At 43.4% G+C, this 219131-nt stretch overlaps 2 protein-coding genes, 1 long non-coding RNA gene and 1 pseudogene across 13 annotated transcripts; all 4 read right to left on the reverse strand.

Moving 5' to 3' along the window:
- Positions 1–35552: 35552 nt before the first annotated feature.
- On the reverse strand, positions 35553–75412 carry LONRF3 (LON peptidase N-terminal domain and ring finger 3). 4 transcript variants are annotated; one of them, XM_086388261.1, is made up of 13 exons: positions 74026–75412; positions 71225–71343; positions 67597–67719; positions 63336–63491; positions 60925–61189; positions 60085–60175; positions 50821–50935; positions 48511–48632; positions 46496–46687; positions 46059–46217; positions 45012–45174; positions 43830–43979; positions 35553–40512 (listed from the first exon to the last, which is right to left on the reverse strand). In XM_086388261.1, exons 1-13 carry the CDS (start codon positions 74840–74842, stop codon positions 40357–40359), a joined length of 2628 nt encoding a protein of 875 aa, XP_086244387.1. In that variant the 5' UTR covers positions 74843–75412; the 3' UTR covers positions 35553–40356. The 4 variants fall into 4 exon arrangements, 3 of the variants coding, with proteins under 3 accessions (XP_086244387.1, XP_086244385.1, XP_086244386.1); XR_015159131.1 differs by lacking the exon at positions 46496–46687 and adding an exon at positions 44093–44334 and having other exon boundaries at positions 40061–40512; XM_086388259.1 differs by lacking the exon at positions 46496–46687.
- On the reverse strand, positions 75001–77769 carry LOC147341567 (uncharacterized; annotated as a pseudogene).
- Positions 77770–88110: 10341 nt separating this feature from the next.
- On the reverse strand, positions 88111–168993 carry LOC147341568 (uncharacterized). 8 transcript variants are annotated; one of them, XR_015159133.1, is made up of 10 exons: positions 168697–168993; positions 164856–164970; positions 161870–161945; positions 161247–161270; positions 160707–160784; positions 142992–143115; positions 141199–141240; positions 129151–129242; positions 108235–108312; positions 88111–88600 (listed from the first exon to the last, which is right to left on the reverse strand). It is a non-coding gene; the product is annotated as an uncharacterized LOC147341568 (long non-coding RNA). The 8 variants fall into 8 exon arrangements; XR_015159135.1 differs by lacking the exon at positions 88111–88600 and adding an exon at positions 90920–91599; XR_015159134.1 differs by lacking the exon at positions 88111–88600 and adding an exon at positions 105694–106831.
- Positions 168994–182435: 13442 nt separating this feature from the next.
- On the reverse strand, positions 182436–185600 carry ZCCHC12 (zinc finger CCHC-type containing 12). Its single transcript, XM_086388263.1, has 4 exons — positions 185420–185600; positions 185023–185074; positions 184693–184850; positions 182436–184283 (listed from the first exon to the last, which is right to left on the reverse strand). The coding sequence occupies exon 4, from the start codon at positions 184171–184173 to the stop codon at positions 182965–182967; it is 1209 nt and encodes a 402-aa protein (XP_086244389.1). The 5' UTR covers positions 184174–184283; positions 184693–184850; positions 185023–185074; positions 185420–185600; the 3' UTR covers positions 182436–182964.
- Between the last annotated feature and the right edge of the window lie 33531 nt (positions 185601–219131).

Here is a 219131-nt window from a genome sequence, read left to right on the forward strand (position 1 = left end):
ATGTGGGCCTTTGTATAGTGACAGTGGTTTCTTCAATTTCTCTTTGTGATATTTTGCTGTCAATAAATAGCTGGCAAAGATAAGTATTTTATTCATGAATGAGCACACTGCTTCACCACTTCCAGTTCATCAGAAAGTTTCTCTGCTTCTTACAATCAGAGACAAGAAGCCTGGCTATAGTTATATGGATTTGTTAAGAAAAATCCAGTCCAATGCACTCTGCCCTTCATAAAACTCATACATGAAGAGAGTACCAGAAACACGATGTAAAAACAACAATTTAGCTTGACTCCTTAAATAAACAAAAACCCAACAATATTAATATCTGTTGACCCATGAAGTTATAGAACATACACTACAGATACTAGCCATTCACTCACCAGGCAAGTATTGAGTACCCATCTATATACTCGGGGTTGTGCTAGGGAGGCCTCTCTCACAGATGCCTAAGACTAATGACTTGCTCTAGTTCGCGGTCTAGAGGGGAAGACAGACACTTGGACAATAATGACCCAAGTGACAAGTGCTAAAACAGGGATGAACCCAAAGTGCTATGGAAGTATGGGAGAGAGAATGATTAATTGGGAGGGGAAAGGAAAGAGGGGAAGGAAAAAGGGGAGGACAAAAGGGGAATGGAAAGAAGTAGAATAATTAACTGGGAAGGTACTCAAGGGGAGACATTTCACCTGGATCCTGAAGGATCTCTAGGAGTTTACCTAGCAATGAAGGATGGCAGGGAAAGAGGAAGAATGAGGGAAGGACGTCTCTGCATGGAAAGGAAATAGCCTGCATAGTAGAAGAGATGTGTGTGTGTGCATGTGTACCTGTCCAGGGAATGAAATGGCTCCAGGATGGGCAGAGTGGCAGATAGGCCTGGAAAACAGATTGAGGTCATAATGACTGCTGCTGCTGCTGCTGCTAAGTCACTTCAGTCGTGTCCGACTCTGTGTGACCCCATAGACGGCAGCCCACCAGGCTCCCCTGTCCCTGGGATTCTCCAGGCAAGAACACTGGAGTGGGTTGCCATTTCCTTCTCCAATAATGACTGCTACTAATAATTAATTATTCCTACTAAAATTATTACTAAGAATGTCTTCTACATAAGGGCATATTTCTCTTTGTGCCATTAATCCTTTCCCCTCTCACTTAGTGCAGTGCCCTCCTATCTTTTTTGCCTCCTACTCAAACTCATCAGTTTTATTCATCAAATCATACATTTACACATCTACCAAATTTATTGGGTATCTTCCAATGTACCAATGCCATGTGCCATTAGAACTGTCATTTGTATCAGTTTATGTTCGACACATAAAACTCAAACAAAGCAGAACTGTCCACAGTCCCCATCCTACTGTATCCCCCATCATCATTCCTGGGCCCTTGCTAGAGGGGTTGGCTGAGACCTCTGGAAGCTGGGCCCTCCCAGCTGTGCACAGTGTTGCTGTTCTGATATATTTGTCAAGATTCTATTTATACTCAATCACATCCTCTCCTGTTGATTCCTCCACTTATCAGTAGGGCAGAAACACAACAGGATGTCTGCTGTCAATGAGGAAGTCTCTGGTAACAGATTGTGCACCTAGAGCCTCTTCTCTGTGTAGGGAGGTGGGATGGGGCACCAGGCTTGCCATGGAGAAAGCTATTGTCATGGAGCAAGCTGTTTCCAATGAAAACCTGTGACTATGAAATGATGGGAGTATAGAGGATCCTGGAGGAGGTGGTGCTTTGGCAGCTGCAACAAGCTATCTCCCTATGAGGTTGGCATTGGGTCCAGATTCCTGGGAGGAGAACTAATTTGCACCAGCAAACAAAGAAGAAAGGAAAATGCTGAGCAGGTATCCCTTTGCTGCTGCTGCTAAGTCACTTCAGTCACGTCCGACTCTGTGTGACCCCATAGATGGCAGCCCACTATGCTCCCCCGACCCTGGGATTCTCCAGGCAAGAACACTGGAGTGGGTTGCCATTTCCTTCTCCAATGCATGGAAGTGAAAAGTGAAAGTGAACTCGCTCAGTCGTATCCGACTCTTAGCGACCCCATGGACTGCAGCCTACCAGGCTCCTCCATCCATAGGATTTTCCAGGCAAGAGTATTGGAGTGGGGTGCCATTGCCTTCTCCAAGGTGTCCCTTTAGGAAATACGTAAAGCAAAACTGATGGATATCTCTTCTTATCTCTGACCTGGGACTCTCTTCATGGCAAGTGTGTGTCCCAGAAGTCCACGGGTCAGTCTCCAGGGCCTCGTTCCTCTGCCTGAGCCTTCCTGTGGCTGCAAACCCAACCAGGATATCCAATCCCCTATCACTGGTGTTTGGTTGCTGCCTACTGTCCGTCTCAGCCATGACTTCTAATCTTCTCCAAGTCAGGAAGTTGGCACAATCTGGGGTTTCCGATTTTTTTAAGGGAAGGTGCTCGCTTTCCCCGCCCCACTCCCTGTTGGTCAACAGAAGTGGCCACATCCTTTCCCTTTGCAGATCCATCATCAGGGTAGGGAGAGGAGAAACAGGGGAAGGACCCAGGACAACAACAGCTGGAAGAGGTCTCTGCTTCCTGGCGGGCATGGCAGAGCACACTCCCTGACCAGTCCTGAGTTCTGCTTTACAGCCCGGCCCCAAACTCACCCCTCCAGGAAGCCTTCTCATCTGTATCTGCTCCCCCTGCAACCCCCACAGGCTCTCCTGGTTGCACTGAGATGTGTGGACACTGTTTGGCTCCCCTGGAAAAGCACAGGCCCTCCAGACCTTCTTCAAGACCCCCACGGGGTCTGCACAGGTAGGTGTCTGTTGACTGAACCCAGGGCTTTTGAATCCGTCTCACTGTCAGTGGTGCTTCTCTTCTACCTGCCCAGGCCTGGCTGTCTCCAGAGGGTCTTCCCGCCCTCTTCCCATCTCGCTTTGGCTCCTCTGCAAGGCCTCCTGGGAGGTTTCCACACCTGTGGCCAGGTGTGATGCTCGTGCTGCTGTGGTGGTGCGTACAACGAGGGCCTGCGCCCCCAGGTGAGGCCCCAACCCCACAGCCACAGGGAGTGACTTGTGCTGTCACTGGCCTCTTAGACCACGTGTCACGGCCAGACCGGGCTGTGGGTGCTCACCGAAGAGAAGCACACACACAGGGGTGCCATCTCCTTAGGAGAGACGAAAGCCCTGAGGTAAAGAGCACAGGGTGCTGAGTCCCAGCCCCTCCTCTGTTCACGGAAGCCGTGGGAGGGCAGGGAACCAGCAGGCCTGCGGGAGTCTCTGAACTCGACCTGGCCTGCACATCTCAAGGGGGTCACTGCCCAGGCCTGTGGCCTGGAGCCTACCCCCACCCCTGGGAGTGGGGTGGAGTGTCAGGGCTCCATCCTTTCTGCTGAGCAGAAGTTCGGCCCTGAGGGGTCCTGGTCCTGGCCGAGTTGTCACTGCCTGTGAGTGAAAAGGGGCCATTGGCAGTGACCCCCCAGCTTGTGGGGTTTACACTTTCTCCTCAAGGCTCAGTTGTCCTCCCTAGGCTGAAGCTCGTTCATCATTCTTGGTGACTTTAACATCCACTTGGATGACCCGTTGCACACCCTAGACTTTCACTTCCATTACATCCTTTTTATGTATGTGTGGTGAAGGCAAGCACAGCAGTTACTTCAAGGTACTGAGCAAAGAGTAAGGGGCAGCTAATGCTAGAAAGACCTGAATTCGCTGATGGCTCTCAGGGAAGGGGTTTAAAGGCAAGGTGAGGGAGAGGATCACGGGGAATGTGATCACCTTATGCACAGTTCTCTGATCAGTGGGTGGTGAGGTAACCAGGTGAGGCCACAGGGTTTATCATTACCAATGTCCAGGCTCCAGTCCAAATGTGGGCTGTGTGCTTACCACTCACCACTCTCCATTTGAGAGGGGTCTGGTTTCTGCAAAACACCTCTGAAATGCATCAGCTGCTTCTTGTTTCTCTGAGGTGTGCTTTTGATTTGTAATTCTACATTTCTACTGATCTTAGAGAGTGTCCCGGAGGGCAAAAAACAACTGTAGCTCGCCTGGGAACATAGACACCGGTGACAGCCATTCCTGGGAGCTCCCTCCACCATATGGACACCTGGACCAGCAAGAGCCATCCTGGAGTTCACCCTCTAGCTCATCCACGCCAAGATCTCATGACTGCTTTATCTGGTCTTTTCTACAATTCTACATCAGATTCTCACCTCTATGATGTGATGCTACCCTAGCCTTTGTCATCATCAGAAGCTACATCATTTTGAAAATTTCTGCTCTAGTGCTACAGTTCTTCAAGCTCATCATATTGCTTCTCCAATTCATTGATTGCACCACTGTTTCACTTTTCATCTGCCCACTGTTTCCTCCATTTGTCTCCTTACCCAGTACAGAGTCCGTGCATTGATATCATCATATCACTTTGTAGGGAGAATGATGCCTCCCACAAAGATGTCCACATCCTAATCCCTGAAATCCTGTGAATATTTTAGATTATATGGCAAAGAGAAATTGAGGTTAAAATGGAATTAGGGTTGCTAATCAGCTGACCTTAGAAAAAAAGGAGATTATCCTGGTTTAGGCAGATGAGCCCAGTGCAATCACAAGTTTCCCTCCAAGTGGAAGAGAGGATTGGAAGAGAGAACTGGAGAGATGGCAGCATGAGAAAGACTCAGCCCAATGTTGCTGGCTTTTAAGATGTAGGAGGGGCTATAAGCAAAGGAACACAGGGAGCTTCTAGAAGCTATTAAGAGAAAAGGCAACGATACAGATTTGCTCCCAGAGTCTCCTGAACGAATGCAAACCTGCTGACACCTTGATTTTAGCCTTGTAAAACACATTTTGGACTTCTGACTTCCAGAACTGTAAGATAAAAAAACTTGTACTTTAAAGTCACTAGGTTAGTGGTAATTTGTTACATCAGCAATAGGAAACCAATACACTCTACCTTGTTAGTCCATTTCCTTTCTCCTCTTAGCTCCCTATCATATTCACTAGGCAATCTGCAGTACTACTTGAACCACATGCTTCTCTGTCTGTACTGAAGCAGCTGAAAATACTAAAAATTGTATGGCTGGGCTGACCACAAAGTTATGATCACGAGCACACTCAAGACTGCCTGGGGCTTCCCTGGTGGTCCAGTGGTTAAGAATCCACCTTGCAATGCAAGGGACACTGTTCGATCCCTGGTCTGGGAAGATTCCACATGCCACGGAGCTACTAAGCCTGTGTGCCACAACTACTGATCCCACGTGCCACAACTGCTGAGATCATGTGTTACAACTATTGAAACCTGGGCACCTAGAGTCTGTGCTCCACAGCAAGAGAAACTACCGCAATGAGAAGCCCACACATGGCAACAAAGAGTAGCCCTCGCTGACCACAACTAGAGAAAGCCACATGCAGCAACAAAGACTGAGCACAGCCAAAAAATAAAATACATAAGTAAATCTTTAAAAAACACAACTGCCTGGCAACCTTACTACACTTCCTCTCCACCTCAAATCTTTGACAACTACACCACACAACAGCCAGCCCCCTCTGTGTCTTAGCTTCCTCATTTCACATGATTTGTCATCTACTCTACCTTAGTCGCTCATTCCTGGTGCCATGCCTAGGGTCCCAGACCTTCTTAATGAAAATCGATATTAGTTCCAAAAATCTCAACTTCAAAAATTCCACACTCTTATTTTTCCAGTCTGGTCCTCTTCTTCTAATCCTCAATGATCACCATCTGGTCAAAGTCATGGATCACTTTTCTAATTCTTATCCTTTTTGATCCTTTAGTCACAGCTGTCCATACAATTTACCTTCCCACCAAAAGCATACATGGGTTCCCTTTTCTCCACATCCCTGCCGACACTTGTTATTTGTGTTCTTATGGGGATAATCATTCTGACAAGTGTATAGTGATAGCTCATTGTGGCTTGGATTTGCATTTCTCTCATGATTAGTAACAGAGAAGGCAATGGCACCCCACTCCAGTATTCTTGCCTGGAAAATCCCATGGACGGAGGAGCCTGGTAGGCTGCAGTCCATGGGGTCGCTAAGAGTCAGACACGACTGAGCGACTTCACTTTCACTTTTCACCTTCATGCATTGGAGAAGGAAATGGCAACCCACTCCAGTGTTCTTGCCTGGAGAATCCCAGGGACGGGGGAGTCTTGTGGGCTGTCGTCTTTGGGGTCGCACAGAGTCGGACACGACTGAAGCGACTTAGCAGCAGCAGCAGCAACAGCATGATTAGTAATGTTGAACATCTTCTCATGTGCCTGCTAGCCATCTGTTTGTCTTCTTTGGAAAAATGTCTATTCAGGTCTTCTGTCCATATTTTGTTATTTTTCTTTAAATTGAAATATAGCTGATTTACAGTATTGTGTTAGTTTCATGTATATAACAAAGTGAACCAGTTATGTGTATACATTTTTCAGATTATTTTCCATTAGAAATTATTACAAGATATTGACTATAGTGCCCTGTGCCATACAGTAAATCCTTGTTGCCTATGTATTTTATGTATAGTAGTTTGTTATTCCCATATTCCTAATTTGTCCCTCCCTTCCTTTCTCCTTTGGTAACTGTAAGTTTATTTTTTATGTCTGTGAATCTATTTCTGTTTTGTTTATAGATTCATTTGTATTATATCTTAGATTTCATGCATAAGTGATATCATATAATATTTGTCTCTATATTACTTACTTCACTTAGTATGATATTATCTAGGTCCATCCATGTTGCTGCAAAAGTTGTGCCCATTTTTTAATCAGGCTGTTTGTTGTTTTGATATTAAGTTATATGAGCTGTTTATGTATACTGGATGTTAACCCCTTATCAGTCATGAAGTGAAGTGAAGTGAAGTCGTTCAGTTGTGTCTGACTCTTTGCGACCCCATGGACTGGTAGGAGCCCTACCAGGCTCCTCCATCCATGGGATTTTCCAGGCAAGAGTACTGGAGTGGGTTGCCATTTCCTTCTCCAGGGGATCTTCCCGACCCAGGGATCGAACCTGGGTCTCCCTCATTGTAAGCAGAGGTGTTTACGGTCTGAGCCACCAGGGAAGTCTTTAATCAGTCATATAATTTACAAATGTATTCTCCTATTCTGAGGGTTGTCATTTCATGTTGTTTATGGTTTCCTTTGCTATGCAAAAGCTTTTAAATTTAAATAGATCCCACTTGTTTATTTTTGCTTTTATTTTCATTACTCTATGAGGTGGGTCAAAAACCATCTTGGTGTGATTTATGTCAGAGTATTTTGCCTATGTTCTCTTTTAGGAGTTTTATAGTTTTAGGTCTTCCATTTAAGCCTTTAACCTATTTTGAGTTTGTATTTGTATGTGGTATGAAGAAATGTTTTAATTTTGTTCTTTCACATGTAGCTGTCCAGTTTTCCCAGCACCACTTATTGAAGAGACTGTTTTTTCTCCATTGTATATTCTCGCCTCCTTTGTCATAGATTAATTGCCTATAGGTATGTGGTTTTATTTCTGGGCTTTCTGTCCTGTTCTGTTGACCTATGTGTCTGTTTTTGTGCCAGTACTATGGTGGTTTGATTACTATAACTTTGTGGTATGGTCTGAAGTCAGGAAGCCTAATTCCTCCAGCTTTGTTCTTTTTTCTCAAGATTGCTTTGGCTATTTGGGGTATAATTGACTTCTTATCCTCCATGTCTCAGTTCAGTGTCACCTCATCAAAGAGGTCTTCTCTTACCTCAGTTGCTTTCTGTCTCAACACCATGTCCTTTTCCTTCATAGAGCTTATTGCCATCTGTACAGATTTGCTTGTCTTCCTCACTATAAGCTCACTGTAAGACAGAAGCCTTATTTGTCTTGTGCAGTGTTGTATTCCCAGCACCCAATACATAGCGTTCACTGAGAAATGGCAGTTGATGAGAAAGAATTAAACTCCTGATGAGAGAATGGAAAAAACAAAGTGATAGCCTACATTAGCACCTTGCCTAGGTGCCACCTGCCATTCCAGCTGGCACCAGGAAGTCTCTATGTCATAGGGAAAGTGCAAATTTGGCCAGCCATTCTCAAATGCAGCAGCACATCAGAGTCCCTGAGGATTAAAAAAGAAAATGGGACCTAATTAACCTTAAAAGCTTCTGCACATCAAAGGAAACTATTAGCAAGGTGAAAAGACAGCCTTCAGAATGGGAGAAAATAATAGCAAATGAAGCAACTGACAAACAACTAATCTCAAAAATATACAAGCAACTCCTACAGCTCAATTCCAGAAAAACAAATGACCCAATCAAAAAATGGGCCAAAGAACTAAATAGACATTTCTCCAAAGAAGACATACAGATGGCTAACAAACACATGAAAAGATGCTCAACATCACTCATTATCAGAGAAATGCAAATCAAAACCACTATGAGGTACCATTTCACACCAGTCAGAATGGCTGCGATCCAAAAGTCTACAAGTAATAAATGCTGGAGAGGGTGTGGAGAAAAGGGAACCCTCTTACACTGTTGGTGGGAATGCAAACTAGTACAGCCACTATGGAGAACAGTGTGGAGATTCCTTAAAAAACTGGAAATAGAACTGCCTTATGATCCAGCAGTCCCACTGCTGGGCATACACACTGAGGAAACCAGAAGGGAAAGAGACACGTGTACCCTAATGTTCATCGCAGCACTGTTTATAATAGCCAGGACATGGAAGCAACCTAGATGTCCATCAGCAGATGAATGGATAAGAAAGCAGTGGTACATATACACAATGGAGTATTACTCAGCCATTAAAAAGAATACATTTGAATCAGTCCTAATGAAGTGGATGAAACTGGAGCCTATTATACAGAGTGAAGTAAGCCAGAAAGAAAAACACCAATACAGTATACTAACGCACATATATGGAATTTAGAAAGATGGTAACAATAACCCTGTGTACGAGACAGCAAAAGAGACACTGATGTATAGAACAGTCTTATGGACTCTGTGGGAGAGGGAGAGGGTGGGAAGATTTGGGAGATTGGCATTGAAACATGTAAAATATCATGTATGAAACGAGATGCCAGTCCAGGTTCGATGCACGATACTGGATGCTTGGGGCTAGTGCACTGGGATGACCCAGAGGGATGGTATGGGGAGGGAGGAGGGAGGAGGGTTCAGGATGGGGAACACGTGTATAACTGTGGCAGATTCATTTTGATATTTGGCAAAACTAATACAATTATGTAAAGTTAAAAAAAAAAAAAAAAGAATAGTAACATGGGCACTCCTCCCTGCAATGTCAAGTTTCTGATGTAATCTGAGTGGCTCTGGTAGATATCCTTTAGGCACTATCTCAAGATTGCCACTGGGTGGAGCAGTGGGACTGTGTTTTGGAGTAGAGATGGGGCTCTGCTATAGGCAGATTTGTTTTGGGTGTTTGTTGGCAACTCTTACCTCAGATCTTATTCGAGGAGTGTTGGCTTGACAGTGCCTCCAGGAAAGTTCTAGTCCTGGTTTCTTTTCCTTGTCCTTTCAGGTTCACAATAAAAGAAAAAAACAAACCCTACCCAACCTTTCCTCACCTCTCCTAACCTGCCCTTACAAAGCTCCAGCACCATTCTCTCACTTCTGCCCTCCATTTTCCTTCCCCCTGCCCACCTTTATTGAGATACAATTGACACATAACATTGCATAAATTTAAGGTGCTCAACATGATGATTTGATACATGTATATGTTGTGAAATGACTACTACAATAAAGTTAGTTAATACCTTTATCACATCACATAGCTACCACTGTTTCTGAGAACATTTAAGATCTATCCTCTAAACAACCTTCAAGTATTTAATACAACATTGTTAACTATAGCCACCACCTTGTACCCTACATAGCCAGAATTTACTCATCTTATAATGGAAACTGTGTATGCTTTGACCAATATCTTCCCATTTTCCCCAGTCCTCAGTCCCCAGTCCCCAGTCCCTGGCAACCACCATTCTACTCTGTTTCTATGCTGCTGCTGCTGCTAAGTCACTTCAGTCGTGTCCGACTCTGTGTGACCCCATGGACGGCAGCCTACCAGGCTCTGCCGTCCCTGGGATTTTCGAGGCAAGATTACTGGAGTGGGTTGCCATTGCCTTCTCCACTTTGTTTCTGTAAGTTTGACTTTTTAAAAATACTACATATAAGTGAGACAATATGGTATTTGTCTTTCACTATCTGACTTATTTCACTTAGCATAATGCCTTCAATGTCCATCCATCTGTATTGTCATAAATGACAGAATTTCCTTTTTTATGGCTAAATAATATTCCTCTGTGTGTGTGTGTGTGTGTGTGTGTGTGTGTGTGTGAATATCACATTTTCTTTGTCCATTCATCCATCTATGGGCATTTTGGTTGTTTTCATGTTTTAGTTATTGTGAACAACGCTGCAGTGAACATAGGTGTGGTGTACAGAAATCTCTTCCAGATAGTGACTTCACTTTCTTCAGATATACCCAACCAGAGGTAGGATTGGGAGAAGGCAGTGGCACCCCACTCCAGTACTCTTGCCTGGAAAATCCCATGGATGGAGGAGCCTGGTGGGCTGCAGTCCATGGGGTCGCTAAGAGTCGGACACGACTGAGTGACTTCACTTTCACTTTTCACTTTCAAGCATTGGAGAAGGAAATGGCAACCCACTCCAGTGTTCTTGCCTGGAGAATCCCAGGGATGGCGGAGCCTGGTGGGCTGCTGTCTATGGGGTCGCACAGAGTTGGACACGACTGAAGCGACTTAGCAGCAGTAGCAGTAGCAGACGTAGGATTGCTGAATCACATGATGGCTTTATTATATTTTTTATATTTTGAAGACCCTCCATACTGTATTGTATAGTGGCTGTATCAATTTACAATCCTATCAACAGTGCACAGAGGCACACTGCACTCCACATCCTTAAATAACACTTGCTATTTGTTATCTTTTTGATGTTAGCCACTCTATCATATGTTAGATGGTATTTCATTGTGTTTTTGATTTGTGTTTCCCTGATTATTAGTGATGTTGAGCATCTTTTCATATACCCATTAGCAATTTAGATGTGTTTCCTAGAAAAAAAATGTCTATTCAGGTCCTTTGCCTTTTTTTAAATTGGATTATTTGATTTTTGCTATTGAGTTCCTTATATATTTGGATATTAACTCCTTACACATATATGGCTTTCAAATATTTTCTCCCACTCTGTAGGTTGCCTTTTCATTTGTTATTATTTCTTTTGCTGTGCAGAAGCACTAAAAGTTTGATGTCATCTTGTGTGTGTGTGTGCTCAGTCGTGTCCAACTCTTTTCAATCCCTTGGACTGTAGCTTGCCAGGTTCCTCTGCCCATACCATTGTCCAGGCAAGAATCCTAGAGTGGGTCGCCATTCCTTCTCCAGGGCATCTTCCCCACCTGGGGATCGAATCCAATGTCTTTTTTGGCTCCTGCATTGGCAGGCGGGTTCTTTACCACAGCATCACCTGGGAAGCCCTACTTGTTGATATTGTCCTACTTATTAATTTTTGGTTTTGTTGTTTGTGCTTTTGGTGTTTTATACAAAAAAAGAATCACTGCCAAGACTAATGTGAAGGTGCTTTTACCTTACGTTTTATTCTTGGAGTTTTACAGTTTCAGATTTTATATTTAAGCCTTTAATCCATTTTGACTTAATGTTTGTGAGCTGTGTAAGATAGGAGTCTACTTTTATTCTTCTTCATGTGGATATCTAGTTCTCCCATTACCTTTTATTGAAGAGACCATCCTTTCCCCATTGAGTATTGTTGGCTCCCTTGTCAAGTATTAGTTGACTGTATACAGGTTGGTTTATTTCTGGCCTCTATTTCTATTCCATTGATCTATTTGTCTGTTTTATGCCAGTGCCATGTTATTTTGATTACTATAGCTTTGCAATATAGTTGGAGATCAGGAAGTGTGATGCCTTTTATTTTGTTCTTTCTCAGGATTGCTTTGGCTATTTGTGATTCCATATGATTGGACTATTTGTCTTATTTCCATGAAAAATGTCATTGGAATTTTAATAGAACTTGCATTGAATCTGTACATCCACTTTTCTTTCTCTTCTTTTTTTTAACCTTTTTTGTCTTCTCTTCCTCTTTTTCTTTCTGGGAACCACTCTGCAGCATGTTTTTTTTTATTTTATTTTATTTTATTTAACTTTACAATATTGTATTGGTTTTGCCATATATCAACATGAATCTGCCCAGAGGTATACATGTGTTCCCCATCCTGAACCCTCCTCCCTCCTCCCTCCCCATCCATCCCTCTGGGTCATCCCAGTGCACCAGCCCCAAGCATCCAGTATCATGCATCGAACCTGGACTGGCGACTCGTTTCATATATGATATTATACATATTTCAATGCCATTCTCCCAAATCATCCCACCCTCTCCCTCTCCCACAGAGTCCAAAAGACTGTTCTATACATCAGTGTCTCTTTTGCTGTCTTGTATACAGGGTTATTGCTACCATCTTTCTAAATTCCATATATATGCAGCATGGTTTCTTTACCTGTAAAATGAGGATAAGAGTAGCATTGTGAAAGTCTAAGGAGATACCACACGCCAAATTGCATTGATCTATCTTCATAAGCCCTCACAATGCTTTGATAATCTGCATAGTAGTGGTTACTCTTCTGTTTAAGCAAACATGGTTTTATTAATGTTGTTTTTAAGAGCATGTATTATGTAAAGTGAGTTATACTTGAAAAGTATTTGGGGAGAAAATCTCCACACACCACTCCCCTGCCTTTTGCTATCCATCATTAACCAGCCTCTTAGTTAACTGGATGGGGAAGGGGTGGGGGGTGGGTAACAGAGGGTTAATAATAGGTATTTTGTTTTCACCTGAAAAATGGAGATCATAATAGTGCTTACTTTGTAGACTTGTACGAAATGAATTAACATATGCAAAAACTTGAAACAGAACCTGAAACATAAAAAACATGAGTTTTCAGCCTATGATCCCTACCCTCAAACAGTTTAGGTTTCAGTTGGAGAGGTAAGTCTCTTGCAGTAGAAGATCTTTTAACAGTACATGTTACCTCTTATCATTACATACATGGATTGCATGTAGTGTTAGACCCTAAAAGTGCCAATCAGGTAGACTAAACAATAAAAGCACCAAGATCAGAGCAGAAGAAAGTCCTTTGGAGTGGAGTGATCAGAGATGACTTTATGGAAAATGTAGGACTTGAAATAGGCCCCAGAAATATGCCAGGGGGTGAGTAGATGGAGCTAGAGCAATGCAGTCGGGGCAAAAGAACATGGGTTTAGAGACAGAAATGTCTGTAGGGTGGAGGGGGAGGTCAGACCTCTTTGAAATGCATTTAAGGAAGCCCCCTTTCACATGGCCTGTTGGTAAAACACCAAACTAAAAAGAGAAACATCTCCTAACATCCAAGAGCTAGCCTAGTACTATCAGTTGGCCTTGGTGTTGGTAGGTGCTGGCCTGGCACTAGTAGCAACACCAAACTAAAGCTTGGTGTTCTGTCGAGCCCCCCAAATTATCAGTATCAGATCAGGCAACTCTGCAACTATGATGGATCAAGACAAATCAAGACTACTCCATAATGTCTGAACCCAGACAAAATACGAACATTGTCCAAACCACAGAAATGACTGAATATTTCTCCTTCCTGACTAATATGAGTGACCACTGCTTCTTTATCAATTAGTCTCATTCTAGTCTGTCCCCCACCCTTGATAAAATTGACTAAGATACTCAATCACAGGACAGCTCTGTTTTCTGATGGCACCCAACCCAGACTGAACCACAGATTCCTTTGACCCTCCCCCAAGTCACTCAACCAAAGCTCAAAGCCTAGAATAAGTTTGTTCGGCGCCCTTTTTTTCTTGAGATGCCTCACAGTTCTCCGTGGTGTAGATTCTCACTAAGTGACAAACCCACTTTGTATGTGTGTTCCTGGGAGTCTTTGGCTAGTGGTGGTTAAGTCCCTAAATCATGTCTGACTCTTATGACCCCATGGACTGTAGCCTGCAAGGTCCCTCTGTCCATGGAATTCTCCAGGCAAGAATACTGAAGTGAGTTGCCATTTCCTTCTCCAGGGGATCTTCCTGACCCAGGAATCAAACCTGGGTCTCCTGTAGAGCTTGATCAGTATATGTATGTTCCCGGGAGTCTTTTGCTAGAGGACATTGATATCATCACTAAAATTACTGAAGTCTATGGATGAAGGTCTGCCACTCAGTTTCATTTCAAGAATTCCCCAGACACATCCAAGAAACGTCTGAAACATTCACAATACAACACAGCATGATAAACGAAATGACAGAAGCAATTGCAGGCACTGTGGAGACAGAGAAAGACTACTTTTAGTAACAAATCACAACCCCACAATCCAGTGTGCATCATACTTCCTTTTGTCCTGATCACGCTTGTTACAGAGGTGACTCAGCTTCTATCTGCTGTTGTTCCTACACCAACACCTGTGCAGTGTCTTTTCACTTCCCAACAAGACTTTCAGCCACAGCTGCTTTTTCTCTGTAATATCTGCTTACGGGGAGACAGGTCCACACTTCAGGGTGGTTAAATACAAAACCCAACATAATTTGTTAACTAATGCTCATGCAGGAACCATCTTGTAGCTATTTTTAATGCTTTAGAGGAACATCAACTTTATGTTGATGATATTCCAAAGTATATTCTCAAGTGTTGTTGAAGATTTCTTTGGTTCCAAACTTTCCTAACCCACTGAGAGGGTGGACAAGGTGGTGTAAGTATTTCATGCTAACCTTATTCTCAAGGAGTGTACCATCTGATTTAAGAGACAGCAAATCATTGACAAATCAAATAAGAATATGGAAGAGTGTGCTAATTACATGGTTCTTTGAAAGCTACCTGAACTTGCCCCATAAATGCATGAGGAATTCTCACAGGAAGCTCACCATGTGTCAAGTGAGTCCAGGATGGCTTTGTAGAGAAAGAAGAGAGGGTAAAATATGCTTTAGAGCAAAGGGCTTTTTTTTGGAGAGGGGAGCATTTCATGCTTTGATTGACTTTAGTATAAAATGAATTGGGATAATTAATTAATTTTGAGGGGATAATGCAGTGCTCCTTTAAGACCACTGTAGCCAACCAAGGATCTCACAAAAACAATGTTAAAATGTTCACTGTTTACTGTAATCCTAGTTCTCCTGAGAAATGTCGCCAAGCAGCTATCTGCACATTTCATCAAATATGAATTTTCTTAGATTAGAAAAAACCACAAAATCACAAGTGTGCAAAGGCTTGCAACTTCTGATTGGAAGAGTTGCCAAGGAGAATTCCTACATCAGTGGCATCTGCAAACCCACACCTGTCACAAGTGATGGAATTCACTTTCACCTTCATCGTCACTATATATTTTTTAGTTATTCTGGTAGGTGTCATGTATTTTGGTCATATACTTATTTTTATAGAGAACAATTTGTATACTTTGTTCCCATGCATGTCTCTGTGGTTTCAGTTTTTTAAATATATTACACACAGGATTCCATATAGTGTAGTTATTTTGTATGCCCAGTTTCTGATCACAGTATAATTTTCTTTAGTATAATAGTAAGATGTCCATAATGAACTAAAAGTGAAAACTTCTTTCCAGCATGGCTATTAACATGATTTTTTTCAAATTTTTAAAAATTTTAAAGCAATTTTATTTTATTGTTGTGAGAACACTAAACATGAGATTTACCTTAGAAAATGTTTAAATGTGTAATATGTTACCGTTGACTACAGGTGAAATCTTATACAACAGATCTCTAGAACTTATTCGACTTGTTTAACTGAAACTTTATGCCAATTAATTAGTAATTTCTCATGTTCCCCTCCTCTAAACCCCTGGGAGCCATCATTCCACGGTTTGATTGTATGAACTTGACTTTTTTAGATACTTCATATAAGTGGAATCATGCAGTATTTGTCTTTCTGTGACTAGCTTATCTCACTTAGCAAAATGTCTTCATTATGGGAATACCAGACCACCTTACCTGCCTCCTAAGAAACCTTGTACGCAGGTTGAGAAGCAACAGTTAGAATCAGACATGGAACACAGACTGGTTCAAAATTAGGAAAGGAGTACATCAAAGCTGTATATTGTCACCCTTTTTATTTAACTTCTATGCAGAGCACATCATGAGAAACGCTGGGCTGGATGAAGCACAAGCTGGAATCCAGATTGCCGGGAGAAATATCAATAACCTCAGATATGTAGATGACACCACGGCTATGACAGAAAGCAAAGAGGAACTAAAGAGCCTCTTGATGAAAGTGAAAGAGGAGAGTGAAAAAGCTGGCTTAAAACTCAACATTCAAAAAACGAAAATCATGGCATCTGGTCCCATCATTTCATGGCAAATAGATGGGGAAACAATGGAAACAGTGACAAAGATTTTATTTTCTTGGGCTTCAAACTCACTGCAGATGGTGACTGCAGCCATGCAATTAAAAGATGCTTACTCCTTGGAAGAAAAGCTATGACCTACCTAGATAACATATTCAAAAGCACAGACCTTTGAAGGTCTGTATAGTCAAAGCTATGGTTTTTCTAGTAGTCATGTATGGATGTGACAGTTGAACCTTAAATAAGGCTGCGCACTGAAGAATTGCTGCTTTTGAACTGTGATGTTGGAGAAGACTCTTGAGAGTCCCTTGGACTGCAAGGAGATCAAACCAGTCAATCCAAGGAAATCAATCTTGACTATTCATTGGAAAGACTGATGCCAAAGCTTAAGCTCCAATACTTTGGCTACCTGATGCAAACAGCTGACTCATTGGAAAAGATCCTGATGCTGGGAAAGATTGAGGTCAGGAGGAGAAGGGGACAACAGAGGACAAGATGGTTGAATGGCATCACCGACTCAATGGACATGAGTTTAAACAAACTCAGGGAGATAGTGAAGGACACAGGAGCCTCATGTGCTGCAGTCCATGGGGTCGCAAAGAGTGGGACACGACTCAGCGACTGAACAACAACATCTTCAAGGTTCATCAGTGTTATCATATATTGCAGAAACTCCTTTATTTTTTATAACTTTCCTTGTTTATTCTTTTTATTTTGTGGGTTTTTTTTTTACTTTTTATTTTTATTGGAGTATAGTGGCTTTACACTGTGTTAGTTTCTGATGTACAGCAAAGTGAATCAGCCGTAAGTATACATATATTCCCTCTTTTTTGGGTTTTGTTCCCATTTAAGTCACCACAGAGCACCAAGCAGAGTTCCTTGTAGGTTCTCATTAGTTATCTATTTTATATATAGTAGTGTATTTTCTATGATGAGTATCAGTTCAGTTCAGTCGCTCAGTCATGTCCGACTCTTTGTGACCCCATGAATCGCAGCATGCCAGGCCTCCCTGTCCATCACCAACTCCCAGAGTTTACCCAAACTCATGTCTATTGAGTTGGTGATGCCATCCAGCCATCTCATCCTCTGTCGTCCCCTTCTCCTCCTGCCCCCATCCCTCCCAGCATCAGGGTCTTTTCCAATGAGTCAACTCTTCTCATGAGGTGGCCGAAGTATTGGAGTTTCAGAGTCAGCATCAAGGAGAGATAAGGAAGCCTTCCTCAGCAATCAGTGCGATCAATGCTGAGTATATGCTACCTTCAAAATCATAAATATTTTAAAATCATAAAAATAGTAAGGTAAACTCATAGAAAAAGAATATCACACAGTAAAAACTAAAGTTTATTGAGTCTAAAATACAAAATATTTTGCATATTTTATAGATTTTAATTTCATTTGTTATAAAATAAGTGTTAATTTATCTTTTATGGATAATGACTCTATGGCCTTTTAACTTTAAGTAATTTAAATTAATTTTAGTGTGATTTATTTCAGTGTAAACTAGTAAAGTTTTGGGTTGATTTTCAGTTTTTTAATATTGTCCCATTTGTTTTTCCCTTGTGTTTAGCATAGTCACTTTTCAACAGTGTCACCAGTATCAAAATAATATCTAGACCAGAAAATCAAAAGTGCATACAGAATAATTGTTTATTGGCAAGGTGTTCCTGCATAGAAATATTTTAGTTTTATTTTATGTGCCTACTCTACGTTGAAAAAACATGCTTACATAATACACTGTCAAATTTTTTTCTTTAATCTAACTATTAAAAAAATATCTGGAAAAAATAGCTAAATTTTTACTTAATCTTTTTACAGATAATAATCTCATTATGTAAAGTGACATAAGTTGGACAGAGAAAGACAATACTCTATGTTAGCGCTTATATGTGGAATCTAAAATATAAAAAACAGATGAATATAACTGTCACTGGAAAAAATTAATCAACAGTCAATCTAATAAAGAAATGGAAAATTTTATCCAAGCCAACCTGAGGATTATAACCCAGGAGACAGTCTTTCAGAAAGGTCTGAGGTCAAAGCACAGTTATATAACTTTGGGGGACAAAGGATAATGCATCAAAATGTTTTACCTCAAAGTAGCATCTTGACAGTGTAACCTGTCCAGTGGGTGGGTAGTGGGTCATCGTGACCCCTTACAGGAAGTGTTATCTCGCAAAGAATTACTTTGTTTTTTTATTTCCTGGTGAGCAGGTCTTCCAGTGTCCTCAGTGAGGATCTGCTGCTGCTGCTAAGTCGCTTCAGTCGTGTCTGACTCTGTGTGACCCCATAGATGGCAGCCCACCAGGCTCCCCCGTCCCTGGGATTCTCCAGGCAAGAACACTGGAGTGGGTTGCCATTTCCTTTTCCAATGCATGAAAGTGAAAAGTGAAAGTGAAGTCGTTCAGTTGTGTCTGACTCCTCGCGACCCCATGGACTGTAGCCTACCAGGGTCCTCCGTCCATAGGATTTCCCAGGCAAGAGTACTGGAGTGGAGTGCCATTCTAATTAATGTATAATACAGATTTGCTGTTGTTTAGTCACTAGTCTTGTCCAACTCTTTTGTGACCCCATAGATTGTAGACTGCCAGGCTCCTCTGTCCATGGGATTTCCCAGGCAAGAATACTGGAGTGGGTTGCCGTTTCCTTCTCTAGGAGATCTTCCCGACCCAGGAATCTAACCCACATCACCTGCATTGCAGGTAGATTCTTTACCACTGAGCCACTTGGGAAGCCAAAGAGGAAGGAGTAGTGGCCCAAACAAAGAGATAATTTTATGTTTAAAATTTTTCTTGTTTTAAAAATAATTTTATTTCCTCATAACAGAAATGGACTTAGATGTACAGAGAAAAAACTACTGGTTACCAGTGGGGAGAAGGAAGGGAGGAGGAACAAGATAAGGGTAGGGGATTAACTACTATGTATAAAATAAATAAAAGATAAGGATAGATTGTACAGCACAGGTAAATATAGCCACTATTTTATAATAACTTTAAAAAATATAAAAAATATTGACTCCTCATGTTGTACACCTGAAACTAACATAATATTAAGTTCGGTTCAGTTCAGTCGCTCAATTGTGTCTGACTCTTTGCGACTCCATAGACTATAGCCCACTAGGCTCCTCTGTCCATGGGACTTTTCAGGCAAGAATACTGGAGTGGGTTGCCATGCCCTCCTCCAGGGGATCTTCCCAACCCAGGAATCGAATTCAGGTCACTTACACCTCCTGCCTAGGCAGGCAGATTCTTCACCACTAGCACCACCTGGGAAGGCCTCTGAAAGGATAACTGAGACTAAAGTCCAACTCTACAGATTACCAACTCCATGCACTAGCTCAAACTCTACTTCCAAGAAACAATAGAATGTCTGGACAGTGTCATGGTGATTTGAATGGAAAGTGAAGGAGGTATTCAATAAATAGTAAAACAGGGCCTCATAGACTGTGCATTCCAGCATGGTTTCCCTTGCGGACTTTTGCTCATATAAGAGATTAAATGAGTTGCTTCAAAGTGTTCTTTATGGTTTATCTGGGTGATACAGAGGGTACCTAGTGCTCAGTTGCAGAGGAGGAGGGTAGGATGTGTGTATGAAGATATTTTGTGGGGGGAAAGCCTGATAGGTACAAACAGAGAGGATAGATCCATTACCTCAAGTGACTTATTCACTTGGCTTTATTCTAACAAAATTCAATGTGAGATTTATGAATAACTGGAAAAAACAAATGGAATAAATGGATGTATTCTTTGCAAACATTCAATCAATATTTTAATTCTTCCATTTTACCTTCCCCTTTTCATTGCAACGTGTGCACATTTGCAAAGGCTCATCATAGTGGTGAATATCAGTGAGAGCATTCAGAAGGGAGAAGAACCTCCTAGAAATAGTTTTGTAAGTATTAATGCAGAAAATTACAGACTCAGGATACAACCAAACAAATGTACAAATAACTTCTGACATTCTGCCTTGTAGAGTATGGTCAATGTAAATATCCCCTGTAGTCTGAGTACTTTTCTTCTTGGATTAGATTAGTTAGTTTAGTAAATTAAATATTAAGAGTTTTATGGTATGATGTGTAACCTTGGCTCAATTACTTCACATTTCAAAGCTTCCATCTCTTTGTCTTATAAAGTTAGGAAAATATAAATCCCGACCTCTTAGTGTTGTTTTGTGGATTGAATACAATAATGTACTCAAGTACTTAGCATAATTCCTGGCACGTAGGAAATGGTCAAAAAGTATTAGCTGTTATTGTCTAAGGTAAAACAAATGCCATTACAGTGGAAAGTACATGCTGTTCCAGAAAGAGCACTGAACTGGATGGCAAGAGTCCTGGATTCTAGTTCTGATTCTGCTATTAAATTGCTGTAATGGCCTTGGGAAAATGACAAAACTCTCTCTGGACCTTAGTTGGTTCACTTGTGAAAAATAAAGACATTGGACTAGATGATTTCTAAGGGCCTGTCCAATTGTAAATATCATTTCACGATAATTCTATAACTCCCCTATGACAAAAAGTCCACTCTCTCTGTCTCCTACTAGCCCCAAAGTAAGTAGATGATTAGAGGAAAATCTGTACAGGCTTCTCAGCTGTGCTGCAGCTCTTTTCTGCCCATGGCTGTAGTCTGTCATGACGAGGGGATGACAGTGCAAGCCGTGCAGAAACCTACAGAAGGTGGCACAGGCCAGGATTGTGTCATGAACCTGCCAAACGAGGTTGTGGAGCCCACGCCTGATCATTGACATTTATGTGCCTCTACCTTTTACATTTGGAACAAATGGGAGTGCTTCAGAGGCACCCATACAGTAGTTCTTTGATGACTGTGTCTGGAACAATGAAAACATAGCACTGAACATGTCTTTGGCTTTGTGTGGATGAATCATTACTGCAAATTTGTTCCTGGAAAAAAAAAAGCTCTCTCCAGAGTCTGGAAGCATGTAGATTTCTCATGGTTGTCATCTGGCATTGAAAGGCTATGTGGGAAATTGGTCCCTACTGATTTTTTTAGTGGGGGGATATTAAAAGCACACCCAGTCCTGAAATTGTGTTTCTGCACCTGTTGTAGAAAAGACTAAGCAACATTTGATAGAAGCTCACTTGTAGACTTCCTTTTCTCTGGGGGCAAAACATAAAGAAAAAACAACAAAAAGATAAAGAAGTTTAGAAGGAAATATCTCGATGAATGTGCTGTTTCCAGAGAAAGAAACTAGCAAAATATTGACACTTTCAATCTGAGTGCTAGTCAGTTCCATTGGTTGAGTGTGTTGTCAGGGCATCCAAGGGACACCTACAAGGGATGTCAAGTATCCATAGAACCCAGGGGGCACCCAGGTGGCCAAAGGACAAGTTTTACTGACAGTGAGGAACAGCATCATGTTTCCATATGAACTGGACAAACCATTCCATCAGCATAAATGTGGGGAAATCTGGGGCACCACTCCCCTCACAAAAATCTAAGAAGTCGAAGGTAGTTAATGCATAATTGACTCCTTATCATGTACAAGGAAGGCACAAAGACAAGCCCATATGTTGTTTCATGCACAGTTTTGTGGGGTATGTGTCTTTTGCTGTGGTCAACACATGTTTAGGGTCGGTCCTTCACTTTCAGGAGTGAGAAGTTAGATTGTATCCCTACCTCTTCCTCCAGGGTGATGAGGTTCTGAGGAAAGGATTCTCAGTAAGCAAGTTCATAATAGAGGAATTTCCAAAAATATTTCCAAAATAATTTGGGGGAATGACTTAATAATGACTCACACTCATTCGGTACTTATGTGTGACAAGGACTCTGAACATTTCTTTGGATGATTGATCTCATTTAAACTTCACAATCATCCTCGGGAAATTAAGCCTCAGACAGAGGAAGTCTTCTATATGTGGTAAATGACAGGTCTCTGTGACTCCAAAGCCATCATGACATTTGTCATAATGATAATAGAAGACACAGCCCCTTCCTCGGGTAACGAGGAAGAATATAGGGAGGGGATAAGGACAAGGCTTATCATCAGAAAGCACAGTCTCTCTCCTGCCTATGACTCAGCTGCAGCTGTGACTCATAGAAGACTGAAGGTCACTCAGCAACTTGGAAATGGCCCTGGACTTTAGTATTGGAGCCAACACATGAGTGCTGTGATGCTGGCTGTTATCCCAAACTGACCTGCCTTTCCGCCACTCCCACGGACTTCAACATTCTTCCGCTTCCCACACCTACCTTCTCTCAGACAAATGTGATCAAAGACACAAATAAGATGCCTGGGTGTGCTGTTTGGGGGATGGGGCGGGTAGAGGTGGGTTCTGAGACACAAGAGAAGCTGACAAAGAATCAATTTCCAGGTTCCAGGAACTGAGCAGTGCCCCCCCCCCCCCCAGATTCATCTCTCAGCATTTACATGGTAGGTGAGACCCTGGCCCCTCTGGTTGATCAGGTGACAGACATTCCTCCCACGGGATGCTGAGGAAATAGAATGTATCTCTCTCTCTCCTTCATCGTCTGACCAGACTGGAAACAAATTTCTCTAAGCTAAACCCCGTTCTCATCCTCAGGTGCAAAAATAAAATAGCTGCCTTATGTAAGGCTCTGCAGTTCCCCCACATTAAATGACAGTGGGTTGATCTGGTTTGCAGAGGTGTCGCTAAGATCAAAGCCACTAATGGTGGGTATTCACTTCCAGCAGTCTCTGTATTAATCATCAATTTTCTACCTGACACGAGCAAGTATAAATGGAAATTTCCAGTTGTTGTCATAGATCGTGGAATGGGGAGAATGAGGGCTGCAGGGAACGTGTCTACTGGGCAGCTTAGCCCTTTTAACCTTGGAAAACTCTCAAGTTCCCAAGGCTAGGTCTTTTGTTGTTGTTGTTTCTTGGTTTTTTTGGTACCTACTATCCTGATCTTCCTGTGTTTTCTTGCCCACACATCACTTTACAGGCAAGTATTGGGCTGGCCAAAAAGTTTGTTCAGGTATGTCTGCACAAACCGCAATGAATTTTTTGACCAACCCAATACATCTGGCTTGTAGTCATCTCTACCCCCACCCCACCCCTGCGAAAAAAAAAAAAAAAAAGGAGGCCTGCCCGTTCTTGCCAAGGAACCAGACTAGCAGGGATTACCTAGTCTGAGTAGCACCAGGCTTTTCAGAATTAAGCTTTAGGCTTTCTGCTTTTTGTTCTTTGTCCTCCCACTCTTTAAGGCACTCTCCCCAACCCCACCTCATCCTGAAGACATGTACACAATATATATCCTCCCAACCTCCACTCCCCACTCAGAATTGAAGGCCTTCCTGACAATAGGGCCATATGACACAGCCTCAGACATTTGTAAATACCTACTTGTCTCCTCCTTGTTGAGTGGGCTGTAACCTTCACTTATTCCAGTTATATAACCATTGGTCAGCCAATTCCCATAAGGCCCTTCTCTGACCTAGTTGCACCTCATAATTTAATGATTTCATAGGTTACAAGAGGTGCGACTGCCAGGTTGCTATAGAAACTTTTGCTCCACTGACCTTTTCTCCCCCTAATAAAATGTTAAAACAAAGTTAAGTCAACTATCCAATGAGGGATTGGGTATATTTTAAGCATAATGTGTTCTTTCACACTGGTGAATGCTCGAAAGCCTTCTACCTCAGACAAAGTCAATTTGTCTCTTGGGTTTGGGTTTTGTTTTGTATTTTTACATTTTCAATCAAATAATCCTATTGAGTTCCCCCAAGGGAGAAATAACAAGCTGAAAATTACCCCAATTGTGCATGCTCTTGCCAAAAGACTGACTTCATTGTCATGTCCAGACTCCACTGGCTGGAGTGGAAGAGGAAAAGCCAGGGAATTGATAAGATATGGAAAAGAGAGTTGGAGGTATGGAAGTCTGGCAAGCCTGAGGTCACACTGAAAAATGATCAGCTGACAGTATGTTCTAGGCCCAAGGCATTAGGCCATGAAACCCCTGAATCCTGTGCCTGGGAGACCAATGAGCAGAGGTAAGGGGCCAGACCAGAAGTCATGCCCCAGGCAGGTGGCTGAGGAATAGCATAAGTCCTTAGAGCAAAAATTGAACTTGGGGCTGAATAACTGCCCTCTGACATAAGGTTGGGGGCCATAGGTGCCTCCTGTCCAGCAGTGGGGCCACCAATGAGTAGCTTGAGAGAGCCATATACACCCCCTTAAATCCATCTGTCTCTCAAAGTTACTCTCAAATAAAAATATGAAAAGCCTTCTTTCATAAGGACAACCTATATTTTTAAATATTCGGTAAAGTATTAAAAGGGCTTCCCTGGTGGCTCAGTGGTAAAGAACCCACATGCCAAATGCAGGAGACATAAGAGATAGGAGTTCGATCCCTGGGTCGAGAGGGTCTCCTGGAGGAGGGCGTGGCAACCCACTCCAGTATTCTTGACTGGAGAATTCGATGGACAGAGGAGCCTGGCAGGCTACAGTTTATGGGGTCTAACAGAGTCAGACACAACTGAAGAAACTTAGCAAACTTAGGGCCACACTGAGTGCCCCTCTGTCTTGGCCCACGTCACCATCTCCCACTTTTTGTGGCCTTAATGTGTGTTAATCATTCAGTTGTGTCCAACTGTATGCGACCCCAGGGACTGTAGCCCACCAGGTTCCTCTGTTCATGGGATTTCCCAGGCAAAAATACTGGAGTGGGCTGCCATCCCTTCTCTAGGGGAATCTTCCCAACCCAGGGATCAAACCTGCATCTCCTGCATTGCAGGCAGACTCTACTGTCTGAGCCACCAGGGAAGCCAGATATTCTTCCTTTATACAGATTCTAGAGCTGCCATGCTGTCTCAGGCTAATGTTTGGTTCCAAAGTAATAGAGAATCAAAGTTTACACAGAAATAATGTTGTATTATCCTTATTTACTAGTCTTCATGTCTGAGTCCAAGCAGGGCTGAGATGGGGCGGAAGGGGATGCATTCTAAGGCAACTTTCACTCCCAAGACAGCCCAGATTGAGCAGGGCTCACAGCTTCCTTACTCCCAAGGGCCCTAGGGCTGAACAATGTCTGTGGAGTCTAGTGACCTAGCCAAAGCATTGGGCTAAGGATGAGTAGTAATACAAACAAGGACCAAAGGAAGTAGGAAAGAGAAAAGAGAAAAGTGTTCCTCTTGCAAGTGTCTCTGATGGTTGGAGCACTGCTCAAAATTGCCTCAATCCTGGGGGACTTCCCTGGCAGTCCAGTGGTTCAGACTCTGAGCTTCCACTCTAGGGTACATGGGCTTGATTTCTGGTCAGGGAACTAGGGTCCTGCATGTGGAGCAATGCAACAACAACAACAACAACAACAAAAGAAATTGCCTCAATCCTGGGAACACTGAGGCCATCACCGATCCAACTTTGAATGTCCCTGACACCTAGAAACACTTGTGGTTGATTTACTCTCAGGATATAGATGTAGACCTGAATCGTAGTGGTCACTGGTCTTAATTATAAGCCACAGAAACCACCTCTGATTTAAGGGAGAAAATGTATTCAGTACTTATTTATAGGTTCTTGGTAGCTCACAGAATCCCTGGGGGAGAGCTAGCCAGCCCAGGACATTCCTACAGTCATCTTCCATGGGTACTAGACACTGCAGCCTGGCCCCTTAATGCTCTCAACATTGAACTCCAACTATTGCTGCTGCTAGAGAGGCTCTGCCTTCCCCAGTACTCATCAGTGAGTGAAAGTGAAAGTCACTCAGTCGAGTCCAACTCTTTGCGACCCCATGGACTGTAGCCCACCCTGTCCATGGAATTCTCCAGGCCACAATACTGGAGTGGGTAGCCTATCCCTTCTCTAGGGGATCTTCCCAACCCAGGAATTGAACCAGGGTCTCCTGCATTGCAGGTAGACCAGCTGAGCTACCAGGGAAGCCCTCATCAATGAGGACTTCCCCCAAATATTAGAAAGAGCTTCAGAGTCTAGAAAGTTAAAAAAAGGAGGCGGGGGAGGGTATTCATTTGCTAGGGCTATCAGAACAAAATAACATATATGGGTGAATTAAACAACAGAAATTTATTCTCTCACTGTTCTGGAGGCTGAGTCCAAGATCAAGGTGTCAGCAGGTCTGGCTCTCCTGAGGCTTCTCTCCTTAGCTTTTTCAGATGACTGCCTTCTCACTGTGTCCTGGTGCGTCTCTTCCTTTTCTTATAGGAACGCTGGTCAGATGGGATTGGGGTCTACCCTAGTGGCCTCATTTTTACTTCATTACTTCTTTAAAGGCACTCTCCCCAAATACAGTTGCATTCTGAGGTACGGGGTGGTGGGTTAGGGCTTCTTCAGCTTATGAATTTTGCAGGGGACACAGTTCAGCTTGCAACAGGGACAGATATTTGTTCTGTTTTTAGATTTTTTTTTTTTTTAAATTTGATTGGGTCATGCAACTTATGGGATCTTAGTTCCCTGAGCAGAGATCGAACCTGTGACCCCAGCAGTGGAAGCGTGGAGTCCTCACGACTGGACTGCCAGGGAAATCATCTGGAACAAATGCTTATTATTAAAGAAATTACCTTTAAGTAGGTAATTAAGTGCTTCCCTGGTGGCTCAGATGGGTAGAATCTGCTTGTAATGTGAAAAACCCGGGTTCGATCCCTGATTGGAAAGCTCCCCTGGAGGAGGGAACAGCTACTCCACTCCAGTATTCTGGCCTGGAGAATTCCAAGGACAGAGGAGCCTGGCGGGCTATAGTCCATGGGATCGCATAGAGTCAGACACAGTCAAAATGAGGCCATTAGTGTGGACCCCAATCCCAAATAAACAAATGCTTATTTCCCTGGATTTGCCACCCTGCCTTGGGCACTATTAGTTTGGAATGGCTCGTTACTCCATCCCCTTGACCCTTCTAGGGCCAAACCAGGTTGTCTTCCCCTCTCACAATCTTGTCTAATGCCAGCTACATATCTTTCTCTACTAGTCTTCTGTTGAGGTCCCCACAAGCTTTGTGGGGCACTTACTCAGATGAAAAGATCTGGAGTTCTTAAATCTCCTGATCTGATATTCTTTTAGATAAACTATTGAACTTTAAATTCCATCCTCTAATGGCAGCTACTTCTTCTGTGAATATCAGTGCATGTCCCAAGGACCAGAGGGGTGGAGATATCTAGGAAGATTTGACTCTCATGTTCCTCAACAGAAGTTCTAAAGAAAACGATTTAGAGTGTGGTCCTGCTGCCCTTGAAGGGATCACAGTGTACATGCACCACGTGTGCTCAGTCACTCAGTCGTGTCCGACTCTCTGTGACTCCATGGACTGTAGCCCACCAGGGTCCTCTGTCTATGGGATTCACCAGGCAAGAACCCTGGAGTGGGTTGCCATGTCCTACTCCAGGGAATCTTCTGGACTCAGGGATTGAACCCACATCTCCTGCATTGGCAGGTGATTCTGGGAAGCCCCGTGTATGTACCACTGGGAAGCTAAAAAAGTTTAGGTAAAGAAGCCATGTTTTCATGATCAGAAATACACTTTTTCTTTGTGCAAGGTTCTTCGAGGTCAAGGAGGCATGTTAAGGCAAGAGTTTGTCTATCTAATGCTTATTTTGCAAAACTTCATAATCCTGTTTTGTAAATTGATAGTCATTAATTTTCCCCAATGGATGGCTATTAATATAAGTAATCTAGCTAAAATTATATTTCAAGAGAGTAAAATTAGGTCGTTTTATTTGTGAACTCCCCACATATACATCTCTGGGCTCAATCTTAGGGCCTCTTTTCTTTAGCCAAATAGGCAGAATGGTCTAGGCTTTAACCTCACAGCTAAGGGATGGAAGACATGTGGAAAGTGGAAAGTGTAAAGCTACTCCTGGCAAATGTGGGTTTTTGAATGGTGGAAGCCAGTGAAGGAAAGAAGGGGAGCCAAAACAGGACTCTTAAAAAAGTATATCAACATGGCTTCCTGAGGTGTGGGTCTTGTTTTTATTTTGGCAAAGCCAAAATTGATGAGAATTATAATCAAAATGCAAATATATATTGAGAAGCCATAATGAAACTCTTCAGGAGAATAAGGCAAAGTCCATTTGTGTGAGATGCTGGGAACCTTGAGCTGAGCCAGGCATGCAGTGTTCAGAGGCTATTGGGGAAAAGAGGCACTGAAACCAAAAGGCCAGAACAGCATGGTGTGAGCCTCAGAAAATAATGGCCAAAAGTGTAAAGGAGGGAAAGTGAATGGAAACATAACTATGGATCCAAGATGGGAGCACTTGGGTGTGTGGAGGTAGGGAAGCAGGCAAGGACAAAAACTACCAGATGAATAAAACAGAGGGGAAACCAGGAACTGAATGTCCAGTTGTCTTTAGCTTAGACTCTAGAATCGGATAAAAACTATTTCAAGAAAGGCCCAGATCAGGAGCCAGAGAATATATAGAGCAGGAAGGTCCATAAGTGCATGTCAAGGGGGTCTACGAGTCTGCAAATATATGTGCCTATGTATATGGCTTTCAGCAGATTCTCAAAGGCAGAATGACTTATATACATTTTCTATTTACACAGAATGGCCCCAGAGAGAGCCCATGAGTATTTATGTTTGCTTGTTTTCTGGGTTAATTCTAGGCTGTAGCCAAATAATCAGCATGCTGGGGAGACTAAGTCAGAGGAGGGTGTTGGGGGCAGTCTCTAAACTGGTCAGACTGTGAAAGTTGGGAGTTTAGCTCAAGTTCAAATTTAGCATGTTGTGCTGATATGCTGAACCAGCATCACATCCCTGAAATATTATGGGGCTTTCATGTTAACTTTGGTGACCCCAAACAAATACTATTAGTGTGGACTTTAGCATGTAGAAAGTTCTTCCACAGAGAGCACATGAATGGGCTTCACTGATCCGGAGGAGATCTGTAGACTGCATATATGCAAAGTATATTCAAAATAGTGTGTGTGCCTTTTTCTAGAGAGCAGACACATAATGTTCTGCACTTGTAACACAATAAAGGTGATGACCTGTGACATACAGAAATATAAAGAATGATGAAACAACAAAGTCCTTCTGTATAGCACAGGAAATTATATTCAACATTTTATAATAAAGTATAATGGGAAAGTATCTGAAAATGAATATACATCCAGTTATTCAAGCTGGATAACTTTACTGTATGCCAGAAGCTAACACTAAATTGTGTCAATAAATCAACTATGCTTCAATTTTTAAACTTTTTTTAAAAAAAGAATGATGAAATAAGGTTAAACTTTGTGTTTGAATGATCAAAAAAGTTAAGAAGAGGTTGTCTTGGCCTGGAAGGACTTTCAAGCTTGTGGGGTCCCTCTGGAAGCTACAGTATAGGTCAGAGCTATGAAACTGCGTGTGAAATTGACAGCACTTGTGAGAGGTCCTCTGCTGCCAGAAGCCTTATGTCAGATCAGGACAAAACATGGCCGGGGCAACTAGGAAAGCCATTTGATCAAGGCCTTACATTCACGACCAACCTCAGTGTTTGGGGTTATCTCACAACTAGGCTATTTTTCATACATTCACAGAGTTTCATTGATAGGTCTGGATAAGCACAATATTCGCCATATAGCTTAAAGCTTGTGTCCCATTTTCAGATGACACTACATACTGCTAAGTCACTTCAGTCGTGTCCGACTCTGTGCGACCCCGTAGACCACAACCCACCAGCCTCCCCCGTCCCTGGGATTCTCCAGGCAAGAACACTGGAGTGGGTTGCCATTTCCTTCTCCAATGCATGAAAGTGAAAAGGGAAAGTGAATTCACTCGACACTACATACAGTGCAATACAAATAAATTTCTATATAAATACTGGATTTAGCCTGTGAATAGCAAAGTCATACTGTATTAAACTGCTCTGTAATTTAATATATGAATGTGTTACCACAAATTTTATAACCTTATCTTTGACTTTTCCTCATTTTTTTCATATACTTGCTATAATTTTTTTAATTGCAGTAAAAAGCATTTAACATAAAATATACCATCTTATTCAACTTTAAGTGTAAAGTTCAGTTGTGTTAACTATGTTCATATTGCTGTGCGACAGATTCTTAGAACTTTTTAATCTTTAAACTATCCTCATTGGACAAATGCCCCACTTCTCTCATGACTCACAAAATTATATTGCATTACGTTTCTCTGTATTAAATGTGTGAATGTGTTACTACAAATTTTGTAACCTTATCTTTGGTATTTCCTCATATTTTTTTTTTTGTTGTAATACACTGGAAGAATCATAAAATGCAAACAGTCTGGGACTTTCTCAGCTTCTGTGATTTTCTCACTTAATGGTCAAATTCAGCCATACATATAAGCCCCGAGGTGTGCCATCCCTCAATGAACAGGGAGAGAATACAGTCTGGTCAGAGAGAGGAGTGGAGGGGTCCCGGCCAAGCCAAGGGAAGAACCATGAAGACAGCTTTGATGGGACCAAGGTCCCCTCCATGATGAGAAAGGAGCAATCTGGAAGCCGACTGCTTGGATCCCTAGCTCCCTCCATGGCTTGAGTGCTCTGTGCACAGGTTCCTTAACCTCTCTGAGCCTCAGTTTCCTCTTCTATAACATGAGGATGGTAATGGTATTTGCCTTCCAGGATTGCTGTGAGCACTAAAGAGCACTACCTGGTACATAGTAAGCACTCAATATATATTACCTGCTACTGGTATTGTTATTATTATGAACCTCTCCAGCTGGGAACACCTGGGCTAAGGACTTGTCAATCCATCTTAGTGAGATGAATGATGAAGAATCAACTGTTTAATTCCACTGAAATCCTAGGCCAGGAGAATAGTTTCAGGCTTGTGGTTTGAAGGGGGTGGATGTTGAGGGATGATCTTAAAGAAAAGCATAGAAGGGATTGTTGTCTATTATGTCCATCTCAACAGTGGTTGAAAAGGTTGGTCTGAAAATGTCTTGTCAATCACACCATCTTGGCATCCCCCCAAGACCTCTCTTAAAGCACGAATAAATTATCTGAGTCCACCAGAAATCTGGACTCCTAACACTTTGCATGTCCACACATGCTAGTTTTCAGGATTGCTGTTTCCTGAAAACAGCTATTGGCATTGGGGGTAAGTTGAGAGATGGACAAAGGAAAATGACCCAGAGTTGGTGCTGTGCTGGTAAAAATGTAGCAACCTGTTCTCTGGAAGAGAAGCCCTAATTTCTAGTGTGCTGTACATCTCCCACCATGGCTGGTTTCAGCTACCAACCTGATGTCACTGAACGAGAGGTGCTCAGTGAGTGGCGTACTGTGATATAGCATTTCCACCTACACATGCGGGAGGGCTCAATAACTTCAACAGCATGAATGAGAGTGAAAAGTAGTACAACAATTAGGAAGTGATAAACTTGGAGTATCCATTACTTTGTTTTTAACATAATTTATTTAATTGTAAGTTTATACAACTCATTTAAAAATAATGGCCATGTTTAACAACCAGCTTGTAAAATTTCTGAAATCTTAACAGTTGTCTTTCATGAGGTCAATAAGGCAGCTCTAGTGCCCCACTATAGGGGCCCCGTTTATGTCTGGTTGATCAAGGTGAGAAGACTCATCTGGGTCCATTGCGCTAAAGCCTCCAGATCTTATAAAGCACAACCCTTCACTCCAGCCCAGCCAACTCCTTTCTTTCCCTACCCTACCATGGCCTCCCCACTTCTGAAGGTTTCAACCACTCCCCAAAGCATGTCCCTCCCACAACCATCCCAGCTTCTCTTTCTCTCGTCTGGATCATAACAGGGCTCCCGGGCTCAACAGCAGGAGTCAGGCTGTGCTGAAGCGGCTCCCATGGCAGTTACCCCATGAACCCTGACTTGGCCGGTAGGCTGGGCTCTCCCATGCTAGCCCACCTCCTTCTCCCAGAAGTTCACTGCACAGGTCTCCCCAGACAGTGGCTGGTGCTTTCAATCAGGATAAAACAAAAGTGTGAGACACTGGGGCCTGCTCCCCTGTCAGGAATTGCCAGGCCTTGGATCCTGTGCTCTGTTGGACTGAACTGCTCACAATATTACACACCATTGGCTGATGCTCTCTTTATGAACTTAATAGATTTTTTTTCATGTGTTTCTTCTGCCTGGAATGTTCTTCAATCCCTCTCCATACTTTCCTCTGGAAAACTTCTCATTCTTTAGGATTCAGCTTCTATATCACCTCCTCCAAGAAGCCTTCCCTGAATACCTCCCCAAGCAAAATTAGGTGCTTTTCCTTTGAAGAAAGTAATGCTCTGTGTATCTATGTAATACCCTGCATTTTCTTCTCTAGGCTGTGAGCCTCTCAAGGGCACAGATATGTTGTGTTCTTCTCTGTAGCCCAGTGCCTGGCATATAATGTGTCCTGAAAATACTTGTCCTGCCCTTGCAGGACCTGGACTAAGAATTACCACTGTAGCTGAGCCTCTGTTTTGCTGCCAATTCCTATAGGTGGAAAGGCCTCTGGTGAATACCCTTCCATCTGAACTTTGAAGGAGATGTGAGCATCAGAAGATCCATCCCCTTTTCACTTATCTATTTTTCAAACACAAAGATTGTGTTTAACTTACAATTAATGAGGGAACCGGTAAGATGTCACAGGCTATTCTAAGGAGAATGCAAAACACCTTTTTCAACTTAAAAAAAAAATCCTTTCATCTGTGGATTTATAGTCCTGTATTATGGATGGCCGACAAAACCCCACCCCTTTTGGCACCTGGCTCCCAGCGGGAAGGATGAGGTAGACAGCCTTCTTTTCGAAGTTGTTTCATTAATGATGAGGCTTTAAAAACATTTAGGATGGACTTCCCTGGTGGTCCAGTGGTTAAGAATCCACTTGCCAATGCAGGGGACATGGGTTCAATCCTTTGTCCAGAAAGATTCCACATGCCATGGAGCAACTAAGCCTATTTGCCAGCCATAACTACTGAGCCCGTGCTCTGGAGCCAGTGCTCTGCAACAAGAAGCAAATGCAATGAGTAGCCCATGCACTGCAACGAGAGTAGCCCACGCACAGCAATGAACACCCAGTGCAGCCAAAAACCAACACAAAAGACAAACAAAACAAAACAAAAACATTTGGGAAAGATGGAAACAGACCAGGCACTTGATGGGATTATTGGACCTAAGAACCAACCTGAAATCTCTTGCTTCTGGTCTTCCAATAGGAAGACAGATGTCTTTTGGTGGGGGGTGGGGGGCAGCTGTCAGAATATAGGAAATGTGAGGCCTGAGAAATGAGAGTGGCAGAGTTCATGAAAAGCAGTCTAAGGACTGTGGAGTCAGACAGCCTGGATCCCAAGGTCAGCTGCATGGCCTTCAACAAGTTGCATTCTTTTTCTGAAGTGCAGCATCCTCCTCTGTAGAACAGGGATGATAACAGGACCCACCTCAGGACTAAACACGATAATGTGGAGCACAACACTCCGCATGTCGTTCATTATTGGTCAAGGGGCGCTGCTCGCACAGAAAATGTTGCTATCACCCTTTCTGCAGGTTCCCCAACCAAGTGTCCACCAGGTGAGTCTGTGGCACCCTGTGGGGGGAGCTCACAAAAGCGATGAAGGTCGAGGGCTCTGGAATCAGATTGCCCAGGTTTTCATCTGTATGACCCTAGGCAAGTACTGTAACCAGGCTGTGCTACAGTTTACTACCTATAACATGGGACTAGCGATCTACTTCACAGATTAGAGTGAAGATCTCATGAGAAGCTAAATATTTGAAAACCTAGAAAAGAGCCTGGCATGCTGGGAACACTCAGTGTATGTTAGTTGGGCCTTTGAACATCTAAGGGTGTAAGAACATGACTTGTGCTTCCTCAAGACATGACTTCAGTCTTGGTTTGGGCATAAGTGGCATCCCCAACCAGGATGGAAGATCAAATCCAGTCACCATGAGAAGAGGATGCATGAAGTTCTTCTCAGAAGGCAGTAAAAGGAAGTCACGTGAGTTGTCATGATTAGCCTTTTCCTCTTTCCCTCCCTCCAGCTGGAACTCATCCTTGTAGACTTCATGCTCTCCCAACCCTCAGCCCTGGTGCTCTTATGAAAGTGCTCACTGGAGCTTGTAGGAGAAGCACATGGTCCAAAGGGTCAGTGATCTCCCCTTTTCCTGTGACTGTGTTGGATGGTCCCATAAAGCACCTCTAAAAGCCAAGAGAAGCAAGATTTTATAGCAAAACTTGACTTCTGTTAAGTAAGCTATTTGGGGACTTAATTTTGTTGCACTTGTGGTATCCAGAAATTGTTGATATTGACTTATTGAGAGGTAGGTGGTGTTCTGCAGGGGGGCTAGTGGGAAGCACTTCACTAAGTAGAGGAAAGGGTTTTTTAGGACTTTGTAATGCAACCATGACATTGGGTCATACATGTCTGGACAGTAAACATGACTGACCAGTCAATGTGAGGATCAATTGAAACGGGGAGATCAGTAGCAGAAAACTGGAAAGGGTGGGAGAGGTGAACTCTGAGATCTAGAGCAGGGCTCCTTGGGGCCTCCCCCTCCTCTGCCTTGACCAGGGCATGGCTCTGCAGTGGGCTGACCATGGACAAGTCTTGCTGGGAAGTTTCTGCATTGCCTGGAAAGCAATATGGAGAGTATTGACATCAGCTCTTTCCCATCCCACCCCAGTCCCTCCTAGGAGTGAGGAAATCATAGAACATAAGAGGGGACAGGAAAGTTTAAACATCTGGGAGCCTGTGGGTTGAGGGCATTTGTCCATCCCTTCTCTGGCTCCTGTTTTGTTTTGAGACCAGGAGTTCCTTCTAGGGAGGCATCTTTGGCCGTGGGGAACTCAAAGGGTGGATCCCAGAAGACAGAAAGCAGAAATGTTGGCTTTGGCTTTGATCGAACAAGACCTTCTTTTTAGATGATTCAATCCTGTTCTCCAGAGAGAATTAGGTGGCATTCTGGGCAGAAGCCCTGCCTTGAAGGGAAGACTGTGCCTTTGGCCTGTGTGTGCTCTATCTCATGAGAACCAGACAGCAGCAAATGAGGCATAGAAGGGCCATGTCCAACAGAACCAAGCATTCCCTCCGGGACCTGGCTGGTAGGAGTTCGGATTTTTCTCAATTACCAGAAAGATTCTGTTACAAAGAACAAGGTCAGGCCCAAGTGGAGTTTTCTATCAGTTTTTTAATTGTTCTACTCCTATGTTTTTTTTTTTCTTCAGCGGTAAAATGGAACCTGTGTAAAGTCCTCAATGGCATGAGACTAACACCCATATGCTAAAGGAGGTGAGATGTTACTGAAGCTCTTACGCCAGTGTCAGCTCAGTCAACATCACTCACTGTCCTAGCCAATTTGACCAGTTTTCCTGTCAAACGGCTCATGCTGTGGGCCTTAGCTTCAGCGTGTTGTTGAGACACCATTGAATCGAAATAAAAACATGTAATTTGCTTTCATGAACATTTTATCATGCCAAAGAAAATATACTAGGTATTGTGCTCTGCTTTAAACAAACCCAATATATGAACGGATTGACAAAGTAGTGGCAGGTTATTAGCAAAAAGTTTCAACATAATTAGTAACAACAAGCTTTTCTGGTGCATTTTTAAACAATTAGTTTAATCAGTTCACACCTGCCTCGCTGTCACATACATAATGTCTATTTCCTTGAAACGTCTTCCAGTCAAATGTATTACAACCAATAGGAACAAGAACAAAATCGATGTTCTTATCGTTTTCAATTCAGCTTCTGACAAAAAAATACTGAAGTCATTGGGGCAATTCTTGCCCTACAGTATGGGAAACATTTTTAAATGAACAACAAGCTTTCACAGAGACTGTCTCTATCACATTGTTATTACAACATAGATGAGCTGAAACTTCATTTGTATAGATTTAGAGGAAAGAAGACCCTAAAGAGACAACAAGCATATAGAGGTAGTTGAATAGCAATATGGGAAGAAAAAAAAGAAGCATTATATTTATTCCCCGTTTGGGTCATTACAATGCAAGAGTAAAATGGCTGCTTAACAAACAATGGGAATTACAAACACAAAGACACATTTGCCACTGTTTAAATGGCTTGCTTGATATTTTAATCCTGGCATTACCAAGAACTGCATAAAATGATGGAACTAGTTTATCTAAGGTAAAGCCTATGAAGCCACACTGAACTATTTGCTCTCCTTTGATTTTGTTGTTGTTTATTATCATTGCTTTGACTATAGATAAATGTCAAGCAACTTTTAAAATGAAGCATAAGCTACAGTGTTGCTTTGTAAACTTGTTAATCACATTTGCTGCGACAAGGTTTTAAACGGCTACACAATCACGAAGCAAAAGCTTTAAAATGAGACCAGGAACAGAGATTACAGGCACTTCTCTCTCAAGGTTAACTTAGCGCATTTGAAAACACCCATTTGTAAGGGGAAATGTCTTCATTTCACCTCTGGTTGTGCATAATCCAGATTATTAAATAGTTGAACAGTGGGAGCTATCATTCTAAGAGGAACCAAATGCATACATTTGACTTGGCTCCTTTTCCTTCTTTCTTGCACTCAGAAAAGGCCACAAATTGCAGGCCATGCAGCCGGCTGCTTCTCAGAACTGTCTTCGATCAAATCAAAACCTCATTCCTCATGCCCAAGAATGGGCTGAAAATCTGTCCTTTTCTCTTATTTGGGATGCCTTCTATTTGCATCTCGATTGCACATCTCTGCTATGATTCTGCTTTGGGAAACAGAAATGGATGCAAAGTCAACATGTTAGGAACTCAAGGAACGAGTCCCTGAATAACACTCCCATCTTGGAAAAGGAGTTGGTGAAGGGAAACATAGTCCCCAACGGGTTCCAGTCCATCAACAGTATGTGATCTATTGGCAGTGAGAGACCTCTGGGTGCTGTGAACCAGCCTCAGAGCTCCACCGCTGCAACACCCAGTCACAGGGGACTATCTGAACCCAGTCCAGCTCCACAAGCCGAACTGGAAGCGCCACACGCGCGGTGATTTGGCTAGCCCCAGAGTGCTACGCAGCAGTGGGCTAGGTGCAGTCGTCCTTCACAAAAGGCGAATTGTTGACATAGTCCGTTCTCTACCCCGCTACAGAGGGGGCAAGCACTCTTTTCTCCAAGTTATCTACAGAAAATTAGCTTTTATCATTTTTCATTTTCTACATTTTGCTGGTTATTAGCTAGCAGCAATAATAGTACAGTACAAAGCAGAAAGGCATAATGTCTGCTTGGTACCTAATATATATATACACAAGTACACACACACACACAAACACACACACACATATATATGCACATCTATATACACCTATATACATCTTTATACACACACACACACACACACACACACACACACAGGGAAAATAACCTACTAGGAAAAGACTAGGTGAATCACAATAAACTAGCTGAATAAATGGCACTGACTACCAAGGGGGAAGTCTTGTCCTTCTGGCCTAGATTTAATTTTATGTTTTTACTGTGTATGCTCTTTATTCTTAAGCTTTGCAGCAAAATCAATTCACAAGCAGCAAAATAGTCATGTCCAATTGATTACCCCATTCAAGTACATATCAAAGAAAGTCAAGGCTTAGCTTTGCACCTTGCCTCCCACCACTACTGAAACAAAAGCTTGCTATAAAACAATCCAAATGTGTACCAAGGGTACTGGGAAGCAAGTGCATATCGGCCTAGCCAAGATCTATTGCTACAGTTAGTCCTCACTCATCAATGTGAAATATCCTATGATGTGGAATTTTATACATTTTGGAGAGCAAGCAGTGATGAGTTGGTTATTCTATGGAGTTAGAATTTAAGGATTCCATTTTACCAGAAATTCTAGACCTCCAAACAACACTACTTTTTAGTCCTCTTGAAAGAGGGGAAATTTGCTGGCATGGGATTTCCCCCTTATTTCTAACCCTCACTTGTTTTCCAGTCTTTTCACTTTCCCAAACAGACTTGACCCCCAAAAGAATTACATGTAAATCATCAAGTTATGGTCTGAAAATCAGGGGTGTGAATTCCCTCAACCAATTGTAAAGGGGTTGGAAATGGGTATTGTATGTAAAGGCAGGGTTTTATGGAAATGTAGCCCCTGATGATATTCTGTAACTATGAATAATCTAATCATAGCAGTTACTTGTTGAATGACTCCTACGTGCTAGGCACTATGCTAAGTGATGTATGTATATTATCTCACTTAATGTTGTATTAATAACAACCCTACATGCAGTATTCATCATCACCATTTGCTAGATGACAAACTGGTTCTCAGAAAAACTGAAATCACAAAAGTAACACATCTAGCATCAGAGACATTTATGACCCTCTGCTGCATTTATGCTAGATAATAGGAAACTATTGTCCTAGGACTGTATTCTGACCATCTGGTTGGGCACCAGGTGCGAACGGGAGCCTTTCATTTCCTCCTCCCTGAGCCTGGGAGAGTTTGCGTGGGCAGTAATCACTCCTATACTTCCATTTTTTACTGGCCCAGTTGGGCTCCAAACACCCAACCTGGGACCACAATGTTCTGACAACACGGTGTTCGTTAAGAAAGTGCAGAAGAGGTTATTTGGTTTCTGCTTACATGAATCTCTTTTCTGTTGCCTGGATCAACTCATTCTCCCTTTTGTGTTTCTGGCCACAGGTGGTAACGGAAGAAGTCAGGCTGATTACTTGCGGCAATAACCTCTCACGGGAACAGACTGGACGGGCTGCACATGAGTCAAGCATCACAGCTGTCCAGAGTCACATGGGGGATTACTTACGTGAAGGTAGGAATAACACAATTCATTTCTTCCCTGCCCTAATCTTTTCACTTGGTTGTTATAACACTCCTGTTTTCAGGTTGTCCTGGCACTAAAGAAACCAAACTGCACCAAGCAAGCTAAACAAGACCTCACTCTTACCCTCTTATCACTGTTCCTCCCCTGTGTTGAAATCTTTAGCCCATCACAACAAGGAGGGAAGATCATGTTTATATAAAATAATGGATTAACTGTCTGCTTCCTTTGAAAAGACTTAAAAAGCAAAAAGGTAGTTTGAGAGTTTTTTTTTAAAAGGGTTCTACATCTTTTTTTCCTGGTTTCTTTACACTTTCAATAATGAACCATCCTCATCAAGTGTTTCCACACATGCTAGCCAGGCCATGATCCTCACAACCCTGACTGACAAGAGGCGGGGTATGGAGGCTAACTGGGCATGGCTGTGACATGCCAGACTGAAAACCATCACCTCTGAAGAGTTACATATTCTCCTGCCGTCCCATTCTAACTGAATTGGAGAGAAATTAAGATATAATTAGATTGCTGAAATAAATGCATCTGGGAGATTGTAATAAAATATACTCCTCTAATTCATCTCTTGAGTCCAGAAAAATAATTCCTTCATCCTACCTCCATAGCAAATGGATTATTTTTATTGCACCCTGGCTTATTCCATAACCTATGCCGAATCCCATAAGTGTTTTCTACTGTTGCATTCAAATTGAAAGCAAAATAGAATCTGTAAAGATAGATGATCTTAGCATGATGCTGAACTTTAAGCATCCAATTGGATAGATACTGAAATGGTTCAAGAACTGGGGTCACATGTAGCACAAACCATTAAAGCAAAAATCACACATTTCTAGTATTGTTACTTCCCCCTAGGTACATGGTAAACCACAGCAATAAATAAAGCAGTATTTTTCAGTAATGCACACGTAAATAGTTACAAACACACATGTAGGGGAAAAAAGATATTGTAGTGCAAAAAATAAATTATTAAAACAGAAAGAACTATGAACATTATTTTACACAATGCTATATAAAATCTTAAAACATTTGGAATGAGATCTCAAAAGTCAGTAAGATAATGTAACAACATGATTAGGAACTGGGTATCACATTTCAACCACACAGTCATTCCTCTATGAAAGACAGAAAATTAAAGCAAAACCACTTTAAACTTTGAGAAAATTTTATGTCAAAATCAAAAAATTTTTTTTTCTTCTGGGCTCTTAAACAACCTCTGCTGTGCATGTAGTTGTGCAGCATGTCAAGAAGCATCTTCAGAAAGAAAGTTGCAAACAGATCACATTTTTCTGGTCTTTTCACTTAATTTCTCTCTGATCAATAGCAGGAGAGTGATTCTGTTTGATACTTCCTTCTAAGATGTTATTGCAATTAGATATATTTACAAGATGACTCCCCCGCAGTGGTGGGGGAGCGTGGGGCTCCTTTTCAGCTACCCACTCACTAGTTCTGGTTTCGGGATATAAAGGCCAGGACTCGCCGAATACCATTCAGCCGATCCTTCAGGGACCTCATTGCTAGGAACGGGAGCTGAGCTCGGCTTTCCAGTGGAAGAACCGCTAGCGTCCACCAGCACCAGGCCGGGCCATTCGGGTTGATCTGCAACAGAGAAATGGCATGGGTTCATCCTAGTCCCACAGAGGCGATCCCAGTCTGCAGGCTTCCAAAGCTGCCAGGAAACAATCCAGGTGGAACTGCTTCTGTGTATGGCAGAGACTGCTAATTACACCCCATCCCCAATATCTATTTCCCTTTAGCTTAGCTGGGCATACAGCCACTGGGGCCGAGGGGGGGAAGCTACATTGCTCAGTCTCCCTTGCAGCCATAAGACAAAATCCTGGCTAATGAGATGTAAGAGGCATTGATGCGTATAACTTCTGGGTCATTCTCTGGGAAAGGGGCATGTGCCCTCGCCTTCATCTTTTTCTCCCTTTCCCCTGGCCAGAGTGTGGACATAGTGATGATCACTTTCTTCACTCAGGAGGATGAGGGCAGCAGTTACAGGAGGGTAGAGCTTTGTCAGGAATGAGCCTGGGTGTCTGAAGATCTCACGGAATACGGCTGCCCTAGCTCCCCATCTCTATGACTTTTGCTCTCTATCTAGTTTACACTACAGTTATTTTTGGTAGTGGTTAAAGCAGACACATTGATACCTTAACAAATACCCCATACCTTCTAGCCAGTGTGAATTCATGAGCTGAACTAGCTACTGCAGTCAGCCCTCCATATCCACAGACTCAACCAACTACAGATTGAAATTGGTTGGCTGAATCTGCAGACGTGAAACCTGTAGATGCAGACGGCTGGTTGTACTCATTGCTCTGCATCACTTTATAGAAGGGGCCTCCTGGAACCAATCCCCCGTGGAGACTGAGAGATGACTATTGAGCCTCTTCCACCTCTTAGATTCTGTTTAGGCCCTTTGGCCTGGTATGCAAAGCATGTGAGCCTTCAGTTCTTATGGCTTCTTAGGCTTTGTGTGTCTCTTACCTCCCTTCCTTTCCCTGTTTCTGGCTGAAGGCAAGAGTCTACATATGCCAGGTCACTATATGGGCCACAGTTAGCTTCTCCCCAAAAACCAGAGCCAATGGTTCACAGTCCCAAAGGAAAACTTTGCAAAAATTCCAATTGCAAAACACAGTCACATGGAAATATATTCCACCCCAGGTTTCCTCGATAAAGAGCTTTCCCACCCCACAGAAATCCTGCACCAAAATTCTGTCAGCAGTGGCCCAGGCACACATTGTAGGCATTGATGACTTATTTTCTTGTTTGTTATTGTTTAGTTGCTCAGTCATGTCTGACTCTTTTGCAACCCCTCCAGGCTCCAGTGTCCATAGAATTTTCCAGGCAAGAATACTGGAGTGGGTTGCCATTTCCTTCACCAGTGATTCTTCCCCACACAGGGATCAAACTCATGTCTCCTGAGTTGCAGGTGGATTCTTTACCACTGAGCCACCAGGGAAACCCAACTTATTTCCTGCTAAGCCCCAAATGAGCTTCCTGCCCACATCCTTGGGAAGGTTGGCTTTAGGACTGCAGAGAACCACATTCTGGTCAAACCATCTACACATGGGATTATTTGCCTCCAAATTGGTCACCTAATTTTCTCCCAACCCTTGCTTCCTCTTTGCTTCTCTATGTCTCTAGATTCATTTGGATTCTTTTTGTCCCTCACTGCAGTCTGTAACATCTCCTCCCTCCTCTGATAAGTTCTGAATGTTAGATTGACATATCCTGAACTGTATTTCCCAAGATCATTAAGAAAGATACTTAAGCTGATGTTAATACATGTGGCAGTTTCTAAGAAACCCCCTCTGGAGCCTTAGAACATTCTTATTAATGGCACCACTGGGGCTTATAGAATTGAATTGCTCAAACTAGATGTGATTTTTTTTTTTTTCTGCTGCTGCCGCCAAAGCAACATGTTAACAGTCCTCATAAGAAATGAAACAGAACCCAAGATTTCAGCTTTCTGTGTCACTGAGCCCTTATGAATCGCTCTGTGGCATCTGTGTTTTCTTTTATGGAAGATGCTGTCACCATTACTGATCTCTATCTTCTGCCTGACTGGGGGAGAATGCTTTCCAGAAGATGAAGGGGAATATTCAACTTGATCGTGAGCTTTCTCAGAGCTCTGTCATAATCATGAGTCACACTGGCCCAGAGCCAGGAGCCTGATCACTGGGAAGCATTAACTGCCCTTCTCCCTCCAACATTCATGATGCCTTTGAATAGGGGGAAGGAGCCACATTTGTGGTCTGGAGAAAACAAGACACTTCAGCCCATTAGGGAAGAGATTGGTGTTTTACAGCCTCAGAAGGCAAGAGGAAGAAGGAACTTTAGAGACCTCGTCGTCTACCTCCCTCATTTCAGAGATGGGGGGAAAGTTGACAGAAGGGAAAGGACTTGCCCAAGGTCACATAGCTAGATGTAAGGAGGATCAATCTTTTAGCATGGATGTCAGAACCTACATACTCTATTTAACTACTGTGACAGAGTCAACAATGAGTATAAGTCAAGAATCAAGGAAGTTATGGGGATGATATTGCAGAAGCTAGCTCAGAATGTGGAAAGGTGATGGTGTGAAAATATTAATATTTGACTACAACACCTCCAATCTTGTCCTAGAGAGACAGTATTCCCTGATTTACACTAGGCATGGAAAGCTTAAGGAAAATTAGCTACCGTCACTTTCCTGGGGAGCTTTTTTCTGATCTGTAGCTGGATCTCTCACATGGACCTATCCCTCCAGGAAATAGACTGATCTGTTAGAATCTAGTGAGCTCTTTTATAGTAGAGAAAAGGGTAGATTTAAGGATTGGGTCAGTTTTCTCAGGAAACTTGCTCATCCATAACAAGGACAATGATAAGGGTCTAGACCTCCAGGGCTAAGCTTCGAGGGAGCTGGGTATGGAAAGTTTCTGTGGTCCTGCAGCTGGAGCCTGAAAGGTGGCTGGCCCTGAGCAATGGGGAAGAGAGCAACCAGGAAGAGAGTTCTGAAGCCCCTGAGACATGGCAGCCTTTGGTCTCAGTTTCCCTAGATCCCCTTCTTTTAGGCCTGGCCTTTTGTGATTCCTGTCACCCTAACACATCACCACAGTGGGCATCTGGACTCCCATGAAAGACTTTTCTGTTGATGGTGCCTGTGTTCCCATCCTCTCACCTAACTAATCTCTCAAAACCTGTCTTTGATCCAAATTCCTACTGCTTTACTTTAGTTACCCCAAGTCTGACTTGGGGTCCTTTTGTTCTTAACCATGATGCCCATTGCCTAGCCAAATGAGACCAATTTGGATCCATCTTCCCCTCTACACTAAATTTGCTGGATGGAAAGCACACACCCATCTAATCACAAAACCCAGGCTCTCTTATCTGGCGGGAATGACTGATTACAAAAAGGCATTTTCATATACCTGGGGATCAGCATCCTTCTCTGGCATTGGGCCAAAATGATTGAGTATCCGGTTCTTCAGAGATGATTTGAGGGAATGGAACCATGATGACGCTTGCTCATAAACACAGCTATGTAATCCCATGAGCTCAGCACAATCCTCTCCTTGAACCTGAAAGTACCAAAGTAGAATGAAGTGTTCTGTAGCTTCTCCATCACACCTAGAACCCGTTTTGACACGTGGCTCTTTGAGCATCCCTCCTGCCACCCTCTGGGAAGGCTCACCCTTCTGGTTGTCTGCTGTGTGATGTGTGAAAGGCTCTTCAGCTGGATGATGGACTGTGTGGAAATACTGCTGAGGGTGGTGGATTGGAGAAAGGTTCAGCTGGGTAAATGAGCTGAAACAGCCAGACATATAGAAAACTAGCGATGCAAACTGGCCTGAGTGGATGCGTGCTGTTCAGCTAGGTTGTGCTGGTTCACACCTCTCTCCTTTTCATTTTTGACATCTGCTTTCCCATTGCTCCCTGGGAAGAGGGACATGAATGTGTCTGTGTCTCAGCATGCAACTCTATCTTCCAAGGCAAATACATTTATTTATTGAGCAAATGTTTATTACTCTTGTACTATGTAGTGAATATAAATATCAATGATTATGCGATAATTTACCCATTAATTCAGAAAACCCAGGATTAACTGGACATGTCCTCTTTCTCCCTTATGGAATGATGGATTATCGGGAAGGGCTCTTGGCCACATTGCATGTTTAAAAATAGAAATGTGCACGTGAATCTACAATTGTCTCAAAGGAAAAAGTTGTAAAAGATAAATAAATAAATCAAATATATATATATACATACACACACACACACACACACACACACACACATGTAGATCGAGCTCCAGATCTTGGTATCCCTGGCAGAGACCCAATTCCAGTGTGAATGGGCTGCAGGGTTGATCTGGCTCGGAACCTTTCATGCACAGATACAACTCAGCAAGTAAGCAGGGGAAGGCTGGACACGGCTGTGCACTGGTGCTCCACAATTGAACTGCAACCCGGCAGCATTCAGTGTGGCTGCAGCAGATGGGGAAGAAATCCCCAGGCTCCCATCAGTGCCGAGAAATCCTCCTGCAATCATCTTGATCTGCCAAGCTACATGGAGAGCCTGGCTTCAGAATTCTTGGCACCGGCCACCCTCACCTTTTGGTCTTCAATGTATTCGATGTCAGCTGTGTTGTAACCATCCCGCTGGCCCTGATGGAGGACCTTGAAGCGCCTCTTGCCTATGCTGTCGACCACTGAGCGGCCATCAGCAAAGAACTGAACATTTCTGATCTCTAGGATGCAGCCATATTCTGCAAACCTGTTTAGAGGGAATGGAGTTATGAAAGTAAATTCTCGATAAGCTGTTTCCCTTGCCCGCTATCCCCACTCCATCTCTATACCCCATGTTGTGTCTTGAGGGACTTCTGCCTTCTTGTCTGTCCCAGGGTCTATGGCTGCAATAACACCACAGGCAATGCTTGTGTGAAAACTGATCTTAATGTGTAACTGTTACCGTTTATTGTGCTGTACTCAGTACTTTATCAGAGAAGGCACTGGCAACCCACTCCAGTACTGTTGCCTGGGACATCCCATGGACGGAGGAGCCTGGTAGGTTACAGTCTATGGGGTCACTAAGAGTCGGACACGACTTCACTTTCACTTTCACTTTCATGCACTGGAGAAGGAAATGGCAACCCACTCCAGTCTTCTTGCCTGGAGAATCCCAGGGACGGGGGAGCCTGCTGGGCTGCCGTCTCTGGGGTCGCACAGAGTCGGACACGACTGAAGCGACTCAGCAGCAGCAGCAGCAGTACTCTATGAGCATTATTAACTCCCCAGTCCTTCCAACAAACCAGAGAAGTCGGCACTATTATTGTACACATCCTACAGATAAGGAAACGGAGTCACAGAAAGGTTGAGTTATTTGCCCGAAGTCAAACTTCCTCCAAGGCTGGAGCCACAATATGAACCCAGGCAGTTTAATTCCAGGGCTCATACTCTTATAAAACAAGTTTTAGAATATGTATCAGCCATTTAACAAAAGGTTGATCCTGGGGTCCCTTTAAATAGGCAGCCTCTTACATGATAAAACTAGGGGCCAGAGGGATCCTGATCCTTACAAACGCACCTGGAAGGGCCCCGAAGTAAGACCACAAATCCTTTCCACCCAACCTCCCTTGACGCACCTAATTCCTCGCTTACCCTTTGACAGGATCTCCAAGGCACATGCCAAACTGTCGTGTGCCTGTCTCAATGCATCTACGGATCATCAGACGGTAGCAAGGCTCAAAGATGTGCAGGGGACAAGGAACCGTGGGGTAGGCCATGGTGCACACGAAAATAGGCACGTTCTTATTTAAGCTGTCAGGAAGAGCAAATGACATGGATCTCACAGCATGGGAGCAGAACAGAGAAAGGCTGGTCGAATTTCACCATGTGGATCCCCCACAGGAAGACAAGGAGGCATAAAGTGTGGACAGCTGATAAAAAATAGTAAAATGCATCTGATGCTGTAGGCTGAGTCCCATTACCTGATGCACAGGTTAGCCTAAGGGCTATGATTAAAATGGATATTCTATACATTCTAATTTGGGTAATGAAGTTGTCTAGTACCTTAACATTGTCGATGATAGTTATACCTCATATTTTTCTTTCTTTCATACTCTCCACTCCAAACAATCTCTCCAGGTGTCTTGCTGGCAGTATGGGGAAGGGCACTGGTGGTAAAAGTGAACCCAGCTCTCCAGAGGGATGGTGGGGAAATCTCTGCAAGATCCCTGTGAGCATCTCCCATTTGCAAAGCTCCCAGAGGATGTGCATGGCAGGTCCAGCTGGGAGGAGGGAGCAGTAGAGAGGCAAAAGTAATATAGCCCAGTGATGCTCAAATGCTCCTGTGCATTGGAGTCACTGGAGGACCTTAAACACAGACAACCTGGCCACTGCACCTCGCCCTCCCAGAGACTCTGGTGCAGTGGCTCTGAAATCAAGACCTACGAGTCTGCCTCTCAATCTGTGCCCATGAAGATTCAGACACAGCCTGATGGAGAACCACCAACCAGGCCAGCTCCTCCCGATCACAGTTCTGTTTGTCCAGTAAATCCAAGGGACATCTGAACCTAAACCTGCCAACAAATATAAGATTGTCTGCCCAAATCTCAAAAGGATTAAATTTGATTCCCCTAAAGGAATATCCCCAGTAAATTCCAGTTTTTATTAATAAGACATTAAATGATACATGAGAAGAGGGTTCAGAAAGATTCAAGGTGAACTTAATATCAGAAAGAAAGATAAAGACTCCTGCAGTAGATCTAATATGTCAATGAGAAAAGAAGGACTGCACTTCTGGCTTCCCAGGGAAACATGTTAGTCAAAGGGAGAGGTGCAAACGAACTGGTTTCAGTTTAACAATGTTTTCTATGGGGTGGGCATAAACCCAGAACAGCCTCCTCGGGAACTTCATCCTCAGAACACTGTAAGAATTCCACCTGGAATGGGGAGATGAGTGGGCAGCAGTACGAGAGGCAGAAATTAGTGACTTCACGCTGCTTTTTCTGCTACATGAGGCAGAGAGTTTGGAGCCCTACTTCCATCTCACCCCTACTCGCTACCTCTCACAACACCTGTGATGGAAGAGGAATCATAATAACCAGAAGCGTTGTTACCATTACTTTTATTAAGTGCTTATTCTGCACCAGCTCATTTGATCCTCATAATGAGTCCTTGAGGTAGGAACTACTATTATCCCCAAGTTACAGATGAGGAAACTGAGGCCCAAAGACATTAAGTGGCTTGTCTAAGGCCATGAAGTCTACTCACTTTGTGGTGAAACTGTGTCCCAAGCCCAGGTCTGACTGACATCAAAGTTCTTAACCTCATAGAACCTCCTTATGTATCTGAAGACTGTCTTCAGAATATAGCTGACCCTTGAACAACTCGGGGGTTACAGGGACTGACCCTCTGCACAGTTGAAAATCAGCATGTAACTTAGAGCCAGTTCTCTTTATCCATGCTTCCCTGGTGGCTCAGCTGGTAAAGAATCTGCCCACAATGCAGGAGACCTGGGTTCAATCCTTGGGTTGGGAAGATCCCCTGGAGAAGGGAACAGCTACCCACTCCGGTATGCTGGCCTGGAGAATTCCACGGACTGTATAGTCCATGGGGTCAGAAAGAGTTGGACACAACTGAGTGGCTTTCACTTTCATTGATCTTTATCCACGGTTCAGCATCCATGGATCTGACCAACCACACATTGGATCATGCAGTACTGCAGTATTTACTACTGAAAAAAATCCACATATAAGTAGAACTGCATGATTCAAATCCATGTTGTTTAAGGGTCAACTATACTTCATTCAGTTCCTCTGATAACTTATTCCAATCTAATCCTGCCCATGACACCCAGCTACTAGTGCCAATAACCTGGTCAGTGGTTTGACTTAAGTTTCTTCAGTGGTGAGCTGGTAAATGAACAATCAGCTTTCTAGGGGTGGGGAGGGGAAGTCCTTGTTACTGCATTTGCCAATTTTCACGGTGTCAACACTCTCACTGTGGCCAATTTCAAGCTATCAGCATGGTATCATTAAATGGGGAAGATATGTGCACTTTCAGTTCTATGAGCTGGCGTGAATGAAACTGAAAACAGCAGTGTGCATACTTAGAAAGTTCTTCCATTTCCTCTTCATAAAGCCTCCTTCGTTCCTTGAGTTCTTCTGGAAGGAATTTAGCTATTAGCTCTTCCATTATGACGTTTTTGCTGTACTTTCTTGATGCCAAGCACTACATGGGGAACAAGGCAGTTAGATATTATGCAGTCATCAGAGAAATACAAAGCATTGCTGATGTAATCAGTAGAACATTTCAGTGACCAACATACTGGAGTAACGTGGATAGACACATTGGCAGCTCATATGATCATAATGTATATAATCTCTGGAGGTTAGAGTTTACCTTAAAAAAAACACATGCAATGAATTACTTTTATAATTAGAACAAATATTTTAACAAGGAAAAACACCTGCATTGAAGTTTTAAAAATGCCATAGCCTTCCTAAAACACTGAAATTGATTATGATCATGTTTCTTGTCAATTAAGGGAGACAATCCTTTCCTTTCCTTTTTTCTGATTATTGTGTTTATAAGCTCCCAGAATGTTCTCCACTTGAGATATGCTGCAAGTCCGTGGTCAAATGGTTCAGGGAACTAAAAAGCAATTTAAAAATCATTCATCCTTTCCTGCCCTGCCACACTCTCAGTGCTTGGCTTCTGGATATTTTGAGTCTATATATTATAACTATTTTTCTCCTCTAACTTAACTATTTTTAAAATAAACTAAATACTGGTGATTTCATTTCCCATTTTTTTTTTATTATAACATCTAGATATCATTAAATTCACGTTATAAACCCTGATTTCAGAACCTAACTCAGGCTCAACTGTCACTATTACTCTTATCCCAAACACCCCTAGTCTATGCATATCCAAGGAGCTGTAAGGAGTGGGTGTTAACAGCATGAACCAGACAATGGGGATGACAACATCTGCAGAGAATTGCTGGTTATGGAAACTACCCACACAGACCCAGCAGGGGGAGCTCCTGAGTATAACACTGCAGGCTTCAGACATTTTCCCCTTTGCCAACGTCTGTCTATTCCGCAGTGAACATGATCGGAATAAGATATTTCTCTCTCTGGAAAATGGTGCAAGTATGACCCCAGGTGAATACCCAGAGACAGGTGGAAATAACTTCTAGCCCCTAAGTCCAGGATCCCATAGCCTCTGCTTCCAGGATGCCTTCTTAGCCACTGGCATTGCCTGGCTCAAGGAAAATCAAAGGCTTGCCCAGTCTTTGGGAGAAAGCAATGGCTCAGAAGGTAGCCTATCCAAAAAGGAGGTGACATCTCTGCTGATGCTAAAACAAAAACCCAGGAAAGGCACATATTAAAATGTCAACAGTATATTTTCCTTCTTTCTGCTGTTCTGAATGTTGTAATGTTCCCACAACACGAATGCATTATTTAAGTATAACAGCCATGGGCTTCTCACCTACAATCAGTACAGCAATCCCCCCTCTTTACCCCGGCCAGACATGACACTGACCCTCCCTCCATCCCAACACACACCCTCAGGGCTATCCTGGGTGATTATCTCACTTCCTTCCCTTAGTCTAAATGGTGGGGTGCTGGGAAAGCTCAACATGTGACTTCTCTGGATCTACATTCACCAAGAGAGAGTCTTGCATCATCTCCAGCTTCTCCTCAGGGATGACAGGGGTCAAGGAACATGAATACTAATTGTAAAATGTGGCAAACAAGTCCCTGGCAGGGGGAGAGGGGTGACAAGACGGATTCCCAGATCTTCTTGTGCTATAGAAAATTACAGCAAATCCACTTGAAAAGCAAAGGTGGCTGTTTGTGTGATTCATTTTAGAGGACCTGGAAGCCCCAGAGATTTTCAAGCACACAAATACCTGCTAATAATAAAGGAGGCAGCTGAGGAGAGGGACAAGGACCACAATGAAGGGCTGTGAGGTTTTCCTGGGGACCTGGGGGTGATCTCTTCAAACTATGGAATAAACACTGATGATAAAGGAACACTGGAGCTCATAGATGAATGAGCCAAGGCCAGTGAATCAGGGGCCATGATGGGATTAGAACCAAGATCCATGTTTATCATCAATTTGATCTGTGTTTATCACCACTTTGATTCATGTTTATTATCATTTTGATATTTTTGTTTCCAACACAGATTGATCTCACTGCTAGCAGTTCATAAAAAGCTAGCTGTTGCCTCATTTCTCTGGAGGACTTTGTGGAGAGAGGAGGGGTGGCTCTAAGACAGGAGAAATTGATGGTCTGAAGGGGTGTTTTGCTCTAGCACAGTGCAGTGGCTTGGGATCCAATAGGATACTGTCTTCATGCCCAATTCCAAATAAACTAACCCGATCAAGAAAGAAACAACGTTTTACCTGGGAAAGACCGTCTTTGCACAGTGGACACTTCGCATTGTGATCTAGACATCTTTCAAGGCATTTTAAGCAAAAGGTGTGCCCACAGGGTGTTGTGACTGGTTCGTAGAATAATCTGAAATTTAGGAATCAAAATGGAAGAAAATTGTAATCAAACCAAACATAAAAGACAGAGCTATTGAATGTTAAGGTTTTTACAGTATTATTTGAGAAAGTCTATGCGTGGGAGTAAGAGGGGGGTTCTTTTTCCTTTTTAAAAAACAATCCCTTACACTTTAGAAAACCATTTGCTTTTTATTTCTGAGCTGGATTTAAATGCATCAAATAATGCATTTATTAAAATTTAGGACATAGCTAGATCATTTTATAACATTAGTTCTAGTCAGTCTCTTCCAGAGCATCCAGATTTTTTCCCTGTCAGGTCCCAGAAAAATGAAGATGAATGCCCAGAGTATCTGATTAGATTCCATTCTAAAATACTTAGCCAACCTGTTCACCTGGATATACGTAAACACATAGATAAAGAGACACAGAGATAAATACACACACTACCATATTTAAGCACTTCATATAATATTAAATGGGAAAGACTAGGTTTATTTGCTAACCTTGATTCCATTTTTCATCTAAACAATGTTTACAGTCTGAAGGATCTCCAAATTGCACCTGTAACAAACATACTGCCTTTTACATGGATGGACCGTTTACCCAGGGGCAGTAGAGTAAGATTATTACTATGCTTATTAATAGACAGACAGACACATACATAGATACATGTGTATACATACATATTCTCTAATTAGATCCTATTTTAATTGCTTTGCAGGAACTGGCTATTTTTTTCAAAGCAATCTGAGCCTCTTTTAAAAAGCTGTTCTGTACATTCAGAGATTCGTGGATTTATTTTGCTTAATGAAAATCTCACCTGCAGCAGGACCACTGGATGGAGGCAGCTGAAGATGATGCTTCAGAAGTGGAGCTCGCACTCTCCAAGAGGACAGAAAGAAGGGAAAGACGCCAGAACAGCTTATTTTGACCTCATTAGAGTGTTCAGTTGAGAGGAAGAGGCTGCAAGCTGCACAGCCCCCTCGTGTGGCCAGGAGGTGCACCAGCAGCCTGGCCACACAGCCAGGCGAGCAAAAGAATCAAAACATCAGAGCTGAAAAGTACTTGAGAAAACATCGAGCTCACCAGCCAGAATGAAACAGATCCAGAGTGAATGAAGTCGCTTATCTAAGGGTACACAGCCAACTGTTGGCAGATGAAAGTCTTTCCAACTTCCCCTTCCAGCCGTATGCCCTTTCTATTAGAACAATAATTCTCAACCGTTGCTGTGTTTGAGAATCATGTGGATTGTTTTTTCTTTAAGTAGCTTTTTAGATATATTATTGACATGCAATAAATTGCACATACTTAAAGTGTACAATTTGATAAGTGTTGACACATGTACACACCTATGAAACCATCTCCAAGATCAAGATAATCAACATACTTGTCACCCCCAAATGTCTCCTTGTGTCCCTGGGCAAACCCTCCCTCTTGCTTCTCCCTAGACCACCCTCCCCCATCACCTGGGGAACTTTTAAAAACTATAGAGGCTGGACCTCACCTACAGAGATTCAGATCAGTTGGTCCAGGGTAAGAGCCAGGCATAAGGATTTTTAAAGCTCCCTGGGTGGTTTTAATGTGCAGCCAGAGTTGGGAGTCACTGAATTACACAATCCTACTAACCTCTGCATGGACAAATCTCCATTGGTCTCTAAACCTAATTATCAGAGTCCCCTGTGGAACTTTAAAAACACAGACATGGCAAAGTCTCACTTGATAAAGTTTGCAATTCAAGAGATTTGTTATTTTTAACAAGCCAAGAAAGGTCTGGACCTGGGAAGAAGTTTTTCATATATTTACTGTTTTCTACTTTTTAAATAGTATCAATGTGTTTAAAAAGTAGTTAATGTATCTAACTGAGTTAATACATTTTAGTTACTAAATTGGGCAAAAAGTAAAATTAAGTTTCAAAAAAAGATCTTTAATGGAGGTCCTAACCAGTGTACTAAGGCAAGGGATAAAAAAAAAGTCTGAAAACTGAAAAGGAAAAAAAGCTGTTGTTATTCATAAATGGTATGATGATGAACTTAGAAAATCTAAAAGAATCTTAGAATGATTATTAAAATTAATAGGAATTGAGATAATTAGCAAGAATGCTAGACAAATACACATACACACAACTGTAGTTCTACATACCAACAAGAAGCGTGAGAGAATAGATTTTTTTAAAGATGACATTTACAATTGCTTTTGAAAATCAAGTGCCCATGAGTGAAGTCAGACAAAGACAAATATGGTATCGCTTAAATGTGGAATCTAAAAAAAAAGTAGAAATGAACTTATTCAAAAAACAGAAATAGAGTCACAGACATAGAGAACAAAATTATGGTTACCAGGGGGTAAGGTGGGGAGGGAGATTCGGATTGACATATACATAGTACTATATACAAAATTGATAACTAATAAGGACCTACTGCAGAGAAGGCGATGGCACCCCACTCCAGTACTCTTGCCTGGAAAATCCCATGGGCGGAGGAGCCTGGTAGGCTGCAGTCCATGGGGTCGCTAAGAGTCGGACACGACTGAGTGACTTCACTTTCCCTTTTCACTTTCATGCCTTGGAGAAGGAAATGGCAACCCACCCCAGTGTTCTTGCCTGGAGAATCCCGGGGACAGGGGAGCCTGGTGGGCTGCTGTCTATGGGGTCACACAGAGTCGGACCTGACTGAAGTGACACAGCAGCAGCAGCAGCAGCAAGGACCTACCGGGGGCTTCCCAGGTGGCACTAGTGGTAAAGAACCCACTTGCCAATGCAGAAGATGCAGGAGACATGAGTTCTATCCCTGGGTCACAAGATTCCCTGGAGGAGTGGCAACCCACTCCAGTATTTTTGCCTGGAAAATCCCACGGACAGAGGAGCCTGGCAGGCTACAGTCCAGAGGGTCACAAAGAGTCGGACCACGACTGAAGTGACACAGCACACAGTGTTCAAGGACCTACTGTATAGCAGAGGGAACTCTACTTAATACTCTAGAATGGCCTATATGGGAAAAGAATTTTTAAAAGAGTGGATATATGTATACGTATAACTGATCCACTTTGCTGTTGAAATTAACATAACGTTGTAAATCAATTATGCTCCAATAAAAATCTTTTCAAAAAGACAACCAAAAAATGAAAAAGAAAATCAAGTGCCCAGGAATAAATCTAACAAAAGTTCATGAGATCTCTATTGTAAGAAACTGCAAACATTTCATTGAAAGTAAAAGAAGACCTAACTAAGTCCCAATGCAAGACCCCAATGGGTTATTTCACTTGTTTGTTTTTGTGGAACTTGGCAAGTTGATTTCTAAACTTCATAAGGCAAGGCAAAGTGCCAAGAAGAGCCAAGACACTTTTGAAGAGCAGCAACGTGGGAGAACTTGCTCTACCAGACATGAGAATTTATTATAAAACAGTACTGATTGAAAAGCAGTAAGACTAGCACAGGAACAAACAGATCTGTAGAATAGAATACAAAACCCAGAAATAGATTCAGACCCAGATTCTTGATTTTTAAAACTGTGGCACTTCAAAACAGAGAGAAGATTTTCCACACATAAATAGAATCCTCAATAAGTGCTATTTGGGATAGTTGGCTATCCGTAGGGGGCAAAGAAGTTGGACTGATTCTCATACCGTACACAAAAAGCAACACCATGTGGGCTGTAAAAATGAATGTGAAAGACAAAGAGTAAAGCTCTTAGAATACAAGATAGAATATCTGTATGACCTCAAGGGGAAAAAAGATTTCCTAAACAACACACACACACACACAAATGCTAACTGTAAATGAAAAGATTGATCATTGTTACCATACTAAATTTAAGAACTTGTTAGTGTATTGAAAGATGTCATTAAGAGACCTTTCATGTTGAAAAATGTCTTTATTTAATAAGCCTCATAGAATGGCTTTCTTCCTTAAACTATATGCATGTACAACTTTGATAAAAATTTAAAAACCAAATTAAAAACTAAAGGCCATTAACAGGAAAAAAAAAAAAAAAAGAAAGGTGCCATTAAGAGAGCAAAAAGGCAAGTCACAGAGTGGGAGAAGATATTTGCAACAAGGTGACTAATGAAGGATTTACATTTAGAACATACGTAGAGCTCCTACAAGTCAGTAAGAAAAAGAGAGATAACCCACTGAAAATGGGGAGAGTTATATATACACTTCCTTGGTGGCTCAGACAGTAAAGAATGCGGCAATGGCTGCAATGCAGGAGATCTGGGTTCGATCCTTGGTTGGGAAGATTCCCTGGAAAAGGGAATCTTCTACCCACTCCAGTATATTCTTGCCTGGAGAATTCCACGGACAGAGGAGCTCAGCAGGCTGCAGTCCATGGGTTCACAAAGAGTCAGACATGACTGAGCAACTAACACACACATATATACACTAGTAGACATAAAAACTGTTCATAGTAGCATTGTCTGTAATAGCCCTAAACTACAAACAACCCAAATATCCATCTAGAATATAACTGATTTTGTTAGATTCATACAATGGCACACTATACACTAGTGAAAATGAACAAATTTCACCAACGTGCAATAACATGGATAAATCTTCATCCCGAGGAAAAGAAGTTACAACAAAAGAGTCCATTCTGGATAATTCAACTTACATTAAGTATTTTTAAAGAGGAAAAAATGAAATTGCACTATTTAGAGATACACACAAGAGTGGTAAGACTTTTTTTTTTTTTTAAAAAAGAAGAGATAAAATTCAAGATAGTGATTTTAGGGGCAGTGGCGGAGGGGGTGGTGATTTAGAAGTGACATATGGGCAGCTTCCGGAGTCCTGGTAATTAACGTTTTCTTTCTTGGGCTGAAAGGGATTGCATGAGTAGCCTCTTTACAGTATTTTATGAGAATCCATTCCTATTTTTATGTACTTTCCCAGTGTATCTATTTCACAATTTAAAGTATTTCTCAAGACTGTGACTTGCAGGCTGACTTTGTGAACCACTGCTGTGATCTAACTACTAGAAGCAGCCAAGACAGACGATCTCATTTCCTCAGTAATTTGAAACCTGTTAATCTGAATGCCTTTTATACATTATTCGATGACATTAATGATGAAGACTGATTGATGAACCTGTATCTGTAAAACTATTTTTTCCTGAGAATTTCAAAATTGGGCCTTTTGTTCACTGAAGAATGTAATCCACATACAAATAATAATGATATAGCTGGCCAGTTAATTGCAATAACTACTGACATTTAATGAGCAGATGAATGTAGCAGACACAAAAGGATACAGCAACTCTTACCAAGAGCTATGATTAAAATGCCCCTGATTCGAGTGGTCGCAAACAAGAATGCTGCCACAGATGCTGCATAATTATTGCTCTGAAATAATTCAAGGTTCAGATGCTTAGAATGTATCATCTTTCAATACTCAACCCACTTCTATTCAGGCTGACTGAGTAAAGAGACTGGGAACAGATGGAATGCATTTCTCTTGCTATCAGGAATGTGTGCATTGCTGTTTTTCATATCAATTAGCTTTATATAGTCATAGGCAGTAGTTAATTGGATTAGCTCTATTTTACTATGGAGGAAATTGGCTCAGGCAAGTTAAATAACTTGCCCAAGGCCACACAGCTAGCTAGTAAATAGCAGCACTTGGGATGTGAAGTCACATGTGATTCTCAAGCCCATCTTCCTTCTCCACTAGATGACACAGAGACGACTGTGTGTGAATCTAGATCTTGGAACAAACACCATCCATGTACATGTAGATACACACTCACACACAAACACACCCTTTTCTCCTTCTCTGTCTCTCTCCCTTCCCTTCCCCACCACCAGAGAGAGCGAGAGAGAAACTCTATATAGACATAGAGTTAGAAATATATACTCAAATTCCTCTCCCTTTTATTTATCACTTTAGAATGATTTCAGAAAAGACTTCAGGGAGGGATTTATAAATCAGTGTAGGGCCAGATTTTCTCACAAGAAAGCATTTTACATTGTCAGGGTGATGGAGTAAACAATAGTAATAATAAATGCTTTCAGTTAGATGTCAGCCCGGATAAAATGTTTGGCTTGTCTGGAAATAGCTATCTTTTCCCACCAGTTACATCCTTGTATTGTGCTCTTGTGTGGCTATCAAATGAGAGCAAAGGGGGAACAAGGAGGAGGGAAGGGGTGGAGGGAGGGAGAGAGAGAGAGAGCAGTGAACTGACTCCATAACACCCAGCTACTTGAGCAGCTCAAACTAGGTTAAATATAAAGCTTTTCATTTCAATGGACAAAGGGGCCACTGGGCCATTAGGTAACTGGTTCAAATATCCAGCATTCCTGCTCCACAGCAGGCCCAGAGGTGACCCCAGGGCAAGGGTATCCGGAGCAGGTAAATCTCAAGGGAGGACTGGCAGTCATTAAAGACGGAGGAGGAGAGTTCTGAGGTGTTGGAATCAGAGAGCAACTTCCCCCAGCAGATCTTGTTCCGTCCAGCAAGGGGGACTCGGAGACTGGGAAGTTTCTCTTTAGCTCACCCTTCAACGGTTGTTCCATTCACTCTTTCCACCATTTTCCCCTGAGGAATTTATAAGCAACTCCTGATTTTCTCTCTAGACTCACAACAGATCAATTCCTACTCTAACTCGTCTTCAACCAAGACAGCACCACGGCATTGGATTTTATTCTTGAAACCTGCACAGGAGGTACACATGTGTAGTTTCATGACCTGGCAGATTGCTTGAAAATATCTCTCACCATAAACTCTCTCCACCAAAGACACAGGACAGTCATGACAGAACCTACGAATAATTCTAATCATGATTAGAAAAATAAAAACACTACAGGAAACAGGAACTTTTTCAAGACTGCAATAATTCAAACTAAAGCATGTATCTGAAATGGCCTCTGTCAACATACGATTTCTGACTTGGAGACAAGCCCTGCTGGAAGGGGAACCACATGTTTCTGAACTAGGGCTCCAGATTTAAGAGCCTTGAGATCAGAAATGTTCTCTAGACTTGGCAGGTTTTTTTTCACCATCAAGCAGCTCCCGAGTGTCCCCCGTGTAACTCAGCAGCCCATACAATAGCTGCTCCAGGCAAAGATGGGTTTCTGCTTTGAAGTCTCATTTAGAACAGAGGGGCAGGATAAGGGAAATAATGGCTTTTCAACTCAGAGTGAGCAAACTCGAAGGGGGTCTTATCCTCTTGGTGTTTATTTCTTGGACCAAATTACTAACCCTTCTCTGAAGCCCCCTGTTGAGATCAGGGACAAACAAGATGAAAGGGAGAAAGCAGACGGAAGGGAACAAAAGAACTTCAACCTCAGAATTCTTAGCCCTCAGGGAAAACACAAACAGGATGAGTCTGCATGTTTGATTTTGCATCCCCGGGATGTCGGGAGGCGTGTCCAGGAGGATAAGCTGAATCAAGTCTATCAAAGTCTGACATCTGAAAGACCCTGGCTCTCATCACTGCCTGAACACCATAATGGCATTACCTGTGGGGGCCCACACCTCAGCTTGGAAAGCAGAGCTTGTCTGTCTCACACCTTGGCTCTGACTTGACCCACCTGCTACATCGTTGTGATGGGGAGGGGGCACAAGGGACCGGGTTATACAGCTGGTATAACCCACTCCACCTAGAGCTCTGACAATATATGCAGGGCTTGCTTCAAGTGCTGCTACATTCCTTATCAAGTCTGTCTGAGCTTACAAGCAAATCTGACAATTCTTTTTTTTTTTTTTTTTGAGAGAGAGAGAAAAAAAGGAAAAGTACGTGTTCAGGTAACAGCTGCCTTACTCATTTTTATTCAGAGGACAAGAAAAGTCACTTTGAGCAGTGACAAATGCCTGGGATTGACATGGAAGGCATATGTACTTGTAAAGGGCAAGAAGACATCTGAGGGGCCTCCGTTGGCTGCATCCATCCATGTGATGGACCAAAAGATTTTCCTTGACATCTCTTGTCTTGGTTCAGTCATCTTAACAACTTTTGTGCAAATATCTCAGCCTCCTTTTAAAGCTCTTTTGCCAAGGGGAAGGCACATTTGAGAATCTACTGAAAGCTGTGGACCTTGTCCTGGAAAACTCTCTCTCTCTCTCTTACACACACACACATACTTTTACATATAACATCAGGGAATTCCTAGATCTACTAGAATCCATCCACAGAACCCCCTCAGGGGTCAATGGACCTAAAGCTAAAGAACCTCTGGTCTAGAAAAAAAAGTTAACATTTACTGAGTACTGACTATATGTCAGGCACTCTTCTAAGTGTCTCAAATAGATTTTTGCAATTAATCATAACAACACCATAGAACAGGTACCACTGTTCTCTGTTTTACTGATGAGAAAACAGTGGTGGAGAAAGTCACTTGCTCCAGGTCAAACAGCCAATAAGTGGCACAGCCTGGGTGGAAACCCAGGCCATCTGTTTTTGGAGACCTCCTCTTAGCCACAAAGCCAGGGTTGTGAAATGAAACAAGTGAAAGTCATTTGTTTTTGCAGACCACGACTGCAGCAGTTTCCTATTTGTATATGTTGCGGGGTCGGGGTGGGGGGAGGCATGTATCTCTAGAGATCTGAGAAAGTTGAGACAGTGTGGCAGTAGGTGGAGGAGAGACTCTTAGCCAAGTCGTACATGCCCACTACTGACCACTGCGCAGGCAGGTATAGACCAAAAATGAGTCCAGCCCTCTCCTTGGCTTCCAGAGAATAGGCCTGTGAGGCTGACACTGGCACTCATGCTTTGAGATCTTGATCTAGTAGCCAGCAGAAATTAGTTCCAGGGTCCCAAACTTAAATAGAGGCCAGGAAAGTGATGCGAATGTGTGAGGAAGGCAGTGGCCAAGGGAGGGGGGCCATGACCAACTGGAGTGAGTGTCCTGTCTCTAAACATTCACCTTAACAACAACCTCCCAAATCCCATGAGGCCTGAACAAAAGACATCCAGCCTGTGGACTGTCCGTTTGACTTCTGAGTAGACAGTTTCCTTCGTGCTCTCTAGGTATTTCCAAGGCAGGAGTGCGGGGCATGTGATCCGTAAACAAGGGACACAAGCTCACCCGTGTGACAGTCAACGTGACTTCCATTTTGTTAGAAGCATGCTTTTCTGTGCTAACCAACCAAGCCATAGGTCACTAGCAGAGAGGTGCAGACACCAGAGGGGAAGACCTCTCGGGCAGTAAGCGACAGGGCACCTCACATACCTCATACAGAGGGAGCATTCAAGGTCAGAGGCGTCAAAAGATGCCAGCGGGACACTGAGCGCAGGCCTGGCCCTGGGGTCAGTGGAAGGATCTGTGATGTAGAGAGCAGAAGTCAGAGGGGAACCAACCTTGGTGTCACAAGACAGCACTTCTAAGGCCAAAGAACCCAAATATTTTTTTTCAGTCAGCCACTCTCATCACCTCCCTGAGAATTGATTTAGTGGCCAAGTGAGCCACTGAGAATGGGGTACCCTGATACAGGCATGTGGAGGCTTCCAGCAGCCCCAAAGAAAGAAATGTGTAGGTCAGGGATTGTCTGGGAGCCCTGGGGGGGCTTCATTTAAATGGAACAGGCACCTCACTCTTGACAAACAGCTGCAACGACTCCACGGACTGAGCCAGGCCTTCATAGCTGACACTGAATCTTGGCACTGGCAGCCACTCTTGGAAAGATACCAAGCTGCAGCTGCTGCTTCTCAGATGCCTACCTACTGGGACATGACTGGGAACGAGCAGGATGAGGCGTGATGGAACTGCCCGGGTCTGACTTCCCCAGAATGGGGAAGGGGGTGCAGAGAGGCTGCCCTGGAAGGAAGTGACACCATCAAGGGCGTGAGATGTCATTACTTGACACTATGCTTGCCCATAAGCCCTGGCTTTCCCTTATAATTCATATGGGGTACCGGCAGGATGCTAGGAACTGCTTGCTCTCACAGAAACCCCACAGCCACCCTAGAAGTGGCAGAGCAGAGGAGCCATCGTGTGGAGGGTAGAAGCCTCCACACACTGCTGAGCCCGGGCTCCCTTCCAAGCCCCCAACTCCCTGGGTAGAGTCTGCACCTGGCTTAGACGCTTTATTAGGCCTCTCTGGGTCTTGGGGTTCAATTTGGCAGTGCTTCCTTTTCTTCTCCTGGCATTTGCCAGTCTTAATGGAGGCAGCTTGGGAAGAGGCAGCGACCCCCTTCTCCTCCTCTGCTCCAACCGAGTCTTCCGTGTGGTCCTGCGGCCCATCCCCTGTCACTGTGACTGGGTTCATCAGGCTGCCCCCCTGGCCCCTGGCTGCTGCCCCCTCCTGACTGGAACAATGTGGGCGCTCGGGCGTTTCCTGGAGGAAGAAAGAGCCAAACATCAGAATCTACTGGGGCCCAACATTGTCCTCTGATAATTGTCTCCAGAAGGGACGAGGAGAAAACACTGCCCAGTCCTGACCATGTAGAGGACAGGTAGCTTAACTGGGCAGCAGTCATAGGGCACAGAAGGCCCAGATGGGGCAGAGTAAGGCATGCAGGGAGACAGTCCTTGGGCAGCAGTGAAGGCAGGATGCCAAGTGCAGTGCCGGTCTCCACTCCTCTCCAGTCAGTCCCAGTCACCACCTGAGGGACACCAAGGCATGCAGTGCAGTGAGGGTAGATCCTGCCACTCGGCCCTTCCTCTCACCCTCACTGCCATTCCCAGCCATCCTCCAGTCCCACATCCAGCTTCCAAAGAACTTTCGGGAAGGTTCTGGTGCAGGTGTGTTCACAGGCCTACCAAATGCCCTCACACTCCAGAGCTATGTTATACTGGTCAAAGGAACTAGGAACAAATGAATCCTTTCACTAGATTTTGGGCAAAAAGTCTGAAAAAGAGACAAGATCATCTGGCAAAATGATCAATAACATCTCTAGCCTTTTCAAGAATTTTTGTCCAGGAGAAAAAAAAAATCCAATGACAAAGTGTTTATGCAGTTTTATGTGGAGAACCCCTCTCTCTACATTCAAAGTGTATGGGTCAAAATGTTCAGATTGTTGTGTTCCCTCCAACTCCAATAAAAAAAAAAAAAAAAAAACAAAACCCTGGTAGATAGATGAAAAATGGGGAGTGCACAGCTGGGAGAAAATGATGAGGTGAGGAGGAAAAGACTTTTCTGAGTCTCTAACCTGGGGAGTTCAGGGTTTTATCAGCACTATGGCACTGCCGCATCCTCAGCTTTCCATGAGCCCTTGTCAGAGTCTACACAGAACAGTGCTTTGCAAGGCAAAGTTTGGGTAGAAACCCAGTCCCTAGTCCTCAGCTTCGTCATACAAGAAAGCCAGGGGTGCTTTTTTTCTTCATTTCTAATTGGGCTGCAATTAGAAGTCACTCCAGGCACTTGGGTTCAGTATTATGGTTCTCAATTCGGTAATAATGATCTCAAAGAAGTATTGAAATGTAGGTGGTGCTAGTGGTAAAGAACCCGCCTGCCAATGCAGGAGACATAAGAGATGCAGCTTTGATCCCTGGGTGGGGAAGATCCCCAGGAGGGATCCCATGGACAGAGGAGACTGGCTGGCTACAGTCCATGGGGTCGCAAAGAGTTGGACACGACTGAGTGACTTAGCATGTAGCACTGCTTTGATTTCAGGATATACTCTAAGTTCTGCCCATCACCCCCCCCCCCCGCCCCCACCACCCAGCCTTTTTGAGTCAGGCACTGCATTTTGTTCATTCTCCAGAGCAGGGAAAGAGGTCAGGGAAATATAAGATTTTCACCTGTCAGAGAACCAAGAAGCCATGGAGAGCCTAGGGCTCACACGGGAGGAACACAGGGCATGGACAGCAGGCAGGCGGATGCTTTGAGCTGCCTAGATCTTCAGAGCCCGCCTCTGTCTACATATCTGTGCTTCTGAGCCCCAGCTTCTGCCCACTTGCCCTCTGCTGGAAAGTTGGGGCCTGGAGACCATGGTTTTCAAAGACTCAAATCCCACAAAGTTAACACTTTCTAAGTTGCTTCCCTCTCCCCGGCTCCACATATGTGCTGGAAGTCTACTTACGTGTAAGACACAGTGCAGGAATATGAAATGACCTCCAGTTGGGGATCAAATGGAGATGTCTTTGCACAAGGAACTCAGCTGGTACTCAAAGACCAGCAGCTTGAACAAACAAAAAGTAGGACAGGAGGGGCTGTCAGGCCCTCTTCCCAGGCTCTGCCCCTAAGCTCACCCCAACCGAATGGCTCCTGGGGAAGTGGGCCTTTCTAGTTCTGTCACCTCTCTCAACTGGACCTGATAAAGAATTGAAAATTGAACATAATAAATCATCAACCTGGGCCCCTGCCTGAAATCCAGTTTTATCTTTAAATAGCCTTTCAGCAAAGAAGACAGCCACTAGCAACTCTATTTCTTCTTTCTCGGGAACCAAACAAAGTAGGAGGGTGAGGGCTTACTCTCCATGTTTGCCCACAAAACAGCCAAACGAAGCGTCAGGAGCGAGCTGGGTGAGTGGAGTTTTACCTGTGACAACTTTGGTAGATTATGGATGGTGCCTTCAGTAGCCAATGACTCTACGTGTTCCTTTAATCTAAGGTGAGGTGCCAACAGCTTCAGTATATCGGGAGAATGTTCCTGAGAGGCCCCCGGGAATGATGGTGTAAAGAAACTAAGGAGAAGCTGGGACATAAAACAGAAGACTTCACTACTTAAGTTTCTACAGGTGCTTGGGTGAAGGGCAGGGGTGGGCGGGCGGGAAGGGACAAAGGGTACAGCTTGTGGGGCCAAACCCCAGGGAGGAAGCCTTGGACCAAAGACCCCAACACAGTGGGGCAGGGATCCTCCTTCGGCTCATCAGAATAACCTGGGAAGTTTATGAGACTTCCAGGTTCCAAGTTCCCATGCCTGGCTCCCCTGGGTCTGAAGTGTGGCCAGGAATCTGAATTTTGAAAAGGCACTACAGATCTGCCTTTGTCTCCCTAGCCAGTTACACCACTCCGCTGCTACCCTTCCACAGAAAGATCTGCAGGGGGATTTCAAAACCTGTCTAGGAGGAAAGAGGCCGAGGAGAAGGAAGGAGCCCAACATCAGCTGGGGGACCTGGAGTCGTGTCCGAGATGCCCCCCTGGGTAGAAGGCAACAAATGTCGCCAAGGTTCCTCTGTATTTCTTCCCTCCCTGTCTGCCTGTCCTGCCTCTCCTCCCCGACCATCAGCCCTGGATCTTGAATCCCTTCAGCAGTGATGTGTTTGTAAAAGCAGAGCCAAGTCTTCTTCCCTCTTCTCCCAGCCTCTCTTCCTACTTTCTAGCCTTCACTTTCCAGAGAATGTCAAGTCACTTCAATGATTGGGGTGGAGGTGGGGGGCGGCAGGCTGGTCTAGTCTATGGTTGGCTTCCTTTGCAACTGGATAAGCTGGGGATGGGGGTGGGGCAGATAAAAGATCCAGAAGGGACTGGGAGTCAAAGACGCATGATCTAGTGGAGGCTGCCCCATCAACCGCCCGCATCCTTGCTTCAGTTCTCTCTTGTGGTAAAGTGCCAATTATCTGTATACATAGGTATTTTTGTATGTAACACATAACCCAGGAAGGCAGGTCACTTGCTTCTAAAATATATTCACATGTTTTCTGCTGAGACCAACTAAAGGGTGCCCTACCCCTTCCTCTAGGGAACAGGGTATTAACTGATCAGGGGAATCTGACCGAAACTGGGATCAAACTCTCTCCAGTTTGATTTCTTTCCTTACTGGGCCCCAGCAGTTCCTCATGATGTTTCTTCTGATGCCAGCACTTTCCACGTGGCTAAGCCTTGCTCATCCTTCAAGGCTCAGCTCCAGGTCTCCCATCTTCTCTTCCTCCAGTCTCCCTGATCTCTCCCATCATTCTGTGTTCTCAACTGCACCAGAAGATAGTGCCTCACCCTCCCCAGTCTGGTGTTAGCCTCAAATTGCATCGCAAATGTAAGTCTTGCTCTGTACAGATGCTCTGTTTCTGGAGGGCACACGACTAATGTCCAGTAAATACTCATCACACTGGACGGAACTGAGTTAAGACACTAGCCATCCTAGGGCCCAGAGAGATGCCTAGGGTTCAGGCCCAAAGTCCCCAGATGACAGATGTCTCTGTTTCCTTCCAATTCTAAGTTGGTGTAGGAATGAGATGGGAGGTTCTCACACTGACCAGGGCTGTAAACGCCAGCTTTCAGAGACTCCTCCTTTACTGGAGCCAAACTGGGCTCTCAGGGGGCTCTGAGTGACCCACCAGGAACCACCTCTGAAGCACTCCCCCCTGGAATTCTCCCCCAGAGAGAAGTAGCAAGCCATAGGGAAACCCCCAGGTACAAGGATACGAGGGCAGAGTGTGGTGGGAGGGGAAGAGAGGCAGAGAGGGAAGCTCGAAGGAAACCAGGCAAAGGAACAGCAGCACTGAGCTTCCTCTTCCGCTACCTAAGACGTCATTGAAGGCCTTCCCAGTGGCTTTGGAAAACAAAAGTTGGGGTCAACTCTCAGTGAAAATGGAAGTCAACTTCACTTCAGCGTCAGCCTTGAAAAGGCCCAAGTGGGCCCAGAAGTCCAAAAAGAATCTGAAGTAAAGACAAACATTAAAAAGAAACCCAGGCCTGTAAGTGACAAGGGCAGCTAATTCATGGCAAGTGAACCTGGACCATCTCTGTCACATCTTTATCCCTGGAGAGGGGAACAACCCAGCAAACAAGCACAGAGGGTCCTCAGCGTTCCTAACTAAGTGCCATGTCCTCACCTCCCGCCGTCGAAATTCGCCTCTAAATTCTCACCTTAGCTTCAGAACTCTGGAACACTCATCACAGGCAAATGTTCGATTGTATTATCTGGCATTTATATCACATTATAGAACCAGTGCAAGAGTGTAAGGTCCTGGAGGCCTGAGACTGTGGCTTATGCCTCTTTGGGTCTCCAGAGCTTAGCACAGTTCTTGCCCAATCCCATTAAGGCAGCTGTGGAAATGACACTGCATGCATGCTTACATGCTAAGTCGTTTCAGTCGTGTCCAACTCTTCTTGATCCCATGGGCTGTAGCCTGTTAGGCTCCTCTGTCCATAGGATTCCCCAGGCAAGAATACTGGAGTGGGTTGTCATTTCTCCTCCAGGGAATCTTCCCAACCCAGGGATCGAACCTGCATCTCCTGCATTGGCAGGCCGATTCTTTACCACTCAGCCACCTGGGAAATGATACTAGGTGGTCTATAAAGTGGGTGGGAAAGAGGATCAACCCAAATGATGACACCAAGAGCCTCTCAGGCCAACTGGGAAATGGACAAATGAGAGTAAAGAAATCACTCTCTCCCGGATCCACACCTGCCTCTGTTGGTCTTTGCATACTCTGTTCTTCTAACCACCTTTGTGCATACATCCCAGAGCTGGATAACCCCACTGCTCCTCTCCCCAGTCTCAGCAGTGGGTGCTGAGACTCCTGACTCAGCCTCCCGGGCCAGTAGGATAGTGGAGCAGCTCACAAGGCAGACTCTGGAAGCAGGAGGAGCTGGGTTTGGTTGCTCTTCCACCGATCATTAGGTTCATGACCTCAGGAAAGGCACCAAGCCTCAGCTTCCTCATCTGTTTCATCCGTAACGTAGGGATAAATGATAGTACCTACTCTCATAGGGACGTTGTGGGGATTTAATTATAGCTTCCCCATAAAGTCCACAGAACAGTGCCCAGTGCACAAGAAACGCTCAATAAATGCTAGTCATTATTACTATTACTCACACTGTGGACTACAGTTAAGATTTGCGGAAGGGTCCACAGCTTGGAGCAATTCTCTGCCACCAGCCAACAGCTGGTTAGCTCCTACTAACCAGCCCAAAGTAACTTCCCAGAACCTCCGGTGCTCAGCTGCCCCTAGTTCAATGATTTTGCTGAAGATTCCTTTCTGGAGCCTTCAGAAACCAGTCCTGTCTCTTGCTCCCTTTCTTCATCCACTGCTCTGCCAAAGCACCCTGGGACAGAGGCACCTAGGGCGCGGTGGTGAACAGGGGGTGGGGCACAAGCATAGCAGAAGTCCCCACTGACTGTCAACATCCCATTGCCAGGCCAACGAGCCAGACACTGAGAGAGCACACTGCAGAACAATAAGCAACAAAGTCTACGAATTGAGGATGCTTGAGCATTCACTAATGTGCCTAGTATCTCATGCAGTTAAAAAAAAAAATAACAACCACATCCTCCAGCGACTCAAGAGTTGGGATGATTGGATTATAGTGTAATGGTCCCCAACTTATATCACATATGTGTTTCATTTCTAGCAAAGAAGCTGAAGGTTGGAGTTCTGCATATGGCAAGGCAGATGGGACCCAACACCCCTTGTGAGGAGCTGGCCACCCTGTGTGGCTGGTGAAGCTGTGACTCAGCCCAAGGAAAGTTCTAAAACTGCCTCACACCCGGGATCTCTGGCCAACAGCTGGAGTCTCCTCCGTGGGCCTCCATCTCCACGTTAACTTATTTGGTTTTATTTCTTTTGTTTGTTTGTATTCTTACTGACCACCCAGACCCTGAGTCAAAGAATCAAGCACATTCCTCACAGGCTCCTACAGAAATGTAGGAACTGCTCAATCTGATTGTACGTGCCAAAAGGATGGTGTTTCTGGGTCATCAACTGGCACCTGTGTCTTGCTCCTGTCCCCTTAACCCAGGAAACCATCCACTCTGGACCCCCAACCCTAGGGAGCACAGTTCCCTCACTCCCTGCCCTGGAGAGGACAGAGGGCTGGAAGCCCATTGGGCAGCTGGACCTGACGTCATCTCAACTCACCCTTTGGGCTTCAGCTCTTGCTCTTTTGTTCCTTCCATCGAGGGATACACAATATAGAAACTCTCTTAGCGCTTCCTCCACCTTGCCAAGGGTGGCTAAGGCTTGCGCTTTTCTGAAGTGTGCCTGGAAGAAAACATGAACATTCAGTCCCATTCTTCTCCACCTCTTGACATTGCTATCATTCATAACATCAGCTAAATTACTTCCTGGGTGTTCACTGTCATGTGAGGGCTTTAAAAGGACTATGTTATCCACAGCCTTATTGTGTAAGCCAGGGCTCTCCAACCCCTAGGCCACTGTACCGGTACCAGTCTGTGGCCTGTTAGGAACTGGGCCACACATTAGGAGGTGAGCGGCAGGCGAGCAAGCAAAGCTTCATCCATTTCTGCCTGAGCTCCTTCTCCTGTCAGATCAGTGGCAGCATAATAAATGTAGTGCACTTGAACCATTGCCAAACCATCTCCCCCCACACCCCCCAACATCTGTGGAAAATTTGTCTTCCATGAAACCAGTCCCTGGTGCCAAATAGGTTGGGGACTGCTGGTGTAGGCAATTGTTCTGAAGCCCATTTTCAAGAAAATAAAACTGAGACCCAGAGAAGTGACTTGCCTGAAGTAACCTGGCTGGAAAATTGTGGAATCAGATTGACAGCCTGGGAATGACTGATATAGAAGACCAGATTCACAACCACTGTGCCATACTACCACCACCCCCCACCCCCTGCCCCACGATTGTATTGGAGGAGGCATCAGATGTAGCAAGAACTCCCATCTGAGGTCACACTAACCAGCTTTCAGGACCTGCCTGGATGGGCCTTCCTGTTAACCAGTCTGTCAAGCAGAGACCTAGTCCATGTTACTGGCTGAGTGACCACCCACACTCAGTGATCACTTATTAGAGGAGGCCCAAGTGAGCCAAGCCATGTGACCTCTCTAAGACCTTGAAGGCAGCTAGTGGCAAAGCTGGAACTAGCACTGGGAGCTTCCCCACCAAGCCCTTCTGAACGCTAACCAGGGGCTGCACAAATGCTTTGGCTCCAGTGAACTCAGCTCATGTCTGCTCCCTCACCACATCTTGAAATCATATAAGAAATTTTAGTGTTTCTCAGGGTCCAAGTCAAACTGCCCTGGGGGAGAACCCTTAAAGGGTAGGAGAGGAGCATCCTGGGGAAGATGGGGGAGAAAGAAGAGAAGTGAGAAGAGGGTTGTCTTCTCTCCATGCCTGGCAGCTTGGCTTAGAGGCTGCCCCTCAGTGGCCTGCTCCCCAGGCCTTTGCCTACATGCTGACCCCGAGTCTAACTTAGGGAAGGCAACAATCCGGGTTGTGGCTGCTGGGCACTCTAATACATGGACCTCCCCTTCAGACATGCCTCTGTGGGCCCTGGTGCCTCCTGGCTTGGGCCTGGCTTACAGGAGCCAGCCAGAATCTGCCTTCTTGAGCAGTGGCCCCTGCTCCAAGCCTCTTGGGGGCCTCTCCTCGAATTGTGCCCTCCCCCTCCTTCTGGAGCTGGATGCTCCCAGCAGTGCTTGCCAGAGCCCTCTGGAGAAAGGCCTGCCTGACATTTCAAGGTGGCTAGAGGGTGTTAAGTGCTGGGAGACTGGCAGTTTTGGGGATCTGACCAATCACACCAAGTAGCAACCCATATACTCCACCTGCTCAGGGCAGCCAGCTCAGTTGTCACGCTTGCAGGAGAGTTCCAGCCCTGGCTGGGTGGCTGGAATAGGGATGAATGAAGTGAACACCTCTCATAGGAGCGTTGCATAAAGAAATGGTGGGAAATCCATAAACTGGGGTGTGAGGTGGCTTTGAATCAGAAGCATCAGTTCCAGTCTTCCTTCAATTCCCAAGTCCATAAAGTTCTATCATCACTGCCTCTCTGCTTAACCCAGCACTTAGGGAAAATGAACTTCTGTTTAATATTTTCACCAACTCTTCCTTCACTGGGTAAGTCACTTTTCCCATTTCATCCAAAATGGTCCACTGCTTACTTAGCCCTGTTTCCCACTGCACTATCGAGGTCCCTGCCCCGATATGGTTTAGAATGGGAGCAAAAACAGTTACAAGAGACGTCCTCTTAACCCCAGGTAGCTCACTGGCCTGCACTGCTACAAGGCCTGAAATACTCCCAGTGAAGTTCCTTTTGGTTAAGACATTGATGAGTTTGAATAAACCGTAAATGTGTTCCTTGGGAAAGAGGATATACTAATCTATCATCACGCATGAAAACTTTCTTATGAAAGAGTATGAGATTCACTCTGACATTAATGACCCCAGTATGCAGCTCCCCAGTGTTTTATCTGAAGTTCCCCAAATCCAAAAAAAAGGCTGATAATCCAACATTTTCATAGGCTTGACATCAAAAGTCATTAGGTGGCAAATCTTGATCTAAAACGATATGTGTTACAGTCTTCTTCCCACTTAGTGTGAATTTTCATGTAATATGCTGCAGAAATATTATTGTGTTTGACTATGGGGCACTGTCCAGAGCTGATACCTGGTCTTAGTGAAATTGGAAACATTCTGGATTCTGAACATATCCAGCCCTATGGGATTCAGATAAGGGATTATGGACTTGGCCTTGGATGAAGTGGGTTTCAGAGGACATCATCCTGGGACATCATCCTGGGGCTGCGTAGAGAGAGCACTACACCAAAACCCAATGTTATGGTTCACAGAACAGACTCTTGGTCAAGCTGACCTGGAACCAGCACTGCCCCCCTGCAAGGTGATTACGGCAGAGAGCAAGATCTATGTTTTGCAAACAAGGACGCCTAGGGTTCTGAGAGTGAAGTGACTTCCCCATGGTCACTCAGCTTGCAGGTATAGAGTCCAGGCTCAAATCTAATCTTCTAAACCAACTATAGACATGTGGCTGAAGTCTAGTCCTGAGGGAGGCCGGACACAGATGCAGGAAGTGACATTGTGCATCCTGGCATCTTGAGAGAGGCTGAACCTGTCTTTCTCCCCTCCCCACTCCCACCCCACACCCTCATGTGACCTACATGTTTAGGGAAAGCAGCAGGCTGACTGACTACATTAAGGACTTAAGATGGCAGAACCAAACTGCAATGTTTCTCTTCCCCTCCTCTCTCTAGTGTCATGGGAAAATAATGGTGATGATGCTGATGTTGGCAAATACATACAATGCTATATGCCGGGCATTGTTCTAAGTATCTGCCTGCATTAGCTCATGTAGTCCTCACAACAGGTAGTCTCCCCCTGTTAAGTAGATGCTTTGAATATCTTCATTTTATAGGTGAGGAGATGAAGCACAAGGAGGTTAAGTAATTTGGCCAAGGCCACACAGCTAGTAAAAGTAGCAGGGCTAGGACAGAAACTCGGGCAGTCTGGCTCCCAAGTTCAAGTTCTAAAGAATCACAAATTCCAGGCTGCTTTGCAAGTCATCAGTCTAAGATCAAATTGGGACAGAACTCACCTCTCTCGCAGACCCCTAAGTCACCCTTTGTCAAGGGACTCCCCCCACCAGCTCCTGTGAAGAGCCTTTCCCCTGCTCTGAGTGCGCTCTAGTGCCCCTACCCACCGCTTCCCCCCACCCCCAGTGGCAGTCCTCCCTGCCACTTCCTGTCCTCACTACAATTCCTTCCCATCCTTCTCATCCCACACTCACCTTAAACCCCATGGGGCGGAGCTTACATGCTATTTCGGCATCATGCAATGCGTCCTCATGAGACTCCAAGGTGAAATAAATTTGAGACCGGTTGCTGTAAAGCAAATGGTCATTTGGAGCTGCCAAAATGAGAGGAAAAAAAACCTTGAGCAAAATGGCAAGTTATCTAGGACTTCTCTAGTAAGGACCCAAAAGAGTAAACTTAATCTCCAGCCCTAGTATTGCCCTGCCTACCACACCCCCAACCACTCTGGGTCTGAGCTTTCCCAACTGTAAAGAAGTCATTATCCCCCCTCTCTCAAGCAGTTCCTTAGAGGGCCTGTGGGGTCAGTAGTGATTAGCAGTTCTGACACAGAGCAAATTCTGGCGCCCTGCTTCATGGCTGTGGCTAGGAACTGGCAGCCTAGCTTCTGAGTGAGGTATTGCCCACAAGGAAACAGGCCAGGGAAGAGGGAGAAGGTGGTGGCTGGATGTGATCCCCATTCTTGCCACCAGGAAGACAAGTCCAAGTTAGTCTTATCAGCAACATCTTTGTCTACGAACACATATGAAGTTTCTCTTAAGAAAACAGAAATGCATTTGCAAGGCTCCATCATCTCATTACAGATGGGCAGATATGAATGGGCTGGAACAAGGCTTCTGGGAATAAAGTGAGGTTGGCTCTCATCAATACTCTAAATCGGTAGACCCAGGGCTGCAAAGGCCTTTAGAGATCATCTGGTTCAAGCAACCCAATCTTCAAGGAAAATCAAGTTTGAGAGCTGAAGGCATCTGCTCAAAGCCTAGCTAGCTGGTAGAGTCATTGCTACCTTGACAGACTTTGAATCTGGGATAAGAGACAGGTTCCTTTTTTTCTGAAGTACAGTATAGCACTTAAAATAATAGAAAGAGAGACTGGCCACTTTCTAGCACAATGATACTCTTTGTTGGGGAGGCCCCTGGATTCTCTGGTGGTCCAAGGATGAACCCCCAGGGAAAAGTGATGACAGTAACCAAGACAGAGGAGGAAGAGGGAAGGAAAGGGCTTTCCTGGCTCTTAAGGGGCAGCTGGGGCTTTCCTTATGGCTCAGCTGGTAAAGAATCTGCCGGCAATGCCGGAGACCTGGATTCGATCAGGAATGGAACCTTCCTTTGAGATCTGGGCTTCAGCAGGCTCTACCTGTCTCCTTCATACTGCCCTGCTCTTCCCTACAGACTGGGCTCCAGCTTCTGCTGTGGGAACAGGCTTTGTTGTTGTTTTCCCCCAGGAGTGTGCAGAAGGTTTGCGTGGGTGCCCATTACTTGCTCTGAAGACATCAGTTAAGAGTTTACAGCCTCCTCTGTTCATTTCCTGCAGCACAAGCCACACTGGTGGCAGCTGACAAGGTGCTCTGCTTGGGCACATGGGTCGGGGGTTGGGGGGTGCCAGTGTTCCCCAGTCCACCTTCTTTCTTCCCCCTCCCCCATTACCTGTTGCAAGCTCGGGTGAAGATTCAACACGTGGAGACTGCAGCCCATCCCCTCCTTCACCGTCCAAGCAGGGCTCAGGGCACCCTCGGATCCCAGAACCCTGTCTGCCCAACCCTGTCGCCTTCTCCCTGGCAAGCCTCGCCAGACACCGCGCCCCACCGCTGAGCTCCTGGCAGCCGGCCCGAGCTGGGCAATACCCGTCGCTCGTCGCTGGGCGGCCACTTCCTGGGTCCAGACGTGGGGGGTTGGGGTAGTCGTTGCCTAAGGGAACTCAGGCGCCCTAGTGCGGCCAGCGGCGTGGGGCTGCCCACTTTGCCCTTGAGGCCGCAGAGCCCACCCACCCATCCTCAGGCGGCACGGAAAAGCTGGGCAGAGGCGGTCCCCTTGGCAGTCAGTCCAGTGTCCTCAGGGATCCCTGAGCCGTCGCCTGGCCCGTCGCCCTCTGGGCTGGAGGGCTAGGGTTCGAAGCGAGGGCGCAGGCTGCGGGCAGGCGGCGCGGGAGGGGGGACGGGGAGGGCATCTATTTCAGCCGAGGATCGTGTGATAGGAAGCGGTGACAATGAGTCACAGGGCAGCGGGGCGCGAGAGCTCCTGCCCGCCGCCCCCCCCCCCCCCCGCCCGCACACGCTCCCGGGATGGTTTCCGAGGCGAGCGTGGCCCACTTCGGTTACCTCAGCCGTTACACAATCCCGCCCGCCCGCGCGGAGGAGGGGCCGCCCGGCCCGGGCCGCTCGCGGCCCTTATGCAACCAGTGCTCTCCTGACCTAATTCCATGCCGGACCCACCCCACCGCGGCCCCGGAAGGGACAACTCCCGGCCGGCAGGGCGGCCCCGGACCGGGAGGGAGCGGCAGACACAGGCGCCGACAGAACATCCCCGGCAGTCTGGAGCGCAGGGGCCCCGGCGCGCCAGTGGGAAGGGTGCGAAGTTCACCTCCCGATTTGCAAGGTGCGGGCAGGTGTAAGAGGGGCTGGGGCACGCAGAGGGAGAAGGAGAAGGCGAGCCCGAGAAACAGAGACGGTGACACCAACCAAGAGCCAGAGTGACAAAGATGCGGAGAGAAAGGAAAAGACAGAGGAAACAGAGTGACACAAAGAGAAGCAGGGACTGAGACACGCAGGAACACACGAGCTCACAGGAGACATAAGACGAAGAGCAGGGAGACATACAGAGACCCAGAAAAGGGGCAGACACAGAGAAAAAGTCGGAGAGGGAACTCCAGAGTTCCCCGCCCCCACTCCAGTCGCGGTCCATCCCACGGTCTGCGCGCCCTCCTCCGCCGGAGTCACCCTCAGCTCCCCTCCCGGATCCAGCCCCGGCCCGCCCCGGCCCCGGCGGTACGGTGGGCTCACCCAGCCTAACTGCCTCGTTGTACTTCAGCAGGGCCGCCTCCACCTGGCGCTCGCGGTACAGCCGGTTGCCCTCGTGCCGGAGTTGCGACGCCCGAGCTGGGCCCGGGAACAACTTGCCAAGGAGGCCACTGAGCACCACGTTGACCCGCAGCGGCGGCGGCGCCTGCTGCCCAGCCCGCCGGGTCCCGCGCGCCCGCCCGGTGGTCACCATCAACGCGGAGAGTTTGACGCCGCAGAGCGCACAGCGCCGATCGGCTGCCCGCCCGCGTTCCAGGCACAGTTTACAAAAGGTGTGGCCGCAGGACAAGGACACGGGGTCTGAGAGAAATCCATGGCACTTCCGGCACTTGAAGCCATCCCACACCTCGGTGGCCTCGGCGGCTGTCACCGCCCTTGCTTCTTCCGCCGCCAGCGCGCAGCTCCCAGCGCGGCTCCCGTCTGGGAGCTCCGGCGCCGGCTCCTCGGCTTGCGGGACGTTCTCGGCCAGGCAGCGCACCAGCTGCTCCAGCTGCTCGGCCACCAACTGCTGCCGCTCGGAGAGCTGTCGGTACACCTCGAGGGCTTCTCGGAGGCGCCCCCCAGACGCCAGGGCGTCGGCCTGCGTGAGCAGGACTTTGCACTCCGGCGTCGAGGCCCTCGGAGGCTGCTCCTGCTCTGGCGGCCGAGTCGGTAGAGGTGCGGGGCCTTCTGCAGCCGCCTCCGGGTGGGGGCCCGTGTCTCCGCGGGCCGCTGATGCTGCCGGTTCCTCCAGCTCTAAGTTGTTGCTGCCGAGCTCGGCGGGCAAGCTCAGCATCTGTCCAGCCTGAAATGAATCCATAGGGAGAGGGACACGCGTGGAGAAGAGGCGTCTAGGAGCCGGGAACGCGGAGCTGGGAGCGGCGGCTGGAGGGAATCGGGGCTGCCACCGCCGCCGCTCTGCCGCGCGCCGGTCCCTGCCGCGCCTCCGCGAGCTCCATGCCGGCCGCCCCGCGCCGCCTAATAACTGTCTTGTCTCAGCAAAGTGTTATATAAAACGGCACCACGTGATGCGCCGCCTCGCCGCTCATTGGCCGGCGGCGGGGCGATTGTTACAAAACCAGACAGTTTTGTAACAGTGTTGCGCTTGCTTCTTTTGGCTTCGCTTTTCTTGGCTTCTTTTTGCGGTTGTTTGTGTTTACACTCTGTCTTATTTCTCCCCTCGCGATGTGGTTCCTTTTTGGAAAAGTGAAGAAGAAGAAGAAACAACAACAAAAAGCACCAGTGTCTACTCTTGGGCTTCTCCGTCTCCAAACCCTACTCCATCCCACCTCCAAAGCCGTCAGCAAACAGGTCTCCGCCAGCCGCTCACTAACTGCCCCCTCCCCGCTCGAGAAGCACAGTCCTCCAGGTCTTTAGGTTCTTAGGAGGTTTGCGCTCCCAGGGGCGACAGCGGCTGTCTGCGAACGGAAGCACCTTGGGAGTGTTCGGGGCAGCCCTTCACCTGGGTCCCTGCCCCAGCTCCTCTCATGCGGGGTCCCCGGCCACCTTCCCCAGGGAATCCCCCAAAGGTAGTAAGTGTGGTTATCCGAGGGCGCTTGGTCTCCTGTGCTGCGAGTGACTCCGAGCAGCGGGCCCGGCGGGCTCAGCACTTTGGCTGCGCTCGCGGAGCGGAAAGAACAAGCGGAGAAGATGCGCTAGCCGGCCCGGACCGGGAGGAGGCCCCCCGCGCGCCCTGCTTCTTCACCTCTCTCCCCTCCAGCGGTGGAACCTGCGCCTGGGCGGGCGGCCGGCGCCCAGGCCCTGGGGGCCACCGGCTGGATGGGCGCGGCCGCGAGCACAAGGCCTGCTGGGTCAGTGGGTATTCTGGGGGCGTGGGAGAACCGCGAGGGGAAGACAGGAACCCAGAGCGCGGCTCAGGAGAAAGTCTGTGAGTCCCGGCGCGCTCCAGCGGCCGGCTCAGCTGCCTCCAGGTCCGCTGCTCCAGAACGGAGAGTTCTGACACTGGCACGTCACAGTGGGGTGGGGTGGGGGGACAGGGGGCTGCGCACAGCCTAAGTGCTTGGCTTACTGTGTCGAGGGTGCCCCGCTTACTTGCAGAAGGCCAGAGTGAACCGCCCACACTGTGTCTCCCTCCCGCCCCCACACTTCGGAAGGGAGCCAAAAGCACAAATAAGCAGACAGGCTCAGAGACTTAAAGGAATAACGCACTTCCCCTGGGGTCCCGCTACACCGAGCAGGGAGGTGGGGGTCTGGGCTCGCTTCTGGCTCAGTGGGCCTCGGGAGTCATCGTGCCCTGGATATTGCCTGGAGCGGTGTCTGGGGAAGAGTGCTGTCCCATAGGCCTGAGGACATACAATGGGCTTCTGCTATGGCCGTTTCTGAGCTGAATGACCTTGGGTAAGTGATCTAAGACTCTGAGAGGCAACGTTTTGGCTTCTGAACCAATGTCAAGAATGACAGGTTATGTTGCGGAGCTAAGAACCACAGGATCCATCCAGGCTATGTCTGTTTCCACTCTTTAATCCCCCTTGAGTCAAACCCAAGGTCCCAGAGAACAGATACTGTGCAGCAATCCTTAGAGTCTCCCTCTGAGACAGTTCAGGGGGAGAGGGTCAAAGGGGAGAAGGGACACGGGCACATAGCAGGAGGGGACCAAGAAAAGAAACCGAGGAACTCAGGATATAGCCAAGAAGGCACACATAGGAAAACTTGGCTAGCAGCCCTGGCTTTGTCATAACTTGATGTGAGACTTTGGGCCAGTCCTCCCACAAGGTCTTACCTTGACAAGCTCTTGGTCCTAATGACCAAGTTCCCCTTGAACCTTGAGTGCCTTCTATCCTAAGACTAGATGTCATGATACCCAACTCAACTAATTAAGTACAAAAGACTAGTCCAGATGCTATAGGAGGTGGTGGCTTGGACAAGGGGGTGAAGTCAGCAGTACTGGTGGAAGGGCAGGTGATTAGATGGCTGTCCTCTTTTTCAAGGTCAGGCTTGAGCCAGATTTTGAAGCTAGGGAAGTCAGGGGACTGGCCAGGAGGCAGAGGAGAGGTCTGTGCCAGGCAATTGTGGAGAATCTGGGGCTCCTCTTGACTTGCTGTCTAAGGGGAGCTCCTTTTATCTTTCAGTTTCCCCTGTTATTCAATGGGGTCCATCTTAGTCTGTTCAGGCTGCTATTATACAATGTCATAGACTGGGTGGTTTACAAATAAAAGAAGTATTTCTTATAGAGAAATTCACTTATGGAGGCTGGGAAGTCCAAGATCAAAGTGCTGGCAGATCCACCGTCTGGTAAGAATCATTGTCCTGACTCAAGCCAGTTCTTTGTGCTAACTTCACATGGTGGAAAGGGCAAGGATCTCTGTGAGGTCTTTCCTAAGTGCACGCATCACATTCATGAGGGCTCCAGCCCCATGACCTAATCACCTCTCAAAGGCTGCATCTCTAAATACCATCACATGGGGGATTATGTTTCAACATATGAATTCAGGTGGAGGACACAGTCTGTAGCAGGATTCCCAGTATTAATTATCTGCCTGCCTCTTCTGGCACCTGTGAGGTGGGATAGTCTGTGGGGCAGGTAAAGAGATTCATATGAAAGGGCCATGAGATGGATAATAATGGAAACCTCTTAATTCAAGAATCATATCTCTTTGACAAGTTTTAAAACTAGATATTGGTTATCCAAAATTGTCTCCCGGATGCAGATTTGGGGTGTGCTTTGTTCCCTGGACCACCTTGACAAGTCAGCATCCCCTGAGTTGGCTTCCCTCCCTTACCTGTCATGGGTGGAGAGACAAGGAGAAGGCCAAGTCAGGCAGGCCTGCAGACTTGGAATAGAGATGCTCTCATTAGGTAGCCCCTCTGGGCAGCTGTGGGTGCCCATGGCTAACCATGAAGTTAGGATTGTTCAAACTACAGGGAGCAATGGTGCAAAAGGCAGAACCATCCACTCACCAGACTCCATGAGAGTTTTACATTGTATTTTCAAATCAAGACTGCCTGCAGGATGACACCAAATGGGTTTCTATTAAACACTGGAAAACATTACCACAATGCTTCTCTTTCCTTCTTTGTTTAAACAATTCCATTGATATTCATTGGTGAACCAACTTAAACAAATCTACTCAAAACTTCTTTTCCTCTGCCCTTAATAACTGAAGTTCCTAGAACTTGATGACGCTAAGGAGAGGAGAAATGGATGACTCTTTTTCAGATGCGAATATTCTCTTTAGAGGGCTGGATCCTTCAAACTTCCAATTTTATTTTATTTTTTTTGGCCAGGATCCCCTCCTAGCTAAGGTTAACCAGGAAAAAGCCCACGAATTGATCTGTCCCTTCTTTTCAGCTTACTCACAGCAAGTTTCCCACCTGAGCTCTGAGGATCCTCTCTGGGGCCCAGAGGAGAGAGCAGGCAGGGCTTGACTCCAGCTCCCCTCAACTGGGGCAACTGGGCATTCACCAGTTTCACCTAGTGAGCTTCGGGGATGATTTCATTGAAGAAAGGCTTTCCCTTCCTTAAAATTAAAAAGTTAAAACGTTGACAGTTTTCACCTCTTAACAAATTTGTTGAGCATCTTCTCTGAACCAGGCACTTGGCTCCCAGGTCTTCCCTTACATATGGTAGCACAGCTTTCCCCAGGCTGGCTAGGGGGCAAGGACTGGCCTCATGTCCTTCATCTCCTCCTCAGGGAACAACACGGAAACAGATTGTACTGAACATTGCAGTGGACATTCTGGCCCTAGATAGCAGTGAGCAGAGGGACAAGAGGAAACCCAGCTGGTCTATGTCACACCTTTGCCCTGGATTGTTCACAAAGAGGGTGGGCAGTCCTACACTTGGGAAAGACTGGTAACAGCTCTGGAAGGGAAGAATCCAGCCCTAGCCAGGGAGCTGCAGTGAGGAATGAGCAACCCCTGCCCCGCATCCCCTCCCCACACACACACATTAGGGGTGGAAGCTTGGCCAAAGCATTTACTTGTTCTTTAGTTGAGTTTCTCATTTTATAAACTGGGAGTGATCCATCAATGACATAGTTCTTACAGGAAAAAAAAAAAAAGTAAGGCATGGTGGACATTAAAGACGTTGACACAACAAAGGCTGCCCCTGGCTAACCACAGTAGTGAAAAAAATCCAGAGCTGAAAGAAACTTATATATCAGTCCTGGTTTCTCAAGTGAGGGACCGAGGGCTAGAGAAGGCAGGCGACTTGTTGCAGGTCACAATGGGAGTTTGTGACAGTGCCAAGATTGGAAGCTAGGGCTCTTGCCTCTTTGTTTAAAGTTCTTTCCATGTGACCAGAAAGCTTCCAAAGGACACAGAACCCCTCCCAAATAAATAAGAAATGATTTCAGATTTCTGAATTACAAGATCTGCCATTCAACAAATATTTATTGAAGAGGTACTAGGTGCTAATGGAGCTGGCATTTTGGGGGGTCAAGAAGAGAAGGGCAGGACACTGTTTTTATCCTCTGATAGCTAACTGAGGAAATAAGAGGCAAAGATTTGAAACAGTTAAGTAAAAATAACAAGCAGTATGTGAGAAGTGCCAAAATTGGGAGAACAGGGAGTCCAAGGGGGAGCTTGAAACAGAACGCAATGTCTCCCATGTCCTAGCAAGGGTTCCTTTAAGCTGAGTCGAGAGGATTTAAACAGAAAGGTTAAAGACCACCCCACTGCTCAACTCGAGGGGGTTCCCTTCATACTGGGGGCCACTTGGCCAGGAGAACAGAGAAGAAATCCAAGTAAGCCAGGTTGGTCAAGGTCCAGGAATTTGTATTTTTAAAGCCCACCCATGTGATTATGCTCAGCCGGGAAGTTCACCCGTGTAAAGGATAATGCAGAATAAATTGGATAAGGGTACACCGATCCTCTCCCTAGCTCATCCACAGCTTCTCTGGGGTAGGCACCAATAACTCTTTTCTACACTTTACTGAAGGGAAACCTGAGGGTCCAGGGACTTGCAATGATGTGTTCAAGGTCATTCAGTAAGTAGGGGGCACTCAGTTTCCTGCCAATCAATAGAAACAGGAAGACCACAATATACCGTCCCAAGGAAGATTTTGCTTCATTTCTCTGCAAGACAAGTTGGACCCTCTTGGTTAACCAGAGAGTTCATGGCCCAGAGTACGAAAAGGAGAAAGTCTCTGGAGCTGCCAGGTGTGCGGGATAGAGCCCAGGATGAGGCCAGTTGCTGGGAGTTGGGAGTTCTAACTTTGCTGTGTGACTCAACCCAAGCCACTTCCCCTCTCTCTTTGTCCTTCACCTATTAATAACGATGCCCCACGTCACTGTTGGGATAGCTACCAGTGATGGAAAATGCACAGCGAGCTTTGTCCTGATGTGATTCCTGGGATCCACAGCCATCTGCTGACTGTTGTGAGTAAAATATGTGCTGGCTGCCTTCAGAGTAGAGGTATTTTCTTCCCCAAAAGAGAGAAGGCTAGAGGCCTGAAGCTGGACTCTGCCTCTTTGGGGGCACTGACCAATGTGAGGCTCTGGAGATCTTGGTAGAGAGCAGTCTAGTGTCAGGAGGAAAAAGAAAGAAAAGGGAGGTTATCTGGAGGGAAAGCAGCAAGCATTCATCAGAAGGAAAATATCAGAAGCCTTGGGCAGGACTGGGAAATGGTTAAAATTAAGGCTTGGATCTTCTTTTACAAATTGTGGTAAAATATACAAAATGCAAAATTGACCATTTTAGTTATTTTTAGGCATACAGTTCAGTATTAAGTTCATTCATATCCTTATGCAACCATTGCCACCACCCATCTCCAGAACATTTTTTTCATTTTGCAAAGCCAGAACTCTGTCCTCATTAAATAACCACCCCATTCCCCACTCCCTCCAGCCCTGGAAACCACCATTTGACTTTCTGTCTCTGTGAATTTGACAACTCTCAGTATCTCAAATAAGTGGAATCCTGTGGTATTTGTCCTTTTGGGATTGGCTTATTTCACTTAGTATAATGACCACATTGTTTATTCATGTTGTAGCATGTGTCAAAATTTTCTTCCTTTTAAAGGCCAAAAAATAATCTGTTGTATGTATATTCATTTATCCATCAGTGGACACTTGGATTATTTCCACATTTTGACTGTTGTAAATAATACTGCTATGAACACAAGTATCAAATATCTCTTCCAGACCCTGCTTTTACTTCCTTTGGATATATATACCTAGAAGTGGAATTGCTGGATGTACAGTAATTCTATTTTTAATGTTTTTGAGGATCCACTATACTATTTTCCACAGTGGCTCCTACCAGCAATGCATAAGGGTTCCAATTGCTCCATACCTTGCCAACATTTGTTATTTTCTGTTGTTTTCTTTTTTATAATAGCCACCCTAGGGGGTGTGAGGTGGCATAGCATTGCAATTTTGATTTGTGTTTACCTAGTGATTAGTGGGAGAAGGCAATGGCACCCCACTCCAGTACTCTTGCCTGGAAAATCCCACCGTGGAGGAGCCTGGTAGGCTGCAGTCCATGGGGTCGCTAAGAGTCGGACTCGACTGAGCAACTTCACTTTCACGCATTAGAGAAGGAAACAGCAACCCACTCCAGTATTCTTGCCTGGAGAATCACAGGGATGGGGAAGCCTGGTGGGCAGCTGTCTAAGGGGTCGCACAGAGTCAGACACAACTGAAGTGACTTAGCAGCAGCAGCAGCAGCAGTGATTAGTGATTTGAGCATCCTTCCATGTGCTTATTGGCCATTTGTATATCTTCTTAGAAGACTTGTCTATTAAGTGTTTTCCTATTTTAAAATAAGATTGTATGTGGCTGAATGAAATTTTGCCATTTGCAACAAGGTGGATGGAATTAGAGGGTATTGTGATAAGTGAAATAAGTCAGACAGAGAAAAATGAGTACTGTATGATCTCACTTATATGTGGAATCTAAAAAATACCAACTAGTGAATATAACCAAAAAAAGCAGATTCACAGATATAAACTAGTGGATACCAGTGAGGAAAGGGAAAGGAGGAAGGGCAACATAGGAGTAGGGGATTAAGGGGCACAAACTATTAGGTATAAAATAAGCTACAAGGACATATATAATACAACATAGGGAATATAGCCAATATTTTATAATAACTATAAATGAAGAATAATTAGTAAAAATTGTGAATCACTGTATTGTACATCTGTAACATATAATGTATATCAACTATATCTCAATTTAAAAAAAGAATGAAAAAAACTGGGTTGTTTGTTGTTGAGTTTTAAGTGTTTTCTGTGTATTCTGGATATTAATCCCCTCTCAAATATGTGATTTGTAAATATTTTCTCCCATTCCATGGGCTGCTTCTCACTCTGTTGATAGTGTCCTCATCTGAAACTCTGGCAGAACTGAGCGATGATTAGAACCAGGGTTTGGATCATGAACTCAAAGTTTCTGGATTCAAAATCTGGTTATTTGATATTGGGAAAGCTAATTAACCTCTTTGAGCTTGCCTTACTTTTTTCATCTGAAAAATGGGAATAATGTTTATAATAGCACCTAGCTTGCTATTGGATTAGCCAGAAAGTTCATTTGAGTTTTTCTTTAAAAACCTGAATGAACTTTCTGGCCAACCTAATATAATCAGGAATAAATGCAATCACATCTAAAATCTCACCACAGAATCTAGCCTAGATTAGCTGCTCAATAAATGGTAACCTTTATTAGTATTGGGCATAATAAGGGACCAGGATGATGTAACTGAAATCTGATATTAGTTATTATAAAATGGGTGAGTAGGCCAACAATATTAACCAACCTGAACACTGTAATATTACATAATACTTATTAACACTGGTGTAGCAAGTTGTAGTTTATGAATCATTTCAACATACATCGTTCATTCAACTTGTCTTTGCTGGAAACATAATGATGATAAGTCACAATCCTGCAGAGCTGAGTCGGAGAAAACAAGGCAAAAGGTCATTTCAATCAGGGCCATGAGTGCCAAGGAGTCAGAAGCATGGGATGCTGGGGAGCACAGAGAAGGAGCAGGTCAGACTGGGAGAGGACTTCCCAGGTGGGTGGAATGGATATTGGATTCCACAGGACTACAGGGTTAGGGGGAGGACAGGGTGCTGGAGCGGGCTGAGTGTTCTAGCTAGAAGTAAAAGCTATGCAAAGGCTGGAGGTGAGAGAGGCTGCCTCATTGGGGAACAGCTACTAGTTTATTGTGGCTTGAGCCTGGAACTTAAGAGAGAGGAGCAGTGTGAGATAAGCCTGGAGAGATAGACAGGTGCCAAAAAATGAAGGGCCTTGTAGACCAGGGCCAGGATTTGGGTCTTATCCTGAGAGTAATAAGAAGCTATTGAAGGGTTTTAAGCAGATTCACCATGTAACTGGCTTTGAGTTTTAGAAAGATAGATCTCTTTGGCTGCAGTGTGTAGAGCAGAATGTAAAGGATGCAGCCTGGGGCAGACCAGGTAGAAAGATGAACTAAAGAAGGAACCACAAGGACAGAGAGAAGTGGGGGGTTCAAAAGACATTTAGGATAACATGGAGCAGATGTAGGGACTGATGGGATGACCTCAATTGACTGGGAATAACTCTGGTATTAGCATCATTCCTTCATTTGAGATGAGCAGCAGAGGCTGAAGAAGGTGAAATAATTTGTACCAGGTCCCAGAGCCAGAAAGTATCTTATCAGGACTCTGACTTTCCACCCTGACATCTCCTGTTCACTCCTCCCAAATATGCTGTTAGACGAATCCCTAGATCTTTATGTATAAATCCCCTTGCAGGAACTCAAGTCCTGTTTCCCCACTGACTGCTCTGCAGCATATAATCCTCTTAGAGGCATTTTATCTGAGTTTTTAATTGGTTGTCAATGTCCTAAGCCTTCACACCTCTGAGCTTCAAGACATTTTCTTTTCCTTCCATTCCACTTAGTGTTTAAACCTCAACCTGGAAGCAAACCCTGACCAAATCCCAGGGAGGCTCAGATGAAGAGTCCTGGACTCAGAAAGAGTGAGCCCAAGTCCTAGGCTTAGCCACAAATTAGCTATGGGATAGAATGAGTCACTTTCTTTCTACAAACACCTATCTGAAAACCCAGGGGAAGAGAACAAGCAAATGCATAGTCACTCAGATTCAATAACTTTGGAATCTCTTTAAACAAATATTCCTTTAAATTGTGAAAAACCACTCTGTCATGAATGTTGGGTCAAGTGGGTTTCTGACTCCATAAGATGCTCATAGATATTAGGGATTTGCCTTGAAACCCAACTGTTTGCTCAGCAGGGCATATGTCCCTGTTCTGTAGTTGCTGAGCACGGTGTTATCAGACTTAAACTGCCGACCAAGATGTATGGGAATGTTTGGTTCTCTCTCAGACACTTGTACTGGCTAAGACTTTTTTTTTTTGGTTGGGGGAAGTGCAATTCTTTGTTATAAAGCCAGCAGGAAGAGGGAAAATGAAGAGGTGAATTTACAGTTTATGGAAAAAGCCCACCAGGCAATATGCCTATCCTGAGGCATGGAGGAGACGGGGGAGGAGCAGTGTCTATGAATGGCGGGACCCTCTCCACCTAGACAGTGAGATGACACAATTATTCTTGCTTCAAACCCCACAAGCTAGGGGAGGCTGTGAGTGAAAAGGGGCCATTGGCAGTGACAACTCAGCCAGGAGCAGGGCCCCGCAGGGCCGAACTTCTGCTCAGCAGGAAGGATGGAGCCCTGACACTCCACCCCACTCCCAGGGGTGGGGGTAGGCTCCAGGCCACAGGCCTGGGCAGTGACCCCCTTGAGATGTGCAGGCCAGGTCGAGTCCAGAGACTCCCGCAGGCCTGCTGGTTCCCTGCCCTCCCGAGGCTTCCGTGAACAGAGGAGGGGCTGGGACTCAGCACCCTGTGCTCTTTACCTCAGGGCTTTCGTCTCTCCTAAGGAGATGGCACCCCTGTGTGTGTGCTTCTCTTCGGTGAGCACCCACAGCCCGGTCTGGCCGTGACACGTGGTCTAGGAGGCCAGTGACAGCACAAGTCACTCCCTGTGGCCGTGGGGGGTTGGGCCTCACCTGGGGGCGCAGGCCCTCGTTGTACCCACCACCACAGCAGCACGAGCATCACACCTGGCCACAGGTGTGGAAACCTCCCAGGAGGCCTTGCAGAGGAGCCAAAGCGAGATGGGAAGAGGGCGGGAAGACCCTCTGGAGACAGCCAGGCCTGGGCAGGTAGAAGAGAAGCACCATTGACAGTGAGACGGATTCAAAAGCCCCGTGATTCAGTCAACAGACACCTACCTGTGCAGACCCCGTGGGGGGTGTCGCAAACTTGAAGAATGTCTGGACCGTCCCCCTAAAGGGCCTGTGCTTTTCCAGGGGAGCCAAACAGTGTCCATACATCTCAGTGCAATCAGGAGAGCCTGTGGGGGTCGCAGGGGGAGCAGATACAGAAGAGAAGGCTTCCTGGAGGGTTGAGTTTGGGGCCGAGCTGTAAAGCAGAGCTCAGGACTGATCAGGGAGTGTGCCCTGCCATGCCCGCCAGGAAGCAGAGACCTCTTCCAGCTGTTGTGACCCTGGTCCTTCCCTCGTTTCTCCTCTCCCAACCCTGATGATGGATCTGCAAAGGGAAAGGATGTGGCCACTTCTGTTGACCAACAGGGAGTGGGGTGGGGAAAGCTAGCACCTTCCTTTAAGGAAATCTGTCATTGAAGTCCAAGTGTCTTCCCCTCTAGACCATGAATTAGGGCAAGTCACAAATCCTGGACATCTGTCAATCTCCAGCCCCCAGCACAACTCCCAGTAAATAGTAAGTGCTCAGTAGATGCTTAGAGAATGGCTGAATAGCTAGGGTCTGGAACATTTGTCCTGTAACTTCAAGTGGACAAACCAGCTTTTCATGACCTGAGAAGACACTTGTTTTCCTATAATAACATCCCCTTCCTTCCCCCACCCCAAGACTCAGGCTTTTATTATAGCCAAGGAGACTCTGAGACATCATGTGCACTTTAACACAACATCCTGCCTTTCTGGCCTCGCTCAGTCAGGGGATGCTACCTTCTTCTGAAACTCAAGTACTCCATCCTCTTGGAAGACTTCCCTGAGAAAAGCCCTCACACAGTGACTCCTCCTACCTCTCCTGGCTGCACAGTTGAGTGAGTCATTCGTTATATTATAGGTAAATGTGTTTGAATCATAGAGATATTTCATGTACGGCCTTTTCTCCCAAAGAGATGGTGAACCTCTTGGTGAGTCAAGAGATGGTAGTCCCTGCTTTTCTGTGCCCAGGAATGTCTCCCAAAATGTAATGCACACAGTCAGTTCAGTTCAGTCGCTCAGTCGTGTCCGACTCTTTGCGACCCCATGAATCGCAGCACACCAGGCCTCCCTGTCCATCACCAACTCCCGGAGTCTATTCAAACCCATGTCCATCAAGTCGGTGATGCCATCCAACCATCTCATCCTCTGTTGTCCCCCTCTGCTCCTGCCCTCAATCTTTCTCAGCATCAGGGTATTTTCAAATGAGTCAGCTCTTCGCATCAGGTAGCCAAAGTATTGGAGTTTTAGCTTCAACATCAGTCCTTCCAATGAACACCCAGGACTGATCTACTTTAGGATGGACTGGTTGGATCTCCTTGCAGTTCAAGGGACTCTCAAGAGTCTTCTCCAGCACCACAGTTCAAAAGCATAAATTCTTTGGCACTCAGCTTTCTTTATAGTCCAACTCTCACATCCATACATGACTACTGGAAAAACCATAGCTTTGACTAGACGGACCTTTGTTGCAAAGTGATGTCTCTGCTTTTTAATATGCTGCTTAGGTTGGTCATAACTTTCCTTCCGAGGAGTAAGCATCTTTTAATTTCATGGCTGCAATCACCATCTGCAGTGATTTTGGAGCCCAGAAAAATAAAGTCTGACACTGTTTCCACTGTTTCCCCATCTATTTCCCATGAAGTGATGGGACCAGGTGCCATGATCTTAGTCTTCTGAATGTTGAGCTTTAAGCCAACTTTTTCACTCTCCTCTTTCACTTTCATCAAGAGGCTCTTTAGTTCTTCACTTTCTGCCATAAGGGTGGTGTCATCTGCATATCTGAGGTTATTGATATTTCTCTTGGCAATCTTGATTCCAGCTTGTGCTTCTTCCAGCCCAGTGTTTCTCATGATGTACTCTGCATATGTCAAATAAGCAGGGTGACAATATACAGCCTCGACGTACTCCTTTTCCTATTTGGAACCAGTCTGTTGTTCCATGTCCAGTTCTAACTGTTGCTTCTGTTGCTAACTGTTGCTAGTGGAGGTGATGGAATTCCAGTTGAGCTACTTCAAATCCTGAAAGATGATGCTGTGAAAGTCCTGCACTCAATATGCCAGCAAATTTGGAAAACTCAGCAGTGGCCACAGGACTGGAAAAGGTCCACTTTCATTTCAGTCCCAAAGAAAGGCAATGCCAAAGAATGCTCAAACTACTGCACAATTGCACTCATCTCACATGCTAATAAAGTGATGCTTAAAATTCTCCAAGCCAGGCTTCAGCAATATGTGAACCGTGAACTTCCAGATGTTTAAGCTGGTTTTAGAAAAGGCAGAGGAACCAGAGATCAAATTGCTGACATCTGATGGATCATCGAAAAAGCAAGAGAGTTCCAGAAAAACATCTATTTCTGCTTTATTGACTATGCCAAAGCCTTTGACTGTGTGGATCACAATAAACTGTGGAAAATGCACACAGGTGTGCAGTAAATACTTGCTGATTGAAGGGAAGGCAGAGATCTGATCGTACGTTTTAGGGATCCACAAGGCCCAGACATTCACTTGGACTAGGTAACTAACCTTCAGCTCTCAAGTTGCCCTAGAAGCTGCAGAGGTGAGAAACAATCCTGTTTCAACTTCAGATTGAGAGATCAGGAAATCCTGGTTATAGACCCGATTCTGCCACTAGTATGAACTTTGGTAAGCCAGTTAGCTGCTTTTGGCCTCAGTTTCCTCAATTAAAAAATAGGGATATTGCTACATCTAGCTAAGACAGCACAGTAGAATTTGTACATACCCTCCTGCATGAAACAACCGAAAGAAAAAAATCCAGACAATATGAAGCAACAATTTTCAAGACACTATATATTAGGCAACAAAGAACAGTGATCCTAGAGAGATGGAAAGCAAATGAGATGAGCCCTATGAATGACTAGCTTATTTTTAAAACAACTTTATTGAGATATAATTCATATCCATAAACATTATAATTAATTATAATTCACATTCATCCATTTCAATTATACAATTCAATGGTTTTTAGTCTATTCACCAACATGTGTGATCATCACTAATGTTAGAACATTTTCATCACCTCAGAAAGAAATCTCATAGCCTTTAGTTTTCTATTCCCTATTCCCTCCAGCCCTAAGCAACTACCAATCTACTTTCTGTCTATAGACTTCCTTATTCTGGACATTTCAAATAAATGGAATCATATAACATGTGGTCTTTTGTAACTGGCTTCTTCGACTCAGTATAATGTCTTACAAGATGCATCCATGTTGTAGCCTGTATCAGTAAGCACTTTGTTCCTTTTATGGCCAAACAATATTCCATCGTATGGATATAGCACTTTATGCCTTCATCAGTTAATGGACATTTGGATTTGGGGCTTCCCAGGTGGCACCAGTAGTAAAGAATCCACCTGCCAATGAAGGAGACGCAAGAGACACAGGTTCAATCCCTGGGTCAGTAGGATCCCCTGGAGTAGGATATGACAACCCACTCCAGTGTTCTCACTTGGAAAATTCCATGGACAGAGGAGCCTGGCAGGCTACAGTCCATGAGGTCACAAAGAGTCGGAGAGGACTGAACTATTGAGCACACACACACATACCTACCTTTTGGTTATTATGAATAATGCTGCTATACACAAGGTTTTTTGTGGGCATATATTTTCCTTTCTCTTGGAAGGAAGATATTCTTCAATTCTTGGAAGAGATTGTTGGATTTATTTTTTTTTTAATTGAAGGATAAACACTTTACAGAATTGTGTTGGTTTCTGCCAAACATCAACATGAATCAGCCATAGGTATTCATATGTCCCCTCCCTGTTCTTCGTTTTCAAGATTCCTTTGACTATTCTGGGCCACGTGCAATTCCTTGTGAATTTTAAAATCAGCTTGCCATTTGCTAAAGAGAAGCCAGCTGAGATTCTTATATAGATTGCATCAAATCCATAGATCAATTTGGAAAGAACTGCCATCTTAATAATATTGTCTTCCAATCCATGAGCATAGAATGTGTTCCCAAATAATTTATCTCAGTAGTCTTGTAATTTTCAGAGTATAAGTTGTATATTCCTTCTCTTAGCTTTATTCCTAAATATTTCATTCTTTTTGATGCTACTGTAAATTAAATTTGTAATCTTCTTGGATTGTTCATTGTAAGTATACAGACACACAATTGATTATTGTATATTGATCCTGTATTCTGCAATCATGCTGAACTTTTTAATTACTTATAGTAGGTGTTTTGTTTTCTTTGCAGATTCCTTGAGATTTTCTACATACAAGATCATGTCATCTGCAAATAGAGATAATGTTACTTTTCCCTTTCCAATGCAGCTGCCTTTTATTTCTTTTTTCCCACCTACTTTCTCTGGATAGAATTCCATTAAATTGTTGAGCTGCAGACATTGTTTTGTTTCTAAGTGTAAGGGTATAAAGCACCTATACTTTCACCATTAAGTAGATTAGCTGTGGGTCATAGAAGTCCTTTGTCAAGGTGAGGAAGTTCTTTTCTATCTCTAGTTTGTTAAGTGTTTCTATCATAAAAGGCTATTGGATTTTGTCAAATTCTTTTTTTTTTTAATCTATTGAGATGATCATGTGATTCTTTTTTATTCAATCATTACAATATACTACATTAATTTATTTTCAGATGTTAAACCAACTGTATATTCCTAGGATAAATCCCACTTTTCATAGTGCATAAGTGAAGTGAAGTGAAGTGAAGTCACTCAGTCGTGTCCGACTCTTTTTGACCCCATGGACTGTAGCCTACCAGGCTCCTCAGTCCATGGGATTTTCCAGGCAAGAGTACTGGAGTGGGTTGCCATTTACTTCTCCATAACTCTTTTATATGTTGTTAGATTCAGTTTGCTAGCATTTTGTTGAGGATTTTTGTACCTATAGTCATAAAAGATAATAATCTATAATTTTCTTTCCTTGTGATATCTTTGGTTTTGGTATAAGGGTAATACTGTAACTCTGAATATTCACTGAAAGGGCTAATACTGAAGCTGAAGCACCAATACTTTGGTCACCTGATGCAAAGAGCCAACTCAGTGGAAAAGACCCTGATGCTGGGAAAGATTGAGGGCAGGAGGAGAAGTGGACAACAGAGGATGAGATGGTTGGATGGCATCACCAAATCAATGGACATGAGTTTGAGCAAACTCTGAGAGATGAAGAACAGTGAAGCCTGGCATGCTGCAGTCCACAGGGTTGCAAAGAGTCGGACATGACTGAGTGACTGAACAACAATATAAATATACACATATATCTATATGGTAATTGTATTACATGTTCTTAATTGTAAAAGTAATTGTATTACATGTATATACTCTATATACATATAATGTATATACATACTACATATATAGTAATGTGTATATATATATGCATATATATATATATATAATGTGTGTACAGGTATACATAGAAATGATACATACAAATGTAGCATATATACAAACACATGTATGGGAATGTTTGGAGAAGGCAATGGCACCCCACTCCAGTACTCTTGCCTGGAAAATCCCATGGGTGGAGGAGCCTGGTAGGCTGCAGTCCATGGGGTCGCTAAGAGTCGGACACGACTGAACGACTTCACTTTCTCTTTTCACTTTCATGCATTGGAGAAGGAAATGGCAACCCACTCCAGTGTTCTTGCCTGGAGAATCCCAGGGACGGGGGAGCCTGGTGGGCTGCCGTCTATGGGGTCGCACAGAGTCAGACACGACTGAAGCGACTTAGCAGCAGTAGCAGCATGGGAATGTTACAATTTTCCCTGGTGGCTCAGATGGTAAAGAATCTGCCTGCAATGCAGGAGACCTAAGTTCAATCCCTGGGTCAGGAAGATACCCTGGAGAAGGAAATGGCAACCCCCTCTAGTATTCTTGCTTGGGAAATCCCATGGACAGAGGAGCCTGGCAGGCTGCATCCCATGGGGTCATAAAGAGTCAGACACAACTGAGTGACTAACACACATGAGGATGATAGCACACTTAGGACAGTGGCTATCTCCTGGAAGGTGTATTAGTTAGTATGTAGTATAACCAATTACTCCCAAAACTTAGCTGCTTAAAACACACTTTCAGGAATCCAGGCATGGCTTAGCTAGGTCATCTGCTTCAGGGCCTCTCACAAGCCTGCAATCAAGGCACTGGCCAGGGATGCTGCTTCACCTGAAGGGAAGGATCTGCTTCCAAGTTCAGTCACATGGTTGTTCGCAGGATTCCGTTTTTCATACACTGTTGGACAAAGGATTCAGCTCCTCATAAGCTGTTGGCCACAGGCTTCCTTGAGTCTCTGGATGTGGGTCTCCCCATACAGCACGTGGAGATATGGCATCAAGCTTCATTAAAGTAAGAGGGCAAAAGAGGGTGCCAGTGGGATGGAAGTCACAATCTTCTGTAACCTAATCACAGAAGTGCCATCCCATTATTTTGCCACATTCTCTACATCAGAATAAAGTCACGAAATCCAACCTAATTAGAGATTTCTCTAAAGACAACATACAGATGGCCAAGAGGCACATGAAAAGATGCTTAACATTGCTAATTATTAGAGAAAATGAATATCAAAACTATGAGGTAGCACCTCACACTGGTCAGAATGGCTATTATCAAAAAGCCTATAAATAATAAGTGCTAGAGAGGGTATAGAGAAAGGGAAACCCTTCTACACTGTGAGAATGTAAACTGGTACAGCCACTATGGAAAACAGTCTGGAGGTCTCTTTAAAAACTAAAAATAGAACTACCATATCTAGCAATCCCACTCCTGGGCATATGTCTGGAAAAGATGAAGACTCTAATTCAAAAAGATACATGCACCTCAGTGTTCACTGCAGCACCATTTACAATAGTAAAGACATGGACACCTTAGTGTTCATCGACAGGTGAACAGATAAAGAAGATGTGGTATATATGTGTATATACACACACACATATGTATAATGGAATATAACTCAACCACAAGAAAAATGAAATACTTCCATACACATATCATACTAAGTGAAATAAGTCAGGCAGAGAAAGACAAATACATATGTGGAATGTAAAAAAAAAAACAAATCAACTTATTTACAGGACAGAAACAGACTCAAAGACATAGAAAACAAACTTATGGTTACCAAAGGGGAAAGAGTAGGGGAGGGATAAATTAGTATGGAACTAATAGATACACATTAACGTACGTAAAATAAACAACAGGATTCGCTGTATAGCACAGAGAACTATATTAAATATCTTATAATAACCTATAATGAAAAAGAATCTGAAGCTATACACCTGAAACTAATACAATATTATTGATCAACTATAGTTAAATTAATAGATTAAAAAAAATAAAAGCAATATAGCTTTCCTGGTGGCTCAGTGGTAAAGAATCCATCTGCCGGTGTGCAGGAGACAAGGGTTTGATCCCTGATCTGGGAACATCCCACATACAGCAGAGCATTTAAGTCTACTGTTGCAACTATTGAGCCCATGCTCTAGAGCCCAGGAGCTGCAATTCCTGAGCCCATGTGCTGCAACTACTGAAGCCCGAGGGCCCTAGAGCCTGTGCTCCGCAATAAGAGAAGCCCCCACTCCTTGCAATTAGAGAAAGCCCAGGCAGCAACAAAGACCCAGCACAGGCAAAAATAAATAAGATAAATAAAAAAAGTAGTGCACCAGGAATTAAAGCAGCCCTAGTTGGTGAAAAATTCATTTTCACTACCCTTAGGAAGTTCCAGGTAAGGTTGGAAACTCTTGGCATCGTTTGTATCCAATAAGGGTGTTAATCGCACACATGCTCAGAATGCAGATTTTCTGGCCAACATCAATACACTTTATGATTGCTCTACTCTATGAGCCACAGAGCAGAATAAAATCCTTCACTTTAGGACCAACTGTTTGGAGGAAATAGCCTTTGGAGGAAAATGAAGAAGACAGCTGTATGCTCATTCTGTACAACTTGGAATGGTATGTTGCCCATTCTCCAAATAGTAATTACAAACTTTAAGCAGGAAATTCAGTGCAACCAAGCAAATCTGGAACAAACGCCAAGTATAGCATGTGGAGGCTCCAGTTACGACTGCCATATTCTCTCTCCCTTTCTTAAGAAAACACATCTGTGGCTCCATCACAGTTCTCTTAAGAATTGGTATGGAAATCTCACCTTTCTCTCTTGTGAAAGAGAAACCTTTCAGTACATACCCCACCCACTGCTTGCCCCTTGGGCCCAGAAGCACAGAACATGCCATTTTGGAAAGGTTTCAGGCCTGTGCTCTTTTTCTTTGCAATTACTTTAATTCCCCCAAATAATCCTTTGACTTTCCAATTCTCAGAAGAGAAACTGAAAAGATGAGGAGAGGGCAGAAACATCTAACCACACTGTCTCATACTATGCTTACGACCTCAAGCCCATTTCTTCACAAAGTGAAGCTTCTGCAGAATTCATAAATGAGAGCCTTAAGCAGGCTTTGAGAGAGTTTTCAAGCACTTCTTAAAATTCCCAGAAATAGGATTTACCAAATGTTCAAAAATAATTATGATGAATCACAATCGTGAAGAAACAGTTTTCCATCTTTATTACAAAGTTATTTTTAAAGTGTTTCTTCATGAATCATACAAAATAACTGATTGCAACACAAATTGTCATCTTCATAACTATTTCTGAGAGGGGGAAACTCTGGCTTAAAAAAAAGGCAACCAATATTTTAATTGAAAAAACTAATTTCTGCACCATAAAAAATGATACAGTAATGAAACAATGCACTCCTCAAGTGTAAATTATCTCATTATTTAATGTTACTATTCTTAAATTTTGATGCAATTCTAATCCAGAGTAAATCACTAAACTCTCTGGGTAAAATGGCAAATTCTTCCAGATTATTCAATTCTTTCAGGATCAGAGCAATACTGTATGTCAGTTTTTGAAACGGGAACTGTAAACAGAGAGACATATTGATGATAGAGTCTATGAATTCTCTGTCCAGACAGGTTTCTATTCGGAGTGAAGGGACGAGCACTAAATACTTTCACAGGGACTGACACTGCAAACCATTCTTTTTTTTTTTTTTAAAGGGGGAAGCATTTTAGTAAAAAGTGTGATCTCTACTCTCAGGTCCTTCTGTTCTCATCACTACTATGAATATCAAGCATCTGGTTGTACTGACACTCCTATTCTCAGGACACAATGTTCTGAATGAAGTGGAGGGTGTTTGGTGCTTTATAGAACTGTACTGAGATGTTCTCCCTACTAGAGCCCTCTTCGTGTCAGCTGCTCCTCCCATCATGACCATTGGCATTTCTGAGAGCACCCATCAGATTTTATTATGACAAATTATACATCGTATTTCCTATTAGACTGTGAACTTCCTGAAGGTAGGGATATGCCTTTTAAGTATTACCTTAAGTGTTTTCTAACACAATGCCTCAAACATTGTTATGATGATAATAATCATAATATGATGCCCTTACTATGTGTTGTTGTTCAGCCGCTAAGTTGTGTCCAACTCTTTGTGACCCCATGGACTGCAGCACGCCAGGCTCCTTTGTCCATCACTATCTCCCAGAGTCTGCTCAAACTCATGTCCATTGAGTTGATGATGCCATCCAACCATCTTATCCTCTGTCACCCACTGCTCTTCTTGCTTTCAATCTTTCCCAGCATCAGAATCTTTTCCAATGAGTCAGTCCTTCGCATCAGGTGGCCAAAGTATTGGACCTTCAGCTTCAGCATCAGTCCTTCCAATGAATATTCAGGGTTGATTTCCTTTAGGATTCACTGGTTTGATCTCCTTGTAGTCCAAGGGACTCTCAAGAGTCTTCTCCAACACTACAATTCGAAAGCATTGATTCTTCAGTGCTCAGCCTTCTTTATGGTCCAACTCTCACATCCATACGTGACTGACTACTGGAAAAACCATAGCTTTAACTAGACAGATTTTTGTCGTCAAAGTGATGTCTCTGCTTTTTAATATGCTGTCTAGGTTTGTCATAGCTTTTCTTCGAAGGAGCCAGTGTCTTTTAATTTTGTGGCTGCAGTCACCATCTGCAGTGATTTTGGAGCCCAAGAAAATAAGCCCTTACTATGTACCAGGTCCTGCATTCTAAGCACTTTATGTGATTAACTCAACTGATTTGTCACAGTGACCCTACGTGGGAAGGACTATCCTGATTTTACAAATGAGGAAACAACAGGTTGAGTAACTTGTCCAAGACTATACAGGTAACTTAGGTACAGACACAGGATTAGAACCCAAGCAGTCCAGCTCCAGAGTAATGCTCTTAACCTCTAAATAGCACACTCTGTTCCCTAGAGTAGATGTTCAATAATTTTTAAGAGAAATATTTGAGTTTTCTCTAAACACATTTTTAACTTAAACATATAAATGAACTAGTCTTTCAAAGATACTGCCCTGGGAAGCTTCTATTGCTCAAAACCTTTTGTAATTCCTTCTTTGGAATTGTTTTCAAAGTCAGTTTATGAATTTCAGAGGAAAAGTAATCAATACATTGTGATCACAGGTCATTTTAATTAAAGACAGTGTCATTCAGTATGATGAATACCTTATTTTCCCAACAAATAACAAAGATACACTGATCCAAGCAGGGCTTGCTCTATTCTTGAGGCTTACCTGACCTTAAAAAACAAACAACCCCAGGATCACACAAAACTGTCCTCAGAGAGAGAAAAGGGGGCTTAGGAGGTGGGTAAGTACTGCTCACCATGGGTGGGCTCAGTGCTTAAAGAAGATGAGAGATGGAGGAAAGTACTATGGATACCCAAGTTGCATGTTGAGGCAAGAGTTTGAAGGCTCTCTTCTCTGTAATGCTCATTGGCCAGGTGGCCTAACCCTAATTTTGTGAAACCTTTGAAGAATGCAAGATAAGGAACACATAATGAGGAAGCTCAGGTGAGGTATGCGATGCTGCCTAGGAAGAACAGGCCTTTCTGGGATTTGAGAGTGAAACCATGGTGAGTCAGAGGACACAATGGGCACTCAGGAGACAGGACCACCTGCTCAGCAAAGGGCACCAGAGGCAAACTTGATCTGTTTCACAGGTCTGTCTAGAGCTGGGCCCAGTGAGCTCAAAAACGAAGGGGCAAGAGATGGTAGGATGGAAAAAAATATTTGCTCATGTACCATTTATCCATTGAGCACATGAGATGTTTAAAGAACTGTGAGAGACAGCTGGAGGAGCTACAGAAAAGAACGTAATACAGTTCCTGCCCTCAAGCAGTCTGTGATCCCAAGGGACTCCAAGGCTGTGCAGAACTTCTGTCTTGTTGGTAAGATATAGAACAGTGAGAGATGTCTTCTCTAGACTTGCCACATCTTCTCTCTAGCACTACCATTCCTGGGGGTGGAAGGTGAGAGCAATCTTCTCTGGAAAGTTCCCTCTCAGTCTTAGAACTCTACTTAAGAGGCTGAGAATCAGTGGGGTTTTTTGTTGGCTTTTGTTTGTTTGTTTTGGCCGTACCACACTTCTTGCAAGATCTTAGTTCCCCAACCCAGGACTGAACCCATGCCTTAGGCAGTGAAAGTACACAGTCCTAACCACTGGATCACCAGGGAATTCCCAGAACCTGCATTTTCAAGCATGGCCTCAGAATCCTTTAGATTTTACAAAGGATGTAGGAATAGTCTTTCAAAAGATTTCCCTATGTGTTCCTAGTTCATTGGAAAATGTATTATTATTTTTAAATATAAATTTATTTAAACTGGAGGCTAATTACTTTACAATATTGTATTGGTTTTGCCATACATCAACATGAATCCACCACGGGTGTACACGTGTTCCCCATCCTGAACCCCCCTCCCACCTCCCTCCCCGTACCATCCCTCTGGGTCATCCCTGTGCACCAGCCCCTAGCATCCTGAAATTTTAAAAATCTATATTCAATTTTCCAATAACTTACTGTGATGATTTAATTTATGTGTAAACTTGACTGACCTAAGGGGTACTCAGATTAAACATCATTTTGGGGTGTGTCTATGAGGGTGTTTCTGGATGAGATTAACATTTGAATTGGTGGACTCAGGAAAGTAGACTGCCCTCCCCAATGTGGGCATCATCAAATCCATCAAGGGCCTGAATAGAACACCAGGTAGAAGGAGGCATTCATCCCTTTTGCTTCTTGTATGCTTGCCTGAGCTGGGACATTGATCTTCTGCCCTTGTACTGAGATTTACAGCACTGGCTTCCCTGGTTCTCAGGCCTTCGGACTTGGACTGGACTTCATCCATTTTCTAAGAATGATACCACTGGCTTTCCTGAGCCTCCAGTTTGCAGACAGCAGATCTTGTGACTTCTTACTTCCATAATATTGTGAACCAATTCTTCATTATATTATATTACACACACACACATATCTATCTATCTTATTGGTTCTATTTTTCTGGACTAATAGAATTTGCCTGACTAATACATTTGCCTATTGTATAAGGTAGTGTTATTCAAACATTTTTCTCTTACTAGGAGTTGAATTCATTTTGTAAACACATTTCACAGAGAAAATCCACACTTAAAACATAAAACAGAACAACTCTGACTAAGGTAGGGTGAGGTCTAAAGCCTCCATTTCTCAGCTCTTTCATCCATTACTGATAATAACTCTCAGCAAGCTAGCAATAGAAAGGAACTTCATCAACCTGATAAAGAGCATCTATGAAGAACCTATACCTAACATCATACTTAATGTTGAAAGACTGAGTTCTTCCTCTATAAGAAGATCAGTAATAAATCAAGATGTCCATTCTCACTGTTTATATTAGCACTGACTAAAGGTTCTGGTTCCAAATAGGAAAAGGAGTACGTCAAGGCTGTATATTGTCACCCTGCTTATTTAACTGATATGCAGAGTACATCATGAGAAATGCTGGGCTGGAAGAAGCACAAGCTGGAATCAAGATTGCTGGGAGAAATATCAATAACCTCAGATATGCAGATGACACCACCCTTACGGCAGAAAGTGAAGAGGAACTAAAAAGCCTCTTGATGAAGGTGAAAGAGGAGAGTGAAAAAATTGGCTTAAAGCTCAACATTCAGAAAAGGAAGATCATGTCATCTGGTCCCATCACTTCATGGGAAATAGATGGGGGAACAGTGGAAACAGTGTCAGACTTTATTTTTTTGGGCCCCCAAATCATTGCAGATGGTGACTGCAGCCATGAAATTAAAAGATGCTTACTCCTTGGAAGAAAAGTTATGACCAACTTAAACAGCATATTAAAAAGCAGAGACATTACTTTGCCAACAAAGGTCCATCTAGTCAAGGCTATGGTTTTTCCTGTGGTCATGTATGGATGTGAGAGTTGGACTGTGAAGAAGGCTGAGCGCCGAAGAATTGATGCTTTTGAACTGTTGGAGAAGACTCTTGAGAGTCCCTTGGACTGCAAGGAGATCCAACCAATCCATTCTGAAGGAGATCAGCCCTGGGATTTCTTTGGAAGGAATGAGGCTAAAGCTGAAACTCCAGTACTTTGGCCACCTCATGCGAAGAGTTGACTCATTGGAAAAATCTCTGATGCTGGGAGGGATTGGGGGCAGGAGGAGAAGGGGACGACAGAGGATGAGATGGCTGGATGGCATCACTGACTCGATGGACTTGAGTCTCACTGAACTCTGGGAGTTGGTGATGGACAGGGAGGTCTAGCATGCTGCGATTCACGGGGTCGCAAACAGCCAGACACGACTGAGCGACTGAACTGAACTGAACTGAAAGGTTTTGGTCAAAGCATTTGGGCAAGAAAAGATGTGCAAAACTTGTATGCTGAAAACGATAAAGCTTTGATGGGAGAAACTAAAGAAAATCTAAAAAGTGATTTATACCTATTCATGGGTCAGAAGACTCAATATTGTTCAGACAACAATTCTCCCCATATTGATTTACAGATTTAATACAATCCCTTTCAAGTTCCCAATAGGAAATTTTATAGAAACTGACAAGTTGATTTGAAAATTCATATGTAAATGGAAATGACTGAGAACTGTCAAAGCAACTTTGAGGAAAGAACACATTCAAATGGTTTACACTACCTGATTTTAAGGTGTATTACAGGGACTTCCCAGAGTTTACTCAAACTCGTGTCCATTGAGTCAATGATGCCATCCAACCATTTCATCTTCTGTCACCCCCTTTTCCTCCTGCTTCAATCTTTCTTTTATGGACATCCATAGGCAAAGGTATTAAATATAATAAGAAGACTAGACCTAAACCTCATACCTTACATATAAATTGACTCAAACTGGGTCACAGATTTAAATATAAAATTATATAATTTTAGAAGAAAACATAGCAGAAAATATTCATGACCTAGCATTAGGCGAAGAGTTCTTACACATGACACTAAAAGCACAATATATAAAAGGAAAAAAAATCAATACATTGAACTTCCTCAGAATGAAAAACTTTGCTCTGTGAAATACCCTGTTAGGAAGATAAAAAGACAAGCTATGGACTGGGAAAATACATTAGTAAATCACATCTCTAACAAAGGATTTGTATACAGAATATGTCAAGAACTCTTAAAACTCAACTGTGCCTTCACAAGAAATTGCAAAAATAAAAAAACAAACAAACAGAAAATACTACAGAGAGGTTGCATATACTGACCATCTAGCGTCCCTCATCAGTAATATTTTCCATAATTAGAGTCATTGTCAAAACAATTAATTGGCACAATACAATTAAGTAGAGGCACAGTTATTTCCAAATAAAAATTACAAATTGATACTCAATTAAATTATTAGAAAACTTTGACCTATGTTTGGAACAACTTGATTTGGTGAATCTATATTTTCAACTGTAAATTTTATGAAATCTAAGTATAGATCAAATATTCCTGGTGAAATTTATCCTCCACATTGAAATGTGCTGTAAGTATAAAAGACACACCAGATTTCAAAAACTTCATATAAAAATATCTCATTAATAATTTTACAGTGATCATATACTGAAATGAAAGCAGATCAGATTGATATACACGATACATCATTAAAATTAATTTCACCATTTTAAAAAACTTTTTTAACGTGGCCACTAGAAAATTAAAAACTAGCATTCACATTATTTTTCTATTGGATAGTGTTCCTCTAAGGTGCCACAAAGGTAAAAACTGCAGGGAGCAGCTATCACCCTGGAGCTTCAGGGGTGTGGGAAGAGAAGAGTTTGTAATTACTAGAACTTGGGAGAGGGGCTCCCTGGAGCTAAACCTCAGGCTTCTGAAAAGGGGGTACTTGCCAACTGATGCCAAGATGTCTGAATTTGGAGGAAGGTGCCTGTGTTGCTGGAACCAAGACTTCTGAAGAGGGAGGACAGATTGTTGGTAGTGTCTCTGAGCAGACATGATGAGGCAGATTCTTCCAAGTGTTGGAAAAACTGCAACCAGATTCAGCTGACGCTACAGGAAGGCACTGCTGTTTGCAGGGTGAACACACAAGGCTGCAGTGGTACAGGAACCACAGACAGGAAAATCCACCGCAAGCAAATAGGCAGGAAGTCTCTACCTTCTCCAGCTTTGCGGTCTCCTTCTACTGCCCCCTATTGGCAGAACCTAACAAAGCTACAGTTTTTCCAGTAGTCAAGAAGGGATGCGAGAGTTGGACCATAAAGAAGACTGAGCGCTGAAGAATCGATGCTTTTGAACTGTGGTGTTGGAGAAGACTCTTGAGAGTCCCTTGGACTGCAAGGAGATCCAATCCAGTCCATCCTAGAGGGAATCAGTCCTGAATAGTCATTGGAAGGACTGATGCTCAAGCTGAAGCTCCAATACTTTGGCCACCTGATGTGAAGAGCTGACTCATTTGAAAAGACCCTGATGCTGGGAAACATTGAGGGCAGGAGGAGAAGGGGGCGACAGAGGATGAGATGGTTGGATGGCATCATGGACTCAATGGGCATGAATTTAAACAAACTCTGGGAGATAGTGATTGACAAGGAAGCCTGGCGTCCATGAGGTCTCAAAGAGTCAGACACAACTGAGCAACTGAACAACAACAACAACATACAGTTGGCCAACAAAGCAGAAATGTGGCTCGTAGTGCCTTACTGCCGGCATTACAAAGCAGAGTTTGGAGTTGAGGTAAGAACTTAGTTACTACCACAGTACAACTTCGACAAAGTCACTTAGGTAGCCTCCAAATATCTATATTGTCCTTCCATCATTCCTGAGATGTGACTGGGAAGTGGCTCCACAGACAAGAACTACCATTTCTCAGTTTCCTTTGCATTTAGGTGGGGCCTTCCTGACAAGTCCTTGCCAATGGAATGCTGGTGGAAGGGGTGTGGGTGACATTCAGGCCAATCTAAAAAGCTCACCTCCCTTCTCTACTCTTTCTGTTTTTCCCACCTATTGGCTGGTTATCAGCATCCAGGGTGACCTTGGATGCTGTATGTTGAAACGACAAAATTAATGTTACCTTAATGGATACATAATTCTTCAGACACTCTACTTTGGCCCCTAGGTAGAAATGGGCATAGTATCCCTAGTTGCCATGAGGTCACCAAGGAGGCATTTTTAAAAAATTTTAATTAGGGGATAATTGCTTTACAATGTTGTGTTAGTTTCTGCTATACAACACCGTGAATCAGCTATAAGTATACATATATCCCCTCCCTCTTCAGCCTCCCTCCTACCCACCCCCATCCCACCCCTCTAAGTCATCAAAGAGCACTGAGCTGAGCTTGCCAAGGAGGTTTTTAAATCTACCAGCAGAGAATTCACAAATGCTTATCAAAACTCTACTCCCATATATATCCATTTTCCATATAAGAAGAAATATTTCTTTTACCTTTCGAACTTAAAGATTATTTAGCTGGGAAAATGGATACTCTTCCCAAGAGTTTTAGAGAATTTATTCATGTATTCTAAATTGGAGAGTACTTAGCATTGATAATACTTCTGGTATAATATTGCAATTATGTTATAACAGCATACTATTAAACTTGTTAGAAAATCTGAGTAATTTTATGTAAAATGTACGTTCAGGATGAGGTGATGAGGGTGAATTCTAGCACCTATCTTCACCACAACAAAAGTGTTTTGTTTTTTAAATGATTCATATGCCAAATTATTAACAAGGGGTCATCTTCAGTCTCCAATTAAAGTCATATGTTAACATGGATTTGAACTTCCACCAACCCCTTCATTTAACACAGGTGTAAAAGGTGGGATTTTGCTATGGGAATGGCCCTTGGGCACCAGTGTTATGGTGCACCAGTGTTGTTGTGGCTTAGTCCCTAAGTTGTGTCCTACTTTTTGAGACCCCATGGACTGCAGCACGCCAGGCCTCCATGTCTATCACCAACTCCTGGAGTTTACTCAGACTTATGTCTATAGAGTTGGTGATGCCATCCAACCATGTCATTCTCTGTCGTCCCATTCTCCTCCCACCCTCAGTCTTTCCCAGCATCAGGGTCTTTTCCAATGAGTCAGTTCTTTACATCAGGTGGCCAAAGTATTGGAGCTTCAGCTTCAGCATCAGTCCTTCCAGTGAATATTCAGGGTTGATTTCCTTTAGGATTGACTGGTTTGATCTTGTTGTCCAAAGGACTCTCAAGAGTCTTCAGCAACACAATTCGAAAGTATCAATTCTTTGGCACTCAACCTTCTTTACGGCCCAACTCTCACATCTGTACACTACTGGAAAAACCATAGCTTTGACTACATGGACTTTTGTCAGCAAAGTGATGTCTCTGCTTTCTAATACCTTGTCTAGCTATCTCATAGCTTTCCTTCCAAGGGAGCAAGCATCCTTTAATTTCATGGCTGCAGTCACCGTCTGCAGTGATTGGAGCCCAACAAAACAAAATCTGTCACTGCTTCCACCTTTTCCCCTTCTATTTGCCATGAAGTGATAGGAGCAGATGCCAATGTCATGTAAAGTATAATCAGAATTCTCTCAGATGTGCAGACTAGATTCAAGGAGATGGAGAGGGACTTCCCCAGTGGTGCAGCAGGTGCAGGTTCAATCCCTAGATGGGGAGTGAAGATCCCACATGCCTTCCATCCAAAAAACCCAAAGAACATAAAACAGAAGCAATATTGTGTGCTGTGCTCAGTCGTGTCCAACTCTTTGCAACCCTATGGACTGTAGCCTGCTAGGCTCCTCTGTCCATGGGGATTCTCCAGGCAAGAATACTGGAGTGGGTTGCCATGCCTTCCTCCAGGGGATCTTTCCAACCCAGGGACTGAACCCAGGTCTTCCATATTGCAGGCAGATTCTTTACTGACTGAGCCACCAAGAAACCTTGGGCTAATGCTACCAGTTTCTCAGTGTGGTGGAGTCCTCACTGAGGCCACATCTGGAAAACATGCATCAGTGAAGCCCACCTTAGGTTCTTTGTACTTGCTATTGCCATTGTCATGATATACCCATGACTGGCTTATATTTCCACTGCCAGTTCCTCTGGACTTTCCCAATATTTTTTAAAAAGATAATTTATTTATTTTTATTTTTGGTTGCACTGGGTTTTTTCATTGCTGTGCTCAGGCTTTCTCTAGTTGTGGTGAGCAGGGGCTGCTTTTCATTGTGGTGCTCAGGAAGACTATAAAAATGGTCCACATAAAAAAAAATCTTAAAAAAACAGGAGATGGAGGAAAGAGGATTTTTTGAGCTAGTCAAAGAGAACAGTTGCTTTAAAACCTTCCATGCATTACAAGAGGAAGCCTGGAACCTCCACAACAATGTCATAAGATTGCCCTAAATTCTTTTTTAGATGGTTATAAAGTTTAGAATTTCTACTTTCAGATTTTGAAATAGCATGAAGAAACTGGTTAAATATGTTTCTAGAAAGACAGTCAGCAACCTCTCATGATATTCATGTTGAGTGTTGGCTAAAGAGGCCAGAGAGAATGGAAAGAGGATCTATACCAGTGTCTTCATGGAGTGGCCCGAAGGTCTTCCAGAACTGTACAACTCTGTTTTGGAAGATAATGAAGATGTCTCTGTCTTTCTCCCTCTCACCACTAGTGCCATGGACAGGCTCTCTTGTATAGACCTGAATTCCCACTCTGCTCATTGAGCCACTGGAGTGCAGACTTCTCCACGCCAGCTCGCTTTCCTTTCACTTGCTTTCTCTCTGCCGAGTCCTCACTTCAGAAATACTTACTGATTTAAAGGGATATTGCCACTCTTTTCAGTGTTATCAACTGCCAGTTCCTTCTTCTAAGTGAGGCTCAAAAGGAGTGATACATAGTTCATACATACTGCTGCTGCTGCTAAGTCACTTCAGTCGTGTCCGACTGTGCGACCCCATAGACGGCTGCCCACCAGGCTCCCCTGTCCCTGGGATTCTCCAGGCAAGAACACTGGAGTGGGTTGCCATTTCCTTCTCCAATGAATGACAGTGAAAAGTGAACGTGAAGTCGTTCAGTCCTGCCCGACTCTTAGCAACCCCATGGACTGCAGCACACCAGGCTCCTCCATCCATGGGGTTTTCCAGGCAAGAGTACTGGAGTGGGTTGCCACTGCCTTCTCCGTCATACGTACTAGAGGTCTATGAACCTCTAGTTCTAGGGGTCAGAGTGGATTAAGGCACACAAAAAGATTAAGCTACCTGTATCTGAGATCAGCTGCCAACCTCCAAAATACTGCCCTCATTAGTTCTCCACTATTCCTGAAATTCCCACCAATTCTCCCTCTTAAAGGGCCTGCCAAAGGAATCCAACTAGGTTTTCAGGCTCTGAAAACAAAGCAGTGAAGTAGTTCACATTTGGCTTTAGCACAGTTCCTGCTCAATAACTGAGGAGTGATTTAACCTCTCTGAACTTTGGTTTCTTCATTTGTTAAAAAGAATCCTTTATCTTCAGTGCACCTGACACCTATTTCTTGGAGTCTCTGAGCAGCTGGCATTTATTATTCAATAACATGCAAGATTGCAAGGCTGAAAGTGGTCTCTCTTCCTGTGGTATCTACATTTTCATAATAGTATCTCAGTAACTTATATCTGACGGATATTTGTAAGTTTCCACTGAATCCTCCCACCAGCTCTGTGTGACAGTCTGATTACATATCTATCTCTAATTAACTGTCAAGAAAATGGTCTAAAATGGGTATATATGACCTGCCCGCCATTATGGGACAAACTGGTGGTAGAACCAGAATGAGAGACCGCATCTCCTCATGTCTGGCCCAGTGCACTTTTCTAGAGATGAACATTTCTGATCTCTGTGTTTCTGGACCCTCCAGGATTTATTTCTGATCATCTGGACAGAAAAAGAGAGGGGAATCCCAGGTTTTGCTCTAAGCATAAAACTGCTAGCCTCACCTCTAGTTTATTACACGCTCTATGGTCTCTGACTCATGCCCAACGCCTTTTCCTCAACTTGGGAAGCCCCTGCCATCAGAAATCTACCAACTCTTCACCATCTGCCTGGAGACCTTCTTCGGGCAGCCTGCCCTGACCAAACCCACACTCCAGGATTATTCCTTTAGCATCTAAGCATCCAGAATCCTCAGTTAGTTGCACATTTTTTGTGTTAATGGGTGAGGTTCTTCTAAAAAAGAGAAAAATGATAGTGTAACAATCAGAGATTTAATCAAACTGTAAGATTTTAGGTTATGACCAGGATTAATACTGATGAAATAAAAATTCACATTTTAAGGCAAGTAAAGAAAAGCATAAACATAAAATTTTTCTCTGCCTTCTGACCTCCTCCCTCACATCTAGTGTGCATTATGCACCAACCGGATCTCCCCAGTGGCAGAAATACCTGTTCAACCGTAAAGAACAATGTTCTCCCGGTGTGGGCAAGATCACTTCTAAGGAGACCAACATTCTTTCTTAATCTTGAAAGAGGTCATGATGACATATTACTGGATAACTCCTTTAGGAGATAATATTCTGTCTTAATGCTGGCAAAATCACTTTTTAGGAGACCAACATTCCTTCTTCATCTTGTAAGGGGTCATGATGACATATTACTCGATAACTCCTTTAGGGGATAATATTCCTTTTTAACACTGTAAGGGGTCACAGTAACCCAGTACTTTATAGGTACACATCTGAATTATGTAAACCATCAATATCTGATGTATAACCCTTTGTCTCAAAAATGGATATAACTGTTCTTTGACCTCTAATTGGCAGAACAGTTCTGAGTTCTCTGAGAGAGATTGTCTCCCAGGTTATAATCTTCAGGTTGGCTTAAAAATTTCCATTCTTTTTGATATTTGGCAAAACTAATACAATTATGTAAAGTTTAAAAATAAAATAAAATTTTAAAAAATTTCCATTCTGTTCATAGATTGACTATTGAATTTTTTCATCAACAATTCAAATCTCTGGGATACTGGGAAGGAAATTTACATAGGAATTTCAGAACCCCAAAAGGTCAGAGATTTGATAAGAATGGATAGCCCTGGGGAGTTCTGAATTTCTTGGTCTTTTTCATTTTAATTTTTTAGCTGTACTGGGTTTTCATTGCTGCACGCGGGCTTTCTCTAGTTGTGGTGTGCGGGCTTCTCATTGCGGTGGCTTCTCTTGTTACAGAACATGGGCTCTAGAGCATGCAGGCTTCACTAGTTGAAGTGCTTGTGCTTAGTCGCCCTGCAGCATGTGGGATCTTCCAGGACCAGAGATCAAATCCACGTCCCCTGCGCTGGCAGGCAGATTCTTATCTACTGGACCATCAGGGAAGTCCTGAAGCCTTTTCTAAGAAAAGGAAATGAAATGGAGTTCTCTTTTCAGTTTGAAAGATGATGAGATGACTTAGGATAACAAGACTCACTTCAAGGTGATGAGCTATCCTATTTGAGCTTCAGCTACAATAAAACTAATGGTTGCAAGGACCAGAATGATACGCTTGTTCATTATATGCCTGGAGAGTTCCAGGGCTATCTATCCTTTGGAGGTAAAACTCATAAGTTCCCTAGCAAAGTGAGATGGCACATCCTGTTTTAACTACAGGGGAGCAATTCTGAAGTCGTACACACAAGATATACTTCAGATATCTATGTCAGTCTACTGATTTCCATAATAGTTCAGTTCAACAAGTATTTCTCAAATGTTTGTTTTTCAGGCACTGTGCCAGTTGCTAGAGATGTGGAGATAATAACTATTTGTAATAGTCAAGCATTACCAAGAGTTTTTCTTTTTTTTTTTTTAAAGCTATGTCAGACCCTGTGCTAGGTGCTTTAGACATATCATCTCATTTCAGTTTTTCCATTGCCCCATGAGGTATTCTTATTCTCACTTTACAGATAAGGAAAAGGAAGCATGGAAAGGTTGAGTAAGGTTAGACAGCTTAGTACAGAGCAGAGGTGGGACTCAACCCCAGGTATGGCTAATTCCAAACTTCATGATCTAACCCTACACCATACTTCAGAGACTATTAAGCTTTAAGGTCCTGATGGCAAAGCCGCAGGCACATACTCAAAGAAGGAACTTCAAACTACTATACTAAATGCTGAGATAGAGGTATGTATATGGTGCTATGAAAACAGAGAGCATCGCTTATGGATTTCTATACACACAGACTCTGCAGCCAGACAGCCTGGGTTTGAAGTGTGACTTGCCACTCATCAATTATGTGAACTTGGACAAGTTAAACCTTCATCTGCCTCAGTTTCCTTATCCAAAAAGAGGGATAATAATAGAACCTAATTCACAGAGTTGTTTTGAGGTTGAAAAGTGCTTAGAATAGTTCCTGGCATATATAAGTGCTATAAGTTGCTTCAGTTGTGTCCAGCTGTGTGCTTAACTCCATCAGGTTCCAGGGAAGACTTCTTTAAAGGGTTAATTGCCTGAATTGAGTCATAGAGGGTGAGTGAGTATTAGCCAGGTGAAGGAAAGAGCAAAGGTGGGCTAGGCAGGTGGGGAGAGCATCATGGGTGGGGCTTCACTACAAGTGACTTGGTAATTCTAGACTAGAGTGTAAAGTACAGAAAAGAAAGTGGTAGGGGGTTGTCTGGCAAGGCCTTGCATGTCACTTGAAAGAGTTTGGACTTGATTTTATAGACAACAGGGAACCATGAAAGGGAAGGGTTTTATGCAGGGGAACAATATGGACAGATGTCCATGGGGAGGATAGATTTGTTATATAGCCTGAAATTTACCTTGACTCAGCACAGGGACTTCCCTGGTGATCCAGAGGTTAAGACTTCGCTTCCACTGCAGGGGCTGTAGGTTTGATCCTTGGTTGGCGAAATAAGATCCCACATGCCATGCAGCCAAAAAACAAAACAACAACAAAAACCTCAGCACAGACAATGCAAGATACACACACCCCTATACATATACATGAACATATAGATAAACTCTAAGGACAGTTACTGTCTGAAGCACCTCAAAGAGGAACACATTCTAGCAGTGCTTAGTTTGCATCTGAAGGGCTCTAATTATGAGTTCATGCTCCAGAAGCAGCTACTGGAAAGCTTCAACCACTCTACCTAAATCGACACTAGAGGGTTTGCTCATTACATACAGGATGGTAGAAATAGACTTTCACTTGTTAAATAAGTAGTGTTCCAGATTTATGGACTGTTGCTTTTGTCTGCCGTTGCATCAAGGGGGCCTAAAACACTGGTACTTCCAGAGTGACATTCTAGGTCTAGAAATCCATTCGGTCCTGGCTCCTGACACCTGATGGATGAGTCTGCTGCCTGATTTGACCAGAAGTTTAGCTAAAATGATATTGCTGGAGAATTGCTAAATGTGCTTCAAATGAACCTTTCCTGCGTGGGGCTTCCTGGAGCTTATGAGGACAGGTTGTAGGACTATGCCCAACTGCTAATAAATGTATGCTTGGCAGAATTGGGTCGAAGTCCTGTTTTCAGTGGAACATACCAGCCGGTATGGAGGCCCTGAGGGATGAAGACTACAACCCACAGATAATTCTAGACATTGGAAACTACTGATATTCACTGAAAAGTACCTGATGGTGCTAGAGGCTAAACTGGCCTAGGTCAGTTTACAATAGAATTAAATGAGGGCAAGAATGGAGGCAGGGAGACAAGTTAGGAGGAGGCTGCTGCAAGTGGTTCAATCAATAGATGATGAAGATCTCAACTAGGGCAGTGACAGTGAGTAAGAAGAAAAGAGAACGGAGTTTAGAAATATTTCAGAGGTAAAATCTGGAGGTCTTGGCGAGCCATTGGATGGTAAGGTCCAGGAACAATTTGTGATAACCTCCAAGTTTCTTTGTTATTATTATTATTGAAGGATAATTGCTTTACAATGTTGTGTTAGTTTATGCCTTACAACAAAGTAAATCAGCTATTAGTATACATATATCTCCTACTTCTTGAATCTCCCTCCCACCCACCCCTTCCCACCCCTCTACAGGTTTCTTGTTTGAGTTATTAGGTAGACATTAGTGACATTCACTGATGAAGGGGCAGTATAATAACCAGAGGAAGAGAAAGTCTGGGAAGGACCAGGGGCAAGCATTTTAATTATGCTCTGCATACGCTGAGCTTAACATCCACATGGAGATGTCCAGCAAGCATTTGGATAATATAAGCCTGAAGCTCAAGGGAAAGTGAGGGTTGGAAATATAGATGGAAAGTCATCAGCACACAAGGCCTAGAGAATACTTCAAGAGTGGATGGATCTTCAGCTACCATAACACAAAATCAGTAAATGATGTTTAAAAAGTGTTTGATAAGAAAACAGTAGAATGTGGAAAACAACACAGTGCTCCTCAGAAAAGCAAACACTGAATTACCATATGATCCAATAATTCCATTTCTGGAGATATATATATATATCCCAAAAAAATGATAGCAGAGGCTCAAACAGATATTATACACTTGAGTTCACAGCAGCACATTCATAATAGCCAAAGATGGAAATAGATCAAATGTCCATCAATGAATGAAAAGATAAATAAAATATGATGTTGTATGTGTACAAAATAGAATATGTTTCAACCTTTAAAAAGGAATGAAATTCTGATATATATGACAACATAGACAACCCTGGAAGACATTTGCTAAGTGAAATAAGTGTGACAACAGAGGACAAATATTGTATGATTCCATTTATATGATGTACCTAGAATAAAATTTATAGTGACATGACCTAGAAGAGTCATTACCAGGGGCTGGGCAGGAAGGGAATGAGAAGTTATTGTTTACTGGATACAGAAGTTCAGTTTGAGAGAATGAAAAACTTCTGTAGATGGCTTGTGGTGATGACTGTACCACAACACAACTGTGCTTAATACCACTGTACACATAAAATAGTCGAAATGGTAAATCTGTGCAATGTATATTTTATTGGAAAAAAAACAAAGAAACAGTGGGATAATCATATTCTTTTCAATGACTGAGGTAAACACCATAAGGAATACTTCAAAGAGAGATTGCTTTTGGGAAGCATGAAAGGGGTGGGCATAGGGTCTTCTGCTTATCCCTTTGTATAAGCCTTTTTTTTTTTTTTTTGTATAAGCCTTTGGTATGCTTTTTTAAAAAGAAAAAAACTATATGCATCAAATAAAAACATTTTAAACTGAAAAAAGAGTGGAGGAGATCACTCAGGGTGAGGTTGAGGAAGTGGTGGAAGAAGAGATTGTTGTTGTTCAGTCGCTAAGTCATGTCTGATTCTTTGAGACCTCATGGATCCCAGCACGCCAGGCTCCTCTATCCTCCACTATCTCCCGGAGTTTGTCCAAGTTCATGCCTATTGAGTCGGTGTTGCCATCCAACCATTTCGTCTTCTGTCGTCCCCTTCTCCTCCTGCCTTCAATCTTTCCCAGCATCAGGGTCTTTTCCAGTGAGTTGGCTCTTCACATCAGGTGGCCAAAGTATTGAAGCTTGAGCTTCAGCTTCAGCATCAGTCCTTCCAATGAATTTTCAGGGTTGATTTCCTTTAGGATTGACTGATTTGATCTTCTTGCAGTCCAAGGGACTCTCAAGAGTCTTCTCCAGCACCACAAAAGAAGAGGTACCTTAGGATAAAAGTGGCAAGAAACAAAACCCCACTAAAATAAGGTAGTGAAAAGAGAGAGTCATTACAAGGATACAGGAAGTCACGAGGAAATGTAGTGCAGCCATCACCACAGCCCCTCACAGAGAGTCAGAACTCCCCTGGGTGCCCTCTCCCGTGCTTCCTCTCCTCAGTCCCATCTCCCTCCTGTTCCTCTCACCATGCTTCCCCCTCTGCTCCTCTGTCTGCTCCTCTGTACCCCTCCCTGTTTCAGGATCTCTTCCCTGTTTCTCAGGCAGAGTTGCCTTTATTTCTCACGCTGCCTCCTCTGCCCGGAAGTGCCTTCTAGTCACTCATCCACTCACACAATCACAACCATAGGGTCAGCGTCTGAGTCGGTGTGACCCCTCACCCGAGTTCCCTGCCGTCTGCTTCCTTTATCTCACTGCATTCTGGGGGAGAAAGAAGGACTCCCACAGGTATGGTATCCACCTCCCATTAGAGAGCCATCACTAGACCTATTGACTGTGTCGGGGGCTTTACCATCCCTTCCTGAGAGATTATGGGTTTGGGAAGTACTGCAGTGAAGGAGATGTAAGCTGGGTATGAACCCAAGATATAACTACTATCGATTAAGATCCTTGAGGGACAGAGGAGTAGAAGAATCCAGAGAAGAAAAGTCAGGAAAAAGAGTTTCAGGCAGACAAATCCAGTGAGAAATGCTGCAGAGCAAGATCCTGTAAAATAAAGACTTAAAAGGTGCCCGTTGAGTTTGGCACTGGGGTGAATGAGAAGGAAGGACTTCGAACATCAAATACAAACCATTCTTTCAAGAGGCTTGGCTGGCAAGGCTTGGAGGGCAGGGAGACATAGGTTGAAAAGATTTTTGCTTGTTTTTATTCAAACAAAACAGAGGTTTTGTTGCGGTTACAAGTACAGCAGGGTGTAAGGGAAGAGCAGAGATTTGTAAAGAGATGGACAGGTGACAAGGTGGGTGTTGACCTAGAGAAGGGATGAGTTATCCGCTGAGACAGGTAGAACAGCCTAAGAATTGCAGTAACATTTTACAGAAAACCCAAATGAAACTTTTGGCCAACCCAACAGGAGACAATCAGGCCAAGGATAGTACCTAGTACCTAGGGGAATGCCAACACAACACAAACGAGCGCCAACTCCAGATCTGATGGTCCAGGGGGAATGTTTACTTTGGGTCTAGGTTTCCTACCATCATACAGCTCTGTACCACTCCTTAAACTAATTGGCTTTGTGCCCCAGGAGTGCCTAATAATAACTTTTACAAACTATCATCAGAAAGGAAAGTATGGAGCACTAAAATCATATATCACATTCCGGAAAGAGGACAGAAAGGGGAATTATGACCCACCTTCCCTCTCGGGGCCTCTGTTTCCCCACGGTGAAAGTGAAGGGCTGGGACTTCCCTGGTGGTCCAGTGGTTAAGACTCCGAGCTACCACTGCAGGGGGTCAATCCCTGGAAGGGGAACTGAGATCCCACATACTGAACAGTGAAAGTGAAAGTGAGTCGCTCAGTCGTGTCCCATTATTTGCAACCCCATGGACTATACAGTTCGTGGAATTCTCCAGGCCAGAATACTGGAGTAGGTAGCCTTTCCCTTCTCCAAGGGATCTTCCCAACCCAGGGATTGAACGCAGGTCTCCTGCATTGCAGGCAGTTTCTTTACCAACTGAGCTATGAGGGAAGAGCGGCAAAAAAACAAAACAAAACAAAATAAAAAACAACAACAACAAACAACACATAAACAAGTGAAGGGCTGGTCTCAGTTGTTTCTCTGGCTCCTCTGGCTGGAACACTCTGATTCTTTGACTTCTGGCTTATCTCTGCTCTTCTTGTAGCTGTATTAATATTCTCCTACATTCATACAAATGGGGGAAGCTGACTACATTCTTTTACAAGCTAATGATAACAGGGGAAAAAATCCAAGGAACCTGAACAATCACAAAATATGATCAGTAAAAGAAAAGGAGAGTCAAAAGGAAAAAAATGTGATTGGCTTCTTGCTACTAATGTCCGTGCCCAGCCGTGCAACAGTAAGGCTGTGTTCCCTGGAGATCAAATCAATGGCTCAAAAGGGGAAAACAAACCACCTTTTTTCTCTGGTCAAATCAAGATTTTCTACTCCAATAAAAATAAAATTAAAAATAAGTAAAAATAAAGAATAACTTAAAAAAATCAAGACTTATTCCCTGTCCCTGCTAACTTTTGAGGAGACAGTGAATATCTTCCTCTCTCTGTAACATCCCTCACAGTTGTCATAAGCATTAAGAGTATTTTAACATATATAAAAGAATATATGCTTAATTATTATTCTAACTCACCAACTATTCTCACCAAACTTTCAGAACTTCATGGGCAGGGGGAGATTAGACTAGGGACCGTATGCCCTGTCCACCTTCTTCCATGCTGCCTGCTTGCAACAATTTACCAGTGTCAACGCCTGGATTCCTCACTCCTAGTCTGAAGTTTAAAAATACTTTGAGTGGGATTACAAAGAAAGATCATGCTGCCATTTCTACAAAAAGATGGTACAACTGATTTGTATATACATCAGATCCTTTCAGTTCTTTTCCCAGGGTCAAGGATGGGATTATTCAGTCTTGTCTACACCCTCAACCCTCTTGTGACCAGATGGCTTTTAATTGTGTCCAGGTGGCCAGGGAGAGAGGTAAAAGTGGTGGTCAAGAAATTCCCTTGTTCATGTAGATCAGACCTAGGCCCATGAATCAATCACAGGTGCATGGACCCACACAGGAAGGTAGTTTATCCAAATATTTCACCACACAGGCTGAGTCCCCCAACTTCAGTATTAAACATCATAGGCAAAGGCTCCAGTCTGGAGAATGGGTCAAGTTCTCAGTTTCTGCTTCAATCTGTGAGGCTGAGTCAGTCCCCTGAGTAGGGCACAGGGGACAGTACACTGCCTTCTGGTTCATGTACCAGGGCAGGTAGAGGCAGGGAGATGGTAATGGCTCAGCTGCCAGCCTTTTCAGCAGATGGTATCACCACCATGAGATAATTAGTGCGCAGTCCCACAGTGGGGCTGGGTATAGAGAATGAACAACTGAAATTGAAAATCAGATGAACAGAAATGTAGGGGAGATTGTGGCCCAGCTGTAAATGGTCATGCCTCAACATGAAAGGCTCCAATTGCATCAGCTCTAAAGATGCAGAGCTTTTTCCATTGGCATTTGGGTCTCAAACACTTAACTAGCTTCCTGCTGTTGAGTAGCTAAGTCATGTCTGACTCTTTGAGACCTCGTGTACTGTAGCCCGCCAGGCTTCTCTGTCCATGCGATTTCCCAGGCAAGAATGCTGGAGTGGATTGCAATTTTAGTCTCCAGAAGATCATCCTGACCCAGGGGTTGAACCTGCACCTCCTGCATTGGCAGGCGGATTCTTTACCACTGAGTCACCAGGGACGCCCAACTAGCTTCCTAGGTCTACTTTATTTCTGCTCTTTCTCAGAAAGCACTGTCTCTGCGATTCTTTCTTTGCAAAGGTTTGAACCATCTTGCAACTCAGTTCTACTGCTCCCTGGGCAGCCCCTCAGCACACCTGCCTAGAGCCCTAGGTATCATGGCCAGAAGCCCTTAGGAAGGAGCCTGCGCTTGCCCCAGCGCTTCCACCCTCTGCCTGTGTGCTGCTTTGCTTATTTAACCAAGGGCTGCCGTTGAATGTTACCAAGATGATAAACTGCGCTTTTGACTATTCCTTTGTTGTTTTAAACATCCTTTTGATGCACTAAGAGCCACTTATATATACATAAAATAAGTGGCCCTCTGTTTTATGAACTGTTAGACCGAAAATGTGTCAGCTCAAGTGCAATCTACCAATTTACTGATTGTTGGTCTATGACTAATCAACAGAAATGAGCTGTGTTACTGGCAGACGTGCCAACAGTTACTTCATTAGTTGTACGTGTCTGCGTGGAGCAAGAGGTTGTAAAATAACAGTGGTGAAGAAGACCAAGGCCCCAGCTAACCCCAGGCTAAGGGGGCCCTGGCTTGCTAAATGGGTGTGCAAGGGTCGTCCTACTGCCCTCAGTTCGGGGTAAGTCTGACCACTCGAGGCTGAGTTCCCTCCCTCACAGGAAATGAGTTGGTTTACCCTCCACCTAGAGTCTCTGATACTTGGCCATCGAGTTGCTTTTATTAATACAAGCAGGACTTTCAGAGTGACGTGCCTTTGGGGAGAAGGAGAAAAGACTATAAACATAAAAGAAAGGGAAACTGAATAAAAAAGGAAAGCCCTCCTGCAGTCGGAAGGTGGCTTCCTCCTCCACACTGGCTAAGTACACTGGATTCATAAACACTCTTATTGAATTGGGTTTCAGAGCTTCGACTTCATATTGACTTAGTAGATAGATAAGACAGAAGCAAACACAGCATCTAGCGATCTGACTCCAGAGTGGGGCCACCAGGGCATGACCTGGCTGTACTGAGGACACAGGCAATGTTTGTTCTTAGCATGTCCCACTGCCTCTTTTGACACATTCTCCCCACCCCTTTTCAGCCCACTTCCCTGGGTCCCAGTGTCTCCTGCTGTTAATGCAAGTTCGTGCACCTGACAGTGAGGTTAAACAAACTGAAAAGGTGGAGTTTGGAATAGGGAAAGGTTTACTGCAGGGCCATGCCAGGGGGCGGGTGGCTCCTGCTCGAAAAAGCCTTGAGCTCTCTGAAGGGTTTCTACAAAGCACTTTTAAAAAGTCAGGTGGGGCACGGGGTCGACAGGTATGTGATCAACTCACACAGGATTCTCTGATGGCTAGGGAAGAGGATAGTGTCACAGGGGTTAAGTCCTTAGGCTCCGGGAGGCCTGGGGCTATGTGCTCCTGATCATCAAGTACTTAACATTTTCAATTTGGTGGGGGGTTTTCACATCTGTGTGAAAAGGAGTACGTCAAGGCTGTATATTGTCACCCTGCTTATTTAACTGATATGCAGAGTACATCATGAGAAACGCTGGGCTGGAAGAAGCACAAGCTGGAATCAAGATTGCTGGGAGAAATATAAATAACTTCGGATATGCAGATGACACCACCCTTATGGCAGAAAGTGAAGAGGAACTAAAAAGCCTCTTGATGAAGGTGAAAGAGGAGAGTGAAAAAGTTGGCCTAAAGCTCAATATTCAGAAAACTAAGATCATGTCATGTGATCCCATCACTTCATGGGAAATAGATGGGGAAACAGTGGAAACAGTGTCAGACTTTATTTTTTTGGGCTCCAAAATCACTGTAGATGGTGATTGCAGCCATGAAATTAAAAGACACTTACTCCTTGGAAGGAAAGTTATGAACAATCTAGATAGCATATTCAAAAGCAGAGACATTACTTTGCCAACAAAGGTCCGTCTAGTCAAGGCTATGGTTTTTCCAGTGCTCATGTATGGATGTGAGAGTTGGACTGTGAAGAAAGCTGTGTGCCGAAGAATTGATGCTTTTGAACTGTGGTGTTGGGGAAGACTTTGAGAGTCCCTTGGACTGCAAGGAGATCCAACCAGTCCATTCTAAAGGAGATCAGTTCTGGGTGTTCATTGGAAAGACTGATGCTAAAGCTGAAACTCCAGTACTTTGGCCACCTCATGCGAAGAGTTGACTCATTGGAAAAGACTCTGGTGCTGGGAGGGATTGGGGGCAGGAGGAGAAGGGGACGACAGAGGATGAGATGGCTGGATGGCATCACTGACTCGATGGACATGAGTTTGAGTAAACTCCGGGAGTTGGTGATGGACAGGGAGGCCTGGTGTGCTGTGATCCACAGAGTCGCAAAGAGTCGGACACGACTGAGTGACTGAACTGAACTTTCACATCTGCAAAACAACTGAGGAAATCTGCATCAAATCCTATCATCTAGGTACTTCAGAGAGGAGCTAAAGCAGAGGACATGGGGGAAGAGCTCTCCTGGGAAGGCCTCATAAAGTCCTGCTTGTTACACCACTGCCACTTGGCCCTGTAGAGTCATCTGACCTCACCTCTAATTTAAGCTGGGGTCCCAGGTCTTAGCACTGAGCTCCACTCCAAATCTGGCCTCTGCCTCAGATCAGAAGGTTTTGTTTAAGCCCTTCAGGGCCCAACTTCATAACGGGATATCCTCCTATGTGACATGTTTGCATTTTTTAAAGAGAGGTCTTCTGGAACTCCTTAGCCTAAATGAGTGATTCTAATGGTAGAAGTTTCTGCTATGACAAATCTTTAGTAAAAGACATTTGGGGTTCCTCAGGAGGGCAGTTCAAGAATTCCTTAAAAAGTCACCTTAGGGACTTCCCTGACAGTCCAGTGGTTGAAACTCCATGATTTCACTGCAGGGGATGTGGGTGTCATCAGGGGGTATGGGTGCGATCCGTGGATGGGTGGTGATGGGGATGTGACTTTCTAGACAATTGTACTCATTCTTCTGTGTGAAGCTGGCTCGAGAATCAACAGGAAGGCTTCTGCGCAGGAGGCATGTGTCTAGAGGGCCACTGCTGTCCTGGTAGGTTTCTCAAGTGGTGAGAGAAGTGGTTTGAGAACAGTTCAGGCAGTCAAGGGTGCTGCTTGCTGGTTTTAGAACTCTATGATGCTTGTTTAGAAATTATTATCTACTTCTTGCCTCTTCTGCTTTTTTTATCAGCAGAAACGGATGAAGAACTGGATAAGAAAAACCTTAGTAACTGTCAGTCATTTTACCAAAGGTGATTTCATTGCATATAGATTATACTGTTGCTACACTACTAGAAAGCCTGCTTAGAAAACTAATGAAATTGGGGAGTAATTCTTAAGTAAAAAAGGATCTTAAATGAACTACTGATAGATACACCAATGTGATGAATCCTGAAGACATGATGCTGAGAGAAGCCAGTTTTAAAGTTCTCTACTGTATGATTCCATTTCTATGAATTTCTCAAAGAGAGAAAACTACAGTGATGGGAAACACATCAGTGGTTGCCAGGGTTTGGGGGGGGGTGTAACTACAAAGGGGCAGCATGAGGGAGTTTGGGGGGAATCCTGATATAGGTGTTTCCCTGGTGGCTCAGATAGTAAAGAATCTGCCTGCAATGCAGGAGACCCAGGTTTGATCCTTGGGTCGGGAAGATCCCATGGAGAAGTGGATGGTTACCCACTCCAGTATTCTTGCCTCAGAACCTAAAACCTTACGGAAGGTCAAGGTTTTTAACCTGGCCAATTTAGTAATTTAGATATTAAATCATAAAACCAAAGCAAACTTCCAAATGATCTCTTTTGCAGACAAAAAATTTGTGAGGACTTTAAAAAAAAAAAAAAAAGCCAATGTTGCCAAGATTAAATTTGAGTCACTAAAGAAAAAAAAAACTACTATTAAGGGGAAATGTGCTTTCCCCACTGTTTGTTTACTCCTCTGTGAAATGAGGTTTCTCTTTGATCAAAGCAAGTGATAAGTTCAAGATGTTCCAGGTCTGAAGAACAAGCAGGAAAAGAGCTTTTAGGAAAAGATCATAAAAACCCTCTAAGCTCCTCTTAAGGAAGATGTTGAATCTTAAGGTGGCGTATCCGTTTGGAGCCCTTGGCCAAGTAATGGAATGGGGTTTGCAGCCAATCGTCCACAGCCTCTCATTCCCCCTCAGCGTTTCTCAATGGTCTGAGCCTTCTGGTTGCCCAGGGTTAGGGGTGACAGCTGTTCACTATACAGACTTAACAGGCCCATTCAGATCTCAGACATTGACTGTATGAAGAATGATCAGGCTGGTGATTCCTGTTTTGGAAGGGCTAGGGTATGGAGAGGTTAGAGATACCCTATTTTGATTTTCTAGTGTGGTTCTCCAAGATGAAGATTTATATAGCAAATGTTTGTTATTTCATGAAAGTGATTTTCAATTACATTTGGTCATTGAGAATTTCAAGAAGGTGAACAATACCTCTTTGGATTATTACAGGCTCCCAAAGGGACTGTATCCCCAAGTTGGGAGAGTTACTGTTCTTCATAACTATCTACTCTGTAGTCAGATGGCCAACTAGTTTCATGCCCGCAAATGAGCCAGATTCCATAGTTCAGCTTCTGGAAAAATATTCAAGGCCCCAATTGTTTGTTTTTTTTTTTAATTGAACTTTGTATTTTGAGATCATTGTAGAGTCACATGCAATTGTAAGAAATCATGCAGTGATACACCATGCATATTTTACCCAGTTTCCCAAAGTGGGAACAGCTAATAAAACTGTAGTACAATACCACAACCATGGCACCAATACTGCCCGTGAACCATTGACCCTGCCTAGATATCCCCAGCTTTACCTGTAATCATTTGTTTGTATATGTCTGTGGATTGAGTTGTTTGCAATTCTATCACATGTGTAGGTTCATGAATCAACCGATAAGGTCAGAACTGTACGATCACACGGATCCTTCCAGCTGCTCCCTGTGCATTCATACTTACCTTCTATCTACCCCGTTTTCCTACCCCTGTGGCACCCACTAACTGTCCTCCATCACTATACAGTTTGTCATTTCATTAGTATTATATAAACAATCGTACAGTATATAACTCTTTAAGACGTATTCATCCAAGTTATTACATGAACAGATACCCTATTTCTTTTTATTGCTGAGATTCCATGGCACATATGTCCTACAGTTAATTTAAACATTAATATGTTGAAGAATACACATATGAATGATCCAGTTTCTCTGCATCCTCTCCAGCATTTGGTATCAATATTTTTTATTTTAGCTGTTCTGATAGGTGTGTCAAAGCTATGTTTTTTCCAGTGGTCATGTATGGATGTGAGAGTTGGACTATAAAGAAAGCTGAGCATTGAAGAATTGATGCTTTTGAATTGTGGTGTTGGAGAAGACTCTTGAGATTCCCTTAGACTGCAAGGAGATCCAACCAGTCCATCCTAAAGGAAATTGGTCCTGAATATTCATTGAAAGGACTAATGCTGAAGCTGAAACTCCAGTACTTTGGCCACCTCATGCGAAGAACTGACTCATTGGAAAAGACCCTGATGCTGGGAGGGATTGGGGGCAGGAGGAGAAGGGGACAACAGAGGATGAGATGGTTGGATGGCATCACTGACTCAATGGACATGAGTTTGAGCAAGCTTTGGGAATTGGTGATGGACAGGGAAGCCTGGCATGCTGCAGTCCATGGGATCGCAAAGAGTCAGACACGACTGAGTAACTGAACTGAAGTGATAGGTGTGTAGTAATATCAGACTGTGGCTGTGATTTGCACTTTCCTGATGACTAATGATGTTGAATATCTTTTCATGTGTTATGTGTCATCTGTATATCCTCTTTAGTGAAAAGTTTGTTTATATCTTCTGTCCATTTTCTAACAGGATTGTTTGAGTTTTCAGAGTTCTTTATATATTCTGGATAAAAATCCTTTTCACAGATGTATAGAACAGTCTTTTGGACTCTGTGGGAGAGGGCGAGGGTGGGATGGTTTGGGAGAATGGCATTGAAACATGTATATTATCATATGTGAAACGGATCGCCAGTCCAGGTTTGATGCATGATACAGGGTGCTCGGGGCTGGTGCACTGGGATGACCCAGAGGGATGGGATGGGGAGGGAGGTGGGAGGGGGGTTCAGGATGGAGAACACATGTGCACCCGTGGCAGATTCATGTCAATGTATGGCAAAACCAATACAATATTGTAATTAGCCTCCAAAAAATAAAGAAATAAAATAATTTTCAGATATGTACTTTGCAAATAATTTCTCTAGTTTGTAGCTCATATTAATAGGATCTTTCATAGAACAAACTTCATTATTTTGATGAAATACGATTAATAGTTTTTCCTTTTATGGATCATGTTTGTGGTTATCGAGTCTAAGAACACTTTGTTGAGCCCTAGACCATGAAGATTTTCTCCTGTGGCTTTTGTTCTACAAGTTTCATAGTTTTACACTTTAAGTCTGTGATCCTTGTTGAATTAGTCTTTATATACAGTGTGATGTTTAGGTCAAAATTCACTTATTTTGCCCATGGATGTCAATTGCTCCTGCACTATTTGTTTAAAAGGCTATCCTTCCTCCACTGAACTGATTTGATAACTTTCAAAAATCAATTGAACAAATTAGTGTGGATGTGTTTCTGGGTTCTCTATTCTGTTCCATTTATCTGTGTTATCATACTGGCTTAATTACTGTACTATATTGTAAGCCTTTACATTGGTTTATGCTTTATAAAAGTTTGCTCTTTATAAAAATCTTTTTTAGCTACTCTAGGTCCTTTGCTATTTCATATAATTTGGCGGGGGGTGTTGCACAGAGTGGCTTGTGGGATCTCAGTACCCTGGTCAGGTACCGAACCCGGGTCACAGCAGTAAAAGCACGGAATCCTAACCACTAGGCAATCAGGGAATTTCTTCCACATAAATTTTATAATAAGCCTATCTCTGTCTACAAAAATCCTTGCAGAGGTTCTGATAGAGACTTCATTAACCTATAAATCAATCTGGGGAGAACCGACATCTTTAGTATGTTTAATCTTCCAGTCCATGAACACAGTCAATCTCAAGCTCTTTCATTAATGTTTTGTAATTTTCAGCATACAAATCCTGTACCTGCTTTGTTAAGTTTATACCTAAATATTGATATTTCATTGTCTTTGGAGCAGTTGTAAATGGTGTTATTTTAGATTTCCAATTACTATATAGAAATGCAACTGATTTTTGTGTTGATTTTATATCATATGGACTTGCTGAGTTCAATGTTTAGTTCTAGAAGGTTTTTTTTTTTTTTAAAGATTTCTTGTGATTTGTTGTGCAGATGATCAAATTTTAGGCAAGACAGTTTTGCTTGATTATTTCTAATCTGTAGTTTTTAAATTTCTTTTTCTTATCTTGTTATACTGTCCAGAACTTCCAGCACAATGTTGACTAGAAACGATAAGAACAGACATGCTTCCCTCGTTCCAATCTTAAGAGGGAAAGCATTCAGTCTTTCACCATTAAACATAATGTTAGCTGTTATGTTTAGATGTTCTTTATGAAGTTAAGGAAGTCCCCCTCTACCCCTAGTATACTGAGGGTTTTTATCATGAATAAGTGTTGAATTTTATCAAATGTGTTTTTCTTTGCTAATTGATATGGGCATGTGGATGGGGCTTCCCTGGTGGCTCAGGAGGTAAAGAATCCTCCTGCAATGCAGGAGACCTGGGTTCAATCCCTGGTTCAGGAAGATGCCCTGGAGAAGGGAAGGGCAACCCACTCCAGTATTCTTGCCTGGAGAGTACCATGACAGAGGAGCCTGGTGGGCTACAGTTCATGGGTCGTAAAGAGTCAGATATATATGGTAGCCTATGTTGACTGATTTTTTTTTCAAGTTTTTATATGTTGATTTTAAAAATATTGAACCAGATTTGCATACCTTAATAAATCTCACTTGGTCGTGGTGTATAATTCTTTTATACATTGTTGGTTTCATTTTGCTAATGTTTTGTTGAACATTTTTCTAAGTTCATGAGATATTTGTCTATAGCTTTCTCCCTTTTCTGCACTTTGATTTTAGTATGCTTCTGGGACTCTGACATGGATCTTTTGTAATTTCCCACAGGTTTCAGAGGCTCTATTTTTTTTCCAGTCTATTTTTTTCTGTGTTGCTCAGATTGAGTAAATTCTATTGGTGTATCCTCAAGTTCACTGATTCTATCCTTTGTCATCTCCACTACACTATTGAACTTAACCAGCAAGTTTTTGATTTCTGCTACTGTATTCTTCAGTTTTATAATTGCTGTTTCTTTTTTATAACTTGTTGTTTCTTTGCTCTGACTTCCTATTTTTTTTGCCTTCATTTTTTGGAAGAGACATGGAAATTGCTTATTGAAGCATTTTTGTGGTGCTGCATTAAAATCCTTGTCACATAATTCTCAGTATGGTACTGGCACAAAAACAGAAATATAGACCAATGGAACAAGATAGAAAGCCCAGAAATAAACCCATGCACCTATGGGTACCTTATTTTTGACAGAGGAGGCAAGAATATACAAAGGGGCAAAGACGGCCTCTTCAATAAATGGTCCTGGGAAAACTGGACAGCTACATGTAAAAGAATGAAATTAGAATACTTCCTAACAGCACACACAAAGATAAAATCAAGATGGATTAAAGACCTAAAAGTAAGACCAGAACCTATAAAACTCTTAGAGGAAAACAGGCAGAACACTCGATGACATAAATCAAAGCAAGATCCTCTATGACCCACCTCCTCCTGCTGCTGCTGCTGCTAAGTCGCTTCAGTCGTGTCCGACTCTGTGTGACCACATAGACAGCAGGCCACCAGGCTCCCCCGTCCCTGGGATTCTCCAGGCAAGAACACTGGAGTGGGTTGCCATTTCCTTCTCCAATGCATGAAAAGTTAAAGTGAAAGTGAAGTCACTCAGTCATGTCTGACTCCTAGCAACCCCACGGACTGCAGCCTTCCAGGCTCCTCCATCCATGGGATTTTCCAGCCAAGAGTACTGGAGTGGGGTGCCACTGCCTTCTCCAGACCCATCTCCTAGAGTAATGGAAATAAAAACAAAAGTAAACAAGTGGGACCTGATGAAACTTAAAAGCTTTTGCACAGCAAAGGAAACTATAAGCAAGGTGAAAAGACAACCCTTAGAATGGGAGAACATAATAGCTAATGAAACAACTGACAAAGGATTAATTTCCAAAATATACAAGCAGCTCCTACAACTCAATACCAGAAAAACAAACAACCCAATCAAAAAGTGGGGAAAAGACCTAAACAGACATCTCTCCAAAGAAGACATACAGATGGCTAACAAACACATGAAAAGATGCTTTACATCACTCATTATTAGAGAAATGCAAATCAAAACTATAATGAGATATCACCTCACACTGGTCAGAAAGGCCATCATCAAAACGTGTACAAACAATAAATGCTGGAGAGGGTGTGGAGGAAAGGGACCCCTCTTGCACTGTTGGTGGAAATGTAAATTGACACAGCCACTATGGAAGATGGTATGGAGATTTCTTAAAAAACTAGGAATAAAACCACCATACGACCCAGCAATCCCACTCCCAGGCATATACCCCGAGGAAACCAAAATTGAAAAAGACACATGTATCCCATTGTTCACTGCAGCACTCTTTACAATAGCTAGAATATGGAAGCAAGCTAGATGTCCATTGACAGATGAATGGATAAAGAAGTTGTGGTATATATACACAATGGAATATTACTCAGAAATAAAAAGGAATGCATTTGAGTCAGTTCTAATGAGGTGGATGAAGCTAGACCTATTATACAGTGAAGTGAGTCAGAAAGAGAAAGATAAATATTGTATTCTAACACACATATACAGAATCTAGAAAAACGGTACTGAAGAATTTATTTACAGGGCAGCAATGGAGAAACAGACATAGAGAATAGACTTACGGACATGGGGAGAGGTGGAGAAGGCAATGGCACCCTACTCCAGTACTCTTGCCTGGAAAATCCCATGGATGGAGCAGCCTGGTAGGCTGAAGTCCATGGGGTCTTGAAGAGTAAGACACGACTGAGTGACTTCACTTTCACTTTTCACTTTCATGAATTGGAGAAGGAAATGGCAAACCACTCCAGTGTTCTTGCCTGGAGAATCCCAGGGACGGGGGAGCCTGGTGGGTTGCCTCTATGGGGTCACACAGAGTCGGACATAACTGAAGTGACTTAGTAGCAGCAGCAATGTAAGTTTCCATGTTACTCTTTCCATAATCTCACCCTCTCCTCCCCTCTCCCCATGCTGCTAAGTCTGCTACTAAGTCACTTCAGTCGTGTCTGACTCTGTGCGACCCCATAGATGGCAGGCCACCAGGCTCCCCCGTCCCTGGGATTCTCTAGGCAAGAGTACTGGAGTGGGGTGCCATTTCCTTCTCCAATGCATGAAAGTGAAAAGTGAAAGTGAAGTTGCTCAGTCGTGTCCGACTCTTAGTGACCCCATGGATTGCAGCCTACCAGGCTCCTCCGTCCATGGGATTTTCCAGGCAAGAATACAGGAGTGGGGTGCCATTGCCTTCTCCGGAAACTTACATTGTTATGCTATGCTATGCTATGCTAAGTCACTTCAGTCGTGTCCGACTCTGTGAGACCCCATAGACGGCAGCTCACCAGGCTCCCCCGTCCCTGGGATTCTCCAGGCAAGAACACTGGAGTGGGTTGCCATTTCCTTCTCCAATGCACGAAAGTGAAAAGTGAAAGTGAAAGTGAAGTCGCTCAGTCGTGTCCAACTCTTAGCGACCCCATGGACTGCAGCCTAACAGGCTCCTCCGTCCATGGGATTTTCCAAGCAAGAGTACTGGAGTGGGGTGCCATACATATGTAAAATAGATAGCCAAAGGGAATTTGCTGTATGGCTCAGGAAACTCAAACAGGGGCTCTGTATCAACCTAGAAGGGTGGGATGGGGAGGGAGATGGGAGGTTTCAAAAGGGAGGGGACATATGTATACCTATGGCTTATTCATGTTGAGGTTTGACAGAAAACAACAAAATTCTGTAAAGCAATTATCATTCAGTAAAAAAATAATAAATCCTTGTCAGATAATCCTAACATCTGATTCATCTTGGTAGTGATGTCAGTTGATTGTCTTTTCTCACTCTAGTTGTGATTCTCTCGTTCTTGGTATGATGGGTGATTTTTCATTGTATTCTGGACATTTGGCTCCTATGTTAGGAGACAATTTAAATCTTTTATTTGAGTGGACAATGTTTAGTTTTAGCACACAAATCTTACCCTACTTTGTAGGCTGTGGTTTCAATGACAATTTACTTTTCAGAGCCTCTGTGGTGCAATTTTGTTCAGCTTGGTTAACATGGTGCTGACGGGGACCTCACCGGTCCCTGCTGGTGCTGCCTGAGGGAGCAGAAGATGCTTCACCAGGCTGCGCTGCCTCATGTCTCTAGGTGGAGGAAGTGAGTCTCTAGTCTTTAAAAACAGCACATCTTACCTGGCTTTGCTTATTCTGGTGGCAACTCCCCCACCCCTTGCCAGTGCTGTATGCCTGGTATATCTTTTGGGGAGAAGGGAATCCTTAAGATCATAAGGACAAAAGGCTTCCTGAGCCAGACTGCTTGTTCCAATAGGATTTCCCCTTGATGGTGCCCTGTTTGCACAGTATCTTTTCGAGGGCTAGGGGAGTCTCTGGCCTGGTGGGAAAGGAAAGCACTTCTCCTGACTGCTTATTGTCAGTGGGGCTCCCTGCTACATTTCCTTGCTGGAGTTGCCATGTTCACTTGGTATTGTCAGCAGGACTCCCATTCAATCCAGAGGAGCCTACCTGAGCAACCATCTGTTGCCAGGTTGGGAGCTGGGAAATGCTGGGCCTGTGTTGCCTTCTGTTGGGTGTTAAGTCATAAGGCTACCATGGTGTTTCTCCAGTCCTGGAATTCCCAGCCACTATGTCTTCTTCTTTACCTCTTTTAGAATTCTCCTTTGGTTGCCTCTTGAATTATTTCTAGGATTCATAATTATACTCAGCTGAGAGGAATAGGGAGCAATGAGTCTATGCCATCTTGTCCAGACTGAAAGTAGAAGTCCAATTTCACATTGGTTTCTGCTTCTGCTTCTCCTAGGAATGACTCTGGCTTTCATCTGCCACCCTTCTCTTGGTAAAGAGATGCTCAGGAGGCTTTGCTTTGGGTAATATAACAAGTTCTCAGTTCAGGAGGGTTTTTTCTGTTTATGACTGTGGTCTGTTTGTTTTTTAGAAGAAAGGCTGGCAGAGACCAGCCCTGAAGCAGCAACTGTGTTACCATGGGGAAACACTCTTGATTGGAGGCTGAATCAGCTGTGGATCTGTCTGGCCTATATGACACTCTAGTGGCCCTGTACTCACAGGATCATATTTTGAGGAGTCAGAACAACCAAAATTTGGCATTAATATTTCCAGACAGGATGTAGGCAGAAAATCAGAAAATAAGATTTTAAAATATTCTCCTTTCTCTGCAGAAAACCTTGGCATATCAGTGTGCAGCATACTCTGTGCAGCACTGATCTTCAAGGAAAACAAGAGGCCACTGGAGAAGACTGCCCGTTCCAGTACGCTGAATCGTGACCCCCAGAGATGTCCACGTCCTAATCCTTGGGATCTGTGAAGATGTTACCTTACATGGACTTTGCAGGTGTGATTAAGTTAAGGATTTAAGATGGGGATATTATCCTGGATTATCCAGGTGGGCCTAATCTAATTACAGAGTCCACATAAGGGAGAAACAGCAGGGTTAGAATTAACGAAGGCAATGTGAAGCAGGGGTCAGACACCCAGAGAGAGGTTTGAAGATGCTATGTGCTGGCTTTGAAGATGGAAGAAGGGGCCAGGAGCCAAGGAATGCCTGGGGCTTCTGGAAGCTGAAAAATGGATAATTTTAGACTTCTAATCTCCAGAAGTGTAAGATAATACATTTATGTTGTTTTAAGCCATGAAGCTTGTGGTAATTTATTATAGTAGCAACAGGAAGTAATACACTAACAGAGGGCAAGGAAGGGTCATGATGGGGGTGGAAGGTCAAAGAGTCCTGTAGAGTAGTAGGAAGATGGCTGCTGAGAGGAGACTGATTCAAAGTCTAGACCATGGCTGAAAATTAGAACTTTTTATGATGATGGGAAGGTTCTGTATCTGCACTTTCCAATACACTAGCCATTATTAGGCACATGTGACTACTGAGAACCTGAAATGTGGCTAGGGCTAATGAGGAAATGAATTTTTAATCTGATTTACTTAATTACATTTAAATTTCAAAAGTTTCATGTAGCTAGTGGCTGCTTGTATTGGACTACGCAGGTCTCTACCATTAAAAAGAGCGTGGATAAGGTAAATACAAACTTATTCATTCAATTCTTCAATGCTAGAAAACTAGCTTGCCAAAAACAGCTTGTATCAAATTAAAGAAGCACCAACACTTCTCTGGAGATCAGATTTCTCATAACCTCTGCCATAATACAAGCACAAACCTGGAAGAGGAAAAAACATCTAAACAAACTGCCAAACTGCTATCATAAAATCCATGAACTTCACAGGAGATATATGAGGTCAGCCCTTGGTGAAACATCTATACATTAGAAGAACCTAGAATACACTGGTCCCAGCCTCTGACACCAAAAAGAGTAAAGCTGGAAACGAAACAAGATAGAATTTCAAAAGCACAGAAATCTGGGACCCATTTAACAGGGAAAGACATATTACTACATGCCTCAGAGGTCCAGGGCAAAAGCAGATGGTCATAATGGCGACTCTGAGTCACAAAGCAAGGTTATATTATGTTCTGAGCCATCTGTTTAAGAAGGCAAACAGTGAATGATGCAATTTAAAAAAGAAAGAAAACCTTAACAAAGAAAATGGGTAAATGGAAAATAAAACAAAAAACTATGTTTCCAGTGTCATGCAAAACCCCTACTTTTTTTCTTAAACTTTTTATTTTGTACTGGAGTATAGCTGGTTAACAACATTGTGATAGTTTCGGGTGAGTGCCAAAGGGACTCAGCCATACATACACATGTATCCATTCTCTTCCAAACCCCCTCCCATCCAGGATGCCACATAATACTGAGCAGAGTCCCATGTGCTATATAGTCATTCCTGCTGGTTATCCATTTTGAATACAGCAGTGTGTATATGTCCATCCCAAACTTTCTAACTATCCCCCCTCTTTCTCCTGGTAACCATACGTTCATTCTCTAAGTCTGTGAGTCTCTGTTTTGTAGGTTTATTTGTATCATTGCTTTTTAGATTCCACGTATAAGTGATATCATATAATTTCTATGTCTGACTTACTTCACTTTGTATGGCAATCTCTAGGTCCATCCATGTTGAAAATGACATTTGTTGTGTTCTTTTTAATGGCTGAATACTATTACACACACACACACACACACACACACACACCACATCTTCTTCATCCATTCGCCCATTGATGGACATAAAGGTTGCTTCCATGTTTGGCTATTGTCAACAGTGCTGCAATGAACATGGGCAGAACCCCTACTTTTAAGGTACTGACCACTGTGCTATGTCACCCATTCCAGCTCTTTGTCTCTGTGGCTGTCACCATCATGATATGCACCAGGGTTGGTAACTCACTTCAAGCATTCTCTCACCATTACCACAACACCATTCTCACCTTATCCTTCTGCTTTAACTGCCACACAACTTCCAAATCTGGATCAATGCAATCAGCCACCACTGCTGTTTCTGTGTCCATGCTGCTGAGCCCTGGGGGAGGAAAGAGCAGAGTGGTACAGGACAGGATCATCTTGAAAAGGATGGTCTCTGTGGAATATTACATGTGGTTATATATGCAAGAAATCTATAAGTGCTGATATGGACAAATATTCAACGCACCCTAAATTAAAAAGCAAGTGATATCACACCCTGAGTATGGCAATCATCAAAAAGATAGATAACAAATGTCGCTGAAGATGTGGAGAACCTGCAGTCCTCTTGGGTTCCTGGTGAGAATGTAAAATGGTACAGCCACTTTGAAAATGTGTGGTAGTTTCTCAAAATTTCAAACATAGAGCTACTGTATGTTCCAGTGTTAGGGAAATTAAATGAATAGTCTTGTATAGGCTTCAGAGACAAAGCAGAGCAGATCTCTGACCTTGCTTCTAACCTGCCTGGACACTGCCCTGACTGGGAGTGACTGGGAGTGACTGCCTGCTGTGAGTGCAAGATGTGCAGCACCATAGATAAGATGGGGGAGGAATCTTGAGATTGTTGAGAACCTGGAGGGGGCCTGGCCAACCAAGCCCCAGGCTTAGCAGTTCAGTTCAGTCGCTCAGTCGTGTCCAACTCTTTGTGACCCCATGAATCGCAGCACGCCAGGCCTCCCTGGCCATCACCCACACCTGGAGTTCACCCAAACCCATGTCCACCGAGTCGGTGATGCCATCCACCCATCTCATCCTCTGTTGTCCCCTTCTCCTCCTGCCCCCAATCCATCCCAGCATCAGGGTCTTTTCCAATGAGTCAACTCTTTGCATGAGGTGGCCAAATTATTGGAGTTTCAGCTTCAGCATCAGTCCTTCCAAAGAACACCCAGGACTGATCTCCTTTAGGATGGACTGGTTGGATCTTGCAGTCCAAGGGACTCTCAAGAGTCTTCTCCAATTCCACAGCTCAAAAGCATCAATTCTTTAGCACTCAGCTTTCTTTACAGAAGTGTTGCTATAGGCTTAGCAACATTCCAAGTTTTACAAGACAAAACACACAGCATTAACAGGAAACCAGGCTTGCAATTTGGTCACAGATTGATGATGGTATCAGTTTGTGTCCATCCTGGGATTAAGCAGGAATGCTGAACTGCCATCTTTGACGTCTCACCCACGGAGTGGACACACTGCCTGGGACCCTTTTCCCAATCGGGACTCCAGATGTGCTGTGACACAGGACTTTAAGTCTGGATGTTGGTCAAAACCCAATTTTGTGATGTATTCTCTGCTCTTTCTAGTTCTCTTTTCTTTTAATGCTAGTATGTTGAAAATTATTTATATTTATCTTTAAATTTATATAATTTATAAAAATTATCTATATTTATTAGATAATCCTAATAAATATCTGTATTATTTATTTGTATATAACGAGTGGCTTATTTTGTTAACAAATCCTTTGAACCTGAGACAAAAGTGAAAACTTTCAGCAAAATACCAGCGATTCCACTCCTTGGTATATATTCAAGAGATATGGAAATAAACGTCCACACAAAAACTTGTAATTGAATGTTCATAACAGTATTATTCATGACAGCTAGCAATATGTGAACTGTGAACTTCCAGATGTTCAAGCTGGTTTTAGAAAAGGCAGAGGAACCAGAGATTAAATTGCCACCATCCGCTGGATCATGGAAAAAGCAAGAGAGTTCAAGAAAAACATCTATTTCTGCTTTATTGACTATGCCAAAGCCTTTGACTGTGTGGATCACAACAAACTGTGAAAAATTCTGAAAGAGATGGGAATACCAGACCACCTGACCTGCCTCTTGAGAAACCTATATGCAGGTCAGGAAGCAACAGTTAGAACTGGACATGGAACAACAGACTGGTTGGACTGGTTCCAAATAGGAAAAGGAGTACATCAAGGCTGTATATTGTCACCCTGCTTATTTAACTGATATGCAGAGTACATCATGAGAAACACTGGACTGGAAGAAGCACAAGCTGGAATCAAGATTGCTGGGAGAAATATCAATAACCTCAGATGTGCAGATGACACCACCCTTATGGCAGAAAGTGAAGAGGAACTAAAAAGCCTCTTGATGAAAGTGAAAGAGGAGAGTGAAAAAGTTGGCCTAAAGCTCAACATTCAGAAAACTAAGATCATGACATGTGGTCCCATCACTTCATGGCAAATAGATGGGGAAATAGTGGAAAGAATGTCAGACTTTATTTTTTTGGGCTCCAAAATCACTGTAGATGGTGATTGCAGCCATGAAATTAAAAGACACTTACTCTTTGGAAGGAAAGTTATGACCAACCTAGATCGCATATTATAAAGCAGAGACATTACTTTGCCAACAAAGGTCCGTCTAGTCAAGGCTATGGTTTTTCCAGTGGTCGTGTATGGATGTGACAGTTGAACTGTAAATAAAGCTGAGTGCCGAAGAATTGATGCTTTTGAACCGTGGTGCTGGAGAAGACTTTTGAGAGTCCCTTGGACTGCAAGGAGATCCAACCAGTCCATTCTAAAGGAGATCAGTTCTGGGTGTTCATTGGAAAGACTGATGCTAAAGCTGAAACTCCAGTACTTTGGCCACCTCATGTGAAGAGTTGACTCATTGGAAAAGACTCTGATGCTGGGAGGGATTGGGGGCAGGAGGAGAAAGGGATGACAGAGGATGAGGTGGCTGGATGGCATCACCGACTCAATGGACATGAGTTTGAGTGAACTCCGGGAGTTGGTGATGGACAGGGAGGCCTGCTGTGCTGCAATCCATGGGGTCGCAAAGAGTTGGACATGACTGAGCGACTGAACTGAACTGAAAATGTGGAAACAACCCAGTGTCCACTAACTGATGAACTGATAAAAAAAATGTGGTGTACATGTACAATGGAATGTTATTCAGCAGTAAAAAGAATGAAGCTCTGATTCATGCTATAACATAGATAAGCCTCGAAAACATGTGCTAAGAGAAATAGGCCCGTCAGAAAAGACCATGTATTACATGCTTCCATTTATAGGCAAGTCCAAAATAGGCTAATCTATAGAGACAGAAAGGAGATCAGTGGTGTCCTTGGGCTGTGGGTGGGCATTGGGGATAAGTGAGTAACAGTTAAAGGGCTCAGGGTTTTGTTTTGAGGTGATGAACATGTTCCAAAAACTGACTATGATGGTGGTTGTATATATCCATGAATATACTAAAAACCACTGAACTGTACAGTTTTAATGTATGAATTGTATTGTGTGCAAAGTACAGCTCAATTCAATAAAGCTGTTATTTTTTTAAAAAAGCAAGCGCTAGAATAATGCATGTACTATGAGTTCATTTACATAAAGCCCCAAACTACATATGCATGCAATATAAACATTTGTGAATGTATGTAAATATATAGAAGATGATTTGGAAGGCTCCCCACCCATCTGTTAGCATTGGTTACTTCTGGAGAGGGAAGCAGGACTGCCTTCTGTACTCTCACACTTTCTGGCTTCTCCTCCTACCACCCTGGTTGTTCCTTCAAGTTGCTTTTGTAAGCATCCCTTCCTCTGCACATCTCTTTAGAATCTCATTTTACTCTTCAGGCTCTCCTTGAAGTGATCCTAAGATCACACATTTCCCACAGCTTCAACTTCCATCCATATCCCGACCCATTCATTCAGCAAATATTCATTGAGCACCTACCAGGTACTGTACAAGTACCTTTGATCCTTCCTTTCCCTCACCTCCCATCCCTCACCCAGCAAATTCCACCAGTCCCCTCTCCAATAAACATACAGTAAGACCCCTACCTATGAATGAGTTCCATTCCAAGAATGCATTCATAAGTCCAGTTTGTTCCTAAGTCCATTGGTTGGACTAAGAGGAAGGAATTTTTACAAAGGCAACTTGAAGGAACAACCAGAGTGTCTGACCCTTGTTTCTCACTGAAGCAACTAGACAGACAGTGTGTGCCACTGAGACTGGAAGACAAGGGGAGGAGCAAGCAAGTTCTGGACATATTAAATTTGAGATGTGTGTGAGTCATCCAACTGGAGATCCTAAGTAGATGGCTGGCTATAGAAGTCTAGATAGACCTCAGTGAGGTGGTCAGGGCTAGAGATGGAAGTTTAGAAACTGAACTTATCAATATAGATACAGTATTTAAAGCCCTGGGAATAAATAACCTAGGAAGAAAGTGGAGAATGAGAAAAAAGGGGCCTGATGCAGAGTTCTAATTTCTCCCATATTTGTATGTCCAGTGCTAACCTCCTTCTTCCACGAGTTCCAAATGCCTTATATAAACCTGATATGGCCCCAAATGATTCCATCGACTTCCTCTTCAAAACTGGTCCTCCTTCTGTATTCATCAGTCAATTCAATCTCCAGTACTATTCCCCATCTTTCCATCCCCATGACAGTTACTTTAGGTCATCAACCTCATCATCTTATGCCTGGATGACTACAGTAGTTTCTTAGCTTGGCATCTCTGCCTCTAGTATTTCCCCCCAACTGATGCCAGTACTGCCGCTAAGTCGCTTCAGTCGTTTCCGACTCTGTGCGACCCCATAGATGGCAGCCCACCAGGCTCCACTGTCCCTGGGATTCTCCAGGCAAGAACACTGGGGTGGGTTGCCATTTCCTTCTCCAATGCATGAAAGTGAAAAGTGAAAGTGAAGTCGCTCCGTCGTGTCCGACTCTTAGCGACCCTATGGACTGCAGCCCACCAGGCTCCTCCATCCATGGGATTTTCCAGGCAAGAGTACTGGAGTGGGCTCCCACTGCCTTCTCCGATGCCAGTAGGGTCCTTCTAAAATGCCCAATCATGGTATTTCCCTACTTAAAACCTTTTGATGATTTTCCATTGTTCAAGATAAAGTACAAATTCTTAAACCTAATGTATAAGGTCTTTTAGGATTTGTTTCCTGCTGACCTTTTCAACCTTATCTTCCATTTATTCCCTCTCCTTTACATCCTAGGCATACCAATTGATCAACTGCCTTTAGTTCTCTGGACACATCATTCTTATTTATTTCTACAAACATGTACCTACCTTCAACGCACCCCACCACTAACTGTTCACCACTAACTGTTCTCCAGCTCTATTAAAAGTTTTCATATTGCCCTCCAAGCCAACTTGGATCTCTTCTTTCTTGATGTCCCTTCAGTATCCTGAGCATGCTTCCATCTTTATTGTCTATATCTTATTATATTTCTATTTCCATGTAGCTTTCTCCCTCTACTAGCCGATAACCTTAAGCAGTGATGGTGCTTGTTTTACCAGCACTTAATATGGTACCGAGCATATAGTTAATTACATCAGCCAATATTTATCAAGTGCTTATTATTCAATTCAGTTCAGTTGCTCAGTTGTGTCCGACTCTTTGTTTCCCCATGAATTGCAGCACGCCAGGCCTCCCTATCCATCACCAACACCAGGAGTTCACCCAAACTCATGTCCATTGAGTCGGTGATGCCATCCAACCATCTTATCCTCTGTCGTCCCCGTCTCCTCCTGCCCCCAATCCCTCCCAGCATCAGGGTCTTTTCCAATGAGTCAACTCTTCACATGAGGTGGCCAAAGTATTGGAGTTTCAGCCTCAGCATCAGTCCTTCCAATGAACACCCAGGACTGATCTCCTTTAGGATGGACTGGTTGGATCTCCTTGCAGTCCAAGGGACTCTCAAGAGTCCTCTCCAGCACCACAGTTCAAAAGTATCAATTCTTCAGTACTCAGCTTTCTTCACAGTTTATTATTAGTACTAAGTGATTTGATAAGTGCTTTACATGCACTGATTCATTTAATCTTTAAAAAAAATTTATTGGTGTATAGTTGATTTACAATAATGTGTTAGTTTCAGGTGTACAGCAAGTCAATCAGTTATACATAGATATATATCCATTCTTTTTTAGATTCTTTTCCCATTTAGGCCACTACAGAGTATTGTGTAGAGTTCTTTACTGTGTAGGTTCTTATTAGTTATCTATTTTATATACAGTAGTGTATGGGGCTTCCCAGGTGGCTCAGTGATAAAGAATCAGTCTGCCAATGCAGGAGTCTTGGGTTCAATCCCTAGGTCTGGAAGATCCCCTGGAAAAGGAAATGGCAACCCACTCCAGTATTCTTGCCTGGAGAATTCCATGGAGATTTCAAAAGGAGCCTTGTGGCCTATAGTTCATGGGGTCGCAAAAGAGTCAGACATGACTGAGTGAATGACGCCACCCCAGTTTCCCGCTAGTAACCATAATTTTCTGCATCTGTGACTCTATTTGTTTTGCAAATAAGTTTATTTGTGCCACTTTTTAAGGTTCCATGTATCAGTATTATCATGTGATATTTGTCTCTCTCTGACTTACTTTGTCCAGTATGACAGTCTCTAGGTCCATCCATGTTGCTGCAAATGGCATTATTTCACTCTTTTTATGGTGGAGCAATATTCCATTGTATGATTCATTTAATATGTACAACAGCCCTATGAGGCAGCTGCTATTACTATGCTCAACTGAGAAGTAGGAAATAGACACAGAGAGGTTAAGTAACTTTGTCCAAGTCACACAGCTAGTAAGTAATGGATACAAGCCCAGTCAGTCTAGCTCCAATGTCTGTGCTTGTAATCACTAGTCTCTCAGCAAATAAATGCCTGTTCAATGAATGGAAAATTGGGAACGTGGGACATGTGATTTTTTTTCATGTTATTCTGACCTTGACAATTTCATCTTTTCTTTCATTAAAAAACCTCATTTCATTCAGAGCTCAGACTCAATAAAGCTACAAAATCAAATAACAGATCCTGTGCTATGGAGCTCAAGGGAGCCAATAAGGGCAAATGTCATCATCCTCACACCTCCAGGCACTTAGCAAGTCAGGTTGATTTACTGATGTTCAATGACTAGGACCAAAGCACAGAAAAATAAGATAGGTCTAAACATCATTACATCTTAACATCAAAACATCCTGACAGTAACCATTTAGTGAGCACGTCACAGATGTCAGGCACTTTGCTGAGAGTTTTACATGAATTACCTCATTCAATCTTTCCAACAGCTTTCTGTGGTTTATGCACTGTTAGACTCTCCATCTTACAGATGAGAAAATAAGCTCAAAGAGGTTGGGTAACTTCTGCAAGGTTACAAAGTTAGTAAATGGCAAACCAGGATTTATGCCAGGGCTGTCGGCTGTAGTCGGTACTTTACAGCTCTGCAGTGGACGGCCCCATTTGCCTGAGTCAACTGTGACTCTAGGGCTGTGATGCCCCACTGGACAAACACTAACCACATTCAGGTAGGTCAATTTATGTATTTATTTTTTACATTTTATTGAGGTATAATTTATTTACAATATTGTGTTAATTTCTGCTGTACAGCAAAGTGAGTCATTTATACATACATTATATATATACATACACACACGCATACATATACACACATTCTTTTTCATATTCTTTTATATCATGGTTTATCACAGGATATTGAATATAGTTCCCTGTGCTCTACACTAGGACCTTATTGTTTATCCATCCTATATATAGTAGTTTGCATCTGCTAATCCCAAACTCCCAATCTTTCTCTCCCCCACCCCCTTTCCCCTTTGATAAGCATAAGTTTGCTTTCTACGTCTGTGGGTCTATTTTGTAAGTAAGTTCATTTGTGTCATAGTTTAGATTTCACATATAAGTGGCATCATGGTATTTGTCTTTGCTATTTACTTCACTTAGTGTAATACTCTCCTGATTCGTTCAGTTGCTGCATATGACATTATTTCCTTCTTTTTATGGTTGAGTAATATTCCACTGTATATATACACCAAATCTTTATCCATTCCTCTGTCATTGGACATTTAGGTTTATTCCCATGTCTTGGCTTTTGTGAATAGTGCTACTACAAATATAGGGGTGCATGTTATCTTTTCAGATTAGAGCTTTGTCTGGATATATGCCCAGGAGTGAGATTGCTGGATCATATGGTAATTCTATTTTTAGTCTTCTGAGGAACTGCCATACTGTTTTCCATAGTGGCTGTACTAACCTATACTTTCATCAACAGTGTAGGAGGGTTAGCTTTTCTTTATACCCTCTCCAACATTTATTAGAGTTTTTAATGATTGCCATTCTGACTGGTGTGAGGTGACACCTCACTGTAGTTTTGATTTGCATTTCCGTAATAATTAGTGATGATGAGCATCATTTCATGTAGGTCAATTTAATTAAAATTAACTACAACTAAAAATTCAGTTCCTCAGTCACACCAGCCACATTTTATGTGCTCCAAAGCCACATGTGGCTATTGACCACCATATTAGAGAGCACAAAGAAACACTGCCCTCATTACAGAAGGTCTCCTAGGTCAGTGAGGCATCAAAGTGCGCTGCCTATGACAAGATAGGCTCTGCAAGCTTCTTCCAATGTTATGTCCTTCTCTCTACCCTGCCAATCTGGCTCTTCTCACTTCAGAGTCTTGAGGAAACTCTGAGGTAACCTTTAAGGTAATAATTTTCATTATCATCCTTTCCATCATTCACCTCTTCAGTAACATCACTCTTTCTATCCACTGCCCACAGTTCATCCCAGTTACCCCCGCCCCTCTCCAGTCCTGGGGAGACAGAGGTCCTGTTGTTATTCATTCTCATTTTGCCTCCAATCAACCCAGATGGCCGGGCGGGGGGACAGACACTTCACAGCCACAAGTAGGAAAGGTCCCCCAAAAGCAGAGATCCCCAACTGTTGTCTGCAACTATGCCCTGTCTCCTCACCTGCTGCTGGCTCAGCTCTCTTGGGGAGGGCTCACCCCACCCCTGGCCCAGCTTGCTGCAGAGGTGCAGGCTCCTGTGGCCACCATGACTCTAATATAATTTTAGAGCTGGTGAAAAGGACCTGCAATCTTTTTGAAACCACATGTTACCCAATGTCAATGAAATCTGATAGGATGCTAGAAGACAGGCTGGTTGTATATAATCTGCTATGCACACAGGGACGAGTTGGGAAGAAAGGAGACAAAGCAGCCAGGAATAGGGGAGCTAAATAAGATCAATTTGATTATCTACAGTCATGGAGAATAGACATGGCAGCTTATTAAAGCCCCTTGATAATCCCAAAGGCACTCTGGAATTCATTATATGACATAGCCATACCCTACCTCTGAACCGCAGCAGACTTATCCACCTAATTAATTTTTCTCAGACTGATATTAAAATGGGCATGTATTTTCCAAGCTGATTGTAACTGATGGCTAGATGAAGTGGGCAATGGCATGCAGACTAGGAAGTGTAAAGACAGCTTAAAATGATCAATTTGCCACTAAAAATCTCAATGGAGAGTATTGCAGAGTCACCTGTGTACACCGTCCAAAGAAGGATTCTGCCTGTCAAGGCAACTACAGAGTTGAGACACCTGAGACACTTTTCAGAGGCCCAAGCCAAAGATGTAGGAAATGGTCAAGCTGGATGTCTCTTAGTTCAACATGCCACCAGTCACAAAATCAGAGACACCCTGCAGATCTCCAAAAGGTTCTCATGCAGAAGCAAGCTCACTACAGCACATGGCACTTAAACAGTGGGGGCTGTACTAGGGAAAGAAAGTGGTGGTTCATTGGTTAAGAATCTGCCTTGCAATGCAGGGGACACAGGTTCGATTCCTAGTTGAAGAACTAAGATCCAACATGCTATGGGGCAACCTAGCCCACGCAACAAAACTGGAGAGTCCATGCACAGCAAGGGAAGATGTCAAATGACACAGTGGAGATCTCATGCATCACAGCTAAGACCCAACACAGCTCAGTAAATAAATATTTTTTTAAAAAAAGAAGAAAAAAGAAAGGAAGGAAAGGTGGGCAGGGTCTGTCCCCATCCCTGTGATATGTGGGCCATGCTGCCTCTGAAAATACAGCTGTAAAATGGGGACAGCAAGCAACACTCAGGGTTCTTCTCCAGTCATGCTTGAAGTGGGCAGAGCAGAGTGATAATGGAGCAGGGAAAGGATGAGGGGCCAGAAGACAGAGTCACCATTCCTCTGAGCAAGAGTTCTCGCGAGACATTTATTGGTTTCTGTCTTTCCTCTGAAGGGGAGAAAGTAGGTCAACACACTCAAAGAACTGTGACCAGGAACAGTGGGACTGAGAGGGAGCTGCTGGCTAAGCCCTGCCAAGATGAAGCGGTGAGAGACACGCCTTTCGTTTTCAGGCACTTGGCTGAGGTCACTCTTGGCCTTGGGAAAAACTTGGGCTGTGGAGCCCTTGGTGTGTATTCTCTGCAGACCCTCGGAGTTGGGTGCAAGGGGAGCCTCGCATTTTAAAACTGATATCTAAATGGTTGGCTGGCATGAGCTGGCAGGCACAGAACATTTATAAGCAAACTGCCTGCTTTGGCTTTCAGTCAAGGTGGACAAGGCTCGGGGCAGCTTGGCTAAATATAGACAGCACAGGGGGCCCAGGAAGCCAGAGAGCTCAGTTTCATGCCCAGGTCTCTTGGCTAACCTGGGGCAGACTCGCAGAATGTCTTTCTTTCATGGACCAATTTGTTCTTCGTAAGGCAGGAGCACTGAGTAAGTCTTCCCAGGTCTAGAGAAAGGTGGGGGGTGGTGGGTGTCACACTGAGTCTGTTGCGTTTTCTGGCCTCATCTTCCCTTAAAAGATCCCAGTTTAGGGAAAACACCAGTTGTGATCAGGAGGAAGGTGGAGTAGCGGATACACGCATGGAAATAAGACAAAGTGGTGATGACCCACTGGCAGCCACATGAAGCCCCCTAAACAAGGTTGCTGGTTAGTCAGAGCCAGAAGGAGGCTGCCTGAGCCCTGGTATAAGGGTAGAGGTGGTAGAGCATACCAGAGATGCCAAGTTGGAACTCCTGTTACATAGGGCACAGCTACGAGGCAAGCAGTGTGAGACACAGGAATTCAGGGAGGCAATTTTAGTAGGAAATTAAAAAAGCAGGCTGTTCCTGCCCTTGTCTCTGCCCATATGCTATTCCTTTTCTCAGCAAGATTCTACTTGTACAGAAGCAAAGAACGCAGACCAAGGTGGCTGCTTGTCCAGTCCAGTGAAGGGGCAGTGTTCTCAGGAAAAGTGTGGACTAGCCACGGAGCTGGGGAGGCCGAGCCTCAGGAAACTCTTCAGTATTTCCCGCCCCAAGGCCCTTGGCCCTCCCTTTGCTCCTAGAGACTTCTGCCAGAAGTCAGTATATCCTTGGGTGGCAGGAATACCTGGGAGGAGCTGCTGTTTTTTCTGATTATAAAACTGATAAGTGATGGTTGTATAAAATTAAGAGTATAAAAGATAATTTAAAGTAGAAAAAAGAAATCACTATAATCCTATCACTTAAAGATTATTACTATTAACAGCCTATATGTAAATTTAGAGTATTCAGGCCTGGATGCAAGCTCTGGCTCTACTGCTACTTACAGTGTGACTTTGGGCAAGTTCTATAACTTTCTGAACCTCAGTTTTCTTATCTGCAAAATGTGAATAATCATAGTACTCACCTCAAAGCACTGCTGCAACGATACAAGAATTCATTTAAAGAGGTATAGTCATCCCTGGCAAATAGTAAGTGATTAATAAATCCTGGCCACCACTACCATCATCATTATTCTATGTGCCAATATTCAAAACCATCCATGCTGATGGCTGCACAATATTCCACCATGTGATGATACTATTTCCTGAGTGTTAAACATCTCTGTTGTTTCCAAGATTTCAGCATTACAAAATTGTTGCAAGGCACATTCTTGCATGTAATCTCTGATCATTTCCTTCACATAAATCTCCTAGAATTGAACTTACTGGGAAAAAGAATATGAACATTTTCAGACCCTTGTTCCAGACTACAAACTGGGTTTCTAGAAAGGTTGTATTCATTTACATTTCTACCAGCAGGGCATATAAGTACCTGTATCTTCATACTTTGGCTGACACTGAGTAACAACATTTTTGAAAAGTCTCTGCCAATTTGATAAGGGAAATGATGTTTTGTTTTCATTTGTAAGACTCTGACTATAAGTGATGATACACATTTTAAATTCTCTGTTAAACTCATACAGGAACTTACGTGTTCCCAGAGACAAAATCCATAAGGAAGTCTTCAGGGATCCTGAAATGAAAACACACAAGGGTATCTGCATTAAAATAATTGACATTTGAATAGTTGATATACATATTTGTAATTACTTTAAATTATAAAGTATAACATATAAAACACTGCACATCTTAATAGAGCATTATAAAGTCATACCTTCTTATTCTCATCTAGGTCAAGAAGTAGAACCTTGCCAGCTACCTCAGAAACCTGATATATATATACCATCCCAATCCCTCTTTGCATTCTTTTAGTTTTCTTTTTTAATTTGTACCCAAGTTGCAACCTCGGAGAAGGCAATGGCAAGCCACTCCAGTACTCTTGCCTAGAAAATCCCATGGATGGAGGAGCCTGGTAGGCTGCAGTCCATGGGGTCACTATAAGTCGGACGCGACTGAGCGACTTCACTTTCACTTTTCACTTTCACACAATGGAGAAGGCAATGGCAACCCACTCCAGTGTTCTTGCCTGGAGAATCCCAGGGAATGGCAGAGCCTGGTGGGCTGCCGTCTATGGGGTCACACAGAGTCGGACATGATTGAAGCGACTTAGCAGTAGCAGCAAGTTGCAACCTTAAGCACTAAACTTTAGTTTTACTTTTTAAAAATATATTAAGTCTCTTTTTCTTAATAACTGAAATACTTATAATAAAAGTTACACTGGATTATATCAGCACATAACTGAAAGAAACAAATGCTTTAAAAAAAAATGGAGCTTTGATGTTGTCATTTAGTTATCGTGTCCAACTCTTTGCAACCCCCTGGACAGTAGCCTGCCAGGCTCTTCTCTCCATGGGATTTTCCAGGCAATACTGGAGTGGGTAGGCCATTACCTACTCCAGCGGATCTTCCCAGATCAGGGATTGAACCTGTGTCTCCTGCATCTCCTGCACTGGCAGGCAGATTCTTTACCACTGAGCCATCAGGGAAGCCCAAGCAGATGAGTATTTCAAATGAAAGATGATGGTGGTTTGGACCAGACTGGTTGAAAGAATGAGAGGTGGTCACATTTGGGATACACCTCAGAGTGAGAATCAATAGTAATTACAGGGACTTCGCTGGTGGTCCAGTGGCTAAGACTTCACGCTCCCAATGCAGGGGGCCCAGGTTTGATCCCTGGTCAGGGAACTAGATCCCACATGCTGCAACTAAGAGTTATGCCACAACTAAAAATCCCAAGTGCTGCAACTAAGACCTGGCGCACCCAAATACATAAAAAAAAATTTAAAAATAGGAATTATGGATCGACTGTGGATGAGGGGGTGAAAGGAAGAGGAGAATCAAGGATGATGCCCAGGTTTGGGGCTCAAGCAATAGAGTGAATGATGCTGACAGTTACTGAGATGGGGAAGAGTGGTGGCGGGGTGGGGGTTGTTGAGGTTCAGATTTTGACATATTCACATGCCAGTGTCTAGGGGACTGGAGAAGACAAGTAGATAGTGACATGTATCTGAGCGGAGCTCAAAGAAGAGGCCAGGTCTTGTGTAGCCCCATGCTGGGCACACTGAGAGGGGACATGAACTGTATCAGACAGTTTAGAAGAAAGAGTTAATACAGAAAGTCTCGTGTATCAGTCCTTGTATGTCTCCAAGGGACCCTGGCATCATAACTGACCCGTGACCTATACCCCTGGGACAATGGCCCTCAGCAGGTTCTTTATGTCTCTGATTGACCATGCTGTCCAGAGAAATGGTGTGTATTGTAACAGCTCAGGAGGTCCTCTCAGGCGTGTTCAAGAAGAGTTATGATGTACCTGGCTTTAAGTACCTTTCATTTGAGACTTGAGTTTTGTCTCATAAATGCCTCAGACCTGGAGACTTGGTGGACTTCCCTGGGCACAGACATGTCATGAGTGTCCCTGTAGTTTGCTGTGAGTTGTTCCTGTGTGGCCCTGGGTAGGGAAAAATTCAGAAGGTTATCCTCGAGCGATGTGTGTATTTTTCCCACTGCCTTCCTCTGTATCCTTTGCTGTAAGACCTCAGCTGTGACTAAAACCTGCTGTTGCATCTTGTGAGTCATCCTTCTAGTGAATCACCCAACTTGAAGTGGTTGTTGTTGTTCAGTCACTAAGTCATGTCAGATACTTTGCGACCCCATGGACCTCAGCATGCCAGGCTTCTCTGTCCATCACCAACTCCCAGAGCTTGTACAAACTCATGTCCACTGAGTCAGTGATACCATTCAACCATCTCATCCTCTGTTGCCCCCTTATCCTCTTGCCCTCAGTCTTTCCCAGCATCAGGGTCTTTTCAAATGAGCTGGCTGTTTGCATCAGGTGGCCAAAGTATTGGAGTTTCAGCTTCAGTATCAGTCCTTCCAATGAATGTTCAGGGCTTTCTTTTAGGATTGACTGGTTGGATCTCCTTGCTGTCCAAGGGACTCTCAAGAGTCTTCTCCAACACCACAGTTCAAAAGCATCAATTCTTCAGTGCTCAGCTTTCTTTATAGTCCATTCTCACATCCATACCTGACTATTGGAAAAGCCATAGCTTGGACTATACAGACCTTTGTTGACAAAGTAATGTCTCTGCTTTTTAATACACTGTCTAGGTCTGTCATAGCTATTCTTCCAAGGAGCAAGCCTCTTTTAATTTTGTGGCTGCAGTCACCATCCACACTGATTTTGGAGTCCAAGAAAATGAAATCTAACACTATTTCCATATTTTCCCCATCTATTTGCCATTGTGGAGCCCACAAAATATAGCCTCTGTCCTCAATGGGGCTTCAGTTTTAGCTGGAGAGAAGAAAGGAAGAAATATGAAGCCACCATGACCCAAGCAGGAAAATATATACAGTACAGTCTGCCTGAGGAAAGGGACTACATATCTATTCATCTTTGCATCCCCCAAACAGGGCTGGGGAATGGCGAGGTCCTCAGTAAAAGGTTGCTGAACTTCAGGCAAGAGGTGGAACTTGCTGGATTGTGAGGGTTTTAAATAAGCTAAGAAGAGAGGAAGGGCATGCCAAATGGAGAAAACAACTTGATGCAGGCCCAAAAGCCAAGAACAGGCAGGGTTTGTTTGTCAAAAGCTGCCTTCTTAGTCTCCCTGCTCCACAATCTCTGGCTCAGTTACCAGACAGTAGGCATTTAATAAAGTCGGCCATTTGTCAGGTATCCATGACCAAGCTTGCTGCCACACCCTCTCCAGCCTTCCCTTTCCTTTCTGGGAAGTGCTGAGGATGAGAGGGAAGGGCACAGCCTAGTCCTCCTGCACCCGCTCGACTCACGTGCAAGAGAGTAAACTGAGGCTGAGATGTCGAGTTCCAAACCTCACTGTGACATAGACGGGTAGCTGGGCTGGTCTGCCTGCTGTTCAATGATAAACTTTCAGATGGGACTACCATATTTGTATTAATCCTGGATTCCACATCAGTTCCAAAATAAAAACTCCCAGAACTCAGGCATCGAGAATACAATCTTGCCATATTCCCTGGCCAGCTTTTCAAAGAAAGAGATTCAGAATTTCTTCACGACAAGAGAAGCTCAGGTGAAGCGAGATATGGAGATGGAGGAAAAGAGAAGGTATGCTCAAAAATGGCCCATTTCTGTCTGTATGAACAGGACAGAGAATAGAAGAGTGAGCACTTGGACCTTCGAGATCATTGAATGCAACCACTGCCCCTCCCCCTTGGGCAGAGGAGTAAGAGCTCTAAGACCCCACAGCTGATCCAGGACCAGTGCTTTACCACATTTTAGTGCCCCATTCAGTAGTCCTACTGCCATGAGAATCATCCCCAAACAAGGAGGATGGGGTAAATGGACCAGTTAGCAAGCACCCCTTGGTGAAGTGCATTAAGGGACAGAACAGGGCGGAGGTAAAGGCCTGGGCCAGGGCATCATGCTGGTGAGGGCTAAGGGAGCCACAGTTCTGCCTGCTGCATGGGCTCTGCAGCCTCACTCTTCCTGTGCTTTGAGCTGAGGCAATCACGCTCTGTGTCATAGGGTGGGGAGTCAGGCAGTAAGAGGGGTGAACAAAAGACTTTGCTGCCAGCAGAGGTGTGTGCCCAGACTATTAATCAACCACCAAAAGGAGGAAGGTGATTGCACATGATTGGCTTAAAACTCAACATTCAGAAAACGAAGATCATGGTATCTGGTCCCATCACTTCATGGCAAATGGATGAAACAATGCAAACAGTGACAGACTTTTTATTTTGGGGGGCTCCAAAAATCACTGCAGATGGTGACTGCAGCCATGAAATTAAAAGGGGCTTGCTCCTTGGAAGAAAAGTTATGAATAACCTAGACAGCACATTAAAAAGCAGAGACATTGCCAACAAAGGTCTGTCTAGTCAAGGCTATGGTTTTTCCAGTGGTCATGTATGGATGTGAGAGTTGGACTGTGAAGAAAGCTGAGCACCGAAGAATTGATGCTTTTGAACTGTGGTGCTGGAGAAGACTCTTGAGAGTCCCTTGGACTGCAAGAGATCCAACCAGTCCATCCTAAAGGAGATCAGTCCTGAAAATTCACTGGACAGACTGATGCTGAAGCTGAAGCTCCAAAACTTTGGCCACCTGATGTGAAGAACTGACTCATTTGAAAAGACACTGATGTTGGGAAAGATTGAAGGTGGGAGGAGAAGGGGATGACAGAGGATGAGATGGTTGGATGGCATCACCAACCCAATGGATGTGAGTTTGAGTAAGCTCCGGGAGTTGATGATGGACAGGGAGGCCTGGCGTGCTGCAGTCCATGGGGTTGCAAAGAGTCAGACACGACTGAGCGACTGGACTGAACTGATCACAGATGCCTCTGACAGCAGCAGAAAGCCCTGGCCCAACCAGTGTCCCTCCCACCCAAGGACTGCCAGTTCATAGCAGCTGGGCAGAGAGCTCAAGGCCATGAGAATGGGACAGGCTGCCAGAGTGGAGTCTGCATATTAGCCTCTGCACCCTGCCCAGACTTCTGACTCAGAGGTGGTGACAACGAGGCTGGGCTGGTTCATTGGCACAGTGAACCCAGGCAACAGGCTGGCAGTGACTTCTTTGAGGCCTGAGGTCACTTCCGGTTTGGTATCCCCAAGCCCTGTGCTGCCCTCCCATGCAGCTCGGGCCTCCATGCAGGATCACAGGCAGCTCCTAGGCCAATCACCAAAATGTGAGCAAAAGCCTAGAGGTAGCTGAGGGAGCCTCAGATGAAGTCTGAAATGGGATGCCTCTACTGAGGACCAAATCTGAGAATGAATGAATTTAGGATTCAAATCACATTCTTGCTCAATGCCTGAATCACTCTCATGCTGCTGCTGCTGCTGCTAAGTCGCTTCAGTCGTTTCCGACTCTGTGCGACCCCGTAGATGGCAGCCCACCAGGCTCCTCTGTCCCTGGGATTCTCCAGGCAAGAACACTGGAGTGGGTTGCCATTTCCTTCTCCAATGCATGAAAGTGAAAAGTGAAAGTGAAGTCGCTCAGTCGTGCCCGACTCTTAGCGACCCTATGGACTGCAGCCTACCAGGCTCCTCCATCCATGGGATTTTCCAGGCAAGAGTACCGGAGTGGGTTACCATTGCCTTCTCCGAATTACTCTTATAAGACAAGACAATTTCAGCTTTGCTCAGGGCTTCAAATCTTACTATCAAAAAGCATTATATTGTCATTGCAAGAAATAGTTCATAATTCTGGCTTAGGCAAGGTATAGCAGTTAGAAACAACTGGATTTGTACAGATAAGCAAATCGTATCCTTTAAACATCAAAATGTTTAAAGATTATCTCTGATGACATGAAATATACATGTATATATTACATGCTTCCCAGAGTTCTTAATTCACTTGAATCTTTTCCCAGCTAACTCAGGGTAATCAGAATCAACATGCTTTATTATGTTGTGCTATTTTGTCAGTATGACTTCCCATCAGTATATCTGAGCTTCTTCCCCCGGCCGCCCACGCCATCCCCCACTCCAATATCTCTTCCTGTTGCTTTTAATCTGTATAGCTAGGAAACAGATGACAACATTCTTTAGAGCTATGTTGTAAGCAAGGCACTAGAAAAGGCCTGGGGAATAAAGTTGGTGACTCCAGTGCTATCGTTCTGTGTTTGAGGGAGTTTATGTCTATTTTCTTCTTTCTAGGTTTAGAGCAAAATTCCAGAGGACAGAAGTTGCCAGAAGCCTGACCTGGGGTTAAGTGCTGTGCTACTGGATATCTGCCTGGAATCAGGCCAGGCCTCAAAATCCCCTGTCCCCACACCAACTCCCTGGCTCAGACAGCTCTGAGTGACAGTAAATTGGGAAGAATAACCAAGAATAAACATGAAGCTGTGCCAGATTCTTCTTTCAGAGAGCCAACGCAATACTGTAGAGCAATTATCCTTCAATTAAAAACAAATAAATTGAAAAAAATAAGAAAGGGAAGTGCCAACAAAGTGGGGGTAACATGAGCTTGGGGAATCTGCTCTAACCTGCAACTGAGGAACACCTCTGCCTTTTCCCCAAAACTGTGGAATGCTGAGGAAATTAAAAAGGTGACGTCTTGACCTTAGGCAGATCCAGAGAGAAACCAGATGATATTAAAAAAAAATGCACTGATAAATTTTTAAGCCTGTGATACCTTATTGCATTTCAGTCCCAAAGAAAGGCAATGCCAAAGAATGTTCAAACTACCACACAATTGCACTCATCTCACACGCTAGCAAAGTAATGCTCAAAATTTTCCAAGTTAGGTTTCAACAGTACATGAACCAAGAACTTCCAGATGTTCAAGCAGAATGTAGAAATGACAGAGGAACCAGAGATCATATTGCCAACGTCTGTTTGATCATAGAAAAAGCAAGAGAGTTCCAGAAAAACATCTACTTCTGCTTTATTGACTATGCCAAAGCCTTTGACTGTGTGGATCACAACAAACTGTGGAAAATTCTTCAAGAGATGGGAATACCAGACCACCTGACCTGCCTCCTGAGAAACCTGTAGGAAGGTCAAGAAGCAACAGTTAGAACCACATATGGAACAACAGGCTGGTTCCAAATTGGGAAAAGAGTATGTCAAGGCTGTATATTGTCACCCTGCTTATTTAACTTATATGCAGAGTATATCATGCAAAATGCCAGGCTGGATGAAGCACAAGCTGGAATCAAGATTTATGGGAGAAATATCAATAACCTCAGATATGTAGATGACACCACCCCACCGCCCTTATGGCAGAAAGCAAAGAGGAACTGAGGAGCCTCTTGATAAAAGTGAAAGAGGAGAGTGAAAAAGCTGGCTTAAAACTCAACATTAAAAAAATGAAGATCATGGCATCTGGTCCCATCACTTCATGGCAAATAGATGGGAAACAATGGAAACAGTGAGAGACTTTCTTTTCTTGGGCCTGAAAATCACTGCAGATGTTGACTGCAGCCATGAAACTAAAAGATGCTTGCTCCTTGGAAGAAAAGTTATGACCAACCTAGATAGCATATTGAAAAGCAGAGACATTACTTTGCCAACAAAGGTCCGTCTAGTTAAGGCTATGGCTTTCCCAGTAGTCATGTATGGATGTGAGAGTTGGACCATAAAGAAAGCTGAGTGCCAAAGAATTGATGCTTTTGAATTGTGGTGTCGGAGAAGATTCCTGAGAGCCCCTTGGACTGCAAGAAGATCAAACCAGTCAATCCTAAAGGAAATCAGTCTTGAATATTCACTGGAAGCACTGATGCTGAAGCTGAAGCTCCAATACTTGGGCTACCTGATGTGAAGAACTGACTCACTGGAAAATACCCTGATGCTGGGAAAGATTGACGGCAGGAGGAGAAGGGGATGACAGAGGATGAGATGGTTGGACGGCATCACTGACTCGATAGACATGAGTTTGAGCAGGCTCTGGGAGTTGATGATGGACAGGGAAGCCTGGCATGCTGCAATCCACGGGGTCGCAAAGAGTCAGACACGACTGAGCAACTGAACTGAACTGAACTGAACTGAACCTTATTGTTAACTGTAAACACTATTTGTAATTCAGGTCTCTGGAACGTCCTCATACTGTATAGCTGTAACTTTCTATCCACTGAATACCACCCCCTCCCCCATACCCCCATCTTCCCACCTCCTGGCAACCACCATCCTTACTTTTGACTATTTTAGAGGTCTCATCTAAGAGGAATCTCATGTCGTATTTGTCCTTCTGTGACTGACTTATCTTACTTAGCCTAATGTTTTCTAGGTCCATTCATGTGTCCAAACTCACCAGAGTATATATATTAATTATTTGCAGTTTTTGGCATACAATTATACCTCAGTGAAGCTGGAGAAAAAATAACTCAGCCATGGGCTCTACGTTCAAGCAAAACAAAAATGCCCTAATCAGAAGGTAAGCAAAGTGAATTTTGAAGTTTCTTAACCTGCCTCTTGAGAAATCTGTATGCAGGTCAGGAAGCAACAGTTAGAACTGGACATGGAAAAACAGACTGGTTCCAAACAGGAAAAGGAGTACGTCAAGGCTGTATATTGTCACCCTGCTTATTTAACTTACACGCAGAGTACATCATGAGAAACGCTGGACTGGATGCAGCACAATCTGGAATCAAGATTGCCAGGAGAAATATCAATAATCTCAGATATGCAGATGACACCACCCTTATGGCAGAAAGTGAAGAACTGAAGAGCCTCTTGATGAAAGTGAAAGAGGAGAGTGAAAAACTTGGCTTAAAGCTAACATTCAGAAAACGAAGATCATGGCATCTGGTCCCATCACTTCATGGCAAATAGATGGGGAAACAGTGGAAACAGTGGCTGACTTTATTTTTTGGGGCTCCAAAATCACTGCAGATGGCCACCTGATGCAAAAAGCTGACTCACTGGAAAAGACCCTGATGCTGGGAAAGATTGAGGGCAGGAGGAGAAGGGGACGACAGAGGATGAGATGGCTGGATGGCATCACCGACTCAATGGACACGAGTTTGGGTAAACTCTGGGAGTTGGTGATGGACAGGGAGGCCTGGTGTGCTGCGGTCCGTGCAGTCGCAAAGAGTCGGACATGACTGAGCGACTGAACTGAACTGAACTGAACTGAACTACAGCAATACTTGAGATCTTTGATGTCCTTCTTTAAAATCTTGGCAGAAAAGCAACTCATGCAATTTATAATGCAATACCAATGGCCATCATGTGTTTCATACTTTTACAATTTAGAAACCATTTCACACTTGACACTTCGTTTGATAAGCTGCCGAGAAGGTCATTCTCCCTTGCACCCTCAGCCATCACTTGTTACTTTAAGAAGCAACACTTGAAATTTTCTACTGTTTATAATATTATTGACAGCTAAACCCCCACTGTGTCCACATTCTATGTATAAAAGTAAGACCACAGGATTCTGCTGGGAGTGCTGGGTCAGGCCCCGAAGACCCAGCTACGCACAAAATATGAAAGTAGGATTGCCTAGATGCTGGGGTCCCTATCTTCTGGGGGCCTCTAAATCCAGAGTCCTGCCTCTGCCAGACCATTAATCCACACATGATGGAAAGCAGTCTCCCTCAGCCTGTCCTAGCATCATTTTTAGCTTACAATGGAGGGAATAATGCAGAATCCATAGGCTAGCAATTTCTTACTTTGGCCTGGACATCAAACAACAATCAGGATGATGACAACGGAAAAGTTATCACCTCTGCACCTTGATTTGACCATTCTTGAGAGAGAAGGAAGGGACTTCCATGGTGGTCCAGTGGCTAAGACTCTGTACTCCAAACGCAGGGGGCCCAGGTTTGATCCCTGGTCAGGGAACTAGATCCCACATGCTTCGTCTAAGAGTTTGCATGCCACAAATAATGATCCCGCATCTAGCATGCTGCAGTGAAGATCAAAGATCCCACATGCCTTAACTAAGACCCCACAAGGATAAATAGACAGTCTTAGCATTTAATGATGCTATGTTCATTGAACATAGTATTAAACACGTTAAAAAAAAAAAAAACTAACAACAACAAAAGGGAAGACAGAAGGGATAAAATGTGCCCCTACCTAGTTCCCAGATAGAGATGATAAACACAGTACTACAATGGACTATTTTAGTTTTTAAGGTGAATTACTTTGAAGTCCTTAGAAAGATCACATAAGTCAGTGAGATTCTAACTGGCTCAAAGTTAAATATCTTTGATCACTTAAAAAAAAAAGTTTTACTAGAATTCATACACAACATCTCAAACTGAAGACATGGAAAAGAGAAGAAGGCTTAGGTTTCAATGTTGGGAAGGGGGAGAAAACTTAGTGAGGAGAGCGGCAATTAACAGCAGGAATATGAAACACAAAGAGGAAGACATGAAAATGTCAAAGTGAAGAATTAAAATTTTGTTACTGGGAAAGAAAGAGAGGAACATAAACAACCACCACTGAATGATGTTTTCCCAATAAAGAAAACAAAGACATTTTAAAAAGTGGTTCAATCTGGAATAACTGTGAAACAATGAAAAACATACTATAAAGGACATAATGCTCATATGTATGAAATACATTTAAATGGTAGACTCTAACCGAGGTGAGTGCTGTACCTCGTCTTAGAAATCTTTTAACCATAATGAGCTTGGCAGTGACTCGAGAAGGTAAAGGGATGTGATTTGTATCTAAGAACTATTTGGATGAGTCTCGCCCAGATTCAAGCTAACAGGACCCACACAGAATATCACAATGAAGTCAAAGGAGAGAAAGGAAAAACTCATCATCATGACTCTCTTTCAGATACAGCCATGCTAACCCCTACCTCATTACATTGCTGACCCTCCTACCCTTTGAAGCCAACCAGGTCATCAGCCACCCAGCTACCCTGTGGATAACTTACATCGGGTCCAGGGCTCATCTTGCAGAGAGATACACATGCCAGAAACAATCCAGGGCTCATCTTGCAGAGAGATACACATGCCAGAAACAAGGAAGATGGGCAGCAACTCTGGCAAATATACACTCCTTGGATTGGTCTACACTGACCCCAGCCACCCCTATCCTCTGGAAGACACTAAAAGCCAGAAGACTCAATTATTTCCTTAGTTTGCTTGCACCTGAGATTCCAAGGGAAAACAACAACAAAAAGAAGCAAATTGTTCCAAGGGCTGGGCAACCAAAGTCCCCAAGCACCACAGGATTGATTTTTACACACACACACACACTCTAATATACTCTAGTGGTTATGGTTCAGCTACACACGATAAGTCAGGTCAGGAGCAGCCAACCACTTTTTAACTCTCAGGTCCCTTCTGGGAATTTGGTCTTCACCTCTAGAGAGAAATCTGGAAATGGCTCCATTGGTCATCCTCCTCCTGGGAGAAGGGCCACCATAACTAAAGAGAACTCGGCATTGGGAGGGGAGTAAGTCCTGTCTCTCAGTGATACTCGTGGACACTGGGGAACTCTGCTCCCTCAATCTCGTCAGAGGGTTTGCTGTAGATTAATTTATGGTGCCTCAACTCTGGGGCCTGAGGACCACTAGAGACAGGGACTGCCTGCCCAGCCTTGTGAGAACTTTGGAAAGAGCAGCTCTTCCACTTTCTCACTTAATACTCCCACAGCTCCAGTCAGACCTGGATCCTGGAACCAGAGTGGCAAAGGTGTCTAAGCTGGGAGCCATTCTTACATTTACATGAGTGTGAGTCTTGAGACAGAAGCAGAATGAGGATGTGAGCGATGAGGGAGGACAAGGCAAAGGATTGCAGCTGACAAACAGGTAAGCACTGCCTGTCCTGTGTCCTCTCGTTAGCTACAACTAGCGCTGTCTCTCAGGTTGGAGAGCTGGTTTGGTGTTTGCAGAATTAGGAAATCAACATCACTCATACATTCCCTGAGAGTGTGGTGGCAAGTTAAGGGTCAGCTGGTCCCCAGAGGATATAGGAGAGACTCTTCACAGCCACCAGATAGACCAGGTATGCTTCTACATGACCCTGCCACTAGACCGGGCAAAGTGATAAGTTCTTGCCACTGAAATATGTGCAGAAGTGATGTGTCAATGCCAGGGTGAGGCAATGAAGGCCTGTGGGCTTCCAGCTGTCTTTTCCTCTGCCACAGTGCCCTTGGAGGTCATGTGTGCCAGATGGCACTACTACAAGATTAAAGAGAGCCAACCATTCTGCATCAAGTCTTATTTATGTGAGCGACATATGCGTTCCTTATTTGTTACTGCATCAGAGTCTGGGGCTTCCCAGGTGGCTCAGTGGTAAAGAGTCCGCCTACCAATGCAGGAGATACAGGAGATTTGGGTTTGATCCCCAGGTTGGGAAGATGCCCTGTAGCAGGACATGACCACCCACTCCAGTATTCTTGCTTGGAGAATCCCATGGATAGAAGAGCCTGGTGGGCTACACTCCATGGGGTTGCAAAGAGTCAGATATGACTGAACGACTGAGCAGGAGTCCCTGCAGAATCTAGCTTATCCTGACTAATATAGGAGACAAAGCATTGGGCCATCCCCGATGCTTGAGACTTTAGTGCACGAAATTAACCTAGTCACACTCATAAACTCTATGAGGATGACTGTTTCTCACATGTTTTCCAAGACTTTCTTCAACAAAACCTTGTCTCTGAGAAAGGAGGGTCCATCCTGAAACAGTAACTTCAAGTGTAAAGGCTGCCTCTCCCAAGACATGTGTCTTCTAAATATCATAAAGCATCTACAACTCGTTCAATAGCTCATGAAACCTCTGCCCAGGCACCTATAATCTCCTGCTGTCTCCCAATGTACTAATATGACCAGACACAAACGCTGGCTTGTAGCCTCTATAAACACAACATCCTCATAAATTCAGGTTGCCATAAAAATCAAACAAGAGAAAAGTGAAAAAAAAAAAAAGAGCCACAACTAAGTTTTTCTCTATCAAGACCATCGCAGGTTCTTGAGAGCCTTGGCTCAGTTTCCTAAAGTTTAGAACAGGAGAAAGAAGAACTTCCCTCATTCACTGTCTCTAAAATGTCTGTATGTTTCTCAGGGAGCCAGTTAAGACCAGCAGGAGATAGGAGGTACGTGCTTTAACGTTAGAACCAAAAGGACTGGGGACAATTTGGGCTGGGCACTCTTCAAAGTCCTACATTTCAGAGCATCTACCTACTGAGATGCCAGGGACCCTATATATGACTGTCTGTTGCAAATGACCACAGTGTGTCTTTAAAAACAGGTCTTTCAAATGCAGGTCACGTTATCAGTGTGAGTTGGAGAAATTACACACACATCTATTTTTCTGGGGCTGGGACTTGATGGAAATGTTCAACCCCTAAGGAGAAGGCCTGTCTGGTGGTTAGGGGTTGCAGGAAAGCCATGGCTTAGGTTCGCACTCCGCGCTGGAATCTGCTTCTGGCAGGAGGAGACAGAGCAGCCCTTACTCCCTGACCCAGAAGGCCTCTTCTGAGCATTGCCCAATGCTCCTGTTATACAACATGCAAAATAAATAACCAACCTTAAAAGTCAGGCAGCCAAAGCTCCACTCAATAATAAGCCCTTTTACAAGCTGCTTATCACTTGCCAAAATCAGCTCCAGAGGAACACCAGGAACTTTGAATTCTATTGTTCTTATGAACTACTTGGGGAATATAGACAAGCGTCACTGGCTTTATTGGTTTTCTAAGAGAAAAGACCAACATTTTCATCTACCCCTACCCTGTCCTTGATCTCAAAAATGTTAATATAGCCCCATCCCACCATCTCGGAGAGATCTCTATGAGAGGTGGGAGTGAGAAAAGGGTCCTGGCCTTTTCTTAGGAAACATGTCTCTCTGCTTTGCCTGTCACCTGATGGTGGGGGTGACGAAGGGAAGAGAGTGCCAACCTTTTCAGAAAATCCACTGGGAGGGAGGATGAAGGCAGGCCAGAGGCCTGTGGGATGTGCTCCTCTGCTCATGTGGGCCCTCTGGCTTAATGACAAAAGGAAAGAGGAGTTTTGCTGAAGGAAAACTGTTTAAAACCATTTTTGGTGCACTTAGGTTGGACTGATGATGCGTTGTTGTTGGCCCAGAACAGTTTCTCTCGGTTTCAAAATAGAGGGTGGGACCTCTCATAAAGGGGTCTTATTCAGGAAATCAGTGGGAGACGTCTGTTCTAAAACTCATTTCCAATGAACCACAAAAAGGATTTTGATACCTATTTGACTTTCTTATTCCAGGATCCGCAACCCACAGATTTCAAAGCTCAGGATGTATCTGCTCCAAAAAGCCTTGCATGGGTCCTCAGTGGCTCATCATGCCTGACTCTTTGCTACCCTATGGACTGCAGCCCATTAGGCTCCTCTGTCCACGGGATTCTCCAGGCAAGAATACTGGAGTTTGTTGCCATTTCCTACTCCAGAGGATCTTCCCGACCCAGGGATCAAATCCAGGTCTCCTGCATCTTCTGCATTGCAGGCAGATTCTGTACCACTGAGCCACCAGGGAAAACCCTAAAAAAACCTTATGACCCTCCCTTTTCCCCTCACTGGTCCCTCTCAAAAAGTTGCTCCCTTCCTCTGCTAGGCTCTATACCTACTGACTTGCTGCCTTCCCCAGCAGAGGGGTTCTCTTAGAGCAGGAACCAAGCCTTACTCATTTCTGCATCTCTGTTGTCCAACACAGTCCATAGAACATTAGAGGTATATATTAAGTCACTTAATTAATAAGATTAGAAATAGATATAGTTAACATTTGAATGTTTAGTAACTGTTTAACTTCCTATATTTTTTTCTCATTTTCCAGATGAGGAAGCTGAGGCTAACAAGCTAGTAAGTTACTAAGCAACAACACAGACCAAGGCATCAGGTTCTAGAACCTTCATTCTTAACCACTACACATTGTGGAACACAGCAATAAATAAGTGAGCTGATGAAAGGGCCATACACATATGAAACTGTTAAACACGAACTTGAATTTGATTTAGAAACCTGTTGAGTCACACAAATATGTATTAAGCACCTAGTACTCTGTGCCAAGCTCAGTGCTAACAAGAGGGCGTGGTCTTATTCCTCAAGGAGAAGAGAGACAAATAACAAAAGCTTATACTGCTGTACACCTGAAAGTACCACCACGTTGTAAATCAACTCTACTCCCATAAAAATATTTTTTAAAGCTTATTGAGCACTTACTACATGCTGGGCACTGTTCTAAGTACTTCACATGTATTCATTGCTTTCATCTTACTACTATTCTATTTGGATGAGACAGAGGAGAAACTGAGGCACAAGGAGATGCAGCCAGGACTTCCCCGGTGGTCCAGTGGCTAAGACTCAATGCTCCCAATGCAGGGGGCCTGGGTTTGATCCCTGGTCAAGAAACTAGATCCCACATGCCACAACTAAAGATCTCATGTGCTGCAACTTAGACTTGGTACAGCCAAATATATATATATATATATATATATATATATATATATATATAATATTATATATATTATATCATTATAATTATATGTTGTTATATATTATATTATATATATATATATATTATTTATATAAACCCAAGCATCCTTGCTCCAAAGCCTGTGTTCTTATCCACTGTACTCTGCCATCTCTTGCATTCACAGGCAGACACACCTCAGTGTTACAGGTGTGAGAAGAGAGAAAGAGAAAAAGTGGTCTGGAAACTCAGGGAAGGAAATGATGCATTTTGTCTGAGATGGGGCTCACAGAAGGTTCTGCAGAATAAGTGACACTTGAGCTGGGCCTTGAAGACATGAGACATGGAAACAAGTTCAAATACGAAAAAAGAACATGGTGACTGGTGATCAGTGAAACTTGTATGTGTTCTCAAAGCCATCGCTCCTAGTACACACAGCTAAGACTTGAGCCCAGCTAGACAGGGGGTTCTGCTGTGAAGCCCACTTCTGCCCAGGGAATAAGGACATCATTAGTGGTCAGTTCAGTTCAGTTGTTCAGTCGTGTCTGACTCTTTGTGACCCCGTGGATTGCAGCACGCCAGGCTTCTCTGTCCATCACCAACTCCTGGAGCCTACTCAAACTCATGTCCATCAAGTCGGTGATGCCATCCAACCATCTCATCCTCTGTCATTCCCTTCTCCTCCCACCTTCAATCTTTCCCAGTATCAGTGTCTTTTCCTGATGAGTTGGTTCTTCACATCAGGTGACCAAAGTGTTGGAGTTTCAGTTTCAGCATCAGTCCTTCCAATGAATATTCAGGACTGATCTCCTTTAGGATGGACTGGTTGGATCTGTTTGCAGTCTAAGGGACTCTCAAGAGTCTTCTCCAGCACCACAGTTCAAAAGCATCAATTCTTTGGTGCTCAGCTTTTTTTATAGTTCAACTCTCACATCCACACATGACCACTGGAAAAACCATAGCTTTGACTAGACGGACCTTTGTTGGCAAAGTAATGTCTCTGCTTTTTAATATGCTGTCTAGGTTGGTCATAGCTTTTCTTCCAAGGAGCAAGCATCTTTTAATTTCATGGCTGCAGTCACCATCTGCAGTGATTTTGGAGCCCAAGAAAGTAAAGTCTCTCACTGTTTCCACTGTTTCCCCATCTATTTGCCATCAAGTGATGGGATGGCAGAAAGTGAAGAGGAACTCAAAAGCGTCTTGATGAAAGTGAAAGTGGAGAGTGAAAAAATTGGCTTAAAGCTCAACATTCAGAAAACGAAGATCATGGCATCTGGTCCCATCACTTCATGGGAAATAGATGGGGAAACAGTGGAAACGGTGTCAGACTTTATTTTTCTGGGCTCCAAAATCACTGCAGATGGTGATTGCAGTCATGAAATTAAAAGACACTGACTCCTTGGAAGGAAAGTTATGACCAACCTAGATAGCACATTCAAAAGCAGAGACATTACTTTGCCAACAAAGGTTCTTCTAGTCAAGGCTATGGTTTTTCCTGTGGTCATGTATGGATGTGAGAGTTGGACTGTGAAGAAGGCTGAGTGCCGAAGAATTGATGCTTTTGAACTGTGGTTTTGGAGAAGACTCTTGAGAGTCCCTTGGACTGCATGGAGATCCAACCAGTCCATTCTGAAGGAGATCAGCCCTGGGATTTCTTTGGAAGGAATGGTGCTAAAGCTGAAACTCCAGTACTTTGGCCACCTCATGTGAAGAGTTGACTCATTGGAAAAGACTCTGATGCTGGCAAGGATTGGGGGCAGGAGGAGAAGGGGACGACAGAGGATGAGATGGCTGGATGGCATTGCTGACTCAATGGACGTGAGTCTGAGTGAACTCCGGGAGTTGGTGATGGACAGGGAGGCCTGGTGTGCTGCAATTCATGGGGTCGCAAAGAGTCGGACACGACTGAGCGACTGATCTGATCTGATCTGATCTGATGGGACTGGATGCCATGATCTTAGTTTTCTGAATGCTGAATTTTAAGCCAACTTTTTCACTCTCTTCTTTCACTTTCATCAAGAAGCTCTTTAGTTCTTCTTTGCTTTCTGCCATAATGGTAATATCATCTGTGTATCTGAGGTTATTGCTATTTCTCCCAGAAATCTTGATTCCAGCTTGTGCTTCATCCAGCCTGGCATATTGCATGATGTACACTGCATATAAGTTAAATAAGCAGGGTGACAATATACATCCTTGACATACTCCTTTCCCTATTTGGAACCAGTCTGTTGTTCCATGTCCAGTTCTAAGTGTTACTTCCTGACCTGCATACAGATTTCTCAGGATCCAGGTCAGGTGGTCTGGTATTCCCATCTCTTGAAGAATTTTCCACAGTTTATTGTGATCCACACAGTCAAAGGCATTAGTGGTACTGTGGTACTGTGACCTTAAATTTTATGTCAGTTTTCCTACTTGCTTCACACCCCACCTGGGGTTTTGTCATGTTCACAGCATCTACAAGAATTTATTTCCCTCTCCCTTCTGTAAATAATAATAGATAATGTTTCTGGAGGTAGATGTACAGGCTGTCTTCAGTATAATGGAGGCCAGATCCACCAAAGTGGGCACAGGAGGCTAGAATCACCCAGTAGACTAGGGGGCTGGCTATAGCTCATGACCCCAACTGTTTGCTTCCACACGTGGAGGTACTCTCCCCTTTCCTAACTGTGGAGGTTCTGGGTCCAGTTTTATTAAAGGCTGTCCACGGGTTTCCTTGGAGTTTGTTCCAGTCAAACCTGCTGGCAATTTCCCCTCCCTCAACACCTTGCTTCTCTGAGAATTACCAGAAACGTATGTGACCAAGAACTAGTGAACTCCGATGACTGGTGAGTACTCCTGGGGCAAACGTTCCATTATTCTTCCCACCGTGAGTTTATTTTTGTCTATGGTGTGAAGGTGTGTTCTGACGTCATTGTTCTGCATGTAGCTGGCCAGCTTTCCCAGCACCACTTGCTGAAGAAACTGCTTTTCCCCAGCATATTTTCTTGCCTCCTTTGTTGTAGATTAATTGACCATAGGTGTGTGGGTTTATTTCTCGACTCTATTTTCTCCTATTCTGATACTTTCTCTTGATCCTCCCACACACCATTCCAGTTCCTGCCTCATCTCTCTCCTATTCTTGACAGCAAAATTCTTCAAAATATTTGTCTATATTCCCCATGTACAATTTTTCTCCTTCCCTTCTCTCTTGGCCCCACTCCCATCAAGCTTTTGTCCACTGAAAAGGCTTTTATCCAGGTCACTAGGGGCCTCTATGTTGCGAGAGTCCATCGAACATTCTGGGCCCTCACCTTGCCTGGCCAACCAGAAGCACTTATCACAGTTGATCATCCCCTCTTCCTGGAAGCACCTTCTTCACGAGGCTTCGGCTGCACCACATTCTTCTGGTTTTCCTTCCACCTTACTGGCCACTCCTTGTCAGTCTCCTTTGCTAGTTCCTCATCATCTTCCTAATCTCTGGCTGGCAGAGTGCCCCAAGGCAGGGTCCGTGGTCCCCTCCTCTTAACTATCCTCACTCCTGGAGATTTCATCCGTCTCAGAGCTTGAAATACTATCTGGACATCTGTGACTTCATAACATTTACCTCCTGCCCTAACCACGCCTGTGAGTGCCATGTTCCTGTACCCTACAGCTCACTCATCAACCCCACTTAGATGTCTGACTGGCGTCTCAAATTCAACACATCCTCAATTTAACTTCTTTTATCCTGTTTTTCCCACAGTCTTTACCACTGCAGTTAGTGCTAACTCCATCATTTCAGCTACTCAGGATGAAAACCTTGGCATTGTCTCAAACAGAAACACTGTGTTGTGTCACTCCAGAGAGCACCAGCCACATTTTAGGCAATGCTATTGGTGCTATGCAACATGGTGACTCTGTTTTCCTTGATTCCTCTTTCACATCCCACATCTAATCTGTCAGCAAATCCAACTTCAAGATGCACCCCCAAATCCAACAAGTTCTCCCAAATTTCACTGTTACCAGTGTGGCCCAAGCTTATTCTCTTAGATATAGTGTATTATACAGAAAACAATAGTGATCCTTTTAAAACGTGTCAGATCATACCATTCCCACTCAAAATTCCCCAATGCTTCCCATGTCATTTATAGTAAAAATCAAAGTTCTTACAATGGCCTATTAGACCTTGCATTGTCTTTCTCCTTTAGCACTCATCGCCATCTAATATACTACACATTGTATCTATCTATCTTACATATTATCTGTTACCCACCTGCGTCCACCTCATGAATTCCATGTGGTCAGAGACTTGGTAGGTTTTGCTCACAGATGAAGCTCAGCATCTACAATACTTGACAGAAAGTACATGATTATTATATATCTGTAGATGAAATAAATGACTGGGGAGAGGGAAATCTTTACACATGGGCCAGAATCATACTGAGACCCAATATGACAAATGAAATGGTATTTGGGCCAACTGGTGCTGGAACCAAATCAAGTCCCAAGTCCCAAGTTCCTACTTCCTATTGTTTGTATTCCCATTGCTTCAATATTTTGCCTGATGAAGTCTCCTTTCTTTTGCCTCTAAAGAAAAAGAAATTAACCTAGATATAGTAAGGAGCTCCCCCTGGTGGAAGCAGTTCCATCAACACCATGGCAAAGAAAATCATAGAAAACAGGCTTTAAGTTACAAAGGAGATTGCTGGGGACAAAGGAAATGACTCTAGTATTTTCACAGGAAAAGTCCTCACTAGAAACAAGAGAAACTAAAGATTAGATTCCAAGTACACTGGGGAACTTATCAACTTACCTCACTGTTGAACCTCTTTTGTACCTGATGATGAGAAAGAAAATTATTCATTTAAAGTTGAACAACCTAAGTACCTTCCCTTAAGGAATTTAAAATCAGGTAGAGGATATAAGTCATGAATATGAACAAGTACAGGGACTTCCCTGGCAGGGGAACTAAGATCCCACATGCTGCGGCATGGCCCAAAACAAAGCCAAATAAGCACAAAGCAGTGAGTATGACTGTAAAAAAGTGAATGGGGTCTAAATAAAACAAATAAACTAAGAGCTATGAGAATCCCTTGGACAGCAAGGAGATCAATTCAGTCAATCCTAAAGGAAATCAACCCTCAATATTCATTGGAAGGACTCATGCTCAAGCTGAAGCTCTAATACTTTGGCCACCTGATATAAAGAGCTGACTCACTGGAAAAGACCCTGATGCTGGGGAAGATTGAGGGCAGGAGGAGAAGGGGGTGACAGAGGATGAAATGGTTGGATGGCATCACCGATTCAATGGACATGAACTTGGGCAAACTCCAAGAGATGGTGATGAACAGGGAGGCCTGGCATGCTGCAGTCCATGGGGTCACAAAGAGTTGGACACAACTTAGCAACTGAACAACAACAAGATTTATGACTTACCTCAGAAAAAGAAGGATTACTTTGGGCTGAGAAAATCCAGGAAGACAACTCAGAGTGGGTGGTTCTTGAACTGAGCCTTGCAAAACAGATAAAATTTTATTGAGTGTATTCCAGGTAAAGACCTAAATGTAGAGAAAGGCACATCACAGGGAAACCCAAACTAACCAATGGGGCTCTGTAAAGGTCACAATTTGAGTGAGAACACAGAATTCAAACCCTTTCATAATAAAAGCAGAGAGAGGGTTTCCCTGGTGGCTCGGTGGTAAAGACTCCGCCTGCCAATGGAGGAGGCACGGGCTCGATCCCTAGTCCAGGAAGACCCTACATGCCATAGACCAGCTAAGCCTGTACGCCACAAGTACTGAGCCTGGGCTCTAGAGACCAGGAGCCGCAACTAGTGAAGCCTGCGTGCCCTAGAGCCCAAGGTCCACAACAAGAGAAGCCACCGCAATGAGAAGCCCCCGCACCACAACTAGAGTAGCCAGCACCTCACTGCAACTACAGAAAAGCAGCAACTAAGACCCAGCACACCCATAAATAAATAAATAAAATCACTGACAAAAAAGATATAGTCCTAAGTTTAAAAAAAGAGCAGAGAGGGATTCTCAAGAGAAAAGTCCTTGGCAGAAGCAAACACAGGAGGGAACCAAAGAAAGCTTCTTTCCTAGTTTTCCCTTGGATGAGAGGAACACTACTGAAAACCATAGAGGAAAAAAAGATAAAATATAGTTTCCATACTCAAGAATTTAGAATCCAGAAAACTAACAACAACAAAAAGAACCCATATGGACATGCAGGGTCTCTTCTGCTCTATATTTTATCTGAAGATAATGCCCAGAGAACATGCTTTTCAGAGGAGATGGTTCTCCCTTCTATTCCTTCCTACTCAATGTCCTTCTGGTGGAGATGCCAACAAGTATCCTGAATCCATCCACCCATCTCGATCTCCACTGCCATCCCCTTGTCTGAGCCATCATCATCTTTCTCCTGGTCTACTGCGACTGTCTCCTGACTGATCCCCCACTTATACTCTGGTTCCCCTATAAGCCAAACTGCAGATTGCAGTCAGATCACCTATGGCTATTTGGGGCTGTGGTAAATGACTCCCATGTCACTTTCACCTTTTCATTTTGAAACTACAGAAAACAAAAAACAGCTGCAAAATAGCCCCAAGAATCCTCACATATCTTTCACCCAGATTCTCCAAATGTTAACATCTGCCATAATCATAAAATAATACTATTAATATAGATCAAGAAATTAACATTCATACAACACAATTATCGAATCAATAGACTGTATTCAGTTTCCTTCAATTGCCCCAACAATGTCCTTTTCCTGGTCTAGGATCACACCTGTCCCTTTCAGCTCCTTTAACCTGGCATAGTTCCCTAGTCTTTTTGTTTGTTTGTTTTTTGGTCTTTCATTACCATGACACTTTTGAAAAATACTGGCTGTTTCAATTTTGGGTTTCTCTGATGGTTCTTCATGACTCAATTTAGACGATTTGTTTTGGCAAGAACACTAGAGATGTGACACTGTGTCCTTTTCAGTGCATCCTATCAAGAGGCATATGATATCAGTTTGTTCCATAACTATTAATCTTAATTGATCATTTGGTTAAGGTGGTGTCTGCCAGGTTTCTCCACAGTGAAGTTACTAGGTTGCCCTTTGTAATGAATAAGCATTTTGTGGAATGTACCTAAAAAATTACCAGTAGAACTGCCATATGGCCCAGGAATTGACTTCTGAGTATTGATATGAAGAAAACAAAAACACTAATTGGAAAAGATACACGCACCCCAATTTTCACTGCAGCACTATTTATTAAAACAAAAGCAAAGGTATGGAAGCAAGCTAAAGGGTCCGTTGATACATGAATGGCTAAAGTAGATGTGCTACACACACACACACACACACGATGGAGCGTACTCAGCCATAAAAGTTCTCCCATGTGCAGCAATGTGGATGAGCCTGGAGAATATTATGCTAAGTGAAATAAGTCAGACAGAGAAAGACAAATACTGTGAGCTCTCACTCATACATAGAATCTTAAAAAACAAACGAAATGAAAGCAGATTCACAGATACAGAAAACAAATGGGTAGCTACCAGAGGGAAGGAGGGCGGTGGGAGCAAAATAGATGAAGGGAATAAAGAGGTGCAAACCTCCAGTTATAAAATAAGTAAGCCACATGAATGTAATATACAGAATAAGGAATATGGTTCATAACACATAATAACTGTATGGGAACAGATGGTTCCTAGACTTAACCAGGGCAATCATTTTGTAAGGCATGCAAATATCAAATCACTATATAGTACAACTGAAACTAACATAATATTTCATGTCAACTATATTTCAATTTGAAAAAAAAAGAAATCCAATCTAAAGAGTAATCTAGAGTCATCTGAAACTGGGAATACTGACACATGCTAATAAAGCTTAGAAGAGAATGAAGTTTATAAATTAGAACATCAATTTATTAATTTAACTGTAAAATGGGCATTCTCTCCCCCACAGGCTCACCTACTAAGACAGTTTTCTTGTGAGCCTAGAACAGAGATCCATAAACTTGTTCTTTTTTAAAGGGCCAGATGGTAATTTTTTTTATTTTGTGGGTCATATACTTACATCTGTCACAACTACTCAACTCTAGCATGGCGAGGCAAAAGCAGTGATAGACAATATGTAAAGTGTTGCAGTAAGACTTTATTTACAAAAATAGCTGTCAGGGTCTATGGATCCCTGGCCTAGAATAAAAGGAGTAGGAGTTACATGATTTAAATGCTTGATCACATCTGGCTTCAGTATCCTGATGTGTCCATCACTGGAGGAGATAAACCTGTATCCACTATCAGATTAGGCATGGTGCTTAGCTGAACATAGTCAACCTTGGCCTTGCTAGGCTTTCTTTTTTAATGCCAGCCATCCTACAGAATCCCACCCCATTTTAAAGCCCAGGGTATAAGAAAGCTCTACTTACCAGTAGGGAAATGCCAGGAGCCTCCGTTTATATTCTACAGCCATTTCACAGAGAAAGACTGACCCTTTGTTAGCTTCTGGGGAGAAGAGCACCCTCCATTCTTACTTGTGTTTCCCTAGGAAAAAAAATGACAGATTTGGCAATATTAATACTTAAAGGGGCACTAGCAGGTAAGCACCATGAAGACAGATTATGCTTTAAATTAGGAAGAATCTTTTATTTTTACAAAAGCAATGTATATTTGTTCATTGTGGAAAATTAGAAAATATAAATTTTAGAAACAAGAACAGACTTGTGGACACAGTGGGGGAAGGAGAAGGTGGGATGAATTGAGAGAGTAGCATTGAAACATATATATTACATATGTAAAACAGATAGCCAGTGGGTATTTGCTGTATGTTGCAGGAAGCTCAAACCGGTGCTGAGTGGGTGGGATGGCGAGGGAGGTGGGCGGGAGGTTCGGGAGGGAGAGGACATATGTATACCTGTGGCTGATTCATATTGCTATAAGGCAGAAACCAATACAATATTGTAAACAATTATCCTCCAATTAAAAACAAATAAATTTAAATTAAAATTAACAAACTGTCTATTTCTATCACCCAGAAAGTGTCACTATTAACGGCTAAGTATATATCCTTTCAGATCTTTTTCTAAGTATATATAATATATATATGTATTTTCTACCAAAATGACATAACACATGCACACAATGCTTTGTAACTCTATAACTGCTTTTTCTCAATTATCAACCTCTACCATTCCATGTTAAGAAGCTTCCACTGCAGTGAACCTAAGATCCCACATGCCATGCTGCTGCTGCTGCTAAATTGTTTCAGTCGTGTCCGACTCTATGCGACCCCATGGACAGTAGCCCACCAGGCTCATCCGTCCCTGGGATTCTCCAGGCAAGAACACTGGAGTGGGTTGCCATTTCCTTCTCCAATGCATGAAAGTGAAAAGTGAAAGTGAAGTTGCTCAGTCGTGTCCAACCCTCAGCGACCCCATGGACTGCAGCCTTCCAGGCTCCTCCATCCATGGGATTTTCCAGGCAAGAATGCTGGAGTGGGGTGCCATTGCCTTCTCCAATGCATGAAAGTGAAAAGTGAAAGTGAAGTTGCTCAGTTGTGTCTGACTCTTAGCGACCCCATGGACTGAAGCCTACCAGGCTCCTTCATCCATGGGATTCTCCAGGCAAGAGTATTGGAGTGGGGTGCCATGAGGCATAGTCAAAACACTTAAAAAAAAGTTTTCATCTCATCTAAGACCCATCCATACTTATATTTGCCTACTTTCCCCCAAAATTCCCTATAAAGCTAGTTTATTCAAATTAAAGATCCAATCTCAGATCACACATTGCAACCTAAATCTCCTTTCATTTAGAGCAGTATCCTTCTTCAGGACAAGAACATTGTTTCCTGCTGTATCCTCAATACCTCTAACAGTTCTTAGAACACAGTAGTATCTCAAATATTTGCAAAACTAAATCATTTATAAAAATTTAGGGGATGGGCGGGTTTTCACTCTAGAGCTTATCTCATCCACCCATCACCCTTTATCTCTATTTTATAGATAATAAAAATCAAGGCCAGAGAAGTAAAGTGACTTCCCAAGGTCACCCAACAAGTACATGGCAACTGCTTTCTACGTCTGTTTATTCTACTAAACCAGGAGTTGGCAAACTTTTTCTGTGACGGTCAGATAGTAAATATTTTAGGCTATATGGGCCAAGAAGCAAAATTGAAAATACTATGTAGGTACTTATATAACAACATAAAAAAACAAATTTCCATAATTTTTTATTGATGAAACCCGAAATATAATAATAATTGATTACATGGTTTTGTAATATGGTCTACTAATGAAAAAAATGGAATTGAAAAATTACACTTTTTTTCATTATGATTGAGCTTGGGATTAACAGATACACACTACTATATATCAAATAGATAAACAACAAGGACTTATGTACAATGCAGGGAACTATATCCAATATCTTGTATGTATTCAATATCTACAATGGAAAAGAATCTGAAAACATATGTATAGAACTGAATCACTTTGTTGTATACCTGAAACTAACACAATATTGTAAACCAACTATATTTCAATTAAAAAAATTAATACTTTCGGCCATCCTCTCCCCAGGCTATGTTAGGTTTCTTCTGCTCTCCACAGCTCGTGGGGAGCTGTGCTCAACTCCTTCAGAGCATTTAACACACTGTAACTGTAATTATCTGTTTCTCTACCTGTCTCCCTGAAGGAACTATACATTAGCTCCTTGCAAAGAGTGACCATGTGTTATTCATTTCAGCTCCTTCATTAAAATATTAAAACAGGTATTCATTAAAGTGAAGTAAAACTAGCTAAACCAACTACCACTCAGTCTAGTCAAATTAACACCACAATGAGATACTGACAATAAGACAAAACAAGTGTTGGTGAGGATGTGGGGAAATTGGAACCTTCATACATTTACCAGTGGGAATATTACATGGCAGCCACTTTAGAAAAGTCCGGAAATTCCTAAAGAAGTTAAACATGCAGTTACCTTATGATCCAGAAATACCACTCCTAGACCAGGGAACAAGTGAACATGGTCCTTGCCCTCTCTAGAGGAGAGACAGTGTGTTAAGTGTTAAAACAAGGGTCTGCTAAGGGTGATATGGCAGCACCGGAGCAGATCAGTGAAATCAAGAGAACTGAACACATATGTCATCATATGTGTTCACAATAGGATTATTCATGATAACCAAAAAGTGGAAATAAATGTCCTTCGGCCAATAGATGGGTAGCAAATGTGCTATATCCATACCATGGAATACTATTTAGCCATATAAAGCAATGATGTACTGATATATGTTACAACATGGATGAACCTGAAAAACATTATGTTAAGTGAAAGAAGTCATTCACAAAAGACTACATATTGTATGATTCCATTCACATGAACTGTTCAGAAAAAGCAACTACAGAGACAGAAGGCAGTTTACATGGCTGCTCAGGACTAGAGGCGGGAGGAGAGATAAACTACAAATAGTCTTTTGTGAATTTAGGGGGTGGAGTGGGGTGATAAAAATGCTTTAAAACTGGACTGTGGTGACAATTACTAAAGTTTACTAAAAACAAGTGTACACTCAAAATGAGTGAATTTAATGGTATCCAAAATATAAGGCTCTTATACCATTAATTTATTACATTATTTCGTTTTTATCTAAATTAACTTTTGTCCTCCATGGCAAGACCTGGTAAGAATTGTGGTGAATGAAATTTCGGATGCATTTTTGTCGACTGGGGCTTTGGGTTGTGCTGACAGAAACAGCAAAGTCAGCATCTCTGAAAACTGCACGATGAGGTGTAGAATCCATTTCCGATTGGGTGATCCCAGTGTGTACTCTGGACAATCTGTGGCCTGCCAGTTTAAGTGTGAGTGTGCCTAGGCCCCTACTCCAAGCAATAAACTGTAGTCAGGTAACAAGTTCATTTCTTGCAGCTCTCAAGCCCTATTCATAAACGGTGAATTGTTCTATTCTAGCATATCTGTGAGAATGTTAATGATTTTTCTTTGGGGGTTTTCTAGCAATTTGGTTAATCCTTACAGGGCTAGGAAGTACTGCCAGAACAGCTGAAAGATACAAACTCCACTCCCCCAGGCCCGTCTCCTGGGATACTCCAGAGGAGAGCACACCCCTCCAAGGGCAAGAGGATGGAAGGGCACCTCTCCGATCTAAGGCAAAGGTTGGGACCAAGTCCCTCCTTTGCGTTACAGGATGGCAAAAACTGCCACAAAGTCAGGGTGAGGTGTCTCCTCCCAGGGCCTCCTGGTACCCGGGAAACTCACGCTGCCGCTCCTCAGGGTCGCCAGGAGGTTACAGCGCCCCAACTTCAGTCGTTTTCACCGCTGCAGTTCCACTGCGTGGCCCGTGCACAGCGAAAGGAGAAGGTGATGGAAGAAGAAAAGCAGCTTGAGTAGGCTCGCAGCCCTCCCGGGCTCCAAGCCACGGTCCCCTATGCCCCAACGCGCGGCTCCCGGACCACTTGGCCGCCGCCCCTCCCAGCACGTGCGATTGGGTCCTAGCGCCCCCTGGTAGCCGGAAACCAGAAAAACCGGCGCGGCGGGCACCTGATGGTCGGAGCATGCGCGGGAGGGGGTGGGGTGGCTTCCGGTCTGCCGAGCAGCCAAATCCGAGGCGGGGACCTCTGCAATGAGAGGGGTCACCGACCCCAGGGTGAAGCCGCGATGTCGAAGGAAGCTGATGGTGCTGCTGTTGCTTAGTTGCTCAGTCGTGTCCACCTCTTTGCCACCCCATGGACTGTAGCCTGCCAGGCTCCTCTCTTTATGGGGATTCTCCCCATGGCTAGAATACTGGAGTGGGTTGCCATGCCCTCCTCCAGGGGATCTTCCCAACCCAGGGATCAAACCCAGATCTGCCGCACTGCAGGCGGATTCTTTACCATCTGGGCCACCAGGAATCCCAAGGGGGGGGTGACCCAGATCCAAAGTGGAGCAGATGGAGGCTGCCTCCATCACTTCCTCAAAGAGGACAGAATGGCCAAATAATCTTGAACCTGGATCCCTTCAGGGGAAAAAAAAAAAAAACAAAACGAATAGAATAAGGCAGCTTTGTTGAAGTTGTGTTTTCCTGATGTTCTGAAAAAATGAATTAGTGCCAACTTCAATGTTCTGAAAAAATGAATTGCCAACTTCACAAGGTGTTTGTGAGAATTAAATAAATAATCCACCTAAACGGCTTAGCAAACTGTTAAAGCTAGCTATTTAATTAGTATCTCAGGGCTTAGCAAACACCTAGTAAGAAGAGTAGGTGTCATTCCCCGGGGTTCAGGGGAACAGAAGGATCATGACACTACAAAATAAACGCATACCTAAGGTCAATTATTCGTAAAATGTTTTGTGTATGAGAATTAAAACAGTCCATCCCCACACTCAGCCTGGACACTAAGAAACTAAGTGAAAGTGAAGTCACTCAGTGGTGTCCTACTCTTTGCGACCCCATGGACTGTAGCCTATCAGGCTGCTCCGTCTATGGGATTTTCCAGGCAAGAGTGCTGGAGTGGATTGCCATTTCCTTCTCCAGGGGATCTTCCCGACCCAGGAATCGAACCCAGGTCTCCCACATTGCAGGCAGATGCTTTACCGTCTGAACCACCAGGGAATTAACTACATAAATGTGACTTTGTTAGTCCACTGTCTTCACTGACATTACCTTTCCAGGAAGTTCCTCCCATCAGGAAGCTTCCACAAGCCTCCTAGCCTTATACACCAGAGGGCAGAGAGAATGAAAACCACAGTCACAGAAAACTAACCAAACTGATCACATAGATCACAGCCTTGTCTAACACAATGAAACTATGAGCCATGCCGTGTAGGGTCAACCAAGATGGATGGGTCACAGGTGGAGAGTTCTGACAAAATGTGGTCCACTGGAGAAGGGAATGGCAAACCACTTCAGTACTCTTGCCTTGAGAACCCCATGAACAGTATGAAAAGGCAAAAAGATATGACACTGAAAGATGAACTCCCCAGGTCAGTAGGTACCCAATATGCTACTGGAGAAGAGTGGAGAAATAGCTCCAGAAAGAATGAACAGGCTGAACCAAAGGGAAAACAACGCCCAGCTGTGGTTGTGACTGGTGATAGAAATAAACTCCAATGCTGTAAAGAACAATATTGCGTAGGAACCTGGAATGTTGGGTCCAGGAATCAAAGAAAATTGGAAGTGGTCAAACAGAAGATGGCAAGAGTGACCTTGACATTTTAGGAATTAGTGAACTAAAATGGACTGGAATGGGCGAATTTGATTCAGATGACCATTATATGTACTACTGTCAGCAAGAATCCCTTAGAAGAAATGGAGTAGCCCTCATAGTCAACAAAAGAGTCCAAAATGCAGTACTTGGGTATAATCTCAAAAACGACAAAATGATCTCTGTTTGTTTCCAAGGCAAACCATTCAATATCACAATAATCCAAGTCTATGCCCCAACACCTAATGCCCAAAAAAGCTGAATTGAATGGTTCTGCAATGACCTACAAGATCTTCTAGAACACCAAAAAAAAAAAAAAAAAAAGATGTCCTTTTCATCATAGGGGACTGGAATGCAAAAGCAGGAATTCAAGAAATACCTAGAGTTCCCCATCCTGATATATGGCAAAACCAATACAATACTGTAAAGTTAAAAAATAAAATAAATTAAATTAAAAAAAAAGAAATACCTAGAGTAAGAAGCAAGTTTGGCCTTGGAATACAAAATGAAACAGGACAAAGGCTAACAGTTTTTCAAAAAGAACACACTGGTCATAGCAAATATTCTCTTCCAACAACACAAGAAGCGACTCTACACATGGACATCACCAGACAGTCAATACCGAAATCAGATTGATTATATTCTTTGCAGCTGAAAATATAATCAGCAAAAATAAGATGGGGAGCTGACTGTGGCTCAGATCATGAACTCCTTACTGCAAAATTCAGACTTAAATTGAAGAAAGTAGAGAAAAACACTAGAACATTCAGGTATGACCTAAATCAAATCCCTTATGATTATACAGTGGAAGTGACAAATAGATTCAAGGAATCAGATGATAATGTACCTAAAGAACTATGAACAGAGGTTCGTAACATTATACTGGAGCCTGTGAGCAAAATGATCCCCAAGAAAAAGAAATGCAAAAAGCAAAATGGTTGTCTGAGGAGGCCTTACAAATAGCTGAGAAAAGAGGAGAAGCAAAAGACAAAGGAGAAAAGGAAAGATATATCCATCTGAATGCAGAGTTCCAAAGAATAGCAAAAAGAGATAAGAAAGCCTTCCTCAGTGATCAATGCAAAGAAATAGAGGAAAACAATAGAAGGGGAAAGACTAGAGATCTCTTCAAGAAAATTAGAAATACCAAGGGAACATTTCATGCAAAGATGGGCTCGATAAAGGACAGAAATGGTATGGACCTAACAGAAGCAGAAGATATTAAGAAGAGGTGGCAAGAATACACAAAAGAACTGTACAAAAAAGATCTTCAGGACCCAGATAATCACGATGGTGTGATTACTCACCTAGAACCCACCATCCCTGAGTGCGAAGTCAAGTGTGCCTTAGGAAGCGTCACTATGAACAAAGCTAGTGGAGGGGATGGAATTCCAGCTGAGCTATTTCAAATCCTGAAAGATGATGCTGTGAAAGTGCTGCACTCAATATGCCAGCAAATTTGGAAAACTCAGCAGTGGCCACAGGACTGGAAAAGGTCCATTTTCATTCCAATCCCCCCAAAAGACAATGCCCAAGAATGCTCAAACTACCACACAATTGCACTCATCTCACATGCTAGCAAAGTAATGCTCAAAATTTTCCAAGCTAGGCTTCAACAGTACACGAACTGAGAAATTCCAGATGTTCAAGCTGGATTTCGAAAAGGTGGAGGAACCAGAGATCAAATTGCCAACATCCGTTGGATCATCGAAAAAGCTATAGAAGTCCAGAAAGACATCTACTTCTGTTTCATTGACTGTGCCAAAATCTTTGACTGTGTGATTCACAACAAACTGTGGAAAATTCTTCAAGAAATGGGAATACCAGACCACTTCACCTGCCTCCTGAGAAATCTGTATGCACGTCAATAAGCAACAGTTAGAACTGAACGTGGAACAATGGACTGGTTCCAAATTGGGACAAGAAGACCTTAACGCTGTATACTGTCACCCTGTTATTTAACTTATATGCAGAGTAGATCATGAGACATGCCAGGCTGGATGAAGCACAAGCTGGAATCACTATTGCCAGGAGAATTATCAATAACCTCAGATATGCAGAGGACACTACCCTTATGGCAGACAGTGAAGAGGAACTAAAGAGCCTCTTGATAAAAGTGAAAGAGGAGAATGGAAAAGCTGGCTTAAAACTCCACATTCAAAAATGGAGATCATGGCATTGGGTCCCATCATTTCATGGCAAATAGAAACAATGGAAACAGTGACAGACTTTATTTTTGGGTGGCTCCAAAATCACTGCAGATGGTGACTGCAGCCATGAAATTAAAAGATGCTTGCTCCTTGGAAGGAAAGCTATGAACAACCGAGACAGCATATTAAAAAGCAGAGACATTAGTTTGCTGACAAAGGTCCGTCTAGTCAAAGCTATGGTTTTTCCAGTAGTCACGGATGGGTGTGAGAGTTGAACTATAAAGAAAGCTGAGCGCCGAAGAATTGATGCTTTTAAACTGTGGTGTTGAAGAAGATTCTTGAGAGTCCCTTGGCCTGCAAGGAGGGCAAACCAGTCAATCCTAAAGGAAATCTGTCCTGAATATTCATTGGAAGGACCGATGCTGAAGCTGAAGCTCCAGTACTTTGGCCACGTGATGCAAAGAACTGACTGATTGGAAAAGACCCTGATGCTGGGAAAGATTGACGGGAGGAGGAGAAGGGGACGACAGAGGATGAGATGGTTGAATGGCATCACCGACCCGATGGACATGAGTTTGAGCAAGCTTCTGGAGTTGGTGATGGACAAGGAAGCCTGGTGTGCTGCAATCTATGGGGTCGCAAAGAGTTGGACATGACTGAGAGACTGAACTGACTGACTGACTTTTCCAGGACTCCTCTGTCCAGGCAAATGGTTTCTTCACTACAGCATCCTCCCCAAAGATCCATAAACTTTTCTGTGGAACGCATCAACAGTTTACACTCTGAAATTCTTTAAGTCTCCCTCCTCAAAATCCTCCCCTTGCAGCTTCCACCAATCCCAGGCTTTTGGTTTCATGATCTATGCTGTGTGTGCTAAGTTACTTCAGTCATGCCTGACTCTTTGTGACCCTATGGACTTTAGCCTGCCATGCTCCTCTGCCCATAGAATTCTTCAGGCAAGAATACTGGAGTGGGTTGCCATGCCATCCTGCAGGGGATCTTCCCAACCCTGGGATCAAACTCACTTCTCTTATGTCTCTTGCATTGGCAGGCAGGTTCTTTACCACTAGCTCTACCTGGGAAGTCCATCAAGGTCCCTGCTGCTGCTGCTAAGTCACTTCAGTCATGTCCGACTCTGTGCAACCCCATAGACGGCAGCCCACCAGGCTCCCCCGTCCCTGGGATTCTCCAGGCAAGAACACTGGAGTGGGTTGCCATTTCCTTCTCCAATGCATGAAACTGAAAACTGAAAGGGAAGTCATTCAGTCGTGTCTGACTCTTCGCGACCCCATGGATTGCAGCCTAACAGGCTCCTCCGTCCACGGGATTTTCCAGGCAAGAGTACTGGAGTGGGGTGCCATTGCCTTCTCTGATCAAGGTCCCTACTCCAATCCTAATCAAGTCCCAGATTAAAAGACCCTCAACCATAAACCATGCTTTCATTTCTCAATCCACTGGAACTTCCTTCCTCCCTAAAACACTAGCAAAGCTTTGTGAGGTGGGGGTTCTCGCTTACAGAGGTAAGTGATAAATTCAACTTTGTCATATCAACAGGTGTGTTGGAGATATTTGGAGAGTTGGCACTTGATGGTTTTGAAGTCCCCACTGACATCCAATGCAGCTGAGACCTCAGCACAACAGCTCAAGAACTTCAACTTGGAAACAGTGTGCTCCTCTGTCCTCTTGGACTGCCTGCTTGGGGCTCTCTGACCACAATGGTAAGGTAGGTAGGTTTCACACTGGTTAGATCTGATCCCTTTGATCTCCCAGTTGCTGAGGATACTAGTCCTATGGCCTACACTTGACACCCTGTGAGAAGATATTTCTGACCCCCTGGATTATAGGGCCCTTCTCTGTGTTCTGTCCCCTGGCTCCCCCTGCCATGGTTCTCATCACTCTTGTTTTATTCTAATTAGCTACTTTACTCAGGGCAGAGGATCCCTGCATTCTAATTGTGAGGTCAGTCTGTGATGTGGCTGGGGCCTGGGTGAATTTATAATCATGTCTTCCTCTCTACAGCTACCAAGCTCACTCACTATCTTCTAGCTTAACTTGAGTTCTGCCCTTTCACTCGTATCCTCTAAAAATAAAAAAGTTCTTCTTATAATTTTCCTTTCCTAACCCTTTCAGATTTTACATTAATGTCCCTCATTATTTTCAGAAATGTTCCCACCAATTCTTTTGCTTTGTCTGTGAAAATAATCATACTTACTACAGTTAATGATCATTATTTGTCAGCCAGTAACAGTTTACTTCTTGTAGGTTTTGTTGATATGTTTTTATATTTGCTCAGATGTTACCACCCCCTTACTTCTCTTTTACCAATCTTTATTTTGTGCTTTTGAAGTTATTGTACTTATTAATAGAAAAATAACAAATTTTACTCAATAAATTGTACATATATCTACACTCACACTCTCAAAGTTAGAAAAAAGATTTAAAAGAAATATGCCAAATGTTCAGTACTTACCTATGGCTTATTTATTCTTTCTGTATACTTTGATGCCTTTTAAAATATTAACCATATAAAATTTTTATATAATATTATGGTATTCTAAATATCCTACTTTTATAACAACTCTAAAATCATTTCGTGAATAAAATAGTTTTACCAAACATTCTGGCAGACAAAGAAGGAAAAAGTTTGTGTGTCAATTTCTTGAGCTTCAGAGATCAGTGATTCTAAAGAGATTCTATTTTCAATTATGTTTCCCTGAGCTAAATTAATCTTGGTCCATTCAGGATATTTAAAATCAACTTCCAAAAAAAAAAAAAATCAACTTCCATCATGTTCCCTCTAGTAAAATTTAAGTTCTTTCACGTATAGATTTTCAAACAGCTTTAACCTGTACTTGATGAACAGGAAATTGATCAGATGTTCATATCTGTCTGTTACCCCTGCCCCAATAACTGATCTTCTACTGTGATACAGGTTTTCTCATTAATGTTGACACTTTTACTTCAAATATATAATGGAAAGTTCACAGGCTTTGGTACCTGACTTACTCTGTGTTTACGGGCATATAGCACCTTAATCCTCTTGCTCTCTCTTACTGAGACCCATTTAACTCCTCTAAAATGGGGTTAATAATTCTTACTATATTACTGACATGTTCAACACATAGCAAATGAAAATAATATTCATTATTACTCTTTTTTTACATCTTAGGCTGTTTATTACACACATAAGTCTTACATATTTTTATTGAAGTATAGTTGATTTACAATACTGTGTTAATTTCAAGTGTAGAGCAAAATGACTCAGTTTCTTTTCCATTATAGGTTATTGCAAGTTATTGAATATAGTTCCTTGTGTTACACAGTAAATCCTTGTTGCTTAACTGTTTTATGTATAGTAGTTTGTATCTGTTATCCCATACTCCTAATTTATTCCTCCCCCCTTTCCCCTTTGGTAACTATCAGTTCATTTCCTATGTCTATGAATCTGTTTCTGTTTTGTAAATAAGCTCATTGTACAATTTCTCAGATTCCACAAAGGAGTGATATCATGTGATATCATAGTATTTGTCTTTGTCTGACTTACTTCACTTAGTACGATAATCTCTGGGTCCATCCATGTTGCTGCAAACGGCATTATTTCACTTTTAATGGCTGAGTAATATTCCATTGTATGTATAATACCACATCTTCTTAAACCTGTCATCTTTTGATGGGCTCTTGGCTTGTTCCCATGTCTTGACTATTATAAACAGTGCTGCTATGAACACTGGGGTGCATGTATCTTTTTAAATGAGAGTTTTCCTCTTTTCTGGATATAGGCCCAGGAGTGGGATTGCTGGGTCACATGGTAAGCTCTATTTTTAATTTTTTAATGAACCTCCATACTGCTCTCCATAGTGACTGCACCACATAATTATTCTTTTTACTTATCCTTTAGTAAAAGGGAAATAGCAAAGAGTACCCAAAACATCCAGGGCAGTTGTCTTTTAATACTTACAAGTGCACATGAAATTGGGAGTTTGAAACACCTAAACCTAAGATCTGTTGATGTGATATGGATGAAGCTACAAAGAAACCCATCTCTCTCTTCCTGCCTTGCTAGGAGTGAATGGTCCAACTAACAAGTCACAGAGAGTGAGTGGGAGAGAAGAAGCAAGCAGTTGATTTAGAATGTCTCCCAGGTTCCTGATCTCATCAACTCGATGGATGGCGGTTCAGCAGCATACACTGTTGTTTCCTTGACTGACTCCCCTCCAATAACGTTTCTTCTGGGAGCGTAGCAATAATAAAGGCTGCCATTCTCTGTGTACCTACTGTGTGCCAAGCACTTGGTTCGTTCCATTCACTAACATTTATTGAGATCCAGCTTATGATCCAGGTAGTGTTCTAGGATCTGGGGATACCACAGTGAACTAAGCAGACTAAAATGTTTACAGTCTAGTGGGGGATAGACAGGAATAAACAAATAATATAATAAATCAGTAGTTTATGTGTTGTGCTAGAAAAGAGGCATGTGATGGGCAAACAGAGGAGGGAAAACAGAATGAGAATGCTGGTCCAGGCATGCAGTTTTATTTATTTATTATTGATTCATAATGTGTTAATTTCTGCTGTACAGCCAAGTGATTCAGTTATATATTTCTTTTTTATGTATTCATTTCCATTATGCTTTATCATAGGGTACTGAATATAGTTCCCTGTGGTATAACGAGGGCTTTGTTTGTTCATTCCACACATGATGGAATGTGCAATCTGCTTCCACCTGCTAACCTCAACCTCCTACTCCGTCCTTCCCCCACCTCCCTCCCCATTGGCCATCACCAGTCTGTTCTCTGTGTCCATGAATCTCTTTCTGTTTCATAGATAGGTTCATTTGTGTTATATTTTGTGTGTGTGGGTGCTTAGTCACTCAGTCATGTCCGATTCTTTGCAACCCCATGACTGTAGCCCGCCAGGCTCCTCTGTCCATGGGATTCTCCAGGCAAGAATACTGGAGTGGGTTACCATGTCCTCCTCCAGGGGATCTTCTGGACTCGGGGATCCAACCTGCATCTCCCACATCTTCTGCATTGGCAGACAGGTTCTTTACCACTAGCGCCACCTGGGAAGCCCGTCAAGATCCCTGTGCTGTGCTGTGCTTAGTCGCTCAGTCATGTCCAACTCTTTGTGACCCCATGGACTGTACCCCACCAGGCTCCTCTGTCCATGGGATTCTTCAGGTGAGAATACTAGAAGCCCATATTATATTTTAGATTCCACATATAAGTAATATCATATGGTAGCAGTCCCCAACCTTTTTGACACCGGGGACTGATTTCATGGAACACAATTTTCCCACAGACTAGGGTGCAAGGATGGTTTCAGGGTGATTCAAGTGCATTACATTTCTTGTGCACTTCATTTCTAATCTAGTGCTGCCACTGATCTGGCAAGAGGTACCAGTCCACAGCCCAGAGGTTGGGGAGCCCTGTCATATGGTGTTTGTCTTTCTATTTCTGACTTACTACTTCATTTAGTATGATAATCTCTAGCTGCATCCATGTTGCTTCAAATGGCAATATTTCATTCTTTTTATGACTAATATCCCACTGTGTATGTATATATTAATATGTATATATATACACGTGTATATGTGTATTGTGTGTATATATATATATTTTTTTTTTGTTGTTGTTGTTGTGGCTGTTGTGGTTCTTTAGTCATTCAGCCATGTTCAACTCTTTTGCAACCCCATGGACTATAGCCCGCCAGGCTCCTCTGTCCATGACGTTTTCCAGGCAAGAATACTGGAGTGGGTTCCCATTTCCTCCTCCAGGGGATATTCCCAACCCAGGGATCTAATTAATCCACATCTCTTGCATTGGCAGGCAGATTCTTTACCACTGAGCCACCAGGGAAGCCCACTAAACACTCGGGCATTTCTGATTTCACTCCTGTGCCTGCCAGCGGCCAGGCTCGGCACAGCTCCTGGAGCCCAACTGTCACAGTGTCAGATTAGCACTGAATAAGCACTGTCTGCTTAGCAAAGACAGCATTTACTTTCCCCCATCCTTCCTTCTGTAGCAGAATCATGCATTCTAATGGAGTAATAGTTACCATTTTTGAAAGCCTGATGCTAATCACTCAGACACCAAGCACCTGGGGAAGGCAGGTCTTATCATCCTGAATTTAGAAACTTCAGTTCCCCACAGGCAGCTTCAGCAGCACCTACATTGTAGGGTGCTGTGGACACAGGAGAGCTAAAATATGTAAGAAGTGTAGGCTTCCCACCCTAGAGTGTGACCTCTGGCTCCACCACTAACTAGCTGCATACCCCTAGGCAAGCTTATTTAACTTTGCAGTGTGTTTCCTTATCTGTTGTTGTTGTTGTTTAGTCGCTAAGTTGTATCCAACTCTTTGGGACCCCATGAACTGTAGCCAGCCATGCTCCTCTGTCCATGGGATTTCCCAGGCAAGAATATTGTTGCCATTTCCTTCTCTAGGGGATCTTCCTAACCCAGGGATCGAACCTGTGTCTCCTGCATTGCAGACGGATTGTTTACTGCTGAGCCACCTGGGAAGCCCTTTCCTCCTCTGAAACATGTGCTAATAGTAATACCTATTTTATGAAATTGATGTGAGGGCTAAAGGAGCTCATGCATTTAAAGTAGGCGTCCCAAACCTCTGGGATCTAATGCCTGATGATCTGAGGTGGAGCTGATATAAAAATAATTGAAACAAAGTGCACAATAAATGGAATATACTTGAATCATCCCCAAACCAGCCATTCCCCTCCACCATAGGAAAATTATCTTCCATGAAACTGGTCCCTGGTTCTAAAAAGGCTGGGGACTGCTGATAAAGGACTTGGTACAGGCATGCAATAAGCTCTTAAATAACAATTGTAATGATTTTGATTTTGATTACTAGTATGGAGAAGGAAATGACAATCCACTCCAGTACTCTTGCCTAGAGAATTCCGTGGAGAGAGGAGCCTGGTGGGCTGTTGTTCATGGGGTTGCACAGAGTCGGACATGACTGAAGCGAATTAGCAGCAGCAGCAGCATGGAAAGATCAGGAAAAGGAAGAAGATTCAGCAAAGTAAACTGAGAACTGGGCACCAAACAGGTCAGGGAAGGGGGGAACCATGAGAGAGGGGCATCATGGAAACCAAGGGAAAAGAACGCCAGGAAGGAGGGATCCTTAATGCAGAAAGGCACTAGAAGGCCGGTTTCTTCTGACAAGACAAAAGAGTGATTTTCATCTCTTAGAGACCAATGAGAATGAAGGCAGAAAGGAAGAAAGAAGCCTAGAGTTTGAAATGAAGGCTTTTTTCGGCTAACCCCATTAGTCTGATCTGAATGCCCAGGTACTGGGGCCATGTCTCCTAATTAGGGAGAATATGTATTTCTCAAGTAAAGGAAAAGCCAGTGTCACACAAAGTGAAACAGAAAAATGTCAGATGACATCAGGTTGGTGAAATAAAAACCTAGACAGTCTCAAATTCATACACCAGAGAAGAGGATGAAAGAGGGAAGAAAACGGGGGTGAATCACAGAACATATTTTTAAAGCAGTGGTCTAACTGAACTCCCAAGCTAACTCCAGTGAAAAGGAGGTTAGTGAAGTGGGCAGGATTTATTTTTGTCTTATTTCAGCTCTGTCTTCTACTGGGTACTAGAGACACATGGCAACATAGAGTGTGTCTTTGGGCAAATATTCAACAAGTGTTTATAAAGTAAAATTATGAAAAGAGCAGAGATGGAGAGGTAGAGAAGAATTAAGGGCTAAATTCTATGTTATTGTTGTTGTTCAGTTGCCCAGTCGTGTCCAACTCTGCAACCTCCTGGACTGCAGCACGCCAGGCCTCCCTGTCCCTCACCATCTCCCAGAGTTTGCCCAAGTTCATGTCCATTGCATTGGTGATGCCATCCAGCCATCTCATCCTCTGACACCCTCTTCTCCTTCTGCCCTCAATCTTTCCAAGCATCAGGGATTTTTCCAACTCTATATGATCTGGGAAATGTTGGGGGTCCATGTGGCTTTGGGGGCCTGAGTGGAGCTGCCTCTTGCCTGGAGGTGAGGGAGGGGGGTCCCCTTCGGCTCTGGAGAGATGGTGGTGGCTATCAGGGTCTCATAGGTGCTGGGGAGGGATGCAAGGAGAAGGCCTCTGGAGTCTGCACTCCAGGCCGGTTCTCAGCTAAAGGGTCCAAAGCAGAGAGGCCCTCCCAGTCTCCCTCTGGTCAGGAGGGTTAAGGAGGCTGAGGCTTAAGCCAAACCTGGGATGCTGGAGTCTGGGGGAGGGGTGATGGCAGAACAAGGGAGGCTGAGCCTGTACCCTCTCCACCGATGGAGAATGTGCCTGGGGGTGGGGGGTGGGGTGTTCTTTCTAAGCAGGTTCCAGAGGTGTGACAGCCCAGGAAAGGCTGCACTGGCTTCTTACAGCACCTGGTGTCTCCCTCTCCTTCCTCCCTCAATTGCTAACACAATGGGAACCCCACTGTCTCTCTCTGGGTGCCTCAACCAGTGCATTGCTGGTACCCTCAACCTGGAGTTGTATGCAAAACCTGGGGATCTATGATTCCGACTAGCCTTCCTGTCACTGTCTCCTGTGAGTGTCCCTGATGGACCCTCACTTGCTCTCCTCTTACTCTCTAGCCCCTCATACACTCTCTCCAGCCACTGGGCTCCCTCCTCTCGGCTCTGAGGAGCACCGATTTCCTGTACACCAGCTCCTTCAGGTCCTCAGGTGTGCCCATTCCTTCACTCTGCCCCCTGTCTTAAATGCAGTCCTCTCCACTCCCGTGCCCCTGGCCCTATGCTGCTCACAGAGGTAGGTATTTATAAATCTACAAGAAGCGTAAGGACCTCGGGGTCTGAGGTCAGACATGTCCTCTTTTACCACCCTCTGATATCTCCAATATGAGATCAGGAGAAGGGACAGGGCAGGTTCCTGGGAAGGTCTTACCCCCCACCCCCCGCCGCCCTGCTTCTCCCCAGGCCATGAATGTCCACCACTCCACTAAAATGTGGAAGGCTTCCTGCTCACCGTGTTCCTTCATGTGTAAAGGCAACTATATTGTTTTTCATCCCTCCCCACATATTCTCAGTTGCAGGATTGAGAGGGGTTGCCTTGAAGTCATTGGGCTGCCAGTGACCTCTAACATGTAACTTCAGGGCTTCTGGGGGCTGAGCCCCCTGACGCTGGCTCCCACCAGTAGCTTCTCTCTCCTTCCTTAACTGGGGGAGTGGGGTGGGGTAGGGGCCGCATCAGCCCACAGGAGAGATTTCCCATTGTAACCTGGACGGGGTGAAGCCATGGCAACAGCGATGTCAAAAACCCACCCAGAGCAGGGAGAGCTGCCCCTCCCCAAAGTAATCAGGAATGGACCCCTGGTATCCTCCGTTTGGGCTATTACCTCAGCACCAGCCTCCCCCGCTGTCAGAATCTTCTGGATACCTTAGAGAAGAAAGCCTTAAGTTGTCAACTAGTGGGTGCCACAGTTTGGCTCTGTGACCTAAGGGACAGGTCAGTGGTGGTAAGGGGCTCTGTCCATTTACCTCTGGGGAAGATTTCAGCCCATTTCTTCTTCCCTTTTCCTCATCTGCAAAGTGAAGTTAATCAAAACCCCACCTCAGTGTATAACCCCACCCTTTATAGCTTTTTACTGTATTTTTCTTATTCCTTTTTCCTTTACTTCCCCTTAAAATAATACACAGACAGTAAGTTAGCTGCTGCTGTTTATTTGTTGATCTAGAAAGAAGCTCAGAACATATATTATTTGCTGAAAAAATACAGACTTTAGAACAACACTTATATTTGCTCACTCTTATCTATACATATATCTATCTGGGTACATAGGTAAAGGGAACTACCTAGAAGGACATTCATCAAAGGGTTGACAATGGTTATTTAAGGGTTAGAGGGTTTGGGGTAATTTGTACATTTTGCATTTGTCTTTATTGTTTTAATATTTAACAATGAATTATATAACTTTCACAAAGAGAATAAAAGCATCAAGGAAAGGGGGGCACGCAGAGGGTAGACCCTTAGGCAGCAGGGGATTAGTAGCAAGGATGGATGTCAGGCCATCTCCCCCCACTATACCAATATTCAAGACCCTCCATCCTCCACCCCAAAAGAAAGTTGCTTTGTGGATTAATTTATGTGATTAGAAGCATCCTCTCCCCCCCATTTTTCCCATTGCTGGACTCTGCATATAGGTTAGGGTTCACTTAAAGCTGGGGGCTAGCACCTCACTGTAGCTCACAAGGGTCGCTGGGTTCGACAGGGGCCTCTCTTGACCTCTCCTCGGTATGTGCCAGCTCCTGCAGGGTGATGATCAGATTTTCAAACATCTGGGCCTTGTTGCTCTCATTGTCACAGGTTTCCTTTGAGTGGCCCTCTTCACCACAATATGAACAGCGAATTGTGTGTTTTCGCTTCCTGGTTCTACGCATATTCCCAGGACCATCATTCTTATACCCAGAACCCCCACTGGTGCAAGGAGATGGAAACTGGGAATTGTTGGGGGAATCAATGATTAGCACTTGATCCTGAGGTCTGGCCCTGCGTCTGGAGGGAGGAGAATCCGAGAATGAACGTGGAAGGTCCTGAGACTCCCCCACCAGGATCACATCCTCATCTGAGTCATCAGGGGTATCATCTATCTCAATCACGTTACAGTCTTTATTATCAATCACTATGGGTGGGGAGCCCCCAAATGCCACTGGGCTAGTTGCCCTTGCCACCACTGACTCAGATCTCTTGGCCCGCTTCTGTTTAATGAAAATGTCATCCCAATCCTCTTCCTCCCTTATCATCCTGATTAACTCCAGGAAACTGGGGAGACGCTCCTGCTCATTTGCATACATCCTGAGAAGATTCTTCAGCCTGAAGCGCAGGTCCCCATTCAGCTCAGCCCCTAAAAGGAACTGGTGCAGGCGAGACTGGTTGGCATCTTTCTGAGCTATGATCCCTGCCTGAATAGCATTCTGGAGCTGCACCTCTAAACGGATCACATAAAGGGAGGCTTTCTCCCCTTGCGCCTGCAGGGTGTTAAAAAATTTACTATGAGCAGTCACACTGCTTTCAGACTCCCCAAACACCAGTTTCATGGCGTGCAAGAAATCTGCCACGCTGAGGTTGGGGTTGGCCGCCTGCAGCAAAAGCATCACCTCCCGCGCAGGGCCCCTCAGGGTTTTAATTAAGCGCCTGAGCTTTTCTTCTTCAGACATATTCCAATCTGGCAAGACCTCATTGACTTGGATCAGCCAGTTCTCAAAAGTTTCTTCCCCCTGGGCTGGCACCACCCTCCCTGAGAACAATTTCAGGTTTCTCTCTGACAGGATGGCCATTAAAGGACCGAGACTCCTTTCCAGAGACCTTAGCATAGAATGGGCCCAAGGTGGCAAGGATGTGTTCTGCCGCCGGCTGTTACTCATGCGTGCAATGATGCTAGTCATGATGGATGATGACTGGGTCTCTAAATGTTAACAAGATTCTCAGGCTTTTACAAAAAGCCTAATCTGCAGGCGTGCTGGAGGGTTCTGTCGTCCTCCTGTCTCAGTAGGAACTGTAAAAAAGAAACAAACGAAACAAAACAAAAAACGGGAGCAGGGGTTATTTTCTCCCTTCCTGAATATCCTACAGTACATTTTATATCTGCCCACTACCCTAAAAATATCCTGCAGGAGACTGGCAATTAATTACAACCTCACGGAGCCAGCCAGTGTCTCGTGTTAGCAGGATGCTTTTTACAGCCACTTCTATCCCTTCCCTCGGTTCCTTCAAGAGGGACGGCAACTGTTGCTTCTAAGTGTAACAGTGTATGGAGAGGATAGTGGGCTCTCAAAATAGAGCACAGGGGTCACAGATTTGTGGGAATAAATAAGATCTCATTAACCTCTTGGTTTCCGGTCTCAACCACACCCCCTTCTAAAAGTCCACCCCCCACCCCGCCCCGCTATTTCTCAGATTCTTACAGGAGCTCAGGAACAAGTGCGCGCCTTTATTTCACTTCCAGCTTCTGCAACCGGTGGCTTCCGTGGGAAAGCTCGCCTCCGGGCTTCAACTGATCGCTGTCCACCGGGGGTCGCCGATCCAGGACCTTAGGGCGTCAAGACTGCGCCGCCGCAGAGGGCTTGGAAGGGAGGGGAAGGGTCAGAAACAGCCTCATTCCTCATTCTGCTTCTTCCTCCCCACCCCGCGGCCTCCGCAGTAGCCAGGTGGAAAACTCCTTCTCCCACCTTCTGAATACAAGCCAAAGAAGGCGCCCCCCCATTCCATTTCCCCCGGGGAAATCGTCGTCCTACCAGCTCTGTAATCAGCCGCACGGAATTCAAGTTCAGCTTCGGTTCTGGTGGCCTGCCACCGAGAAAGAGAATCGGAGTTGGAGACGCACACCCACATATTCCTCCCGCCGGAAGGGATGAGGAGATGCAAAGGGGGTTCAAGGCAGTTTGCGATTCTCCCACCTCCCAAACGCGCCCCTTGCCACCTCCCCCCGAAAACGCCCCCTTTCTCAATCCGGGCAAATCCTACCCATTCGGCAGCATCCAGTGGAACCCCACCTCCTCAGCGCAGCCAGGCCGCGGGAGGGCTCCTTCCCCGGCCGCACAACCCTCGATTCCCTAAACTGGGAGCCGCCAGTCCTGGTAGGGCTTCCCCCTCCTCTCTCCGCGCGGGGCAATCTTGCCCCCCTTTCTTTACCTGTGTTGGGCTGGTGGGCAGCGGACGCTCTGGCGTTGACAGCTGCGTCTCCGCCTTCGGTCTCCGCGGTCCTACAGGGGAAAAGGATGGGCGCCTCCTCAGCCGCTGAGCTAGCCGGGACCACCCGATGAAGCTGCTTTGCACTGCCGCGCTGAGACTGGTAGCCGAGTCGAGACAGCACGGTTCCCACGGCAGCCGCGGCAGCTTTTATCCTCAGCTAACCGAGACAAAAGAGCGTGACGGGCGGGCGGGCGCGGCCAATCAACCGGGCGCGGGGGCGGGCTTGCCGCGCAGCCTAGGGCTGGATACCAATGTGCGCCGGCGGTGGGGGTGGCGATAAGCAGCAGGTCCCCGCGAGGTCAAGTGCGACTGGGTTGTGGGAACTGGAGGAGTTTTCTCGAGTCTTCCCTTCTCCCTCTCTCTGTCGGCTCAACTTTGGGTCTTGGAGCCAGGTGCATTAAACATGAGGCGGAATCCAAATCAAATAAGCAATAAAAGTTCTTCACCTTTGTATTAGGGGAGTGGAAAATAAAAGCGTTAGCGTTTTCTTTGTGCAAATAACTTGCACAGACTTTTTTTTTTACTATGAAGAAGGTGGCAGTACTGCATCCATTTAACAGTGAGGGCACTTGGGCCCTCAGACTCTTTAACCAATACTCACGAAAAGATGTGGGCAAGGCTGGCTGCCTCAATCATTTTGGGGTGCTTGTTACAAATGCAGATTCCTGGGCCTGGCCTGTGGGATATTCTGACTTACTAGGGCTAGAGTTAGGAGGTTTTGTATTTTTTTAATTGGCGTTTAGTTGCTATACGATGCTATGTTAGTCACCTCTTCGTCACCAGAGTATTGAGCAGAGTTCCCTGTGTTACACAGCAGGATCTCATCAGTTGTCTATTTTATACATAGTAGTGTATATATGTCAATCCCAATCTTCCAGTTCATGCCCCCTCCTGTCCCCTCTTGGTGTCCATCCATTTGTTCTGTACATCTGTAGCTCTATTTCTACTTTTTAGGGGGGAATAAAGCACTGTATTTGATTCGGAGGTGTCAAGAGGATGGTGAATAATAGATCTGCTTCCAATGTATCTCTGGAAGGACTGATGCTGAAGCTGAAGCTCCAATACTTTGGCCACCTGATGTGAACAGCCAGATCACTGGAAAAGACTCTGATGCTGGGAAAGATAGAAGGCAGGAGGAGAAGGGGACAACAGAGGATGAGATGGTTGGATGGCATCACTGACTCAATGGACATGTGTTTGGTGGTGAAAGAGAGGGAAGCCTGGCATGCTGCAGTCCATGGCGTCGCAAAGAGTCAGACACGACTGAACTGAACTTCCAGTGTATATGTTCACAGCATACCTATGCTGACATGCAACGACAGAGCAGATATTCTTCCTGGGGTCCATGATCTTCCTGAAATTGTTTGCAAAGATTTTGGACTCTGTTGGAGAAGGCAATGGCAACCCACTCCAGTACTCTTGCCAGGAGACTCCCATGGACGGAGGAGCCTGGTAGGCTGCAGTCCATGGGGTTGTGAAGAGTTGGACACGACTGAGCGACTTCCCTTTCACTTTTCACTTTCATGCATTGGAGAAGGAAATGGCAACCCACTCCAGTGTTCTTGCCTGGAGAATCCCAGGGATGGGGGAGCCTGGTGGGCTGCCGTCTATGGGGTCGCACAGAGTTGGACATGACTGAAGCGACTTAGCAGCAGCAGCAGCAGGAGACTGAATGAAAGTGAAAGTGAAAGTGAAGTCACTCAGTCGTGTCTGACTCTTTGCAACCGCATGGACTATAGCCCACCAGGCTCCTCCATCCATGGGATTCTCCAGGCAAGAATACTGGAGTGGGTTGCCATTTCCTTCTCCAGGAGATCTTCCCAACCCAGGAATTGAACCTGGGTCTCCCGCATTGTAGGCAGATGCTTTACCATCTAAGCCACCAGGGAAGTCCACCCAAATACATCAAGGCCTAAGCGCTGGAACCTTCAAATGTTATCTTATAAAGTCAAAGAGTCTTTACTGTTCAGATCTGTTCAGTTCAGTTCAGTCACTCAGTCGTGTCCAACTCTTGGCAACTCCATGGACTGCAGCACGCCAGGTTTCCCTGTCCATCACCAACTCCCAGAGCTTGCTCAAACTCATGTCCATCCAGTCAGTGATGCCATCCAACCATTTCATCCTCTGTGATCCCCTTCTCCTCCTGCCTTCAGTCTTTCCCAGCATTAGGGTCTTTTTCAATGAGTCAGTTCTTCACATCAAGTGGCTGAAGTATTGGAGCTTCAGCTTCAGCATCAGTCCTTCCAATGAATATTCAGGACTGATTTCCTTTAGGATTGACTGGTTTTATCTTGCAGTCCAAGGGACCATCAAGAGTCTTCTCCAATGCCACAGTTTAAAAGCATCAACTCTTTGATGCTCAGCATTCTTTATGGTCCAACTCTCACATCCATACATGACTACTGGAAAAACCATAGCTTTGACTAGACAGACCTGTGTTGACAAAGTAATGTCTGCTTTTTATTAACTTGTCTAGGTTGGTCATGACTTTTCTCCCAAGGAGCAAGTGTCTTTTAATTTCATGACTGCAGTCACCATCTACAGTGATTTTGAAATCCAAGCATATAAAGTCTGTCTCTGTTTCCATTGTTTCCCCATCTATTTGTCATGAAGTGATGGGACTAGGTGCCTTGATCTTCGTTTTTGAATGTTGACTTTAAGTCAGCTTTTTCACTCTCCTCTTTAACTTTCATCAAGGGTCTCTTTAGTTCCTCCTTGCTTTCTGTCATGAGAGTGGTATCATCTGCATATCTGAAGTTATTGATATTTCTCCCAGCAATCTTCATTCCAGCTTGTGCTTCAACCAGCCTGGCATGTCACATGATGTACTCTGAATATAAGTTAAATAAGCAGGGTGACAATATACAGCCTTGCTCCTTTCCAATATGGAACCAGTCTGTTGTTCCGTGTCTGGTTCTAACTGTTGCTTCTTGACCTGCATACAGGTTTCTCAGGAGGCAGGTAAGGTGGTCTGGTATTCCCACCTCTTTAAGAATTTTCTACAGTTTCTTGTGATCCACACAGTTAAAGGCTTTGGCATAGTCAATAAAGCAGAAGTAGATATTTTTCTGAAACTCTCTTGCTTTTGCCATGATCCAACAGATGTTAGCAATTTGATCTCTGATTTCTCTGCCTTTTCTAAATCCATGTTGAACATCTGGAAGTTCTCAGTTCATGTGCTATTGAAGCCTAGCTTGGAGAATTTTGAGCATTACTTTGCTAGTGTGTGAGATGAATGCAATTGTGCAGTAGTTCAAACAGTCTTTGACATTGCTTTTCTTTGGGATTGAAATTAACACTGACCTTTTCCAGTCCTGTGGCCACTGCTGACTTCCAAATTTGCTGGCATATTGAGTGCAGCACTTTCACAGCATCATCTTTTAGGATTTGAAATAGCTCAGCTGGAATTCCATCACCTCCACTAGCTTTGTTTGCAGTGATGCTTCCTAAGGCCCACTTGACTTTGCACTCCAGGAGGTCTGGTTCTAGGTGAGTTATCACACCATCGTGGTTATCTGTTTTGTATAGTTCTTCCGTGGATTCTTGCCACCTCTTCTTAGTATATTCTGCTTCTGTTAGGTCTATACCATTTCTGTCCTCTATTGTACCCATCTTTGCATGAAATGTTCCCTTGGTATCTCTAATTTTCTTGAAGAGATCTCTAGTCTTTCCTATTCTATTGTTTTCCTCTATTTCTTTGCACTGATTACTGAGGAAGGCTTTCTTATCTCTCCTTGCTATTCCTTGGAACTCTGCATTCAGATGCTTATATCTTTCCTATTCTCCTTTGCCTTTAGCTTCTCTTCTATTCTCAGCTATTAGTAAGGCCTCATCAGACAACCATATTGCCTTTTTGCATTTCTTTTTCTTGGAGATGGTCTTGATTACTGCCTCCTGTATAATGTCATGAACCTCCATCCATAGTTCTTCAGGCACTTTATCAGATCTAATCCCTTGAATCTATTTGTCATTGCACTGTATAATCATAAGGGATTTGATTTAGCTCATACCTAAATGATCTAGTGTTTTCCCCTACTTTCTTCAATTTAAGTCTGAATTTTGCAATAAGGAGTTCATGATCTGAGCCACAGTCAACTCCCAGTCTTGTTTTTGCTGACTATATAAGAGCTTCTCCATCTTCAGCTGCAAAGAATATAATCAATCTGGTTTTGGTATTGACCATCTGGTGATGTCCATATGTAGAATCGTTTCTTGTGTTGTTGGAAGAGGGCATTTGCTATGACCTGTGCGTTCTTTTGGCAAAACTCTTTTAGCCTTTGCCCTGCTTCATTTTGTGCTTCAAGGCCAAACTTGCATGTTACTCCAAGTATCTCTTGACTTCCTACTTTTGCATTCTAGTCCACTATGATGAAAAGGACATCTTTTTGTGTGTGTGTGTGTTAGTTCTAAAAGGTCTTGTAGGTCATTGTAGAACTGGTCAATTCAGCTTCTTAGGCATTAGGTGTTGGGGCATAGACTTGGATTACTGTGATATTGAATGGCTTGCTTTGGAAACGAACAGAAATCATTCTGTCGTTTTTGAGATTATACCCAAGTACTGCATTTGGACTCTTTTGTTGACTATGAGGGCTACTCCATTTCTTCTAAGGGATTCTTGCTGACAGTAGTAGATATAATGGTCATCTGAATTAAATTCACCCTTTCCAATCCATTTTAGTTCACTGATTCCTAAAATGTCAATGTTCACTCTTGTCATCTCCTGTTTGACCACTTCCAATTTACCTTGATTCATGGACCTAACATTCCAGGTTCCTATGCAATATTGTTCCTTACAGCATCAGACTTTACTTCCATCACCAGTCACATCCACAACCAGGTTGTTGTTTTTGCTTTGCCTCCGTCTCTTTATTCTTTCTGGAGCTATTTCTCCACTTTTCTCCAGTAGCATATTGGGCCACCTACTGACTGGGGAGTTCTTCTTTCAGTGTCATATCTTTTTGCCTTTTCATACTGTTCATGGGGTTCTCAAGGCAAGAATACTGAAGTGATTTGACATTCGCTTCTCCAGTAGACCATATTTTGTCAGAACTCTCCACCATGATCCCTTCCGTCTTAGGAGGCCCTACATGGCATGACTGATCATTTCATTGAGTTAGTTAAGGCTGTGGTCCACGTGATCAGTTTGGTTAGTTTTCTGTGATTGTGGTTTTCATTCTGTCTGCCCACTGATGGATAAGGATAAGAGGCTTATGGAAGTTTCCTGGTGGGAGAGAGTGACTGTAGGGGAAACTGGGTCTTGTTCTGATGGATGGGACCATGCTCAGTAAATCTTTAATCCAATTTTCTGTTGATGGGCAGGGCTTGTATCCTCTCTGTTGTTTGGGCCAAACTATGGTAGGGGTAATGACGGTAATGGTGACCTCCTTCAAAGGAAGGAGAATCCCATGGACAGAGGAGCCTGGAGGGCTACAGTCCATGGAGTCACAAAGAGCCGGACATGAATGAGCATGCATATGTGCATCTCCAAATACAGTCACATTCTGAGGTGCTAGGGCTTAGGTCTTCCACATATGAATTTTGGGAAGATGCAGTTCAGCTCACAACACTCTCTTTTCCTTTACTTCTGGTTCTGGGAAAGTATGTCTACTTTCCTTCATGTAGATTGTGATTAGGAGGTCCCTGTGGCACTGTGGGGGTCAAGGTGGTGGCAGCATGTGCTGCACAAGTGGACTGCCCAAGGACACTGTTGTTGCTGTTGATCTTGTTCTTGGCTGTTCTTGCTTGGAAGCAAGTGAATGATCCGATGTCTTTTGGCTGCTGTGGGGTTCCTCTTTAGCCTGCCAAGGTACTTCATCTGCTCCTTTCTGCTTTCTTATTCCCAATCCCAATAGTTAGAATGCTTTGGAATAGACAGTTCCAATTTGGAGGTGAGGCATCTTCCAACTCAGGAGTGTGGCCTTTATCTTGTGGACAGAACAGTAGGGTGCTGGTGGTGGAGAGTGGAGGGTGGTGGAGGAAGAGAGAAGGTAGGTTGGTCACCTGGCAGGGTCGAGGGTAATGCTGGCAGTAGCTTGTGGGTTACCTTCAGACTCTGCCTTCAGCTTCCCAGTGCTGTGAAATCTGACCCTAATCTCTCACCACACCCTTGTTCTGAATTTCTTATTAATTGATGAATTAATTTTCATTTTTTGTTGTGCTGGATCTTTCTTGCTTTGCACAGGCTCTCTCTAGTTGTGGCAAGAGAAGGCTACTCTTCATTGCAGTGCATGGGCTTCTCATTGTGATGGCTTCTCTTGTTGCAGAGCACAGGCTCTAGGGCACGTGGGTTTCAGTAGCTGTGGCACACAGGCTCAGTAGTTGTGGCATGGGCTTAGTTACTCTATGGCATATGGAATCTTCCTGGACCAGGGATCAAACCCATGTCCCCTGCATTGACTGACAGATTCTTATCCACTGTACCACCAAGGAAGTCCCTTTGTTCTGAATTTGAATAGCTTTGAGGTAGAAATTACTAGGCAGTCAGTGTAGAACTCTGAGACCTCTGTCTCGTGTTCTGTAAACATCCCACTCCATTGTCCTGAATTACAGAATGTGTATTTAATCTGATAAATTATCAGCACTCAGATCCAGGGAAGGGCAGTAATTAAATTCTGTTCCATAGACTTCCCTGGTGGCTCAGATGGTAAAGCATGTGTCTACAATGCGGGAGACCCGGGTTTGATCCCTGGGTTAGGAAGATCCCCTGGAGAAGGAAATGGCAATCCACTCCAGGACTATTGCTTGGAAAATCCGATGGACAGAGGAGCCTGGTAGGCTACAGTTCATGGTGTCGCAAAGAGTTGGACATGACTGAGAGACTTCACTTCACTTCACTTCCATATGCTTGAGGGAAAAACAACTGGTGATCATTAGTCTTAAACCCATACATCTGGTCCATGGGAAAATTGCCAGAAGGTATGAAAAAGGGTGGAGACTTAATCCAAGGATCAAGAGAGGCCATAAAGAAGTTAAGTATTTTGACCTTTAAATTGATTGGTTAGAAATAATATGATTTAAGGAAGGATATAAAAACTGCTGTAAGTCCCATCTTGGGGGGGACTCTTAACCTCCTATGAGTGTCTATGCTGAGAACTTTGTACTTTCCTTCTCTTTAATAAATCCTATTCACTTGCTACCATGAGTGTCTGAGTGTTCGTGGATTCCATTCTTCAGCTCTGCAGATAAAAACTCGGATTCCCATCTCAGCTTCATCACCAAATCAGGTGACCTGCAGTTGGACATGGTGACATCATAGATGCCAAAAGACAGACTGGACTTCAGAGATCTGGCAAAACGTTGGAAGAAAATGGATTGTGTATCATGGTGCCTGGGTGGGGTCATTAGATCAAAGACGGGGTCGCTCCATGTAGCACTAGGAGAAGCATGTTGGTTATTGAGCAGCATGGTCTCCGGTCTTATCTCTGGTCTCATGTTGCTAGGTGTCAAGGGACACTTTCAATTGCAAAGATTCAGGCTCTGATGGCTTGGAGGAAACCATATTTTATTTTCCAGCATTTAAAACCTGAAGATTAGGAGCTAAAGCTTTCAGTTGAAACAGTATAAGCTACTTTTGATGGCCTTACTCCTCTCTGTTACCTGTCTACTTTCATCTGTTACCTGTTTAAGCTTCTCCTGAAACTTTGTTGAGATAGACACTGTTCCCTCATCAAAGGACTGAGAGCATACAGGCACTTCACACCAGGGCTTCAACTCAGCCCTGGAAGTTAAAGCCGGGGTGAGGGTGCTTACAGGAGATCCTGCCTATCTGGGACCCTGAGGGCAGCATATTTCATGAAAATCTTAAACAAGAGGGTGAAATAAGATATTTTTTAAAAACCAAAAACTAAGGGGGTTTGTTACCAGCAGACTGCACTAATGGAAATTTTAAAGGATGTACTTCAGGAGGAAAATGATTTGGGAAGAACTAAATGCAGGAAAGAATGAAGAGCAAGAAAAGCGATAGTATGTAGACAGTGTAAGGGAACATTGACGACAGAAGCAATCATAAAAAAGTCTATGCTGTTTTTTTTAAAAAATAAACTTTAAGTACTATACAGTAAGAAAAGATGTCAGAAGGGGCATAAATGGAGTTCAACTTTTCTAAGAGACTTGTATCATATCGGAAGTGATTTAGGTATTTATTAAATTTATACTTTGATAAGGTAGTTATCTATGTAAGAATTAATAGGATGTAACTATTAAAATGTGGGGTCGCTAAGAGTAGGACACGACTGAGCGACTTCCCTTTCACTTTTCACTTTCATGCATTGGAGAAGGAAATGGCAACCCACTCCAGTGTTCTTGCCTGGAGAATCCCAGGGACGGGGGAGCCTGGTGGGTTTCCGTCTATGGGATCGCACAGAGTCGGACATGACTGATGTGACTTAGCAGCAGCAGCAACTATTAAAATAATAGCAACAGGGAATTCCCTGGGGTGGGGGGGAGTCCAGTGATTAGGACTCTGAGCTCTCATTGGGCAGGGTTCAAGTTTGATTACTGGTCAGGGAACCAAGATATCACAAGCCACATGGCGTGACCAAAATTAATAATAATAATAGTGACAGAATAATTGAATAAAAAAATTCTGAGTCAATTTTTTTAAGTCAAGAAAGAAAAGGTTAAAATAATAGAAGGAAAAAAGATAGATTAAAACCATACGAGTACAGAAACCCAAATATATTAATAATTTTATAAATGTTTCTGTATTACATGCTCAAGTTAAAAAATATTGTCAGATAGAACTACTAAATACACCCATATGCTTTTCAGGAGAGATTAATCCAAAATATAAGGATACAGATAGGTTGACAAAAAAAGAGGGAGAGAGACAAATCATACAAATAACATTTAAGTGATAGAAAACTTGTACAGCTGTGTTCGTATCAGACAAAATACATTTAAAAGCAAAAAGCATTATTAGAGATAGAAGGTTATTTTTAATGATAAAAGGTTCAATTCACTAGGAATGATTTTGCACTTATAACAAAATTCCAAAATACATAAAGGAAAAGTTAACTTATGTAAAGGAGAAATAGATACCACTCATAGTTGATCAAGGAGAGGAAAAAAATTGTCTCTGAGGATATAGAATATATATATATTATATTTGAACAACATAATTAATAAATTTGAGCTAATAGCCAATGTATAGAACAATGCCCACCAACGACTATAGAATACACACACAGAACATTTGTAAAATTTGAGCTTGTACTAGGACAGAAAGCAAGTCCCAATACACTTCAAAAATTGAAATCTGATCATAATGCAAATAAATTACAAATCAATAAATAGAAAAAATAACTGGAAAACCTCTATGTTTAGAAATTAAGATACTGACTCTGAAATAACAGATTGGTCAAAGAAGAATCATAGTGAAATTACAAAAATTTGTAGTTGAACAATAATGAAAATACTCACATCAAAACTTGTGGCATGTAGCTAAAACAGTGCTTAGAAGGAAAAGTGTCTTTTGACAATGATGAAAGGTTAAAAGTTCATGAGGTATCTATTTCAAGACTTGAGAAAGCAAAAAGTATAAGCCCAACAAAATTAGGGAAACATGAAATGATAAAAATAAGAATATAAATTAATGAAATAGAAAGCAATAAAGACAACAAGTCAAGAATGTCCTATCTTGAACTGGAGTTCTAGCCCGGGAAATCAGACAAGAAAAAGAAGTACACAGTGCTGGACTGGAAAAAAATAAGTAAAACAATCTATTTATAGAGGACATGATTTTGCATATAGAAAAGACTACAGAAACCATTTTAAAAAAAACTTCTAGAATGAATGAATTAGTTCAGCGTGATTGTAAGATATAAGATCAAGCCTGGGTGCTTGGTATACTGGGCAAGTTCATATAGTACACATAAATGGCACATATAGTTCATATATAGTTCACATATAGTTCATATAGTACAAATAAACCCACCCCAATATTCTTGTCTGGAAAATCCCATGGACAGAGGATCCTGGTGGGCTACAGTCCTTGGGGCTGCAAAGAGTTGGACACGACTGAGTGACTGAGCATACACTCTTTCAGAGAAAACTTTAGTCTCTTTCATTCAGTAGACAAGTGTTCTTAGAAGTTGCTTAAATCATAAGTAGACATTTCTCCAGGGATGGTATAGAAATGGCCAATAAACACATGAAAAGATGCTCAACATCATTAACCATAAGGGAAATGCAAATCAAAACCACAATGAGATACCACTTTATACCTACTAAGATATCTGTAATAAAAAAGAGACAAGTGTTGGCAAGGATATGGAGAAATTTGAATCCTCAAATATTGCTGGTGGGAATATAAAATAGGTGAATACCTGAGAGAAATGGAAATGTATATCAATATAAAAACTTGTACACAAATGTTCATAACAGCACTATTAGCTCCCAAAATGGAAACAACCCAAATGTCCATCAACTGATGAATAGTTAAGAGGAAGGAAGTTCTGATACATGTTACAATATGGATAAAACTTGGGGACATTATCCTAATCCATGAAAGAAGCCAGTCACAAAAAGGTCAGGTATTGTATGACTCCATTTATAGGAAATGTTCAGAACAGGCAAATGTAAAGAGGCCAAAAGTAGATCAATGGTTGCTAGGAGTTGATGGAGGAGGAAAAAGGGGGAGACTGTCAATGGGTACAGACTTTCTTTCATTTTTTTTTTTTTTTGGCCATGCTAGGCAGCATGCAGGATTTTAGTTCCCAGACCAGGGATAGAACCCATGCCCTTTGCAGTGGAATATAGAGTCTTAACCACTGGACTGCCAGGGAATTTCCCATGGTTTTTTTTTGCAAATATAAAAATATTCTAAAATGATTGTGATGATGATTGCACAACTCTGAATTATTTTTAAAAACATTGATTTGTACACCTTAAAAGAATGAATTTTATGGATGCACACTGTAGCACAATAAAGCTGTTTAAAAAAAAGAATACTTGTGGTATGGATCCATTTATATAAAGCTCAAACACAGTTGAGACTATATTGTTCAGACATGTATTCAGAGATGATAAAACTAAAAGAAAGCAAGCAAATATTAAATATATACATATTAAATAAAGTCAGGATAGTGGTTACCCTGCAGGTGAGGGTGGAGTTTTGATTGAAAAGAAACCTCCAGTGGGCTTCCCCAGTATTTTATTCCTGACCTTGATTGGTGTTACATATGCATTTTTTTTTCTGTTTGTTAAAATGTACTTATGTGTTCTGTGCACATTTCTATATAAATGTCCTATTTTGGATAAAACAATAAAATTAAATTCATTCATGTAAGTGTATGTGGACTACACCAAACTGTTAAAATGTTGGACTGAGCCGTTATTCATTCCAGATATTTAAAGAAAAGAATTTCTGTATTAACTGTCAGTGAGAGTCTAAGACATCATAGAGGTGGACAGGAAATAGGGCAGAGGAAGAAATAAGAGGATTTGACTTTCTTAAGAAGTACTACTCCTTGGGGTCCTGAGCAATGCACTGAAGATGGGGTAATTGTGGTTAAGTATCCAGATTCTGCAGCCAAAGCATCTAGGTTCAAATTCTGCAACTGCTACTTAGTTTCTGACTCCTCCTCTGTCTCAGTTTCCACATCTGTCAAGGGAGTTTATAATCCCATCTTGCTTTAAATGTTATTGTGAGGATTAAAGGAGACTATCCTTGTAAGGTCTTGTGTGTTTGGTAACTATCATCTGTTACTATTTCTTCCTAAAACTCTTAATAGGGCTTCCCAGGTGGCACAGTGGTCAAGAATCTCCCTGTCAGTGCAGGAGACACTGACAGGGTCAGGAGACTTCCCTGGGTCAGGAAGATCCCCTGGAGGCAGAAAGGGCAACCTGCTCCAGTATTCTCATCTGGAGAATCCCAAGGACAGAGGAGCCTGGCGGGCTACAGTCCATGGGATTGCAAAGAGTCAGACACAACTGAGCGACTGAGCACACACAAGTTCTTAATAAGGTGAAGAAGTTCATTCTGAGTCCCTGTTTTATGTCTATGAGATACACAAAAGTAAGTTGTTGTCCTTCTCCACTTGGAGCCCTGTCCCTTTTCCATTGACAAGGTGATGCCCCACAGGCATTAAATACCCAGTGTCCTCATGCTACTATGTTTCCCCTCACGCAGCCCTCTTGGTACCAATCATGAAAAGAATGAGAGCTGCCATTCATTGAGGGTTTTCATGTCCTTGGCACTATCTTCTACAGGCACATTCTCAGCTTGATCTTTGACTTCACCCCTGCGTTTAGTGACTATTTTTTCTTGGGGAAAAATATATGTTAATGGCTGTAAAGTTTTCTTATCTAGGCCATAAGGCAAATCCAACTACAGGAATGGGCATAATTACCGTTGGAGTTTCCTTTCTCAGAATTCTTCTAAGGTCAACTAAAACCCAGTCTCGAAATTGTGCGGGAAGGGGCCCATCTGCCATTGCTGTACATCCGGCATGGTTGTGATCACTGAGGGCAAGAGCAAGGGCACGGCAGAAACTGGAGCTCTTTGTTCCTGAGGATGTTTCCAATGTTCTGAGGAATTAGCTAAGGACTCTTACTTTTGGTGGGTTCCAGCCCGTACTGAGGCCCTGAGGCTGTTCTATCTCTCTCACAATTACATTGCTGGGACAGAGTGGCTATCCTTCAAATCCAGGCAATTTTTTTCAATGCTCTGTGACATTTAAAGAAGCAGATGGAACAACTTGTCAGATGTTTGTCTGAAGCTGCTCACCTGAGCCCCCAAATCCTTCCCCTCAGCCAATAGATTTTTCATAAAGGAACATCAGTCTCTCTGGATCACCACCCTTTGCATCCCTACACCCTTAGATGCTGAGGCCATTTCTGGATTCAGAACCTTTGGGTAGGCTGTTTTATACCACCCTCTGCCCCTTGTAATTCTATCACAGTTAGAAAGAATAGAACTAGTTTGTGGAATGATTTTGATTTATTCAAAGTTTCCATGAGAGCAGACGGAATTGACTATCTTCTCTGCACCTGCCACAAAGCAAATACTCAATCAGTATTTGTCAAAGAATGAATGAATGAACAAGAGAGAGCAAAGTAGAAATGAATAAATGTAATGTTCTCAAACTTTTGCAGAGCTGTCATACAGAAGACAGAGGATTTTTTAAATTAACTGTTTATTTTGAAATAATTTCAAAGTTACAGAATAGTTACAAGAATATTACAAAGAATTTTCATATGCCGTATTATACAGATCCCACCAATTTAAACCATTTTGACATTTTATCACTCTTGCTACTTTTTTCTGAACTAGGTCTGTTAAACATACCATGTTACTTTATTTCTTAATATTTTAGTGCATAATTTCAAAGGACAAGGACATTTCCATAGATAATCACAGTCCAGTTATCAAATTCAGTAAGTTTAATGTGGTACACTATTGCAGTTCTTATTCTAGTTTTTCCAATTGTAAGGGAAGATTTTTTTTTTTTCTGTTTGGTTCCCCAAGGCAGAAGGAAGATTAAGAGGTAGGCATATGACGAATGTAATTTTTGGCTATATAATATAAAGATTGTAGAATGGTATACCAATGAATAAAATGGCCTTTCTCTAAAGATAGGGAACGCTCTGTTGTTGGAGGTATTTAGGTAGAGACTAGATGACCTGTTAGGAATGAAGGAAGAGGAGATGACTTTTGAACATGAGCTACAGAACAAGCTTCTATGTACCTCTCTAAACTAGATGACTTACATGCAATATACTGGGCTTGATTCTTTTTTTCCACTTACCATTTCTTTCTTTTTTTTTTTTTTAAGTTTTTTGATGTGGACCATATTTAAAGTCTTTACTGAATTTGTTACAATATTGTTTCTGTTTTATTTATTTATTGTTTGTTTTTGGCTGAGAGGCAGGTAAAAGCTTTGTTCCCCAACCACGGATTGAACCCATGCCCCCTGCATTGGAAGGGGAATCTTAACCACTAGACCACCAGGAAAGTTCCTCATTTAGCATTTCTAGTGTCAGAGTTGGCCCTATGTGTAGCTGGAGTAGCCAGCCTCTTCCATGACATGGTGTTGAAGCAACCTCAGTGTTCCATTAGGCTGAAACTATTTCCTCTGACATGTTCTATAAATAGGTCAGCCCTGAAATAATAATACTAATGAAAGGTTGCTGCTACAAGCTGTGAATGACGCCAGGATTCTTGGCCTCCAGAGGAGAGGAATTTGATCTAGGGCCAGTGACAAGACTTGATCACTCAGAGCTTTTTGTGTAGCAAAGTTTTATTAAAGTATAAAGAGATAGTGAAGGCTTCTGACATAGACATCAGAAGGAGAGAGAGAGAGAGTGCCCTCTTGCTAGTTTTTAGAAAGAAATTATTTCCCTATTACTACTAAGTCACTTCAGTCGTGTCCGACTCTGTGTGACCCCATAGACAGCAGCCCACCAGGCTCCCCCATCCCTGAGATTCTCCAGGCAAGAACACTGGAGTGGGTTGCCATTTCCTTCTCCAATGCATGAAAGTGAAAAGTGAAAGTGAAGTCCCTCAGTCGTGTCTAACCCTCAGCGATCCCATGGACTACAGCCTTCCAGGATCCTCTGTCCATGGGATTTTCCAGGCAAGAGTACTGGAGTGGGGTGCCATTGCCTTCTCCATATTTACCTATTAGCAAGTTGAAAATTAGAGAAAGGAAATGCCTCAGTACTGAGAGAGTTGCACCAGGCCCCTCACCCACAATATGCATTTTGAGATAGTACTGGCACAAGGTGAGTCATCCCAGGCCATAAAACAATTGACATGAATTTTGAAGAAAGGCAGATTTCCAAGCAAATACATAGTTCATTAAAAACATAGCTTAAGGACGACATTTCCATGGGAGAAACACGTTGATTAGCTCAACGTTTGAGATAAAGTTAAGCTCAAGTGGAACCAGATAACCACAATGGTGTGATCACTCACCTAGAACCAGACATCCTAGAGTGTGTGAAGTCAAGTGGGCCTTAGGAAGCATCATTATGAAGAAAGCTAGTGGAGGTGATGGAATTCCAGTTGAGTTATTTTATATCCTAAAAGATGATGCTGTGAAAGTGCTGCACTCAATATGCCAGCAAATTTGGAAAACACAGTAGTGGCCATAGGACCAGAGGAGGTCATTTTTCATTCCAATTCCAAAGAAAGGCAACGCCAAAGAATGTTCAAACTTCTGCACAATTGCACTCATCTCACACACTAGCAAACTAATGCTCAAAATTCTCCAAGCTAGGCTTCAACAGTACGTGAACTGAGAACTTCCAGATGTTCAAGCTGGATTTAGAAAAGGCAGAGGAACGAGAGATTAAATTGCTAACATCCATTGGATCATTGAAAAAGGAAGAGAGTTCCAGAAAAACATCTACTTCTGCTTCATTGACTATGCCAAAGCCTTGACTGTGTGGATCACAACAAACTGTGGAAAATTCTTAAAGAGATAGGAATACCATCTGCCTCCTGACCTGCCTCCTGAGAAATCTGTATGCAGGTCAAGAAGTCAAAGTTAGAACTGGACATGGAACAATGGACTGGTTCCAAATTGGGAAAGGAGCACCTCAAGCCTATATATTGTCACCCTGCTTATTTAATTTATATGCAGAGTATATCATGTGAAATGCCAGGCTGGATGAATCACAAGCTGGAATCAAAATTGTCGGGAGAAATATCAATAACCTCAGATATGCAAATGACACCACCCTTATGGCAGAAAGCAAAAAGGAACTAAAGAACCTCTTGATGAACATGAAAGAGGAGAGTGAAAAAGCTGGCTTAAAACTCAACATTGAGAAAACTAGGATCATGGCATCTGGTCCTATCACTTCATGGCAAATACATGGGGAAACAGTGGTAACAGTGACAGACTTTATTTTCTTGGGCTCCAAAATCACTGCAGATGGTGACCGAAGCCATGAAATTAAAAGATGCTTGCTCCTTGGAAGAAAAGCTATGACCAACCTAGACAGCATAGTAAAAAGCAGGGACATTACTTTGCCAATAAAGGTCCATCTAGTCAAAGCTATGATTTTTCCAGTAGTCATGTATGAATGTGAGAGTTGGACCATAAAGAAAGCTTAGCATCGAAAAATTGATGCTTTTGAACTGTGGTGTTGGAGAAGACTCTTGAGAGTCCCTTGGACTGCAAGGAGATCCAATCAGTCAATTCTAAAGGAAATCAGACCTGAATATTCATTGGAAGGACTGATGCTGAAGCTGAAGTTCCAATACTTTGGCCACCTGATGCGAAGAACTGACTTATTGGAAAAGACCTTGATGCTGGGAAAGATGGAAGGCAGGAGGAGAAGGGGATGACAGAGGATGAGATGGTTGGATGGCATCACTGACTCAATGGACATGAGTTTGAGCAAGCTCTAGGAGTTGGTGATGGATGAGGAAGCCTGGCGTGCTACAGTCCATGGGGTCACAAAGAGTCAGAAACAACTGAGCGATGAATTGAAGTGAACTGATGACAATACAGGATTAGAAGAGAAAAGAAAAAGAAATGCCTGCCACTTGCAGTTTTATTTTCTCCTGCTGCTTGGGGACTTCTGGCCTCCCTACTTGCAGCTATTAATACTCTCACTAACACGTTCCACGTGCTTAAGGCCAGGCATTGGTGTAACTGGTTTGGATATGTTAATTCATTATGTTTCCAAAACCGCCCCCCCCATACATGATACAGTTCTTATTATTAGCCCTATTTTAACAACAATGAATCTGAAGTTCAGACAGATTTTGATATCTTAATTTGATTCAAGTTCAATGTGCTAGAACACTTAAGACATTATGTTCTAGTCCAAGTGAGAGTATATGGAGATTTAAAAAATTGGTTTAATTCTTAGAAAAATAAAAATGAAAGAAAGAAGTAAAAATCTAGTATTTCAAGACTTCAAGAAAATTAATATTTCTTTATCTACTTATATCTATTCTTTTCTGAAAGGGGCAGCCTAATCTGTAGTTACTTTTTATCTCTACTATGTTTCCTGATTTTCTGATTGTCGCTGTAATTATTATTTTGATTTTAGACACATACTTTTCACTTTAATTGACATGCCAGCTCAGGATTAAAGGTTCTCCTAAGGATTGTCTGTGTAAAGCTTGGGATCTCCCTACTGCACTATCATTCTAGAAGACAGAATAACCAGGAAAATGGCTCCTTATTTGCCCAGCCTTATGGGTTCCATATTTTCCAGAATAGTTAACTCCTGGCTAATTCCACTAATCCTTCAAATTTCAGCTTAAATGTTACATCCTTAGAAAAGTTTTTGCTACCCTTCAAGACTAGGTCAGATTACCTTGTTACCTGCTCTCACTGCATCATGAAACTTTCCTTCATAGCAGTGATCACATTTATATGATTATTTTTCTCCCTTTATAGTTAGACTGTAATACAACTTTTGAGGGGCCCCATTTGTTTAAGTATTTACTGGTATTATTACGAATAACAAGCTCTCTGTTAAATTCAAACCTTTAATTTTTTATTTTACCTATTTACTATTTGGTGGAGAAGGCAATGGCACCCCACTCCAGTACTCTTGCCTGGAAAATCCCATGGATGGAGGAGCCTGTTAGGCTGCAATCCATGGGGTCGCTAAGAATCGGACACGACTGAGGGACTTCACTTTCACTTTTCACTTTCATGCATTGGAGAAGGAAATGGCAACCCACTCCAGTGTTCTTGCCTGGAGAATCCCAGGGACAGGGGAGCCTGGTGGGCTGCTGTCTATGGGGTCGCACAGAGTCGGACACAACTGAAGTGACTTAGCATAGCATAGCATTTACTATTTGGAGCTGCACTGCACAGCATGTGGGATTACTTCCCCTACCAGGGATCAAACCCACTGCCTTGGAACCATGGAGTCTTAACCACTGGACTACCAGGGAAGTCCCAGGGTCCCATCTGTTTTTGCTTCTCAGTGTATCCTCAGCACCTAGCACACTATCAGTTCAGTTAGTTCAATCGCTCAGTCGTGTCGGACTCTTTGCGACCCCATGGACTGCAGCACATGGCTTCCTTGTCCATCACCAACTCCCGGAGCTTACTCAAATTCATATCCATCGAGTCAGTGATGACATCCAACCATCTCATCCTCTGTCGTCCCTTTCTTCTCCCACCTTCAATCTTTCCCAGTATCAGGATCTTTTCTAGTGAGTCAGTTCTTCACATCAGGTGGCCAAAGTATTGGAGTTTTAGTTTCAGCATCAGTCCTTCCAATGAATATTCAGGACTGATTTCCTTTAGGATAGACTAGTTGGATCTACTTGCAGTCCAAGGGACTCTCAAGAGTCTTCTCCAACACCACAGTTCAAAGGCATCAGTTCTTCGATGCTCAGCTTTCTTTATGGTCCAACTCTCACATTCATACATGACTACTGGAAAAACCATAGCTTTGACTAGATGGACCTTTATTGGCAGAGTAATGTCCCTGCTTTTTAATATGCTAAGTTGGTCATAACTGTTCTTCCAAGGAGCAAGTGTCTTTTAATTTCATGGCTGCAGTCACCACCTGCAGTGATTTTCAGTTCAGTTCAGTTCAGTCACTCAGGCATGTCCAACTCTTTGCGACCCCATGAATTGTAGCACGCCAGGCCTCCCTGTCCATCACCAACTCCCGGAATTCACTCAAACTCACGTCCATCGAGTCAGTGATGCCATCCAGCCATCTCATCCTCTGTTGTCCCCTTTTCCTCCTGCCCCCAATCCCTCCAGGCATCAGAGTCTTTTCCAATGAGTCAACTCTTCGTATGAGGTGGCCAAAGTACTGGAGTTTCAGCTTCAGCATCATTCCTTCCAAAGAACACCCAGGACTGATCTCCTTTAGAATGGACTGGTTGGATGTCCTTGCAGTCCATGGGACTTTCAAGAGTCTTGTCCAACACCACAGTTCAAAATCATCAATTCTTTGGCACTCAGCTTTCTTCACAGTCCAACTCTCACATCCATACATGACCACTGGAAAAACCATAGCCTTGACTAGACGGACCTTTGTTGGCAAAGTAATGTCTCTGCTTTTGAATATGCTATCTAGGTTGGTCATAACTTTCCTTCCAAGGAGTAAGCGTCTTTTAATTTCATGGCTGCAATCACCATCTGCAGTGATTTTGGAGCCCAAAAAAATAAAGTCTGACACTGTTTCCACTGTTTCCCCATCTATTTCCCATGAAGTGATGGGACCAGATGCCATGATCTTAGTTTTCTGAATATTGTATTTTAAGCCAACTTTTTCACTCTTCTCTTTCACTTTCATCAAGAAACTCTTTAGTTCTTTGCTTTCTGCCATAACAGTAACATCATCTGCATATCTGAGGTTATTGCTATTTCTCTCTTGATTCCAGCTTGTGGGTCATCCAGCCCGGCATATTGCATGATATACTCTGCATATAAGTTAAATTAGCAGGGTGACAATATACAGCTTTGATATACTCCTTTCCCAATTTGGAACCAGTCTGTTGTTTCATGTCCAGTTCTAACTTTTGCTTCTTGGCCTGCATACAGATTTCTCAGGAGGCAGGTCAGGTGGTCTGGTATTCTCATCTCTTGAAGAATTTTCCACAGTTTGTTGTGATCTACACAGTAAAAGGCTTTGGCGTAGTCAATAAAGCAGAAGTAGAGTTTTTTCTGGAACTCTTGCTTTTTTGATGATACAACAGATGTTGGTAATTTGATGTATAGCATGCTATAGCTCATTTGTTGACTGAATGAATGAAAAGATGAAGGTCCAGTTCTGTTACTGAAAAGGAGACTGGCAAAAGAAAACATTCAAGTGGAGCCCCTGAATGCTAAATGTGGGATATTCTACAACAGTATGAAAAATCAGGGCCAGCCAGTGACTCAGTCAAAATCAAGAATTCCATGGGTCCCATAAGGAGTTGCGGTCCAGGCTAGCGTTTTGGTCAGTAGCTACAAGACAGCAAGGGCAGCATGAAAGATCTCAGTTTAGTGCTGTGATGCCAGACTGGAAGCAGTCTGTGGTCAAGGTGAAGCCCTTTAAGAAAGAAATGATACTATGGAACATCTGCCCCCAGGTTTCTTCCCTGGTGACAGAGAAATAGATCTGGCGGAAAAGAATTTGAAGGGGAATTCCCCGGCCGTCCAGTGGTTAGAACTTGAGGATTTGGCCGCTGAGGACCTGGGTTCAGTCCCCATGGGGGAACTAAAATCCCTCAAGCCACGTGGTAGAGCCAAAAAATAATAAATTGAGGAAGAACTGTAAAAGACTTTTGAGAGGCGGGGTTTTTCTTGCTGGCTCAAAATACGTCCCCTCTCACTAAGAGGTTTCCACAAAGCCGCCGTTACAGTTTCTCCATACAGCCCCCAGAGGGCAGCAGTGCGTTAGTCTTCAGCTGGAAGGTCCTGCCTAGCGCTCTGACTCTCCGACTGTCCCATGACTACCCCACAGTAAGCTTCGGTTTGGAGTTTCTTCACCCTGTGCCCAGAAGGCTTGCAATGTGTCTTCTCCTGGGAGTGCCCCCCATCGGTCTTCCTGGTGTTATGCTTCGGACACCCCGACTCTTGAAGTTACTCTCCTCTCACTGTCACCCCCGAGTGCCCTCCACCCTGATAGAAATCATGACCCAATGGTTCCAATAATCCATGTCAACATGTCCAAAACAGAATTCCTATTTCTCCTCTGCCTCATCCCCCACCCCCACTCAAGCCACAAAAGATCAATAGATCTTTTCCGCCAGATCTATTTCTCTGTCACCAGGGAAGAAACCTGGGGGCAGATGTTCCATAGTATCATTTCTTTCTTAAAGGGCTTCACCTTGACCACAGACTGCTTCCAGTCTGGCATCACAGCACTAAATTGAGATCTTTCATGCTGCCCTTGCTGTCTTGTAGCTACTGACCAAAATGTGTGCAGGCGCACATTTATCATCTTTTGTTTGTTTGTTTTGGCCGTGCTGCACTGCATGCAGGGATCTCAGTTACCCCGACCTGGGATGGCACCCACATTCCTGGTTTGAAGTGTGGCATTTTAACCACTGGACGACCCGGGATGTCCTGTCTGTCATCTTAGACACCTTCCATCCATTCTTGGTGAGTCCACCTCTAAAATATTTCAGATCTGCACCCTGTTCTCCAATTTCTCTGGCACAGGAGACCCTCGCACCTCTTGCCTGAGCTCCTCTCTCATCTGTTTGTCTCCATCATCTCGCCTCCAAATTCCATCCTGGCACCATGATCTCTGCCTTCACTCCAACTCCTTCAAGGATAAGAGTGTCCCTTTTGATAATCTCTTCAAATTCTACTCACACTTCAAAATGCAGATCAACCAGTACTTTCTTTAAGAAATTTTTCTAGCTCTCCTCCCAGCCACGTAACCCATGTCACTCTATACCTTGCCTGTCCACAGCACTTGATTTGGACCTCTTTTTCTAGCTCTAATTTTTAGCATATTTGATTATTTATATAGATGAATACTTCCTTCTATCCCTTAGCCCAGGAGGGCAACTGTGTGGCACAAATTCTTCATCTCATCCCCCTGCAGCACCCAATAAGAGACATCATTATTAGATCCTAGCTGTAATCCTACTGGATCCAAATTCTATCTCAAAATCCTTCTTGAAACAGTACTCTAGGCAGAACCGGTCACCAAATGAAACAAATTTCCATCCCTGCCCCAGACTATGAAAAACATTAAGACAGAAAACATATGCTATTCTTCTTTGAATAATAGCATCTTAAATATAATCTATACTCATTTAAAGACTTCTTGAATGAATGAATTTAAAAAAGTGGAATGCAGCAGACCCTGGCAGCAGGAATGCTGTTCCCAGACTCCATGGTTCAATTTAATCACTTTTTTTTTTTCACACCAATATATCTGCTCTATCCTGCTGGTATATCCTAAATTATTGCCAAATTCAGACTGAAATGGAAGAAAGTGGAGAAAACCACTAGACCATTCAGGGATGACCTAAATAAAATCCCTTATGACTATACAGTGGAAGTAAGAAATAGATTTTAGAGACTAGATCTGATAGATAGAGTGCCTGATGAACTATAGACAGAGGTTTGTGACATTGTACAGGAGACAGTAATCAAGACCATCCGCAAGAAAAAGAAATGCAAAAAAGCAAAATGGCTGTCTGAGGAGGCTTTACACGTAGCTGTGAAAAGAAGGGAAGCGAAAAGCAATGGAGAAAAGGAAAGATATACCCATTTGAATGCAGAGTTCCGAAGAATAGCAAGGAGAGATAAGAAAGCCTTCCTCAGAAATCAATGCAAAGAAATAGAGGAAAACAATAGAACGAGAAAGACTAGAGATCTCTTCAAGAAAATTAGAGATACCAAGGGAACATTTCATGCAAAGATGGGCTCGATAAAGGACAGAAATGGTGGGGACCTAACAGAAGCAGAAGATATTAAGAAGAGGTGGCAAGAATACACAGAAGAACTATACAAAAAAGATCTTCACGACCCAGATAATCACGATGATGTGATCACTCACCTAGAACCCACCATCCCTGAGTCCGAAGTCAAGTGGGCCTTAGGAAGCATCACTATGAACAAAGCTAGTGCAGGTGATGGAAATCCAGTTGAGCTATTTCAAATCCTAAAAGATGATGCTGTGAAAGTGCTGCACTCAACATGCCAGCAAATTTGGAAAACTCAGCAGTGGCCACAGGACTGGAAGAGGTCAGTTTTCATTCCAATCCCAAAGAAAGGCCATGCCAACAAATGCTCAAACTACTGCACAATTGCACTCATCTCACACACTAGTAAAATGATCCTTAAAATTCTCCAAGCCAGGCTTCAGCAATACGTGAACTGAGAAATTCCAGATGTTCAAGCTGGTTTTAGAAAAGGCAGAGGAACCAGAGACCAAATTGCCAACATCTGCTGGATCATGGAAAAAGCAAAGAGTTCCAGAAAAACATCTATTTCTGCTTTATTGACTATGCCAAAGCCTTTGACTGTGTGGATCACAATAAACTGTGGAAGATTCTGAAAGAGATGGGAATACCACACCACCTGACCTGCCTCTTGAGAAACCTGTATGCAGGTCAGGAAACAACAGTTAGAACTGGACATGGAACTGGTTCCAAATAGGAAAAGGAGTACTTCAAGGCTGTATATTGTCACCCTGCTTATTTAACTTATATTTTAATATAAATATATATTTATATATATTAATATATATTTAACTTATATATATTTTACTTATATGCAGAGTACATCATGAGAAATGCTGGGCTGGAAGAAGCACAAGCTAGAATCAAGATTGCCGGGAGAACTATCAATAACCTCAGATATGCAGATGACACCACCTTTATGGCAGAAAGTGAAGAGGAACTAAAGAGCCTCTTGATGAGAGTGAAAGAGGAGAGTGAAATAGTTGGCTTAAAGTTCAACTTTTTTTCAGAAAACTAAGATCATGGCATCTGGTCCCATCACTTCATGGGAAATAGATGGGGAAACAGTGGAAACAGTGTCAGACTTTATTTTTCTGGGCTCCAAAATCACTGTGGATGTTGATTGCAGCCATGAAATTAAAAGACGCTTACTCCTTGAAAATAACGTTATGACCAATCTAGACAGCATATTAAAAAGCAGAGACATTACTTTGCCAACAAAGGTTCATCTAGTCAAGGCTATGGTTTTTCCAGTGGTCATGTATGGATGTGAGAGTTGGACTATCAAGAAAGCTGAGCACAGAAGAATTGATGCTTTTGAACTGTGGTGTTGGAGAAGACTCTTGAGAGTCCCTTGCGCTGCAAGGAGATCCAACCAGTCCATCCTAAAGGAGATCAGTCCTGAGTGTTCATTGGAAGGACTGATGTTGAAGCTGAAAATCCAATACTTTGGCCACCTGATGTGAAGAACTGACTCATTGGAAAAGACCCTGATGCTGGGAAAGATCATGAGCAGGAGGAGAAGGGGAACGACAGAGGATGAGATGGCTGGATGGCATCACCGACTCAATGGACATGGGTTTGGGTGGACTCCAGGAGTTGGTGATGGACAGGGAGGCCTGACGTGCTGCGATTCATGAGGTCACAAAGAGTCGGACACGACTGAGCGACTGAACTGAACTGATCCTGCCAGTAACAGACATGGTGTATATCAATATTTCCCAATGGTATTCAAGGCAGAAACTTAATGAAAGCCGCATGACTAAGTGTACACTCAGCAGGTTTAAGGAGCACGTACTTAACCATGCATAACTTTTCTGAGCTTAATATTCAGACTCATAAACCTGTTTTTCTGCTTTGCTTTCAGATTTTCAGTGCATTTAAAAATATCATAAAGGGGTTGCACTATTTTGGTCTTAATCCATGCTGAAGTGCTCTTTCAGTATCACATTTCCAATATGCTTATATCAGTCATTATCCTGAGGGAAAAAAACGATGCAACACATGTATGCTTTGTACTGCCATTTGCAAGACCATTCCCTAAATATATTAAAAGTTGGCATTTGGGTGAGTGTGTGTATGTGTGTGTGTGTGCATGCAAGCTTGCAGGGTTTTTTTTTCCCCCAATAAAACAATGTTGTGTAAGAACTTTGCGATTTCAAGGCCAAACTTGAGTTTTCACTTATTTCACAGATGTCTTACTGTTCTTATAAAGAATTTCTGGCGTCCAATTGGACATTTAACTAATGTTTAGTCACAGCAATCTGGAAAGGGAAAAAAAGCTACTTTGTGGTGACAGGGTCATATTCTTTACTGGCTGTCAACATTGTATGGTTTAAGGGCCAACGATTGTTTGTTTCCAAATCCTTGCCCCTAAGTATCACAGAGCATCAGTATTCAAAAATCCACCATGAGCCTTTTTGGATCCCCACTTGAACAAATTAAAAAAGATTTATGAGACAATTAAGGAAATATGAACATTGACTGGATATTTGGTAGTATTAATTATTATTCATTTTTTAAGTGCAATAATGGTATTGCTGTAACTTTTAAAATAAAAGGGTCTTCAGCTTTTAGAGATGTATGCCCTGATATGTTTGCTGATGAAATGATAGTGTTTGGGTTTTACTTTTTTTAGCTTTTTTTCTTTCTTGACAGGGACCATTTTCAAAGCTTTTATTTGTTACAATATTGCTTCTGCTTTATTATTATTATTATTTGGCCACAAGGCATGTGGAATCTTAGCTCCCTGACCAGGGATTTGAACCTGCACTCCCTGCATTGGAAAGTGAAGTTTTAACCACTGGACCCACAGGGAAGTCCCTGGGACTTACTTTAAAATAATTTATTGTGTGTGGAGTAAATAATGGGTGGAGGTTTAGCTGAAACCAGATTTTCCATGTTGTTGAAGCCAGATGATGAGTACATGTTGGTCATTCATTGTAAAAATCTCTCTACTTCTATGCTGGAACTTTTCCATAATAAATGATTTTCCAAAATATATGAATCTTATCCAGGAATAATTATCCACAAATATCTTGGCCATCCTCGACTTTAGCAAAGATGAACTGATCAAATTTCTTAAAGGAGGTGGAGGCCAAAAGGAAGATGAAATGAGGCAGGTAAATCTGAAAAGAGAGGAAGTTGGGAAAGGCTTGGAACATAGATTCTTGCCAGAGTGGACAAGTGACTGCCAGCCACAGAGAGAGAGCATTTGGGAGTGGTAGTAGCTGGAGAGAGAATGCTGCGAGAAAGTAGTAGACTCAAAAGAAGGAAGGGATCCTGTGTATGCATGTTGGCTAGGGCTAGTGAGATGCAGCTGGAACGTAAAAGCTGTAAAACAAACTCACCTTTTGGGTCAAGCTGGCTTTGTCTCCCCTCTAGTGCCTTTGGAAACATCATGGAGATAAGGCATTTAGAATTCACTCCTGGTCCAATTCTCAAGTCAAACAGTAAATTATAGAATCATCTTCTGTTTTTGTCTACATTTTGAAATCTACAAGTCTTGGGTTAGCTGCTATTTTTCTATATCTGCTTTCATTTTTGGTCTAAAAACAATCAAAAGTTACCATTTTAATGATGGTGGATGGCAGACCTGAAGGGGCTCCTGTAGATCACTTACTCCTTTTCCCAGGAGAGAAAATAGAAACTAAGAGGAAGGAAGTGAGTTGCCTAGCATTGTACAGGATGGGGACATGGTGAAAGTGAAAGTGAAGTCGCTCAGTCATGTCCGACTCTGCTACCCCGTGGACTGTAACCCACCAGGCTCTTCCGTCCATGGGATTCTCTGGGCAAGAATACTGGAGTGGGTTGCCATTTCCCTCTCCAGGGGATCTTCCCGACCCAGGGATCAAACCCAGGTCTCCTGCATTGCAGGCAGACATGGTAGGCACTCAATAAATGTACATTCTAGTATAACTCTTCCCTATGGCTCAAACGGTAAAGAATCTGCATGCTATTCATGTTGAGGTTTGACAGAAAACAACAAAATTCTGTAGAGCAATTATCTTTTAATTTAAAAAAAATAATTTTTTTTAAGTTAAAAAAACAGAATCTGCCTACAGTTCAGGAGACTCAGGTTCGATCCCTGGGTCCATAAGATCCTCTGGAGAAGGGAATGGCAATCCACTTCAGAATTCTTGCTTGGAAAATTCCATGGACAGAGGAGCCTGGAGGGCTACAGTCCATGGGGTCACAAAGAGACAGATATAACTGAGCGACTAACACACACAGTATAACTCTACCAAGAAATTACAGCTGGCATCAGATATGATTGGTTGGTGCCCATGTCACACAGTTTTAACACCATTCCTGGTTGGAAAAAATGAATAAATAAATAGAGAAAACAAAGTTAGATCGTCCCTGACTTATAGGCCTTCTCTATAATTCTAGTTCTGGTCTCCATGGGATCCCTATGTGCAGACAGACTGGCTCTTGGCTGTGAAGGTCATAGCTAATCCAGGTTCAAGGTTTACACTGCACTCCCATAGTGAGAAAATGGTGAGTTGGGCACCAAACTACCTATTTTACTGTCAAGGAGTAGCTATATAGCATTATTTTTCCAGTTTTTAATCTACCCCAGGGGTGAGGGGAGAAAGTGAATCTGTGGAGTGTTTTTTTTTTTTTTCCCCAGCAGCTTGAAAAGTAGAAAAAAAAAGGGGGGGGAACCCTACTTTTAATCTTAAGCATTTTTAGAAATGTAAACAAGAGTTAAGCTTTGAGTTCTAGCATTCTAAGATTTTAATATTGCTAACTGGATTTATACCATATTTTTCTAAAACATTACAATTAGAAAATGTCATGCTATTACAAATTCAGTACAATGAAGGTTAATAGTATAATAAGATATTGTAAAAGCAAGATATATTGCTGCCACTAGGATTGTCATTTTCACATAAGAAGGAAAAAGGAATTGATGCTAGAAAAACAGTATATGCAATTATAGCCATCATTTATTGAAGTTCACTTTACATGGTTTATTTCATCAATATCTCAAAATAACCTGATGAGGTAGGTCCTTTTATCACCATTTTACAGATGAGAACTGAAGCTCAGACAGATCAAGTTGAGGAAACCTCCCAAAAGTGGAACCAAAAGATGATTAACTGGAGCATGAAAGATGTGAAAATGAGAGAATCAGTCTAAGACATACAATATCCAATTTTTAGGAGTTCTAGAAATAGAGAAAACAAAAAAGATATGTGAGAAATAATACAATGTCTCAAAAATGAAAGATAAGTTTTTTGATTGAAAGGGCTCACAAAAGCCCAGCCCAGTAAATGGAAGACAATGGATAAGAAGGTATATTACTGTTTAATGTTAAAACACTAAAGATCAAAAGAGAACATTTAAAGTTTGTAGAAAAAAAGTTATATACAAAAAAATAAGAAATCTTAAAAAAAAAAAAGAAATCAATAGAACATCAGACTTTTCAAAAGCAACACTAGAACCAAGAACATTGGGATAAAGTTTTCAAAATTCTTACAGGAAATTGTTTCTAATTAAGAATTCTTCAGCTGGTGAAACTCTGAATGATGTATGAAGATATATTCAGACACAGAAAGGTTTTCTTCAAATTACCTCCCATGTAATCTTCCTAAGAAGTTAGTGCAGGGTATGGTCCAGCAGAACTAGATCATAAAGCAATCAAGAGGACAACCTAAGATCTAGGAAATGGAATTTAACACAGAAGAGAAACAAAGGGAATTCCTGGGATGACAGCTGGGTAGTAGACAAAGAGGGCAACCATTCCAGAATGGAGAAGGAGGGCAGGGTTGTCTCTAAGAAAAATAGAATCTCATAGATTACCTAATATACTTGACCATACTGAGTGGAGTTTAATGGTTTTGATAGAAAGTTTGAGCCTGGACTCGAAAAGGCAGAGGAACCAGAGATCAAATTGCCAACATGGTAGGTTTATAGAAAAACAAATCAAACCAAATGTACAGTGTGGGGAATATAGTCACTAACTATGTGATATCTTTGTATGGTGACATGTTGTAACTAGACTTACTGTAGTGATCAGTTTGCAATATATAGAAACATCGAATCACTATGTTGTGTAACAGGAACCAACATAGGTCAATTACACTTCAAAACCAAACAAATAAAGTCATAGAAAAAGAGATCAGATTTGTGGTTACCAGAGGCAGGGGGCAGGGGAATTGGATGAACACAGTCAAAAGGTACAAACTTGCAGTTATAAGATAAAACAAGTACTGGGGATATAATGTACAACATGATAAATATTGATGTAATTAACATGGCTGTATGTTATATGTGAAAGTTAAGAGAATAGAGCCTAAGAGTTCTTACCCCAAGAAAAAAATTGTTTTTTCCTATTTCTTTAATTTTGTATCTATGTGAGATGATGGATGTTTGCTAAACTTATTGTGGAAGTTATTTCATGATATATGCAAATCAAATCATTATGTTGTACACCTTAAATTTATGAAGTCAGTCAGTCAGTTCAGTCACTCAGTCATGTCCGACTCTTTGTGACTCCATGGACTGCAGCATAACAGGCTTCCCTGTCAATCACCATCTCCTGGAGCTTGCTCAAACTCATGTCCATTGAGACAGTGGTGCCATCCAACCATCTCGTTCTCCGTCGTCCCCTTTTCCTCCTGCCTTCAATCTTGTGCAGTTATCAGGGTCTTTTCCAATGAGTCCGTTTTTTGTATCAGGTGGCCAGAGTATTGGAGCTTCAGCTTCAGCATCAGTCCTTCCAATGAATATTCAGGACTGATATCCTTTAGGATTGACTGGTTTGATCTCCTTGCTGTCCACTTACGAACTGCTGTATGACAATTATATCTCAATAAAACTGGAAGAAAAAAAAACAAATCAAAGCAAAAGAGACGATTTGGGAATCACAAAATAAATGCACTACAGTTAATGGCATTTTACATGGATCAACTGTAGACCAATAATTATATGATATAATGTAAATACTGAATATTTAAGCTCAAATTTGTTGCATTTGTGGCAGGGAATTATGGGTGCATGTGGTGTGTATGTAAAGCTAGTTCCTCAGCTTCTATAGTAGAAATTTAGAAATAGATAATCTCTAAGCCTAAGTAAAAATAAAGAAATAGCATTAAGTATTAGGGTATTATTCCAAAGTAAAGAGTTATATGCCAAAAGAAACAGCTACAGATGTTAAAAGCAGTTTTAAATAACACAAATTTATTAGCTTACATTTCTGCAGGTCAGAAGGGCAGCCCAGCATGACTGAATTCTCTGCTCAGGGTCTCACAAGGTTGAAATCACACCAGGCTTGCCAACCTGTGCTCCTCTCTGGAGGAACTGGGGGAGAGTCTGTTTTCAGGCTCATTCAGGTTGCTGGCAGGATGCGGTTCCAACACTTTGTCCATGGCTTCTTCCATCCTTAAGCCAGCAACATTTTGGGTCCTTTCTGTGTTTTGAATCTCTCCTCCTCTTATGTTTTCAACCAGAGAAATTTCTTTGCTTCTAGGGGCTCAAATGACCACATCTGACCCACTCTCATAATACAAGATAATCTCCCCACTTAAAATTCTGTTATGTTAACCACATTTGCTGAGTCCTTAGAACTGACTCATTGGAAAAGACCCTGATGCTGGGAAAGACTGAAGGAAGGAGGAGAAGGGGACGACAGAGGATAAGATGGTTGGGTGATGTCACCGACTCGATGGACATGAGTTTGAGCAAGCTCTGTGAGTTGGTGATGGACAGGGAAGCCTGGTGTGCTGCAATCCATGGGGTCACAAAGAATCAGACACGACTGAGTGACTGAACTTTGCCATGTAAAGTAACATTGTCATGGGTTCCAAGGATTAGGGTGTGAGCCTCTCCCCTGGGAGGAGGAATCAGCATAAGAGTGGCAGAGCAGGGGAACTGTTTTTGTTTTTGTTTTTTTTAAAGCCCCGTGGTATTCTTTGATTTTTAAAATTGTTGTTGTTCAGTTGTTTCTGATTCTTTGCGACCCCATGGGCTGCAGCACACCAGGCTTCCCTGTTTTTCATTATCTTCTGGAGCTTGCTCAAACTCATGTCAGTGATGTCATTCAGTCAGTGATGCCATTTAGCCATCCCATCCTCTGTTGTCCCCTTCTCCTCCTGCCTTCAGTCTTTCCCAGCGTCAGGGTCTTTTCCAGTGAGTCAGTTCTTCACATCAGGTGGCCAAAGTATTGGAGCTTCAGCTTCAGCATCAGTCCTTCCAATGAATATTCAGGACTGATTTCCTTTAGGATTGACTAGTTTGATCTCCTTGCTGTTCAAGGGACTCTCAAGAGTCTTCTCCAGCACCACAGTTTGAAAGCATCAGTTCTTTGGTGCTCAGCCTTCTTTATGGTCCAACTCTCACATTCATTCATACACGACTACTGGAAAAACCATAGCTTTGGCTATACGGATCTTTGTCCACAAAGACTTTTAAAATTAGGTACATGTTTTACGTTGATCAAATGAAATCCCAAAAGTTAATTGCAATGACCCAACTTCCAAGTATTGAATTCAAAGGGACTATTTTAGAGAATGCATCAGATATAGTAGCAGATGTACAAGCAATCTATATTATACAAAGTCCATTTTGGCACTTCTAGGCAAAATGACCTAAGACTGCAAAGCATGTTAAGAAATACTTGTTAGGTACAACCATGGCTGGGCCCTTGGGAAAATTCTGATTTGGATGAATCACAGGATTCTTCCAATGTATCAATTCCTTTGTTCTTACTGTTGCATTAAAGGACCAACTTTGGTTATTTTTGGCAGATACTGCTGATAGCTAGCTATCTACTGTAGCAAGAATAGGCGGTAACCATAAACATATTCTCTTGATATGTAAAACAAAAGTCATCATCTTAATTTTTGCAGGATATCAGAACAGAGCCAATCTAGTCCAACCTCCTCATTTTACAGATGAGAATACTGAGGCTGAGAGAGAGAAAGGAAGCTGCCCATGCCATTGCTAGTGCACACAGCAAAGATCCTCACTTCTAAATGAGCTCTACAGCTTATGGCCATTGTTATGAGCCTTGGATGGGATGATAAATCACTGTCTAACATCTCACTTTCTAGATGGGGAAGTAGATGCAGATAGGAAGAGATACCTGTCAAAGTCATTTGAAACTTCTAAATTCTAATCCAGGTCTCTTTCCCTGTACAAAGTAGCCTCTCCCTGACTAACCACCTGAAAGTGAAAGTGTTAGTTGCTCAGGCACGTCTGACTCTTTGCCACCCTGTGGACTGTATTCCATCCTCTGTCCATGGAATTCTCGAGGCAAGAATACTAGAGTAGGTAGCCATTCCCTTCTCCAGGGGATCTTCCCAACCCAGGGACTGAACCCGGGTCTCCCAAATTGTGGGCAGATTCTTTACCATCTGAGCCACCAGAAAAGCCCACTAACCACTTGATACCAAAACACACCTTACCCACTTCTAAATTCCTAGCGCCTAGCACACTGCCTGGCTCATAGAGGAATGAATGCACAAATGAATCTTAAGACAGTGTATAAAAGCTCACTTTGCAATGAAAAGAACCTGGAGAAGGAAATGGCAACCCACTCCAGTATTCTTGCCTGGAGAATCCTATGGACGGAGGAGCTTGGTGGGCTACAGTCCACGGATTGCAAAGAGTCGGACACGACTGAGCAACTTCACTTTCACTTCACTTTGCAACGAAATGCTTTAAATTCTTAGTCTTCCAGTTGATAAGAAATCTGGTAATAATTTGAAATAAGATATTTCTTCTTTAGTCTCCTAGGACAAATAAGTACATCACTGGCAGTATTATACAGGCTCTAAAGTCAGGCTGACTTGTTTTCCAATTCTGTCCCAGTCATGAGCTATGTGATCTTGCACTCCCAACTGAATCACATTATGCCTTGCTTTCTTCATCTGTAACATGAAGATAATAGCACAATTTATCTCATAGGACTCATATGGGGATTTAGTGAAATAACACATGTAACTTGGCAGACAGTAGCTACTGGGTAATTATTAATTTTCTCTTTTTATATAATGGTCTACCTAATAAATGTTGAAAACTAGCAGTGAAATATTTTCCTGTTGCTAATGGCAAACCAAGTGTGACCTAGAAAAGACAGCTAAGGCCAAAGAACCTTCAGGAAGAAATCATGTTGGGGATTGATACAAAAGTACATCCAAGTGTCAGCAAAACTCCTCCCTCACTTGAAGTAGAAGCATGCCAAGATTTTGCTACAGTATTTACAAAACCTGTTATTGCTTGATCTAATCATTAGGATTTACAAGAAAATAGAGTCTCTGAAATAAGTGTTCTGTTGTTGTTCAGTCGCTAAGTCAAATCGAACTCTTGTGACCCCATGGACTGCAGCATACCAGGCTCCCCTGTTCTTCACTGTCTCCTGGAGTTTGCTCAAATTTGTGTTCCTTGAGTTGTTGTTGGTATCTAACCATCTCACCCTCTGCCACCCCTTTCTCCTTTTGCCTTCAATCTTTCCCAGCATCAGGGTCTTTTCCTATGAGCTGGCTCTTCGCATCAGGTGGCCAAAGTATTACTTTCTTCTAAAACTATTACTTTCTTCTAAAACTATTAATATTCTAGTAGCATGAAACACTACTCACGTGAGCACAAAGTTGTGCTTGTAAAAGAGTAGGACTGCATGGAAATGACAAAATGGTAAATTATCCTGGAAAGCAAATGGGCTTAGATCGTTCTGGCTCCTCTGCCCTGAGATGAGGTGAACACATTTGTAGCTACAGGAATTTGTTTTCTATAGATCTCATACAGATATATAATCTCAAGGGCCCCCAGTTAAATGTTTTCTGTCCTAATAGTGTTGATGTATAGAGAATCAAAAGGCAGTTTCTTAATCAAAACTATACTTACCTGGAGACAGATTTCCAGAATCTTCCTGCATCATTTTAAATAATTACAAAAGTAACCTGACCCAGACCAGCACCTCCTATCCATACCCTAGGGCTTGGATCCTGGAAAGTTGCAGGGTAAGTGACAAATGTCAGATTAAAGACCCACTCCTAGAACATAATACAAATGAGAAACTCTCCATGACATTCAAAGCATTTTGCTGTAGTTAAAGAAAACATGGATATATATTACTACTTCTTAAAAGGGAAACTTTTGTAAATGGAATTTCTTAGTCTCAAATCTAACTTGCTTATGTGATTCATTCATAACTAGAGCTCCCTCATCATGTATATACCATGACAGCTTCCTAGGTACACTGCACTCTGTGCTGTGCTTACTTAGTTGTGTCTGATGCTTTGTGACCCTATGGACTGTAACCTGCCAGGCTCCTCTGTCCATGGGGATTCTCCAGGCAAG

Source organism: Bos grunniens, chromosome X, assembly GCF_055505025.1.
Source record: "Bos grunniens cultivar Pamir isolate PY7600 chromosome X, Bosgru_T2T1.0, whole genome shotgun sequence".
NCBI lineage: Eukaryota > Metazoa > Chordata > Mammalia > Artiodactyla > Bovidae > Bos > Bos grunniens.

Excerpts from the sequence above, each read along its gene's own strand:
- LONRF3 (XM_086388261.1), bottom strand. The coding sequence starts at position 74,842 with ATGGATTCATTTCAGGCTGGACAGATGCTGAGCTTGCCCGCCGAGCTC. Across the intron at positions 48,633-50,820 it reads GCAAAGACGGTCTTTCCCAG|TGCTTGGCATCAAGAAAGTA; the intron begins GTAAAACGTTGT and ends TTCCCCATGTAG. Across the intron at positions 46,688-48,510 it reads GAAATGGAAGAACTTTCTAA|CTGGACCTGCCATGCACATC; the intron begins GTATGCACACTG and ends CCCTCCTCCCAG.
- ZCCHC12 (XM_086388263.1), bottom strand. The coding sequence starts at position 184,173 with ATGACTAGCATCATTGCACGCATGAGTAACAGCCGGCGGCAGAACACA.